General features: G+C 35.6%; 1 protein-coding gene and 1 long non-coding RNA gene across 2 annotated transcripts; both read right to left on the reverse strand.

Moving 5' to 3' along the window:
* Positions 1-65,808: 65,808 nt before the first annotated feature.
* Positions 65,809-68,867, reverse strand: LOC141516100 (uncharacterized). The gene is made up of 2 exons (XR_012476611.1): positions 68,451-68,867; positions 65,809-66,157 (listed from the first exon to the last, which is right to left on the reverse strand). It is a non-coding gene; the product is annotated as an uncharacterized LOC141516100 (long non-coding RNA).
* A 5,278-nt stretch (positions 68,868-74,145) lies between these two features.
* TET2 (tet methylcytosine dioxygenase 2) lies at positions 74,146-232,116 on the reverse strand. Its single transcript, XM_074228768.1, has 12 exons — positions 231,923-232,116; positions 183,438-183,577; positions 181,654-181,809; positions 118,514-122,003; positions 116,582-116,672; positions 115,050-115,143; positions 113,709-113,917; positions 110,867-111,017; positions 104,041-104,130; positions 92,894-93,031; positions 86,770-87,130; positions 74,146-80,054 (listed from the first exon to the last, which is right to left on the reverse strand). The coding sequence occupies exons 4-12, from the start codon at positions 121,956-121,958 to the stop codon at positions 78,616-78,618; spliced, it is 6,018 nt and encodes a 2,005-aa protein (XP_074084869.1). The 5' UTR covers positions 121,959-122,003; positions 181,654-181,809; positions 183,438-183,577; positions 231,923-232,116; the 3' UTR covers positions 74,146-78,615.
* Between the last annotated feature and the right edge of the window lie 56,242 nt (positions 232,117-288,358).

Here is a 288,358-nt window from a genome sequence, read left to right on the forward strand (position 1 = left end):
TTTCCAAGTTTTCCATATTAATAGTCTATAGCTCTAGAGCCCCAATATAAATAAAATAAAAGTATATTACTAATGTCAAATGTAAACAAATTATTGCTTTATTTTCTAAACTCCTATTTATGCATTTTAGAAACATTCTTTCCCATATGTTGTTTGTATTTTTGCAATTTCAGCTTTGTCCAGTGTTGGTATTGTTCAAAATAATTATTCTTATCATTATTTGAGTTATTCATAAAAGATAACTCCAAATATACAGATGGTAATTTGAGAGCAGTATTACCTTTACTTTTAGCCTTTTATGCCATGTGATTCTTGTAGCAACTTAGGAAGTAAAGATTCCAAAGAATATCTAATTTGTATCCAAGGATGTGGATATTGGATTTTGGATCAGGAAGACCTGGATTTATATCCTGTCCCTGTTACTTCACAGATGTACTTAAACTTGTTAAAGTTTAATTTCCTCATCTGTGAAATGGGTTTTATATTGATTGTGGTTCTCATCTATTGAGAACCAAAGGAGATAATTTTGTATAAAGTACTTTGTAAATATCTGTTATCATTTGCTTGATGCTGTTTGTTTTTATGGCATGATAGAGACATGTGAGACTCAGAGCAGAATGTGAACAGAGCTCAAAGGGTAGAATTTATCTTCTGATATCTATAAATAGCCTCTTATGCAAATATTAGTACAGACATTGATATATCAGCAGAATTCATGTTTCAGGTCTAATAACTGATGGAAGACTGTGTTGTAGTATTCCTAGGACCATTCTCCATGAGTAATTTTAATTTAAAAATCAAAGCAATCCATCCTGGGTTCCACATTATAGATCTGCCAACAAACACTTCAGATTAAGTTCTGAATATTTTCAAAGTAGTAAGAGGTGATATATGAAGGATGACAGATGGATATATATTATTTCAAGTAAATAATTTAACTGATGAAAGTTAACAAAGAGATTTCTAATAGATACTAGGATACTTAAAATTCTTTATTCCCCAAATGCAGAAATTTTACTAGAGATCTCCTGTAAGAAAAATTTATTTTCCATTCATCTCCATCTTCTCCCATTCCACACTTTCACCTACACTGATTCCCCATTTTTTTCCTTTTAACTGTTCTGAATCATTTGGAACTAACTTTACTTTAACCTAGAGATTTTTGTCCTAAAGCAAATGCTTAAAACTGCTTTACAAAAATATTAATAAACTATAATCTTATTTTTACTATGACCACACTGACCTGGAGGGGACAAAAGTACTTCAAGTCACATTCAACTTAGATGATTAGTGTCTGTATTTCCTCCAGAACATACTTGACTACTTAAAAAAAATCATTAGCAAACATGCAGAAATGACCATCACCATACATTACATTTACCTAGATCAAATGAAAATCTTTTATTCCATGGTACTTTTCTGGAAATTTTAAAGATATATTTCTTGAGACAACACAGGGGGTCATTTTTAAGTCAAAGTAGGACCTCTCAGGACCATAAATATCTTTTACTTCTCTAGCTGTCTCTGTGTGGTGTGCATTTTATCTAGTGTTTGATAATGTGGGTAAATTGTTGAGGTTTTGTCAGTGTCGTCAGAAAAATAAAGACATGATTCACTTATAACAGCCATAAATTTATTCCCAGCAGGCACCTTTTCTAAGTATTGTTTCTAATCAGGAAAACATGATTCACTTGGGAGTTGTTTATAATTTAGAGATGCCACACAGAGATTCTTAGAGATGTTTAATTCTTACTGATGATTGGAGGCACAAAGCAGGGACTGTTATGAATGGGTTAATATTTAGAAATAAAATATTATTTGTGATTGAATTGCACTAATGAAAGCTTGTGGATTGGGGACAATGAAAATGATTATTGCTTTGAAATGCCCAGTAGCAAATGCTAGTGATTTGTCAGTGGTATGGGCATATGGAACATAAACCCTTTCTTTCTATTAAAGACACTGTCTTTGTACCAGCATCTGTTTGTGTAGTTTTTCCCCCCTGGGGCATAAAACAAAAAGTGCAACAAATTAGGTTTGCCCCTCCTTAATGCTTTTTTTTCTAACATGCATTGAATGAATGATTTTAAAATGTAGACAGAATTCTAGGGAAAACAGGTGGTGTGGGTAATGGAATTGATGTTGGCTAAATACTGTGCGGCATGGTGTCACTCTCTGACCAGTTGTTCATTCAATAAAAGCTTTTTGCATATTCTAACAAGAAGTATATTATGTGTGTGGTGTTAAGTGTTGGCCTCCTTGGGGTTAGACGCTTGGTTACTAAGCCCAGCCAGGGCTGCTTTTTGTAACAAAGAACCATTCATTGGTGTCTGTGAGCACAGAAACTCAAACCAGTTATAAAAACTGGTGGAAACCTGAATCAAATTATAACTTGTTCCTGGTGAAGATAAGGATTTATTTAACTATAGGGAGGCATTCATATCTTCCTCCTCAGCAAGAATATTATCTATCAGATTGGGAGGTACCTTTGTAATTAGGTTCGCATGTGAATGTTGGTAGTGAAAAATGTGTTCCTTGTCCCCTTCTCTCCAGCTACAGAGTATAATATATAAACCTTTGGCCACATTAGAGTAATTCAGATATGAACTTATGCCTCAGTTTTACTCCTGTAAAAATAAATTCACTAAAAACCATTTAACCCCTTAATTTGTGAACAATATGTGAATAATTTGTGAATTATATTCAATTGAGAAAAAATGATGTGCTGTCTTGAAAGTCTGCAGTTCACTTTAACTGCTACTGATACCATCCTAGAGTAAGCTGTTAAGACCAGACTTTCATCACCAAATGACAAAAAGTAATCCACGTATTTGATTCCTTTTCCTCATGATTTATTTGCAACTTAGATTTATTATATCTCCTGAGAATACTTTGGAGGTTGAAATTAGATTTAAAAAAAAAAACGTACAGAAGATAAAGAAATAAGGGCAGATACTAAGGAATGAATACATAAGTATTAAACTCCTGTAAAAACTCAAAAGTACATAATCAGCCAAGGCAGATAACATAAAAGGACCTTTTCAGATTTTTTTTTTAAGTAATGTTGATGAAGAAGAGAATCAAAGAAAGAATGCAAGCCCTGCTGAAGGTGAATGTTTGCAGCTAGTTTTCTCATATGCTGCCAAAATCAACCCTTACTTAACCTTTGCTTTTGGTTGATCTGGTCCTTCAGTTCTTGCCCTGAGACCCTAGGATTCAGATTGGTGAAGATCCACCATTTATGTACCACTCCAGACCCAATCAATATACTATTCTCTGACTATCTTCCTGCCTTTTCACAATAGGTGCACAACCCTCCATCTCTCCTTCCCTTCTTCACTTTTCTCTAAGTCCAATAATCAGGATGCCAGTACCTTTTCTTTGGAAATGATTATCAGTTATCCTGTGACTCCTTCAAGGAGTAGGGGAGGCATTTTTATTTCTATATTTGAAGAGGAGTATTGAGGAAATAAGCTCTCTTGTGATCTCTTATTGCATTTTCCTGAACTGCTTGGAGATATATGTGCTCACTGATACAGTCTAAACAGCCAATGTTCCTAGTCCCTTTTATCTTTTTAACTTTCTATCAGCTAGTCAGAGACCCTGGGCATGACATTGGTATTTCTGGGTTCAAGAGATGACAACAGACTTGATTATGTGCCTTTCACTCAAATTATTGCCCCTCTGATTTACAATCTCTTACTATCCTCTGTTTCCTCCTTTGTTACCTACAAACATGCCTGAGAATTTCCCATCCTTTAAAAACCTTTACTAGATTCCACCATCCTATCATTTTATGTCTTGCCCCAGCCAAACTCCTTGAAAAAGCCATTATTTGCATTTTAAATCATTTCCTCTCTTCTCTTTTTTTCCCTAAACTGTCCATTCCATAGGTAACTAGAATTTCTTTATCACTAAATCTGATGGTTTCTCAATCTCCAGCCTTCTCCATAGTTGACCACCCTCTGTTCCTAAATGATATCTCTTCTCTGGATTTTCATGACATTGCTCTTTATTGGTTCTCTTCCCACTGTCTGACTGTTCCTGCTTATTCTCCCTTTTAAATTCATGTCACCACTACTAACTTTGGGTGTCACTCAATGCTCTGTCAATGCTCTTTTCATTCTATGTCTCACTTGGTGATTAAATCAGTTCCAATGGATCCAAATATTACTTCTATATAGATTATGTCCAGATACATATATTTAACACTAGTTTCACTCAAACTCCATCCTTGTTTAATGGACATTTTAAATTGGATGTCTCATAGGGACCTCAAATTTAATATACCTATAATGGATTATAATATACCTCCCCCCAAACCCGTTCTTCTTTCTGTGGGGGACACCATGAGACCTCCAGCCACCCAAATTCACAGCAACCACATTGCACATATCCAGTCTATTACTAAATTTTTTTATATTTTTTATTTTTTAATTTTCATCCATTTGTATAGGCATATTTCCAAATTACAAAATTTCCCTCCACCCTTCCTTCCCACCCTGCTCCTCTCAGTAGTGAACACCCAGTTTAGCATTTTACATATTTTATTAAACATTTACAAATTAGTAATTTTTGGCATGAGGAATTGGGATTAAGGGAAATACGTAAGAGATAATTTTTATAAAGTGTTCATTAGATTCAGTAGGGGTTTTTTTTCTGTATGTTTTGTTTTTCTTTCTCTGGTTGGGGATTCTATTGTTAAATCTTGCTGTCTTTTTTTTTTTGCATGTCTCATTTGTTCCCTAATGATACCATTACCCTAATTCAGAGTCTCATCACCTATTAATTTAGACTCTTAATATAGCTTCCTACCTGAGCTTTCAGAATTTCATTCCCCACCTCCATCCCCCCTACCAACCTTGCTCCCCCCAAGCTACAAGTGATTTTGCTAAGCACTTGTCTTGTCTCCAGGAATAACTGTAAATTTCTCTGCCTAGCTATTAAAGCTCTTTACAACCTGATCCCTTCCTTTCCAGTCCTCTTACCAATCATTCTCCATGCACTCTGTGGTACAGTTGTATTAGTCTACTGACTTTTTCACACACAGTACTCCATCTCTCATCTCTGTGACTTTGTAATGCCTATCTCCAGCCTGGAATGGTCTGTCTCTATGTCTGCTCTGACTCTGTCTCTCTCTGTCTCTCTGTCTTTCTCTGACTGACTGCTTGACTCTCTGTCTCTCTGATTCTTTTTGTCTCTCTGTTCTCTCCCTCCCTTCCTCTTGAAATTCCCAATTTCCTCCATTTTCTGTACAGTTTTTTGATCTTCTTAGCTCCTAGTGCTCTCCCACCCCATATCACCTTGTATCTATTTTCTTTATATGCCTTATATATCTATATATACTTATAGGTGTATCTATAGTCTCCCCTGCTAGAATGTAAGCTACTTGATGGCAGGGACTGTTTCAATTTTGTCTTTGTATTTTTAATAACATACCTGATGCATATAGTAAGTGTTTAATAATCTCTTGTCAATTAAGTCATTGTGTCTATCATTGCAAATATCTGAACCAGCCAAATCATCTTAGGAATAAAGCTAGTACCACCAGAACTCATCCAGGAGACAAGGCATTGGCTCACTATTGTAAGCTTTCAAAAGTATGGATCCTAAACCAAAAGTCTTCCTAAATGTCTAAATCAAGGAAGGAATGTGGTAAAATGGAATTAGAGGAACTGCCTAGATAACTTTGGGTCATGGAACAATGACTTAGTTTTTAACTGGGGACCTTGGAACAAATCCTGACTTTGCTGTTTATTACTTGTACAAACTTGGATGACTCTCAACCTCTCTAGGCCTCAGAGGTTTCCTCATCTGTAAAATGAGGGAGTTGCATCAAATACCTTCCATGGATTTTTACAACTTTGTACCTGAGATATTTTTTAAATGTTTTTATTGATTTACTTTTTATACCACCTATTTTTCTTTGTTTTGTTTTGTTTTTTGCAAGGCAATGGGGTTCAGTGGCTTGCCCAAGGTCACACAACTAGGTAATTATTAAATGTCTGAGGCTGGATCTGACTTTAGGTCCTCCTGACTCCAGGCAGGGTGCTCTATCCAATGAACCACCTACCCTCCCCTACACCTTAGATGTTAAAACCAAATCACTTTGGGGGCAACCCTAGTCAGACCAATTCTCTTAGGAAGCACCAAGGGACAGTATCAAACCAACCAGTTAGGATAGTTCCATTCACAAAGTTTTACTTAGAATTGTCTTTAGTTTTTGTTTTTGACAAGGTGCTATTGGGCAAGGCCATAGCCAAAAGGTAGAATCAAATTGCTCTGTGAATTTATTGGACTAGAGAGAGATTGGTGAAGATCATCATTAATGCAGATGTCACTTTAACTCCTGGTGGGTTCTTTAATTTATCTGGAAAATCTCTTGATAAGTTCCACTCCCTTCTGGGCACCTACCCTTAAACATTAGAACTCTACCTAAAACAGCTGATTCTGAGCTAAAGTAAAAAGGTCCAAAACAACTTACAAAGTTGGATGAGATTTCCTTTCCTGAAGTCATTCCAGTGACTCATTGTGGCATATGAGTGACCTTAAGTTTGTGAAGACTATGCCAGTTGGGCACAATCCTGAAAGGCCTTGAGTAAAGGTCTGGTTGACTCTGACATGTGAGGACCAGATAAATGTGAATTGCTTCGTAACCAGAGGTTTGGTGACTCAGTTGATAAGGACTTCTTTCCCAGCCAGAGCAGCTCCTGAATACATCTAAGGTGTGAAGGAGGGAAGACCAGGTCAGGGAAATCCCATGTATTTAAATTAACAGTCATCTTTTTGCATGAGTGAGAGAGGAGGGAGGGAGAGGAGGTGGAGAGAAAGAGGACAGAGATGGGGAAAGAGGAGGGTAGGGGAGAGAAATGGGGGGAAAGAAAGAGGAGAGCAAACAGGAAGAAGCAAGTGAAAGAGGAGGGGAAGAAAAGAAAGGAGAAAAGAGGAAGAGAGAAACAGGAGAGGGCTAGGAGAGAGAAATGGGAAGAAATAGAAAATACAGTGAGGAAGGGGGAAAGGGGAAGAAAGGAGAACAAACTGAAGAAAATTGGGTAGGGGAGAGGGAGACTCGAAAAGAGTGAATAGGAAAAGGCCTCTGAGTCAGGAAGATCTGAGTTCAGATTGTGGCTTTGATACATACTAACTGACCAATTTTAAACCTAAATTGCCGAGAAGCTAGCTTCTTTCTTGCCTTAAGCAACAAGTGGTAAATGATTGCTGTGTGCCAGATGTACAGGAGATATAAAGATAGAAATGAAATAACCCCTTCCCTCAAAGAGCTAAGATTCTACTAGAGGAAACGTATGTTTGTGTGTGTGTGTGTGTGTGTGTGTGTGTGTGTGTGTGTGTGTGTGTGTGTGTCTCATTAGATACAAAAATAGATACAAAGTAGATTTGAGTGATTGATGGTGGAAGACTATAGTGACTAAGACTCAATTTCCCCCACACTGGAACTAGAAATAATCTTGTAATTCTCCTCATTCCTGCCCACAAGTTGCTATAATGCTTTATAAAAATCTCAGTTGATCTTTTCAACAACCATGTAAAGTGTTATTGTTATCCCCATTTTACATATAGGGGAAATTGAGCCATAGAGAGGTTAAATTACTTAACCAGGCTCGAAAATCTAGGAAGTGTTTGAGATGGGATTTGAATTAAGGTCCTTCCTAACTTGAACTTTTCCCCCTAAACTTTCTGGTTGACTAAATACCTGTTTATGTCCAAAAGCATCCTAGAACACTTGACTCGACTTATCTAATTTGCCCAATGATGTTCTCAATGGTCTCTTCTCCTCTCATTGAGTTTCTATTCTGCACATTGGGTCTGCTGGCTCTGCTCTCCTCTCTTATGTACATTCTGTCTCAGATATATCCTTGAGCTTGTTTCTTCTTTAATTGTAAAAATAGGGGCAGCTAGGCGGTACAGTGGATAGAGCACCAGCCCTGGAGTGAGGAGGACCTGAGTTCCAATTTGGCCTCAGACACTTAATAATTATCTAGCTGTGTGGTCTTGGGCAAACCACTTAACCCCACTGCCTTACAAAAAAAAACAACTAAAAAAACTGTAAAAATAAATACCAGTGTCAAAGGTAGATTTCAATACTCCTTTAAAAGACCAGGAAATCACAGTGATAATTAATGTCTTTAAATAGGTATTTGTCCCCACGTAACCATTTGCCTTTCAGTTCAGTGTCATCAGAGTCTAATATACTTCATTCTCTGTGAAGCTGAAATTTGGAACCAAGAGTCTTTTCACCTCAATTCTTGGAAGTTAAATGAGTTAAGCCAAAATCATACAGATCATAAAAGCCAAAGATAGTATTCAAACTCAGTTTCTTTAATTATAAGAAGCTTTTCCCACTAAGCCACACCCTGTGTTTGTCTACTTCACACCCTAAGATGACTTTAAATGCTTGATTGAGATAAGGGTAAGTGGGAAACGATAGAGGTTGCTACCCTTAACTAAGAATTGTCACCCAGTCAGTAGAAAAGCATTTTCAACTTTTTTCAATGTGCAAGGTCAGTACCATGTTTGAGGATTACAAAGACACTCAAAGACTTCACAATTTAGCAGGAAAATGACTTGCACAAATAGAAACAAATTCAAAATTATATAAAGCAGATAGAGAGGGTGATCCTGATGGGAGGTAGGAGCTATAGCTGTATTTGGAGGCTGAGCTGAAACTTCTTGTTCTCAAAGTCTATGATTGAATAGATCCTCTTTGTAGCACATGGTCACAGAGCCAAAAATAACAATGAACCTAGGAACCAAGACTCAGAACTGGAGTCTTGGAGCTCATCTAATCCAATCTTGTCATTTTGCAAATGCTCAAACTGGGGCTCACAGAGGTCATGTAACTTTCCCAAGGTCACACAGCTAGCCAAAGATAGACATGGGATACATACTCAGGACTTTTAAGTTCACTGTCTTTTTGGCAGTTAATCATATGTAAGTGATTATATGTAGTGATGAGTACTGAGGGAGAAAAGAGGGAAGGAAGGAAGAATAGAGAGAAGAAAGAAAGGAAAGAGAAATGGAAGGAAAGAAGGATTAACTAGGCATGGTTGAAGATTATCGTGTTAAGTATTAAGGAAGAAAAAGACATAAGTAGGGAGCACCTGGAGAGCAACCTCAGTTTGAAGCTGATCTTTATTTTTTAACCAATAGCAAGAAAAGGAAGATATTTTGGTGGCAGAAGTTAAGTTGGAGCACATGATTACTGTCTCAATACTGAGTTATGGCTCTAATCATCACTCCAAATAAGATAGAACTGGTTAAGGCCTCAGCTGAAAACAACTTTGAGCTACTGTGCATAGAGGTTGCTTAGAGGTAAACCAAATGGTTGTTTTTGAAGCTAATCTATCATTTTTTTCTGATGTACAATAACACTAGCCAAATCAAAACCTATGTAAAGTCATTTGAGTTCAAGATTAGGCCAAGATCTAACCTTTGAGCTTGGAAGTCGTGGGGTTTCAGTGGGAGTTGGGAGATAAATCTTGACTCGGACCAAAGCCAAAAGAAATTAATAGGATCCTTCACAAAGATTTCTTTCACCATGGAAGTAATTCAATGCCTATGTCCTGAAGCCCAGTTGCTGGAAGCAACTGTGGGTTCACTGCTGATTAGAAGGAGAAAAAGGGTACTGTTTCTTCAGAGAAACAGACCATAAAGAAAAACAATAAGGATGGTCTAGTGATGATAAATGGTGCATAGAATATTAACCAGCAAGAATAGAATGGTGTGGAGATAACTCACTAGGGATACAGGTTTACTGCAAAAGAAAACAGTATTGGGATACTATGAAAGAGACTGATGCCAACTCAGTTGAAAATTAAAAAAAAATAAAGATGAAAATGTGGAAACATTGCATTTGTCCATTTCCTGAGGCATAGATTATAGAGCACTGTACATGCTTGGGAGGGGGGGGGATTATAAAAAGCAGTTACTGCTTAAAAGTTCTAACTGCACAGGTTCAGATCATTTTAGCAGATAGAAAAACCTTCCAAGTTTTTAACCTTAAGGTAAAGAGATCTGTTGAGTTGAATTCATAATGCCCCAATCACTTCTTAGCTGGGCAAGTTACTTAATCCTTATCTTTCTCAGTTTCTTCATCTGTGAATGGGGATAACAATGACATCCACCTCCCAGGGTTATAGGATTCAAAGAGGTGATATTTGTAAAGCACCTAACACAATGTTTAACACATAGTAAATGCTTAACAGTTTTTCCCCCCTGCTTTTTTCCTTTCCCCTTCTTGAGTAGGATTAGACATGTGTCTTCAAAAGAGCCATGCATGGACTTTGGCCATGTGATGTATTTTACATTTTAGTTGGTGGTCACTGGAAAAAGGAACTGTATGATCAGATGCATCTTGGGAGCTAGATGGTGCAATGGATAGAGGACCTGAATTCAAAACCAACCTCATTTATTAGTTGTATTACTTTGGACATGACATTTAATCCTGTTTGTCTCAGTTTCCTCATCTGTAAAGTGATCTGGAGAAAGAAACAGCAAGTTACTTTAGTGTCTTTGCCAAGAAAACCCCTAATGAATTACAAAGAATCAGACAGCTGAAAACAACTGAACAGCAATAGAATCTTTTATGAAAAGATATTTCTGGAGAAATGGTTGACTATTGATTCAAACTTTTGATCATTTTCTGAAAGTGTCTTGCAGTCTTAAGAAACTCATCTACTCAGGGTAGGTCCTCATGAAAGGTCTAAATTTTAGCATTGGAACACTGCCTTCTCAATGATGTCCTCCTGTCTTTCAGTGGGAAAATATTCTCAAACCAAAAGGAGAATCAAGTTTTCCAAAGATGAATTTGTCGCTTACTGTGGCCTGTTTCATTCTTTCTAAAACCAAGTAGAGGTTTTATTTAGAATTTAAATATCCCCTTCATTACAAAAGTGTTATAAAAATTGTCTGAGACCACTTTTCTGTTTGAATCTTCAACTTATTGTTGTCTACTACTGAGACTGTCTGTAAAAGAGAAATTATCCATACAAGGTTTAAAACTCTTTAAGGGAAGGTTCTGGATGATTAAAAAAACAAACAACTAAATAAATCCTGAACTATTAATGCTGTTAGAGCTTTTGACTCTGTTAGTGAATGGCAGTTTTAAAACAATGCCTCCACTTTGGGCAGAATTAAAAATGTTACAGAGGCAGGTTAACTTCTTCGGAATTTACTAATGATGTTGGTATGCCCTCTTTCCAAGGTTCCACTTTGTCTAACACAAAAGTGACTTCCATAAAGAAACTATCTTTAAGATAATTGTAATCAAATAGTGCATGAATGTCAAAGGACAGCAATTCACACTAAAAGGGTGGAATGTACAATTTATAGAAGTGACTGATATGTAGGGGGGTGACACCTTTTGGTTCCAGGGCTAGAAATTCTTCAGGGTTTATTTCAGTCTCCTTTGGGAATACCCTTAATGATCAACCCACCAATCTAATAACCATTTATGAAGTCCCTACTATATGCTAATCCTGTTCTAAATGCTGGAGACACAATAAAAAGATAGTTATGCCCTCAAAGAGCTTACAACCTAAAGTGGGGGACAATATACAAAAGAAGGTAGGAAGGTGAGAAGACTTGGAGGAAGGGCAACCTTGTGTTTTGGCATCTTGTTCCAGACAGAGCAGCAGATGCAAAGGGGAATGAGCTGACTGTGGTTTTTACCCTTTACATTCTATCTCTATAAAGGAAGGAATTGGGAGAAGTTGGAGACTTTGATCTCTTTGGAAAAGGAGTAGAGGAAGGTAGTGTCAATTAAGGCTGGATTAATAGCATGGTGATTAGTTTAGAAGAAATGAATTTATCCTACAAAAGGCATCTTGTTCCATGGAATTGAAACCAGGCAAAGCAGCAGATGTTAGAGGAGACAAATCTTTTCTTTGCTGAAACAGTTCACTCTTTGCTGGATGCCTTCAGATATTCTAGTTCTATATTAGACTCTGCCTTCCCAAATAGAATATAAATTTCTAGATTGGAAGGATATTTCATTTTTGCTGTTGTATTCCTAGCATCATTATTAGGCACTTAATAAGTGCTTAGTGATTGATACTAAATTAGACTTTGAAGCATCTCTAATTATAGAAACCCCAGCTAGTCTTCCTTAGCCACCCCCTCTACTTCCCATTTAGAGAAAAGTACCAAATACACACAAAAAAGTAGAAAGTATAGCATTTGTATTATTGGTCTGAGTAGTAGTGAATGATGGTGACTGAGGCTAAATGAACAAAAGGAGTAAAGGAATTGGATTTCAGCAAAAACATTTAATAAAGACTCCTATGGTATTATTTTGAACAAAAGAGAGACATTGGTTAGCTGATAGTAGTCAGGGGTTTGTAATTGGATAATAGCATTTATATTCTGCTTAAAAGCTTACAAATAGGGGTAGAATAGAATATTGAACCTGGAGTCAGGAGAACCTGAGTTCAAATTCAGTCTCAGACATATAATACTTACTGTGTGACCTTGGGTAAATCACTTAACCCCATTGCCTTGAGAAACCCCACCCCCCAAAAGAAGCTTACAAATCATTTTACAAATATTATTTCATTTTATCTTTTCAGACATCAGGGAAATAGGTGTTATTCTCATTTTACAGAGGCAAAACTAGCAAACAAAGATGCCCCACAAACAAAGATGGTTGAGACTGGTTGTTGTGCACTGGGAGCATGTGAGCTCTGTTTCCAAGCTTATGTGTTTAACATTTTCATCAGAGATTTGAATCAATATGTGACAGGTTAATCCGATTTGCAGATGTGGCAAACCCCTGTGAGACTGAGATTGGGAATATCCAGTGAATAAACTCTCTTTGCCATTTCAGAACAGCATTTATTTTGCAACTAGGTTAGTGAGTTGTCTAGATCATTGAGAGGTTAAATCACTTGGCTAGTAGTATGTATCAGAGACATGACTTCTAAGTCAGGACTTCCTATACCTTCCTCCTATGTCCTAGGTACATTACAAGGGATTGTTGTTGTTTGTCAATTTGGTTATGTCCAACTCTTTATAACTCCATCTGGAGGTTTCTTGGTAAAGGTGCTGGAGTGGTTTGCCATTTCCTTTTCCAACTCATTTTACAGATGAGAAAACTGAGGAAAATGAGGATAAGTGACTAGCCCAGCATCACACAGCTAGAGTTTGTGGCCTGATTTGAACTTGGGTTCTTTTGTACCACTTACCTGCCCTATTACAGGAGATATAAAGTCAGAAACGAAGAACCTTTATCTTTTACAATCTGACTATAGTCTATCTAGTCTTTTTTTAAAATTTTTTTATTCATTTAAGGCAATGGGGTTAAGTGACTTGCCCAAGGTCACACAACTAGGCAATTACCAAGTGTCTGATGTCAGATTTGAACTCAGGTCCTCCTGGCTCTAGGACTGGTGTTCTATCCACTGTGCCACCTAGCTGCCTCTATCTTTTCAAATTTCTTTCATATTATTCTCTCTCATACATTCTTTGTTTCAACCAAGCTGGCTTATCCAGACATGACAGTCTATTTCTTAATGTCTACTGTCTAGAAACTCTAGCTATTTTTAAGTCTGTTCAAATTCCATTTTAATACTAGTTCTTGCTTGATTTCTTCCTAGCCGCAGTTATTGCTGTTGTATATACCTTGTTTATATTTGAGTGCAATTCTTTATTTGTGGTAAATTTGAGACTTTTTGAGAGCAAAGATTATTTGTTTATCTTCAGTATTTTGTATGGTGCCAGCTATATTAAATGCACTTATAAATCTGCTGAATGAAAGTACTAGTGTTAGAGCAAGGAAAATGAGAATCCTACTGAAGTGTTTGTTTTTCAACTCACATCTGGGGAACTGTGTTCAATTCTGGATACCAGATGTTATGAAGGACACGGACACATTCTAGACTGCAAAGAGTAGTATGATCATGATAGTGATAATATTTGAAGCTATTTATTATGAAACTTTCATACAAAGAAAAATTGAAGGTGCTAGGGATATTGATGTTGTAAAAGAAAATGTAAGGGGCAGTTTGTGCTATGAAGATTGTGATTACTCTCTTGAAATAGTAACTATTATATACTGGAAATGTTAGATCTGTCTGGAGGGTTCTTAACAGTACTAGAATCAAAGTATAGCAGTTATAAGGAATCAGATTTTTCTTTTAATTTTAAAAATAACTTTTGGGAAATTGAAGTGTCTGAAAATAAACTCACCTGCTTCACAAAATAGTTCTCCACTGTTGAAGAAATTTAGAGATTGCAAATCTATTTATTGGGGATGTTCATATAATTTATACCTTGGGCACTGAAAGGGTTAAAATAATGTCACCTCTTAGTGCTCTTTTCTCACTGATTGTAGGGGGAGAGTCCATGAAAATTAGACTTCCTATAAGAATGCCATTGACCTGATTCTGGGCTGTGTGATGCCCCAATCTGGGCTCTGTCTCTATATATGGTGCCTAATAAAAGTGATATCAATCTCTCCCCAACCTCATACTACACTTTGGGATTTGGTCCAGAATAGGAATGTTGGTGGTTGAGCAAAAGAAATAAAAATAAAAACTAGAAAGATGTTCCCTGAGCTTCTTTTCTCCAATCTAGACCTAAATAGGAAATTCCTTCAACCCAAGGATGGTAAAGTTGTTTTCTGAATTTAAACCTAGCAGTAGTTTTCCCAGAGTCATGTGCTGGCTGATGGCACAGGAGAGACTGGTATGCCTCAACATGATTAAGTCATCAGTCATATGTAATGAAGGAATGCAAACTCATTTTAATCAACATAAGACAAATGGAAGTAGGCAGGTCAATCTTCTGGGGGGAAATTATCCTGTGATATATTTTATGGCCAAATGAAAATTATTTTAAAGCTATCCATCAAATTATTAATTAAAAATCTCTTCCTACTTCCTATCCTTTTGCTTAAATATGGATAATGGAGAGTCCTTCTTATGGTTCAGCTGATTATTTTGGAGTCTGAAGTCTTGAGTTCAAATTCCTGTAATGCTATTGATGACATATGTGAGCAAATTTACAACTTCAATTTCTCATTTGTAAAAAGAAGAAATTTGGATTAACTGGTTTCTATGGTCTCTCTCAGTTCTAATATTCTATTAGTAGTAATTAGGGAGGGAATGGTAGTATCTTCTTTGGGATCAGATTGGGAGAGGGGAAGGGTGTTATTTTAAAAAAGGAATGTCATTCAGGGCACAATGGTAGGTACGAGTAGGCTGCAACAATTTAGAAATAAGAAATTATGAACAATTGTAATAAAAGATATCAGGGAAGTATTTGATAGAAAAACAAGAATAGACTAGTCCCATGATGAAAGTAAATGTTAAGCAATGGTTAATCTCTGTATTCTACTTATATCTTTGTACTGTTAGGAGAAAGTTGTCAAAAGTCCCCAGTTCTTTCTGCACTCAATGGCAGGTCCTCCTGTGGACAAGTCAGATAAGATAAGCAGTTTGCATTTTCATCAACAGTACAGATGACATTGCAGATCCATTTGAGATTGGGAGTTTATAATGGGGATGTATGGCATTGTGGTCAGAGAGGGTACCTCTGGTGCCAGAAAGTCGTACCTCTGACTCATGCTTGCTGAGTGATTCTAGGCAAAAAGTATTTAGCTTTTCAATGCCCCACTCAATTCTCTAAGACTTTAAGTTGCAGAAAATGTGCTCACCTGAACTGGTGGAGGAAGTTTTCTTACAGGGGAATTTCCTAAATTAATGAAATTACAGATCCAGTCCTTATCCCCCCAAAAAGGGAAGTGATTATCCATGGTATTCTAGAGTCTTATCCTCAACTTTGACAACCATTGATAATTTGGATTGCATTAAAAGGAAAGTGACCAGCAGGCACTTTGAATTGTTCTGTTCCACAGTCAATTGAATACATGAAGACTTGGGGGGAACATGATAATTATCTTCAAGTCTTAGAAGGACCGTCACATGAAAGAGGAATTTAATTTTCTTGGCCCTAGGACTAGTGGTTAGAAGTTAAAGAGAATAAAGCTGAATGAAAGGAAAATCTTCCTAACAATTAAAACTATCCAAAATATAATGGCTTCTTTGAGAGAAAGATGCTAGAGTGAATATTGAATGCTCAACTGTCTGAACGATTAGAGAGATTAGAGTTTGAATGGACAATCTCTGAGGTCATCTCTTCAAAATTTGAGATTCTGTGAGTCAATGAAAAGGAAATAGGCAGGAGAAGCTGCATAGATTCTCCAGATATGGCAAGACAGGAAGAATGACATGATGGATTTTTAAGAAGCAAAACAGGATACAGCATAAAGAAATACTCCACGCAGGAAAAGGGATAGAAACTCAGCTGAACTCCAGACAGCTTGACCCATGTTTTTCTCCATCCCTTATTAGAATTATTTCCCTCTAACAGATGTGGGATGTTGGAATGTTTCTCACACTGCCAGTAGCCTTTGCTTTATCTCTAGGGGTATTTTGATTCCTCTAGGTCTGGACTAATCAGACAAAAAGCTCATCCTCCTTTTAGTTCACTCCAGATGGAGGTTTTCCAAAAAGACATTTTTCTAGTAATCAAATACAAGATAGATCTTTATACCCAACTGAGTGTGTATGTTATTCCCTCTTTGAGCCAATTTCAATGATAATAAGGTTCAAAAATTGCCTGCCAATCACCATATTCCTCTCCACTGTAAACTTTTCCTTTCATATCTTTTAGTTGAAATAATTTACCCTAATCTATCTCTTCCTCCTCTTCTCCCTTTTCTCTTTCTTATCCCTTAATTTTTGTACTTTTATATTATCCCATCATAGTCAACTCAAACCCAAGCCCTCTGTCTGTGTATATTCTTTCTAACTGCCCAAATAATGGGAACATTCTTGGTTTTTTTGTTTTTGTTTTTACAAGGCAATGGGATTAAGTTACCTGCCCAAGGCCACACAGCTAGGTAATTATTAGGTGTCTGAGGTCACATTTGAACTCAGGTTCTCCTGACTCCAGGGCCAGTGCTGTATCCATTGTGTCACCTAGCAGCCCCTCAATTGGATTTCCAATGAGATCTTTCACATTTTCTTCTAGTTGTTCATTCTTTTGATTTTGTTTCTTGCTTCTTGTTGCACAATACAAATTTTTAAGTATTTATTTTCTTAAATGAGCTTTTTTGTATGTCCTTTTTCATTTATCAATTCTGCTTTTTAGGGTGTTCTTTAGTATATTTGTCTAAGTTTTTCCATTTGACCAATTCTGCTTTTTAAAGTTCTCTTCACTTAATTGGATTTTTGTGCCTCTTTTACCATTTTACCAATTCTATTTTAAGGTATTTTCTTCAGGTGTATGAGAGTCTGTGTGTGTGTGTGTGTGTGTGTGTGTGTATGTGTGTGTGTGTGTTTGTGTGTGTACGTGTATGTACACATGTGTGGGCATGCCTTTTTTTAACCAAAATGTTGACTTTCTTTTCATAATTTTATAGCTTCACTGTCTTTTCTTTTTCCCATTTTTTCCTCTACCTCTCTTATTTATTTTTTTTAATTTTGAGTTCTTTTAGGAATTCTTTTTTTGAGCCTGTGGCCAATTCACATTTTTCTTCAAGGCTTTTCATTTGACTGTCTGAATTTGTGCCTTCATATTTCTTGTCACCATAGTAACTTTCTAAGGCAGGGATGGGGAACTTTTTTCTGCCAAGGGCCATTTGGATATTTATAACATCATTGCTGGGTTATATTAGATCAAACATTTAATTAACTCACCCCTAAAAAGCTACTAGATTTAATGAATTTTCAGTCCTGCCTGCAGTTGACTTGACAATGCCACACCAATACAGCCTAAAGGTGGGAGGCTCCCCTCCCAGATCTTTGGTCAGGTCCTTTTTTTTGTCATTTGATCATTTTTCAGTGTATTTCTTTACTTTTGACTTTATAATAAAGTTGGGCTCTGTTCCCAGGAAGCAAGAAGCTGCTGTTTTCAGAGCTAGTTCTTGGTGTGTGGGGGCGGGGAATGTAAATTTGTAATAGGTGTGGTCACTGTTCTCCTGACCTGTGCTTTGGTCTGTGATTGACCACAAGCACTTTTTCCATTCTAAAACTGTGACTGGGGCTCCTGCTTCACAGTGACCATAAATACCATTGCTTGTTTTTGACTGTGTAATTGTGACTCAGGTTCCTGCTTTCCTACAGCTGCAAGTACTTTTCTCAGTCTCATACCTGAGACTAGAGTCCCTGTTCCCCTTTGAATGACCAAAGGCACTCTTCTTCATCCTGAAACTATAACTACTGTTCTCACTGTCTTGTGGTCATATTTGCCAGTGTACTAGTCCTCCTCCTCCTCACCCTGGTACTATGACTTGCAATCACATATGGGCAATGCAACAGAATCTTGCACCCAAAATCATCAAAGATTTCCCTATAATTTCTTTCTGACCAGTTGACCAGCCCCTTTGCCATCTCTTTGTTGAGAGATCTTGAAACTGCTGCTGCTGCTGCTGCAACAGTAACTGCAGCAGTAACTGCAGCTATCTCTAAGGCTTGCCATTGGCTTGCCAGGGTGAAAAAATCTATTCCTTTTTTTCCTTTGGAATTTTTAACTCTCTCATATATTTGTTTTCATGTTTAAATATTTCCCTGTGCAGCCTTGCACTTTAAGCCCAACCACCATGCCATGATTCTGACCTTTCTTGGTGCCCTCCTAAGTTGTGTTGGGCTTAAAAATTGTTTTACCCCTTTCCTTATGTTTGTTGGTTCTGCCACTCCAGGGAGAAAGCTCAGGTAAACCGTTACTCCTTTAGCTTGGCTTTTTCTCTCTATTAGTAATTAAGTAGAAAAGATAAAATCAGACTAAATACATAACTGAAGAATTTATGGAGCAAATAAAATTTCTCCCACAATATTCAGAATCTAACCATCTATCCCCAGCCACCATTCTAATCTTTCTCCTCATTTCCTTTATGTTAACCCATCTCAACCATTTTCACTATTTTTCAAAATCTGTAGTAGTAGTAGTAGTAGTAGTAGTAGTAGTAGTAGTAGTAGTAGTAGTAGTAGTAGTAGTAGTAGTAAAATACAGTGTGAGAGAATGGCATTACACATGTCAGGAAGAAATGGAAATTCAGTGGACACTTTGTAGAAATTAACTTTGCCTATTCAAAGACCAGTGTTTCTAAATTGAGTACAATGTCATTGCAATATGATATGTGGGGAAAGTGAACTTTTATTGACAAACTAGAGAATTCGGGTCTTCTGCCCAGATTATATACTTCTTGAGGACAGAAACAATCATTAAATATATATACATACATATATATATATATATATATATATATATATATATATACTTAGCATAGTCCCTTATATTTAGTTGATGCTTAATAAATATTTATTGAATAAATTTTATTTTCAGTTTCTATTGATATGTTTTCACACCATTAAAATTTTTCCTGGTATACCACATCTTTCCTTTTTCAGAGAGTTATTCCATATAACAAATAATATTTTAAAGGGGAAAAATAAAAGAAAAAAGAGAAAAAATCAGCAAAACTGAACAATACATCAAAAAAGTCTGAAAATATATGCAATATATCATACCCCTAGACTTCCACACTCTGTAAAGGAGTGTGATGGGAGTCTCAGCTCTCCTATTTCCTCTTTAGAGCCATATTTGTTAAAATACACATTTTTTGTAAAAATACATTTTATTGATATATTTGTTTTTTATATCATCAAAATTACTCTGAGTACCCTCCCCATTTCCCTTCCCAGAGGACATGTCATGTAACAAATAATATTCTTTTTATTTTCTTGCAAGGCAATTATGATTAAGTGACTTAACCAAAATTACACAGTTACTAACTGTCAAGTGTCTGAGGTCAGAAATGAATTTAGGTCTTCCTGATTGTAGGAGTGGTGCTCTATTCACTGCACCACTTAGCTGTCCCAGAACAAATAATATTCGTAAAGAAAAATAAAATAAAGAGAAAAAAATACAACCAATTGATACATTGAAAAAATCTAAAAATATGTGCAGTGTATCTCAACTGTGGACCTCCCATCTCTTCTTTGTATCCATGCTTGTTTTTTTATAGTATTGCTGTGTTCATTTTTTTTAAATTGCTTTGTGGTGGTGGTTATTAGCTTACATTGTGTTTTCTTGGTTTTTCTTCTGCATCAGATTGCTAGTCTTCCCATGCTTATCTATAGTCATCATATTCATTGTTTCTTAAGATACAGCAATTTTCCAATACATTTGGGTACCATGATTTATCTAACCATTCTCCAATCAATGGAAATTCTTTTCCATCATAAATATTGAATAGAATTTAAAAGAGTTTCTAAATGAGGATGTGAGAGATTTCTGGTTATCATCTCTCTTCTTCATAATTGCCTGTTCTACCCTTCACTTCTCTATTTCAATATAGCTAACTACACCTATAAAAACTTACATCTACCTCTAACCATCACTATCTAACCAGAGATATCTTTAGGGAGATGTGTGGATGTGTATCCATGGGTATATAGACACACACATATGTGTGTCTATATACAGGTATGTGTATATATCTATACATATTCAAATCTACACATAACATATGCCACATACATAACATATACCAAATGTTCATTTGGTGTCTACATAATTAAGACAACAAATGTCGACTATCTCTTCCTAGTATGATCTAGAGGTGGCAATTTGGGATGATGGTAAGGGCTCTGGATCTAAGGTCATCTATTTACTACCTACCTATTGTAGAGATGTCAGCCTCTCTGGGCTTCAATTTTTTCACCTCTAGAGTTGATGAAATTGAATGAGGTGTCCTTTAAGGTTCATCCTAGCTCTAAATTCCTTCTAGTTAGAGGACCCAGATTCCAATCTTGAGTGAGTACTTTCACCGATGACCTCTAAGATCATCTCCAACTCTAAATCTAGGAATCTTCTGATCTGTGATACTATCCATGCAATTTGGGTGATTCTCTGTTTTATACCACTCCATAAAAATGTGCTTAGGATTTTAATATTACTAAACTTCCATCTTACTCATAATTTATCATATTCAGATTTGGTCCATTTGCCTCTGTGTCCTTGGTAGCTGGCTCCCTCACTGACATCTCTCCCCCTTGGTGTTATCCCTCATTTGCTGTGAGTGAATCAAGAAAGCTGTCTGGCTTTTGTCTGCTAACTCATCACAACAGTGGCTGCATACAGAGAGGCTTGATTGACTAATTGTGGCTTGACCAGATTCCTGGGACTGTGGTGGCAGTCTTTATAGATTTTGTTACTTAAATGTCTACAGAAATTTTGTGACTTTAATGCAGCATAAATTGGTATGCAGAGTGAGTAGAAGGAAGCTGAAAGGGGAGAGAAACAGATAAAGAAAGTGAGATAGTGCTGGCTGTCTCATAGCTTCCAATAGGTCTGTACATGGTAAGATCAAATTGGTTAACACATTTTGTTTGGCTGGCATTGTAAACTGAAATCCTATACTTAACGGATCAATAAAGTACTAGGGCATAATTAGACAACAAATATTGACTATCTCTTCCTAGTATGATCTAGAGGTGGCAACCTTGGGCAACCTGACTTTTCACCAGGCTAAAAGCTGATAATTGAGGTTGGTGCTAGCTGAGTCCTGGAGATTTCTCTTGAAAGAACACCTGCTTTATTCATTCATTCATTTGGGTATTAATTCATTTTATTTATTTCTCTAGCTATTTTTCTTTTTCACTCTTATGTGCAGCCGACTTCAGAGGAGGGCTCTGGTTCTCTGGGGAGTTAACTTCTCTCACTGACATTATTTTGATTAACCCTTAACTCCAGGTGGTTTGATTTGTTGCCATACAGCAGGGATGGAGAATACCCTCTTGCTAAAGCCTGCGGGAGGGAGTGATAAGCCAGGTTGAGTGCCAGGGGGATGAGGTTAAAAGATTCTTTTTATTCAGCTTAAATGAAATTGTAACTGGCCCTGCTTCAGAAGCACACAGGGGAGAAGAAAGAGGTAGCCAGAAAGCTTCATTTTTGTATTCTTATTTAAAGCTAATCTGCCCCATGGGCTGGGAGCATGAAGGTGACTGCCTTGGTAGGGTGATTAAACAAGGTTGGTTTTATTCTTTATTCAAGAGAGTCTCTCTTCCCCATGGTGTTATGGAACAATTTTCATAATCTCTCTACTTCCAGATTCTCAGTGGGAAAAGTCCTCATCTTGTGTGCCCATATCTGAGGAGAGTGTCTGTGTTTATAGCTATATATTGAAATACCTTTAGGGCTTAATTTTTTTTTAATAGAGGCATTTAGGACTAGGATAGGGACTCATGGGCAGAAGATGTTCCTGGTTGTCCTGTGCTCTGAATTAGATCAATACAGAGAAGAGAAAAACTTGTGTACCTTCTGTGTTGGTAAAGTTAAACAAAATGTCTGATATAATAGAAAGAATGGCATCAGGAAAGACCAATGTCCTACCGTTCATTTATTCTCAGTGTGACTTTCTGTGAATTACTGAAAATGTCAGTTCTCAGTTTCCTTATCTGTAAAATGGTTGTCAGGGTGTGTGTGTGTGTGTGTGTGTGTGTGTGTGTGCATGTAAGTGTGTAAAATGATACAAAAGGGAGACAGTATGGCACTGGGGTGCCATAGAATATCAGTCAGGGAGCAAAAGGGAGAATATGCAATGGAGAAGGTATTGGATGTAAGGACAAGGGGACCTAGACTCAGATTCTATCTCCACCACTTACTACTTAATTAACCCCTCAGTGTCCCAGATGCTCAGACTAGAAGTGGCAGAACTGTCATTGATTTGAATACCTGCATCATTTATTCATTTATTCATTCATTAATTCATTTTATTTCACCATTAGTCACATATACAAACATGTATGTATAGATACATATGCATATAGCAAGTGATGTAAGCAAAGTGAGTATGAGGTCTGTGGTGGGAAAAGTCAATACTTGCTCCAAGTCAAAGAGAACCAGGGTTGACTTCGTGGAGGAGGGACACTGGGATGAATCTAAAAGATGAGTAAGTTCCCAAGGTTGAAGAAGGCATCCCAGGTATAAGGAAATCAGAAGCAAATGCATAGGAGGTAGACAGTGAATTTCCATTTGGGGGAAATGCAGATTTGATGAAGGAGGTGCAATGTAAAAAAGCCCTTTCTCTGTAGTAGGAGGACCTGAGTTCAAATGCAGCATCAGACACTTGACACTTAATTAACTGTGTGACTTTGGGCTAGTCATTTAACCCTGATTGTTTCACAGTTAGGACTGTCTCTATCATCCTGATTCATATCTGGACCCAAATAGTTCCAGAGGAGAAAGTGAAGCTGGTGCTTCAGAACAACATCCCCTCAATCAAATATAATTCCCTTTACTTGTCATGGCATCGCCTCCCTGATGACAAGATCTTCTTTGAGAATGAAGGACAAACATCATCATGATCATTATTAGCTATACCTGTGCTAAGCACTAATTACTAGAATATGATAAGCTTCTTGAGATTAAGGACTATCTTTTTTTTTTTGCTTGTCAGTCAATAAACATTTGTTAAGTGCTATTATCTATCAGGTATTCTGCTAAGCACTGGAAATCCAAAAATAAAAAAAAGAAAGAAAAAGAAAAGATGCAAGATATAGTCCCTGGCCTTAAGGAGTTCACAATATTATGGAGACAAAAAGCAAACAAATATGTATTTTTATTTTTATTTCTAGCACTTAGCATAATGTCTGAAATATACAGAATAATCATTTTATAAATGCCTTATTATTTAATCTAATTAGGAATGCTGACTTGGTGTATGGTGCTGAGAGATAGTCAACAATTTCTATTTTCTCTTATATTTTTTTATTCTGTTTTCAGTGTCTTTTACAGGAAAAGTCTGTAAAACTCAACCAATGGTCAAAGGAGGGAAGCACAACATTAATAACTCAAAGGAAGGAAAAATTCTTTGTAGATTTGCCAAATGGAGGTCTCTAGGTGTTTTTTTTTAATTGATTTCTCTGCATGCTCTTAATAATATATTCTTATCCCCTAGGATGTAAAGGATTTTTACCCCATCTTCTAGATTAGTGATAGTTGTTAGAAACTAAGAGCAGATTTTAGAGGCTTGAAAAATGCAAGTTAATAGATTCAATCTGTAATAAATTAGCCAGCTGACAATAATATATATATATACACATATTGCTGTTCAGTCATTTCAGTTGTGTCTGATTTTTGGTGAACTCATTTGGTATTTTCTTGGCTAAGGTATTGGAATGGTTTGCCATTTTCTTCTCCAGTTCGTTTTACAGATGAGGCAAACAGGGTGAAGTGACTTTATCCGAGGTCACTCAGGTAATGAAATTAGATTTGAACTTAGATTCTCCTGCTTCCATTGATTGTAGTGCTTTATTCAGTGCCTGACCTAGCTCTAATTACATGTATATAATTATGTTATCAGAATGTAGATCTAAATTCCTTTGTCATTATAGAATCACATATTTGGAAGTAGAAAGGACTTTGAAGACCATCTACTTTAACCCTTTCATTTTATGGATGAGAAACTGAGTCCCCAAAAGGTTGAATTTCAATCAAGGCCATTCTATATAAAGAAAATTGAAGTAGGATAGGATTTGCTATCATGTTATCTTTCCATATATAAAGTTCTAAACTGAGAAGTTATCCCCAACATAATTCAGAAAGATGCAAACAAAAAACACCAACACTTTTTTTATTGCATTAATCATTTAATACAATCCTCATCTCCTACTAAACTCTTGACATTCTTCTTAAGAACCTGCCACATTTAAAAAAATCAATTTCTCTTTTCTTACTCCTCTTCACATTTCTTTTTCCAGTATCTGTGTTTCTTGATGAGCTTCCTTTACAAAGCCACTAGTTTAGAAATGACAGTTAAATAACCAAGTGCTGTTTTATATTATTTCAATTCTTCAAACATTTATCATGTACCAAACAAAAGAACAAATTTTGATTCAATATAAGGAAGAAGTTGCGAATAATTATAGATGTTCTCATTCCAAAGATGGAACTCATGAAGACACATCTTACCCCCAACTCTTTTTTTTATTTTTTCAATTTTTTTTATTACCTCCAACTCTTAGAGGAATTATTTGTGTTGTCTTTTTCCGCTAGAATGTAAGCTCCTTGAGGGCTCTCTAGTGCCTGACAGTAAGCACTTTTATAAATGCTTGTTAACTTAACATAAGTAGAAATTGTATGATCACTTGTCCCAGACATTTTACCAGATCCTCAGAACATGTTATCAACTGAACTGTTCTCCATAAGACCCTCCTTTAGCTACTATTTTTTATTTATTTTTAATAGTATTTTGTTTTTTCCCCAATTACATGTCAAGATAATTTTTAGCATTCATTTTTACAAGATTTTGAATTCTAAATTTTTTTTCTTCTTTCCCTGCCCTTCTCTCCTAAAATGGTAGATAATTTGATATATAGGTCATATATGTTCTATCATGTAGAACATATTTCCATATCAGTCATAGTCATAAAAGAATAAACAGATCAAAAGAAAAAACAAAAAATAAAGTAAATGATAAAAGTATGCTTTGATCAGCATTGAGTCAATTAGTTCTTTAATTATCCTATTTAGGTAGTCTTTTCCTTCATGACTCCTTTGTACTTGTCTTGGATCATTGTGTTGCTGAGAAGAGCTCAGTCATTTGTAGTTAATTGTCATACAATGTTACTGATACTGTGTACAATATTTTCTTTGGTCTGCTCACTTTACATCAATTTGTATGTTTGAAATCTGCTTGTTTATCATTTCCCTTTTCACAATAGAATTCTATTACATTCATATACCCCAGTTTATTCAGCTAATCTTTAACTGATGGGAATTCCCTCAAATTCCAATTCTTAGCCACCATGTAAAGGTCTACTATAAATATTTTTCCACTTTCCCTTTTTTATGATCTTTGACCTAGAAGTGATATTGTTGGATCAAAATGTACACAATTTGGTTGCATCTTGGACATCATTCCAAATTGTTTTCCTGAATGGTTGGATTAGTTTACAATTTCATAATGTATTAATGTCCCAATTTTTCCACATTTTCTCTAACATTGATCATTTCCCTTTTTTGTCATATTGATCAACCTGATAGATGTGAGATGGTACTTCAGAGTTATTTGAATATGCATTTCTCTCATCAAAAATGATTTAAAGCACTTCTTCATATGCCTCACCATAGTCTTAAAAATGTTTTACTTCTTCCCTTTGTGTTCACACCATGAGTATTTCCCCCTTTCTCCTTATTTTTCACTGAACCCATCCTTGCAACATATAAAAAAAATGGGATGCCGCTGACAGTGTATAACATATTCAATACTTTAAGGTCTTACATCTCTAATGAGAAGGAAGAGAGCACTTTATCAGTTTTCCAGAATGGAAAATGTTCATTAAGATTTATGAGAGAGGGGTGGCTAGGTGGCTAGGTGGCACAGTGGATAAAGCACCGGCCCTGGTGTCAGGAGTACCTGGGTTCAAATCTGATCTCAGACACTTGATAATTATCTAGCTGTGTGGCCTTGGGCATGCCACTTAACCCCATTTGCCTTGCAAAAACATAAAAAAAAAATTTATGAAAGAGCAACTGTTCTTTTGTGTTGTTTTTTTCCCCTTCCCCCCCTTTGTTTCTTTTTTTTTTAAATTTATTTACTTTGATTTTTTTTGCCTCTTTTTGGTATTCCTAGCACTTAGCATAATGCCTGGCATTTTTTAAAATTTTTAATTTTTTTGCATTCAGGGACAAAATCATTTATTTAAGTATTGCTATACTATATGTAGTATAGCAGAAGCTAAGAAAAGGAAGGACTAAAGACAGGAAATCACTGATCCCTAAGCAACCTAAGCTTCCATGAGAGGGTGAGCAGTAAGGAAAGGCATAGGAGTAGGAGAGGTTACCTGGGGGATCTTGCTCCCACAGGGTAAACTGCCCTCCTAAAGGAAGGTGAGTAATCAGGGGGTAAGTAGTAAAGAAGGGCAAAAGGGTTGAGAGGATCACATTCCCTTAGAGTGAGCTGCCCTCCCTAAGGAGGAAAGTGACTGAGAGAGGGAAGTAAAGAGATGGATTGAAGAGCAAAGGGCCAGTGGAATCCTGTGTCCACAAAGATGGTTCAGCAGGAGGCTACAAGATGAAAAAGAAGTAACTGATTTCAAAGGAGGACACAAATGGTGCTTCAGGTTCATGAACTAGAATGGAATAAGCGTGAGTCCAGGCATCAGACTTGCTCAGGGCCTGCTGGTGGTCAACTCCAGACCAGAGTACAGGCAGGAAAGCCATCAGAGCCTCTCCTAAGACAGAGATTCATCATCAAACACAGGTGAGGACGAGCTCATGGATGGGAGTTTTGACAGTGATGAGGAGTTGTATGAATTTTATGATAAATAAAACAAGTTCAATAACTTTATGTAATACATTTTTCTTCATATTTTGGGTCCCCAAATTAAAAATTACATGAGAGTGTCTTCTACATAGAGAAATGTGTGCCTAAGTTCAAATTTGAACTCAGGTCCTCCTGACTCCAGGGCCAGTGTTCCATCCACTGCACCACTAGCTGTTCCCCTAATCATTTTTCTTTTTCTACTGTTTCCTATTTGATTAATCTTTTTGTAAGATTCATTTTCTCCAGATTTGAAACAGTGCATCTCCAGATAGTGGTGCTAGCTGAATATCAAGCTCTAAACAACTCGAACCAGCACCCTTTGGATGCTCAGCTGATTTCTGGATACCCCTCAATTTTTCTTCAAATGTACCTACTAGGCAGGTACATTTCAATTGGAAGTAGCTTCAGAAGAAGAGATTTTCTTCCCAATTTTCAGATGAATTTGGTCCTAAATTGTTTGAGAGGGGAATGAAGTCAGGAAAATATTAAGAGCAATATATTCTATAATTAATCTCTTCCCTCTACCAGCCACATACTTTACATTAACACTGACCCATCCCACCCTACCCTTATCCCATTGTCCAAGCTATGAAATGAGGTCAATGAACTTTTGGTAAAAAGTACCTTGCCCCTCCCTTGAAAGGACTCCCAGTAAATCCCTTCCCCCAGGCACCAGCTTCTATCAACAAAACAAGGCCAGAGGCTGAAAAGATTAAGCCTTTGGTCTACCACCCTTCATCTATATATTCCCATTTAGCTCAGCTCTATTCTCTGAGTTACTGCTCCCATCAACATAAATCCCATTACCTCATTACAAGGCAATGGGACTAAGTGACTTGCCCAAGGTCACATAGCTGGGTAATAAGTATCTGAGGTCAAATTTGAACTCATATCCTCCTGATTCCAAGGTGTCCACTGCACCACCCAGCTGTCCCATTCCTGCCCCTTTAAAAGCTCACTTACTTCTTAGTTGAGTTATATTGATTCCTTAGGGAGGGAAATGTAAGTAAAAAGATCTACAACCACTGTATAAGATGCTCCCAGTTTTTAGATCCCAAATTTTTCAAAAAAGGATGTCATATATGGGGAAATACAGTAATAATTACTTAACTGTATGACCTTGGGCAAGTCACCTAACCCCATTGCCTTGAAAAAATAAAAAAAAAAGATTAGGTATGGAATAAGTAGAGAGGTCACTAAGGGAAAAAACAGGAGACCCAGGTAGGGAGAGACCTAGGAAGAACAGCAATGCAGGGAAATACAGGAAATAAAAATCATACTTCATGATCCTTACAAAGATTGGGGCCTATTGGTAATTGAATCAGTGTATCTAACATCTTGTAGCAGTTCCCCCAATCCAGGTCTTTTCAGAATGTAGGGGAATTCCAGAAGGGTATGCTGTGTTTGCACCCTTGTCACTTCTTGACTACCTGCTTTGATTGTGAGGATTTACCATTAAAGAGAAAAGCTGGAATATAATTATATCAAAATAATCTTCGATGAGTTAATGCATATACAACATGACAAAATATCCAAACATCTGTTTGATTTCTGGTAAAAGTCACAACTGACAACCAGCCATGCAGTAATAATACCACCTCAAAACCATAGTTAGGAAATAAGTAGGTGGGAAACATTTCTTTTCAAAGGAACACAATAGAAAAATTAAACCAGAGGATGCCTGCCTTGGACTGAGGTCAAAAGGTCAAAAACAGTCCCTTCAACTTTTTTTTCCCCCTGATCTCCATTTGTAACAATTCTCTGCGTGGGTTATGGCATTTCTCTCAAATGGTAGATTACTGACTTAATGATTCATCAGACAACTATACTTGAATTCAAATCTTAAAATAAGATCAATTATAGTCCCAAAGACTTTTACCCCAAATGGTAAATTTCACCAAGAAATTTTTTTTTCTCATGGAATTGCAATAAGCAAATAAAATTTACCATATAAAATGTCAATAGAAATTTCACTAAAATTTTTTTTCTTGTTTTTCAAGTCTTGATGTAAAGAACAAATCACTAACCAATTACCACTTTAGGTTAAAAAAAAGCAATTTTAAATGACTTATTCTTTCATAGCAAAAGGAAGTTAGAACTCAGGGTGGCCTCTATTTTGATTCCTGAAAACCAAGAACCCTTCTATCCACTTGAGGACTTTTTTGAATACAAACTGACTCCACTACTCTAAACTTTCCTCATTCACACTAGGTAATTATTAAGTGTTTGAGCTTGAATTTGAACTCTGGTCCTCCTGACTCCAGAGCCGGTGTTCTATCCACTGTGCCACCTAACTATCCCTCCCTCAAATTTTTAAATTACAAAATTCTTGAAAATGCATAAAGTTTTACAAACTTAAAATTTTTAAATTTTATATAATTAGAAAAGAACTCCATACTCTACTTATAAAGGCATTGTTTTACTAAATTCAGGGGGGATTTTCCTCTTAGAGTTTCAGATCTCTCATTCCCTCATTTCCAGTAACAAAAAACTTCTAGATGTTCGGTGCTCTATTCTATTGTAGAAAAATATAAAATATTTTTAAAAATGGGAAAAGTCTCACGTTCCAAAACATTCATAGCCACTCTTTTCAAAGTGGCAAAGAATTGGAAATTGAGGGGATGCCCATCAATTGGGGAATGGCTAAACAAGTTATGCTATAAGAATGTTATGAAGGACTATTGTTCTATAAAAACCCATGAATGATTGGCCTCTAGAGAAGCATGGAAAGAACTACAGGAACTGAAGCTGAGTGAAGGGAGCAGAACCAAGAGAATATTGTACACCTTAACAACAATGTTATGAGCTTATCAGCTCCTCTCAGCAGTTCAGAGAATGAGGACAACTCTGGGAGACCTTTTATGGACAACACTATCCACATCCAGATAATGAAGAAAACAAAACAAAACAAAAAACCCAAACTACAGAATCTGAATAACACTATGTTCACTTTTTAAAAATTTCTCTTATGGTTTTCCTTCCCATCCCATAGTTTTCTTTCTTTATCCTTAGACCTAATTCCTTTTACAGAAAATGACTAATGTATAAACATGTTAAAAACAAATGTATATTAGACTGTGTTCACTGCTGAAGTGGAGGGTGGGAAGGGAGGGTGAAGGAAAATTATGTAACATAATTATGCATGTGGTTGAATGTGAAAAACTTTCATAACATGTAATTGGAAAAATAAAAAAAGTAATAAAAAAGACATTATAAAGAAAAGAAAAAAAGAAACATATAAATGGTGTTTTTGGCTACCCTGAGAAATCCATAATAAAATTACAAAATGCATGACTTCCTGACTAATTCAGTTTTTCCAAACTAAATAAATCCAAAATAGTCATGTCCTGGGTTATGAATTAGCTAAGCCTCAACAGCTCAATCTCTTCCTCCTGTTTCGTTCCACTGGGTTGAGAGTGGCTCTACCCACTCCGTAATTACTTGTATTGTAATATGTTGTATTGTAATATGAAGCAGCATAAGGAAAACTAAAAGGAAAAAAGACCTTTATCAAAAGTTAGAGGAGGGGCAGCTAGGTGGCACAGTGGATGGAGCACTGGCCTTGGAGTCAGGAGGACCTGAGTTCAAATGCGACCTCAAACACTTAATAATTGTCGAATTGTGTGACCTTGGGTAAGTCACATAACCCCATTGCCTTAAATAAATAAAAAAAAGTAAGAAGACCTGGGTTCAAAGTCTGCTTCTGATGCCTTATATTCATATGATCATATACAAATCACTTAACCTCCTTAGGTCTCTGTTTCCTTCTACACAAAATGATGGGGTTTGAATAGACAATGTTTAAAACCATATATCTTTGTTTCTATGATCTAGGACTTTTTAAATACAACTTCCATCATGACCTATTCAACACTTCTACTCTTTAAATGGTCAGCTAGGTGGCACAATGGATAGAGCTCTGAGATGGAATCAAGAAGACTCATCTTCTTGAGTTTAAATCTGTCCTCTGAGACTAGCTGTGTGACTCTGGGCAAGTCACTTAATCTTTCTTGCCTCAATTTCTTCATCTGTAATGAACTGAAGGATATGACAAATCACTCTAGTATCTCTCTGCCAAAAAACCACAAATGGTGTCATATAGAATCAGATACAACTGAAAAATGACTTAACAGGACTCTTTTAATGTCAAATTATCCTGGAGTGGTGTCTTTTATTCATCTGAAAAATATGAATACCTTACCTCAACCATTAACCTGGGAAGAACTCCTTGTAGAGACTTAAGATGCCCCCCTAAAAGGCAATAATTCCTTTGAATTTTATTGACTGCTTTGTACAGATGGGAACAAGTCAGCATCAGGGACAATAGATATTTTAGTCCTCAAATTTTTTGTACCTTGTTTTATCTGTTGCTCTGAATCTCTTTCACTCTTCAAACTTTATGCTATTTATTTATTTCTGTCTACTGATCATCTTGGCTTTCTTTAAGTCCCAGCTGAAATCCCACATTCTACAGGAAACCTTGCCCAATCTTCCTTAATTTTAGTGCCTTTCTTCTGTTGATTATTTACTATTTATCCTGTACATACAGCATTTGTTTGTACATAGTTTTTTGAATTGTTTCCCCCATTAGATTGTGAAGTATTTCAGAGTAGTAAGGACTACCTTCTACCTTTGTCTCCCCATTTTTCAACACAGTGATGTTTGCCCTTCATTCTGAAAAGCATTAGGGAGGTGATGCCATGACAATCACATGAATTAGATTTGAGTGAGGGGATGCTGTGCCAAGGCACCAGCTTCACTTTTTCCCCTAGAACCATCTGACTTCAGTGGCTAGATATGAATCAGGATGACTGGAGATGACCATGGATGAGAGACAATCAGGGTTAAGTGACTTGCCCAAGGTCATATAGCTAGTGAGTGTCAAGTGTCTGAGATTGGATTTGAACTCAGATCCTCCTGACTCTAGGGCTAGGCTCTAACCATTGGCACATCATAAGAGCTTAATATATGCTTATTGATACACTTACTCTTAATATAGTTTTTGCTTAAAATCTCAGGCCAAAATGATCACGTTTTGGTTCCCCAAAACAGCAAAAACCTCCAAAAAATGTGATATGCATGTCTGAAGGACACTGCTTAGGAACTCCTCTTGCTGTCACAAACTCTCCTTAACTTTCTTGCTTGTCACCTCTTAATACCTTCTACAATCTTAAGGTTAATGATTATAAGGCTTCAAATAAAGACTCTACTGATACATCAAGTGCAGTGTGGGATGAATAAATCATATGTATCACAGTTAGCGGTTATGGAAAGAAGTGTGGCTATAAGCTTGGGAGATGATGCATATATCAGACAGAATGTGCTTGACCTAATTTGACTGTGAGAGCTGAAACAGGTCTGAAAATGGTCAGTAATTAGATAGGTGAATTTCTAGTGATTCAATCTCCTTGCTCCTGAAAATAACATTGGCTGTTCTTAATAATTTTTAGAAATATAATACCTTTCTCTGAAAACTTTAGTAGAAAAGCTATTATTGAGTACAGCAAATTTTATTTTCTTAAGAAAAGCAGAAACTCCAGTATAATTTGTCATTTGAAAGGTGTGGGTGGTACAGTGAAGTACAGGAGTACAAAATGTGGGAGTGGGAAATCAGACTATCTCATTTATCATATTAAGGTCAGCCTGTTTTATCTACAGAGATACGTTTCATGAGGTTGTATCATGAAGTCATTTTTATTTCTGTTATAATGTGGTTGTCAATGTGGTAAGTCAGCAATATGAGTATAGTCAGACCATGGACTTACTAGAGCAAAGGTAAAAAAATCATCATCAAAGTAAAAAGAAAAAAAGATATGAGGTTGACTTTATGTCCAATTTACCTATTATTGTAAGCATTCATACACATAAAGACAGATAGAGATTAATAGAGAAAAGAACAGACAGCAATACCACTTACATCTTAGTATTTAAAAAATTTTAAATCAAATTCCTAAATCAAAAAGACCTAGAAACTACTTTTTAAAAAAAATTATTTATGGCAATGGAGTTAAGTGACTTGCCCAAGGACATACAGCTAGGTAATTATTAAGTGTCTGAGGCTGGATTTAAACTCAGGTTCTCTTGACTTCAGGGTCAGTGCTCTATCCACTGCACCTGGCTGTCCCAGGAACTACTTTAACCAACAAACACTTGATCTCTATCCCAAGCAGAGATGTTTAACAGGCAAGATAACTGTTTAGTGCAAAAATTCAGATAAAAAAATCTTATAGAAGATGGTAAATTATGAACAATGTTGCTTTGTGAAACATCAAGAAATAGTGGGACAAAAAAATAAGTTTACAGAGAACTTATTGAGATTTCCAACTTTTGCTTTGGATAAAAACCAAAATTTTTTTTTAAAAAAGGGGACAAAGAGAGAATAGCCCTGCCATTCTTTTTAACTTTTTGTTTTGACACAGGTTTATATGCCTATCAATTGAATTATTATGGGAAATAAGGGGATCCTCATCAACTCTATTCCATAGGTGGAATCCATGAAATGAATTATGAAAAAAACAGAGTGCTAATCAGGGATTTGAAAGCGTTTGAAAGAGTCTCCAATTTGTCTTGGGCCAGGGCTCTTAAGTGGAAACAATAGTCATCATCTTAGCCTGTATATTCTGTTGAATTTTGCTGGTTTTCTGACTAGGTGACATTGTCATGGTCTTAGATTTTGTACACAAAAAAGATCTTGAACATTTCTTGGAAAGCACAAAATTTACTAGCAGATTTATCCTTAGGAGACAGTAGCAGAAAATTAGAGGTGGCCCCAGAAGGATTACATGGCTGATGAACAGTGAGTGGTGGCAGTAAAAACTCAGTGCAAAACCTAACCAACTAGTAGAGATACCTAGAAGGGGATAGAATAAAGATATACAGAAATAATAGGAGTGAAGCACAATGGGATTTCAATGTGACGCTCTCTCTCTCAGTGCAGTACAATAGAGAGCAGCACCATGGCCTCACTGAAAATAATGGCCACTCTGTATTGTCAGAGGTCAAACTTGTCTCTGCTATAAAACTGGCTGCATATAAACCTAGCCATAGATAGCTATTCCGTGTGTCCTTCCTTCTAGGTATGCTCCTGGGTATGTGTGCCCTCCCCATTGATAGGTATCTGTGGGAAAGGGTCTTACACGTGTGAATAAATTCTTTTCTTGTTACTTAACACTTTGTTACTATGCGATTTGATTAAATGTTCTTTGTATTTTTTTTCTGTCATGGTAATAGTAAACATATTATTGGAGTTTTGACTGGATACTTTCTTCCAGAGTACTTGAAGTAACTTTCTGGGGGTCCATACCTAGTGCTAACAATAAGATAAAAATAAAAAAAAAAAGGTGTATAAAATTTTTTATAACTAAACTTTTCCCCTCCATCAATGAAAATGGAGCTACTACTTTTGAACCATTTCTTTCATGCTGGAAATGACAGTTAAAAAAAAGTCAGATAGGAAAACCAGTTGTATTAGATCTGACTGTGTTCTTGTAACACCACCAAGTATGTTCTATACACATGTATGTTGGTTTGTGTTGTTCAATCATTTCTGTAAAATCTGACTCTCTGTGACTCTTTTAGGAGTTTTCTTGGCAAAGATACTAGAGTGATTTGCCACTTCCTTCTCCATTCCATTTAACAAAGGAGGAAACTGAAGCAAACAGGGTTAAGTGACTTGCCTGGTCAGACAGCTAATAAGTACCTGAGTTGGATTTGAATTCAGAGCTTCCCCACTCCAGGCCCAATTTTCTATTCACTGTGCCCCTTAGCAGCCTCATGTTATTTTTGAGAGTTTTGTGGGACCAGTTCTCAAGATATATTATATAAAAGAACAAAAGATATCAGACTTGGATAAAAAAATCTTTATTATTAACAAAAAAAGTTGATCAAGAGAATATTAAAAATGAATGCCCTATATACATACCTTCCCATTTCTACAAAGTGCTTAGAATGTATTTACACATCCTTGATAGAGGCTTGAGAAGGATACAAATAGGGTTTTGTAAATATTCAAAAGAAGTTCATGGTTTTTAAAGTAATATAATTGAGTGAAAGGAATCGAGAACATAATCATTCCACTTTGCTTATAGTATATTGACTATAAAAAAATCATTTGATGCAGCAGTGGAACAAATAATCTTAAAGGCTTTCCTCCAACCAAGTTTCTCTCATGCATATTTTACAATCATATGAGATTCCTAGAAATATATAACTAGAAATATATGGCAACTTATAAAGTTTGATAGTCTCTGATAACTAGACTGTTTGAAACAGAAAAGCTTATGCTCACAGAATTAATGGAATCTAATTCTGGATGATGTCCAGCACATAGTCTAAATGGAAGATAAGAGAAGTATGGGAAAATTGATATGAATGGATGTAGAGTTATAAAAACACAATTAGAAAGAAATTTCACACAAATGACTATAATAATGTAAACAAAAAGAATATCTTTTTAATTTTTTAAAATTATTTTTTCCAATTACATGCATAGGTATTTTTCAACATTCATCCTTTTACATGCTTTTGTTTCTACATTTTTCAAACACCCTCCCTTTCTTCCTCATTCTTCATGGCAGCCAACAATCTGACATAAGTTGTACATGTTCAATTGTCTTTAACATATTTGCATATTAATCACATTGTAAAAAAGTAATCAGAATTTAGGAGGGAAAATTGTAAGAAGAAAACATAAAAGAAATTTTGAAAAGTGAACATGGAATACTTTGCTCTGCATTTAGACTCCAAAGTTTTTGTTCTTGTTGTTTTTTCCTGGATATTGATGACATTTTCCATAACTGGTCTTTCAGGATTGTCGTTGATCTCTGAACTGCTGAAAGGAATCGCACCCATCATTGTTGATCATTTCACAATGTTGCTATTAATGTATACAGTCTTCTCCTGGTTCTGCTTATTTCACTAAGTTTCAGTTCTTGCAGGCTTTTCCAGGCTTTTCTATTCTTACTATTCATGATTTCTTGTAGAATAATAGTACTCCAAAAATATTGATGTACCATAATTAGTTCAGCCATTCTCAAATTTACAGGCAATCTTAAATTTCCAATTCTATGCCACTACAAAAAAATGCTATAAATATTTTTATATATATGTATGTTTTTTCCCTTTTTTAATGATTTCTTTGGGATATGAACCTAGTGGTGGTATTATTGATTCAAAAGGTATGCATACTTTTATAGCTTTCTGGGTATAGTTCCAAATTACTCTTGAGAATAGTTGTTATCAGTTCACATTTCAACCAACATTGCATTAGTGTCCCAGTTTTCCCACATCCTCTCCAACATTTTTTGTTGTCATTTTAGCCCCCCTGATAGTTATGAGGTGGTACCTCAGACTTGTTTTAATTTGCATTTATCTGATCAATGATTTGGAGTATTTTTTTCATAGGACTATAGATAGATTTAATTTTTTCATCTGAAAACTACCTGTTCATATCCTTTGACTATCAATTGGGGAGGACTAGTATTTTTATAAATTTGACTCAATTGTCCATATATATACACACACACATATATATATGTAATATATATATATATATATATATATATGTATATTAGAAATAAGCCCTTTATCAGAAATCTTAGCTATGAAATTCCCCCCTCCCCAGTTTTTTGCATTCCTACTAATCTTGGTTGCATTGGTTTTGTTTGTGCAAAAACTTTTAAATTTAATGTAGTCAAAATTATTCATTTTGAAATTTATAGTATTTTCTGTCTCAGGTTTGCTCATAAATTCCTCCCCTCTCCACAGATGTGACAGATATAGACTATTACCTGTTCTTTTAACTGACTTATGCTATCCATTTATGTCCAAATCTTGTACCCCCCAAAAAGAATATCTAAAAGGAAATCAAGTACTTAACAATTTTTATATCCAATCTTGGTCCCAGAGAAAAGATGGTGAACCATATCTCACATTTCTTAGTAGAAAAGTGGGAAACTATGATTATAAAATGTTGCATATAAATTTATTTTTTATATTTTTGTTTTGTTTTGTTTTCAGGTTTTTGCAAGGCAAATAGGGTTAAATGGCTTGCCCAAGGCCACATGGTTTGCCCAAGGCCACACTGCATATATTTTAAAAGTCAGTAACTCTCAGTTTCTCTTGCTGAACTGATTTTATTAAAAGGGACAATTTAATATGGATTGGGTATAACTGTAAATGACTCAAAACAAAAGGCATTGATAAAACTTTTTAAAAAGATTAGAAATTCTCTATGATGAAGATCTCCAAATGGTCGTATTGGCATATGAGTCTGCTGAATCAGATCCTAGGATATTAGAGTCTCTTAAAAGAGACACAGTTCCTCAGAAGAATTCAGCCAAACTATACATACTGGAAAAACCAAGTAGACAAATATTGCCTATTTGGTCTATGACTCACAGTAGACTATCAATATATACAACTTGGACAGACATTACAGATAAATAATGAGCTAAACTCAGAATTAAGCAGGAAGAAGAGAGCAGAGCTTTGGGAAATTAATTTTCCCATGCTTCTTCCCAAAACACTGGATCATCTTTTTAACATCTTTATTATTTCTGTGGGCAGCTAGGTGTTATAGTGGATAACTATAGTCAGGAAGACTAAGTTCAAATCCAGCCTTGGGCACTTCCTTGCTTTGTAACCCTGGGCAAGTCTCATAACCCTCTGCCTCAGTTTCCTCATCTGTAAATTGAACTGGAGAAAAAAATGGCAATCCAATCCAATTTTTGCCAAATGGGTCATGAAGAGTCAGACATGATTGAAAATAATTAAACACAAAAATTCTTTCTGTGATACTGTGTGACTATGAGGCATAACTACTGGAAAATGATGATCATCAAAGAATTAAAGGTGTAGATTACTGAAAGCTAAATGTTGAGTGTGAGTGGGTTTCAACTCAATGCAAGAAATTATGTGAGAAAAGTGTCATAAAGGATATCAAAAGAGAGATATATAGCCAGATTAGATGGATTAGTCATGTGCTGACAGCTAGAAGCAACCTACTGCTGGCCTATATGCTCCATTGATATTCAAACAATATTAAGAGATATAGAAGTTTTCTAACCCTGTGGGAAGAGGGCATGGATGTGTTATCATTACTATTGTTGGAAGGCAACCTATATCAATGAGATCACAGAACTACTGAAGTAGGTCATTAGAAACATAGACACAAACCAAATCAGAAAAACATTACATTTTCATTATTGTGACATATTTCTCATGTATTTTTCTTTTGTATTCTCTTACTTGAAAATCTTATATTTAACTTCATGGTAGCCTAGATGACTCATTTTACAGATGTTAAAAACATGGTGAAGCTAGATAACATACTCATCATAAATCCACAAGTCAATAGCTGGAAACTTGTTTCATCTTAATTTCTTATTTCTGAAAGAGTTTTAAAGTTAGAGAATCATAAAAACATGAGAAACTCAGAGATGGACTGGATGCCAAAGACATTTAGCCCAATTTGCTCATAAATTATATAAATAATTTGTGGGAAATCTGGGATGAAGTTTTCAATCTCCAGATTCCTAGTCCAACCAATTTCCAACTATTCTAGACAAAGTGGGGAATCAGGTAATTCAATAGGCAAAGGTAAGAGTGAGGAAGACACAGTAATCTTCATGTCTGGAATAGACTCCCTTCTTATCACTACCTCTAAAGCTTCATGTCTTCCTTGAAAGTTCAGATCACATGCCACTCACTGCCTATTGGATATTCTCTCCTTCCTGATGTTATTGGGAGTTGGATATCTGTGTACTTAATATTGGAGTCACAGTTGAGATTTGGGGGCAGGTAGACACCAAAGGTAGGTGAGCAGCCCTGGAGAGGACTCAGCAAACCCTCACAGAGGAGGTGCTAATCCTCTTTGAGCATCTCTTCACATCACAGTGGTCACACCCTGGTAAAACCTTCTTAGGCTAAATTAGGTTCAAAGTATTTTACAGGCTTCAAACCTGTTGGTGAATTGGGAAAGTGTCTACCCTAAGGAGAATGAGAACAATTTGTTCCAGTGAAGGCAGCTGAAGCAGGTTCTGTGAAGCACTTAGAACTTGGCCATCCATTGCACCCCAGGCTAGTCTTGACTTTTGTCCTATTCCTGGACTTTGATGACTCTGGAAGAAAGATTAAGGTTTATGACTTTGTACAACTATACCTCACTTAAATGCAATATAGACAAGTCAAGACATTGCCCATCACATCATGATGTTATTAGTCCTCTTCAAAAACAAGGGAGGAACAACATAATATATTACATATATTTTCCCCAAGAAACTGTAGGTTCCTAGAAGGCAATTACATTTTTAATATCTCTTTATCCCCACAACATATCATAGTGCCTAACTCACAGTAGGTGCTTAATAAACATTTGTTTTTATTGTGAATGGGTTTTGAATGGATACTGATACTACTTAAAAGCCTACTATAGGATGAGGTTAGGTTAATGATTAGATGTGGGCTTGGAGGAGAGGGAGGGGAGCTAAATCTCTCTCTTTTTTCTCTTACCAATTTTCATTAGCGGTAGGATCATGGAATTCTATTTGCTGTTGTAAGGATGTGACAGCCTAATGCACAGTACTATTCATATCTTCTAATAATGTTCATCTGCAGGATTTTTGTGGATCATAATGAAGCATTTTATTGATTGCATTATGTGAAATCAATTCATAAGTTGCTTGAGCCTTCAGCTCCAGGATGTCTTCTGTCTGTGCAGTGACAGCTTGGATGTTCATCATTGTGACTGAGAACAGACTACCGTGGGGTGCCCAATTACAGCCCTGGAGAGAGAAGCTTCAGGAAAGTAATTGTGGCTTCCTTCCTTGCCTTTATGTTGGCCTCTGGATGAACAGTCTTCTTTCTCTTCTTTCCACTCTCCATGACTGCCAGAGGACTAAAGGCAATTTTGACTTCTCACATCTGCCTAGATTGAATCAGACCTACCCCTCCCTCCCCCACCTCCCATTTAACAAAACCATTTCCCACAGATGCTGAGTAGCTATTTTTGTCAAAAGATGCTTTGAAAAAGGGAGATGAGGCCTAGAAATTTTTATCTTTTTGCTTCCTAATAAGTATTTTTGTTCATTAGAAATGAAAATCTTTTTTGGGGGGGAAGAGGGAGTCAGGGGAAGGTTAAAAAGTCATTCAAAAAAGTGACAGAACAATTGGGAGTCCATTTTCTGGATGGGGAGGGGCTCTAACTCCCTGCAAATGACCTATGCCATTGAGAATGATGAACAAGTTTCTTGGATTCAGAGGTCAGTTGGTGTGGTATTTTAGATGTAATTTCAGTCATGGCTTCCTATTTTCTATGTGAAGGTTCAGGAAATAGAACTGCAGAGAAGGGTGAGATGGGGGAATGAGAAAAGGAGAGAAAAGAAGAGGAGAGAGAGTGGTGGAGGGGAGAGAAAGGAGAAAGAAGGAGCAGGAGACAGAGACAGGAGACAGATATGAGAAAGAGAGAGAGACAGTTGGAGAGATGTACAGAGAGAGACAGACTGAGGCAGACAGAGAAATGGGAGATAGGCGTCAGGAGAGGCAGATAGAGACAGGAGACTTACAGGCAGACAGAGAGAAGACAGACAGAAGACTCAGAGAGAAAGACAGAGACAGACAGGCAGCCAAAACCAGAGAGATAGGCAAAAGACAGGGAGAGAGGGAGAGAGAAAGAAGCATGGCCTTTTCACTTGTCAAAATAAGACTAAATGATTTCTTACCTTCTCTTTTCATTTTGTATATAAAGACAACATTATAGGAAAGAGAAGATAGGAGATAAGGTCAGATTAAGTCAACAGCAAAGGTTGGGTCACCTGATCAGAGTAATAATCATGCCAGTTCTAACTTAGATGACTGTACCATCCTGAATAGATAATCAGTCTTGTGGGAATGGAAAACCTATTGCTGGGCCAGAATAATTCAGTGACTTAACAACTAGCAATATCTTTGTGAGGGAGCATGACTTTCCTTTGTCACTGATGAACTAGATGACTTTGTAAAACTCTTTGGGTTTCCACTCCCCATCTGTAAAATGGAGTATAAAATGAAATTTTTTTTTCAATTCTAGATCTGTCATATTTCAATAGGAAAACAATAGCTTAAAAACCAATATAATGCACCATAGTATTTGCTATCCTTCCAAATGTATTTTAGCTTAGTGTCAAGCTTTCATGGCCTATGAAAGTCCTTCCTCACTGTACTCTTTTTTTAAGGCTTTTTACAAGGCAATGGGGTTAAGTGACTTGCCCAAGGCCACACAGCTAGGTAATTATTAAGTGCCAGATTTGAACTCAGGTACTCCTAACTCCAGGGCTGGTGCTCTATCTACTGCACCACCTAGCCACCCCTTACTGTACTCTTAATGACTTTGTTCAACCCAAATACAGTATTTCATACTTCCTTGTTGTGTAGCAAAACAGTCTGTTTGAAATTAGTTTGTACAAAGAGATCAACACAGGTCTTTTAAATTAAACTAAATCATCAGCCAAATTACCAACAGAAGACTTGAAATAAAAAGACTCAGAAGTCAATCCTAATGAAAAAAACATGGCATGTTCAAGTGAGTATACTGCATTATTTGGTTCAGCCTTTTGCAATAGCAGGCATCTCTGCCTTCATTTATGATGATAACAAAGAATAAAGTTGTAGGGCAGAGACCAGCCCTTTCAAAGTTGAGAACATTTTTTTTTTAGTGACATCAACTCAGCTGGAGACAGTCTTGGTGGTGACTGATGGAGACAAAACTGTCAGCTGTGTCTTTCGAAGAATGAATTGTCAATCTCATCTGAGAAGACAAAATTGTCAGCTATGTCTCTCGATGAGCAAAATTATTGGTTGCGTCCCTGGAAGGTGAAAGTCCTTGGGTGTAAGGAAAATTGTCAGATGCATATTTTCAAGACAAGATTGTTGGCCATGTCAGCTAAATAACAGGGTACTATTATTTCACTGTTGAACTGTGAAATTTACCATTTTTATCCCTTTCACCATTTGAATTGATGAAGTGAACTTCACCAAAATTGGCATGTGCATTTGTACTTAGCAAGGACAGATGTGCCACATGTGCTTTTGTGCTATGGCTGGGAAGACAGATGCATATGAGCAACCAACTAAATTGAACACAATAAAATGTCCCATGTGTTAATGGAAAAACAGCCTCTCTGGATTCCTCTAATATTCCCCTTCAATTCAAACTGAATGGCAGCCAGGTCAGCAGGAGGCAGGATGTCAGAGAGAGTGGGATGATCATTGCAGGAACACTATGTTTAATGATATGGATCATCAATGTGTTTATTCCAAGCCAATTGTATACTTCTGGACCACTGACTTCACTTATTTGGTTTTCTAGTATATCCAGAGTGACCTATTGTTGATAAGGGTGAGAAGCAACCAGAAGATTCCACTTTAGGCTTACTGATATAGAGTCTTATGCCTTAATAATAAAACATTCCAAATAATACTATTCAAGTAAGCTCAACCAAATGGAACTGAATGACTGGCAGGGCTTGAATTTGCTTATTAAATATGCATACTGAGAAGTAGAACTGTATAAAGGATAGAAAGAGATAGAGTGGATAGAGTGCAGGCCCTGGAGTCAGGAAGATCTGACAGAAGCTGTGTCAGGCAGGGCAAGTCACTTAAACCTGTTTGCCTCAGTTTCCTCATCTATAAAATGAATTGAGAAGGAAATGGCAAAACCACTCTAGTATCTCTGCCAAGAAAACTCCAAATGGGGTCATGAAGATTTGGACATGACTGAAACAGCTGAAGAACAACAACACAGAGGATAGAAAATTGACTGTGAAATCAAGGCTCACTTCTGATACATATTAGTTATGTGACCCTGGGCAAGTCACTTAACTTCCTTGTGCATTGGGTGACCTTTAAATTTCAGAGGTAGGGATGATCTGTGTTGGTAGTACAAACTTCCTCTTCTGGAAATTCTCTGTGACAATGAAATCATAGATCTAGTTTCTTGTCCTTCCTCTAAAGAATTAGAATCAAGTGAGATCTGACTTCAAATCCTGCCTTAATCACTTATTACTTGTGTGAACCTGGACAGATCACTGAACTTTTTTTTTAACTAAAATTTTTACACTTTATTCACTGTTATTCCACTAAAAATGTAAGATGAGAAAGGGAAGGAAATATATTTTTCTAAGTCCAAATTTCTATATACCCTGTGAATTTTAAATGGTGGCATCTTGTTAATCTCAGTCTTACAAAAACAAAAATCTTCAATTCTAGTACATAGTATAAAATTCAGCATTACAAAAGTAGTCAAAAAACTCAATCAAACCAATTCATTTTGCACAATGCCAACTGGCAAGGCTATATTAGGTTTAAAGTTTAAAACTCAAGGGAAAGAAAATCACCCTTGAAAGAAGAAAGCAAACTATCACAAAACCCTTACCACTGCTCATCAGAGTCTTTTTTTAATCTATTAAATGGGGATAGTAATACTTATATGGTCTACATCACATAGTTCAACAAAGAAAGCACTTTGTAAACCCTAAAGTATAATATAAATTATCATTACTAATTTTTCTTATTCTTATTGACATTCTCATTTTTACCATATTTAATATATTAGAAATTAAAATTTTAAAATGTTCATTAATTCATTTTAAAATAACACTTATTACATATAAACAAAGTAAAAGAATAAATAAAACATTTTTGGGAAAAATAACTATTTTCCCAAATTGAAAAAAAAAATCTTAGTGACAAGAATGACAGTTTTACATTTTTTTGCAAATCTCTTTAAAATTTGCTTGAAGAGAAGATAGCTGGGTTCTCCTATTTACTTCTACATTCAGAATTTGCAAATGATTGAAATATATGAAGAAAATCTGGCCTCTGGTATGTAGTTAGAAGATAAGATTTTAAATGGTTTCTGAGGTACCATCTTTGGGCCAGTCTGGGTGCTAAGGATTTTACAAATATTATCTCATTTGATGCTCATAATATAATGATCAATCTATATTTACAGCTGAAGAAACTGAAAAAGCTAATAATTGTGTGAGATTGGATTTGAACTCAGATCTTCCTAACTCCAGACTCTTCAAGTTATTCACTGGGCTACCCAGCTGCCTCTAAATTATAATAGGTAAATAATGTCTTAGTGCTGCCATGAAGAGAGTTTTGATATTGTGCACGCCTGAAAGGATCTCAGGGGGAACCACTGTCTTTCCTCTAGATTGAACAAGCATAGACCACCAAACTTGGAGTCAGGAAGAGCTGAGTTCAAATCTGATCTCAAAACTTACTAGCCATGTGACCCTAGGCAAGTCACTTAACCCTGTTTGCCCTAGTTTCCTTATCTGTAAAATGAGAAGGAAATGGCAAATCATTCTAATATCTCTGCCAAGGAAATCTCAAACAGGGTCACAGAGAGGAAGATAGTACAAATGACAGAAATCTACTTTGATCACTGCTATATTCTATAGAATCATGAGACTTCAAATTGAGACCTGTGGATTAAAAGTTTAGGACTTTATTGAGTCCAATTCCTTTATTTTACAGAGAGGGAGACTAAGGTTAACATCAGTACATTATTCTAACTTGTGATAACTTTTTTTGGAACCTGATTCTGCAACGTATGCTAACACATTGCATATAATTCCTAGTTCTGAATCAGTTTAAAATTTATACTACCTATGTGAGTAATCTGAGAAAAAGGAGCTTGCCCTTATGAGTCCTTAACTAATCCATGCTAACTCCTTTTTATGTTCTCACGAATCACAGAATCTCAGAGTATCACTTAGTCCACCTATTAGTCAAACAGAAATCCTCTGTACAACATATTCAACATGGAATCATCCATCCTTTGCTTGAAGAGCGTGGAGAAAAGGACTGATTCTTCTAGAAGCAGTCCATTACAATTTTGAATAGTCTTAAGGGGTAGGTAGTTTTTTCCTACATCTGGTAGGCATATCTAAATGTATCTCTGTAAATTATAGGAAGAAGAGAAGGGAAGGGAAGGGAAACAAGAAAGGGAAAAATGCAGCCCATTTTATATTCTGCTGTAGAGTTTTGTCCAGTTCAATGGTCAAACTAATAAGTCATTTTTGGGAACTATTCCTTTTTAAATCAAGATGATTGCCTTTCTCTAGCCATCTGTCACCTTTCACTTCTCTATAGTCCTTCCAAAATTACTGATTAAAATTAAACAGATACAGGGGCATATTCTTCCATACCCTGGGATGTAAATTGTTTTTGGTCACTGAAGCAACTAGGGGTTCTCTTACCATCTCCTCAGTCACCCCTATCTTCAGGTTTCTCTTTATGATATTTATTCAATGCTGCACTGTTTGAAAATCACTCTCCTTGTTGAAAACAAAATAGAACTGGAGCTTTTCCCCTTTTTCTTCCTCCTCCTCTGTTTCAAGTAAACAATGAGTCTATCTCTTCCTTGTTCCTGAAAATAGCTTTTAAAATTTTTTTTTGGCTGTCCTTCGAATTTTGAACAAACCCCATCTCATTCTTAAATGTTTAGTTGCACATTCTGGTTGGGTGGGATGAGAAAGCAGGGGTGAAAGAGACAGAGAAACATAAAGTGTATCTCTGTGTGGGCAAGCACATGCCACCCAAGGGTGCTGTAAGTTCCTTAAGTATCTCCTGGTACCCTTGGCTACTGGTGATGAATCATCCACTCTCATGATGACAACATTTATAACTAGAACCTTAGCGAGGGAAAGCCCCCAAACGACATAATATGACTCATTACCGATGACAGAAGAGATGCACAGGGGCCAGTTGACCAAGATCAAATGAGACTTTCAATCAGTATCTGAAAAGGAATCCTTCCCTGTTCTACACTCTTGAGTCATCATTCATGGGCATGATCTGGTAATGGGAAGAATGACGTGAGAATGTGCCACTGGTCTGGAAAGTGGGACAAATTTACAGTGGTTTGCTTAGGTGGGAGAAAGAGTTTCTTTGAAACTCATTTCTTCTCAGCAGAAGGGGCTTCATAGTTTCGTTCTTTAGCTGACAATTTAATATCAGTAGACCTCTTGATAGGATGAGTGCTTGAAGTAGTTGAACAACTTAGAGTTTCAGAATTTAATTTGCTGATTAAAAGAGATGTTCTATCAGCCCTGGTGCCTAGGTCCAAAATGTATCCATGGCTACATATGGGAGTCATGGAGGAGAAAAATTAATTAGATTGGTTAGGAGAAATTCTCTTTCTGCTTTTCTCTCCCTTAACTTACTTACCTGGACCCAACATTCTAGTGTAACTGCAAATATGAAGTTCATAGACTGGAGAAAAATGGACAAAGAATCTACTTCTCTTTCACCAATGAAAAAGAGAAAGAGGAAGAGAGACAGAGAGAATAAAAAAAAAATACAGAGACGAAGCATTTCTACATCTTGTTTGCCAGAACTGGATCTTCCTACTTTCACCTCTGTTCAGTTTGTGAGGATGAATTGGGCAGAACCAGACAATGGCATCTGGGTGGAGAGAACTGGGTTAAACTCTGTGAGAAAAATGTCAGTGGGCTTAAATTGGAGTGAAAAGATCCACCATGTAAAATGAAATCATCTGTTCCAAACAAAGCATGTGGAACTAGAATTATACATTCAAACTTTATAGTGCCAAGAGATTTGGGGTTTTTTTCAGTAGGCAAAGAGGCACCATTAAAGTTTTTTTTAAAAGAGGGAACTACTTACCAGAGCTGCAGTAAAAAAAAATATTTAAGGGAAGCAGCACAAAATAATAATAATGATAATGAAAATAGTAACAACTGGCATTTATAGTATTTTAAAGTTTGCAAAATATTTTATAGATATCTCATTTGACACTTAATGGGAGATAGGTGCTATTATTATTATTACCATTTACAGATGAGAAAACTGAGACAGAAAAGGTTAAGTGACTTGTCCAGGGTCACACAGCCAGTAAGTGACTGAGGTGAGACCCAAATTTGTCTTCCTGAGGTCTGGTGGTCTGTTGCTCTAGCTTTGATGAATCAAAGCTGCTAAATCCCAAGTGACCCAATCTGTGTGACCTTTATCTCTCTTGGCTTCAACTTTCTTCTCTTCAAAAATGATGTGGCTTGATATGATGGACTTTGAGATTCTCTTTAGTTTTAGATCTAGATGTTATGTTCATTTTATGTGACAATAGTATATAGGATGAATTAGAACATAAATCAGTGATGTCTCTTATGAGAGTACTGCAGTGGTTTAGGTGTGAAATAATGAGAGACTGAACTCAGATACTAGCAACAGGAATATAAAGTAGGGCATGGATACAACAGACATTATTACGGTAGATTCCATATGATTTGACATTGATGGAGAGTCAGAGTAGTCAAAGATCATTTCAGAATTTCAAGCTTGGATGATCGTGAGATTGCAGTTGCTCTGAAGAGGAACAAGGAAGTCAGGAGGAACAGCAAATTTGGGGATGATGGTGTGATTTATTTTGACATTCTTGAATTGGAGGTGCCATTTAGATGGAGATGTCCTACAAGTATTTGGTAAGACAGAGCTCAATCTCAGAAAAAGAATATGATATAGATTTAGGAATTTTTTTGCAGAAAGATGATAGTTGAAATTGTGGGGACATAGAAAAGGGGTGAAATCAAGGGAAAGAGGAAAAAAATAGGGCCATCTTTCTTCAGAGAGAGGAAAGAGAAGAACACAAAGACCAAACTTCAGGAGATCCCCAAATATGCAAGGTAGTTGAAGAAACCATGGAGAACATGCAGATCAAGCTACAGAAAATTTCATAATACACAAGTTGGAAGAGGAAAGAGGAATCAGTTGAGGAGACTGGAAAAGAGTTATTAGAAACAGGGCAGTAGATATCATATAAACTGAGAAGACATGGCAAGAAAGGGAAAATCCATGTTGATAAAGGTACTGAAAGTTCAAAGAAAATGAGAACTGAAAAAAATGTCAGTGAATAAAGGATTAGGAAATTATTGATAACATTTTAGGAGCCTAGCTTTATTGAGGAGTAGAAGTATAAACAGGGCAGAGAAATGTTTGGGTTTTAAGAAGCACAAACCAGTAGTATAGATTTACTTTTTCTGGAAGTTTGTCTTTAAAGGAGGTGAGAGATGGAATGACATTTCAAGTGAGTAGCAACAAAGTTGTAGCTAGGGATCCTGGAACTAGGACAAATTCAGTTGAGTTGGGAAGCCAGTGGGTAACCCAAGGACAGGCAATGGAAGGGTTGCACATTAAGTGGGCATCTGGCTCATATGTTGTCTGGGGAAAAGCTCCAGTCACCCCATACCAGTTTTAGCTCTCAGTACTGTGGTCAAATATTGAAGGGAAGACCTGACTTTTTAAGGGTAGAATCATCTGTGTAAAGAGAAGGAATAGTGATGTAAGTGAAATCAGGCATGACTGATGATAATGACCTAAATAAGTGGGAGGTGATGGGAATGAGGGTAGAGAGCTTTGGTGAGAAGGTATATGTCTTCCTCTGAGAGAAGAGAAAAGGAAGTGAAAGTTCAGAGACATTTTAAAGTATGAAGAAAATAGGGCTTTACACAGTACTTTCATAGTAATGGGGACAACAACAAAAAACTCATGTGAAACAGAAAAATATGAGGATGAGAGAAATCGTTCTCTCACTTTCTTTCCATCAGTATCACAAGTTTTTTAATCTTATTAAATCACCAAATAGCTCTAGATCAGGAAGTGAGAGTTTAAAATTGATTGTACCATGATCTCAAACTTATGATCAATTGGTGACAGGAGACCAGGGAGTACTGGGGATGTTGGTTTCAATGCCTTCTTTCTTTTTCTCTCATCCATTGGACCAAAAGAAGAAGCTTTGGACATTAGTCTGAAGTGTCTTGACCCTCTTCAAAATTTCTACTTTTGTCATTAAATTTCTGTTTCATAATTTCTTTCCCATTTGTAAATCAGTGGGGAGATGATCCCACTGAGGCTCAGATGACCCCTAAATGCCTCAGTGTAATTTTGACAATGGGAAAATGGAAGCTGAGGGAACTTGAGTTGTTGTTATAGAGTTATTTCAGTTGTTTTCGACTCTTTGTGATCCCCTATTTTTTTTTTCTTGGAAAAGATGCTGTAGTGGTTTGCTATTTCCAGCTCATTTTGCAGATGAGGAGCTGAGACAAATAAGGTCATGAGACTTACAAAAGGTCACATAACTAGTAAGTATATCAGATTTGAACTTATGAAGATGAGTTTTCCTGAATCCTAACCCAGCACTACATTTATTTTGCCCTAGCTGCTTATTATTATTTAATACATAAATCCCTGTTTTTTTGATAGTTGTATTAAAAAAACATACCTTTCACCAAGTTATCATTATATTGACAATTCCATTGGTAGTATTAACAATTTTTCATCAAAATAGTGCTTAACCACATAATAATTAAAACAGTCAAGCTTAGTTTCAAAGAAAATATTTTAAAAAGAACTTCCTTTGACTATTTACAGAGGTGATCGTCTATGGCATGGAATATTACATATTTTTATGTTAGATTTGTTAAATGTTTTTTCTATTTTCTTCTTTGCTACAAGGGATAAGGAGGAAAGGGATATATTTGGACATGGTGTTCTAAAACAAAGATATCAATAAAATATTTTTTTATTCAGTGTTTCTATTTCAGTGTTTTATTTCTATTCAGTGTTTTATTCAGTGTTTCTATTTCAAATTGAGTTGGAAGCTTTTGTGAATTACTGAAATTTTTTTTTCTGATAATTTGTGGTATAATAGAAAGAAAACTGATTCTTAGACCAAAAAAATCTGGGTTTAAGTCTTGGAATTGACATTTTATAGCTGGACAAGCCACTTAACCTTTTTGAGTTTCATTTTCTTTGTCTATAAAATATAGTGTCTATGGCATAGTTGTTATAAGGATATAGTGTACATAGGAAAACCTGTTTATGTGAGTTAAGTAATATGTTTAAATAATTATTGTGATAGATTTTCTTTAAGTTCTGGGTGTACTTTTTCAGTGGGACCTAGTTTATTTTTGATGTGCCAAAGGAAAAAATAATGATGATCTTTCTCACCTATGCCTCTGCTTTAAACAGACAAAAGTGAAATATACAACAATGTAAGTGATAATAGTGTCCAAATCCCACCAATTTGGTCAGGAAGCTTCTAGGTTCAAGAAAAGTGGGGTTGTAGAATGGATGTGTGAATTTGACTTAGTTCTCCCAAGTGAGTGATTCTGAAATTGCTATGGCATTGAACCTGGGACCAGTTCCATCCATTCTAATGGGTCTGTGAAGGAACTATACACCTCATAGCTAGAGAAAATCATTGACCAAGCTAATCATGGGAGATTGTATGTAGATAAGTTAATTTAGAAGTCTGGGATGGATTAGTTTTATTCATACTTCTAGTTACTTCAGCAAATTGATCATGAATTTATATAATCATGTTTGGAAGTAAAGTCTTAGAAACTCACTTTTGTGATTTGGAGTATGTCCTACCAAGAGATGATCAGAGGAAAGGGAAGCAGATGTCATACTTGGGCATCTATACAGTTACACTAACAGTAACAAAGGGGATAGGGATGAGGGAGTATTAGAGATTGAGGGCAGCAAGATCTTTTAGTAGAGAGAAGCAAATTAGATCAAAGAAAGCTTCCTCAGTTTGCAATGATCAGGGAAGTATCAAAATTATCAAAAGGTGAAAGTCTTGGTTTCAAAAGTAAGGTTTCTTGGAAAAGAACTAGGTAGAAAGTTTAACTAAGATTAAGAAAGCTGACAACCCAGTGCTGAATCCTTTATCATTATAAACACTGACACTATTTTTCTTTTAAATTTGTGTTGATACCTATTGAAGTATCAACTTTATTTGCAACTATATCCCTACTTCCTCTTCTGTTTAGGGGGTCATTTTTTTATAACTAAAATATAAAAAAGAGAGGAAAAAAATGTACGGGTCAGCCAAACTAACACTGAGTTTGACAATATATCTAAACCATAGTTCTCTATCTCACTAACGAAGGGAGGGACATGCTTTTTCTTTATTCTTTGGACACAAACTCAGGTACTATAATTACCTAGAGTTCATTTTCTTTTGGTGTTGTTCTTTCCATTTACACATTATAATCATTGTAAACAGTTTTCCTGGTTCTACTTACTTCATGTATAAATTTTCCTCATATTTCTCTGGATTTTTCATATTCATCAATTTTTAGGATACATGATTTCTTGCAATTTTCAAAGCACATTCACATGTATGATCTTATTGGATCTCCAAAATAACCCCATAAGATAGGTATAGAATATGTATATCCATACTCATTTCAGATTTGAGGAAACTTGTATTGAGAGGTTGGAACATTCTAGAGTTAGGTAGCCTGTACGTGAAAGAGTCAGCTGCAGAACCCAATTTTGTCAGCTCCAAAGGTAGTTCTTTTTCCATGAAACCACATTCCTTCTCTAATCTTTCTTCAGTGTTTGGGAAAATAAATCTTCCCTCCTGGGTAGACCAGATCCCCAGAGAATATGAGAAGAGGTTGGGCATCCATTGCCTCTTTGCTGTCTTTGTAGGATAAAAGTTATATCCCTCTTCTGCTAGGGCCCCACTCTCTGCACCATGCAGTCATGGGTCAGCTAAACATCAACTGTTTACAATCTGTTTTTAAATGGGGGTGACCTTATACTGGATCCCTCGCCATTTTGAATTTCCTGAATTCTGTTGTCCCATTGTAAACTAGTCTTTAGATATTTTTTTCTCTGAGATGAATTCTCCCACATAAACAGCTTCTTTCTTTCTAAGCTTTCTTAATTATTCCCTTTGAAATTTTGTAAAATCCCCTTCTGTCTCAGTCTGCCTTTTCTTGAGCCAACTCTTAGTATTCTTGCTATTTTAGCCTTATGCCACCTGGCAGGCTTTAGTGCCTGCTGGCATTGCCCTGTACATATATAAATGATGTTGGCAAGACAAGAGATGTGAGTAGGGCCTGGGAAAGTCATTCATACCCAATGAAGGACTAAGCACCTGCTTTACTGCAGTCTCTCCTCTGACAAGTCATTATGAATATACCCTGATTTGCATTCTATTATTAGGAATTTTTAAACTATATGTAACAACGCACACAAAATCTTACTTTTAATGGATGATATTTTTTTCAGAAAGTCAAGCATTTTTCTTTTTGCTGAATTCTTTCCCTCCTCCTTCTTTAATACATAATAGTCCCCTGTTACCTATTTTCTTACCCTCCCTCTTGTCTCTATCTCTACATATTCTCATGTGACATTTGCTTTCTAGGTTTCATTCTTACTTAAATCATTAGCAGCAAGTCACATTTAATTTTGACAGGTTAAAGTTGGGGGTGGGGCTGAATTTAATAAAATGGAGTTGAACAGAAATAAACACAAAGTCCTCTAGCTCATTAGATTGCTATTCTTCTAGAGGATTTATGGGAAGATGTGGAAATAGGGTCACCCAGAAGGAGAAAGTATAGATGGGTTGCAATCTGCATTGTTGGTCTAAACCAGACAGAAGTCTGGATCCATTGAAGAACTAATGTATAAATGTAAAATCCTATATTTGGATTTTAAAAATTCAACTTCTCTAGTCCAAATAGAAGAGAAATGTCTAGGTTATGCGGAAAAGGATTACGGAAGTTTTGCCGGACCACAAATTCAATAAAAGACAACAATGTGACATGGCAGCCAAAAACACAAGTACAATCTTAGACATCAATAAAAAAAACATGTTGCCAAGAATGAAAAACATGAAACTTTCACTGTACTCTTCCCTGTTCAGACAATATGTTCTTACAACATCTAAAGGACTATGTTCAATTCTTTTAAATTTCTTTTGTTTAGGGTTTGCTAGGTGGCGCGGTGGATAAAGCACCGGCCCTGGAGTTAGGAGTACCTGGGTTCAAATCTGGTCTCAGACACTTAATAATTACCTAGCTGTGTGGCCTTGGGCAAGCCACTTAACCCCATTGCCTTGCAAAAAACCTAAAAAAAATTTCTTTTGTTTAGTTTTAACTTTTATTTTATTTTTTCAATTAACAGACAATTTTCTTTATTACCCTCCTCCTCTACTTACAAATTACACTGTGTTCAATGGACATTGACAAGATAGACAAATAATCTAGACATGCTAACAAGAGAGCAAGAGACCCTGAGATGATGTCATAGCAGATTAGTAGAAGGAAGTGGGAATATTTAGTATAGAGGAAAAAAGTTCAGAGGAGAAGTCATAATTAATTGTAAATACCTGAAAGGTTAACTTGTTGAGTTGATTTTGGTTTATTTCAGAGAGTGAATCTAGGAATGACTGATGAAAATTGCAAAGAAGCAAGTTTCAACTCATTTATTTAAAAAAAAATCTAGCAATGAGAGCTTCACCAAAATAGCAGGTTCCTCCTACCACACCCTCAATGGAGATCTTCAGATAAAACCTGAATGAATACTTTTTGGGTGGTTGTAGAAGAAATTATCACATAATTACAGGTTAGACTAAAGAACTGTAGTATTCTTTCTGTAATATTTTGGGTAAACTCAAAGCTTCTGAGTATTCTAAAGAGCACTAGTCTATCCAATTAGGAAATATATTTTCTTTTTTTTAAATTTAAGGCAATGAGGTTAAATGACTTGCCCAAGGTCCCGCAGCTAGATAATTATTATGTATCTGAGGTCAGATTTGAACTCAGGTTCTCCTGACTCCAGGGCTGGTGCTCTTTGCACTGTGCCACCTTGCTGCCCCCAGAAATATATTTTCCATGAAGCTCCAGATCCAAAAATTGGTCCTGAAAAAAAGATCAAGACTTGTAATTTCTATCAGATGTTATTTTTGAGGTACAGGAGATATTGTCACAGCTCAGAGGAAGGTATGGAGGAAAATCTTAAAGAAATGCAGTGACTTTAACATCATGTCTTAATTCATGTAGTTAACTAAGGGCACAGTGGGTCAAGACAGATGATTCACCAGCAAACTCCCCATAAACTTGAATTATAGCATATGGGAGACTGGGGTCATCTGGCACAGAGGCTATACTGTAGGACTTCTGTCTGATTGGTTATGGGCTTCAAGTTTAAAATGCTTGTGCTGAACCACAAGGCTCATTCTTGAGCTGATTATTGACTATGACAGAGATTTTGCTGTTTTCTGCTCTTTTGTGTCTATCAGTCCATCAATCAATATGCATTTCTTAAGTACTGTGTTAAGCACTGGTGATGCAAAAAGAATCAAAAGAGAGCTCCTACCCCCAAGGAGCTCACAAGCTAATGGAAGTTAGAGTTGTTGGCTTAGGTTCCAATTATACAAAAAGAAAATCTAATTTTGTTAATTTGGTAGACTTCTATTCTAGAAGCTGGATATTAATCTAGGCAGATTTGATTCCTGTAAATTATATCAATGACAATTAAATAATGGTGTATCAGAGTGACATTTTATACTTGTTCTGAGGTAAGTACTAACCATGATTCAATAACTATTGAGGAAATGTTGCTAAGCAAGGACTTTTGGCTGTGAGTTAACAGGATACCTAGGAATTGTGAGGAATCCAGGACAGAGAGCATACTGCACTGTGTAATCTGAGAGGATGGCTATAAGTTGCTGTGGAAAATATACAGTCAGGAAAACAATTCAGCATATGCACTCTGTGGGCTAATGGCCCCTCTTGATCCTTCTGAGATCTCTGGAGAGATTAATAAAAATGGTGAAACTTGATAATTTTGCTTCTAATGCCAAATTGTTTAAACAAGTTTAAATCTTTCATGATGATATCAGACAGACTGTTGATGATGTCAGTTGGAGACAAGAACATTCTCTTCTGTAGCTAATGACCCAGTGCCAGCTGGCTAGCATGGCTCAGGCTGTTGGTCAATGAGCTTTTTAGCCAGAATGGATTCATTGTAGAAAGCTATAATTACATATACAGTAGTTTGTGTATTGGCCTAGGTAGGAATTCATTGAACCTTGGTAAGGATATGACACTGAGATATAACTGAAAGAGAAATGGTAACAGACCAATGAATAGAGGAAATAGTTAGAAGATCTCAGAACCCCTAGGTCATTATATTTGCATGTCTTGGACAATCTGACAATGTGAGTACATGGGGTCACAAAGAGTCAGACACAACAATAACAGCAAGATTATAATGCCTATTGTAGAATTTATAGTCCTCTATGTGAACTATATGACATTTCTATTGTCCTTTAATTGAAGGGGGGGATCTCTGACTTTGTACCTAAGTTAAAGAAGTTTCTTCAGATAACAATAATTAAAGCAATAGTGACTGCAGAAAATATGATCATGATAATGCAGCAGAAGTTTAAGATTGGCTCTGCATCAGATATAGCCTAGATAAGGAGATTAAAACTCTCCAAAGTTATTTTCTTTATTCCTTCTCATCTTGGGTTCTAAAATAATCAAGGAGCAGCATATTCTGATATATTCACATAAATTGGGAAAATTGAAATCAATTAGCTCTGAAGCTTGTATCTTCATTTTTAAAATATTATATGTTTATAAGCTGAAGACACCTTTCACCTATAAACATTTGTCTATCTTTATAAATCAAATCTTTAAATACCTTAGATTTAAATAAATATCAAATTTTCCAATTATATTATTTAGTAACAGTTATCAACAGTAACAAAGACATAATTTACAATTTATCAGCTGTGGAAAATACATCTCTCTAGATATATCTATATATGTATGTGTATTCACACATATATTGTCAAAGTCACCTTTAAATATCACTGATTTGTACTCAATTCTGGAAATAAAATACTGATATTGAATTATTTCAGGATATATTAGGGTCTCAAGACTATCATTCATATTCCTTCACAAGATGAGTGAAATTCAGTTCTATTAGGAAATAACTTCTCTTGCCCTCTTCTCTTTGTCCTCTCTTTAGCCATCACAGTTAGCATTCTCTTGAGAATGTCTCATAACTTTACTGACTTCTCATAGTATGTAATGTTAAATTAGGCAGCTAGGTGGCTCAATGGATGGAGTACTGGTTTGGAATCAGAAAGACTTGAGTTCAAATATGGCATCAGACACTTATTATGTGGCCCTGGGCAAATCACTTAACCCTTATTTATCTGAATTCCTTAACTGTAAAATGGGGACACACTGAAGAAGACCATGGCAAACCATTGTAGTATCCTTGCCAAGAAAAACACAAAGAGTCAGATGCAACTGAATAACAATAGCAAAATTCTAATACCTATTAAAGAATCTATGGTCCTCTATGTAAGAAATTATTGAAGCTGTATTTGCAAGACCAAATGATCAGAAGGTATGTGCCTAATAATATGCTATAGTTTCAAATAACTATAATACAATGGCAGCCAGGTAGGATAGTGATTAAGATAGTGGACTTGAAGTTCTGAAGACCTGAATTTGAATCTACCTCACATAAATATTAGCTATATAACCCTCAGCCTCCATTTCTTTATCTGTAAAATAAAGACGATAGCAGTACCTATCTCCCTAGCATTATTATGAGGGCAAAATATGAAAAGTTTATTACAAACCTTAAAAACATATGAATGTGATTATTATTATTATGCTTCATCAAAAAGCACCAGGAGATTAGGAAACAAAGATAAAGGTGATGATAAGAAAGAGAACTATAATAAAGAGTAAGTATTCTATATTGGCTCAATCTGGTACTTGGAAATCTCAACTTGTATGAGCTGTTGAGACCAAAAATGTATTCAAATCAATCAAAATGGACCAAAAAAGCCCAAGTCAAGCTAGCTGGATGCTTGGACTAGTATGCCTACTCACTCATCCCAGAAGGATAAAGATAAATTTGGGAGCAGATGTTGAAACTGGCACATCAGGAGCAAAACCCAAGAGATTTCACACAAAGAAGCCAACTATGTTTTACTATAATTGTGTTTATTGCATGGGAGAGAGGAATGTGGGACTGATCTATCAGAAATAAAATTCCACTGGATCATTGAGAAATAGAGAATAAGGGCAGCTAGGTGGTGCAGTGGATAGAGCACCAGCCCTGGAGTCAGGAGTACCTGAGTTCAAATCTGGCCTCAGACACTTAATAATTACCTAGCTGTGTGGCTTTGGGCAAGCCATTTAACCCCATTGCCTTGCAAATACAAAAACAAAATAACAACAACAACAAAGAGAAATAGAGAATAGGATGAGGAATGGGAGTCTGTATGGGTCCAAAAGACCTTAGCTGATGAGCTATAAAAGTTTTTTTGACTTTTTTTCATGGGGACACATAATACACCATACATCAGTGACATTGAGAATTGAAATTATAGTATTTTATTGTGCTGAACAATGTGACATTTTATTGTGCTGCACAGGTGACATTTAGATTCTACTTATTTTATGATAAACACAACATCTATCTCTCTAAAACATATGCAAAGACTAGGTTGCTATGGACTGATCAAGAAGGACATTTCTTTCCTCAGCTGTATCACTCTGGAGTTTGAAATTCTCTAGGGAAGATTTAGGTAGAAATGAGAAAGTGGACATTGTGACTCTAATATGCCCATACCTAACAAACATCTTTGAAATTTGAAGAGACAAGAATTGATCCCAAACATTATCAGAATACTGCAGGCAGTAAATTAGAGATTACTGTCTAAGCAACCTGATAATTCATATCTTTCATAAAACCTTTCAGAAAAAATAGAGGTTAGTGCCAACACAGATAATTAGCTTCCAGTTTTGGAGTTGGTCAGAGAGATTTTACTTTGCATATTCTTTGCAGACCAAAGAAATGTGTCATCTAAAGAAGGAACTCAGTAATTATGACAAGCATGTTCTTATTGTGTGATGGAATATGTTTAAGATGGAACATAATCAACCTCAATAATTATCAATGTTTCTGAAAAATAGTCATGGAAAATCACCCTATCTGAGGAGGAGGACTTCTGGAATCTAGCAGCTTGACCAAGAGACTGACTATTTGTTTGGAAGTCTAAGTAGTAATGAAAGGCTGGTAGAAAATCTTCATGGTGGGATGAGTGAATGACTATTGACTAAGATAGGTACAATTGACCAAGAATAATTAATGACCCAGAAAGAAGAATGATCAGAGATATGATGCTCACAGAAAAGCAAGAGATAGAGGGAAAAATTGGCTTCTGTCCTGTAATGAACCCCTTTTAGGTAAAAAAAAAAAATGAACAACAGTTGACTAGGCAAAAGAATCCAGACTACAAGCTTCAACAACAATGTGTGAATTTAACTGCTCTATTGCTATGTTGAGGACTAAAAGGGAATAGATAAATTTGAATCTGGCTTCAGACACTTGACATTTACTAGCTGTGTGACCTTGGGGAAGTCACCTAACCCTGATTCCCTCCCAGAGCCTTCTCCTGATTCATATCTGGTGAGTTACTTGAAAGAATTCACCAATGGGAGAATTGGAACTCAGAGCAGAGCTCTATTCTAGGGTGAGAAGGAAGCTCTAGATTGGGAAGGCAACTGAACAATGGTAAAGCAGTCCAGAGGCTGCCACATCAAGTTCAGAATGTCAATCCTGATTTCCTTGGCTGCTATTAAGTCATTAGATCTTAGAATCAAAGACACTTAGAGGTCATTTGTTTTAATCCTCTCATTTTATACTCTATGGATTGCACATCTCTGGTACATCTTCATGAAAGGAATTTCTGTTGACTACTGTTTTTTTCCAGCTGGCTGGGATTATACTTTCTGAATGCTTTATCTTGCTAACAGGATGACATTGGGAATCATAAGATTCAGAGCTGGAAAAGATCTTAGAAATCATCTAGAACAACCCTCTCATTTTATAGATGAAGAAGCTGTGGTTCAAAGAATATGGGTGACAATCTCAATATCTAGAAATTGGGAATAATAGCACTGGGATTTGAACCCATTCTGCATTTCTTCCCACCATATCCATAAAGAAGGTGGCTATTTTGTCCTATGGTCATAAAGCCTGTTGTTTCTCATTCTATTTCTACAACTCCATGAATTCTAATTTGACTTGATGTGATCTGAATTTGTCATATATCCTTTCCAATTACTAAAAGCTATAAATATTTAAAATAATCGAGGCAGATAATCTATACCTATTTTAATATTTACAAAACACTTACTTCACCACAATGCTACAGGGATAGGGACTTGACCTGTGATGAAACTCCACCTATCATTGCAAATGGGCACTTATACTCTTAGAGACTTGTCCATAACAGTGGGAAGTGATTTATGCAGTTATATAGCCAGCATGTATCAGAGACAGGAGTTGAAGCCAGATCTTCTTGACTTTAAAGAGTCGCTTCACTATCTCACTGCCTCTCTAAAACAACCTTATGAAGTGGATAAACCAAATATCATCCTCATTTTACAGATGAGGGAAAAGACTCACAGAAGATGATTTTTCAAGGCCATACACTAAAATTATGTCAGAGCTAAGTCTCAAGTCCAGGTATTCTGACTCCAAGTCCAGTCTTCTTTCTTCACTACCAGGCAAAATACTGACAGCACTTCTGGGTGCCTAAAATCACTTGGACAAAGTGGCAGTTGCTTTTTTCCCTGCTCATGCTCTTCTCTCATTCTTTTAAACTTTCTTGTGCCCTAGAAGATCAGAAACTGATGTTTTTCAAAGTGTGAACAATGTCCCAGGAGAAAAAACTGATGCTGGCAACATTTACTCCTTTAAAATATTAAATATAAAAATGATATTTATTTTAAAATTTCAGCAATTTTAAATATAGAAATGGATTTTATTTTACTCCAAAATATCTTTTTGTCTGGCCCTTTGGCCTAAGGATATTCTGTGTCTCTGGAAATTCCTGAATTTTTGTTCTTTGAGGTTTCATTAATATGTTCCATAAATGGATAATAAAGGTCACTTTCTGCCCTTGATGCTTATGATTCTCACTTTGACTGGAAAGTACATTCCACTCCTCAGAGAAGTTCAACCTTTATTTAAAGGCCAAGCCCAAACAACAATCTCTTCCATTTCATCAAAACCTCCTGCCCAGAATAAATTCTCCATCCTCTGAATCCCTGTGCCATTGTTTATTTATACCATTCACCTGGTACTGATTGAACCCAGACTACTTTGAATTATCTTTTATTTTATATATATATATATATATATCCTATTTCTCTATGTTGCAAACTTATTAAAGGCAAGGAGTAATACATTTTGTACTTTCAGTGGTTACTGCAGTGTTTTGTATATGATAGTCAAGAAAGTCAAATCAATATTTATAAAACACATACTGTGTTCCAGGTAAAAATAGTTCCTTCCTTTAAGGATCTTTAAGTCTGATGGGAGAAACTCTACACAAAGAATTATGTACAAACAAGATGGGTGTGTGTGTGTGTGTGTGTGTGTGTGTGTGTGTGTTAACATATGATAAGCCTCAAAAGGAAGGTGCTAACATTATGATGGGCCAGGAAAAGGTTGGATTTTAACTGAGACTTGAAGGATGTCAGGGAAGCCAGGAGACAGAACTAAGAAGGGAGAACATTCCAAGTATGGAGGATAGGCAGTGAAAATGGCAAGAATTGGAAAATGATAGAAAGTCATGGCACAGAACAATACAAAAGACAGTATTACTGGATTAATGAATGTTGGTTGATAATGAGCAGGTAGGGAATCATGGGATCATAGATTCAGAGATGTAAGGGATTTTTGAGGCCATTGACTCTAAGCCCACTCCCACATTTTACATTTGAGAAAATTGAGGCCCAGAGGGTTCAAAAAAGCTACCTAAAGCCAGGATAGTAAATTACAGAGATCAGAATTGAAACGAGGCCTTCTGATTTCAAATCCAGTGACATTTCCACTCTACCAGCAGGCCCAGTCTTCACCCCCCTAGTCCATATACCCCCTTTGTCTGAAACGGGATGAGGACAGATTATGTCTTGTGGTTCTGTCAGGCTTCAAGAATCATCTGTTATTTACAGAATAATGTTCTTTTCAATTTAATTCCACCAATTTTCATTAAGCATGTACTAAACAAAGAACTGTGTTAGACCATGGAGAAGATACAAAATCTAGAACAAATAGTCCCTAATCTTATAATGTCTACAGTTTATTAGAGAGATAAGAGATAAAACCAGATAATTATAATGAAGAATGACCCTTATATCATCTGATCATTCTAAACTTCCCAGCTCTAAGTTATTTCTTACTGTTAAATTCATTAAAGAACTACAAACAGAAAAGAAGCAGATATCTAGATCACCACTTCCCCATCATCTGGAATCATCCCTTAGGGCCATCATCATTTTTCTTTTTAAATTTTCTATTATCTACAATTCCTACCTCCTGATTTCTATAATTCCCAAAGCAATCTCTTTGGGGAATGAAAATAAGGGTCTTTCTTTATCTTCTTATACTAATTGTATATGTCTAGGTTTAAGCTTGAGAGTGAAGTCAAAAAGAAAAGAATTGATTTCATCTCCTGCCTCATCTTTGGAATATGAATGTTGCCATCGAGCAATTCCTTTTCTCCAGTTATTGCCCTTCGCTCCAACCTTACAGAGAATTTTTTTGACATAGGAGTAAGAGGAAGGATTAATGGGTGAAACCAGATTACTCAGTAGAGCCCAGACAGAAAGATGGCATCCTGACTCAGATTATTGTAGCTTGGGTCTGGGGGGAGAGGGAAGGAAAACCTCAGATCTCATTTAGTTTTGTCTTTTGGGAATTTTTTCCAAAATCAGTCAATTAAAACCAAGACTGTCTCTTCTTGTTTCCACCCTTAGCCAAGAGACTGGGCTTTGAGCTCGAGCTTTCTGTGTAACTATACACGGAGTGTAGCCAAACACCTCCTCTTTAAGTTTCTGTCTGCAGTAGAGACATACATGAATCAAAAGCAGTTAAATAGTTCAAATTATAGTGAGTCAGCTTTTAAAATCAATACTTAAAATAGCAAACAACTGTCCTCTTGGATAGGAGCAGGGGGAGGGGAGAAGGGATAAAATAATAGGTTTTTTTTTAATTTTCTGGATTCTTGGACAGGTAAACGTTCATCAGTGATAAATAACTCCTCCCCTTCTCTGGCCATTGTTGTCCTGTCTGCCATGATCAGTTAGCCAGTTATTAAGCATGTGTTAAGTGTCTACTCTGTGCTGGACAGCTACATAGAGTACTGATTTGTAGTCATGAAGACTCATCTTCATAAGTCCAAATCTAGCCTGAGTCGCTGATTAATTGGGTGACCCTGGACAAATCACTTAACTCTTTTGATCTCAATTTGACAAACCACTGCAATACCTCTGTTTCCATCTCACAGAGCTCCTCTCTCCATTGAACATGCCCTACTGCAACTGCCAAGGCTGAGTGCCCCTTTTTTACAGCCTCAGCATCAGCTCATCATCCCCATCTTGTTTCTTTGTACAACTCTCTAGAGAATCTCCAATTCTCTTTATAGTGAGAAGAAAATCATTCTTATTTCCTTGAGCTGCATCTTTCAGGATATCATGCAGCTAGGTTCTGACTGGAACCCCTGACCTTTAGTTCAGTGCCATGCCGTGATGCCGTTGGGTAATACCGATTACCTGGCTTGCTCTGCTTTTTGGTGTTTCTGCTTCTCTTACTCATTTCTTTTTTCCTGCTGCTGCTAAACTTATTCTTCTTTCAAGCTACTCTGACCACAGAAGACTTTTGTTCCCGGAATCTCTCCTGTGTCTCTGTGGTTGCTGGTCCCTTTTCTTTTTTGTATGCAATTTAAAATCTGAGTATTTGAGCAATGCAGTTCAATTGAGCAAGTATTGATTAAACACCATGTACAAGGTAATTTGCTGGGCGCTGTATATCTATAGGGAAAATGAAAAAGAAAACAATCCTGCCCTCCAGAAACTTATATTCATTTAGAGAGACACTCATGTAAATAACAGGTACTGCTGTGAGGAAGGGTTTGTTCCTATAAAAAAACAATAAATATAATAACAAAACCCAAATATTGCCTCCTTCCTTCTCCTCCATCAAGAAAGGATAATTTTCCAGACTAATCTTCTCCCTCTAGCCATAGCTAAAACCATAATGTCTTGATCTATTCCCTTCTTTACCCCCTTTCTATCAGAAGTTGGAGTTAAAAAATGTTTGTGAATAGTTGAACTGCCCATATTCTAAGCCATCTGATTCTGGTTTAATGGTGGATTATTTTTTTATTAGCCTAGAGGAAAGGGGGAAAAAACTCCAATAACTCTGGATTCAGTTTAGTTTCCCCTTTGGGAAATTTGTAAAAAAATTTTTTTAATGAAATAAAAATCATAAGGTTCTCTCCCAATTATAGCTTAGAGTCCTCTAGGTAGGGAAATCCTTAATAACTATTCTGGGTTGGAAATAAGCCTTTTGGCCTAGGTAATTTTGTGTATTTCCATTTAGTTGCTAGTATCCACATGTGACCAACACTGACATAATTAAGATATAGACAAGGATCCCAAAACAGTTATAAAAGATCATAATTTTGTGTCAAGGGAAAAGACTTTCAAAATCACAAATTAAATTAGAATTTATAAATTGATTTGAAGAATAAATAGGAGTAAACACCAACTGCCTGTAGCTGGAGAGAGAAAAGGTAGGAAAGGATAGAAGCATTTAAGCTCCCTCTGTCTCTTGGAGAACATTTCATTTATCTCCCATTTAGTGATTTAACTAGGAAGAGTATGATCAAACACCACAATCTTAACCTTATTCAAAAGACACTTTCTACTATTGTGCTTTAAAAAATAATGAGTAGGTAGTGGGAAGGTTATATGAACTGAGGCAAAGTGAAGTAAGCAGAACCAGGAAAACATTGTCCATAGTAATAGAAATATTGTAAGGATGATCAATTGTAAAAGGCTTAACTACTCTGATAAAGACAATGATCTAAGACAATTCCACATAACCCATGATGAAAAATGCTATTCATTTCCTTTTTGTTTTTTGCAAGGCAATGGGGTTAAGTGGCTTGCCCAAGGCCACACAGCTAGGTAATTATTAAGTGTCTGAGGCTGGATTTGAACTTAGGTACTCCTGACTCCAGGGCCAGTGCTCTATCCACCGTGCCACCTAGCTGCCTCATTGCTATTCATTTCTAGAGAGACAGCTGAAGAACTCTGAATTCAGATTGAAGGATATTTTAAAAAAAAATTTATTTTTTCCTTTTTTGTCTGTTTTGTTTTGTAACATGGCTAATATGAAAATATATTTTACATGACTTGTAATAATTGACATCAAATTGCCTTCTCAAGGATGAGAGAATTTGGAACTCAAAATTAAAAAAAAGATTGTTAAAATTTGTGCATGTAATTGGAAAATATTTGATGAAATAAATAAAAATATATTTAAAAGACCAAAAAAAGGCTTTCAATCATCTACCTTGCTGATGGCTTGCTCCTTTTTTATCCCAAACTCTAAATCAGCTATATAGTCTGTGTCCCAAACTGAAAGCAAATGCTCTCTAGTCTCTCCAGTATCCCTGAACCACCCCTCCCCCCCAGGGTAGAAAAAGAATATCGTTCCTCTAGGAATAAAAATCCCTCAATTCATCATTAGGTTTCAGAACCTTTTTCAGTATCTCCTTGGCAATTAGTCAATCTCTTTAAGGTACAACTCTTCTATTTGTGGTAGGAACCAACAAACTGTAGGTTTCCTCTTCCATCTATTTTTCCTGGGCATTGAAATGAAAAGGAAGGTAGATGCCCTACTTGCATGTGTACAAGAGATAAGTAAATACAAGTAAGATTATTTGAGGAGGAAGATAATCTGGAAAGATTTCATAGAGAAGGAAATTCATTCTAGGCTTGGAAAGTAGACTCTATAAAAATAGAAAGGTTAGAGTAGAAGTTGAGCCTAGAGTCAAAAGACTGATCCTCCTGAGTTCTAAGCAATCCCCTCTTTTTTTTTTTTTTTTTGGTTTCCCAATCCCTATCACTAGCAGCTAGGTGGTGCAGTAGATAGATAGCCAGAAGCAGAGAAGACCTGAGTTCAAATATGACCTCAGACATTTACTAGCTCTGTGACCCTGGGCAAATCACTTAACCCTGTATGCCTCAATTTCTTCATCAATAAAATGAACTGGAGAAGGAAATGCAAGCCATTCCAGTGTCTTTGTCAAGAAAGTGACCCCACATGGGGTCAATAGGAGTTGGACATGACTAAAAAAATGACTGAATAACAAATCTATGTGTCTTATTTTTACAAATGAAACAATGGAGGGTAGTAGTATGGTAAAAAGTGTTGAACCTGGAGTTGTAATACTTAAGTTCAAATAAGCAATGCTTATATGACACTCAAAAAATCATTTCCTTTCTTTGGGACTCAATTTTCTCTTCTGATTGTAGCCCAGTCCCCCATCCCACCAGCAAATCAGATCTCCAGAGAGCAGCCACATTTCCTTCTTAGAGTGTCGGGGATAACCCTGAAGAGTTGGGGCAGTTATTCTAAAACTATTGCTAATTTGCATGTTATTATTTGCCCAGTATCATTTGCTAGTGACAATGTCTCCCTAGTGTCATTTAACCAAGCTGACATTTGAATATTATTGATAAGCAAATCACATAAATGAATCTTTTGAAAGGAATGTTTATTAAGAAGATATAGCAAAAGCTGAAGTATAAAGATATTCTCCAGAACTGGGGCAAAATGTCCTCTCTACCACATAGGGCCACCGGGATAAGTGTATTCAAAATGAAAATGGTTGTTGTAAAAACTCCTCCCACCAGTTTCACTTCTAGGAGCAACACAGACAATGGACAAGTCAATTCCCTTGTTTATAGAAGTGTCTCTGCTTCTGAGTTGATTTTCTGCTAAGTTCCTTCTTAAAGTTCTGCTGGCTCATCCAGGGCAGGTTCCATGGTCTGTAGTCATTGACCTCTATCCTATCTCCTGACTTTTCAAACTCACAAGGCTGTTCACCTAAGATGAGGAAAAAATGAAACAGTGACAGAAACAGCAGCATTATATATTTAGAGGCCACATTGTGGCCTCATGTGGGAGATATGGCAATTCAAGTGACTATCAATTCATCCCCTCCCCACATGGAGATATATAATAGTTCTTGTGTTTCACTTGAAAATACTGGTTGGGGGGGGGAGAGAGAGAGAGAGAGAGAGAGAGAGAGAGAGAGAGGGAGAGGGAGAGATTAGATATAAGTTTCTCCATGTGTTCCTCTTCCTCAAGCTAGAGAATATAATTATACCTTTCTTTTTTGGTGTTTTCCCAGAATTTTCCATGTACCAGCCATGATCACTTACCACACTCAAATCCACTAAGGTTACTTCCAGACTTCTATTGAATATTAAATTGTTCAATCATATCTGATTCTTTGTGACCTCCATGGACCAGGCATGCCAGACCCTTGTAGCTCCTGCTATTTCTTTGCCTTAATATGTAATGAAGAGGGGTGGCTAGGTGGTGCAGTGGATAAAGCACTGGTCCTGGAGTCAGGAGTACCTGGGTTCAAATCCGGTCTCAGACACTTAATAATTACCTAGCTGTGTGGCCTTGGGCAAGCCACTTAACCCCATTTGCCTTGCCAAAAAACCTTAAAAAAATATGTAATGAGGAGTTGTACCAAATGATTTCTAAGGTCCCTTCCTGGTCAAAATTGACAGTTCTTTAAACCCACCTAATTTCTGTTTTTTTAAATTTAATTTTCTCTTTTTAATTTGACAAAAAAATCTATCCCCTCACCCCCATTAGAGATAAAAGAAAAAAAAAACCTGAAACATTAATAAAAAATAAGCAAAGTCCATTATACATGTGCATTATATATTGTACATCAGATTACTTGCTGTCATGGGGAACGGGGAGAGAAGGGAGGGAAATAAAAAATATGGAACTCAAGACCTTCAAAAAGATAAATGTTGAAAACTATCTTTGCATGTAATTGAAAAAATAAAATAAAGTAACATTCAAAATAAAAAAAACCCCAATGCCAAACAAAGCATATTTCTATATTGGACAGGCCCCAAACATGTCTCTTTTTGCACGCTTGAGTCCATCTCCCCCATGGCAGGAGGTGTGGAGAGCATATGTCGTCATCAGTTGTCTTGGAATCACAGTTGGTCATTGCATTGATCAGAGTTGTCAGACTTTTCCAGGTTGTTATTTTCTATACTGTTGTTGTTATTATATGATTTGCTTTCCCAGTTTTATACTCCAATATGCAAACATAACTAATTTCTAAGCAGATTCTGCCAGACTTATTTTAATGAATTGCTAAGACTCATTTATAATTAGCAGCATCTATTTGTATATTGATAACTAATGTGTTATATTTATAATAGCAAACAAGCTACCCATATCTCTTCTCCCAATCTTGTTTATGTTTTTATTAAATAACTCATATTTGAAGAAGGTATTAATACCATACAAATATGAGTTACTATTTAGTGAATTAATTTCTCTTTCTAATAAGTAATTTGCCAGATGAAGAAACTGAGATTCAGAGATATAATGTGAACTACTCACAGAAATACAGATAAATATCAGTTAATCATGATGTCTAGCACATCACCCTACCTTCAGCCTTGCCTATGTTAGATGACCATAAAACCAGAATTCATTTTGTCCAAATTACCCAGACTTTTCAGTCCTACTTGACTGTGTTTTTCATTTTGTGGGAGAGGCAACTGATTTTAAGCAGAAAGACCCCAGAACTGGACGTCAAGCAGCCTAGGATAGAATCTGTCTCTGTTCCCATTAACTGTGTGACTTTAAACAAGTCATTTCACTTCACTTCCTCATTTTTAAAAAGAGGAAATGAGGGGCTTGGGCATGATGGTCTCTAAAGTCTTTTCCAGAAGTTGTGGCCAATCAGTTCTCTCTCTGTCTCTCTCTCTCCCCCCTTTCTCTCTCTCTCTTCTTCTCTCATTCCTTTCCTCTTTTTCTTCCTTTCTTCCTCCTTCCCTCTTCCTTTTCCTCCATCACTCCTTCCCTCCTCCCTTTTCTCCTTTCTTCTCTGTCTCTCTTTTTCTCCCTCTCTCATTCCTTCTCTTTCTCCTTTCTTCATTCTTTCCCTCTCTTGTTCCCTCCCTCCCTCCCTCCTTTTCCTTCTCTGTTATATATGTTCATACACACATACAACTCTATCTCAATTTATACATATGTGTGTATAGAAACATAGATACATCAAGAATTGATTATATAGCATTCTCTGTATATATATTATATATAATTTATATACAATATATAAATTCATACATACCCAAACATAAGTCCATGAAAGAGAATGGAGAGTCTCAGCTGTTGGAATCCCTCAAACTAAAATCAACTTAAAAACTGGAACTATGTCATCTACTCATGAAATCAGCTTTAAAAACAATGAATAACTTATGCTAAGCCTCTCTACCCATCTACCCCCACCCCTAAGAAACCCAACATGCTCCAAGGGCCTTCCTGCTTAACATAGTCTGGAAATATTTTATATGTATGATTATATCTTGGGTCTGAAACTAAATGATCACTTCTACAAAAATTGAACAAACATACAGATGAGATCACCCTAAATTTCTGGGAATAAAACCTTAATTATTTCCCCCCTCCAAATGCCCCATGTTTCTCTCTCACTCTTAGCTGTTCTGGGGCTTTGTTCAGCTTTTAGCCTTCCAGTCTCAGTTTTTATCAGAAGAGACACATTCAATGCTATGGAAACAATGACATCATGGCAACAGCAGGGTGCTTAGCAACAGTCATGAGACCTAGAGAGTGATCTGAACTGCAGTTTGGAGAACTGGGGACTTGGAGAAAGTAGGCTCAACCTTTTTGCTGGGAACCTTTGTCCTTCTTTTTTGGAAAGAATTTCAGGTTCTGTGAACACATGTTTTTTTTTTTTTTCTCCTTCAACAGACAGCTGTTACCAGAGACAAATGGGGGATACCTTCCTTGGGACAACTGAGCAAGGTTGCAAGATTTAACCAATAGGAGGAGCCTCATTACCCTTTCCCTTCTTGAATGTAGAGGCAAGCCTTTGAGAGAAGAGAATCTGGACCATCTCCCTTACAATAGGATGATTTAGTTAGAAGGGATTTCAGAAGTTAGAGGATCATCAGTCACAGATTTAAAACTTAAAGGGAGGTTAGCTTGTCCATCCCCTTCATTTTACAGATAAAGAAACAGCCCAAGTTCCCTAAGATTGGTTGGTTCTTGTCCTTCGTTATGGAAGAAGCCCAAAAGGATATCACTATGTTAGAGATGTTACAATGTGTCTGACTATGATTGATCAGACCCCTATGAGCTCAGAATGCTCCATCTGAGGTTGGACATCTGGGATGGATTCTCTAAGTTTATTACCCAAGTAATAAGTGGTGATGCTGGAATTTGAATTTAGAACTGACATTCAAGTTAGCTCTGTTTCCACAGTACTCCTCTAAAGAAAGAAGCACTCTTCAAGGTCCACTTTTACAAAATTCCTGCTAATGACTCCAAATAGGACAGATAAGAGAGAGATGTGAGAGAGAGAGAGAGAGAGAGAGAGAGAGAGAGAGAGAGAGAGAGAGAGAGAGAGAGAGAAAGTAGGGTAGGATAGATTGGGCAAAATCAAACTGATTTTTTTTTTTAGGGCCTGTATACAAAACAACTGAATTCTTCATTCATCTGAACAGTGCATGGGATTATGAATGGAGTCATAGATCTAGAGATAAAGGGGAAGTCATCTGAAGGTCATTTGTGACCTAGAAGGAATAGGTTAATCCAAAAGACAAAGTCACTTCTCCTAGGTCAAATAGGTAGTGAAATAGCAAATGGGATTTCAACTCATTTCCTGGGTTTCAAGGCTCATGGCACTGGCCCACATCATGAGTCTAAGTTACCCAAAAATGTTATTGTCATTCAATGTTCATTTGTGTTAGTAGGGAGGGAAACTATTTCATATTGCCGTAAGAATTATTAGGAAACAGGCAACAATGAGTTGACTTTTCTCATTATGTTGGTGGGTCTGTGACTTTACTTGGCTAAGTACCTTAAATGTGGTGATGGGAGTCAAAAGTAGCAATTCTGTTGGTTCATGACAATAACTTGTGGGGAAGTAAAGTGATGGTGCCATCAAATCAACTTTTTAGACTTGGGACACAAAGACAGGGACCCTCTGGTCCATAGGCTTGAAGACCCCAGAATACCACAAGGCTTCTACTGGAAATGCCTCTGCCACTGGGGGAGAGATCTGGTCAGAGCTGGGCTTGGGGTGCACCTTGAACTGGGGGGAATGAAGGTGAGCATATCTGATGACTTTCAATTTTAACTACTCCATCAAATTAGGTGCTAAACGTAATTGCTTTACCTGTTGGAGGTGTCTGAAGGCTATCTGCATTCTCTAATTTTGGGGTGGGGAAGGGAATCAATAAGTTAAGTGGAGTCAAAATTGTTATTGTTTAGTCACATCTGGCTCTTCTTTACTCCATTTGGGGTTTTTGTTTTTGTTTTTGTTTTTTTTTTTTTTTGGCAGAGATACTAGAGAGATTTGCCATTTCTTTCTCTGGCTTATTTTTACATCTGAGAAAACTTAGATAAATAGGGTTAAGTGACTTGCCCAGGGTTATACAGCTTAGTAAGAGGCCAGATTTGAACCCAGGAACTGAGTTTTTCTGATTCTAGGTTCAGCATTCTATGCTGGTTGCCTTAAATATTTAGGTTCAAATCCCTGCACTGATTCTGTCTAGTTACTAACTCATTTGACCTTAGGTAGGTAATTTAACTGTTTTGAGGCTCAGTTTGTTCATTTATAAAAAAAAAGTGAGGAAAACCATATGACCCACCTCATAATATTATGAAGAAAGCCCTTTGTCATACTGAATACATATTCTTAAAGCGTGTATCTCTGTGTTATTGCTACTGTGCCATCATAACAGCTCCACAGAATAAGTAGAGGATATGTTTTGGTGGAGGATCCACCTAGAGTCCTCTTGAGCTTGACTTGGCCCTTGGCCCATCTGTTGTCCTCATTTCTTGCCTTGTGGCCAATTAATCCAGTTAAATCCTTAATAATCCTTTGCCACACTGCCTTCCCCATTAGGGATGTGCTGTTAAGTCTTCTTATATTCACTGTACTTCTTTTCTTTATTCTTTGAGTTATTTGAAATTTCCATTCTTCTGGAATGAAGCTCTTTAATGATTTCAAATCTTCTATATCAGTGGGGGTAGTAATAGAGTCATCCTTCAAAGCCCTAAACAGGTGGACTCAAGTTCTACCTTATTCACAGTGGCTGTGTGTTCTTGGACAAGTCATGAATCTTTTATTGTTCTAGGCAGCTCTCTAAGACAAGTTACCTGCATTGACAGAGGCAGCTAGGTGGTTTGGTGAATAGAGTACTGGGCTTAGAATTAGGAAGACTTGGATTCACATTTAACATTAAAAACTAACTAGCTGTGTGACCCTAGCAAGTCATTTAACCTTTCTCCACCTGAGTTCCTTCATATATAAAATGTAATACAAGGCAACTAGATGGTTCAATGAATAGAGCACTGGATTTGGAGCTAGGAAGACCTGAGTTCAAGTGTGGCCAGAAACTGTGTGGCCCTGGGCAAAACTTTTAACCTCTGTTTATCTTAATCTTCCAGAGAAGGAAATGGCAAACCACTCCAGTATCTTTGCTAAAAAATCTCAAATGGGATTACAAAGAATTGGACACAATTGAAATAACTAAAGTACAACAAATTGAGAATCATAATAGCATCTCTCTCCCAGAATTGTTGTGAAGATCCAATAAGGTAGTCTCAGCAAATAATAAGTACCAAGTAAGTTTTTATTTATTATAGAATTTCTGTTGTAGAGGGAGTTCTCTATATTAATGTGGCCTCAGGTTCAATTTCTCTCTTCAGACTAGCAGAATGCTGTCATCAAAGAGCTGGGTTTTTGTAGAGGATAGTAGTTTGGGATCACTGAAAAACACTAAATAGATTTCTTCCAATTTCCCCCATTTCCTTCTTCCACACACAATCCAAAGAAAAGCTAAAAGAAATGAGTATTCTTGGTGAATTGACAAAGTATGAGTTACTTCATTGGGGGGGGGGGGGGGTTAAAATTGGATCCCAAACATTGCCAAGCTATTTTTCACTAAACTTCACAATTCCATGAGACGAGGAATGGAAAATCTTACTGTCGACAACAGGAGCAACTCCAGTCATTAAGGACTGAATTGATCAATACGGGTCTTATCAAGTACCTGGTGTGCCCCCAACACTGTATTGGGTGCAGGAGGGAAGGAGGAGGCAAAGATTGCTTTTTGTCATAGTGATCACCAAGGAAGACAATTCCTTCAGGTTACTTCTCCCTGAAGATGTAGTGGAAAGAGTTATAGACTAGGAAGTCAGAAGGTCTGTGTTCAAATCCTGCCATTGAAATTTAACTGCCTTTGACAAGTCATAGTCTCTATAGACTTCATTTTCTTCATCTGAGGAGTAGATGATCTCTAAGATTCCATCTAGCTCTGAATCAATGATCTTGTGATCCCATGTCACTTTAAGCTCTTTGTTAAATGAGAGGTTGTACTAGATGACCTGCAAGAATCCTTCCACCTTAAGGGTTGTGGGAAATCTGGGACACTACTACACTGTTGGTGAAGCTGTGAACTCATCCAACCCTTCTGGAGAGCTATTTGGAATGCCCAAAGGGCAACAAAAATGTGAATACCCTTTGACCCAGCAATACCACTACTGGGTCTATATCCTGAAGAGATGATGAAAAAGGGTAAAAACATTACTTGTACAAAAATATTTATAGCGGCCCTGTTTGTGGAGGCAAAGAATTGGAAATCAAGTAAATGTCCTTCAATTGGGGAATAGCTTAGCAAACTGTGGTATATGTATGTCATGGAACACTATTGTTCTATTAGAAACCAGGAGGGATGGGAATTCAGAGAAGCCTGGAGGGATTTGCATGAACTGATGCTGAGTGAGATGAGCAGAATGAGAAAAACACTGTATACCCTAACAGCAATATGGGGGTGATGATCAACCTTGAAGGACTCGCTCATTCCATCAGTGCAACAATCAGGAGCAATTTTGGGCTGTCTGCAAAGCAGAGTGCCATCTGTATCCAGATAAGGAGCTGTGAAGTTTGAACAAAGTTCAAGGACTATCCCATGCAATTTAGAAAATCACAGATATCTTATTGCCTGATCTCTAAGGATATGATTTCTCTCTCATCACACCCAATTTGGATCAAGGTACATCATGGAAACAAAGTAAAGACTGACAGATTGCTTTCTGTGGGGGAGTGGGGGGAGGGAAGTAAGATTGGGGGGAAAATTGTAAAACTCAAATAATATCTTTGATAAAAATTAATTAAAAAAAATCCTTCCACCTTGATCTAGTACCCAATAATCGATAAAACTGGTTTCAGTCATTGAAGCAATAAGCATTTAAGTGGGTACTGCTCTTAACACGAATATAAAGAAAAGGAAATGCTTTCAAATATTCTGTTAAGAATGGCAGTCACAGTGTACATCTTATATCAAATAATACTAGGAAGGGGATTTGAAAGAAAGCCCCAGAAGGAAAAACTGAAAAAGAATTAGCAGGCAGACGATGTGACTGGAAAAGGAGGCAAGCAGCAGTGTGAGATGGCATCTGTGCGCAGGCGTGTTTCTGAGGTTCATTTTTCGCAATTATTTCCAGAAAAGCCAAGGTACCAATAAAGATTTGCTCCTGCTAGCTCATCTGTTATTTCCAGCTGTCTCCCACATTCAGATCCACCTGTACTCTTTCAGGGAGCAGGGCTGCACCTCTGCTCCCAATACTGTGGCACCCCTAGCCTTTCCCATTAGGGAACAAGGATGAGGAAGCTGGGTGGGCTCAGGGAAGAGCTCAGAGTCTTAAATCTCCTGGCCCTGGGCACCTGAGACATGGAAATGTGGAGAGAGGGAACACTGCAAAGGAGCAGACAGATGACAGATGCTATAATGAGGGTTGACAGTGAGCCCAGAGGTTTGAAGAAGGAAAAAAAAGGAAAAATAATTAGATCCTTGTGTTTTAATGACTGCTGAGAAAGCTGCAGGTACTTTTGATGCCACCAGCTTTTAAAGCTAGACTGGAGCAACCCTCCTGAGTGTGCCCACACGTCCTGAGGATTGGGGTATTTAAATCAAAATCTGCCCTAGTCAGGAAGGACTGGCAGAGAGTGGGACTGGGAAATCTCTCTCTTCAAGATGAGAACCATTTCCCTGCCAAGGAAGGGGGGGGGAAGCTGACAAACAATAGCCACTCTTCATGATTCTTGGGTACTTGTGCAGAGCCTTTCAGTGGGAGGGAGCTCTATTTGCTAGAAACAAATGAGGGATTCTCAGAGAGGAAGAAGGGAGGGGGAAGGGAGGGAAGGGAGAAGGATAAATGAATATATTTAGCCTCAAGTTCTGGGAAGTCATAGGTAAAAGGAGATTGACATCCAAATTATTGTTCTTCTTTTTGATGGGGAGGGGCTTCCTCCATCTCCATATCTCCTTTATAGAGATGTGATGGGGAAGGAGAAGCTATTTGTGTGTTGTGTGTATAAAATTCAGAGAATAGGACTGGCGAAGGCTAGGCATCGAAATAGATAATTTAAAACCATGAAACCAAACCCTTTGTTTAAGGAGGCACATTCTCTCCTAGCAGACCTGCCTAATTCTACCTGGGTTGGTGTGAACAAGGAGAACCAATAGCAAGCTTCAGAAAGTGGTCACTTACTAGCTGTAGCCTCTTATTATCTGGATTGTTATTCATTTTATTTATTTATTTTTTGATTGTTATTCATTTTTAAAAAAAGCTTCGGTCTCAATTATTTTGACATTTAGGTGCAAAGTATTTTTTAAAGGGTAGGGAGAGGAGGGAATGGCCTCAGCTATTTTGGATTTCACTTAAATTCTGTACTTAAAATCTAACCATCCAAAGAGGTTGATTTCAAAAGGAATATTTTTCCTTTTCTCCCAATGAGTTATCAAACAGGAAACAGAGGCTTTCACAAGACATACTTAGAGTGCATTAAATAAATATAAATTTTATTAAAAACACCCACATAGCGTTATCAGGAATGATATAATAATAAACAGCTTTCAAATAACCTGCATTCATTACATTACAATACTTACAGTATTTATAACCATCTTCAGACTATTTTTTTCTGTAGACAAACCAAACATCTCATGAAAATGAAATGAAACCATGGAGGGGGGGGGAAGTAGAACATAAAGCATAGAAAATGCACATAGTTCATTTGCTTAGTGTCAAACTGCAAAAATTTCCTACACAAGTTAACGACTAGCTTTAGAAGTGACCAAATATCACTGTGCGTCAATCAAGATGAAAAAAATTCATTCAAGTAAAGTTGACACCACTCAGAAGCATTTTCAAGTATGGCTATAGTCAACCTGATAATCCTATACAAGCAATTTATGTCTGCTTTTCATTCATTCTAACTGAGGCAAGGTTCTGTACACCAAAATTACAGATCTTTATTTACAATAAAAAATTGAAACCCGCCTCCCCCCCCAAAAACTAAGCTTACTGCTGTTGTTTGCCAGCAGTTTGGCAAATGATGATGGGTAGCATAAAAAAACGAATATTCACCATGGATGACATGGCACTTACACAGACTCCAAATCAGCAATTTAAAAAACAAATGAATCAAGTTAATACTACCATGATAGTTTTAAAATCTAACAACAAATAAAAAAACTTTTGGTTTGATGTAAAAATGCAAATCAAACATTTCTGAAATGTTTGAATTATGGTGGACATAGCCACAAATGTGAAAAACTTTTTTAAAAGGAAAAAAACCGTGTTATAAGTATTTTTTCAATAAAACCAAAAGGCTTCCTTTGATTAAGAATTCATTGAAATCCTGTTATTCAAAAAATTTTTTAGACCAAAAGATAATTATACAGTATATTGCACAATATATATCTGGGGATCATGGTTTGCATGTTTAGGGAAGCCATCAAACTGTCTGTACCTTTGTTTATTACAGTATCATTAAAAACCTCATTTAGAGAGTTATAAAACTCTGGTAAAAACAGCCACTTGCCAAACCCCTGCCTTACATTTTTCCCTTTATTAGCTCAGTGCATTCTACTTTCATGTATATGTATATATACATATATATGTATATATACATATATATATATTTTTTCCTGCTTGAAACAGTCAAAACATTCCCTAAACTGTAAAAAAACACTTTTATTACAATAAAAAGTCAACAAATTTACAAAATTAGTTGTAGTTACATTAATACATTTACAAGAAAAATTAGAGGAGGGATTCAAAATAGAAGGGTTAAATCCCTGAAAAAAAAAAGTATTTATTTATTAACCTACAACAGCTTTACATACACACAGCTTTACGACGTGTTGGAGTAAGGAGAACGAGCTGAAATATCCCTGAAGTTTTAGAATGAAAAAAGATTGAAATTTCAAGTTATACTTGCTAAGATATCAAGTATTGAGAAAAAGGTATGTTTTAAAAAATTTATTTTAAAAAAAGACTGTTGGAAACAAAATAAAACTTAAAAAAAAAGATGGTATACAATGTTATAAACTTTCACTCTCGGTTCAATTTCCTATTGCCAAGCTAGTGTTGAGGTATATGACAAGTAGGAACATCACTCAAACCTTTAATGTACTCTTAGCTCACATTATGATTTATTTGTAGCAGGCTGAGTAGCACCATCATGATGTGAATTCACTTTCAAACCCAAATATATATATATAATATTTAATATATTTTAATTTTTACAGTACTAAAATACTAAAGCATTGTGTTAAAAAAGTTTTGTTTACAATTTAATTTACTATACAACTCTTTTGCTTCTTTTTTTAATACAAATTATTGACTTAAAACCACCACAGCAAACCAGCTGCCTGTTTTTTGTTTCTTTTTATTCAACAGAATCACAAAGAACTAACCCTGTTTTATCATCTTGTGTAGGCATCAGGCTGCTTAGTCTTCCTCAACACTTAACACCAAGAGATGACATATATCACAATGCATACAATTATCAAGACAGAGCAGCCTGCCTTTCCCTTCCTCTAAGAACTTAGGGGGCCAGGAAATGGCCCAAGCTAACTACAGCCATCGAATCTGCAGTTTGTGGCTAATTGTTACCTGTGGTTAATAGAAAATCTGTGTCTTCAAACTGTCCACATTTGAGCAATGAACTTGTCATAACAATATACTAACAATAGTATAAAAGGGGTTTACAGTATAACAGTGAGATGAGCACCAGAAAACATGTGTTTTGTGTATTAAAAGTATTCCCTTGAATCCAGTAAGCCCCATATCAGTTGTCACTGGCTGCCTTATAATGGATATGTAGCCCACCAGCAGATGTATGGCTAAAAATGAAAAATATATATATTTTTTTAAAAGCTTTTTTCTTTAGAAAATCACTTTACATTTTAAAATTAAAGTAAACGTTTTCATTTCAAATGTCTCAGTACCTTAGCATTGTTCAAGTTGTCAAAGCTTAGGTAGACAAAGTGCTTCTAAAACACCCTTAAAAATATTTCTACTTCTACATGAATGGGTATGTATAGTTTGGATATATATCTACATCGATATGCTTATTGTCCCAAAGAGGACTGCTTCACTGGATAAGCTAAATCCAGAGGCCTTTAAAATGTCCACATTTTAAAAAGCTTGTGGTAAGAATGTCTTACCTACCTAGGATAAAAACTTGGATGAAAAGATGCTCCTGCCGAAGGCATCTGAGTACACTGTTAACATTTTGACTATTATAAAGGCATTAAATGTTCAACATCTATATTAAAGACACCATTTTCTTAGCACCATATTTTTAGGATATCCAAACAAATTCAGTGTTTGCTGTCTATTCATTTTCTTGTTCTATGTATCTGTTTTGATAAATAAAAGTTAATATTAAGATTATAGTAAAAACTGCATTTTAAAAACTCATAATTCCAGTCTTTCAGTACATCATATATTCAGCACCAGATGGTATTTTTATGATTCCTACTGTAACACTATAGGATTTGTTTGACTCTTGTTCCATGACTATGCAAACTTGATATTATTAAAAGTGGTCACAGATGTGCAGAGTTGTAAGAAAAATTCACATTTACATAGTATCTCATCCAATAATAGAACCAGTGTTTTCAAAATGTAAATTGTGAAACACTTCTGCCCCTCCCTCTTTTTTTGCATAGAATGCTTTGGTCTCATTTCCTACCTGCCATCTGTGCCCACTTATTACTAGTCAGTGGAAATTAAGTGTGATGGTAAGATTACCTCAGTTTTTGTTTTTGCTGGTGTGCTGAGGTTATTCTACCATGTTGAACAATAAATATGGTATCTGTTCCCCCAATTCCTGCACCAAAATGAGGACTCCCTCACTGACTGATTGGAGGTTATCTTTATAAATGAGGTAACCAACAGAGGATGTGACATCATATATATCTGTTATAAGGCCCTGTGACCCGTGTAAAGGCATATGGAGATGTAGTTACTGTGGAGTTTGTGGTGATGGACATTGTCCTTTGGGTGAGAGACTTGATGAAGCGCAAGTAGGTTGGTTCTGAAGGTTCATGAGGCTCAACAGGCTCCCGTTTTGTTTTCTTACCATAGGTTTTCTGAGGCACATAGTCTGGACCATACTTTTCACACTCTTCCTCCTTCTCTCGTGCTTTCTCTGCCATTTTGGCTTCCCATAGAGCCAGGCCATGTTTTGGTTCATTCATGCTCTTATGCTGGTAGAACACAAGGGATATCCTGGTGGGGTGGTTTCTGTTGGGGTTCTTTAAGGGTGTGGTTGCATGGAGCTCACGTTTTGCACATTCAATGAGAATCGACCCGTGAGTTGGGGCCACTGCCACTCCACCAATGTCGGGATCTAGAAAGCTGTGCTCACTGTCCGACCAGACGTCATCATTATCCTCTGGGGCCTGACCTTGGATTGGTGCCTGTGGCTGCTTTTCCAGATGATTAGTATCATTTAATTTGTTTAAACCTCCTTGAGCAGGGGTAGTCCTATCATGGTTAAAATCTGGAAGCATCTTAGACAATCCATTAGATGTGTAGGAAAGTATCTCACGTTCTTTATTTGGGAGATGGAAGGAATGAGAGGGACTACTGAATATGCCTGTGGAAGCATGGTAGTCATGAACTAAATGGGGAGGTGGGTGATGTTCACCATTTTTATTCATAGATGTATAGTCTAAGCTTGGATTGTTCAGATTGGGTGGTAACCTTGAAGCAGATTCCATGAAATGGCCATCCATATCATGCATGGAGTAGGGAGGAAAAGAGCCCATATGATGTACATTGGGTCTAATGGTACAGCCACTATAAGGATCCACCTGCATATTTTGGTTTCCATAATTCAAGTATTTGGGACCAAAATTCTGGCTATTTCCAAACCTCTGTTGGTATAGTGTATGAATAGGTGGGAGATTTAGCTTAGATAGAGGGTCTTGGCTCTGATACCTGTATAGATCCATTGGTTGAGACTGGGAAGGATAGGAACCTAAATAGGCAGAACAGTTTTCCATAGGCATGTTTCCATTGCATTGGTAAGATGGATATTGATTATTCTGATTCAGAGACCCTGCATAAGGATTCATGAGATTGGAAGAATTCAAATAAGAGCCTGCAGCCTGGGATGAGGTGGTATAGAGATTCATAGGGTTGGCCCCACTATAAAGGTCTGTAGGATGGGAAGAGCTGGAATAAGGATTAACAGGGTTGGGTCGCCTCATATACAGATTTGGGGGGCCTGAAGTAGCAAAAGCATTGACAGAAGTTGACTGGGGGTTGTTTGTCAGAGCATGTTGCCTTTGTGGCTGCTGTTGTTGCTGCTGCATGGATGGTCCTGAAAGTCGTAGAAGGTCTGTAGATAGGAGAGAGACAAAAAAAGTATCAGTATACTTAAATGTACTTAAACTAAATGAAAACTTAAATCTGCATGAGATCCATAGTCTAGACCAGCGAGGTCAAACTCAAAAAGAAAGTGGACTCATTAAATCATACATAAAAATCTTATGGGCCACATATTGACTTAGCTTTAAAATATATTATCAGATTTATTATGTTTTCATTGATCATATTAAATATTTCTTAACTGCATTTAAGTCACCCTCTAGAGAATTGTGGCTACATGCTGCCTGTAGACCTCATCTTTGACACTTTTGGTCTCACACAACAGAGACTGTGTTTAAGGAAGGGATTCTTAACCTGAGGTTCATAGACTCCATGTTTTACAGGAGTACTTGGGACCAATGGGTCTGTGAACTTCAATGGAAAAAAAAGATTACAAATCTATTCACTGTTTTTGTAATATAATGTATTTTATTTTATGCATTTAAAAATAATATTCTGAGAGAGATCCAAAGATTTTACCAGAAAGCTAAGAGTCCAAGACCCCGAAAAGGTTAAAATCTTGTTATTTCAGATTATGTTCTGATGCCTTGCTATTCAGGTAGTCAAAGCATTAGAAATAAGAGTGACAAATCTGTATTACCATGACACATTCTGAAAAATGAATCTGAAAATAACACCTTAGTGACACCTCACTTATACTTAGCATCATCTTGTTTATTATCAGTCAGTGGTCAATATTGTTTACCCTTGAGTGACTCCCACAGACTTTCTTTTTTTTTTTCTTGCAAGACAATGGGATTAAGTGGCTTGCCTAAGGCCACACAGCTAGGTAATTATTAAGTGTCTGAGGCTGGATTTGAACTCAGGTCCTCCTGACTCCAGGGCCAGTGTTCTATCTACTGTGCCACCTAGTTGCCCTTTCCCACAGACTTTAACAGGAGCTTTGCTTCTTTGTAACTAGATTTTTCAGCTAGAAGAGCATATTATGAAATTTAATTGGGTGGAAGGATGCTCATACATTGTACTCTGGGGACAAAACTAATACCCAGCCATGATATTCTAATTGATCTCTAAAAAAAATTTTTTTTTTAGAATTTTGAAGCTCATATAGCTATAAATCTGAGGAAAGACAATATAATAACAAGATCAATGATTGCTCATGGCTTGCAAAATCAGGATCTTGACTTCATACAGTGACAGCTTATGCTTTTCATTTAGAAGCTATAATTAATCTTCACTGGGTCCTTTCCCCACCCCCAACTTAATACTAATATTGTTAGGTACGTGTTATAGTGGAACAAAAGAACTCTAGATCTCAGAGAAGTCCTAGTTCCACCACATGTGTGACTTTGGCAGCTATTTAACTTCTCTAAACCTCCATTTCCTAAGGTATAAAATAGGGATGTCATCTGCTTTGCCTCAACCCAAAAGGTTCTAAAATACTCTAATGACCTTAGGTCCATGAAATCAACTTGTAAACTTTAAATCCCTCTCCAGATTTCAATTATTGCTAGAGAGAACTAAAATGAGAGTAAATGAACACCCATAGAGGAGTAGAAAAAGGATTTGGACTTCAACTTTTTGTTAGAGTTATTTTTTATCTGAAAAAAATTAGTCTGGAGAAAAGAAAGCAATATGACATTGGGTACTCTGGTGATGGTATAAAGAGAAAAAAAAGAAATCAGGTTCAGTTTAGATGGTATATCAGGTGATCTTATTTCCAGTGACAGGAGCCCTACAGCTATAGTAGATTAGGTAGTTCAGGGGATAAAATGATGGGCCTGGAGGACACTTAAATTAGTTTAAATCTTATCTCAGATACTTAGCTGTGTGACCCTGAGCAAGTCACTTAACCCTGTTTGCCTCAGTTTACTTATCTAAAAATTGAACTGGAGAAGGAAATGGCAAACTGCTTCAGTATCTTTGCTAAGAAACCCCTAATGAGATCATGAAGAGTTAGGACTGAAAAATGACTGAATAAGAGAAGCACAGAGAAGGTGGTGATGTTTGGCACCTCCTCATCCAGAATCTCTTAGAGGCCTTCTCTAAAGGGTCATAGATTTAAAGCTGAAAGGCACCACAAAGAAAGTTTCTTACACTAAAAAGGCATATCCTTCTCTTGTAATGAATGGGCTTTGGGGAAAGGAAAATAGCCTGAGCTTATGTGTGAAACTCTCAGTATTCTAAGTGAAATTTCCAGAAACCCTTACTTCCTTTTCAGAACTAAACTTAAAAAAAAGTCATCTGAATTCAAAGCAAGTGAAAGGGGTGATTTTAATAAACCTAAGGACTGTTATCTAGGTAAAAGAATTAGAGGACAGTTGCTATAAAATAAGACCCTTATAACTCAACTTAAGGAGGTAAAGGAAGAAATTATATCTTGAGGTTAGACCAGTCAATAAATATTTATTAAATTGCTATTAACATAAGAAAAGTCATCTGGTCTCCTTTCTGCTAAGCCTAAGAACAAGAGTATCAGAAGGAGAGGTATCTAAAATTTATGTGTGTGTATATACACACCCTTCCCGCCCCCCCCCCCCCCACGTGGAGGGATGTGTATTTAGCTCTGTGAAATAGAAGCCAATTCATCCAAACTAGGGCCTTAAGAAATGGTATTAATTGGATTCACTCACTTAACTTTTTTTAATAGACTTACGAAAGTTCCAACATTTCAGTTATCAAATGAGATAACATATACAAATTTTGTAATCCTTAGAATTCCATATAAGTGAAAACTGCTATCATTATCATTATTAAATCTTCTAAATCAAGGCTAACAACACACCGAAACTTTGCCACATTTAGGAATGACTAGGACCCCAAATATTGAGAAGTCCTACATTGGCAGTTGAGACACTAAGCAACAGCCTAGAGCAAACTCTTTGTACCCTTCTGCTTCTGGCTCTTTCTTCAAGTGTTTATCCAGGAAAAGGAAGGGAGGAGAAGGGGAGCATCCATAACTTTCCACTATTTCTTTATCTCTTGTCACTGGTTGACTGGGCTAGCAATCAGCCAATAGGATATAATAATTGATATTGGTGACTTTGCTAGGAAGGAAGGCATAAGGTCTTCCCTTCCTACATTTTTGTATGTCTCTTTAGAACAAAATTCATGTCTACAATTCTTCTTTCAACTTTCAAGCATTGTAAACATTTCTCAAGAAATCTCTAAATTTAAAGAGACAAAACCAAAACTTGTAAAACTCAATATTTTTGTCATGGGTAAACAAAAAAGTTTTACAGAGTTATATGTTAACAAAATCATAAATTTATAAAGACACAGGAAAGCATATTGAATTTGGAGGCAGAGACAAAGATACAATGAAATAGATAGAATGTTAGACTTCGAATCAGGAAGATCTGAGTTAAAATTTGGTCTATTTTCTTTGCTAGATTTATGATCTTGGGCAAATTATTTAACTGCTATTTGCCTTAGTTTCCTCAAGTGTGAAATGAGGATAATAACTGTAGCTACCTCCCATCTTATCCCAGGTAAGGATAAGACGTGATAAAGCCTTTAAAAACTTTAAATAACTCATCATCATCAACATCATTATTATTTACTAAGTGTTGGGCCTCTATTATTTTTCATTTGAAATCTGGAGTAAATCATTCCACTTCCCTTTAATTCAGTTTCTTCAGAGTTGAACTAGATGATCCCTAAGGTCCCCCTATGATCTGCAAGCAAAAAGATCAAACACAAGGACATATTCTATCCATTCTATCTGTCTCTGCTACTCCTAAGTGGTTACCACCAGGACAAGATCCCTGAATTTCTTTTAAAGGTTTATGTATTTACTTCTCTGTTTGTTAGGGTCAGGAATTAATAGATGAATGCTTGTTTTCATAACAATAGTGTGCAATTATTCTGGTGTTTGAGATGAGTCCAAAGAGATCTAAAATGATGTCTTGGTCACAAGCTGTGGTTGAGGGACTATACTTACACTGATTTTGTCAAGACCACAAACCCAGGTTATAACTGTGGTTTCCTAACCCTGACAAGGCCCTAGGACTACTTCTACAGTCATATTTAAAGAGAAATTTACTTCACCAGAGGGAAGAACCTGAGCCTGTGCTGTTGTGACTTTCCTTCCTTATTGTAGGTATTCCCTAAGGTTCAGATCTTGGTTCCTTGATTCACTTGGTCTAGGCTTTTGTTTTGGTAAGCATTCAAACTTTAGTCCCTACATCTTCTGCTTAGTGCCTATTTATAGCTGAATATTCCTCTAGTTACCTCAAACTCAACATGTCTAAAACCAATCTTCTTGCTGTTCTCCTTCCACCCCAACTTCCTTTTTCCCATCAATGATGCCATACCTACTGTTAAACTAGGCTTAAAATCTCAATGTCTTCTTTATCTTTTCCTTCTTTGTTCTCTATAGTTAGTCCCCAAATCCTGTTGATTTTTCCATTATATATCTTATTTCTCCTTTCTCCATTATTTCTGAGACTATCCCAAGACAAGTTCTTATCATTTCACCTTCAAGAGTCTTACTATACTCTAAATGATTTCTCTAGACACCCATTTATGCTCTCCTCTAATTTATAATTCTCAAATTCAGTTATATACATCATCATATTTATCTATAAACATGTATTTTACCTTAACTAGTACAACTACTCACATGATGTTACTTACCGTTCCTTTTCTTTAACATGACCTTTTCAGAATTTATGGCTTTGTCTTACCTGAACTTTCCATTTCCCCCTGTCCTTTCCTGTAATGACTTATGTCCTATCCCATCCTTAGTAGCCCAGTTTACTTCTATTCTTTTCATTGGGAGTTCTCTAGACTATTTCACTCTCTATTGATTTCCCGCCCAACCTAAAATGCTACTAAATACTGAAAATTTCCACACTACCAGTTACCTAACAAGGTAGGTGTTGAGACACTAAGCCACAACCCACAGACTTGGTAGTATCAACTCCATGCTTTCAAGAAAAACTAGCAGTTTGCTTCTTCTGATGTTGATACAGCAAAAGGAAGGGAGAAGGGATACACCCCCTGTCTTACATTACTCCTGTGTCTCTTGTCGCTGAATGACTGTGCTAACAAGTCCATCTTGACTAATTAGCCAATATGAGAAAACAACTGATTAAAACTGATATTGGTGACATTGACATGAAGAAGGAAACCCAGTATTTTACTGAATGTGGCACCCATTTTTAGAGTTACTCACATATTTTCTTACACTGTTAATTGATGGTTTTGCATGTATAATTGTTTTTTTCTCCAGCCAAACTATAAGCTCACAGTAGACAGACTTTTCCTCTGCATCATCTATAGTGTGATACTTGATTAATACCTATTGAATGGAGGAAGAAATGAGTACTCTATTTTGGGAACACTTACTGTCTCTTCTATTCTTGCATCACATCAGGTCTTTGATGGTTTATCCCTCTTTGCCTTCCTCCCCATTTATTTTCATTCTGCATATCTGAATGAACCTTTAAAGAAATCATCATTGTACATTCTAAGTAATTTAACTGAACCCAAGTACATATTAATTATAATGATGATATCTAGAATGTATTACTTTAAGATGTGCAAAAGATTTTACATAAATCATTTCATTTTATTCCCATAATAACTCTGGAAGGTGGTATTATTATTATTCTCATTTTACAGATGAGGAAACTGAGGCATTGAGAAGTTAAATAACTTCTTAAGGACACATACCTAATGAGTATCTCAGGCAAGATTTGAACTCTGGTCTTCCTGACTCTAAGCCCAGCATTCCTATGTACTGTACTATTTACCAGAAGCAATGCAGTGCAATGGAAAGAGCACTGGTTTTGTAGCTAGAGGACTTAGGTTCATCAACCATTGGTCAGGACCTGAATAAATCTTTTAACTTGGTCTGTGCCCCAGTTTCCTAATCTATAAAAGGAGGAGATTGTACTGGATGATCTCCATGATCCTGCTCAGCTCTAAATACTTGATCCTATAGAAAAGTCTAAGAAGAGGGTAGAGATGTGATGAGGCTAGCTGCTACCTCCACTAAAAAGCCCTTTCTCCTTCTTAGAAGAGCTATTCTGCATTTGTCCATTTGAAAGTTGATGAATTCTACATTTTTCTAACTTCCTCCCATCTTTCCCCTCTCCCCATTGTAGTGAATAATATGGTAAAAGTTGTATATGTTACAATCATGTTTGACATATTCTATATTAGTCATGTTGTAAAAGAAGAATTAAAAGTAAGGGGTGGGGAAAGCCACGAGAAAAAAAGAAAACATATAAAAGTAATTTAAAAAAGTGAACATATAGTATGCTTTGCTCTTCATTAACTCCATAGGTGTTTTTTTCCTAAATGTGGATGTCCTTTTTCATAATGGGTCTCTCACAGTTGACTTTGATCACTGAACTGTTGAGAGGAGCCATATCCATCATGGTTTATCCATCTCATAATGTTGTTGTTAATGTGTACAGTGTTCTTCTGGTTCTGCTCACTTCACTCAGCATCAGTTATTGTTGAAGGGCCAACTCCAGTGGTCTTTCCTCACTCTTCCATCAGTGACCTTAATTTTTATGGAGGCCATATTCAAGTCCTCATGAAAGGCCACTCAAATGAAAATATGCAATGACTGATCCCTACTATAGCCCTGGGGATTTTGTCATGGGAAATAAGATCATCAGATGTTTCATTCAACATAATGAATTCTGTGCTCTTTCTCCAGGTCTACCCCACTCCACACAATTAGCTTCAGTACCTCAGACTGAGCTTACCTGCCAACTGTTTAGCATGGTTTACATTTTCTGAGTTGGCCTGCTTTTGACGTCCAGAAGCTGACTTCTCTTTTTCATTCTTACTTGAGCTGGTCTCCAAAGAGGAGAGCCTTTCAGCTACAGCTTTCTTGGCTTCCAGTTTTCTCTGCCGGCATGTCTTGGCAGGCTCTGCCAACATCCTGACTTTGCGCCGAAAGGAGCTAAGCACCTGAATGGCCCCATTCCTCTTTTTTTCCTCCTGGGCTTCCACACTGCCAAACTCATCCATGGTAGAGACTTTGTATAAAGGCAGAACATGGAGCTGCTCATCCTCAGGTGTTCTACCAACCTCCCGATTGTCTTCTCTGGTGAGTGTGCAAACCTAATAGGGCAGAGAGAAATGACAGTTTTAGTTTTTGTTCAAAAACCGCAAGAAAAAAATAATGTTGGCCATTTAATGCTTCACCTTTCATTGCTAGGCTGGCCTATGCAATGATACTTGCCAAGGGAGTCCAGAATCATATTCAGTGAAGCCCAAGGTTGAAATGAATCATAAACAATCATAAACCTACTCTCTTTGGAGAAAATTTAAAAAATTTACATGTCCACCTTCCAAGGACCGTATGAAATCTGTGGTTAATCTATTTAAGATAATTTCTTATCCTGCTGAAGTCATGAGAAAAAAGAGCAGCCTTTTCTACTTTCCTCACCTTAGACTTTGAACTCTAAATTATATAAAAAAACAGAGTTCTCTTTAAGTCACTTTTATCAAATAATCTTCTCAATTCCTTTTCAGTTGCAGCGTGTCTACACATAGTGTTCCACTCTGGTATACAAAGAAATGCTGCAATACTGCCTTCCCTTTTCTACTTCCCACCTTCTAACTTTCTTTCCTGTTTAAGGAATGTCCAGTCTACAGTAAAGATCTGTCAAGAAAATGCCAGGAGATAATAGCCTGGTGATAGTAACATATTACTTGGTACCATTTTTACCTGTAATCCCCCCCCCCCACTATTTTAAATCAAATTTACTGATCACTTTCCTTCTCCCTTTGAATAGACAAATGAGGCTTCTGGCAATTTCTTTGATGGACTTATGATAAAGAATGCCATCTACCCCAGAGACAGAGCTGATAGTAACTGAATATAGACTGAAGTACATTTTTTTTAATTTATTTTTTTGAGGTTTCTCTATATTTGTGGGGGGAAGGGAGATTATGTTTATTTTTACAACAAGGCTATTGTAGTAATATGGAAACAGATAAATTAAAAAAATGAGGTTTCTGACAGAGATGAAGGAGATGAGAAGTTACTTTTATGTTTCAAAGATGGAATACTGAATAGAGGGCTAGATTGGGAAGATCTAGGCAAGTCATTTAACCTTTCTTAGCTTCAGTTTCCTAATCTGTAAAATGGGGGTAATAGCATTTACCTCACTGGGCTTTTGTGAGGTTCAAATTAGATAATTTATATAAAGTGCTTTGTAAACTTTTCTAGTTATTTTTATTTATCATTCAGTTGATGGATACAGGTCATATAAAATAGGATAATAAAAGTCATCTAAAACTGGTCTTGGAATGAATTTGTTACATTTATAGTAGATGTATTTTTATAATCACATTTCAATTGTGCATCCATTAGGATGGCTTCCACTAGCTGATTCCAGCAGTACCTTCAAGAGGCGATGATCTGGGATTTTGAAGGGTCAAGGTGCAGAATGTAAAGTAGCTCTTTCAGGACACCATATAGAGAGCCTTTACATTCAGGTCTATAGGGTTGTGTGTTTATGTTTGCTTATGTCTTGATAAGATAGGAGGGGATTATAATCAGGATGCCAACTACTAGGCAATGAAAGTTTTTGACCACGACTATTCACAGTAGGGGAGGAGGAAGTAGCTACACATACAAAATTATAACTCTTTGGAAGCATTAAAACTAGCATTATGATCTTTTGAGGTACTTTCATTTTTGTAGTCCTGACATTCTTGTTCTTATACTTAATTTGATTTTCCTCTTGACAGATGACTTTGTCACCTATTTTATTGAGGAAATGGATACCACAAGAACAACCTTTCTTATATTCCTACCTTACTATACCACCATCTCTATTCTTTCACCATTTTACTCCATCTACTTGTGCCCTTAAATCCTTTGGAAACTTGCTTACCTCAATTACTCTTTCCCATCACTTGCCCCTTCCTTTCTCACTCCCCTTCCTTTTTTAACAATTTTTTTTCTAATGATTGTTATACAATCCTTACTCCTTTATCACTCTTTGCAACTTGCATTTGGGTTTTTAACTATCAAAATAATCCTCTCTAGTTACTTCTTAATTGACAAATCCAATGAACTTTTCATAGTTCACCATCTAGGAACTAGCATGTGATACTATCAAACTTTGTTTAGTTTCTTGAAACTAAACCCAGTGGGTGATGGTTTACTTTGTTAACTTTATTGGGTCTTTTTCTGCTTTCTTCCTTCCTGGAGGACGATGATTAAAGTTCTTATTCTATCATTACATTTGCTCCCTTAAAGATTTCAGTCCCATAATTTCAGTTATTTCAAACTTATTCCAAATTGAAGATTTCTAGTCCTAACTTCTCTTCCAAACTCCTTTTCCTTCTCAACATTTCCTTTTGAATGTTCTTTCAATATTTCAAATTAAATATCTCTATAAGAAAATTTACTAGACATTTCACCTTAAACAAGCTCCTTCCTCTGATTCTCCTGAACTGTATTTTAATTTTGCCATCATTCTCTAAGCCATTGAAATCTAAAATGTCCCTTTCCTCTTTGATCTCTCCTTTTTTCTTATTACATCCAACTAGTCACTGAATTCCATAAATTTCTTCCTGTACTTCAGTAATTTCCTTCCTGTTATTTACAAGTAACTTCCTAAGTGATCCCCTTACCTCCAAGTCTTCCTCCTCTCCAATCTATCTAAAACAGCATAGCCAGATTAACTTTCCTAAAATATCACTTTCATGGTGTTATTATACTGATCAAAATTCCCCACAAGACCAACCTCTTTTATCCAATACCTAATGTCCTCTGCCATATAGCCCTAACTTCTTTCCCAATGAATTTCCCTACCTCTGTGTCTCTGCTTTTGCTATTTCATTCACCTGGAATGCAATGCCCTGAATACACCTACAATTGCCTTTGGACATGCTGTGTAGTGTGAACTAGAGAAAGACAGCCCTAGACTGAGAGTTAGGAGACCTGGGAATGGGTTTAAATTCTTCAATTTACCAAATGTATGGTCCTAGGCAAAAACATTTCACCTCTGTGCCCTCTCTACCTCAGAGAGTTATTGTGAAGAAAGTGTTTTTTAAATGTGAGAAATACTAGACATCTTTCAAGGTTGACTGCCTCCAGATTTGAACTCATGTCCTCTTGACTTCAGGGCTGGTGCTCTATCTAGTGCACCACCTAATCCAGCTTCAGACATCTGACACTTACTATCCATTTGAAAGTTGATGCATTCTACATTTTTCTAACTTCCTCCCATCTTTCCCCTCTCTCCATTGCAGTGAATAATCTGGAAAAAGTTGTATATGTTACAATCATGTTTAACATATTCTATATTAGTTGGAGGCCATATTCAAGGCAAATCACTTAAATCTGATAGCCCCTCATCCTGGGTCATCTTCAGCTATCCTGATCCATATCTGGTCATTAGACCCAGATGATTCTGGAGGAGAAAGTGAGGCTGGTGACTTTTCCTAACAACCTACTCATTCAAATCCAATTCATTTCTCTGATTCTTCAAGAATGAAGGACAGAGGGGTGGCTAGGTGACACAGTGGATAGAGCACTGGACCTGGAGTCAGGAGTACCTGAGTTCAGATCTGGCCTCAGACACTTAATAATTACCCAGCTGTGTGGCCTTGGGCAAGCCACTTAACCCCATTGCCTTGCAAAAAAAAAAAAAGAATGAAGGACAGGCAACAACAATACCTCCAGAAAGAAGACAGAAGAGAGTGTGTTGATCTGAATTATGGAACTACTCCAGATTGATGTTTATCTCTTCTGAACTCCTAGAACACTTTGTTTGTCCCACTTATGGGGTAATGATCACCATATTTATAATATAGTTCTTAAAATTAGGGTTGGGTTCTGGAAGAGTTATTAGGAACCATCTAATTCAAATCTATCATTGAATAGATGAGGTCCTTATTTGGCCAAGGTCACAAAGGTAATATCTAAGCTAGGATTTGACTTGAACTCCTACAACTCCAAATTGAATTATCCATTTTAACATTCATTTTTAGAAATTTTGAGTTCCAGATTCTTTCTCTCCCCTACTCAGAGAAGGCAAGCAACAGAATATTAATTATACACATGAAGTCATCTTAATGCATACCATTTTTTCCTGGTTATTTGAATAGCATGGGGTAAGAACTGGACTTGTCATCTAGCCACATAAGGAACTTTCAGTAAAGAAACTCTAACAATAAGGATCTTCATTTTTTTTTTGTAATTTATTGGCTTTAAGTGCTGCCCAGAGCACATGCTTAGGGTTACATAGCATGTGTCCCAGGCCAAACTCAAACCAGGACTTCTGGCTCTGATTTCAGTCTTTTTTAGTTTTGTCTCCCTTTTCTTGACCTTATTTGGATATTTTTTTTTGGCAAAGATATTTGAGTGGTTCACCATTTTCTTCTCATTTGACAGATGAGGAAACTGAGGCAAATTGGGTTTTAAGTGACTTGCCAAGGTTCACAAAATTACAAAGTATCTGAAGTCAGATTTGAACACAGGAGGATGAAGTCTTCCTGACTCCAGCTGGGGCATTCTATCCACTGGCACCTAGATACCGATACCCAAGGTTCTGAGGTCAGTCCTATTTCTGCTATGCTGAGCTGACTTTGTCTTCCCTAGAGTGACTCTCTAAGATAAAGCCAAGGATTTCACTGATATAGGGAATAACCTCTACAAATGCAAGTAGGCACCTGTTCTTCAATTCCTCGAACTCTGAGAAATTAAATTACTTTCCTAGAGCCAAACAGAAAACGTGTGTGAGAAATGAGACTTTAACCCAGATCTTCCCATTTCTGTATCCAACTCCTATTCAGGAAGTCATAGCTCTTATTTAGATGTTATGTTTCATATAAATGGTAATGGGAGTCAGCAGTATAAGAAGTGGGGGCAATTTTGTCACAGGTAAAAATCATTTCGTTTCTCAAAAGTTACTCAAAAATAAATTTGAAGGGGTGGCTAGGTGGTGTAGTGGATAAAGCACCAGCCCTGGAGTCAGGAGTACCTGGGTTCAAATCCTGTCTCAGATACTTAATAATTACCTAGCTGTGTGGCCTTGGGCAAGCCACTTAACCCCATTTGCCTTGCAAAACCCTAAAAAAAATAAATAAATTTAAAAAATAAAATAATTTAGAATTTTCTTTATGGTCAGCAGAAGGCACAATCAAAAATGCCTTTAAAAAACACCCAAGTTCCTATCAGTTTCCCTACTGATGCAATTTATCCATAGAAACAGAAACTGAAAGTCAAGGTGGAAGAGAACCCTGGATACTCATTGACAGGGATGCTGAAATTATTGACTTATTTTGCCATAGGGCAAAGTAAGCCTTGGTCCTCAGAAGGGGACCAGTGGGGAGTCATTGTAACATTCTAAATCTATTATCTGGCACTCTCTCCCTCCAATGGTAGGGAGTACCCCCAGGAATCTGGGGGTTCATTTGGACACTCATATTTCTCTTTTTCCAATCCAGATATCCAGGCAAATATCCCTCTTTTGTAATACAGACCACACAGATTTCTTGGCTGGTGAACAATTCTATGATCAGTGAATTGTGAAATGCCAGACGTATGACACTCTGGCATTGCAAGTGTTCCTTGGCGGCAGGCTGCACCTGGCAATATGCTCTCCCTGCTGTAGATTTGTCCTCAGAATTTCCATGAAATTCTCATATGCTTGTCACAGAGTTTGGCTTTAATGTGCCAACATGTTCTGAGGGCAATAGCAGTGCCAACAGGGTCACCGTACAACAGCAACCCATTCATAAAAATACTGTTTCACATGGCTTCTGAAGAGAAATTTTTTTTTTCTAACTAAACATAGCAAATACAAAGAAGCCTCTAACACAGAATGGGACTGACCCTGGGTGGGAACTGTCATCACTTACCAGTGTACTGCCATTTTGCATGTTGTGCAAGTCTCTGTGGGCATGGGCACAGAAATCCAGGCAGGCAGTAACTCCAGAGAATGGGCGACCTTCCTTTAATCCCAGACGGCACTCTGGGGCTCTATGCTCATATTCAATCTGGAAGAAGACAAGAGAATAAAGAGTACATAGACCATTCAAAGCATTAGCATTTCTGTACCTCTGTTCCACAGAAATAAACTAAAATTACATAATTTAAAGCAAATATATTGTCATAATAACATTGTCAAGAGCACATAGATTTTTTTAAACTTTTAAAAATGTTATTATCCTATACTTTTGCATCTAGGGTATCTACAAGTCTGAGTCAGAGTTTCCTTAACCTGGGGTCTGTGAATTTTTTTTGATATTTTGACAATTGTATTTCAAGAATTATTTTCCTTTGACTCCCAATGTATTGAAGGGTTCTATAGTTTCACCCATTTAATACAAAAAAAAGTTAAGAACTCCTGATAAGAACCTGGTATATTTGGTATGGAGAAACAAGGAATAAAATAGTCTCAAATCAATGGCAACAGCCAAGCTCAAGTGTAGCTGCCTAGGAGAGTTGATTGCTCAGTCAATAAACATTTACTGAGTGCCTACTAAGTACTAAGCTCTGTGGCTACAAAAAAAGTTGCGTATTCTTGAGCACCTCACAGTTTAAAAATTGCAAGCACTATGTATAAATAAACTAAAGATAGGATACATTAGAAATAATCAAGAGGGAATACAGTTGAGGTAAAATTGAGGTAAAAGATCGGGAAAGACTTCCTGTAGAAGGTGGGATTTTGGCTAGGCCTTGAAGGAAGTCAGGAGGCAGAGTTGAGGAGAGAGAACATTTCAGGCATGGAGACAACCAGTGCCCATTGGTTTCAGTATATTCTATGGACACAGAATGCAATACTTCTTTCAATTAACCACTCAGAAACTTCATATTGTGTTATTACAAATGAACCAGTGTGAATGTGGACTGATTAGTAGTCATCTACGCTTTGTGAGGAACTTCGTTGTTCAGTCATTTTCAGTTTTATCCTACTTTTCTGTGACTCCATTGGGGGCTTTCCTGGCAAAGACATTAGAATGCTTTGTCATTTCCTTCTCCAGCTCATTTTACAGATGAGAGACTAAGACATACAGGGTTAAGTGACTTGTCCTGGGTCTCACAGTTAGTTGGAGTCCAAGGATAGATTGAAACTCAGGTCCTCCTGACTCCCAGGCTAGCTCTTTATCCACTTCACCACACTTCTGTCTATTATGGGTAAGGAAGATGTGGAACAAACATATGCCTTTCTTATTGTGAATCAAAGTGCCGTCTTCATATACTAAGGAAAACACTAAAGCTTGATCTACTTCTGATAATATTTCTCAATCATGAATAAAATTTTGTTAAATTCTGATATTAGATATTAGCCATAGACTAAAATGAAGCACTTCCTTTCCTTCTACTTGGAGAGATTCAACATGTGCATATGTAAATAAATTGGAATTGGACCTGTAATTCTATCCATTTGGGGAATTTCCAGTGGAGGAAACATTATCAAGGCCAATTGCTACCTTCTCTGTTACTTCTCTAGTCTCAGAAAGTTTTTCTAGTGTAGAAATATCAAATATCCTCCCCAAATCCCAGTGTGTCCAAATAAGATTAAAATGTAATTCAGAAATATTTGACAAAATAAGTAAAAATACAATAGAATACAAATGTTAGTATGTGGTTTTCTATGTGTTTAATATGTGATAATAGGGGGGGTCCTTATGTATGCTCCAGTGGCCCTTTTCATTGAAGTTTTACACCACTGTGAAGTAAAGTGATTTTCCCAGGGTCAGGTAACTATTATGGAATAGAGGGAAGTCTTGAATTTGACTTGGAGGCCAACTCCTTAACCCCAGAACCATTCTCAGTATCTTATTTGAGGTGAGAGCACCAATAGCTAGGGAGTATGGGTATTCAAGAAGACTTTTAAGAGGTTGTACTTGAGAGGAATCTTGAAAAACTAAAGATTCCTGAAGGCATTGATATGGAAGGAGTACATTCCAGGTACTGGAAACAGCTTGTCCCAAAAGATGAGGGGATGGATTAGCAATCTCTGGAGTCTATTGTCCTGTTTGATTGGAATGCAGAATGTGAGTTATGAGAGAAGAATGCAAAGGTAATTTGGACCCATATTGTGGAGGGTTTTAAAAATGTAAGACTGAGTTTTTATTTTATCTAAGAGAAAACAGAAAACCACTGAAGGTTTTTCAGACGAGCATAATGTGGTTGGTGCTTTGCCACAGGAAGATGATCTTGGCAGCTATTGGGTTGGTGGATTGCAGAAGAAAGATTCTGGAAGCAGATGATGGATTAAACTAGGGTAGTGTCCTATGAATGGAAAGAAGGGGACGGATCAGAAATATGTTATGGTAGTACAAACATTCTGATGGCACAGAGTGAAGAGGAATTAAAGAAAACTCTTGATGAGGGTGAAAGGAGAGTATGAAAACTGACTTGAAGCTTAACATTAAAAAAAAACAAAAACTAGGACCTTGGCAACTATTCCCATCCCTTCCTGGCAAATAGAGGCAAAAGAAATGGAAGTGTGCCAAATTTTATATTCTTGAACTCAAAGATCACTACAGATGGCAATTACAGCCATGAAATTAAAAGATGTTTGCTCCTTGGAAAGAAAGCTATGACAAATCTGGACAGCATATTAAAAAGTAGAGGCGTCATCTTGCCAAGAAAGGTCTGTTTAGTCAAAACTATGTTTTTTTCCAGTAGGAATATATGGCTGTGAGAGTTGGACTATAAGGAAAGTTGAGTTCAGAATAGATGCTTTTAAATGTGGTACTGTAGAAATTTTTGGAGAATCCCTTGGACAGCAAGGAGATCAGATCAGTCAATTTTTTTTAGGTTTTTACAAGGCAAATGGGGTTAAGTGGCTTGCCCAAAGCCACACAGCTAGGTAATTATTAAGTGTCTGAGACCGGATTTGAACCCAGGTACTCCTGACTCCAAGGCCGGTGCTTTATCCACTACACCACCTAGCTGCCCCAGATCAGTCAATTCTTAAAGAAATTAATTTGGGTTATTCACTGGAAGGTCAAATATTAAAGCTGAAGCTTGAGTACTTTGACCACATACTGAGAAGACAGCATTCATTGGAAAAGACAGGAAAAATTGAAGGCAAAAGGAAAAGGGGATGACAGAGGATGAGGTGGATAGAGGTGATGGAAATAATGAATATGAACTTGTATAGAATTTGAGAGATGGGGGGACAGAAGAGCCTGGAATGCTATAGTCTAAGAGGTCATAAAGAGACTTCATGTTTGAAAACGACTACACTACAATAGTTTTATTATGGCTTCATTAAACAAGATAGATTATTTTCATGGGGATTTTCATATCTGGTCATCATAGCAACCTTTTGAAGTAGCTAAGTGCTAGTAGCAACAAAGGACCTGGTAGAAGTAATGCTATGAGTACAGAATGAAGCATAACTCCAAGCAAATTGGAAAGAAAAGCAGTCAACAGATTAAGTAAACAGGTGACAAATAGAAAAGAATGGTCTATTCATTTGGAACAAAGGCACTGTGCCACTTGGGAGCAAATGCAAACTAAAGAAGAATCTTTACATGTGTCTAAAGGAGTTACTACTATTATGTGACTAGCACAGTTGCCTAGGTTCTTTCAGCCATAACTTTAAGCACTGATAAACACCATCAGTAACTAGAGCCCCACAGCTAGATGGCACCTCAAAGTGGCACCAGTATACATTAGATGCATAGGGGGCTGACAAAGAAGTTTTCAAAGCTAATCCATCAATAAGCAAATCTATTAAGTCATTTCTATGTGCCTGGCACTAACTAGGATGCAAAGCAAAACAAGACAACAGTTACAAAAATCTAGTTCCCTCTAAGGAACTAAAAGTCAATACAAGAGGCGATATGCTAACAATTATGCATCAACGAGATAGAAGCAGGTTAAATTGGAGATAATCAACAGAAACTAAATAATGTTGAACTCAGGATCAAACTGCTTTTTGTAAAGCATTGCTTCCTCCATAATTCTCTCTCTCATAGGAATCCAATTCAGTCAATTTATTCCAATGAGATCCATCCTCCAGCAACTGATAAGTGGCATGTTCATATCCTCTTTATTAGAGGAAGAATTAAAATCCTCTAAGCTCACCAACCCATAAGATTATCATGAAATATCTTCCATCTATTGCCTGCCCCCCCATACACACACACACACACACACACACACAAAATTTAAACCATTAGGGCTTAAAATTGCACTAAGATTTTTGGAACACTCTACAGAAAGGATGTAAGAATTTCATTACTTTCTATATAGCTTCATTAATATAAATTTAAAAATAACTATTTGAATCAAGCTCTTCTACATTTATTAGTCATGTGTGTGTCTCTCTGTTAAAGATAATGTTTTGATTTTCTACAAGTATGACTGAGATGCAAATATTTCTTATGGTCAAAACTTAGGCTTAATCAATATTTCCATTTATTGATAACTCTACCTAGGGTATTGGATAGTACTTAAAGTAAAATACAAATATATTCCAGTGTTCTTCAGACAGAATCCCAAATCATGAATTTCATTCCAGATTTGTCTTTAGTTAATATGCTACACCTATATGCTTATGTAAGTTTTTCATATAGGCTTATTTACTTACTAAAAGGCAGGACAGTCAACAAGGCTGTGTGTGAAACTGTTTTAGTGTTATTAGCTATTTTTTTTAGGATTTTGCAAGGCAAATGGGGTTAAGTGGCTTGCCCAGGGCCACACAGCTGGGTAATTATTAAGTGTCTGAGGTCGGATTTGAACTCAGGTACTCCTGACTCCAGGGCCAGTGCTCTATCCACTGCACCACCTAGCTGCCCCTATTAGCTCTTAACTGAATTTAACAATATGAACAAATATCTGTTTAAGGAGAAACTGGTTCGGTTGCCTTTTAAAGTCATTAAATAAAAATTTCATAGACAATATTTTAAAAGCACATTCTTATTTATTTATTTAAGGCAATGGCGTTAAGTGGCTTGCCCAAGGTCACACAGCTAGGCAATTATTAAATATCTGAGGCTGAATTTGAACTCAGGTCCTCCTGACTTCAGGACTGGTACTCTATCCACTGTATCACCTAGCTTCCCCTTAAAAGCACATTCTAATGGGTATGTCATCTTATTTGTTTTGTTTGGGCATTTACATTACTGTTAATTTTGAAAGTCTATTGATATTTCAAGTGCTAGAGAAGAGAAAACTTAGATCAAGTCAACAAAGGCATGGTATCTACAAATAGGCAGGATATATAGCTGAATTTAGAAAAAAATATCTATTGCAGGAAAGAAAACAGTTTGTTCTACATTTCAGTAACCATATATATTTATTTATCAATCCATTTATTCAATGGAAAGTAGTTGCTTGATCCTACTCAATATAAACAACTATTTATTTTAACATGGATAAATGTAATTCCTTCAATTATGCTAATTTAAAAAAATCCATAACATGGTAGGACAACTGGTCAGAGAAAGATTGCTAGGAAGGGCAGAACAAGATGGTGGAGAAAAGGCAGCAACTCACTTGTGCTCTCTTTAAAATCTCTCCAAACACCTTAAATAATGTCATAAAATAATTCCTGGAGTGGCAGAACCCACAAAAGGATGGGTTAAATAATTTTTCAGCCAAAGACAACCTATAAGTTTGGCAGGAAATGTTTGCTGCACTTGGGTGAAAATGGAGTACAGTTCAAGATTGTCCTGAGCAAACCAGTAGAAGGCCTTGGGAACCACTGAATGAACAAAGGCAGCAGCTACTTCTGGAGCTTTCAACCCATGGACAATAATAGGATTTCTTTGCTAGTACTGGCAGTAGGACTCTTGCTTTGACTATACTCAGATCCAGGTTACAGTTCTGGGTAGCAGTCCCAGGGCAAGGAGGAGGACTATCACATAATTGAGTGGGGACCCTCATCACAACTCCAAGGCAGAAGAGGAAAGCTGGTGGTTGCTTGCTTACAGACCAGAGTGTAGACCAGAAGAATAGTAAACACATCTCTCCTTAAATGAAATGGCTTTGGAAGAATTGGAAATATACAGATCCCTAGAAGTATCTCTGAAAACAGGAGCACAAATCACCTGAAGCTTGGGACAATGTGCCTCATTATGGAAGTAGAGCCCCACTTAAGCAAAAAGTCAAGAAATAGAGGGCAGTTAGGTGGCACAATGGATAGAGTACAGCCCTGGAGTCAGGAGAATCTGAGTTCAAATCTGAACTCAGAAACTCAATAATTACCTAACTGTGTGACCCTAGGCAAGTCACTTAACCCAATTTCCTTACAAAAACAAAACAAAACAAAAAACCAAAAGAAAAAAAGTCAAGAAATAGGCTAAGAAAATGAGCAAGCAACAGAAAAAAATTATGACCACAGAAAATTATTATATCACAGAAAATTATTATGATGACAAGGACAATCAAAACACATACATAGAAGATAAAAAAGTCAAAGTTCCTGCTTCCAAATCCTCCAAGAAAAATAGAATTGGTCTTAGACCATGGAAGAACTAAAAAATAATTTTAAAAATCATGTAAGTGATATGGAGGAAAAATAGGGAAGAAAAATGAGAATGATACAAGAAAATCATTAAAAAAATAAACAGCTTGGTAAAGACATTAAAAAATACTGAAGAAAATAATATCTTAAAAATCATAGTAGGTTAAATGATGAATGAGGTACAAAAAAAGCCAACAAGGAGAAGAAAGCCTTGAAAAAATAGAATTGGCCAAATGGAAAACAAGGCACAAAAATTCAGTGAAGAAAATAATTCTTTAAAAATTAGAATTGAGCAAATAGAAGCTAATGACTTTATGTGAAATTAAGAAATAATAAAATAAAACTAAAATAAAGAAAAATAGAAGACAATATGGAAAAGCAACTGCCTGGGAAAGTAGATCCAGAAGCAAATAATTTAATAGTTATTGGATGGGGGCAGCTAGGTGGCGCAGTGGATAGAGCACCGGCCCTGGAGTCAGGAGTACCTGAGTTCAAATCTGGCCTCAGACACTTAATAATTACCTAGCTGTGTGGCCTTGGGCAAGCCACTTAACCCCATTGCTTTACAAAATCCGAAATAATAATAATAATAATAATAATAATAATAATAATGATAATAATAGTTATTGGACTACTTGAAAGTCATGATAAAAAAAAGAAATCATATTTCAAGAAATTATCAAGGAAAAACACCCTGACACTTTAGAATCAGAAGATAAAATAAAAATAGAAAGAATCTATTGATCACTTCTTGAGATCTCAAAATGAAAACTCCCAGGAATATTATTGCCAAATTTCAGAGCAGGAGAAAATATTACAAGCAGACAGAAAGAAAAAAAATCAAATATTGTGGAGTCATAATCAAAATAACATAAGACTTAGCTGTTTCAACCTTAATGGATCAGAGGGCTTGGAATCTGATGTTCTAGAAAGAAAAGGAGTTAGGATTAAAACCAAGAATCACTTATCCAGCAAAACTGAGTATAATCTTTCAGGTGAAAAAAAATGAAATAGAAGACTTTCAAGTATTTCTGATGAAAAGACCAGAGCTAAATAGAGAATTTGAATTTCAAATGTGAGATTCAAAAAAAGACAAACAGGAAAGGGATTTAAAGGGGGTAAACTTTTTCTATTCCTATTCGGTAAGATGATACTTGTAAGTCATAAGAACTTTCTCATGAGCTGAATATGAAGGAATGATATGTAAAAATATAATTAAGGAATTCCTCAAAGAGGAATGTACTAGCAAAAAGAGAAAGGGAGAGGCAGAATGAGGGAAATAATCTAACATAAAAGAGTCAAGAAAACATTTTACAGTAGAGGGGAAGATGGGGAAGGGGGGAGAAATGAGTGAACCTTACTCTCATCATAATTGACTCAAAGATGGAACTATATATGTGTATATATATATATATATATATATATATGTATATGTATGTATGCACACATTCCATTGGGTATAGAAATCTGTTTTACCTTATGGGAAAATAAGAGGTAAAGGGCATAAGAGAAGTGGGTGGAATGATAGAAGGGAGGGCAGATTAAGATGGGGGGTGGTAGTCAGGAGCTAAATTCTTTTGAGGAGGGAATGGGTGAAAGGAGAGAAAGAATAATATAAATGGGGGGAGTAGGATGGAGGGAAATATAGTTAGCAATAGAAATTGTGAAATATTTTTGAGGCAAGCTTCTCTGATAAAGGCTTTACTTCTCAAACATATAGAGAACTGAGTCAAATTTGTAAAAATAAGAGCCATTCCCCAATTGATAAATGGCCAAGAAATATGAGCAGATAGTTTTCAGATGAAGAAATCAAAGCTGTCTACAATTATATGAAAAAAATGGTCTAAATTAGTATTGATTAGAAAAATGCAAATTAAAACAACCTGAGATAATACCCTCCACCTATCAGAAATGATGAATACTGGAGGGGATGAGTGAAAATAGGTATATAATGAACTGTTGGTAGAATTGTGAACTGTTTCAACCATTTTTAAGAACAATTTGGAACTTTGCCCAAAGGACTAAAAACTGCATACCATTATGATACTGCACAGAGACCAAAGGAAAAAAAAAGGACCTGTATGCATGAAAATATTTATAGCACTTTTTTTTTTACTGGAAAAGAATTGGAAAACAAGGGAATTCCCAAGCCTTGGGGAAGTATTGCTAAGAATAAATAAATGATAAATTAAAAAAAATTTTTTAAAGGACCAAAAACAATCCATTTCATAAGGATAACATGGATGACAAGTTAAGAAATACTTCTCTGGGGGGAGGGGAGAAATATGAAAATGGAATTTGATCGTCTTTAATATTAAACTCGGAGTTCAGATCACCTCTCATATTTTGTGCTAGTCAGAGCAACTATAAAGAAATATGACCATTTATGGACACCATCCTTTAAGAGAGTTATCAGTAATGTAGACAGTATCCAGAGAAAGGTAGCTAGGGTATAAGGTCAAGAAACTATAGTAGGTGAAAGAACAGAGGGTCTTAAGCTTATAAAAACTAACACTTTTGCAAGAATGGTGGAAAAATTGTAAAACTTGAAATTAATAAAATCTTTCTAAAGAAAAATAAAAACCCAACACTTTTGTTGGGACTGAGGAAGGGAAGGGAAATGGCTCATAATAGTTTTTTTCAACTATATAAAGAAATATTATGTGAAAGAGACACTGACTACTCTGTATTGTTCCATATTAAAGGAAAAGCTTTTCTCATGGAGAATTTCCCTATATCAATGAAATAACAGGTATGGACCAAAAATAGGTCTCTTAGGCTTGTTTGGGCTTGCCTATATTGCTTAATATGAAAGTATCTTGTGGAATTTTTGGAGCATGAGCAGATCAACCCACCCAGGCCCTTTGTGATCTGTACCACATTGATGAGTGTGACTTTCTTTGATTGGTTGGGGGACAGGCGTAAGCTTATATACATCTTTTAAAAACCATTCAATTTGAATAGTTTTTTCAGATTCCAAAAAGGTTTTCCCTTTATTTAAACAGAACTGAGGCCAATGAGTAGAAATTATAGACAAATTTTGACTAATTATAAAGATATCCTCTCCTGGAAAGTATATATAAGGCATCCAAAAAGGTTGATCTCTTATGGCAGAAAGTTAGCAAGCAGTATGGGAGTCCAGGAAAAATACATATATGCATAGTTAATCATCAAATTAGGTATTGTTAGATACATGGAATCACTGAAAGAGTAATTGTATTTCTTGCAGCCCCCTCCCCATGCTGTCCCTTGGGATTTTTCTAGGTCTTCTTTCTCCATGTCCTCTTAGATCTCTATCCCTGTTTATTTTTTGCTTTCTCGAGAGGTCAGTCTGAGGTGACCTGTCAGATCACTTCTAGCTTTAAGGGGAGTCAATATAGTTTTGAAAAAAATACACAGAGAAAGAGTGAAGGAAGTCTATTGTTAGAAAGCCCTTTCTCCATTGGTATTTACCCAGAACTACTTGAAATCCCCTGTTCCTTTTCTCCTTTTCTGCCCCACCCTTTCCACTCCTTATCCTAGAGTGACCCTCTTTAGCCTTCTCCTTGCTGAATTCCTATTTTAGAATTTGGAACCAACTCCAATGGTTTGAAACTGGGGGATAGTACCTTTTTCTGTTTTCTTTTTTTAGGGTTTTTTTTTTTTTTTTTTTTTTTTTTGGCAAGGCAATGTAGTTAAGTGGCTTGCCCAAAGCCATATAGCGAGGTAATCATTAGGTGTCTGATATCGAATTTGAACTCAGGTCCTCCTGACTCCAGGGCTGGTGCTCTATCCACTGCACCACCTAGCTGCCCTCATAATACCTTTTTCTACTGTCTATCAAGGAGAGGAAAAAGCTTCTAGGCCCTCTACAGGGACCAGAATTTAAAGCATTTCTTTGGTTCCCACTCTGTTGAGAATCCCTAGAATCCCATGGTCCTGAATGCTCAGCATGGAGTCTGGTAGATAGTCAATGCTTAAGAAATTCTTGTTGGCTTACTGACTTGGATACATTTCACTATAGGAATGTTCATATAGTTGGTGGCAAGGTTTATAACAACATTAATAGTGTATTCTGCTTTAGGTATATTAAGTACTGTCCTGAGAATGCCAAGCAACTGAGTTACATATGAACTTTTCTAATGTAACCTATTTGTAAATTGGCTACAGTATGCTTAAATAAGCACATACTATACTTTCACTTTTATATTTATAGGTATAGACATATAATAAGGGCTGAGTTGTAGGTATAAGTAATGAGAATCATTAAGGAAAGCATAGGACCTTCTATTAAATGTCAAATTACAGACTCAAAGAAATCAGTTTAAATAACAAATGCATGTAAGAGATTGATAAAAAAGATGAAATAACTCAACAATAGTAAACTAATCTTTATAATCAAAAAGCAGCAGCAATTTTCCCTATTTTGTTGCCCCCTTCCCCTACTTTCTAGTTGTGAGTCACTAATTTTTGCATACAAAGGAAAGTCATAGGTTTTAGTGGAGGAAACACCTTTTATTTAGAAAAGAATACAGATCAAAAAATTCACAAATAAGTAAATTATTACAGTGATATCATCAACTACTTAAAACTTACCTGGTTATTATATGCATCCGGTGCAAGTTTCTTATATGTCGGTGCCATCAGAGTAGATAGATTTTGCAAATGGGATTCCAATTTCTCTTCCTATGTAAAATAAAACAATTATAGATTAATCTATATAAAATTACTTTCTCTCATATGAAAAAATTAGCTTTGGATTGCCTATAACTTTGGCGATTTCCTTACTTATATAACCTCATGTGAGAAATAATTCATTTGGACCCCTACTCTATTCCAATCAGCATCAATCAATTTGATGTGATTCTATGGGGATAGTGATTATTGGTTCTGTATATTAAGCCCCAGAGTTGTGAGCTGTGAATTTTAAGACCATTTGCTTAATCATTGGAACTAGAGGCCTTCTACCCTTGTTTTTCCTTGTCTTGGTGACCAAAATCAGTGTAGCAGAAGTGACTCAATTGCATGAAAAGTTCCTATTCTCTCTGCCCCCATATGTTCTTACAGCCTGTCCCATCTCTTTCTGCCTAACCTAAGAAGGAACCCATTGAACATTAAACTTATGACTACTTAGTGGAGATAATCCTTGGTATATTCAGCTCATGACCAAGCTGACATGTCATTTTTTGCTTATTTTAGTTTATGCATCATATGTTTACCAATGAGATCTTGTATTTTGCCATGCCTCTCTGGGTATTTGGGTATCAAATTATAATTGCAAGATATCTAAAGGGGATATATCAGATTTTGAGGAAGATAAGAGTTCTTTTTATTATTAGAGAAGACCATAGGCCCTTTAATAAAGTGCTATTATCTCAGAGCTCTGCCACAGTTTCTTTTATTGTAGGTGGGACAATTTTATTTCCCACATTTACACCTTAAAATACAGGATGTTTTTGCATTTTATCATAATATGCATAATTTTATTTTTTATTCTCATTTTGTACAAATTTTTTTTTACATTAATAAAATATTCTTGTTTAAAAGTAAACAAAATACCCCCTCCCCCCATGAATATAGACTTGCTTGAGCAATAAAGTAAAGGGGAGAAAAAAAAATTGAAATTAAAAAATAATAATAATAACAATTGTAGGTATGGCCAGGTGGCACAATGGATGAAGCACCAGCCCTGGAGCCACAAGCACCTGAGCCCACATCCAGCTCCGTAGACCCAACAATCACCCAGCCATGTGACATGCAAGCCACCCGATCCCCACTGCCCTGCAAAAACCAAAAAGAAGAAAAAAAGACCCAAAATAAAATAAAATAGTAATAATAATAGTAGGGGTGGCTGGGTGGTGGACAGAGTATCGGCCCTTGAACCAGGAGCACCCGGGTCCAAATCCGGCCTCAGACACCCAAAGATCACCCTGCTATGTGGCCCCAGGCAGGCCACCCAGCCCCATTTGCTCTGCACCCCCCCCAAATAATAATAATAAAAAATGGGCTTCAGTCTTTGTTCCAAAACCAGCAACTCTGTCATGGGTGGATCACATTCTATATGATAAGTCCATCACAAAAGTTACTTCCATATTTTTCCAATGTTGCCATTGCTGATCTCAACTCCCTCCTTTCTTATTTCTCCACTACCATGTACTATATTTTCTCTCTCCTTTCACTCTGACTCTGATGTAGGGTCACTGAGAGGCACAGCAGACAGATCCCTGGTCCTGGGGCCAAGAGGCCCTGAGCCCCCATACCACCCCTTAGGCCCAGCATACACCTGGCCCTATGGTCCTGGACAGGCCTTCCAATCCCAGCCCCTTGCAAGAAGTAAAAAAGAAAATGTGTTATATCTGACCACTCTCCCCATCATGGTCCATCCTCTCCTCCTTTATTCACATCCCCACCTCTTCCCCCTGCTCCCCCCCTCCTTCTTACTCCAGATGCCTATACCCCATTGAGTATATATGCTGTTTCCTCTCCTAGCCACCTCTGATGGGAGCAAAGGTTCCCTCATTCCCCCTTGCCTCTCCCCTTCCATACCATTGCAATAGCTCATTGTAATAAAGAAAAATCTTATTATATGAAATATCTTGGCCTATTCCCCCTCTCCTTTTTCTTTCTCCCATTACACTTCCCTTTTATTCTATTGACTCCATTTTTACACCATATTTTATCTTCGAATTCAGCTTTCTCCTGTGCTTCAACTATAAAAGCTCCCTCTGCCTGCTCTATTAACTGAGAAGGTTCATACGAGTATTATCAGTGTCATTTTTCTATGCAGGAATACATGCAGTTCATCAGCAAGTCCCTCATATCCCCCCCCCCCCTTCAGTCTCCATGCTTCACCTGAGTCCTGTATCTGAAGATCAAACCTTTTGTTCAGCTCTGGCCATTCCAAAAGGAACATTTGAAATTCCCCTGGTTCAATGAAAGTCCATCTTTTTCCCTGGAAGAGGACATTCAGCCTTGCTGGGTAGTTCATTCTCAGTTGCATTCTAAGCTCTTTTGCCTTCCGGTATACAATATATTCCAAGCCCTACGAGCTTCCAATGTAGTTGCTGCTAAGTCCTGTGTGATCCTGACTGCAGCTCCATGATATTTGAATTGTGTCCTTCTGGCTACTTGTAATATTTTCTCTTTGACTTGGGAGTTCTGGAACTTGGCTATAATATTCCTAGGGGTTGATTTTTTGGGATCTCTTTCTTGGGGGGAATGGTAGATTCTCTCCATTTCTGTTTTGCCCTCTGCTTCTAGAATATTAGGGCAATTTTCCTGTAGTAATTCTTTGAAAATGATGTCAAGGCTCTTTTCCTGATCATGACTTTCAGGTATTCCAATAATTTTTAAATTATCTTTCCTAAGTCTGTTTTCCATATTGGTTGTTTTTTCAATGAGATATTTCACATTTTCTTGTAATTTTTCATTTTTTTGGTTTTGAAGTATTGATTCCTGCTTTCTGGTAAATTCGTCAATCTCCCTGAATTCTATTCTTTGTCTGAAGGATTTGTTCTCCTCAGAGAGTTTTCTTATCTCTTTTCCCATCTAGCTAATTTTGCTTTTTAAAGCATTCTTCTCCTCCATAACTTTTTGAACTGTTTTATCCATTTGACCTAAGCTGGTTTTTAGCATGCTATTTTCTTCAGCATTTTTTGGGATTTCCTTGACTAAGCTGCTGACCTCATTTTCATGTTTTTCCTGCATTTCTCTCCTTTCTTTTCCCAGTTTTTCTTCTAACTCCCTCATTTGATTTTCAAAGTCTGTTTTGAGCTCTGTCATAGCCTGAGCCCAATTTCTGTTTTTCTTGGAGTCTTTAGATGCAGGAGCTTGTGCTTCCTTGTCTTCAGAGTGAGTGTTTTGACCCTTCTTGGGCTCACAGGCAAAATATATCTCAATGGTGTTCCTCTTGTTCCTCTGCTTGCTCATTTTCCCAGCCTGAGCCTGTTTTTGGGGTGCTTCCTGAGCTTTTGGGACATTCCCACAAGGGTATCTCAGTGTGTGAGGCTCCGTCCTTCTTCCTGGTCTGTGAATGACCTTATGCACCCCCCTCTGCCACAGGGCTCAGGTGGAGGGGGCCCTGCTGTTCTATGGGGGGGCCTAGACTGTGATCAGGATCTGAATGTGGTCAGAGCCCCAGCGTCCTGTTCCAGCGGCAGAGGACAGAGCTCTGCAGTCTCTCTTCAACTCCCCTCCCTAGGTTCAATGGGCTCATGACCTGGGGACTCCTGCTTACCAGCTCTACCTGCTTCTTTTTCCTGGATCTGCCCTGCTGAGACTGCTTGCTGTGTGCCCTGAGGGCTGGGCTCCATGTGCTCACTCTGGCAGAGGTCCCCCGCTGTTCCCCCACTTTGTGCCCGGTGGTAACCTTGGGGTGTAGCCCCTGAGACCCCCCCACTGCTGTGAGCCATGGATCCCAGCATCCTGGGGCTGCCTCCGGGAGGCTGAAGTTCTTTCACTCTGTCAGGCCACCCCTCTGGTGGGCTGCCCCTCCGACCCCGGGGAGCAGAGCCTTTCTGCTCTTTTCTAGGTTACCTTGAGTAGGAGAACTGCCTCACTGGGTCTCTCTGTGGGTTCTGTCTCTAGAAAGTTTAGTTAGAGTCCTTAGCTTATGAGTTTTATCAGAAAGCGCCTAAGACTGGATCCTTTCTTGTTGCCATCTTGGCTCCGCCCCTAATATGCATACTTTTCAAAGTGAACTGATACTGGTAATCCAGATATTCTATCCATGTTCTATCAAATATTTGGCTCTTTGCAGATGTCTATTGGATTGATTTACATTTTTAATAACATACTCAATATGACAGTACCAAACATATATTTGGAAAGAAAGAAAATTAGTTTTCTTACTTTTCCATTAGGACCCAAAGAGAACTGCAAAGCCACCCTTGGTTAACTATATTTATAAGTTTCTAAGTACTCATAAAAATTATCTCAGTAAGTCAAAATGAGATTTCCATGCTTCAATAAAAAATCAACTGAGATTCTTCCAATATGAATCAAAGCCTTGAAGTAAGATTTTGAATGTGTTCAACATAAATAAGAATCTTTTCAAGTGAAATATATTTGGGGATTTTTGTTGTTGCTAATTTGATTTTGATTCAGTACAACATTCCAACAATTCAGGGAATTCCCAGGTGAGGAAACTTCTCCATTAAAGCAACTATTGTACAACTCCTAGCTTCATATCATCTGGAGACATTGACAGGGTAAATCACTTGCCCAAGGTCAATTGACCAGTATGTTTCTTGGGTGGGACTTGAACCTATGACCTTCTGACTTAAAGGTTACCTTTCTACTATCACATATTATTTCAAACTTATAGATATGGAAAAGTGTCTCATAATATCAAGTTGCTCTATTCTTTCTTCATGTTTAGTATTCTAATTTTGACTACAAATATATTATCAGCTAAAAGATAATAAACCTGGCATCAAATGAAAAAAGAGAGGCAGCCTAGTCTCCATTTATCCTATTTTAGATGGTGAGTCAGATTTGTATTCTCTGTAATTCCTTATAATTTTGCTCAGAATTGAAACTGTATCCTATTTATTCTCAGGGAATATTCTGGTTACCTCTTCCATTTAGTGTATATGAATCCCTGATCCAGGAGATAAGAATTTATAGACATGATTTGAAATTACTTTTTAATAGATAAAATAAAACTGGTTGTCATCATAAAAAATGCCACTGTTCATTTGGTCTATGAAATCACCATGACTTCTATATACTAAAAAGGACATTTGTGCATTTAGGTAATATTCTTTTAAAATGGAAGCAATGTGAATGTCCTTTAGGGAACCTTTACATTACTAATCCAAGAATACTTGGCTTTTCATTTTCTTACTCTTCATTAGCAAACTATTAGAGCCATAAACCGAATAAGACTCAGTTTTCAAAAGGCAGGAAGAGATATCAATATTTTTACTTATTCAAGTTGTATATGCATAAATACATTGTTTACAATTGAAATTCTTTTACAAAATAAAATGTTTTGTTCTGGATTCCTGGAATATTGATCATAGTTGAGATGCAAAGCTTATCAAGATTTTCGATCAACCAATAATTGGTTGTATTATCCATCCTGTAGACCACATGATACTCAAAAGTTATTAAAAAGAAATGGGGGGGGGCAAGAAAGAGAATTCACTCTACTTTGACGAAAAAACTTCTTAAGGAAAATTTTTTTTTAAATAACAAAATTTTGATAAATTGATTGCCTAGTTATTTTGGTAGTAATACCACCTAAGCATTAGATTAGCAATAAACGATTCTGTTACAACCCAAGAGCAACATTTTCATGATGATTTCCCACAAAAAAAATATAGACAATACACAATATAAATAAGAATAAAGTCTGGTATATTTTGATTTGGATATCCTAAGATAAGGTCTCTATATTTCTATAACACTAGAAATATAAAGTACTTCATATCCTCATTTAAATTTAACAATTTTCTTAACAATTCTCAAACACATTGGGATTTCATTTCAAGACAAAAAATAATTTGGGATGATGTTTTGCCAATCTATTGTTATGAGGATGATATACTTCCTCTATAAATATTACTACCTTCATTTATGTAACGTTTTACACTTTATACAGATCTCATCTATATTAACTCATGGGTCCCTCTATGCATTCTGTGGGTTAGATGAGAACAGGGATAATTACCATCATTTTATAGGTTATACAGATGAGATGGAGTTTATTAGTTCATTTTTCTTTGTATTCCCAGTCCTCAGCACAGTGTCAGACATATAATACAGTGCTTCACAATTGCTGGTTGACCGATTAGATGAATCAGGATTTGAATCCAAGTCACTAGTTTATTCCTTTATAATAATCATGGATTTAGCACTAGAAAGGACCTTAGAGGTTACAGGATCCAAGCTATTCCTTTTGCATTATGTGGAAACTGAGGTTCAGCGACGGTAAGTGATTTATCCAAGGTCATGCAGCTAGTGAGTAACAGAGGCAGGATTCAAACACACATCTCCTTGAGTGCAGGTCCAATACTTTTTTCCATGACAATCATATAACATTACCCTCTTGCTTCAATAGTAATTCAGGGTAATTATAAATAACCTCCACATTCAATGTGTAGAATACAAATAAGTGATTTAGCTGAGATATTGATCATCCTACCTCTAGAGTGGTATAATAGAAATATGATATGAAAGGACTCAGGCTTGAATTGAAAGTCAGCTATTTACTATACATATAACTTTAACTAAGTCACTCCCCATCACCAGACTTCACTTTTTTTACCTGTAACATTGGGTGATTGAGCTGAATGGTCTTTAAGGTCTCCTTCCAGCTATCAGTTCCATGAACTCATTTATTGATGAGTTCCTAGATTTGGTGACTACAAAAGATGAAAGACATTTGACAGAAGGAAATGAAAAATGAAAAACCAACCTCTTTTGGATCATCCCCAAGCAGCTTAAATTTCCTTGGAATCTTGCTTCTGGCAAACTTACATCCATTGTAGTACATACTCCATGAGCAGCCAAAAGAAAAAGAAGCACCACAGGTTTCTGGATCCAATCCCTGACAGGCACAGGTTCGCCTGAGGAATCAAAGAAACACTAATGTCACTAGGTGTGTGCTTAGATAGACTGTTTTCTTCAGATGTTGTATCATGGTTAGGTTTAAAAGTGAGTTTTAAAAATAACTCTACACCACACAACTCTACACCATACAAATGGAAAGAATTTATGGCACAGGGCAACACTGTAACGGCAGACATATCACCCTAACTCACCTGAAGTGAAAACATGGCTAACATAGCCCAGTCAGAAAACAGAAATTACAACTAGTTTGTTGAATGAAACAGTTGGCTTTTGTTTGGAGAAAAATACCAGAACATATTTTTAAATTTAAATTTCCCAATTATGGCTTTTCTGTGGAATAGAATATTAAGTATTCAATGTAAGGCAAAGGGTATTAATGAATGCAGTGGCAATGCCTGATTAAATTTAAACATTTAAATCTGAGTTAGCAGTCCCAGATGTGGACTTATCCTCTGTTTTGGACAGAAAACCTCAATCTTGACTTCTACCATGAGAATATATGAATGGTTCCAAAAAAAGACATCTACTGCCCCAAACTCCTTGCAGATGTTGGTGATCCTCAAATTTGATTTATTGCATATTTTCAGATATTTTATCTTTTATGTCCTTAAAAATATTGTTATATGAGATAAGTCTTGGAGGGGGAATGAAAAGATACTAGGATAAATTTTAGTGATGTAAAAAATCTGATAAATCTCAAATAAAAATATATGTGTGTTTAAATTATTGAGCTATTATTTAAATATAAAATATGAAAAAAGATTATATAAAACAACCGTGTTTTTTGAAAGTTCATCAGCAACTCATTAGGCCAAAATGTCAATTTAGAGTCATTGTAATTAATTGTTGGAGTTTAGAGAGATAACCATCCAAAATGAAGACACCAAGGCACCAAATGAAGCTGTCTCTTGTCTGTCTGCTCCTCCTCCTCTTCCTCCTCTTTTCCCTCTCTTCCCCCCCCCCCCAATGATAAAGGGGATGAAAAGACAAAATGAAATCATCTCTGCCCTTAAAGACCTTTAATTTCATAGGGGAAGACAATAGGTAAAACATAAATATATACAAATGTGTATTAAAACAAATAAAAAGCAATCTGAAGGGATATAAGCAATTGAAGGGATGAGGAAAGGTTTTATTTCAAAGGAGATATGCAAACCCAGAAATCTATTTCATACATTTTGGAAAAAGGAGAAGATATAAGAAATAGAAAAGAAGAGAAAAATTTAAGAATTGTGGAACTGAATCTAAATATCATATACTCTTGTTGGAACATTATGACTGAATATTATAGAAATGGTAGGGGATATGGGTTGGAAATGACTGAATCAATGGGTCATTGGACCTGAATTCAAATTCCATCTCCGAAGCTTATTGACCGTGTAAACTAGTAAAAGCCAATTAAACCTTCCTATGCTTATATTCAAACTGAACATTTTGGGTTAGATAGCTTCTGAAGTTTCTTCTATGTTCTATGACCCCATGATATTTCTCTCCATAAGCATGAATGAGAGCATACATAAAATGTATTTTTTTCAGTAAATGTGATGAGGGCCAGAATTAGAATCCTGAAGACCCTTGATCATAGGGAGAGAAGAATATTTTAATTATTATGGCTCTCATATGACTATCTAATAGCAACCATTTTGATCAAAGCTGTGTCGGGCCAGTTGTGAATGACTCTAGCACTGATTCCCTATACATTCTTGGATTCATTTGTTTAAAAGCAGAATTCTTCTTGATTTTAAAGCTTCAACTCATCACTGTGGATTATTATATTTTGCTCATATATATTAATGTTGTTATTTAGTCATTTCAGTTGTGTCCAACTCTTTATAATCTCATTGGGAGTTTTGTGGGCAAAGATACTGGAGAGTTTTGCCATTTCCTTCTCTGGCTTATTTCAGAGATGAAGAAACTGAAGCAAACAAGGTTAAGTGCTTTGCCCAGAGTTACACAGCTAGTGAGTGTATGATGTCAGATTTGAACTCGAGAATGAATTTTCCTGACTTTAGGTCTGACACTCTATCCATTGCTCCACTTAACTGACCTACATGTTTTAATTCACTTGACCAAAAAAACATACCCCTCTAAACTCAAAAGCAGATTATCCTTTGTTTATAGAAATCTTAGTCAGATTCAATGCTAGATCACACAAGAGTTTTGGGATACATAAAAAAACGTAACATGACTCTTGGTTTCCAATCACCTTCACTTCATACTTGGACATATTTCTTAAAATCCCTATTCAAATACAAATTCCCCCTCCCCCCTTTTTTTTGTAAATACTAGGAAGGCCTTAAATTACTCAGATTGGTTTTTGCTAAGTGGATTGCCCAAGGCCACTTGGCTAGGTAATTATTAAGTGTCTGATGCCAGATTTGAACTCAGGCCCTCTTGACTCCAGGGCCAGTGCTCTATCCACTGCGCCTAGCCACCCTTCAGATTGTTTTCATACAGCATGCCTGAATGTTTCAATTCTCTTATTACAAAATGTTGAAATGAAAGCTCTAATAACTCACTGTTAAGACAGAGCAGGGCCCCAGGGCTCAAGTCTCATGATTCCCCAGTAACAATTAAGACTTTTAACTAATTCATTTAGGGTAAGAACTACTCCAAGAGAACTTCTAGATTTCTGGTAGTATGTCAATGTAATAAGTGAGGAAAAGAATGCAACTTGCTTCACTTACTCTTCATTCAGTGCACACCGTCGGTTGGTGAGGGTGCCATATTTCCTTAGCGTTTCAGTGAGTTCGGAGTATAATCTATCTGCGAGGGAAAGTGGGATTCCCTCCCACACCAGAATGAGGATCACAATCACAGCTGCCTCACAGGTATGTCCGGCTCGCTCCCGAACCAAACACAGTAGCTTTTCTTCATTGCAACTTCTACGAACTACCTGCATAGACCACAGTTTCACCCCAAACACAAAGAAACACCAAACAGACAAAAAATTGTTTTTAGTAAAAAAAAAAAAAACCCACAGACACATATTTAGATATATTGCAAAATTGGAACTATACTCATCAGACCATGGCAGATTTTCTTTACTTTTGATGGATAAGGGCAGGGGTCTCGACTTTGTCAATGGACAAGAAGAAATGGAGGGACACTTAATTCTTCTTTGCTTAATTCAATGTATTAGGGAATGGTTACCAAATGATATCTTCAGTGTGTCTAGTACCAGGTGACAGGGACATTTGCTTTCTTTGTTAAATAAAGGGTCAAACAGCCCACTGAATAGAGCACTGAATTTGGAAAATTTGATCAGGAAAATTTGAGTTCAAATCCAACTTCAGACAATTGTTAACTGTGTGACAACAGCACCTAAATTTCAGGGTTGTTGTGAGAATAAAAATGAGATAACGTATAGGTTGAAGAAATGCTAGCTGTTATTATCAGTGTAATGAAATCACTATTGGGCTATGTTCTCTGAAGGAGTAAACCCTGAGCAGTTATCAGGAGGAATCTTTTCTTTCACTTTGATATTATTCTATTAAGCTCCAGTTGCTAACCAGATCATTTTTCCCCCAATCAATCAACAAGAATTTATTAAGTGATTACTGAAGGTGAGCAAGTGGGATAAACCCTGTAGGATTTACAAAGGAACAGTAAAATCAGTCCCTTGAGGAGCTGACATTGGTGATGCATTTAAAATGCAGAATGAGACACATAAATTTGGATAGGGCCAATGTGGGAATTTGTTTTCTTGATAATACAGATTTGCTAAAATGATATTTTTTTAATTGAGGGAAGGGGAATTATGTGAGGGAAAGAAAATAAATGTTTATTAACTGCAAGAAAATAAAATTTAATTAAAAAACTCAGGACATATCTACATATATGTTCATAAATGTACATATATTTTAAAACAGTCTGCTTTCCTAGAAAAGGTAGCCAGGCTAGAAAAATTATATAAAATATATATTCTTAAAATGATAATAGTTTTCAGGTCATTTCTTGATTGGGCAATTGGATTTCTAAAATGGGAATGATCAAAGTACTGTGATGCTTTGTATTACTTTACTTACCCATTTAGCAATAGGGCATCCCTGAGAACTCTTGCCTTCTTTACCAGTATAGATGACTCTTTCAATCCTAATAGCTTTGCCCTTCTGTCCAAACCTTAAAAAATAAAATACAAAACCACACACACACACACACACACACACACACACACACACACGTAATGAACAGATGGACCTGGTAATATGGTCAACAAAAGCATGTATTCTGAGAGCACTTCCAATTCTATGACTGAAACATTTAAAAGTACTCTACCATTTACTTTTAAAAATCATGCCCGAGCCATTGAAAATGGGCAAGAATAAATTGTTTCAATCTTGTTTCTCTCAGTAGAAAAATATCTATCAATGAGCCGTAAAGGACCATTTTGAAAATAGTGCTTATTAGGCGATAGCTATTGAAAACTCATTCTGACACAAAATCTCAAAAGCCTTAAAGGTTTCCTTTTATTTTGCTAAATGCAGCTATATAGATCATGCATTTAATTAATTTCCATTCACTATTCAATGTAATCATTTTGAAATTTTAAAGAATTCATCTAAGATTTTAGATGTTACAATGCCTTTATTTCCACTGCTTTCCTTTAAGGGTCTAGTTTAATACACAGACAAACTCTTAGGCATGCATTTTGGAAGCAAAGATAACTTTAACGTGGATTCTGTTTCTCCCTTATGCCTAGACATTCCCTGCTAATGGGTCAAGCACTTAGTAAGACATACTATTACTAGTAGACCACTAGGGAATGGGTCATTAGTTCATTTGTATACATTTAGGTGTCTAACTTGCTAGCAAGAATTTCTTAGGAATGAGATAGGACTCAAGACAAGCATTTCTTCTGTGTCTGAGGTATCAATGTATTTTAATAATTAGACAAAATATTATTAAAGAAAAGGGTATAAAATCATGTAGGGACTCAACCACCCTCATTAACAACTATGACATGGAGTCATAGAACCCTACATTCATGGATTACTCTCATTATGGCTGACTACTCACAGATAGAGCTACTGTAGATTGCAAAACTAGCAGCTAAGGTAGTACGGTAATAAACAGAACCTCTGTCTTATTCCATGTATCACATTTTCCTCTTTCTTCATAAAGGGCAACTTTCTTAGGAAGTTGCTAATTGGCAACTGAAGGTAAATTTGTCTCCATTTCACTTCTCCATCCACATTTTATCTCTTTCCTCTTTCATGATTTATCATCAGTAGGAGAAAGCCAGATCTGGTCTGTCTTTGCAGCTCCTGCCAACACTCCTGTGCCTCACAGGTTGGTTAATTCTCTTTCTTGCCTGGGTTTTCTGGCATGCACCTCAAAGTGGGCAGCCTGTGCCAGCCAGCAGACTATTAGTCCTGTCAAATATTGTGACTCTCTGGTGAATAGCGCAGTGTGTAATGTTGGCAACACTGGAGTAGCTAAGCCTACCAGTAATTACTTGATTTACAATTGTTTACTTCTTTGTATGTGAAGGCTGGAAAAATTCTGACATACACAAAAGGATAAATGTTAATCTACCCTGTGCCTTTGTGTTAATTACCTTTCTTCCATGATTTCTCTAATAGCTGCCACATTAGGACCTGCTCCTAGATGGGTATAAAAAGGACCTTCATCTTTTTCAATAATTTGCTCTGTTGAAATAATAGAAGATTATTATTTTAGACCTCAATTATACTAAGTATAAAGGCTACATTCACAAAGCTTATCCCCCAACTGCACATTAAGGGTCCTAAATGTGACTAGTTATATAGGGAAAAAAATTTATAGGATGAGCAAATTAGTTGACTGATCTTCTTGAAATTGTGCCAAATGATTAATAAGGAAGGCAGCTGGTTAAAAGTATATTTAAATGTGTGTTCCAAAGATGGGGAGAGAAAAAACACTAAACCTTTGGGGGTAGGGAATCAAGTAAGTAAAACTGAATTAGGAAAATTGTGTTGAGAATTAGAGCATATTATATGTTATATCCACAACAACCTTCATTTTTAAATGAAAAAAAGTTATTTTAGAATCTAATAACAATTGTCTGTCACCTGGATTGTTTTACATTAACAACATTTATTTTCAAAATGCAGTTTATTTTATTCTTTAAGAATCTCTCTCTCCTGCTTTGCCACATCATCAAAGTTAGAATAGTTACTTCTTTAAATTATTCAAGGAATTCTTTTGATTTAAGAAATCTTAACTCAATCTCATTGCTTAGACTATCCTACTTTGGTAAGGAATTATTTTCAGGAAAAAAAAAACCCAAAGCAAAAACTAAAGCAATAGCTCACAAAGATGAAGAGCCAATTTGTCTCATTACTCTCAGCAAACATGTACATATATATATATATATACATGTGATATGTGTGTATATAAACATACATATATATGCATATGTATACTATACTATACTATACTATACTATACTATGCTATGCTATGCTATGCTATACTATCATATAATATAATATAATATAATATAATATAATATAATATATACATATGCTTTGGGGTTGTGGGGTTTAGTGGATAAGAGAAAAGAATGAAGGAGCCTAGAGTATAATTTACCTAATATCAACTATAAAAGAGAGCTGTGAGGTATATATATATATATATATATATATGCTAGTTAGCATTAACCACACAGAGGGAAAAAGCAGTCTTAGTCTTCATTTAGCCCATCTGCCTTACAAATTTTCTTTTGGTACCATTGTCAGAAAGAAATGTTAATCTGGGTGGACCATTAATTTGATCCAATATGCCATTTCTTAATGTTCTTGCAAATAGAATAGCATGCAAAGGAGTGCATTTGAGATTTGGGTCTTTCTTCTATCACAAAGCCTGTACTCAAAAGCAAAAGGCCCCCTTTCATATATATCTCTAGGATGTATTAAACATCTGAATTTTAACCAAAAACTCTTAAAAAAAAGATACCTAAAGAACAATTAAAAATTCATTGATGGGGAGGGAGGACATATCTAGGTCACAAATATCTAAAAAGACACAAAGTTTATAGTATAATTTTTCACAATTCATTAGTAGAGCAGAGATTTTGTTTCTTCTAAATAAAAAGTGCATTTAAAAAAATATGTTAATATAAAAGTCAACAGTGATTTAAAAAACTTCTAACTGAACTTTTCCAAGATTTCATTAGATTTCTTTTCATAGCCTTGCTGCCTAGGAAATGGGATGCAAAGGGCTAAACAGATTGAATAATCCCAAACAGATACAAGTATATTTTTAAAAGACTTTGAACATAAAATAAATGAACATGCACAACTGTTTTGCAAAAAAATTAGTATGGCCCTGATGTTCTTCATGTATAGCATTTTTAATTGAAAGAACAAAAACCACAAGCTTCAGATTTTTATGATTCTCTACAAACTGCCAAGTAGACTTGGTTTAAAAAAAGTCAATCTCACATCTGAAGACAAATTTACTAATTCTAGATGAATACCATGTGTTTCAGTTTCATTTCTGGCACTTACCTACACAACTGCATGATGGGAAATCATATTGGGTCTTGACAGGTGTATCCAATAAATTTTTTATAGGCGTATCTAGTAACTTGGAAGGTGACTCTAAAAAATGATTGAGAACAGAACCAGCTGTTCTTTTTGTGGGTGTTTTTTCAGAGGAAGAAGTTATTTGCTGCTCTGATGTTGAGGTATGCCCATTAAGTTCGGAAGCACTGGTATTTCTAGTTAACACAGTGACTGGTCCTGCCATTTCCACTTTCACATGCTTTTGTGATTTGATAGTAAGGGCCTTGTGATCAAACAGGGACTTAACCTGAATCTGCTTCAGCTGCTGTTCCATCGTCTCAATGATGCTCTTTTGTTGCGACTGATCACACCCCAAGGGTTGAACATCTTGTTTGGGGATCTTCTTCCATGTTTTGTTCTCTGGTGGCCCTGCCGAAGAGCGCATACAGGTATTCTGTCTAGCACCAGCTTCCACTTTAATTGGCTTGAGCATCTGTCGGTGGCAAGCCTCAGCTTTGGCTTGTTGGGCTTGTTCTTGCCTCTGCAGGAGGTGCCACCGAAGGGCTGCATGTTTGTGGAAGTCTTTCTGTGGAGGTGATTGAAGGTGACTTGTTCTCTGTTCTGGTACAGTTGGGGCAACCTGCTGGTGATGCAACGAGTACCGTTGTGGAAGGTCTTGGGTAGCTTGCTTGCTAGGCAAGTCTTGGTTCTTACTGTGATATCCCTGTGGCTGTTGGGGTGGTAACTGTTGATGGGGAGATGCTTGCTGCATGCCATGTCCCTGTTCTTGAAAGCACCCATGAGACACACCTGGCTTTGAAGTTGCATTGTTTAGAAAGTATTGCATATGCTGTAAGTCCTGTGTTTTGTTTCCTATGAAGAATTCAGAATTGATAGCATTTTCCTTTCTTTCTGAAGCCAAGTGCACATTGTTTTGACAGGAAAGTTGCATGTTGCTTAGGTTTGATTTCAGCATCTGGCCATAAGAAGAGTTTCTACTATTGATATTGTGTACCTGTTCTACTCCTATGTGTGTGTTATGAGAGAGGAACTCAGATTTGCTATACTGGTTTTCAGAATGAAGACATTCTTCCCTTTTTATCTGACCAAAGGAGGATCTCTCTCTGTGTTGTTCATTGCTGCCTTGTGAAGGAGGAAAAGTTGGATGTCCTGGTTCTTTATTCTTCCCTTGTAGTTTTTGTTGCTGATGGTTGAGAGTGAGGGGCATATGTGGAGGCAATTGTGCTTGTGCTGCCTGTTTCTGCAGTGGAGGTTGTGAGAGATGTGAGGGAAGGAATGGCTCAGTCTCTGCAGCCTGAGTGTTCAAGTGTTGCTGCTTCAGTGGTGGGCCTAAGGGTTTCTCAGTTTGGTGATCTAGTCTTGCCTGAAAATGATATTTTGGCATGCAGTGTGCTTGCATGTGGGCCTGGAGTGGAGATTCTATCTTGGGGAGGGGTATTTGGGGTGAAGGCTTTTGGAACTGGTCCATCGGGGCCTGAGACTGCACTTGAGCACTCTCCATTTGGTACATCTGGGGCATCTGATCCTGTTGCACCATTTTCTGGTTATAAGTTTGCCCTGGGGTTCCTTTGGATATGTTAGGGCCCCTGGCATATTGTTTTGAGGTCATTTGATCAATTTTATTGGGCTGATACTGAAGCATCATCCTCAGTAATTCCTCCTTAGACTTTGGGTGAGACTCTCCTTGATGAAAGTGAGAGGAAGTTAGCTCAATCCAACCTGGTTTCAGGTATGAATGAGTTTGTGGTACATGCTCTTTTGTCTCCTTCCTTTCCTTCTCACTTGGGGCTTCTTGGTCTTTTTGTCCAATCAATTTCTGGTAGTGTTGTTGGAGATCTCTACCACTTCCAGTGACTTCGGGTTGCTGGTTGAGCTGTTCAGATATTGGTTTTCTCTCCTCAGAGCATGAGGAAACTGTCAATGCCATCACGGAGGCTGGCATTTCCTTTCTGTGGACACAGTTCTTCTGAGGCTTCTCTGGAAACATCAAAGATTTGGCAGTACATGTGGATAGGTCAGGACTCTGGGGCAAAGGGCCCTCTGACAGCCCCTCATTCTTCATTTCCCTTAGAAGACTTTCTTCACTTTGGTTGGGGTAGTGATGGCGTTCTCCTGTTACCTCATCATGCAGAGAGCTTTCCATTTCTGAAGGAGGTTGAGGACCTGGAGGAGGAGGAGGAAGAGGAGGAGGAAGAAGAAAAGGAAGAGGAGATGATTGGGGTGGAGGTGGAGGAGTAGTGGCAATGAAAGAATCCTTAGCAAACACAGAGCTTTGCTTCAAGTAAGTTCCACTCATTTCAGTTTGCTTTGAATATCCATCAGAGGTGCCACCAGGAATTTGCAGGTTGTTGCCGGAACTTAGACAGAATTCTTCACCAGGTACCAGCTCTGTGGTTCCTTGGTGGTTACTGTTCTCTACTGGAGAGGGACATATCTCAAAAATGGATTTCTGTTGCTGCACCTGTTGATCTGGCTTCTGAAGGGGATAACTACCTGGCCTTGTAGCTGGTATATTGGAGTTATCAGCATTGCAGGCCTCAGGCACCACTGGAGCTGGCACTTGAAGCAGCTCAGAGTTTGAGGTCTGCTGGGAGTTGATCTGCCCTGAGGTATGGGATGAATGAGTGACCTCATAGGACAACTCATTAGTAGCCTGACTATTAATGGCATTTATGTGAGATGTAGTTTTCTGCATTGCAATGGAAACACGATCTGGATAATATGGAGACAGTGTTTTTTCTAGAAGTTCACCTTGTGTGTTTTCCATAGAAGAGGCAGAAACTGTAGCACCATTAGGCATTGGCACTGCCTTGTTTTTAAGATATAACAGAATGTTCTTGTTTGAGTAACTAATGTTTTTCCTCTCCTGCTCATTTTGTCTCTTAAATTCTGGGTTTTCAGGCCCACTGCTGTTATGCCTTGCAGAGCAGGGAAAATCTGAGGCTGATTCTTCCTGAACGGTGAAGTTCACAGGCACCTTGTTACATGAATTGGAGACATTTGGTTGACTGCTGCTTTCGCCTTGATTATTTCCTTCTTGGTTTCTCCTGAAGTCATCTCTTTCCCCGTTGACATCTTGAACTTGTTTCACTTTCTTGTTCTGATGGAATCCAGAGAGAGAAGGCTCACTAGATGTACGTTTTATCCCACCATTTTGCATACACTTGGGATACTCTCTATCTTCATGTATAAAGTCTGGACTGGCACAATTATTCTGGTTTCCCTTTGAAGGGGGTATTCCATAATTGCTCTTGAATGATAACCATTTATTTTCACCATTTACTTCTGGATGAGGCCTCTCTGTCAATGGACTGCCATTCTGTAGCTTCACTGCCAATGACTCTGTCTGGCAAATATGAGAAGGTGGTGGTATCAGGAATGGACTCAGTCTATTGCCCTCAACATGATTGGTTCTATCCTGTTCCATCTGGCTTGCTTCGGGGCCATCCACAAGGCTGCCCTCTAAAGGAATCTTAAAAGAGAAAATGGGAGGGGGAAAGAGAAAAAAAATTGTTAACATATATCAAATGCTAATATAGTAATGAACTTTGCATCTGTATTTCTGTTTTCTACCTATAAGTTACTATTGAACTTAACAACTTACCATTCATTAATGGATTTCCTAGATCTTCCCTTTAATCTATTATAATCAATTCTTAGTTATTTGTAGTAGTGGGGTGGAGGATGAGAAGATATTTAATGCAAGAAAGGCACTAAATGTTTATAGTATCCATCAATAGTTTTAGATAATTCTTCTATTAATATCAGAAACATTAATGAGTAGCAGCAACAACAAAGAAGTATCACTTCTTTCATCTTTGTTTATCTGTTAGTAACAAATCAACATTTAATGGTAGAGATATTAATTAGTAATTCAGAGTGTGGAAGGTTTAGAAAAAGGAGGGAAGTGAGAAACAAGAGGACTAGATAAATCACAGTTCACATAATACATTCCTGAATAATGTTCATTCTGTTCCCAGCTGTTTCTTTCTCAGCATTCAGTCATTCTCTTTCCTTTAACTGGGTTGCTTAAATCATTTATATTTATGTTTATAAGCCAATAAACCTATAAACACGTTTTCAGGTTTGTTATTTCCTCTACTTTTTTCTTTTGTATTGATTTTTCTCTCTGTTTCCCCCTCCCACTTTTTTTCCTGGCAAAGCAATGGGGATAAATTACAAGTGTCTGAGATTGGATTTACACTCAGGTCCTCGGGACTCCAGAGCTGGTACTCTTTCCACTAGGCCACTGAGTTGCTCCTCCTTCTTCCCCTTTTAAGTCATCACCATGTCTTTATGTCCTGATATTTTCTAGAAAATTTCTAATTCTCAAAACAATTGGTTTTAAGATCTAGGGAGAGAAATTATATAAAATAATGTGTTTTATTTCCTAGATCACAAAGCTGTCTACCAAAACCAATTCTCCTATTGGGAAGAAGAATTAAGCCATAGGAAAAAGAGATAAAATAAGAAGACCTATTTGTTTTTGGAACCCTCCTCCTTCTCCCTTCTACTTCTTATTTGAATAGGGAAACTAGTCTATTTAGTTTACAAAAACCCCATTTCCAAGAAAGTCAACTATCTCAAATTCAGAAAAATCTCCCACAATTTGGAGAATATAAAAAAATTAAAGGATAGCTGTTTGATAAACCCAAAGAGTCCAACTATTGGGATAAAAACTCTGATAAAAACTGCTTGGAAAATTGGAAGTTAGTATGGAAGAAACTTAGATTAGACCAACACCTCACACCCTGTACCAAGATAAGATCCAAATGGATACAGAATTTAGACATAACAACAATAGTATAAGCAAACTAGAAAATCAAGGACTAGTTTACCTGGCAGATCTATGGAAAGGGAAACAGTTTATGACTAAGGAAGAGTTGGAGAACATCACTAAAAACAAACTAGATGATTTTGATTACCTTAAATTAAAATACTTTTGAACTGTAACCAAGATCAAAAGAAATGTAGTAAACTGGGAAACAATCTTTACAACTAGTATTTCTGACAAGGGACTCATTTCTAAAATATACAGAGAACTGAGTCAAATTATTTTTTTTAAAAAAACTATTCACTAATTGACAAATGGTCAAAGGATATGCAAAGGCAATTTATAGATGAGATCAAAGCAATCCATAGTCATATGAAAAATTGCTCTAAATCATTACTTATTATAGAAATGCAAATTAAAGTTTTTCTGAGGTACCACTTCACACCTCTCAGACTGGCCAATATGACAAGAAAGGATAATAATCATTGTTGGAAGGGTTGTGGGAAGTCTGGGACACTATTATATTGTTGGTGGAGCTGTGAACTCATCCAACCTTTCTGGAGAGAAATTTGGAACCACACCCAAAGGGCAACAAAAATGAGCATACCCTTTGATCCAGCAATACCACTAACTGGTGCTATACCCTGAAGAGATGATGAAAAAGGGTAAAAGCATCACTTGTACAAAAATATTCATAGCAGCCCTGTTTGTGCTGGCAAAGAATTGGAAATCAAGTAAATGTCCTTCAATTGGGAAATGGCTTAGCAAACTGTGGTATATGTATGTTATGGAACACTATTGTTCTATTAGAAACCAGGAGGGATGGGAATTCAGGGAAGCCTGGAGGGATTTGCATGAACTGATGCTGAGTGAGATGAGCAGAACCAGAAAAATATTGTACACCCTAACAGCAACATGGGGGCGGTGATCAACCTTGATGGATTTGCTCATTCCATCAGTGCAACAATGAGGGACAGTTTGGGGCTGTCTGCAATGGAGAATACCATCTGTATCCAGATGAAAAAATTGTGGAGTTTGAACAAAGACCAAGGACTTTTACCTTTAATTTAGAACCCCCCCCCCACCCTGATATCTTATTGTCTGATCTTGCTATCTCTTATACTTTACGTTTCTTCCTTAAGGATATTATTTCTCTCTCATAACATTCAATTTGGATCAATGTACAACATGGAAACTATGTAAAGACTGGAAAATTGTCTTCTGTGGGGCATAGGGGGGAGGGAAGTGAGATTGGGGTAAAAATTGTAAAACTCAAAATAAATAAAATCTTTAAGTACATGTGAAAAAATTAAGGGATAAAGAGGCAATGCTTTGGGGTTAGGGATATGGGATCTTAGAGTAGGACTACACCTTCTAAGTAAAGACATCAACTTTGTACCTATACAAACACATGACATCAGGGAGATGATGCTATGGCAAGCACATGAATTGGATTTGAGTGAGTGGGTGTTGTGCCAAGTCACCAGCCTCAATTTCTCCTCTAGAGCCATCAGGATCCAGTGGCCAGATAGGAATCAGGATGACTCTAGATGGCCTTGGATGTGAGGCAGTCAGGGTTAAATGACTTGCCCAAGGTCACATGGCTAATAAATGTCAAATGTCTGATGCTAGATTTGAATTCCTGTCTTTCTGCCTCTAAGATCAGCATTCTATCCCCTGTGCCACCTAGCTGTCCTATACACAAATAAAAAAAATGTGTATAATATATGTGCTTGCTTTCTCAAAGATATACTGGATTTTGCTTACAAAGAATTAAAATTTAGCATAATAATTCTCTATTACAACATACTATATATTAATGCATTAACTAATAAAAAACCAAATTCTAGAAGAGAATAATAAATTCTTTATAAGAAGAAATAAAAGTCACAAAATTTATTTTGAGAGCTATTCTTCAGTGAATTAGTAATTTCAACAACTAATTTAGCTCAACATAGTGCTTTTTGTAGAGATAAACCTTTTTTATCTTTTTCATGAGATAAATTCTTTTAATGAATATTAATCTCATTTTTTGTTTTTCATGCAAGTATTTTCCTTTTACTATCTACTTCTACAAACTCTTGTGGTTCTTTTTTCTAAAGGAGAGAGGAAACTGATACAAGAATCTTAGTTTCCAGAATGAGAATTAAGATGGCTATTTTATTAGTGGTTCAACACTCTGACTTAGAAGATTATATCAAGTAAGCTTGAAAATTCAAAGCAAGAACATCAATTGGACAATGACTGAACAAACTATGGCATGTGCCTGTGATGGAGTGATATTGTCCTTTAAGAAATTATGAGGCCTCAGACACTTAATTACCTAGCCGTGTGGCCTTGGGCAAGTCACTTAACCCCATTGCCTTGAAAAATCTAAAAAAAAGAAATTATGAGAGATGGGACTTCAGAAAAACCTGAAAAGACTCACATGGATTGATGCTGATTGTGAGCAGAACTAGAGAAATACTGCATACACTAACAACAACATTGTGTGATGATCAACTATTCTGGACTTGCTCATCTCAGCAGTATAATAATCAAAGATAATTCTAAAGAACTTGTCATGGAAAATACCCTCCACATTCAGAGAAGGAAGTACAGAGTCTGAATGCATTTACTATTTTCAATTTTTAAAATTTGTTTTATTATGATTTTTTCCCTCTCATCTTTTTTTCCTCTTTTTGATTTGATTTTTTCTTTCACAACCTGATTAATATGGATATATGTCAAATACAATTATATAAATATAACCTATATTAGATTTCTTCCTTTCGGAAGGAGGGGAGGGAAGGGAGGAAGAAGAAAAATGTGAAACTCAAAACCCTACAAATATGATTGTTGAAAATTATCTATGCATGATTGGAAAAATAAATAAATAAAAAGATTCCTCTCTTTAACTCTCCCTTTCATTCCTTTTCCACGCCTATTGCTACTTTCCCCTCACCTTTCCTGAACCACTCTTCAGCTGTCTGACATCATCATCTTGGGTTCTATTTAGAGCCACTAGTCACTGTATGTTATACAAATAACAATCCAAAAATCTTGGCTTTCTCTCACCTTTTATTTTTATAGTTGCATTATAACCACAAGAGCAAAAAACTCCAATGTTTGACCTATTCGTTTTTCTCGTTGGTGAAATATTTAAACAATCATTATCTTTTAAAAATTGCTATTTATCCAAAATTTAAAAATAGAAAATCTCCATAGTTTACATGTAATCTGCATTTCTTTAAACACAGAGATTCAAAAGTTCTTCTCTCATATGATCTAAAATTTCTGCTTATCTATTAAAATTATTTTCATTGGATAAAAATGTTATAATGCAAAGACCCACATTCCATTCAAGAGGAGTTATTCTACTTAAAACAACAGTTTGAAGACTTATAATCTTAATGAACTGATAGTCATTGCTTAAACATTCCCATAATTTTGTTTTTGATTTTCTAAATCTTTTCTTATGGCACAAATGCCCAATGACAAAATAATAGGATATTGTATAAGATAAAGTTTTACTTACTACCAAAGAAGAACTGGGGTTAATAGATCATTTATAAATGCAAATAAATTATAAAAAGGGAACAGATTGTTGAAATGTTTAACTATGTGTAGTTTAGTATAAATAGTGGTAGTTTAGTATAAAAGAAATTTTATTTTTTGATGTGGAAAATATTCTAGAATCACATTACTTTTATTTCTTATACAAAGAAGATAGAGGGAGGTTCCCAAGGTCAAGCAGGTTTATACACAAGTGTCTAGTGTACTGTCCCTACACCAGGAAGAGGATCATATTTTAGAATCCCCTGTAGTCAGTTGCACAGTAGAATTATTTTTGCTCTTCTAATTTTATTTTCTATACTGAATAACCAATTTATATAAGATCTATGCACATTATAGCACTATTCCCTTGCTCAAGTGATAATTCAGAAATACTTCTCTTAAAATAAGAATAACTCTTGGGGGCTGGCATATGTGAAATTTCTCTATATAGAATGAAAAAAAATTGTTTTCGATTGGCATCATCTTTTAGATAGGGAGATAATTCTATTTTGACAATAGGGAAAATCATTCAATAAATGATTAGACTAAATGGTCGTAGGCACTGGTTAATTAATACTTCCTTAATATCTTTCCTTGTCTGAAGCATTTAAGTCCCTTTCGTTATTACCTGTATAAAGTTTATATGTTAAAGTTATTTTTAACCCCTGAGACTTGTGAATGGTAGAAAAGACCTAGAGGAGGTTGGTGATGCAATGTATCTGAACAAGAAGTCAGAAAGACCTGAGTTCAACTTTGACCACAGTTTTTTTTTCCTTTTTTTTTTTAGGTTTTTGCAAGGCAAATGGGGTTAAGTGGCTTGCCCAAGGCCACACAGCTAGGTAATTATTAAATGTCTGAGACCGAATTTGAACCCAGGTACTCCTGACTCCAGGGCCAGTGCTTTATCCACTACACCACCTAGCTGCCCCTTGACCACAGTTTCTTGAAGTTTTGTGGCCCTGGACAAGTCACTTAATCTTGTATGTCTCAGTTTCCTCACAGGTAAAATGAGTTGGAGAAGGAAATGGCAAACCACACCAGTAGCTTTGCTAAGAAAACCCTATATGGAGTCATGAAGAGTTGAACATGACTCAACAACAGCAATAGGAAAAACCTTACAATTTAAGGCATGTCTCATGACATATATATCTATATCTATATATATAGATATATATGTATGTATGTATGTATGTATATATGCCCACACAGCTAGGTAATTATTAAGTGTCTCAGGCTGGATTTAACTCAGGTACTCCTGACTACAGGGCCAGTTCTCTATCCACTACACCACCTAGCCGCCCCATGATGTATATTCTTAATGTGTTATTCTACATGATTTATTTTTTTATTTAAAAAGTACATATACAAAAATCAGTTCATTTATAAGGTGGTAGGAAGTGTGACAGTTAAAAGAGAGCTGAATTCAGTGGGGGAATCAGGTTCAAATTCCATTTCTGCCACATTTTGAGTGACCTTAGGTAAGTTACTCAACTTTTCTGGGCATCATTTTCCTTATTTGTAACATGAGTGGATTAGAGTTAAATGATCCATAAGATCTTCTCCAGTTCTAAGACTACTCCATCATTTTACTTGGCAAGTGTCTTCTTCATATAATTTCATTTGGATTGACCCTAGTACTATCATAGAATGGATGGATGGTCTTAGATCCTATTGCTCTCTAGCTTCAAAGAATATATATATTTTTGGTTGAGATGTATCTACACACACACACACACACACACACACACACACACACAGAGTCACTTCACACAAATAGTGTAGTGGGTTGAGTATCAACCTTTAAGTTAAGAAGATGATTTTAAACCATGTCTCTGACACTAGCTTTATGATTCTTGGAAAGTCAGTCACCCTCTCTTAAGCCTGGACCTTCTCTATATAATTCCATCTGGATAGACCTTAACACTCTCTTCCTGGTCCAATTAACACCAATACTTCTTTTTGTTAACCATTGCTTCCATCTCCTTCCCATACATAACCTAGTCTTAGCTTCTGAATTCTGATGCTCTGATTGGTGATAGCTTGTATGGTTCTAGATCGGCTGGTTGTCATGTCTCCAAGTATTTTCCCAATCCTTCTCAGCTCCCCTTTCTGTGTTGTTTTTTTCCCATTAAAATGGAAACTCATAGAGAGAAGAGATACTTACTTATATTTGAATTTCTTCTGCTTTACAAACTGCTTGCCTGTAAACATTTAATATATTTTCTGTCCATCCATCCATCCATCCATCCATCCATGGGTTTCAATTTGTCCAGATTTTGGGAATGTCCACAGAAATGAAATTACAGGGCAAAAAAATATTGAAGGACTTGACTATTATTACTACTTGGAAAAATGTCTGCTGGGGTATACAGCTGCTTCCCTATAGTACTTTGGGGTATCTTTTCATACATCATATAAATCTCAAAAATAAAGAATTTAAATTTTCATAAGATATACAGCAACTCCTTCCATCTATAGAAATTCTGAATTTAGTAGTTCCTTAAGTGTGAAGAATGTTAAATTTAAAAATCCACATTTTAGAGATAAAGTAGCCCAGAAATGATCTTGTAGGAAATTTTGATTCTTGGGTCTCTCATCCTAGATACTGACACTCTAATATCTGATTTTACAAGAAATCACTTCATTCCTCCTGATTCCAACAACTGTGAATACAATCAATTATTTAGGAAGAAATAAAATCATTATTATAACCATGTAATGTAATTTAAACATGGAAGAAGCAAAATCAGTCTTCTGATCATTCTCTAGTATCAGACAGTTCTCAAATAAAGAAGTGCCAAGCACCTGAAACTTATGTTTTCAATGTAAGAAACACATTTATAAAGCATTTCATTTCAATTTAAACCAGGAACTCTGCCTCTTTGACCAGAGGAGGACACTTGGGTCTGAGAAAGCCAAGCCAGGTTTTAGATATAGTGTTATTGACTCTGCATTTGATATTGTACTTCCCTCCCCCATGCAACAATATATTATAAATTCAAGTCGCATCAGCAGCATCTGTGAAACAATTACTCCATCTAGGACTGGCTCTGCAGTCTAATCCATCATAATTATGACTGGCCTTTTTGAAGATGCTATGATGCATGTCTTAAAAATAGCACATTACTGTGCAAATGGGTCGGCATCTTATTCCACCAATATGCATTTAGTGTTGTAATTCAACTCAACACCATTTGACTTCTTAGGAATCACGAAGGAATGTAGATGTGTCTCTTGTCACATAAAACTGAAGATGGTACTCAGTAATTATGTAAAAGGATTTTTGAGGAGGATCGGAGAGGTGTTCTGTTCTGAGAAATAACTGACATGTTGTAAACATATTCCTTACAGTCTTATGCCATTCCTTTTGCTGTGGGGAAGAATCTGTTTATAACTATGATGATAAGAAACCGAATCTTCCTCCTCCCCCTTCTACAAATCAGTTCAAGGCAACAAGAATTTATTAAATACCTCATATGTATCAAGTGTTGAGAGCTTTGGCAGTTTGAATCTTTTATAAATAGACAAAAACCTCTACGATCACCAATTCCCAAAGCCCTGAACCAAATGGAAACATGTTACTCATTAATTTAGTTTATCTGTGGAACCATTTAACACCAATTACTTGATGTTAATGGTACTCTGGTAGGCAATGTGTCTCTCAACAGCAGCCTGAGGTACCATTCTGGAAAATAATTTTGGCTTGAGTCTTCCCCTCTGAATCCATTAAATTTCCTTTCTCAGGAATTTCACTTTCTACCTTAAATTATTAAGTAATCTGAACTGTTAAATATTTCCCATTTTCAATCCCCGTATTGGTTGAAGTGATTTGATATCAGGCAATAAACTTATGATACTCTTTAAAAAACCCTTATAACAATGCAACTTCAAGGTTGCAAACTAAAATCATAAAGGATCAAAATCCCTCCAGTTTGTCTAGGATAACTAGTCTACCCAAGTAATATGGAGATTGCAATTTGGATTCCATACTTAATAGTTAACATATGTCCCAAGCATGGAGAATGTGAGCTAAATCATATTATTGTAGTAATCTTGACTTTTTGAACTTCTCATCCTGTAAGGGAATTTAAGACCAAGATTTTGGAATTCTTTTTCAGGTCCCTAATAAAGGGGATAACTAAGCCTTTGGCTTCAAAGAGAATTGAGAAAACCTGCTTTTTCCTTGATTCCAGACATCTGCACATACTAAGCAGATACATTTAGAAGGTTACTGATAAACAACACATTCTTATTCTGGAACATGAACAAGAAGGACCTCACTTAGAATTATTTAATTGTGAATTTAAAATGGGTTTCCTTATCTTAGGTATAGAGACTGGGTCTGGGATTTCCATGAAATTGGAATCTTCTTGGTGAAGATCCCTTTGGTAAAGGAAAATATCTTATGTTCAACTTAAAGTCTTAGAGAATTGTTTAAAATTTAGGTAGATGAAATGACTTTCAGAGAATCACACAACCAGGATATTTCAGAAATAGGAAATTCACTTCAAATCTAGTTCTCTATCATCTATGCTGTATTTTGTCTTTCTTTTTATGTGAAAAAAGATTAAAATAGAATTTAATATCATTGAGATTATTTTTGAAAAATTTTATTTATTTAAGGCAATGGGGTTAAAAGTGACTTGCCCAAGGTCACACAGCTAGGCAATTATTAAGTGTCTGAGGTCAGATTTGAACTCAGGTACTCCTGACTCCAGCGTCAGTGCTCTATACACTGCATCACCTAGCTGCCCTTTATCTTAGAGATTATTTGGGCAGGAATGATGAGAAGTCTCATATATACAGAGGAATGAAGTTAATATTTGGACTTGTAGGGTAATATGGAAATATAACTTAGGTTCTAATCCACAGTGTGAATCCTGGAAAGTCAATGTCAATTTTCCCACCAGTAAAATGAATACCAACTTTTGTTCATCTATCAATTATAGATCTGTCTATTAAATTTGGGCTACTTCCCTAATAAATGGCTTGGTACTTGAACCATAATAGTGGAGACATGTTTATATCTGGTAAACTACTACAAAGCAAGACATAATGTATTCCAATGCTGAATACAAATAGCTTGGGAATTGTTTTTGATCATTCAAACACTGACTCTCCTACATTCATATAAACAATCATGAATTGATTGTAAGGCACAGTGAGAATTGCACTCACAATACCTACTTGGCACTTGTAAACTTCCAGGTTAGAAAGGTGCTCTAGAGTAGTTTAAAAAAATCAACAAAATAATTCAAGTTCACTTCTCTAACAAATGTTAGTTTGAATGAAATTTTTTCTCTTCCTTGAAGTCATCTAATACTATATGTTGATTTTTTAGTAGAAACATTCTCCAAATAATATCTTCATATAATGATAGCTATATAAAGATGCTTTCTATTATTTAGCAAAAGAGCATTTTTTACAACACAAAAACAAGAAAAAGAACCCATGTGAGTACATAATCGTTTTTCTCTTTTAGAGACATTCCTAACATAAAATGGAGAAAGGTCACTATTAACATTAGAAAATAATTATATTAATGTCTCTCAAAGATTAATGAATAATGACCTGACGGCCAAGGTACCTAGGTAATATAGCATATAGAGTGCTGAACTTGGAGTCAGAAAGACTTGAATTCAAATTTTGCCTCAAAGTGTAATCCTAGGCAAATCACTTAACTACTACCTGACTCACTTCCCTCATTCTGCCTCCCAGAGTGGTTGTAGGGTAGAATGAGATAACAAATTTAAAGTATTTTACAAATATTATAAGTGCTAGCTATTATTATTATTTCCACTGCCACCACCATCACCACCACCATAATGCCTTCTTGGAAAATTTCAAAGTAGGTCTCCTTTGTTATATTTCAAATTTGGTGGTATTGAACTATAGAATGCTTTGCAAAGCAATCTTGTTCTCCCACTATTTTCTAAAGCATTTACATTGACTGTGGTCTTGGGAAGTTAAACTTGAAGAGGTCTAACTTTGAAATGATGGAGTTGTTATCTGTTACAGTTACCATGACAACTCAGATATTTTCTTTTCATTTTGCCTTTTTTGGAGTAACTAGTGATTATCATACTTTTGGTTTAACTTACAAGCTAGTTGCAAAGTTACCCTTGGGAAACAAGATAGGAACTTCACTTAAAACTCAAGAATGAGTAATTCCATGCATCCACTGCTGCTCAAATGATATCAATGGGATATCACTTTTTATTTTCTGTGATATGTGGCAGTCCTACAGGCACCTGACTTCATTATTTCATGATATAAAATATAAGAATTTTATTCCATCCAGAAGAGGAAAAGTATACGAAATTGTCTCCTGGGTAAAGTATTAGGCAAATGAGGAATACTTGAGATATGTTAATGACTTTTATATAGCTGATATATTCTAGGAGTTATATTAAGAAGTTATACAATCACTAGAGGCATTTTTGGAATAAAATTTAAATAAACAAATTGAAAAAATTGAAAACAACAATATTCATTGTGATTAGACTAAATTTAAATGTATCTTTTCCATTATGATATTCATTCTTGATTTTATTTATCCCAAATAGTTGCAACTATCTTAGAAAAAGTGAAAAAAAATTATTGTGGCTGGTAAGAATCATAATAGAAGGCTAAGGACCTCTTTCTCTCCCTCCCTCCTCTTTCCAGTTCTGTTCTACATAATCTGGGAGGAAAGGGAGACATATATTCTGCTCTATTAAAAAGATGACTTCAACTGGAAATTGCTCCACAGGTTAAAACAACATCCCATAATAGAGTCTTTCATTATAAGGTTTTAAAATCTTGGACATTTATACATTTAGTATAATCAGAAAATAGAATAGAAATACCACTATATTCATGTATCAAAAATCTTATAATTCAGCTATCAGAGATTCATTTCAAATTGTTGTTCAGTCATCAGTCATGACTGACTCTGTGAAATTGTGGACAACCATATGTCAATTCTGTCTGTAGAGTTTTCTTGACAAAGATACTAGTCTGGCTTGCCATTTCCTTCTCTAATAGATGAAAACAAACAGAGATTAAGTGACTTGCTCAGGTTTACAGGAAGTGTCTGAGGTTGTATTTGAACTAAGATCTTCCTGACTCTGGGACTCTATCTACTAGATCACCTTAGCTGCCTTTTCAATTCAGTAAACTATATTCTATTCAACAAACATTTTTTACAATACTACTCTATGCTAGACATTAGGGCACAAAGATAAATATAACAGTTCTAACAAGAGAAAAATATGTACAGAAATAACTATGACAGAGAGGAAAGTAAGGATTGCAAAGGAGAGGTCCAGGTAGTCCATTGGTAGGAAGGAAAAGGTGAGGGCAGGCTCCTTGAAGAAGAGAGAAACTGAGATAGACCTTGAAAGAAAGGAGGGAATTCAATCTGGGGATGAGGGATGGTTTGAGCTAAGGTAAGTAGAGGCATAAAGATGAAGAATAGTCTAGTTAGAGTGGAGTAAAAAGTCCACAAAAGGGTAATAATATGAGATAAGGCTGAAAAGTTATAGTAGAGATTGTAGAAGGTTCTGAATAACAGGATGAGAATGTTTGTACTTTATTTAGTAGACCATTGTGGTGACATCATCATGACAGTGCATTAGGAAGAGTACATTATGAAGGATGAGGCAATTGAAAGGGGGACAGAAGACCAAAGTTGACTACTACTGTAGTCATCTAGATGAATATAGCTATGACTGCATGGGGCACAGAAAAAGAAAAGGTTCAATGGTAGGGTTTGTAGAGATAAAATTGATAGGATTTGACAACCGATTTAATGTGTAGAAGAAGGGAGAGAAAAAAATGAAAGATGACAAATGAAAGGCCTGAGTAACTGAAAAGATCATGGACTTTTTCATTGAAATAAAGATGTTAAAGAATGGGATAATTTGGTAGGGGTGACAAGTTCAGTTTTGAATGTGCTGATATTGAGAAGCCAGAAGGACATTTAAGAAAATATAAAAAACCCTGGCTACATTTCCATTACTGAAATAAGGTACTGGCATCTTAAGAAGCAGCTGAAAAATGGAAAATCTTTTCAGAAGTGATGTTTAAATCAATTTATTTTGGAAATCAAATTATCATAGCTGACATGAACATTTGCCATGTGGAAGACATTGTACTAAACATTTTATAATTATTTTCTTATTTGAATCTCACAACAACCCTAGGATGTAGATGCAATTATGATCCTCATTTTACAGATGAGGAAACTGAGGAAAAGAGAGGGTAAATGACTTGGTCATAGTCACACAGATTGTGTCTGAATTCAGATTTCAACTTATGATTGTCTGACTCCAGACCTGACTACTAGCTGCCCCTAAAGAAAGATACCAAAAACAGCTAGAGGCCAAAGAATAAATATCATGTAGGAAGCATAGCAGTAGAGACCCCTATAAGTTCACAAGAGAAAAAAAATTTTAGAGAACAATTAGTAGCAAAACATGTGGTTCTAGATGGTTATATAAAACTGTACGAACTATGGTTAGCAAACAAGAAGAACTATAAATCTTTAATACAAAGTCAAAGAAGGCAAAGACTTTGAATGAAACCTATACCTCAACTCTGGCTAAGTCAGCATTTGCCAAGCAGAGAGAATCTAATTCCTTTCCTACATATCAGCTTGTCCTGGCCTCATTATGACTTCCCTTATTTTTCTTTTCTTAATTGAAATTTTATTTTATTTTTCCAATTACATGCAAAGGTAGTTTTTCAATATTAATCCATTTGCAAAATTAAGAATTCCACATTTTTCTAACACCTTTTCTTCCATTGTCCCAGTTCTGGTGAACAGTATTGTAAAAGTTCTACACATACAATAGTGTTTAACATTTTTCCTATTAGTCATGCTGAGAAAGAAGAATTAGAGCTAAGGTGAAAGGGAAAGAAGGATAAAACATAATAGAAATATTAAAAAGTGAACATAGTATGCTTTGCTCTACATTCAGACTCCATAGGTTTTCCTCTAGATGTGGATGGAATTGTCTATAAGCAGGTTTCTTAGGATTGTCCTTGATCTCTGAACTGATGAGAGGAACTGCATCCTTCATAGTCAATCATCTCACAATGTTATTGTTGATATGTATAATGTTCATTTAGTTTGACTCACTTTAGTCAGCATCAGTTCATGCAAGTCTTTCCATGTTTCTCTAGTGACTGACTGTTCATAATTTTTTTTAAGTTTTTTTTGCAAGGCAAATGGGGTTAAGTGGCTTGCCCAAGGCCACACAGCTAGGTAATTATTAAGTGTCTGAGACCGGATTTGAACCCAGGTACTCCTGACTCCAAGGCCTGTGCTTTATCCACTATGCCACCTAGCCACCCTGTTCATAATTTCTTACAGAACAATAGTGCTCCATAACATTCATATCCCATAACTTGCTCAGTCATTCCCCAATTGATGGGTATCACCTCAATTTTTAATTCTTTGCTACTACAAATAGAGGCACTATAAATATTTTTGAACATGTGAGAATTTTCCCAGTTTTCATGATTTTTTGGGGGATATAGAACTAGTATTGGTATTGCTGGATAAAGGGGTATGAACAGTTTTATTGCCTTTTAGGCATAGCTCCAAATTGCTCTCCAGAATGGCTGGATCAGTTCACAACTCTACTAACAGAATATTAATGTAAGACTTCCCTTGTGTAGGCTCAGCATCTATAGTACCTTTAATCGATCTATATATGACATTGAAGTGAAGGAGATTCAACATCCTAATTGCTCTCCTTGACCCATCATTGAATATCTTTCTTAAGATGTGATGCTCAAAGTTTTTTAAAAATTTTATTATATTTATTTTATTTTTGTACAAATGATGTTTTTTATACATTACTAAAATATTCTTGTTTAAGAGTAAACATAATACCCCCTCCCCCCAAAATATAGACCCTCATGAGCAATAAAAGGAAAAAATTAAAATTAAAAAAAAATAATAATAGGGGCAGCCAGGTGGCGCAGTAGATGGAGCACTGGCCCTGGAGTCAGGAGCACCCAAGCTCAAATCTGGCCCCAGACATCCAACAATCACCCAGCTGTATGATATTGGCAAGCCACCCCAACCTGATTGACCTGCACCCCCCCCCCAAAAAAAATAAGAGGGCTGGGCTTTACATGCTCGCTCTAGCAGAGGTCCTTCCACTGATCTTTGAAATTGTGTTCAGTGCTCCCCTGGGGTGTAGTTTGGGAAACTGCCCCTGCTGCCATGAGCTGTGGCTCCCAGGCACCTGGAGTTGCCTCCAGGAGGCTGAAGTTCCTACTTTCTGGTGGGCTGCCCCTCTAACCCCATGGAGCATAGCCTTTCCATTGTTTTCCAGGTTACCTTGGGCTGGAGAATTGCCTCACTGGATCCCTCTGTGGGTTCTGGGTGTCTCAAAAATTTACTTAAGAGTCCTTATTTTATAAGTTTCGAAATATTATACAGAGAGAGCACCTAAGAGAGGCTCTTCTCTTGTTGCCATCTTGGATCCACCCCCCCCCCCCCCGATGCTCAATGTTGAACATAATACTAACTAACAGAAAGATACCAGCAAGATTATTACAGTTATTCCTTCCACAGAGTTACTTTCCTCATCAAGGTTTCAATATATATTAAGGGTCAGCATAAGAAATTAAATGGAAAATTTTGGAGAGTATTGAACAAATTGCAGATGACATGTAAAGGGCCAGCAAAAGACACAGAGTCTAGAACCAATATTTAATCCAAATTTTACAATAAAATACTGTAAATACCCCATAAAAGAAAAAGTAAAAGCGATCAGACTTCTTCTCTGGTATAAAGGGTCAAAAGGGTCAAAAGTTTTAAGTGGATTTTCCAAATCATGAGGGTGCTGTACTCCTAGTCCTCATGATGTGGAAGGCATAACTATATATCTCTTTATTCCTGAATACTATTCTCTATAATGCAATCTAGTTATCTTACCTGTTATATCACACTATTGACTCATGATGAGTCTGAAGTCCACTGAAACAGCAAGATCTTTTTCAGATTGCTCCAGTTCTATTTCTTCTTTTTTTATACTTTTGAAGTTGACTTTTTTAACCCAAGAATAAAACTATATCTTTCTATACTTCAGTGGACTTATGATCTCACCAGTGGGAGGCATGCTCCCCGTTAAACACTACTACTTATCCATTCTTTCTCATCCAATGTAATTCTTGTCCATTTTCTTTCCCACCAAATCTTTACCCAATTTGCTAAGTCCTCCCTTCAACTCTTTGTACATTCCTGAGTTCCTAATGGTGTTCTCTGGTTCCAGTTATTCACCGGTCGGTTAGACCTATAAATGATCGATTCTCCCTTCTGATCATATATTTCCTGAACCATATCCCAAATGCCACTTTTTGAGCATGGTCATCACAAGAAAGCTAGGATTTCATCCAAATAGGTAACTTTCTCCTAATTTAGTAGATGGACTTAGGAGTTGTTAATGTGGGAATATATACTTCAACAACAATAACAAAATCACTACCTGATGGTCCATACTCTGTCATCTGTTCAAATTTAGCTAGGCTAGTCCAAGGATAACAGAGATAATGCCAAGTCCACAGCTAAGCCTTTCTATCTTTTTAGGACCTGCCAGAAGTTATGCTCTTCTGGTTTATAACTCAACATATTTGAAAAAAATAGCACAGGCACAGAGTTAAAGTTATTAGATTTGTGTGATTTTGTTTAGTTAGATTTATTAGAATTGTATTTTTAAAACTTTTTCATTAGTGAGGAAGTAACCTCCTCCTAGTACATAAAAATAAAGCAATTATGATGACAAAAGTATTACAAGCTCAATTTCTGAGTAAGTTTGCCACTTGATCAAAAGGTCCTCCTACAGAAAAGAGGCATACTTTAGAAATAAAGGATTAACAGTCATTTCAGATTGATGATGTAAGCTGGTTGAAGAAACAGGGTCAAGAAATCATCATACTTAGTTTCTTAGGGTTCCAGAAACTTCATGGTAGGCAAAAGTGAGAATTGTGGATTTCATTGCTTGAACTCCCTTTGATGAGAGGGCAGATGGAAAACAAGTTTGGGTAGGCCATAATTTTTTTATTACTACTTTCAAAGTTGTGCAATGAGCATGTTATTACTAGGATATTATATACCATAAGGTAAGAATTAAAGCAGATAGGCAAGAATGGTTCAATATTAGACAAACACTCAACATAATTGAACATATCAATAGAAACAGAAATCATATGAGTATCTCAATAGATGCTGAAAAATCCTTTGATAAAATACAACATCCATTCCTATTAAAAACACTAGAAAATTTGGGAATAAATGGAGTTTTCCTTAAAATAATAAATGGTATCTATCTAAAACACCAACAAATATATGTAATGGGAATTAACTCAGAGCACTGTCAATAAAAATAAGGAGTGAAACAAGTATGCCCATTATTATTATTACTATTAAATATTATAGTAAAAATGCTAACTTTAGCAATAAGATAAGAAAAAGAAATTGAAAGAATCAGAATTGGTAATGAGGAAGCAAAGCTTTCATTCTTTGCAGATGATATGATGGCATATTTCGAGAATCAAGAAAATCATCTACAATACTCTTTGAAACAATTAACAGAATATAAAATAAACCTATACAAATCATCATTATTTCTATATATGAACCAAAAAAACCCCAAAAGCATGAGACAGAGAAATTACATTTCAAGGAACTATAGACAGCATTAAATACTTGGGAATCTATTTTCCAAGAGAAACCCAGAGACTGTATGAACACAATTATAAAGCATTTCTCACCCAAAGTCAGGTCTAAATAACTGGGAAAATGTCAGTTGTTCATGGTTAGGTTGAGCTAATACAATAAAAATGACAATTTCATCCAAATTAAATTACTTATTCAGTGCCATGCCAATCAAACTACCAAAAAACTATTTTACTGAGCTAGAAAAAATAGCAACAAAATTCATCTGGAGCAATAAAAGATCAAGAATAGCAAGGGACCACTGATGAAAAAAGTATAGCCCTACCAGACCTAAAGTATACTATAAAGTGACAGTAATCAAAACTGCCTGATACTGGTTAAGAAATAAAATAATGGGGGTGGCTAGGTGGCACAGTGTATAAAGCACTGGCCCTGGAGTCAGGAGTACCTGGGTTCAAATCTGGTCTCAGACACTTAATAATTACCTAGCTGTATGGCCTTGGGCAAGCCACTTAACCCCACTTGCCTTGCAAAAAAAAAACAAAAAAAGAAATAAAATTATGGATTAGTGAATTAGGATAGGTTCAAAAGAAATCACAGTAAACGACTACAGCAATCTACTGTTTGACAAACCCAAAGACATTAGCTTCTGGGATAAGAACTCAATTTTTGACAAAAATTGTTGAGAAAACTGGAAAATAGTATGGCAAAAACTAGGCATAGACCCATATCCCACACCCTATGCCAATATAATGTCAAAATGGGTACAGGATTTAGATATAAAGGGCAACGCCATAGATAAATCAATAGACCAAGAAATATTTTATCAGATCTATGGAAAGAGAAAAAATTTATGACCAAATAAGAATTAGAGTACATTATAAACTGCAAAATGAATGAGTTTGACTATATTAAATTAAAAAGATTTTGCCTAATAAAATCAATGCTGCCAAAATTAGAAGGAAAGCAGAAAGCTAGAAAACAATCTTCACAACTAGGAGTTCTGATAAAGGGCTCATTTCTAAAATATATAGAGAACTGCATCAAGTCATTCCATAATTGATAAATGGTCAAAGGATATGAATAGACAAGTTTTCAAATGAAGAAATAAAAGCTATATATATATATATAATCATATGAAAAAATGCTTGAAATCATTATTGATTAGAGAAATGCAAATTAAAACAACCATAAAATATCACCTCACATCTATCATATTGGCTAAAATGAGAAAAAAGTAAAAATGATCAATGTTGGAGAGGATTGGGACATTGATGTATTGCTGATAGAGTTGTGAAATGATTCAACCATTCTGGAGAGCAGTATGGAACTATGCCCAAAGAACAATAAAATTGTTCATTCCCTTTGACTCAGCAATTCCAATTCTAGGGCTAGATCCAGAAGAAATCATAAAAAGTGGGAAAGGCCCCACCTGTTCCAAAATATTCATAGCAGATTTTTTTTTGTAGTGGCAAAGAATTGGAAATTGAGGGGATGCCCATCAATTGGGGAATGGTTAAACAAGTTATGGTACATGAATACTATTTTTCTATAAGAAACCATAAATGGTTGGACTCTGCTGAGCAAAGGGAACAGAACTAAGAGAACAATGTACATATGAACAACTACATTGTTAGATGCTCAACCTTGATGGAAGCAGCTCCTTTCAGCAGTTCAGAATTAGGACAACCATATTCTACCTGCGATGGACTATGTTATCCCCATCCAAAGGAAGTAAAACAAAACAAAAACCTTTTAGAAACTGATGAACACTTTATAAAAATTATCTCTTATATATTTCTTTCCCTTAATTCTAATTCCTTATACTAAAAATGACCAATCTGTAAACATGTTTATCAAAAATTAAAAAAAAACAACTTTCAAAGCTGTAACAATCAAGAATTTTTCTATAAATGGAAGCTTGGGGATACATTGGTAAGACTGAAACAAATTGACTAAAAATCTTTAGTTTGAAAAAATATATAGTTGCCCTTTTCAAACAATGTAAAACTAAGGTAAATGATACTAAGCTGTTTAGCATGTTCATTATAGCTTGTTCGTATAAAAGATTAGTAGACAGTCTTTGTTAATTATTAATTATTCTACAAGAAACTTTTTTTCTTCTGATTATACTAAGAAAGCTAGATGCTTCTCTGAACTTCAAGTAAGCAGGTACACCCCCCCCATCTTTCCGTCACACTCCAGCTGCTTGTTCTGTGTGTGTTTACAAGCTATTTGGTTGTGGGCCTGAAAGGAAATATAATTACCAGCTGTTTCACACCATGACTGCTTCTTATCACACAAGGATATATGTAGACAAGAACAGTGGGTAATGGGGACAACAAGGAGCCTTGCTGGGGTCCTATGTGCAACATCATGTAGCGTCATCAAACAGTCAAGACAAAAACTTTGGGAAAAAATTAACTTTGGTGAAGCCCTTAAGGGAAACGGATGACTTTTTTATTAATTAAAAGGCAAGGAAAGGAAAATTTTAAGTTGGTCATTTATTCTGAAAATTATAACTCAGAAAATGTACAACCTATATTGTTGATTTATAAAATCTGAGATTCAGTTAAAAACTTTATTTAGATAGTACAAACTAGTAATTTTGCTATGAGGGGAAAAGATTAACAAGAAGATTAAATAAACTCATTACAGAGCCCAGTAAACAATCACCTATAAGTCCTCTCTAACAATAATCTTTAAGTAATTGACATTTGATCAAGTTAGCTTCCCCACTCAGTAAACCCCAGAGGCTTCCTTTTGCCTCCAGGAGCAAATATAAAATGCTCTCTTTGGCATTCAAAAAACTTTATACCTTAGTTCCTTCCTACCATCCCAGTCTTCTTATACTTACTTCCATACTCATACTCTATGATCTAGTGATACTGGCCTCCAAACTGTTCTAAGAATGAGACACTTCATCTCTAGCTTCTTGGTATTTTCTCTGGGTATCCCCCATGACTCAAATTCTCTTCCTCCTTTGCTCCAATAAGAAACTTTCCCTAACCCATCTTAATTCCAGAGCTATCCTTTAAAAAAATTATTTCCTTTTCATATGTCTTGCTTTGTATATATTTGTTTGCATGCTATCTCCCCCATTAAATTATAAGCTCCTCATTTTGTATCTCCCAATATTTAGCATAGTACTAGAACATTCTGAGTCTTTAATAAATGTATATTGATTGACTGAACTATATTTCAACTCCTCAAACCAGTATATACTTTTTTAAAACCTGTGCTTAGTTTCCTTTCTTTCTTTTTTTAAACTAAGTGTTTTTAAAAGCTAACTATACTTCAAAATGAAAGATGATCCATACTTTTAATAATAGGATGAGTGGTAGGTACCAAGATAAAAGGTAATCTTAATGAGAATTCTTGGGAAACTTCAAGTGTACACACTAGAACTCCTCTCTCCTCTTTTTTTCTGCTTCTGATCTGTATGTTGTAAGTAATTTCTGGAATGGAGAACCCATCTGTACACTCTTTACTCTGTCCACTCTTCCATTAAGGCTCAACTCAGACCCCATTTCTTCCATGTAACCTTATTCCTCCGACTTCCACAAAAGTGATATCTCTGTTCTTATTTTTTCAGAGTATTTTGTCCAAACTACTTTTTACTTTTCCACTCTTCCTTGCACATGATATTAAAGATAGGATCTGTGTTTTAGTTGTCTTTGTATTCTCAGAAGCTAGGAAATGCCCTTCACATCATAGACGTTGTGATAAATGCTTTTGAAATGAACAGCAATTCATAAAACATTGCACACTATAGTTTTATGAGAGTGAATCAGGATGAAGAAGGAGGACAAGGATAAGAAGGAAAAGCACTGAGTTGGGTTGGAAATGATGGGGACCTTGGAAGTAGAGTGACTAATTCATAATAGGAATAATAGGAACCAGGAAGGTCTGGTATGCATTCTAGTTTTGGGGAGACAGATTTCACAAAGGCTAAGAGAAAGGATCATCCAACAGAGATGGGTAGCTTTCAAGAATTAAATTCTGAAGACACAAGGAGAAAATTATGATAAGGAAAATAGGTGGCTGACCAAAAGGACCCAGGATAAATGGACTATGAAACTGATGTTCAAAAGATGGAAGCCACAACAGATAATGAGAGAGTTTACATAAGCATGTTGCAGTCCTCCAAGAATGGTGCTAATCTTTAGAATGAGCCAAGAAAAGCAAAGTATAGCAACAAGTGATTTTTAAGGCTATATTAGAGAAAAGAAATAGAGGAAAGAAAAGATGGAGCAGCATTTTGAAATGGATGGAAAAATAACTAATAGAGAGAAGGCAGAGTTGACCCAAGCTTATTTTGCTTAAGTCATCTCTACCAAGGAAAATGATCTTTTGACTAGAAAATCAAGGACAAAAACAGTTAACAGGAAAATTTGTATCTAAGAGAAATAAGGCAATAGGAGAAATCACCCAGCTGCTTTTGAGCATTTCAAATCTTTCCCAGATAAACTATAAGATTCTGAAGGACCTGGTGTCTCTGATTGTTGAATGAGGGTCAAAAATCTTTGAAAGTCTGCAGAGAAGCCACTGGAGAAGGTCAAGCATTGTTCTGGGTGGAAAAGAATTAAATCTGCAAATTATGGGGCAGTGAGCTTGACTTCAGTGTCTGACAAAGGTTGAGAACAATTAAAGTTTCATTGTATCCTAAATTCAGAACAAGAAGGAATCTTATAGGCCACAAAGTATAGAGGATTGGCTAATGAATATCTAAAAAGGAAACACTGATTACAAAGAAGCAGCATGAGTTAATCTTAACTTCTGCTTCCATTCATTGGTGAAAAAATATGGCAAAATCACTCTAGTATCTTTGCCAAGAAAATCCAATTTACAGTATTGGTGTAATATGTTCATAGGATCATGAATTGTCAGACACATCTAAACATCTGAATAACAACAAGCATGATTTTGTCATGAGCAAGTCATGCCAGTTTGCCCTTTTTTATGCTCTTTGGTTTTTTTGTTTGTTTTTTGCAGGGGAATGAGGATAAGTGACTTGCTCAAGATCACACAGCTAGATAATTATTAAGTGTCTGAGGCTGGATTTGAACTAGGGTCCTCTTGACTCTAAGGTTGGTGTTCTATCCACTGCGCTACCTAGCTGCCCCTATAGATGACATTTATATAATATTTTAAAGTTTGAAAAGTATAAAATGATTTGTTCAGAGTAACAAGCTAGTAAGTAGCTGAAGCAATATTCAATCTCAGGTCTTCCTTACTCTCAAGTCCAACACTCTATCCATTGAGTCATGTAGTTTCCTTTCATAAACAATAACCAGCATTTACTATGTCCTGGCATTGTGCTAAGAGCTTTACAATTACTATCTTATTGGATCTTCACAGCAACCCTATGAGGCAAATACTGTTAATATTCCCATTTTACAGATGAAGAAACAGAGGTAAGTTAAATTAAATGACTTGCCCTGGGTTGCGCAACTAGCAAGCAACTATGGCACATTTCAATTTCAAGTCCTCCTGCCTCCTATGTTCAATACTCCTTCCTTGGTGCTCTTTTTTTGTTTCTTGATTTTGCAAGGTAGTAGGGTTAAGTGGCTTGCCAAGACCACACAGCTAGGTAATTATTAAGTGTCTGAGGCCAGATTTGAACTCAGGTACTCCTAACTCCGGGGCCGGTGCGCTATTCACTGTGCCACCTAGCCACTCCAACTTGGTGCTTTTTTATAGGCTTCTTGAACTTTAAGATCTAGAGAATGCTAGAGATAAAGTTTACCTAGATTCTAATAAAACTTTTGAGGAAAGTGCCTCATTCTTGTGAAAAATATGGAGAAGTAATGGATTTGATGATAGTGCAAATAAGTGGGTTCAAAATGGGTTTAATGGCCAGATCCAAAGATGAGATTTGGTTCCAGATTAAACTCAGAGAAAGAGGTTTCTAGCAGAGTCTTGGGGTTTTGTGCTTAACTGTGTGATAACATTTTTGATAGTGGCATGTATAAAGGCATAAATAGATGTCATGCTTTTAAAATATGCAGAAAAGTAGGTGGAATAGCTAAGGCCTTGACAGACTAAATCATTGGAATGAATCGCATGAGAAGAAAAAATGAAATAGAGATTATCTTATAACTGGGTTAAAAAAATCAGCCTCATAAGTGAAAGATGGAAAAGTTTTTCTAGATTAAAAGTTAAGGTAAAAAAGATCTGTAGTGGGCTGCTCAGAATAAGGTGATTTGGCAGTTAAGGAAATGAATGTAACCTTTTTCATTGAATATTAACAATTTATTGAATATTAATAGTTTAAACCAACAAATAGAATTTAAAGCAACAAAATCAATTAACACGTAAATGAAAAATAGATCAGAAAGGTACAAAAAAGCAAATATAATGATATTTAGACTGAGCAAGTTAAGAGCAGAAACTTCCCATCCCTGCCCCTTACACCATCCCCACCTTTTTCTTTGTATCCCCAGCACTTAATAAAATGCCTGGCAACAGTAGGTACTAAACAAATGCTATATGTATGTCCATTACATAGGTGTGTATAAACATATATTCTTTCCCCCTAATTTATTTCAGTCTTCATCTATGTTAAGAAAGATATAGCATCCAGGTTTACCCTGGATAGACTACAATTTGAGTATTGGATTCAATTTTGGTAACAACAGTTTATTAGGAAGGACATTGATAAGCATCCAATAGAGAATACTCAGGATGGCAAAAATCAATCTGAATGATGATGGTGCATGAGGATAAAGGAACTGAGGCTATTTATCTTGGAAAGGTGAGGACTTATGGCAGTCCACCTATAAAAGTAATTGAAAGATTGAATTTATTCATTTCAGGTCTTGAAAGTAAAACTGGACATAACCAGTGAAAGTTGTAGAGAGTAGGGAACTTTAAAAGTGGAATAAAGTGCATTATAGACAGGTAATAGCTTTTTTTTTTAGGGGAAGGGCCTCTAAGGCCACTCTCTACTTTGATACCCTGTAATTTGAGGAAGGGTAGAGTTAGAAAAGACCTCATATTTGAGGCAGGGAAAATTTCTGATGGATTAAGAATGGATCTTGGGTAGCAAATTAATTTTCACATTTTTTTTGCAAAATTTTATAAATATATTTTTTTATACCACCAAAATCACAGCATCATCTCTTTTCTCCTCACAGATAGGGAAATATATAACAAATTTATAGATAGACAGATAAATAGATAATTACATTTTTAAAACAAAAAAACACTTAACAAAACTTATAACTACATTGCAAAAGTCGGAAAATTTGTGCAATGTACCGCAATCAAGGAGTAAATTCATTTTTAAAAAAAATAAGGACTCAATAAGATTATACTGTTCATTTCTTATTTATGAAAATGTTATCATCACTTAGGACAAACATCACTACTTGGAAAGATAGGGAAAAAACTTAGGGCTGAGTATGATGGGGTGATCCTAAAATAATAAAACTGGGTAGGGTGAAGTTAAAAAAAAAGCATTTATCTAAATTGTGCAAAAGGTGGAAATGATACAGAAGAAGCAAGTGAGGGTGGAAGATTGGTAGTACTAGAATTTTACTCTCATTGGAAATAGATTAAAGAAGGAACATTTTAGTCATCTAAGAGGGTATAAAAGATTTCTAAATTTAGAAAGAAATAAGAGGGTAAAGAACAAAATAAGGAAGGGACTTTTAGGAGGTCTAAGAGTAGGAGTAAGAGTAAGAATTAGGAGGTCAAGGGAAAGGATAAGGGAGGGACTCCTAAAAGGGTAGGTAGATAGATTAAGGAATAGGAGGGCAAGGTAGTGGATAGAAAGAAGTAAGTTAAATATATGAGGATGGATAGGGTAAAACAGGGTAAGAAGGAGAGTGTGGAAAAATAAGATGGAAGGAAATATATAACTAGTAATTATAACTTTGAATGCAATTGGAATGCATATACCTGTAAAGTGGAAATGGATAGCAGAATAGATTAAAAATCTGAAGTTGATGTTATGTTGTTTACAAGAAAGAAAATAAAAAATGAGAGATAACTATGGAGTTAAAATGAAGGGATTGAGTAGAAATGATTATGCTTCAGCTGATATAAATTCAGGGATGGCAATCATGATTTCATTCAAAGTTAAAGCTAAAATAGATTTAACTAAAAGAGATAAAATAGGAAAAGTACTGTGTCATCAATATTATTCAATATTGTTTTAGACCATTTAAAATAAATTTAGACAATATAAAATATCTGGGAGTAAACTGCCAAAATATAATCAGGAACTGCATAAATATGATTTTAAAACACACTTTTAATCTATATAAATAGATTTGAATAATTGAGAAATGTTTGTTCTTCAGTATGCAAATATAATATAATTAAAATTAAAACTTTAACTAATTTGATATCATTCCAATAAAATTACCAAAATTATTTTACTGAATTGAAAAAATTATAAAATGCATTAAAAAGAATAAAAAGTAAAGTATTTAAAAGAAACATGAAAAGTATATAAAGTTAGAGGATTCAGTAGTAGCAGACTGAAATTATATTATAAGGCAATGGATATCAAAACTATTTTGTACTGTTTATAAAATAGAAAGATAATCAGCAAAACAGAGTAGACATATAATACATAATACTAAAGAACTATAGCAACTTTGACAAATGTAAATATTTAATTCATTTCTCAGTAAAAATTGTGGGGAAATATAGAAAGTAGCCTGACAGAAATTGGGCATAGATCAATATCTTAAACCAAGTATCAAGATAAAGTCAGAATGTATATATGGCAAAGATATAAAGGGAGAAAATTTTTACTTGGAATATAGAGTATTGTGAGGTATAAAATGGATAATTTCAATTTTATTAAATAAAAAAGTTCTTTTTACAAATAAAACAAATGTAGCTAAGATTAGAAGGAAAACAGAAAAGTGGGGATAATCTTTAAAAATATTCTTATCAGATAAAGGTTTTATTTCTCAAATATAAGAATATGAATTATTCCCCAATTAATAAATTTTCAAAGGATAAAGACATCAAAACAAAAATAGTCATGTGGAAAATGCTCCAAATTATTATTGATTAGAGAAATGCAAATTAAAACAATTTTGATATATCATCATACACAATCAGATTGTCTAAAATAATAGATTTCTTTCAATCAGGGTATGGCTAAACAAGTTGTGGTACATGGTTGACATGGAATGCTACTGTGATATAAAAATTAATATGCAACCAAAAAATCCTAGAGAAAAAAACAAATTAAAACAGCAAAATAAAAATCATGAAGACCTGTAGAATATATGAACAATGTTACCTTAGAAAAAATTAAATATGCCACACATGAACTCCCCCAGAAAGAAATCAGACAGATAGATTTATAATTCAATTCTACCAAAAATTTAAAAAAATTCTGATATTATGTTTTTAAAAGGTAGTCAAAGAGTCCAACCAATTTTTTCCTATGGTACAAATATGGTCATAATACTTAAATCAGAGAGAGACACAACTGAGGAAGAAAACTATTACGATTTTCCTAATGAATATTGATGCAAAATATTTAATAATATACTAGCAAGAAGATTACAACGGTATAACATAAAGATCATAAATTATGACTAGGTTGCATTTATGTCAAGAATGCTGGGCTAGTTCAATATTATGAAAGCTATAAGCATAATTTGCCATATAAATAACAAAAATACAAAAATCATATGATTATTTCATTATATATAGAAAATACTTTTAACAAAAGCACCAAAAATTTCTATTAATATAGTAATAGAAAGGAAAGATATTCATTATTATCATTACTTTTCAATATTGTACTAGATATGCTAGCTATAGCAATAACACAAGAATAAGTAAATGAAGGAATAAACAGGAAAAAAGGAAACAAAGCTATCATTTTCTATTTCTGCAGAAGGTATGATAGCTTCCTTAGAGAGCCTTAGAAAGTCAACTTAAAAGTGGTTGAAATAATTAATAACTTCAATAACGTTTCAGGATATAAAATAAACCCACTAAAATAACAGGTAGTTCTGTATATTACCAACAAAATATGGCAAGAAGAGCTAGAAAGAGAAATTCTATTTAAATTAATTATAATAAATTAATTATAAAAGTATAAATTACTTGGTAAAGTACCTGCCAAGACATATGCACAGAACCACATGAACACAAGTACCAAACACTCTTCATGCACACATGCACACACACACACACACACACACACACACAAACAAAACTTAAATAATTGGATAAATATTAATTGCTCATATAGGTATAAGGAAAATCATAATGCCACCTAAATTAATTTGCTTATTGATGTCAGACCTATCAAAACACAAAATAAAATACTTTACATAACTAGAATAACAATAAAATTCATCTGGAGAAACAAAGTAAAAAATTTCAAATGAATCAACAGAAAAAAAAGAGGTCCAAGCAATAATCATCGAAACAATTATTGGATAAGAAATAGAGTGGATTATTAATAGAACAGATTAGATACAAAATAAACAAAAGGAAATATAGTAATATAGTGCTTGATTAGAATAAAGATCCAAGCTACTGGGGCTAGTATTCTATTTATTGTTTTGTTACTCTGGACAATTCATATTGTATATATTTCTCTATTTCATTTAGATTGCCAGTTTTATTGCATATAGTTGGAGAAAAACAGCTCCTAATAATTTCATTTTCTTCTTTATTGGTTGTCAATTCATCTTTTTCATTTTTGACTCTGGTAATTTGGTTTTCTTCTTCCATTTTTAAAAAAATCAAATTGGTTAGTGGTTTATCTATTTATTGTTTCTCCTTCCCCATTCCAAAAAACAGCTCCTCATTTTATTTATTAATTTAATGTTTGGCTTCTTTTTATTTTAAAATTTATCAATATTTTGATTTGTATGATTTGTATTTTGGTATTCTAATTGAAGAGGCTTTCATTTTTTTCCTAGGATCTTCTTTTTAGTTGCATGTTTAATTCACTGACTGATCTTTCCCTTTTATTGATGTATGTGTTTAAAAATATAAATTTTCCCCTTTGCACAGACTTGGCTGCATTCCACAAATTTTGGTCTGTAGTCACATTACTGTCATTATCTTCAATGAAATACCTGATTATTTTTATGATGTGCTCTTTGCACTCATTCTTTAGTTTAATTTCAATTTTAATTTCATTTAATTATATTTCAAAAGTCTTTTGTTAAATCTATTTTTATTTCATTATGAACAGAAAAAGACACATTTATTTTTTCTGAATTTGTGATGTTTCATCCAATTTTGCTACTAAATGAACTAAAAGTCCAATTTTGCAAAAGTGTCATATACTGTACACCTACAGAAATAAGGCTATTTCTTTATATTCCCATTCAATATTCTCCAGGATTCTATCATGAATAACTTTTCTAAAATTTTATTCATCTTCTTTTTTAAAAATTTGTGATTAGATTCATCTTGGTCTTAGAAAGCAAATTAAGGTCCCACTAATATAGTTTTACTGTCAAAGAGCAAATTCATTCTTAATTCCAATTTTCCCTAAAAATAGTCTTCATTTAATACTTCAGTGTCTATCCAACTCCCACTAATATTTCTTCATACTAGAATCTTGAATTGAAACATTTAAAGGACATTTTAATTTCATCAGGAGATAAATTGAAGCAATATCTAAATTTTTAATTATTCAAAGAGATAGTTTACTTCCAGTTTAGTTTCAACTCTAAGCTCTTATGTGAATCGGTTTGTAAAATGTCCTGTTCTATCCACAAATATCACCTGGTAGTGACTATCCAGCATTGATGAAGCACTGTTTTTATCAAGTGACCCCTTGCAGCAGTTAGGTCATCTCTTAATAGTCCTGTTATCTACACATCAGGCCAAGGAATGGAATGATTCTGATGAAGGCAAGTAAGAAGGATGTACACCCCTTTACCACTATAATAAACTAATTGTGCAACTCATGCCTCCAATCATTTGGTTGATTGGTGGGTGTAGTCCTCTTTGATACTGAAGGACTATTGTAGTATTTATAGTAGAGTAGTAGTAGTAGTAGTAGTAGTAGTAGTAGTAGTAGTAGTAGTAGTAGTAGTAGTAGTAGTAGTAGTATAATGCAAAACAATTTCAATATTAACTGGAATAGGTAGGCAAATGTATAAACAACATTTTTTTTAAAAGTATCACCCCCCCCCCAAAAAAAAGACATTCAAATATGGCCTCAGACACTTACTAGTAATCTTAGGCAAGTCATTTAACTTTTGACTCATCTTTCTTACGTATAACATGGGATAATAAGAGTATCTACCTCTCAGGGTTGCTGAAATGAGATACTATTTGGAAAGTGCTTAGCACTTAGTGGATGGCATATAGTAGATGCTTATTGTCAACTCACTCTTCCTTCCTTCACCTATTTTATGTCTTCTTTTTTTCTTTTCAAAAGCATTTTATTTTCTAAATAAAAAATTTTAAACAGCAGCAATCATGTATTTTCCATTTCATTGCTAATTTTCTTTAGCACAGATAATTGATTACTGATTGTATTTAAACCTGAAGGGAAGAGAGAGTATGATGGAAATAGGATAGGTGCAAAAGACATATGCTGCTAAGGCCAAATGTTGGTCTATGAAGAGCTACTATGTTTATTTTAAAACCCATTCTCTAATCCTTCAGAAGTAGGAGAAACAAGGGGATTAAATGACAGGAAATCAGAAGTTTGGGGATATGATTTCATTTGGCAGTCATGTATTTTCAATAATATGTATTAATCTAATCATTTCTCTTTTATGACAGTTGAACCCTCATTTGGGGTAGTAGTAGTAGAAAAAATCAGCATAAAAGTATAACTATGATGACTAAAATAAAGTAATTTTACTAAGAGTCTATGCTAAGACTCTTCAAATATTTAAAGGACTGTCATGTGAAAGAGGAATAGACCTGTTCTTTTTGATTCTATGAAGAACAATGAACTGAAATGGGGGAGAAACAGATTTCAATTTGATATCAGCCAAAATTGTCTCCCATTTAATAGAATGACTATACAAAGTGAGAATGGGTTACCCTTCTCTGATGAAGTGATGAGTTCCTATTTTTGTAATTCTTTAATCAGAGACTGGATGGTCACATCAGGAATATTACATAAGAGTTTCCTACAAGGTAGAGACCAACTCTAAGATTCTATGACTTTAAAAAAAAGCTTTATGAGGAAAAAAAGCAAAGTGCATAAACACCATGATCAATATCTAAATGTATCACAATTAAGTTTTTGTTATCTGTACCATCAAAAGGGAACATAAAGTATAGAAAATGAAAAGCAAATAACTTGTCCTCTGTCTTTATTTGGTTTGTAGGGTCACTGGCTTAACCTGTTTGATTAGTAAAACAGTCTGTCGCCATAAGTAACATCTCACACATGAGAATAATCACATGCTTCTAATCTAAAGCTGGCTGTAGTGGCTTTCTGAACATCAGAGAATACACTACTTTAGTTTTCATTATTTTTATTGCACTGGCATTTGCAAAAAGATCACCTTGAAAATAATGGCAGTTGTTCATGCCAATATCTATTGCAAAGGATGAGTAGAAAAAAGAAATTCTCTAAAAAACTCAGTGACACCCTCCATATTAAATTGAACTCAATTACTTCAAAGCAAAGGTGAAAATTATCAAAAATGCATTTGAAAAAATAGTTCAGGAGCAAGAAATGAGAGAGGCTAAACACCAAAGAAGACTTAAAGATGCTTCAGAAGCATTACATCTATATATATCAAAACTGCTTTAAGAAGAAAGTCAAGAAATGGAAAAGATAAAACATTTAAAAATTTGTTTAATTATACTTAGACATGAAAAGATGAGTCTTTGATATACTAGTGATTTCTAAACTAACTATCTGCATGTAGTCAAATAACCAATTTGTTAGGTGAAATATAGAAATTTATATCAAAGAATAAAAAATATGGTAGACAATTGAGACCTGTTTGGACAAGATGTTGAGGCAAAAAATAAAAATAAAAAAGGAAGGGGGATAAAAGGACAGGCATCTTCAGAGAATCTCACCATTTTACAAGAAAGTTTAGCCAAGGAAAATCAAATGCTTCAACAAGAAGTTTAAAAGAGCTAAGAAACCCTCTTAGACAGCAAACATTTGATCTCCTTGCCAAGCATAGAGATGACAGCCACAGGCAAAACCAATTTAAACTATAAATGTGTTTGCAAAATCATTGGGCAAAGGATGGAAGGAAATTATTAGAACAATCATCTTGTAAAATAACAAGAAGAAAAGGAGGAAAGAAGAAGTTTATAGTAAGCTTGTAGACAGAATCTTCTAAGGCAACTCATCCTGATGATACTTAAAGGTGAAATTGGATAGAAAGCAATAAACAAGTCATCTAAAGGAAAAGATCCATAAAGATTTCTAAAATAAAATCTCTTCTCCATTAATGGCAATGAAACCACTAGAAGTTGTGCTCTGAGATCAAAATATAGCATTAAGGAATACAAATATCAGTAAAGATGGAAAAAGTAGCCAGGGTAGATCAAATATATACAAAAAATGTGTGCTGGATGAAGATTACACAGTTTTTGTGATTGCCACTTTGTAGTATAATTTTAGATCTGTTAGAGCTAGTCCACCTTCCTTTACATTTTTTCATCAATTCCCTTGCTATTCTTGACCTTTTGTTGTTCCAGATGAATTTTTTTTTATTATTTTTCTGCCTTGGTAAAATAATTATTTGGTAGTTTGATTGGTATGGCACTGAAAAAGTAATTTAATTTGAATAGAATTGTCATTTTTATTATGTTAGCTTGATCTAACCATGAGCAATTTACATTTTTCCAATTATTTATTTAGATAGACAACACAGTTTTGAGGATGTTGAGGGATTAATTCTCAAGGTACCTAAAAAAAGAAGATAACCAAATGATTAGAAAAATTCCAAACTTCATTATCAGTAAGGAAAAATGAGAAAATATTTTAAAAATTGTCAAACTATATACCTTCCACCTCTCTACAAACCACCCACATTGAAATCATCCTTTCTTTATGAATAGGGCATAGGCTTCTGCCAATTATAGTCTTTAAATTCACATTTATGTTTACAAGTAATTTAGAAATACGGAGAACACTAAACTCTAATATGCTTATTTGAAGATTGAAAAGAAATTTTATTTGGCAAAGCAAATAAATGGGGGGCTCTCCTTCAAAAAGATGTCTCAGATGCATGAGTCAAAATCACATAAGAGACCTTGAAAAATAGGAGATAACTTTGTCTGATAGCTTCCTGCTCATCAATATCATATAAAGTAGATAGACATATGCTAACCAAAGATGTTTGCCATTATCATGAAGAATGTCCATTACAGAGTTAAAATGGAAGAGAGATTCTTTAATCCTATAGTTCAAGATTTTCAAGTAACTCCTTTATATGGATGACAGTGTGTTGACTGAAGTAAGACTGAGACCATTGCCTAATCTAAATAAAATGCATAATCATTCAGAAGAGTTCAATTGACTATCCATACATCAAAAAAAAAAAACAACAAATGGATGAAAAGCATCTACTTGATTTATAGCATATGAGATGTAGTTGGATGAACAACTCAGACATCTGGCCTATCTATCTACCTATCTATTCACACACATATGTACACATGTATGTATATAGTTTTCTTCCAGTGCTGATGTATGACTGAGAATCATAGGTCACTGCTATCCCAAATAAAGTTGTAGGTTACCCAAAGGACGGTATAGAAAGATATGGAGACTATACTTAGAGGTTAAGAGAACTGGATTAAAGGTGGGGCTATTAGAAAGATATAATGGGGGCGGCTAGGTGGTGCAGTGGATAGAGCACCAGCCCTGGAGTCAGGAGTACATGAGTTCAAATCTGGCCTCAGACGTTTAATAATTACCTAGCTGTGTGGCCTTGGGCAGGCCACTTAACCCCATTTGCCTTGCAAAAACCTACAAAAAGATATATGACCAGAAAAATGAGTTGCTTATGTTGCAAAAGTGAGACTAACAGATTTCTGCTATGAATTTCTATGGTATCCATGCAATGATAACAGCTTAAGAAGATCACTAGTACATTGAGTCCACTCTTGTGAAAAAGTTATGAGACTACATGGACAGAAGTGACTCAGGTTAAGAAAGCTTAGATAAATTGTGATCTTTAACACTGGAGGTGGTATCCATATTGGTGAGATCAGAGAACTATTCAACTCTTTTATGTAGGCAATGTTAGGATTATGATGGAAAAAGTTAGTGATAAATATTTTATAACAATGGAATGGTATATTTCTTGTTTAAAAACATTCACTTCAACAGAGAAACTGATTTAAATCCTAGCTTTGATTAGAATATTTGGACAATTTGGTCCTCATTTTTTCTCAAAAGATGAATTAACCATTCCACATTTTCTGGATTCTTAATCTTTTTTTCAGGGTCATTGCAAGACATGTTTTTAGAACATAATATTAAGTAGCAAAGGGTGAGTATACACATTTTTAGTTTGGTGTGCTTCCTAGTCTTAGAGGTGTCAGTCCTTGTCCTAGGGCAAACAAGCATGCTAGCCTTGTAGAGAAAATAAGATTTCCAGACATTTTCTAGATGAGGACCATTGTCTAATTCCCTCTGCCATAGTCCCTAATAGGTTTCAGTGACCACTGTTTGGAACCTTTCCTTGTGTCAGTTAAAATACCACCCAGTGGTCTGGTTTATTTGCTAACACTCTTTAAGTCCACCCCACAATACTACAATGGTCTGGGACAAAAAAATTACATAATTTGCCAATTCCCTGAATGACTTTCATTTTGTCATCTCCAAGATTTTCATGCATGGATTTTCCTTCTTCTGAGTTACTCTTACTTCTATCTCTATCCTTTGGAAATCTTGCTCACCCTTTAGTGCTCAGTTAAAATACAATCTCTGTATTAAAGAATTTTTTCCTGACAATTCCACTCATAAGTGACCTCTCTCTGCATTGACAATCTGTGTACTGGTCTTATAAAATATTGTCTATTATCCTTTTTTTTTAAAATTTAGCTTTGCATGTGTCTTATTGGAACCATTGGTTAAAAGAAGGATCTCTAGGTTAGTATTTGGACTTGAGTTCTAGTCCAATTTCTAAAACTAAGACACTCTGTGACTTTGGAAAGTCAATCAATAGTTAATAAATTTGAAGTTAATAATTAAATTGTTACTATGTTCCAGGCATTATATACTAAGATCTGAACATATAAAGAAAGGCAAAACCAGTCTGTGTCTTCAGAGGGTGTTCATTCTAAATCAAAGATGTGCTAGTCACATAGGAATACAAATATACAAATACAACAATCACAAGGTTAGGAATACAAATATAAGCAAAAAGAAAGGCCTAGCTCTCAAATACATTTTAATCAGAAAAACAACCATTAAAATGGGGTTGAAAATCAGGGAATGAGAGCTGAAAGCTGAGGTAGAGGGAAAGCTGGCCTGAGTCCTTCCTCAAAATGATGACTCCAAGAGGCACTGAATAGTGGGAACAACCTCTCTGAGCCTCCATTTCTTAATCTTAACCTTTAGATTTTTTTTCCATGTCTAACATTTGATAATGATCTTAACTTCTATACATAACTGTACACTACTTCAGAGGCACGCACCAAGTCTATGTATTTCTCTAACTTTGCTTGGCAAGAACAATAAATTATTTGTTGAAAATATGTAAACACTTTTGATGACAATATGAAAAACATAAGGCAAACATCCCCCCCTTTGAAAGGAAAAAGGTGCTATAAAGTACAGATGATCTACGGACCACAGTTCTCCTTTTGCACAAAAGAAGTTTCCAAGGAACGTATAGTTACACTAACATCTGAATACATAGGAAAGGGAGATTCAATTTGTGTTCCCATTTATTTTGATGCCTAGTCCTACTCCTCACTATTTCAAAAGTTAAATTAATTAGTTTTATTACAACATTCCATTTGTTTACATTCTTGATTGTAGCATGTGAAATTTTTTTTTTTCAGAGGGCTAAGAAGCCCCCAGGAGGATTTGTTTCTCACAGGGCTTCTTCAGGTCATCTTTGATAGTTTTTTGCTTCTTCAAATCAATTCTTTCTGTAAACCTGGAATGACTGTTCATGAAATCCTCACTTAATATTGAAATTGGTAAGACCAAGAGGGATTCAGAAACATACACTATAGTAAAATATATATGTATATATATGTATATATACATATATATATATATATATATATATAATATAGCTAGAAAAGGAATATTAACCACAAAGGGAAGAAATCATAATATTAATACACACTGAGTATCATGAGCAAAAAATGGTATCTCCATTTAAATACTAAACTTATTTTGTTGACTAGATCATTTAGGTGTTCAAGAATTCTGGATTTATATGACCTTTTCTTTGAGTATATTATATACTATAAGATAAAAAGAATTATTCCATTTTCAAGTTATATGAAAATAATTACCTTTCCTTTGAGTGAATATTTATCTTCCTTTCTTTCCATGGTAAAACTAATATTTTGGTTAAAAACTGCTAAATGCAAAATTGCATGTGATATATTTAGTGAAGGATTCATAAACTGTTTTATGTCAAGGAATCCTTTGGCACTGTGGTAAAGCCTATGGACTACTTCCAGAATTATATTTTTAAAAGCATAAAATAGGGGGTGGCTAGGTGGCATAGTGGATAAAGCACCGGCCTTGGAGTCAGGAGTACCTGGGTTCAAATCTGGTCTCAGAAACCTAATAATTACCTAGCTGTGTGGCCTTGGGCGAGCCACTTAACCCCATTTGCCTTGCCAAAAAAACCTCTAAAAAAAGCATAAAATAAAACACATGAGATTTCAATTTGAAATAGATGTCAAATTTTTTTTAAAAAGCCAAAGTAATGGACACCAAGTTAAGAGCCCATGGTCTAACATGAAAATAATTATATCTTTCCTTTCACCTCTTTAAGGCAGTTCAGCATTAGTCTAGTTTTTGGTCTCCAGGTTTGTAATGAGCAAGGCCTTGCATCAGTGCCAAGCCAGAGGACTCCAGGGAAGATGTGGGAAGTTATGAGATAATCATGAGGTCAGATGAATCTACTATGAGGATAAAATCAGGAATCCTTTAGGACTCCAAGATTACATCTGACTCATCTTTAAAGATTCTCAATATAGGCATATCAAACCTATATCTTCATTCCAATACTCCCCAGTACAGCCCAAACTAGATTAAAATATAATTGGGAAATATTTAATAAAATAAAGAAAAATACAACAGAACATTGATATTGTTCATCTGTGGTTTTTTTTAGTTTTTTTTTTTTTTTGTCCACTGCACCACCTAGTCACCCCTCATCTGTGGTTTTCCAAGTGACTATACATCCACAGGTAACCTTAATTATGGTTTAATGATTCCATTTCTATTTGAATTTAGCTTTAAATCTAACAGTAGTATCTTTCAAGATTAAATTTAACCTGCACTTGAGTTAGATTAGTTTGGACCATGTGACTCTAGTCTAAATAATTTATGCCTAGGATTGGATCAGGTCCATCTGACAAGGGTAGACAGATTGACAATTTAGATGGAATATGTTGCATTTCTTGATGGAACCCCTCTGTATATATATTTCTTCAATGCAAGTTATAATTCATTCAATACCAAACTTGATTATATTGGCTTTTTGTTTTGATCATTCTCTTACAGATAGTATAAATTTACAGTTTTCCCTCTTCTCTATTATTTATTTTTCCTCTTAAAAATTGTTTTCTTCCTTTTTTCTCTGCAAATATAATTAATGCATATTTCAGAAAACAATTGTGATCTGAAGTAGAAAGAGAATGATTTGAGTTTGTAAACTAAATCTTACTCTCTTTCCTATGACAGAATACCATGCAGAAAGCACAATTTATTTAATTTTTAGAATTTAAAACTAAAACATTTCCAAATCTCTTGAATTGACAACGAACACTCCACCCACCCTCTTCCCCTTGGATCTCCTCACTTTTACCTTCCCTTCCTCTTCCCTTTATCTACCTTCCAAAACATGCTGAATAAACTTAGACTTGGAAGACAAACTCCAAAGAAAAACCCCAATATAAAAAGTTAAACAATAAAATATTCTGATTTAGCTTTTATTTTTTTTATAAAAAATGTGTTTCTTATAAAAGTAGAACTTTAGGTAAAACCACAGAATTAATAATGAAAGTTAATAGAAGCAATATACATTTTTTTCAAATAGGGAAGAACCTTAATACAATAATAAGAGAAAATGTGTTTTCTTTCTAATACAATAAATAGCTCTTTGGATTCCTCCTCATCCCCCTTCCATACTCTCCACCCTCATTCAATGAATGAATGAATGAATGAACAAACAAAAAAAAAACTTGGAAAATGTTTGGAAATTTCACAATAGTTAGCAAAGCAGATAACAACATTCCTGACCTGGACCAAGGGGTTCTATTTACTATGATATCACTTAAGAGCATAATAAGAGTACTTACACCGACCCCAAAGGCAGCACAGGCTCACTTAAAACAATTCAAGAACTCTTTGGACAGTAAACTTCAGGGACACAAATACACCATAGCTACCATCACCAATCATTTGGGCTTTCCTGTATGTTCTTCTCTTCTCCCTCTTTTCAAAACTCCCAAATAAAGTTGCTGAAATTTTAACCAGAGCCAAAATAAACAAAATCCTACTTTCCGCTTGTCTTTTAAATCTCCCTGTCTCTTCCTCCTTCAGCATACCAGGGCAACTAGGCAATACTGGATCCTGTTTCAAACCTGTTTGGTTATATTGGGTGTGTTTCAAAACCCCATTACCTTAAAGAAATTCCAGGGCTTAATCATCTTCTTCACCTTCATGTTCTCATATATGGAGACCACATAACTGGAAACTAGCTTCTCCTATTTGTCATTAAGCAACCAATTTGTTTTCAGTTCCTAAACACACACTAAAGAATATGCTGCAGATGGAGGGTTAATTCAAAAATTAGATAGCAGAGAAGACTTTGTTCTTTAGTGTATTAAGAAAGTCAATAAATGCTTGCTAGATGGTCTTTTCTGTAGAGGTCACCATGAATTGGAAATGATAAAGTTTCATTCTAGCTGTTTGTCTAAAAATGCATCCTCTTTTGAATACTTGCACATTGTCTAGTCAAGAAGTAGGTAGAGGAGGATGTTGTCGGGCCTCATTCTACTAGAAGACTAGATTGGGAATCAGAAGACAAGGTAAATCCTACCTCTGACATTTTTTAGCTTTGAGATTATGGGGAAATCACTTAATTTTTCTCAATTTCAGTCTCCTTATTTATAAAATGGAACTCTCTCATATGGTGGTTATGAGATAATATAAGAAAAATGGTTAAAAAATGGAGGGGAGGAGAAAAGGATAAGAATGTATATAATGCCAACTATATTCTTGGCACTGTGTGAAATAATTTTTACAAATGTTCCATTTGACCCTCATAACTATGCTGGGAAGGAAGTGCATATTACAGTTGAGAAAACTGAGGCAAAATGTTTAAGTATTTTGCTCAGAGTCACACAGTTAGGAAGTATCTGAGACTGGATTTGAACTCAGGCCTTCCTGACCTCAGGCCCAGTGCTCTATCCACTCTGCCACCAGCTGCCTCTTTAAAACTGAAAAAAACAGTATTAAAATATCATTAATATTCTCTTCATTTTTGGTTAATGTTACTTGTGTTCTTGTGAGTCTGTGTCCATAATCTCTCTTCTCTCTATTTGATTGATTATTTTCAATATTATCTTTTCTGGAAGTCATCATTCAGAATTGAAAACTTTAAGAAGTACAGATCTTCTGTATTTATAGAAAGTAATAGATACCCACTTCCTAGAAACAGGTTAAACAAATGGAATACATGCATTTAATGAACACTATCATGCTCAAAGAAATAATGAATATATAGGGATACAAAGAATTATGGGAAGATTTATATCAGAGTGAAGTAGAACTAGGAAAACAATATGATTAATGACAACAAAAATGGAAGGAACAAAAAAAACTGAAACTGAATATTATACAATTATCGTCTTTCCCCCCCAGAGATAGGGAACTAGGAATATGGAGGACAGCTGATAATGTCCGTCTCCTTTTCTATATTATTGATGTTTGTCCTTCATTCTCGAAGATATGATATCAGGAAAGTGATGTCATGACAAGCACGTGAATTAGATTTTAGTGAGGGGGTATGCTAAGTCACCAGTCCCATTTTCTTCTCCAGAGCTATCTGGGTCCAGTGGCCAGGTATGAATCAGGATGACAGGAGATGGCTCTGGATACAAAGCAATTTGGGTAAAGTGATTTGCCCAAGGTCAGATAGCTTTTAAGTGGCAATTGACTGAGGCTGGATTTGAACTCCCATCCTTCTGACTCTAAGACCAGTGTTATATCCATTTTGCCACCTGGCTGCCCAATCTTTTTTATATTAATGAGTTTTACTTAGCTAAGATGGTAGGGAAACATTATATTTGTACTGAGTAATCCCATTTTTATAGATAAAGTGAAAAAATGCAATTTTAGAAGATAAAGGACCACCTTACTGAAAAGTGACTTGAGGTAGCTAAAACATTCAGTATTAGAAAAACCTATTCTTTCATGGCATTATTGTTTTATAGACCATGGCGATGTGCCTCATGGTCATTTTTTCAAGCTCTGTCCTATTGTTTATACAAATTTTGTCTGTCATAACTTAAGATAATTATGATTATCACTCTTTCTAGAGCTTCCTGCTGTCAGTCAATGCATTAAAAGAGTCTTAAATTCTCTTATTCCCTCCCTCTCTTTAATGTAATGGATTGGCAAACAAAGCAAAATCCTACCCCTGGTACAAAACATTCAACACACATTTTAGCCCAGGATTCTTCTTATTAGTAAGTTTTTCCAAGATAAGCTCTTATTCTCTTGCCTTTTCCTTTTTTATCTATAGTTCTCTTATCAATGTTCAAACATATATTTTTGTACATGCCCAAAATATTTCTAGGGCTTCCTATATTAATAAATATCTCTCTTTCATCTAGTATTGACAACAGTTCACAATTTAGTGCCATCTCCAAGTTTCAAAGATTCCCTCTTCCATATCTTGAATGAAAGTGGTAAAAAAAAACACAATGGGAAGGATTAAACTCAATTTTGAGTGAATAACACATTCTCAACCATACTTCTAATTCAAAAGATGATTTAGTTATCTAGTTTGCCTGCCTTAGTTCTCAATCCATATTCCAAATAACATTCAGTCAGAAGTTTTCAATGTAATTTAAAAATAATTCCTAATGTCTGATACAATTTTTCATTATACCTACATTTTTTTGCCTTATATGCTTAGCTATTATCTTGTCATAAAAAATTTTGCCCTTATCAGGACTATTCAATTAACTTGTTATGAACTTAAAGAAGTAAATGGCTTTATCCATCTTTGTTTTCAAAATTTTAAAAAATGCATTTAAAAAGTTGCAAAGGAAGAAGTTAAGTATCAAGAAAAAATGAGTTAAACATGGCTAACATTTCAAATGATTATGTTACCCACAATGCTACTTTCTACTTTCTAATGCAAATGGAAATGGGATGATTTGGTTATTTCCCCTTCCCCCATACCTATTGAAGAAAATATCAGTTCAGAGAAGAAAGCCACTACTAGTTGTTTCTCAGTACCTTGCTTTGAAGGAAATCTATAGTATAAAAACAAGAATCTGTAAAACATTAGAATCATTAGAAAATAATTAGAGAGTATGATAGATTGAAAAGCAAAATAAACCATGGCATTGAAGAACTGAATTCTGGTCCCAGTTCTGCTGCTAAACTAGTCATGGAGTCATAGGAAAGTCAGATTGGACCAAGGACCTCTGAGTCTCAATTTTATCATCTATAAAATGAGGGGGTTGGACTAACTTTATTTCTAAGGTTACAAGTTTAATGATTGTTTTCTAATTTAAGTCAGCTAACATTTAAAATAATTTGATTTCTATACAATTCTCAGGAACATCAACAATAAATGAGGTACATCTGTACAGACCATTCATGTCACAAGAAGGAATCAAAGTATATAGATATAGAGATACCTTCAAGTGCAATTTTAACTAAATGAAATAGGTTCATGTTCTTAGTCATAATGGAAGTCAATAACCTTGTCAGAAGGAAAACTCAGTGGTTCTGGACCTCATTCCTTTCATGGAAATCTTTCATAAAGAAGATAATCTGATACAGGTATTACAATATAGAAATCAAATAAAAAAAATCAACAGATACTTTCTAGATGATATGTAAAAGAAAACTTTCTGAGTCTCAGGAAATGATTTACATTCTACTGGAATAATACAATGTGTGTTCAGAGGAGTAAATCCAAAGAAATGAGGAAGAGGGGAAGGGAGAACCCTAACACCTGGGATTACCAGGGAAGCCTTCATGAAGAAAAACTTGGGACGCCAAAGTAAAGTTGAGGAGGGGGAACATTCCATACAGAGGTCTGTACTTGTGCAAAGAGATGAAACATCATATATAGAGAAGAGAGTACAGATCAATGTGACTGGAATATATGATATATGAAGGGAAATCAAGTGAAAAAAGACTAGAAATCAACATGAAAGTCACATTGTGAGGGCTAAAAAATGCCATGATGAGGAATTTGCTTTTTATTCTAAAGAAAGAATATTAATTTTATTCCCCACAGAATTTTTTAGACATTAGTAAAATAAAATACATAGGTTTACAAACCCCTCCAATTATATCTATATGTATGTGAGTGTATGTATGTATGTGGGGGAGTATATAAGGGATGGAGGGGAGGAGGAGATTGAAAGAGAGAGAGAGAGGAGGTGGGAGGGAGGGAGAAAGAAAGGAGGAAGGAGGGGAAAATGGAGAGAGGGTGGGAGAGGGAGAGGAATTGGGAGAGAGGGAGGAAGGGAAGAAAGGAGAGAAACAGAGACAGAATAAGCTAACTTATGTACCCCAGGGTACATCTACTTCTGTTTTATAGGCAATAATCTTTGGATTTTGGGGGGTTTTTTGTTTGTTTTTAGTAGGAGAGAATGAAGTTTTATTAGAAGCATTATGTCCTACCTGGCTTACTGACAAACAAGGGAGGTTCAAAGAGAAGAGAAAAAAATGTGGTTACAAGAGAGTGTGTGACTGAATAACTATTAAGTAGGTAGGTAAAGATGTCAAGGAGGGGAGTTGGAATAGAAATTTATGATAGAAAATTACTTTCAGAGATTGGGAAAACAAATAGCCTTGTGGTTTTACTGGGGCTTTCCCCCAAAAGAAACACCTTGCTTTGAGCCTGTGGGAAATAATAAAGAAATTTACATTTTTTTTTCTGTGACTGACACCATACTGGAAACTAATAATATCTCAAGCTTCTGAACTATTCTTAGTTCATACAGTAGGTTCAGAGCCATAAGAAACCTTAGAGATCATCTAATGTTACAGTCACTTGCATTCGATTCTAAACATTTCTAAGCATTTCCTGGCCTAATTTAACATATATCAGTAATTCTCTTTCCACTGAGGCAGTCAGTCAACAAGGCATTTTTTTGGATTCATAAGTTATACACCATTTATCATCCACAGTTAAAGTAAAAATGTATTACACATTGGAACACTATTCTCTCTCAAGAAGACACAAATGGTGCCCTAGAAATCAGTAATAGGAGAAGTAATGTCAGAGGTCCAAGTTCATCTAACATTTGACTATGATTCATAATAATTCCAGAATACAAAAATTAGGCCATTGGTCACCTCATGGTTTTGTGGTTGTTTTTGTTGTTTCTATTTTTCAATCCTCTTCAACTATCTAGATTGGGAATGGGAAACTATTGTTCTAATTCTAAAAGGCAAGCTTGTTTACAAATTGAAAATAGTACATTGTTTCGAGACTTCAGGGAGTACTATGTTAAAGACCCTTTAGATGATGATTTGACTCCTGAAAAATAATTCATGTTTGTAAAACCTAGATGTGTTAATTTTCTGGATTTAGAAATCAATCAAGGTTTTTCTATATTGAAAAAGAGATAAAGAGCACTTCAGGAATATCAGCTTCCACAAACTTTGTGTAAGCATCAAAATGTATTTTATAGAAAACTCTGATCATAGTTAGCCAGTAAAATACAAATAATTGTGCTTTATTTTTTTAAAAAAAGAATATTTAATAAATGAATTGACTCCATAAGTTTATCTACAACCTTAGCAGGCACAGTCATATGTCTTGCTCCTACTCTCTACTAACCCTTTTTTTCTGTCCCATGCCCAATCTAACTGATATAATTGACCATAATTATAGAATTGAAGTAGATATTTTATTAAATTGTATATTTATTGAATGATGTTTTAGAGTTTAAAGAACTGGTGACATTTCCTATTTTTTTCCCTCAAAATGAAGTCAAAGTGTTTTATTTGTTCTATCTGTGTACGACTTCCCTTTCTATGTGTGCATATGTATGTAATTGTGTGCATGTATTTTTGTGTGTGTATGATATTGATGACTGATATGATGAGTCATACGTTCTTCCCTCTCCAACACACCTGTCCTACTATTTATGATTTTTCTCCTCTATTTGGAAGGTTGCTCTAAGCTTCTTGAAAAGATTAAGTATGCAAAATACAGGAAGAGAGATGAGAATGTTAGACTTAAAGTTATTCTCTGAAAACTGTGGGTTATTCCTCCATGATCCTTAAGAATAAAGTACTGAGAAAGAAAAACAACTGAAACTGATCCAGATCCTACAGGAATCTTTTTATGTTTCTGAAGCTCCTATTTTTTTTAACCTATAGTATAAGATTCTGGATATTTCTCTAGGCTAATTGTGTTAATAGTATATGTCCTCCATACATGACATCTTGATTTCATTATAAGAAAACATCACTAGTTAATAATTTTATGAAAACTAGAGCACTAGAAAATTAGACAATAAGTAATACTTTCCAAAAGCCAGTATATTCTCAATTTACAACATTCATTTTAATGTGAAAGAATGTATCAAATTTTGCTTAAGAGGTTATATTTCAAATATTGGTAACACTCAAACGCTGGTTCCAAATTCCTGGTTCTAAAATAACATAACATTTACTTCACTTCATCTCCATGCTCCAAAATCTTGATTGAGTTCCACAACCTCCCCAAGAAACAATTGTCATTTTATCAATTTTGAGAAGAAACCTCACATTTTGAAGCAAAGGTTTGAAGGACATGATGAAATAAAAATAAAAATAAAGATTATTGACTGAATCATAGAATTGGAAACAGAACTATTTAATCAGAAATATGAGCATCTTGCTCTATCCTCTTGGCCAGAAATTCCTTGGAAAACTTGATTGGTCCCTCTGCTCTCCACATTTAAAGGACTAAGGTTATAAGACACCTTGTATTCTTTCCACATTTATATAAAGTGAAGTTCTAGGAAGATCAAATTTATCTCACATGATTGAAATACTATCATAACTTCTCTCAATGAAAATAACACAACTTGCATATCTCTATTAACACAACTTGTACATCTCTATTATCTATCATCTATCTCAAATGTACATATTTATGTGTGTTTATATACACATAGAAACTTCTTCCTGACTCTCCCCCTGTCCCCCACAAATGGTAAGTTCACATGATCTCATTTGTTCCAAAGCTTTCCATGAGAAAGCAGGACCAAGAGCACTTTTCAATTATGTAATCAAAGACAAAGAGGCATAGAAGATAAAATTTACTTTTATAAGATCAAAATTTGTCAGAACAAGAGTTGAGATCAGAATCTAGATTACCCAATATTGGGGACATGGCATCACTTTCTTCCCTTTGGTCATTAACTGTTTTACATGATTCCACTCCCAAGTCCTTAAAATTTAATTCAGCCACATTAATTTGTGTTTATTAAGAGAGACACACTCACATACACATACAAATACACACACACACACACACAGAGTGAGGGAGGGAGCTCTGGAGAAAGAGACAGAGATAGATATTAAAAAAGGCAAGCACAGAAACACACAAAGAAAAGAAGAACAAAAGCAAGTCTACACAGTTTTCCCAAGATAGTAGGAAGTTAAAGTTGAATATGGTTAGATAATTTATGAAAAATTAATTTCTATTATGTTCAATCATACTGCTAAGAAAGTCATAGGAGATCTACAATATAATTAGTGAGGGAGTAAGCTAAAATGATGTGCTTTTGCCTATGAAACTGTGTGACTGTGGGCAAGTCATTTAAGTTTGAACTTCAGTTTCCTCTTCTGTAAACTGGGGATGAGAGACAATCTAGAAAGATATACCATATTTCCCCATGGATAAGACACACCCTTTTCTGAAAAAATTTGAGATCTAAAAACTAGGAGTGTCTTATACCATACTTGTAGATTTTTTGACTTGTATATCCTGCTTTTCTCATGCTTGTCTTTGTGCTCATTGTTTTGCATTTGTTACCCATATATTAGGTTACATTTTGTCACATTCTGCCCAGAAATGGCTCAGAAAAGATTTTCATACAGTGCTGAATTCAAGTTCAAAGTGATCCAGTTTGCAAAAGTGAATGGAAATCATGCTGCTGAAAATCATTTTAGTCCTCCTCCAACTGAGAAAACAATCCAAAATGGCTACAGGAAGAAGAAAACCTACTGAAAATGCCTGGGCAGAAGAATTCCATGAGAAGCAAGGCAGGCAAATGACCTGAGTTAGAGAGGGAAGTGAAGAGATTGATTGAAGAGCAAAGGGCAAGTGGAATTCCTGTGTTCCACAATGGTTCAGCAGGAGGCAATTAGAATTGCTGATGAAAAAGAAGTGACTGATTTCAAAGGAGCACACTATTGGTGCAGGTTCATGAAAGGGAATGAACTAAGCATGTGTCCACACACCAGACTTGCCCAAAAGATGCCTGAAAGACTTGAGCAGAATTTCATGATGAATAAATCTTGAGTTCAATAACTTTATGTAACACATCTCATTTCAAGCTTTGGGTCCCAAAATTAAGGTGCATCTTATGAATGGGAGTGTCTTATATATGGGGAAATATGCTAGGTTCAAGTCTGCCTCTGATGGGTATTCACTACATAATCCTTTTCAAGTCACTTAATCTTAGTGCTCCAAACAACTAAGAGAGTCGGGCTGATCTACATTAAAAGGAATTATCCTCATTAGGAATTTTCCACAGAGATGAAATTATAAGTCTAGGTAGGTAGATGGATGGAGGGGTGGATGGATGAATGAATGGATGGATGGATGGATAAATAGATAGACAAACAGAAAAGCAATCAATCAATAAAGACATAGTACCTATGGCACTCATTTTGTAGGATTGTTATAACAGTCAAATGAGATTACTTATGTAAAGTGCTTTGTAAGGCTTAAAGTCACACAGACACAGATATAGACACATACAAGTTATTGTGATCATAGCCTTCTGAATATAGCAGTGAGACACCATGAAGCATTTAGATAGAGACAGGTGCATTATTTGCACTACTTTTCTCACAGGATGGTCTAGAGAGAAAGTACTTTGTAAAGTCACTAATTCTAAGCAAGGCCACTTGATGCACCAGTTTTTAAGAGGATGATGAAAGTTTCTTCCAGCTCTGACATTCTGTGATTCTAAAACTAGAGTTCTGGGTCTTTAGATAATTGATTATTTCTTTTATTTAGGGGGTTCAGTCCAAATGATTCTATTATGCTATGAATTTGCTACCCCAGAGCATTTATAATGGCAATGGGTAACATGGAAAGAATTTAAAATCTAATCTAAGCATAATACTTAGTAAGGGAAAACATTCTGATAAACTTTCTCTTTAAAATGCCCTTCTCTGTACCCCTATTACTCCTTCCTGTCTTTTACTTGGTAAAGATTGGTCCCAAGGGTGCAGGCCCCTCCCCCCCACACACACACACTCTGGCATATCCTGAGCATCAAACTGGAATGGGGCTGGGCTGGAGCCTAGGGGGTCAGGCACTAATTGTGAAGTAGCTAAAGGGAAGGGCTATGTGGCCTGTGAGTCATCTGGTTCCTTGCTGCTCAGGAGATTAGGGAGAAGGAGGACTTGACAGTCCTATGTATTTCCCCTCAATCCTGGGCTGGCCTTACTTGTCCTGTGATTTTTGCCTTTGGAATGCATGTTTTGCAAGGATGTTTCTTCCCCAGCCTCCCCCCAGCCCCCCATCCCTCCTTTCATTCCCCCATCCCCCCTAGGATCTGGTTACATTTTCCCTCCGTTCACAATCTACCTCTGAACACATATTGTTATTTTCTTTTTTAAACTGTTTGGTTCTTACAATCTGAGGCTTCTAGACCCTCAGTCATACAGTTTTGTTGGTTCTCATTCATGTTCACCTGCCTTCATTCACCCTGCTTATCCTCCCCAAATCATCACAAGGAGGCCTAGTTTACTAAAAAGTGACATTTTGGGGGAGGTGGTCCCCAGGGGAGCTACTTCTATTAGTTTACTCCTTTGGAAATCTTCAAGTTGGGAGGGTTAAAGGAAGGAGGTCCGGCCGAAGTGGGGGAAGGGGTGGTCCCAGACTGTCATGAGGCCCCCCCACTCTGGGTTCCTATTTGCAGTTACTTGAATAAAAATAAATTCCTGTTTTTCTGGGAAAAAAAATAAAATGTCCTTCTAGGTGCGGCTAGGTGCGGCTAGGTGTCGCAGTGGATAGAGCACCAGCCCTGGAGTCAGGAGTACCCGAGTTCAAATCCGAGCTCAGACACTTAATAATTCCCTAGCTGTGTGGAGCTTGGGCAAGCCACTTAACCTCGTTTGCCTTGCAAAATCCTAAAAAAAAAAACCCTAAAAAAATAATAAAAAAAATAAAATGCCCTTTGAGTTTCTTGGTAAAATGCTAGATTGTTATCAATAATCAAAAGATTTCAAACAATAAGTAGGAATGTAGGATAATAACTCTGATCCCATGTAATCACTGAGATGGTAATGGTCACATTTAAACTATATATCTCACCTTGCATCAGTCTCTGGATATAGTAGGTATTTAGTATAAGCTTGGTGAATTGAAATACTACACACCTCCCTGACTGCTTATTCCCCTATATTAGTATGACAGTATAGGGCAGCAGATGTCTGAACTGCCTCATTATAGACTAGATTACCCGAGATAATAATGGCCAAGCAAGAGACATTTTTCCCCCAAATGAGGGAAATAACCTAATGATTTCATTGTTTGTGCACAAATCAAAGTGGTGGAACCACATAATTGTTGATTCTGTGTTAGGTACTATAATTTAAAGTAGCAATGGTTCTGAATGGAAGAATTAGGATTAAGGAAGAGGCAATTAGAGAGAGAAGTAAAGTTTCTCTCTGTGTGCAATTTCTATTATTTTAAATCTTTAGAACATATTCCCTGAAAATGCTGGCTCCACATACTTACCAAAGTGATTTTGCTAAAATACTGATCTGATTGTGCTACCTTTCCTGAAGAACATACCCCACACTCAAAGGAAGTCAAGTATAAAAAGCTTGCAAAGATAGTAAAGGACCAGATTTTAAAAAAAAACTTTCAATGCTAAACTCTACTTTATAGTTTATTCTAGAGATAATAGGAAACCACTGGATTTTGCATGAGTCTGTGATGAGGTTAAAGAAAAATTTAATGAAGACTTGGAGCCCTTATCATCAATCTTCCAAAAAAGTTTATAATTCTCATGACCTTACTGCAAGAGTAGGCACAAATTAGCAGACATGACAGGGAATCCTAGAGACAAATCAATTTGGAAACATCATTAAAAATAGTCATTTATTACAGATGATTTGTGTATTTCATGACCTCATCATCAATTCTGTCTTCCACTTATTTAAATTCAATAAAATTTTGAGAGGGCACCCTCACAGCAAGCAGAGAAGAGACAAACAGGATATGAGAATGACAAAAGGTGATGTGTGGTACAGACTGCTGGACTGATCATAGATTTATCCTTTCCAAGTTAAATATTTGCATTCACGAAAGCCGGCAGCCCCAAGGCTAGATGACTTAACAGAAACATTCTTGCTAACTTGGAGGGAAAGTTGAGTCAATGCACTGTTGACAACAGTGGAATTGAAAAGGAGTGGGCAGCTTCCAGAAATTGGTGTAAAGAACTGCATTTAGTAATCTGGACCAAAACATTCTCAAATATCAAGATTGGTTTGAAGAAAATTATGGGAAAATTCAGAAGCTGCTAATTGAAAAAACAAGAACTCTCCAGAGTTTACCAGAAGTTTACCAGCTGGACAGTCTCTAAGAAGGCAGTGTTTATTCCATCAGATGGAAAGTGCAAGTGAAATTTTAGGGAGATGCAAGATTCTTGGCTTAGTAAGAAGACAGATGAAATTCAGTTTCACTATAATAGTAACAATCCAAAGTGCTTTTAGGATTCCTTGAAGACCATCTAAAGGTCAAAGACTCATGGGACATCTCAACTGCTCAGTGCCAATGGAGCTACATTGATTAGTGATAAGGACATGATCTTGGAGAGATAGGGTTCCCAACAGATCCTCATCAATTAATTCTGAAACCGCTGACCATTTATTTATCTCAAGTTGAAGTCAATTCCCCTCTAACTGAGTTTCCAAATAAAGAAGAAGTTTTGAAAGTTGTTTAGCTCCTCTTGTGTGGCAAAGTACCTGGTGTTCCTTCTATTCTAGCTGAAATTTACAAAGCAGAGTGTCCATAGATTATACAAAATTTTCCAAGTTATATAGCAAAAGGAAGTTATCCCTCAGGAGTTCAAGGATGCTTCCATTGCCCATCACTGTAAAGGTAAAGAAAATAATTAGTCCTGTGACACTCACAGGAAGGAATGAGCAGTCTCTCTCTCTTAGTTATTGGTAGTAAGATTCTTTTAGTTTTCCAGAGAAGTTCATCAATATTGGGCATTAATTTCATGACAACATAACTGCTAGGGTTCTAGATAAAGGAAGATGCTCTCATGCTTTCCCAGTCACCAATGGAGTGAAACAAAGGTTGTGAGATTGTTCCAATGCTTTTTTTAGCATGATAATTTGAGCATTATTGTCAGATGCTTTCAACAAGGATGAAAATGGCTTCAACTTGGAAATGACTTAACTTGGAAAGGCTATAAGCCAAGACTAAAGTGGAGGGAGAGATGGTGTATGATTTTTTGTTCACAGATGCTTGTGCACCCAATGCAGCCTCTGAAGCTGAAATACAACAAATTATGGATCAATTCTTTGCTGTTTGTTCTAATTTTGGCCCCAACAATTAACACCAAGAAAACACATAAGTAAGCATCCATAATGCAATCACTGGTTACAGCAAATGGAGGAATTTTGAATACTAAAAAAGTTCACTTAGCTTGGCAGTATACTTCCCAGAGATGTACTTATAGATGATGAGGCTGACCCACACATTGTTAACGCTAACTAAATGTTTGGAGGGTTCCATAGGAAAGTGTAGGAAAGAAAAGGTATTACACTGACTACCAAACTCAAGATTTACAGAGTCACTGTGCTGAACTCATTGTTTTTTTTTTAACTTTTTTTTTATTTAAGGCAAAGGGGTTAAATATGACTTGTCCAAAGTCACACAGCTAGGCAGTGTTTGAGATTGCATTTGAACTCAGGTCCTCCAGGTACTCTCTCCACTGCACCATCTTGCTGTCTGTGAAACTTGCAGCTAAACTACAGAGTATTCAAACTTTACTGCAGAGAAGGCAACTCTGATTGACTGGTCGTGTTGTTTGAATACCAAATGTACATTAGCCTAAAAGATTATCTTATGGAAAATCCACACAAAACAAATGACTTGTGCGAAGTCAGAAGTGATACAAGGAGACTCTCAAGGTCTCAGGACATGGAAAACATTGGCAAAAGACTGTCCGGCATTGTGTGCCCACATCAAAGAAAGTGTTGTGTTCTATGAGCAAAATAGAATTAGTATCTCAAAAGAAGCTTGAGATGCCTAAGTCTAGAGCCATCACCAATCCAAATATTTACAAGACTATCTGTGCCCAATCTGTGGTAGAGCCTTCTGAGATCATATTGGTTTGATCTACCACAGTCAGTCACATTGTACTTGGACCTCAACATAGTTGTATCATTTTTGTCCTTTTTTGAGAATGAAGGACAACCAACCAACCAACCAACCAACCAACACTTGACTCCACTTCATTTTCTTTAGGGTCCAAGTGTTCTCAGTTACTCACACACAACATTCCATCTCTCATTTTCTCTGTGCCTTTGTATGGGTCATTAACCATGAATAGGCTGCTCTCCCTTCCTTCCTTTGCCTCTTGCCTTCCCTGCCAATCATAGCATCATAATTCAAATCTCATTTTTTGCAGACCTTTCTGGAATCCTCTAGATGCTGTATCACCCCTGAGATGTTACTTCTTCTCTTACTTTGTATAAATTTTGTATGTACCTAGTTATTTGCATATTGCTTCCTCTATTGTTCCTTGAGGACAAAGACCAGTTTAGCACAGTATCAAAGTAAACATCTACTTAAATGTTTATTGACTATTTGCTATAGCCTAAAGAACTATAGGTTTAACTGAAAGTAGTAAATGGAAAGGAACTAATGACAATTTAGATGTCATGGTTTTATACAAAAGGATAGGCAGGAAGAGCTGGGAGCTTTGAACAACAAGGAGAGAAAGGAATGTTAGAAGGCACAATTGATAAGCAGGTAAATACAACTTTTTATGTGGCCCATTTCTCTCTTTTCTTTGTCCCCCAGACCTGAGAATCTTTTAATTATGAAGTTTAACATTGAAATTCTATTAATTAGAACTATATGGGAGTTAAGAAATAAAATCCAAAGTCAGAGTTAAGATTTAAGAGACTAGATTTCAACCATTTATTCTCAGGTCAGTTCTAAATTTAGAAAAGCAATATGATTAATTTACCTCAATGAAACTGTAGCTTTGATGGAGTGAAAAGACTTAGATGCACCTGGATTAGAGACCCAAAGGTCATTAAAGAGAAATTAGAGCAGTTTCCTGAATGAATCAGTTCCTTGCCTCAGTTACCCAGTTCCCAGAACTGGCTTATCTGTGTAAAAATAATATTGATTACATTCAGTTACATGAATTGCTCACCAATTAAGCCTGATTACCAAAATACATTATAAATAATTATGCCTATCACTAAGGGTCAGATAAAATTTGCTACATATTTTCTGTTCAGGTATGCTCAAACCTTACAATTTATTCCTTATTTACTATGGCCCTCCATGAAAAATATTAAAATCAAAAATCAAAATAAGGGGAACATTGACTGTTGGGATAATTGAAGAGAACTAGGCAAGGCTAGACTAGAAGTACTTCATGGAGAAGGTAAGTTTTGCATGGAACCTTGAAGGAAGAGAATATATTGTTCAGGATGACCTTTGAGTATATAGTTCACAGGTCAGAAAGGGTCAAAAAGCAGAAGAGTTCAGGTGCTTTTTCCATAATACTGAATCAGAACACTAGAATCCTAGGAGTTTGGACATGAACTTGGTTAAATGATGCAATACCTTGAGTCTCACTTACCTCACCAATGGAAGGAAGAGATTGAACTCAAAATCTCAAAGACTCCTTGCAAGTGCAAAAGGTTATGATTCAATGCACAACAAAATGTTTGCTTAGGATGGAGAGTATGAAATCAAGAGAAGTAAGAATAGTATCAGAAAAAGAAGGAAAAGTTGTTGTAGCATCAAACATGATGAGAATTTAAAATCAAGGGGTTAACTTATTTTTGAGGAAAAATAAATTTTCCATAGATCAATCTAGATAAGGAAAGCTTTAGCATATGGCAGGATCTATTGTTTGAAAGTCCTGAATTGATCCAAAGATACATAATCCCTTTCTTTTTATATAAATTATTTATTTAAGGCAATGGGACTAAGTGACTGGCCCAGGGTCACACAGCTAGGCAACTATTAAGTGTCTAAGGCCAAATTTGAACTCAAATCCTCCTGACTCCAGGACTGGTTCTCTATCCACCCAGCTGCCTCCAAAGATTCATAATCCCTTTCAAATAGGATAGCTCTGGTAACTGATTATAGTGAAAAAAGCCCTTATTCAAGTTAGGTTTAGTTTTTAACTTTGTGGCATTTGTGAAATTCACTTGGGGACTTCTAAGGAAATGAGTTTTCTGATAGTTATGGTATGAAAAAGGCAAGAAATCTCCAAATTGAAAGAAAAGGATAAATGTTATCCAGGCTTCCTAATGAGGTCAGATTTCTGTTTGGGCATGTTAGCTTTACTCTGATAGGAATAGATTTCACCCCAATCCCCTACCAATCATTTGGTAGAATGTGTAGGGGAAAAAAAAAACTGGACAAGAGGTAATTCTCTCTGGATTCTAATCTCACCTCTTCCACATACTCCATGTGTGGTCTTTAAGTCTCTCTGGGCTTCAGTTTCATCATCTATAAAATAAGAGCCTGGAGATGATATCTAAGTCTTTTTCAGCACTAATGTACTACTAGCATTCTGATGAACAGAAATACATGCATGATTTTAACTCACTTATTGGGAAATGACATGTGCATGTTGTCAAAAATAATGTTTCAATATTATATTCCAGGTCAAAGGTTGATATCTTAGCTATTGTGAGGAATGGAATCTGTCTTCCTTCAGACTTAGAAAAGAATATTTGTTCTTCCCACCTTGTACTATGATCCAGGAAAGAATGCATCCTTCCTTTTTATCATTGTATACCCTTTTGGGATTTGTACACCCCAATAGATTGGCCTCCAAGAAGGTTAAATGTTTGTCTAGTCTTGTTTATATATAATTATCTTGGTCTCACTCTAATCATGATTGTCATCTTATATGGATTGCTTCCATCTATAGATTTTCAGTAAATCATAGATAATAAAACTTTATATCTAACCTATAGTTTCTATCATTTTATCTTAACTATATTTTAAAGATTTATAATGTATAGATTTCAAAGATCTATCATTTCATTGATGAGGCTGTTACCATTAGCATATACTAGTATATCTCTGTAACTTTGTATTTGAGAGTTTCTATAATCTCAAAACCTACCTAGTGATTGATTTATACAAGATCACACAAAATGTATAAACAGAACATACAATATGTGATATGTGATCTCATATTGTAATAATATTTGCATGGTTATATTTTAGGGGGAAAACTGCTGTGAGGAAATTAATTCATAACTCAGCTGTCATACCTTCAATGTAAGGTGTTTCAGTTAAGCATTCCCCATTGTTGATAGTATAACTGTTCTTGAATATCCCTTAGTTGTCTTAAACTCAACAAGTTCAAACCTAAACCTGTTTTGCCCAATTTACCAATTTATATTAATAACACTCCATTCTCCTGATTCCTAAGGCTCAAACACCTTGGAGTCATCCTTGACATTCCCTTTCCTTCATCCATCATATCCCACTAAATCCTGTAGAATTCTCCCTTGTAAATGGCTCTTGCTTCGATCTGTTTCTCTTCTTGCATTGCCTTAGTTAGTCCAGATGCTCATCACCTTATTGAGATGGCAGAGCACCAGTCCTGGAGTCAGGAGAACCTAAGTTCAAATCTAATCTCAGACACTTGACACTTACTAGCTGTGTGGTCTTGGGGAAGTCACTTAATCTTGACTGCCTTGCATCCATGATCATCCCCAGTGGTTCTTATTCATATCTGGCCTCTGGACCAAGATGATGACTCTGAAGGAGAAAGTGAGGCTAATGACTTAGCACAGCACCCTCTCATTCAAATCAGTTCACTTGTCATGCTTGTCATGACATCTCCTCTCTGATGTCATATTGTTCTTCAGGAATGAAGGAGAAACATCATCATCATTGCCTTATTCCTGGACCATTGCAGCTACTGCCTATGTCTTCCTGCCTACAATCTTTATCCATCAAAATACCTTCACTAGATTAATGACCCTAAATTTCTGGTTTCATTATACTAGTGCTCTGCTCAATAATCTCAAATAGATATTCATCACCCATAGAGTACTATCTAAAGTCTATATCTTAACCTAAGCTAATTGACTTTCAAGATTCTATGACTCCTTATTGGTGTACCTCATTTACAATTTCCCCCTTTATGAACATTTTCATCAAGATAAGTCCTCTTTATTTTTTTATTCTTTATTATTCTCTCCTGAATGCTCCATGTTTCTTTTAGATTTTAGGACTTAGTTCATGCTCATATTCCACTGTCTTTGAAATATCCAATCCACTTCCTTGGTATCCAGCAAAAACCTATCCACAGATATATTGCAAGGGGTTGAAATGAGAAGAGAAAGAGAAAAAATATTATTTTGAAAGTTTTCCTAGGAGTATATACTATGCAAAAGCAGTTAGATATGTAATATAATAATGATGAGTATAGGGTACAATAATCAAAATAAGAGCCATCAAAAACAAAAACCTACCTACCTTTCAAAGTTTAACTCCAATCCTACCTCTGGCAAGAGGCCCTTCTGTAACTACTTTAGGCACCATTCAGCTCCCTCTTTTAAAAACTTTTTAACTCTAAGTATCTTGGGCCTTCCTTTAACATCTGATTATTACATAACCATTTGAAACTCTATATTCTTTATATTCTGTGACCAGTAAAATCTACCCCTAGTTTTAGGGAAAAACCTTAAAGTATGCATCATAATATCATGTTTCCACCTAAAGGCACAAAGGTAGAACTTGGAGGTCAAGAGGACATTAACTCAAAAGTAACCACAGACATGAACCTCTATTTATTTCCTTAACTGTAACAAGGAAATAAAAATAGTACCTACTTCACAGAGTTGTTATAGGGATGTAATATTTCAAATGAGATGATGTTGGTAAAATTTGCAGAGATAAAAGGAACACAGTAAATGCTTATTCTCCTCTCCCTTCCAATGATACAGATTTTCAATCTCTTTTTATCATCATTCTTATCTCATCCCTATTTTTAGAATAGGAAAAGACATGATGAAATGTCTTTATTATCATGAATGATCTGAATTATCATGAATGAATGAAATGTCTGTATCATCAGATGAGATATTTTTAAAGTCCTTAATACACAGTAGTCACTTATCAAATATTTATTTTCTTCCCTCTTCTCTTTGACTCTTTATATCAAATCAGTTTCCACATCTTGTTAAATAAATCTCCACAACATGAATTTCATATATATATATATATATATATATATATATATATATATATATATTTTCTCTTTTCTGTCCTTACATTCAGACTACCTTAGTTTGATCCCAAATAATCTTTCACATGTACTATTTCAACAGTCTTTTAATTGGTCTTCCTACCTCTAGGCAGGTTCTAAATCATTTTTGTGTCATGTACTCTCTTTGTCATCTAATACAGTCTAAGAACCCCTATTCAAAATCATATTTTTAAATGTATAAAATAAAATATACAAAATTACAAAGAATACGATTATAATGAAATAGGTTTTAAAGGAGATCATAGCCCCTAGGTCAATAGAACAGACCTGTTCTGGTCTCTCTCCTCTCTAATTTAGCTTCCAAATAACTGTCAAACTAAATTGACTAAAGCATGGGTCTTATGATGTCATTCTACTGCTCGAAAAATTCAAATGGTTCTCTTTTACCTCTAAAATAATTTACAATGACTCCTTTTAACTTCTGAAACCATTCACCATCTGGCTCCAGCCTACCTTTCTAGCATGACTGAACATTACTACCCTTTGTATGCTCTATGTTCCAATCAAATTGGTTTACTTGCTATCTTTCAGACAAAATATTTTTTCTCCTGTCTTTGTGCTTTTGCATATCCTGTCCTCCCTAGGACACTCTCCCACCTTATCTTTGTCTTCTGACTTCCTTCTAACCTCAGCCCAAGTCCCATCTTCTACAAAAAATCTTTTCCCAGTACTTCATTTTGGAGACTTTGTTCTGAGATAATCTGCAAAGATACCTTCCTCCCTCCCTCTCTCTCTTATTCTCCCTTCCTGCCTCTCTCCCCCCCCATATCTCTCTCTCTCTCTCTCTCTCTCTCTCTCTCTCTCTCTCTCTCTCTCTCTCTCTCTCTCTCTCTCTCCCCCATCTCTGTTCGAGTATCTATCTCTTATGCACCCATAAAGACCCACCCTCATACACACACACACACACACACACACACACACACAATCACACACACCATCACACACATTCTTATACAGAGTTGTTTGTAAACTGTCTCCTCTATCATGCTTTGAGTTCTTTAGGAACAGGGACTCTTTTAACTCACTTTGTATCTCCACTGTTCAGCACAGGGACTGGCACAGAGTATGAGTTTAATAAATGCAAATTGACTGACTGACTTTCTGTTGGAAATCTCTCCTGGTGTCCCTCCTTGTTAGTGCCCTTCTAATCTAGAAATTATTTAGTATATTTCATTTTCATGTACATGTTTTTTCTCCACCATAGAATATCAGTTCTTTTAGGGAAAGACAAGCTTAGTGCTTGGTACATTTGTTTAATAAATGCTTTTAAAAAAATTCAATCTGCACTAACAAGCATTCAGGGTATTCTGGATAGGGATGACCTTATCCAGCTGTGGAAAATTAATTCTAAAATAAGATTCCTTTGGCATGGGAGAATGAAAATTCTTGGAAACCCACTTGAAAAATCTTCTACTTCATAAACAGTAACATTTCTTCTGAAAAAAAATCTTTTACTTCCTAAACAGTAACATTTCTTCTATTTTTAAGATTTTGGAATTTCCTCCTAAAGGCTATAGAAAATCTATCGCTGAATTTAGGACTTCATGCCTCTCCAAGAATATATATTTGAAGGAAAGTTTTTCCTAGTCCTTACTATTGACCAAACACTAGTTCAGAGAATGAAATTCACCATGGGAAAAGGAAAGAGAAAAAAAATATTTATATATATAATTGCCCAAAATTTTCCAGTGTGAGAATAGAAAGAGGAAGTCTATTTTCAGGAGCAGCAATTACTATGATAAAATTAACATAAAAGGGTAAAATTTTCATTCTGAAACTCATTGTTGTTCTTGTTACTCACAATAATCTGAAATTTCTTGATAAAAGAGAGGTGATTGTAGGCAAGTGGAACTGCAGTGGCACTTGAGAATGATAAGGTTCCCCACCCTAGGAATTATGGGAGTTTAATTGAGGATAAGCTCTCCCTTGCCAGGATAGTCACTTAGAAATATCAAGTAACAGACTAGATCCTTAAAGGCTTAAGCTTCTCAGCAAGGGGACAAATCTGCTAACCAGTGCTTCATCAGTAGTTACATTTTGCTAGATACTTAAATAGGATTCAATGAAATTGAAGTAATGTAATTAATTAAAAAGAAACATAGATACAGAAAATTGTTAACACCAACTCTGTCCTTTTCACCTTTTCCTGCCTGACATGACTTTCTTCCTTCTCTATAATTTTATTAGCTTGTTGTAAAATCTACAATAAAATTTATAGAATTCATTCTAGAATTAATATAAAATATCCAATGAAAAATACTATAGTTTTTTTACATCTATAATCTCTAATAGATCACTGTGGTTTAAAAGGGAACCAATTTTCTGACTTCCAAACCATTTTCATCCAGAAGATAATGTTATTTTTAATAGTGAGGCACAAGAAAAGTTGTGATCAGAAAAGAAAATGAAGCTGACAGGTAAGGAAGCAGATAATAAGAATAAATGTTATAAATAACTTTAAATTTTTATCAAAATAATCCTTCTAGTGACATAATAATTAAAAAAATACTTTGGTTCTTCCCTTAGCTTCTCTCTGTTACACTACTTTTTTTTCAGAAAATCTATATTGGAAATTCAGATCAGTCTTCTCAAAATGAACCATTCTGAGGTTAATCTCAGTTCAGAGCTGATTCCCTATGATAACCATAACTTCAAGATCATAGAAGTGTATCAGATCTTCCAAAAACATTCTTACAATCCATAGGAACCAAATTCTCAAACCTTGAGAGTCTCAACCCAATGACTCACTACTCTGAGTTCCTAAAGAAGATCAAATAGCTATACATGAGGATAGAAATTATGATCATAAAGATTTATCATATTATATTTATCATATAACATACAAAAAGATTTATCATCCTTGTAAATAGAAAAGAAAACAAATACTTTTAATCTACATACAGAAAGGGGATTAAACTGTCTAGCATTGAAATAGAATTATTATTATTATATATTAAATTTATATTAATTAAATATATATTAAGACCCTCCTCTTAAATCAGTGTCTCCCAATAGCCACCACCACCACCACCACCATTATTGGCTTACCAGCAGCTCTGTCCCTCAGAGTTCTCTCTGGATCATGACTTGCTGACTACTACTGAATCCATCTCCTGCTCCTGGATCTGGAAACTCAACAGGCCTCCATGAGGATCTGACACAAACTGGGATATGAATGTAATTTATTGTTTGATTCTTGGTAGCCTAGAAGAATACAGTTTGAAAAAGGGAACAAAAGAACAAAATCAAAAACAAAAAAAGGAAACCCTGTGTCAAGTTTACTATTTCTTTATTAAGGAATGAGTGTTTTTTTAATGTGGTAAGAGGGATTAGATATGGCCATCACTGTCATAGTTTAGAAATTCTAGTTTGTAAGGTACATCTCAAAACATACTATCACACCTATATAGGACAAATGAACTTTATTTTTGTACTTAGATTGGACATGATTTACGAAGACCTAGGGCCAAGTCCTGCTTCTGACACATACTGGCTATATGACCTTGGGTCAGTCACTTCACTTCTTAGTGATTAAGACAACTCTCTAGGTATCTGAGAAAGAGAAATGATAGAGGAAGCTTCCTCCCCTGATAATTTCCAATACAAATGAAAGAAAAGGCTCATTCCCTTCTCCCTCTTCTTGCTTATCAATCAATGCATTTTTGTTGGTACTATTAGGGAGGGTAGATGTCATAATGAGGCATAATGAGAGAGTCTAGTTTTAAAATTCAGTGATCAGGTGTATACATATATACATAATTACAAAGTGACTTCTCATTTGTGCTTTAAAAAAAAGGTGGTCAAGAAGCATCTCTTGTAAACACTGATGTCTGAATTGGTCCTTGAAGGGAGATCAGGATTCATGAAAGAAAAGAGAGGGGGAGAAGTAGGGGAAGTAATCCTGGAATGGCATAAAGGCAAGAATATGCATGCCATATTCAGGCAACAAAGAATAGATCAGTCTGCCTGGAAGATTTTCTTAGGAGACTAGTGAGAGAGAATTCTGAAGAAATCAAGTAGGTTTAGAATTTGGGGGATCTTTCATAGCAGCCTGAGAAGTTTAAACCTGATTCTGAAGGTTGGATGTTGAAAGACTTGATCTTATGGGAAATAGGAAGCCAGTTTAGAAAGGGGAAAGGACTCTAGGTGCCTTGTACTTCCCAGTAAGGAAGACATTAGTCCAGACACAATATAATAAGTTGTGCACAAATGTAGTAATGATATCCCTTCCACATGCTAACTTTAGTTATTAGAGTTTTAATATGTCATGGGTGGATATAAGAAATTGACTAGAAATTTTGGGGGAGTTTTGTGGAAGTCTTGGATGACATGTGAAGGCCAGAAGATAACACAGAAATTTAGAAACTCAGAGATGCATAAAATATATGTATAGTTTTGTATAATATCAAGAGATTTTATTTCTAATACCATAAATATACACAATTACTTTTTTAAGGTTAAACTATGACAAATTTTACAATAAGATAATTCAAATACCTCCATAAAAGAAAAAGAAACAAATTCAGACTATTTGTCTGCTACAAAAGGAGGGTCAAAAAATTTACTTGGATTTTCTAGATTGTTGGGGCATCATGCCCCTAACCCTAGTGATACAGAAGGAATCTACTGGCTGAAATGGAATGAAAAGAATAGTTTAGAGACTCATCCTGAAGGATTAGTGAATAATATAAGGATTAGGGATGAAGGAAGAATGAAAGACAGCTCCAAAGTCTCAAATCTGAGTGAGAAAATATGATAGCCCTATTGATAGAAATACATGTGACTAGAAGATGAACAAATTCTAGAGAATGGTAAGAGGAAAGAAAACTCACCTTTAAACACTGTTGAGTTTGAAGTGATGGTAAAACATCTAAGCAGAAATTTCCAGCAGGTAGCAGGAGATGTGGGACTGAAGTTTCAGAGGAAGGTCAGGAGAGGATTTGACAAAATAGCACCTTGGGAGTTTGCCTTCCTGAAAAAACAGAATTTGAGAAATGCTGTTGGGAATGGAAAGATTGCTCTCTGCTTCATCACTAAGTTTCTAAAACTTGTTCTGGTTAAATTGTTCAGCCAGTCTTTTTGAAGATGACTGAACAGAACAGTTTCCTCAGTCTATTTATCTGCACAGTCTTTAAGTAGTTAATTTTTTGTTTTGCAAGGCAATGGGGTTAAGTGGCTTGCCCAAGGTCACACGGCTAGGTAATTATTAAGTGTCCTGAGGCCGGATTTGAACCCAGGTACTCCTGACTCCAGGGCCGGTGCTTTATCCACTGCGCCACCTAGCTGCCCCCCTAAAATTTTTTTTAAACTCATTTACATTTAGTGTTTAACTGTACCTTTTAATGTTTAAGAAATACTACTATGAACAGCACAAGGAAGGATTTGTAGGGGTTAATCAGGGAGTATCCCTAATCAGCTTGATAAAAGAACAAGTTAGTGTACCTTTGTTTAGGATTTTGATTATATCTTCCTAAAGAGAGTATGGACATAATATTGTCTTCCCAGGGAGGATGAGTCTTAGTAATTGGGGAATGGATTCATTGAGACTTTTGAAAAAAAAGAATCACTCCTTTGTTTGTCTTCTGAATTTCCTTTCCTTTCCCAATTATCTGCCTTGGATTTGAATCAAACATTTAGTGACATTTAAGGTCTGCACACCTATTCCATTCTTGACTAACCTTTTTCAAGATCTGAAATATGTCAGTGTCCATAGTAATCCCAGGTCATTTTATGAAGTCTTGTGCACAGTAAGCAATGGCAAGAAGTTAATTGGCCATGGACCAAGTTGGCTAGGTAGCAGGAGGGAACTTTTTTAGAAAGCTATCAAGGAGAAAATCCATACTCCTATTCTATGTCTGGAATCATCAGATTTTCAAAAAAATGCCACCATCAGGCAGGACAAATGCACACGCCCTTAAGAATTATTAAACACAGTTCACAGCGATATTTTAAAGATCTAGATGAGAACACCTTAGTGGGCAATGGTTACTTTTTATTTATAACAGGTTTGGGGAGTTTCCAATATCAGAGAAGCCAGGAATAAATGCAGAAACAACTTACTTTATAGGGTCCTCGAAAAGAAAAATTTGGTAACACTTTAAGGGATTCTAGGATAAAAAATTCAAAGCAGTCACAAGACTGTTAACTTATGATTTAAGCTGATACATGAATTTTCTATGACAAGAGACCATGGAGTATAGAATACAGGCAGGTGAAACTGATGGAAGAGGAGGAAGGAGCAATTGATGAGATGAGAAAGGGAACAAGAGAAAATATCCAACTATGGAAGCAATTAATAAAAATGACACTTATCTAATGCTTTCCCATTTTGCAAAGATCTTTACATATGTTCATTCACTTAATCCTAGCAACAACCTTGTGAGGTAAGTACTACAGATATTATTATCACCTCAATTTTACAGGTGAAGAAACTGAGGCAGAAATGATACCTATCATCACAGAACTAATAAGTAGCCAGGGCAGTATTTGAATGTAAAGGCTTTTTAAAGAACCTTATCATTGTCCTTTCCATGCCATTTAACTCTGATGATCACCTACTCCTCTTAGATACTCTCTATTCTAGGTTTTAATGATACTACTTCCCTCCAGTCTGTCTTCAGTTCTTTTTGCTAGTATTTAATTCCATGTCACAACCACTGACCTTAAATATCCTTCATGTTTCTGCCTTTTCTCTTTTCTTCTATATTCTTACTCACTGATCTTATCACCTCTTGTCAATTATTATTATACCTATACAATTGATACCCAGATCTGTACATCTAGTCTTCCTCTTGAACACTAGTCCTATATCATTGGACATCTCAAGTATTCATAGGCATTTCAAAATCAATATGTCCCAAACATATTTAATATTTACACTCCTCATCCCCATTTCTGAACTTTCCCATTACAGCCAAGGCCAAAATTATCTTTCCAGTCATACAAAATTACAATTTATGTCATCTTTGTTTCCTCACTTTCATTCAATCCATTACTAAATCTTGCCATTTCTACCTTCACAACTTTTCTCTTAAATGTCCCCTTCTTTCCATTCATACAGCTACCACCTAGTTGAAGCCCTCATCACCTCTCACCTGAATTCCTATAATGACTTCCTTATTGGAAAGAGTAAGTAGCTCCTTCCTAAATCAAGTCAATCCTCATCACAATCCATATTAACTGTCAAAGTGATTTTCCTACTGTTCAGGTCTGACCATGCAAACTCTTTGGCAAAAAAACCCACCAAAATTTCAGTGACCCCATATTATCTTCAGAATCAAATATAAAAGCTAAAGTAGTAGTATCTAACATTTTTATAGTGACAGACACTGTTAAGTACTTTACAAAAATTATCTCAATTGATTCTCACAACAACCATGGGGAGTAGGTGCTATTATTATTCCTATTTTATAGATGAACTCTTCTGTTTGGCATTTAAAGATTATTCACAATCTGTACTCTTCCTTCTTCTCCAGTCGTGTCATCTATAAGCTCCCCTCCATTTCATTTACAATTCAGCTGCTCTATTATACTCACTGTGGCCTTCCATTTCCCATCTTTCCATGGGCCATTTCCCATAATTGTACACCCTTCTAACCTCCACCTCTTACTTTTCCTGATTTTCTGTAAGGCTCAAATCAAATTCTACCCTCTGCAGGAGGCATTTCCCATTTAGTTCCTTCTCTCTAGCTACCTGTTCCCTTTCCTCTAAGGGTACCTTCAATATACTCTCTTTGTATCTTATATGGACCTAACTATTCCCATCTCTCTCCCCCATGCTCCTTGGGTAGGGATCCTATTTTTACCTTGCCTTAAATCCCTAATACTTAGCATAGAGCCTGGCAAAGAAACACTTAATAATTCATTTTGATTACATTTTTCTGTTCATTACACTATCATTTCTCTTAGAAATGAGAAAACTGTTTTAAATGCTTCTTCTGAGGGGAAGCCTGACATAATGGATAAAGAACTGGCTATCTCTGACACACACTTACTTACTGTGTAACCTTTAGTCAAACTTTTATCCTTTCAAAATTCTAGATCAGTTGTATCAAAACTCAAATCCTACCAGCAGCAAATTAACTTAGAGAACCATGAATTAACACTTATGATGCAACTTTTAAAAACTTATTTTGTTAAATATTTCCCAATTACATCTTAATCTCATTCAGGCTATATTTGGAAGTTTTGCAACTGAGGTTCATGAACTGAGAGTATGATAACTCTGCTCTAGGTAGTTAAGACTATAAATTGCAATGAAGTTGCTGAACCACATTGGCAGAGGAAGTTTCCTAACCAGGTCATTTTCAATTAAAATGAAATCATAGACATCCCATATTTATTATTCTCAATCCAAACTAATTTAATTACAGAGAATTCAAATTTTACCATGGGCAGATAAGTTTTAATTTGAAGAAATGAAGACTTTTTTCTGCTTCCTGTTAAATTACTTTTACTGATTAAAACTCCATATTTTGTAAAAAAAAGAGAATAGTTATCTACCTTCTGAAAGAATTAGTTAGCAAAGTGAGAAAATGACAGTTCTCTAAGGAAATTTATTGGGATAAACATGTTGCTGAGAACCCAGAAGGATCCTTTATTCTATGGTTGTACAAGAAATTTTTAAAAAATGCTCTCCTATTCCCTTCCAATCTATCTCTTTTCCTTTCTCTTTTTCTTCTACCCTCTCACAGAGTATATATCTATCTATCTATCTATCTATCTATATATATATATATATATATATATATATATATGCAGCATGTGCACATATCTCTTCATCCTCTGAGACTTCTAGGAATACATCTTTGGAACAGATACATCCATCCACCATTTCATCCATCATAGTAGAATGCATTTACCATATCAGCCTAAGCCTTTCCTCTTCCCTTCAAACCACAAGCCTGTCCTTATTTCATCCTGCTTCAAAGATACACAGCAAGAATTTCCTTCCTGTCTTAAGTCTGCTGCAACTCCTCTGCTGAATGTAATCACTCTCTTAGTCTAAACAGAGTTTCAACAAAGACTAATAGTAAATTATTGGACTTAGTTGAGTACACATTTCTGAGGATACACCACACACACACACACACACACACACATACACACACACACACACATACTTATTATTTAAATTAAATAATCTTAACTATACTCTGCCCACAGGGAAACTCTATTACCAAACACCAATAGCTTAGCATAATTATTACCCTAATTTAAAAAAACGATTACCTAAGAGAGCTCAATGAAGTAGGAAGTGGGTAGAGGGGGTATTTGGAGAGATCCCTGATTAACTTGATGAACTTAAAAGGTGGTAGTGGTGGTGGTGGTACCTGTTGGGGATGCACTAAAAAGATATGTCACTAAAGAGAGAATAGGCATGACCCTTGTCCTATCATAAAAATATGTCTCAAGTGAATGAGACTGAATTGGTTGGATCTTGTACTGATCTTAAAAAGGGACAGCTAGGCAACCCAGAGGAAAGAGTTCTGAGGCTGGAGTCAGGAAGGCTCCTCTTCCTGAGTTCAAATCTGGCTTCAGACCCTGGGTGAGTCACTTACCTCTGATTGCCTCCATTTTCTCATCTGTAAAATGAGATGGAAAAGGAAATGGCAAATCACTAGTATCTGTCAAGAAAACCCTAAATAGGATAATGAAAAATGACTAAACAACAAAAAGATGGGGGAATCTATCTCAGTTTTTATTCATTTTTGTCCTTTTCTCCATATTCCTGCAATAACTCTTCCTTTTTTTCTGGATAGATATTGTAAAGGCAAACAGATTTAATAGTGGACTTATGTCATAGGTGTCCTCTCTCCATGGAATCTTATATAGTTTTATGGAATTTGCATATGTCCTCTCCCTACAGTTCTTGGACTACACTTTCCTGGATCTTGATGAAACAATGTTGTAAACCTTCAACCTAAAAGGTGGGAGATAAAACCTCATACTGGAACTCCACAGTCTTAGTGGTTGTAGTTCCTGAAAGAAGGTCGAGTGGGTTGAGAGCCTTCTGTACAGTGAAGGGGAAGAAGATCTTAAGCAGCACCAGCAACTTGGGGAGAAGAGTATTACATATATCTCACCTATCCTTCTCTTCTTCCCTTTTTACCTCCCTCCTCCACTACCTACTTGATCCCATAGCTAGCAATCTTACAAGGAGCTAAAGTTGTCATATACAAGAGCAAAAGTCAGAACTTTGCTTCCCTGCTATGGTGGTGAGTTATTTGTACAAAATACATCCAATGGGAGGGGGCCTGTATCTTTTTCATCCAGGCAAATCTAAATCCTCAAAGTGACAGCATAAAGCTGGAGGTCAATCTATGTCTTTCTGATGAAAGGGGGGTCTCATCAGTATATTGGATGTTTGTCTACAATAACTCTAATTTTACCACCCTTTCACTGGAATACAAGCCACAGGGTGGTGCTATGAGTCTAGAAGACTGCATAGAACCTGGGAAAAACTTGGAATTCGCTGAAGGAGAGAAATTGTTATCAGTTCTATTTCTGAGTTAGACTACTATGAGTCTTTTATATATTTACTATGTTTTCTGTGGAGTTATTCTACAATGAGTTATACAAAAATCCTAATGAGATGTATTATTATGATGTGGAGGTGACTGTAGGTTATTAAAGACTCCATGTCCCAGAGTAAACTCCACCAAGATGGCATGCCTTTGAATTTGACCCTGGCAAAAGACTGGTTCCACTTTCCAAGTATCAATCTAATTTTGGAGTAGTTCATGACCAGTTTTTTGGCCATTGTAACCCACTAAAAAATATCAAATGGTTCTTAGTGTTATACAGCTCCCTTAAGCTTCTGCAGTGATGGCATCAGAGTGACAGAAGAAGGGACAAAGAGGACTAAATATTATATAGTTTTTTGACTTTCTGTAAACTGTAGCATAGATGTTGGCACTCTAAATAAGAACTCCTCATCCAATAGCCAATGAGTAGAAATTTTATTGGAGAAAGTGAATAATTTCAAACCTCAATCTCTCCATAGATGAAACCAAACAAAAGAAGTCTCAGTTAAATAGGATGACTTATGGGGAATTTTGAGCAGATTAACTAAAGAAATTGGTTTTATTGTATGCCCAAATTCACAAAAAAAACTTATTTCATGGGGGCATTTGGTTATTTCTGAAGGCAATACTGATGATAACTATTTACAAAAGATGACCATAAAATAACTGGAATTTAAATAGCAACATCTTTTTCAGAAGATGAAGAGGGAAAGAACATTTACAAAGAAGTCAATCACTCTCCCTAAATTATGTCAACATATACTTTTATCATCTGTTGCTTCAATGTAAAAATAGGAATAAGTAAGGATCATGAAAAATAGGTTGACTTAGAGAAGGCAATAATTTTTAGTCTACATATAAACCTTATGCTCACAAATCACTGGATTCATTTTTGCAAAAAGAATTAGGAAGTGCTAGAATGGCAAGCACCAAATATCATCACTGAAAATTAAATTGATATTCATGTCACTTATATAATTGCTACCATATTGTTTACTTTCTCAATTGGTGGGGAGGGGCTAGAAGGAGGAGAACTTGGTATTCAACATTTTTAAAATGAATGTTAAAGTATAACTACAAAAATTAAATTGATTATATTTCAATAAATAAGAAATCTCAATACTGATTTGAAAGTATCCTTGATTAACTCTCTGTGTATAGTCAAAACTAATTTTTTCAAAGAAATATAAAGTAAACAAAACTAGAAGATGGAATAAAAATTAATAAAGAAAAAAATGTGTGGTTTGTAACTAAATTCCAACTTGAGCTATTTAAATAGGTTATTTATGTGATAAGGGAAACGGATGGAGGAAGGAATATTGATAGTAATTACAACAATTTCAAACACAAGTTTTAGCCATTAAAAAAATTCCATTGCAACCATAGACAACTGGAAAAAAAAAGAGACATAGTAAACACTTGATGTGTCCCCAAATGAAACCAAAGGTAACACACTTTGAATGTCCAGTTATTTGTAAATTGTGGAGAGGATGCTGGAAGATAAGGGACATTATTGACTCATAAGATACACAGAAGCAATTGAAGGGACTACCAGTTTAAAACAGTATAGTCCAACCCCCCCCCCCAAAAAAAAACCCAAACCCTGACAATCTAGAAAAAGTGAAGTCAAATATATGAGAGTGAAACTGCCAAGAGTAAAACAGGAAGACAAAAAAAATCCACATGTGATTTAAAAAAAATTGTCTTTCAACCAATAAAGTATATAGTCAATCAATCATATTTGGACTCTAATATCACAATTCCAGATGTGCTTCTGGAGGAAATAAAAATGACATTTAAGAAGACAAAGATGGGGACAGTATTGGGAATAGACCAAATTTGTCTAAAGGAGGTCCATTCTATAAATGACAGAATTCTGGAAGTGTAAAAAAAATTACTTTTCAATATATTCAAAGAGGCAAGTTGTATGTATGTGTTTGTGTGGGGATCATATCTTATTATCAAAAGTGAAAGAGATTATCAATCATTACTAACTTTTATTTCTATTTTCACTATATATTAAATATTTTGAGAATAACATACACATATATCAAATTCACACTTGGTAAAGTTACTTGAAGGGAAGAGGCATGCTTTCACAAATGATATTCTATAGAAGATTACTTTAAAATTGACTGAAATATGTAGAGAACCATTGTGATAAGAGTTTATTGATTTTTTTTAAGTATATGATTGGGTAGAGCAAAGTATTACCTTAACAACTGTCCTTTTTCAAAGGGTCTCCTGAGGATATGACAAAATTATCTGAGCACTCAAAATACATAAGAAGAACTCACATTTACAAAGCACTTCAAGATGTATAAAGTATTTTAAATATAATATTTTACTTTAATCTCCACAAGTCTGTGTATCTCCTTCTTCAAATGGGAAAACCCAAGGCTCTAAGAAATTAGGTGTTTTTCTCCTGACCGCATAACTAATAAGAATATGAGGCAGGATTGAAAACAGATCATTAATAGCAAGCAAAGCATGAACAGGGGAGATACATATTTGACAAAGATGTTCAGTTTTGTCATGGAGGATATTCAATATACATTCCAAAGTAAAGAGGGATCCTCTATAGGTACAGCAATTTCCTAGATATTCTTTTATATGAATTAGTTTTGATTATTACAACAAATTCTGAAACATTGGAATAACTCGTGGATCAGCTCCATAATTTTTCAAAAGATTTTGGCCCACCAAGAAATGATCAAGTGAATTAACAATGTTTCTTTCAAAACTATAATAAAGCAGAGTTCATCTGAGTATTTATATTTTAGTTATCTTTTTTTTAAGGACCATGCCTTAATGGCTCTAATTGATTGGTCAACAGTAGGTATAAGACTCACTTGATCATTATTTGGACCCCAATGGTTGGGGTGAGAGTGAATGTAAATAACAATTGTTTCTATTTTGGTTGGGAATCCTAAAGGTCTTCTTCTCCCATATTGATGTTTTTTTTTGACTAAGTAAAAGAGGTGATTCTTTCCTCATTTCTTACCTAGCCTAAATCACTAAATGGGTATTGCCTCAGACAAGGGAGACAGTGGTTAGAAGCAATATAGATTTTTGAGGAGGGCCAGGATAAAAAGAGAAAGAAAAAAGGAAGCAGAAGTGAGATGGGAGGTGATGATTAAATCAAAGATATTTATAGTTATATGAAAACTACTCCACATCACTCTCGATGAGAGAAAGGCAAATTGCAACAGTTCCGAGATACCAATTCATACCTATCAGAAATGACAAGTGCTGGAGGGAAATATTGGTACACTAATGAACTGCTGCAGGAATGAAGTGGAACCCAGAACTGGTCAAATAATTCTAGAGAGCAGTCTGGAACTATGCCCAAAGCACTATAGAACCACAGATACCCTGTGATCCAATAATACAATTATTTAGTCTATATCCTAAAGAGATCAAAGAAAAGGGAAGAGGATTTATACATACAAACATATAGCAACTCTCTGGTGGTTAAGGATTTGAAATCAAAGGGAATGCTCATTAATTGGGGAATGGTTGGCAAGTTGTGCATTTAATTGTGATGGAGTACTATTGTGCTGTGTGAAATGACAAGGTGGGTAGCTTCAGACAATCTTGAGAAGACTTAGATGAACTGCTGCAAAATGAAGTGAGAAGAACTGGGAGATCATTGTGTATAGTAACAGCAATGTTGAAATGATCAGCTTTGAAAGACTTAGCTACTCTGACCAATAAAAATCAACGACTTGTAATTCAAGACAATTTCAAAGTATTCATGATGAAAAATACTATTAACCTCTAGAGAGAGAACTGTTGAACTCTAAAAACATATTTAAATTTAATTTTCTCCCTTTTAAATTTTTCTTGTTTTTTGAAACAAAGCTAATATAGAAATGTTTTATATGACTTCATATTGCTTGTCTTCTCACTGAATGATGGAGGGAGAAAATTTGGAACTCCAAACTTTAAAAGAAAAGAATGTCAAAAATAAATAATAAATTAAATATTCAATTAAGAGTAGAAAAGTAAGTACAGAAAAAGAATTGTTGTTTTTTTGAAACTTAGATCTCCCTTGTCAAAACTGTAATTATAATTCAATTCTGAGGCCCAATCCCACTGCTGATAGGCATAAAAGATTTGACTTGCTTTGTTTTTGTCCTGGGTTCATTTCTCTTTCAGTTTGGGGTTACCCTCCCATCTATTCCCTTAATTTTCTGGAGCTCATGATCTTGGTGTTTTCACAGATTGACTTTTGTTCTACTACAGGTCAGAATTCCTAAGATCATGAGATCCACGAGCTTTAGTACCTCCAGTAGCAGAGGGGATCATTCATGTGTGAGAGGGAAAATGTGAAAATTACAGGAGAAATAGAAAAATTGAAAATAAAAAGTTTACTGTATTGATTTAAAAAAACTAAAGTTGGTTACTTGAAGAGAGAAACTAAACTTATAAAGCCTTAACTAAACTTATTTTTTGATGGATGAAAAAATTAAATTATCATAAAAATAAAAAAACCTAACAAACTAAGCAAATTGTGTTATGTAGAAAACAAGCAAACATTGAACTGGGAGTCCTGCTTAGATTCCTTCCTGATGCAGTAGAAAACTTTATGACCTTGGGAAAGTTACTTATCCTCTCTAGGTTCCAGCTTCCTAAACTATAAAATAAAATTATTTGAGAAGATGATCTGTAAAGTCTCTTCCAGCTCTAAAATTTAGTGACTGTGACTCTAATTTGTAAGATGGGCATTCATACTCTTTAAAGAATTACGGGATAAGCAATGTGCAATAAGTAATGACAGGAGTAATGCCAAAAGTCCAAAGGAAATAAAAAACCATGTTTAATTTTCCAAATTTAAATATATTTAACAGTATCAATATGTTACCTCAACATACTATCTTTTTAATTGTAATATGTAATTTGTGGTAACAGTAATCAATAAATCATTTGAAATTTTAAATATATTTGGGAGTTTTGTGGAAGCTGCAGATGACACAGAGCCCATGACTAAATATGTAACCCAAATTTTACAATAGGATACTGTAAGTATGCCATAAAAACACAGAGAAATAATTCAGATTTCTTCTCTGGTATAAAGGTAGGGATAAACATTTTACATAGATCTTTTAAATAGAGGGGGTACTATGCTCCCTCCCCCATGTGGAAGGGATAACTTTAGTTTTATTATTCATTTTAATTGCTATTGAATTCATTGAAATTCAACATGATCAAAGTTGAACTCATCAATTCCCTCTCCAAAGGATTCCTCCCATCAACTTCTTTATTTCTGCTGATGGCATTACCATCACTTGGGCTCATATTATTGTGGATATTTGCAGATATTAATGAAGAAAGTAGATAGAAAAATGTTAGAGGTGATTCACGGTTAAGTCCTGTCAATTAAAAAGCAGCTGGGGTATAACTGGAAGAGCATCAGAAGAAAGGGGCTGAAATCCTGTCATTTTCATTTACTAGTTTTATAACTCAAAATTAATCATTTATGCAGAGACTCAGTTTTCCCATCTCTAAGGATGATGACACAGGCTTTTTCTACTTAGCTGTTCTGAGGATGAAATGAGATAATTTCCATGAAATACTTTATACAAACATTTCCTCATTCCCCTCCCCCTACACAAATTAGGCGTGTCATATTTATGGTGGATATTATTACATTTGTCATTCTACCCTCAAAATACCTCATATCTACCTACTCCTTTCTCCTTCTATTCCCTTAGTGATTTTGCCTCCTAGCTGAATTAGTTTCTTCACACCCTTCCACCTCCAGTTTTTTCCATCTCCAGTAGACCTTTTGCACTATAGTGAATAATATTTACACATAATGTCTTCAATAATGCTTCATTACCTACAAAATAAAATGTAAACGCTTACTCTAGTACTCAAGACTTTCCAAACTGCTTATTTAGCTTTATTTTACATTAATCCTACTTACACTCCTAACCTGTTCCCACTTTTTCACTCACTCTTGTAATTAGTGAGTCATTTGTCTTCCAAAACATTAACACATTCCTCTCAGATCTTTACTTGTTGAGTTCCTACTTTTCCTTCAAGGATCAGATTATTATCACCATTTCCATGAATTCCTTCCTGATTCCCACAGTTTAGATTGATTTTTATTTCCTTGGATTTTCTTAGTTCACTTTGTCTGGACCTTTACTTTGTAATTGATAACAACAACAAAAAACAACAGTAGTGTTTTTATAGGACTTTTAGATTTGCAAGGCACTTTACAAATATTATTTCAACATACAGTCCCAACAACTTTGGAAGATAGTTATTATTATCATCCCCAGCTTTACAAATGAGGAAACTCAAGCAGACTTATCCATGTAGGCCTTAGTTTTGTCCAAGGCTGGATATGAACTCAAGTCTTCCTCCCTTCAGGTTCACTGTTTGATTTATTTTGTGACCTAGCTGTCTCTACTAGTTATAGGTTCATTTTTTCTGCATCAAAAGATTTAAAAAATTAAAACAGGGTGTTATCCCATTAACATATTTCATTGGTATTTTATTTTCATCAAAAACAAAATGTTGTAGTTTACCACAAGCATTCTTCTGAACTTCTAAACTCTAAGATTTGAAAGGTCAGCCAGGTATTTTATTCCCCCTAATCTACATAACTCAAGTTTCACTTTGCTGTCTCCAGGGCACATATAATGTAAGTTTCTGAATTTGCTTGAATAGATGGAAATGAATGTTGCAGAATGAAAATGACTTTAGTCCAGCATCAAATTTAGTCCAGCATCAAATTAAGCAAATTCTCTAGGGTAGTTTTTTAATGTTATCCATAGATAGTAATCTGCTTGGCATGCTGAGGTTGGTTATTGTTGTCTTGAAACTGTCTTGAAACTATATTGGTCTGCAAAAGATACTACATAGGTAGATATGCTCAGATCTTAATTGTTTCTTTGGTATATGAATGCTTTCTGACTGAATGACATTTGCAGAGTTTTAACACCTAATCCAATAGAATAAAATGTTATCTGGGACTTCTGAATCTCAATAGTTCTATGATTTGAACAGTGGTATATAGGACTATAATTTTTCCATTTCATTCATGTCCAATTCATATTTATCTCATCTGGGGTTTTATGGATAAAGAGACAGGAGTGAAGTGCTATTTCCTTCTCCAGCTCATTTTATAGATGAAAATATTGAGGCAAATAGAGTTAAGTGACTTGGCCAGGGTCACCCAGTTAGTAAGTGAGGTTGGATTTGAATGAAGGTCCTCCTGATGTTAGATCCAACCTTTTCTCCATTGTGCTATCTCGGTGCCCAATTGGACCATACGTTCTTTTTCCATTTGTTGAGGTGATATGCAACTAAGAAAATATAGCAGAAAACAATTCCTGCCCATGTTAGGAAGACTGACTCTAATAGAATATGAACTCCATAAGCTTAAGATTCTCTGGACAAGGTGAGAACATTTGTTAATAATTGATGCAGAGGAGGAAGCTGAGGATGAGGATGATGATAATGTTTGTCCTTTGTTCTCAAAGAAAACCAAGATATCAGGGAGGTGATTCCATGACAAAAGCATGAATTGGATTTGAGTGAGGGGTGTTATTAGCTTCACTTTCTTCTCCAGAGCCATCTGGATCTAGTGGCCAGATAAGAATCAGAATGACTGGAGATGGCCCTGAATGTGAGGCAATCAAGGTTAAGTGACTTATCCAAGTGTACTTGCATACTTACTTGTACTTACTTACTTGTAAGTGTCACATGAATGAGGCTGGATTTGAATTCTTATTCCCCTGACTCCAAGTCTGGGGCTCTATCCACTGTGCCACCTGCCTATCCCTCTCATAATTATCATATCATTGCTTTTCATAGTCTTAAATATCATGAAGTCAGACAGTGTGGCAAGAGCAATAATTATATAGCCAGAGAACCTCATAGTCAACTTCTGTGACTTGGAAAGTCACCTAATCTCCCTAGGTCTGTGTTTCCTTATCTATAAAAGGAAGTATGATTTCTGGGTCCTTTATTCTTAAGATCTTTGATCCCATGAATTGACATGATTTACTCATGTTTGCTTTTATTATCGAGTTTAGAATAAACACCCCAGGTATTCACATGGACTATTTGTCTGTGCTAGAGCATTCTGAACTCATATTGGCCTGATCAAACATAGTGCTGCAATTTTCCCTAAGAGAAGAGTGATGCCATTTTTGGTCTTTTTTGATAACAGACAAGAACCAAACCATTTTTATTCTTGAATTTTACAGTAATCTCTTTGAAATTGAATCATTTTTCCCTAAAACCCACAGTGGCTAGTGCATTTTCTTATTTTATGGTTGATATTTAATAATGTTTGTTGAATTAAAACATTTAGATTAAAATTGATCTTTGGCAATTTTTAAAAAAAACTGTATCAGTAGTGATACATGAAATAACTTGTTCAAAATTCACTAGAATTCAATTTGAGGGGAAAAAAACTTACAGGATACTCTTTCTTTCCTTTTGCAACCATATTCCATGAGACAAATCAATGGTATAAATAAATGCTAATTTATCAAGAATGTGTATGACTCTATTATATACCAAATTGTAGATTTTGGAGATGAGCAATTATTGTAAAAATTAAGGAGTGCATGAGGGAAAATTTTTTTTGTAGGTTTTTGCAAGGCAAATGGGGTTAAGTGGCTTGCCCAAGGCCACACAGCTAGGTAATTATTAAGTGTCTGATACCGGATTTGAACCCAGGTCCTCCTGACTTCAAGGCCGGTGTCTTATCCACTATGCCACCTAGCCACCCCTTACATGAGGGAAAATTAAATATATTTGGGGAAATGGAAAGGTGAATATAAAAAGTTTTGTAAGCATTGGTTTGCCAATGCAAAATTCTCATATTAAAAGAATTTATTAAGTAGATAAGGAATTTCCATTACACTACCATAAATGTTGACTCACATTTCCTTTCTCAGTTGTATTAACAAAGGCATTTTTGGGGTGGCTAGGTGGCACAGTGGATTGAGCACTGGCCCTGGAGTCAGGAGGACCTGGGTTCAAATCCGGTCTCAGACAATAATTACCTAGCTGTATGTCCTTGGGCAAACCATTGCCTTGCAAAAAAAAAAACCTAAAAGAAAGGCATTTTGCCAAATTTTATTTTCACTAAAAAATAAAAGAAATTTTAAAGAAAAAAAAGAAATTTGTATCTAACTTACTGCAAGTTGAATATAGTTCTAAGAAAATAAAGAGATTTTAGGAAGAACTTAATAGGATCCTCCAACCAAGTCAAACTTTCCTTGATATTTGGTGAATTCACTTTGAAATATGGGTCAAGATTAAGAAAGGAAATTTATCAAAGGCTTGTAGACTACTCAGAAGATTTATTGCCTATATGCTATCAATATATTTAGTATATTCAAAGGAGGAGCCAGAAGGAAATGGATATGGCAAGTACCTAATCTCATCACACACATAAAAAATAAATAAATTTGAAAGTGTCTTGACTAACAAGCTACTAATCTGGGACACTTCAGAATTTGTTGTGTCTATGAATTTTGATAATTGACTGTAAAATGGTGAAAATACTCTCATAATTCCCGCAGTTCCAAACTAACCTGTTTTAGTAAGTTGTTAATTCTAAAAATAGAAAATGGTTAAAAGTAAAGATAGTAACCAAAAATTGCTATTTCTTGGATAGTTTAATTGATACAAAATGATCCCTGCGATTAGAAAGGCAGAAATCATTTCAACCAGTACTTGTTGAGCTTCCAGCCTAAAATTATACATGACCACCAAAAGTAACACAAACACATTAGCAAAATGCTATATAGATGGAGGGTATAGAATTATGTACAGCTATTCTCTCACCAAATAGTAATGCAAAGAAAAACAACTTCAAAAAGCTGCACATCTTTTAGAAGACTGAAGAAGAATTAAGCTTCCTACCTTTTGAAAGAACGGTATTGAACTAGAAATGCAGAATGAGACCTACATTTTCAGGGATATATTTTACTTAAATATACTAATAAATTACTAGAATGTACTTCTGTGGTGGTGGAGTTAGGTGTTAGTGGGGCACAGTAGTGATGTAAATAAAGAAAATAAAGTGTCGATGAAATGCTTTTAAAGTACACATGAGTACAGAAGGAAAAACAGAAAGGACAGAGAGTAGGAGGGCAGTATTGTTATACAGTTCAATTTATTATAATATAGGTAAAAGATGTTTAATATGCAAACTTCTTGTCCATTCTTTTTATGTTCATAATAAAAATAAATAAATAAATATATCCTGGAACTAAAAGCAAGATCAAGTACATAAAGAAAAAAAGTTAGAAATTACATAAATGTTTCAAAGCACTTGGAGATTGAATTTTCATGATGTTTCAAAGTGAAAAACTCAAATGATCATTCAACCATTAGTACAAATCATAAGAATTTATAATTCTTTTAATAAACATTAAAAATTACTGACCTATTATACCTTCATCTATATAAGGTCTTTAGGAGAATGCTATATACATTTATTCACAGGGACTCTTTTAGGAAATTTAAGAAAATTAAATTGCAGGTGATGCAAACAACTGCCCTTCACAGTTGACTAAAGGATGCAGCAATATAAGATATCCCTATATAGCTTATTTTTCATCAAAGAAAATCATTTCATTCATTCATTCACTAGAGAGAGAACAAACTTAAGAGCTTACCACCAACCACCTTAAATAGGTTAAGATCACAAAGATTCATCAATAGGTGCAACTAGAGAAGCCTCTGTCCATTTTCTATATAAAGGAGATGTAAAACGATGAGATATATGCTAACTAAAGAGGCAGTTTTCATGAAGAGCATCTTATGGACTTCAAATGGGACAAGTATTCTGTATAGAAAAAAGGACAACTAACTGGACCAGTGGAGAGAGCACCAGACCTCATTGTCATCTTCCAGGGTTCAAATTCAATCCAAAATCCAAGATACTTTCAAGCTTTGGGGCCTTGGGCAAGTCATTTAACCCTTTTTGTCTCAGTTTTTCTCATCTTTAAAATGACTGGAAGAGGGAAATGGCAAACTATTCTAGTATTTTTTGCCAAGAAAAACCCTAAGGGGTCAGACATGGCTGGAATGAATGAATCACTATATGTTATTTGTGGCATATATATCACATACACATAGCATATAAACGCATGCCACATACAAATGTTCACATATATATTATATACACATGTAAGTATGCATATTTAACTATATTTCAATTGATGACCTCCATGACATTGACTTTAGTAAAGAATGAAACTAAACATGGTGTTAATCTCTAGAGTTCGTCTTAATAAAGTTTAAACTTTAGCCTCCAGAGTTTGGTTTCCAGAAAGAACCCACAGAATTAAGTTAACATATATTTTTATTAAATTTCTCTAAGTTTGTTGCTTACACATACAAGAGATTTGGCCAGAAAACCAGGTCTAAAATGGAGTTTTAGGGCAATGTTTATATAATTTCACCATCCGTAGGTGAGATCTCAAAAAACTGTCCAGTCAGGGACCCCTTCAAGTCAGAATGTATTTTATGCCACATACCCTTGAGGCAGGGGAATTTGATTGATATCAGACATTCCACTAGGTTAGGAGTGCCCCCTCCCAAGTAGGACAGTTGTGACTTATCAGTTATGTTAAATACCTCCACAAAGCATGGACATCTTCCCCCTCCAGAATGGTATATCCATCCATTGACATCTGATAAAATGAGGAGATTCCTATGCTGGGTTGAGGGTCCTAGCTCAAAGTTCTACTCTGAATCAGGAAGAACTGTGGAAAAGGAAAAGCTTTTTTTCTCCCACTTCCCTGGGGTTCTGAAGGGACTGAATGGGAGAGACCTCTACTAATCCTCTGTACTTTCCAAAAGATAATGTTAGCTAGCAGTGCAGCTCAGCAGGAGTCAAAAGAAACTGCATGGTAAAGAAGTGAGATAGAAATTGGAAGAGCTTTGAAGAGTAGGCATATAGAATAGACTATCTAGTAGAGAGGTCCTTCCAGCGCAGGTACCATATCTTGTGAAGAGCCAGTTCGGTGACCAAATGATCTGCTCTACCCAATTTGTTGAGCCTTATGAGGATGTAGCCCAGAAGCCAAGCCACCTGTTTGACCCAGACAGCAAAAGATCAACACCACTCATTTAGCTGAAACATTATACTGTATGAGGAGCCTGCCCAAACTAGCAGTGGAAAGACTCATCCATCACTAACATAAATATCCAGCCCTGCAGTGAGGACTACTGAAGAAAGAAAGGATATCTTGATCCTGCAGTTGTAGAACTATGAGTTGCCTTGAACACATATGTTTTCTACATAATGTGCTTCACTACCACTGTGCTTTACATTCCTGCTCATACTCTGAATATTTAAGAGATTTCTCTCTAGTTTCCAGGAGGGGGGTGCGGTTGGGAAGGGGAGAAACTGAAAATAGTTTATAAGTGCTGTTATTGAGGCAGTAAGATAGCTCAATGGATAGAGACTGGGTCTGCAGTCAGGAAGACTTAAGTTCAAATCCAGTCACAGACATTCACTATCTGAATGAACCTGGGCATGTCAACTTAACCCCAATTTGGCTTAATCTACTGGAGAAGAAAATGCAAACCACTCCAGTATCTTTACCAAAAAAAATTCCAAAGACAGTAATGTTCACAGGAACATGAAGAGTTGAACATGACTGAACAATGATACTTGCTGTTATTGCTATGCCATTTGAGTAAATTTTTTCTTAAAGAAATAAGTGATATGCCCAAAGGGCAATAAAAATATGCATATCCTTAGATCCAGCCATGCCTATATCCTGAAGAGATCATGAAAAATGGTAAAAACATCACTTGTACAAAAATATTTATAGCAGCCTTGTTTGTGGTGGCAAAGAATTGGAAATCAAAGGGATGTCCATCAATTGGGGAATGGCTGAACAAATTGTGGTATACATATGTTATAGAACACTATTGTTTTATTAGAAACCAGGAAGGATGGATTTCAGAGATGCCTGGAAAGACTTGCAGGAATTGATGCTGAAGATGAGCAGAATCAGAAGAATATTATACACCCTAATAGCAACCTGGGGGTGATGATCAACCTTAATGGAATTGCTCATTCCATCAGTGCAATAAGAGGGACAATTTTAGGGTTATCTGAAATTTTTAAAAAAAGTTATCTATTATATGCTCTACATAATTTCACTATCTCTAATATTTTATTTCTCCCTCAAGGATATGTTTTTGCTCTCAACACATTCAATCTTGATCATAGCATGGAAACAATGTATGGATTATTAGATTGTCTTTTGTGGGGGGGGAAGGAAGGAAGGAAGCTGGGGGGAAATTGTAGAATTCAAAACCTTATCAAAAAAGGATAGGTAGAAACTACTATTGTATATAATTAGAAAACAAATTATATATATATATATATATATATATATATATATATATATATATATATATATACGTGTGTGTGTGTGTGTGTGTGTGTGTGTGCATACATGATTAAGTCTACTGGTTGATTGTTGATAGGAAGTACAAGTAAACCAGTGATGCTTGTGAATGTGAACTAGTATTGACTATCATCACCCTTTGGTCAATCTTTTGGGCATCCAACTTGTCAGTGCCTATGTGATTATGGGGGATGCTACATAGCTATTCTGGTTGTAAGTACATAAGAATGTCCAGATGAGTAGTATTCTTTTGAACATTGTTCTTTTGTCAACCTTTTGGGGATCCAACTTGTCAGTGCCTATATGTATAAGGGGAGTGCTAAATAGCTATTCTGGTTATAAGTACATAAGAATGTCCAACTAAGTAGGATTATTTTGAATACTGTAATTTTAATTTCCAGCTCAATTATGGGGACATAATTGAGAATTTCATTTCAATGAGGAACTTTTTTTTGCCTTCTTATTTAAAAATGTGGAAAAGGTGCTTAGCAACTTGCCTTGCAGAAATAGAAAGTATAGAACTATTCTCCTGTATATCATTATGCTATACTGTGATAGATACAGTGTACTTTATTATATTATACTATAAAGAACTATAAGAAATAGTGAGAACAGAGTGGCAGTAGTATGTACTACCACTAGGTGCTTTGATTCTCATGTAAGAATCATATAATGGGAGCTAGGTGGTATAGTAGTTAGAGTACCAGTCCTGGAGTCCTGACTTCAAATCCAGTCTCAGATACTTAATACTTACTAGCTGTGTGACCTTGGGCAAGTCACCTAACTCTAAAAGTCTCATATCCAGAGTCATCTCCAGTCAACCTGATCCATATCTGGTCACTGGATTCAGATGGCTCCAGAGGGGAAAGCGAGGTTGGCATCTTAGCACAGCCCCCCCCCCCCCCATCACTCAAATCCAGTTCAAGTGTATGTCATGGTACACCTCTCTGATGTCATAGTCTTCTTCAAGAATGAAGGACAAACAGCAACAACAATAACAGTGTCACATTAAAATGTAACAAAGATTTTAAGTTTCCTAGGAAGAAGAAATCACTCTAAAAAGCATTCAATATAGGAGAAAAATCAACTATTAAGTTAAAAGAAGAATGTAAACTTAAAGGTTTTCAGAAATCACATGTGAGGAATATTCTGGATCATAGCAAACTATTACCCTTCTACCACTTCTTTTTATAGGCAAACATTAGGGAAGATGTCTAATTGAAAGAAATAAGCATATGTTGAACAATTCTGAAAGTGAGATCATAATTTTAGTGTTATGCAGTTGGTGAGGGTAGGTGAAAAGAGGAAAATGTAGAAAAAAATTGAACAATAATTATTTGAAAAAGTAGAAAATTATTTGAAAAAATAATATTTCCAATAAGAAGGGAAGGGGGCAGAAAAAAAGCAAAAAAAGCAAACAAATTCTAATTAACCACAATGACCAATCTTGGTCCAGGAGTATAGACCATTAGATATATTTCCCCTCCTCCTGATTTAAAAAGAAGTGAGGGACATATTGTTTATTTTTTCTTTTTTACAAACATATTAAATTTTATCTTTTTATTATTTTTTCTTTTTTACAAAAGATAGTTCAAATGGGTATGGGGCAGCTTGAGAAATAACATGGAATGACTTTAATAAAAATAAAAGGGTGAAAAATTAAAAGGAAGAAAATGCTAAAGTTATACTTAGTTTTCTGGAGGAAGCTGAGATAAGCCATAAAACTAAGAACAAAAGCATGTAAACAATAGCAAAAGTATGATGCAGAGTATTTGCTAATAAGCAAGTTCTTTGAAGTTGAAGAAGAATTTACAAAGGAAGCCTTTTGGGAGAAGAAGGGAAGGAAAAAAATGCCTTTAACTTAGATCATTAAATAAGAATTCTCAATAGGGAGCTACTTTGTGCCATAGCATAAGGTCACTGTGTATCATCTGGGCAAACCCTAGAGAGTTGACTCAGGGTTACAAGCTATCGTCCAATGACTATATTACAGAGGTGATCATTTTCACTCCTTGAACTAAAAAGTACTGAAGCAAAAGCTGAGGTAAATGCCAACACATGCCAGGCTGCTACTGCTATTCTAAAACATTTAGCAACTTTACAGTACCAAGTCCTAATTTTGTCTCCTAGCTGAACATGTCTCTCTTCTGTGCTTCTAATTCTTTTATTATATGGTTTGGAGGCATGCAGTTTATACACATCAAGTTAATTCATACAATGCCAAAGGTGCCATTTCTGAGGGGAACCCCATTACCTGTTGTTCAAGATGGACACAGACCCCAAAAACAGCTATTAGAAGAAATAGGGAGGTAGGATACTCTAGTGACTAATATCTAATGCTCTTGGGGTTGGAAATACATTTTGGGGAATAATTTTATGTAGTATTGAGGATGACTTCTGTTGGCAAATTAAATGAACAAATAGATGGTAAAGCATTTATTAGGGTATGTGCCATGTCTAGGCACCATATTAAATCCTAGGAGATTAACTACAAGCAATCAAGAAAGACCTTGCCTTCAAGAATCTCACATTCTCTGCACCCAAAGGGCAACAAAAATGTGCATACCCTTTGATCCAGCAATACTACTATGGGCCTGTACTCTGAATAGATTATGAAAAAAGGGTAAAAACATCACTGTACAAAAATATTCATAGCAGCTCTGTTTATGATGGTAAAGAATTGGAAATTAAGTGAATGTCCTTCAGTTGGGGGATGGCTTAAGAAACTGTGGTATATGTATGTGATGGAACACTATTGTTCTATTAGAAACCAGGAGGGATGGGATTTAGGGAAGACTGGAAGTATTTGCATGAACTGAAGAGATGAGCAGAACTAGAAGAACATTGTACATCCTAACAGCAACAAGGGGGTGATGATCAACCTTAATGGACTTGCTCATTTCTTCAGTGCAACAACCAGGGACAATTTTGGGGTGAATTTTGGGGAGAATACCATCTGTATCTAGAGAAAGAATTGTGGAGTTTGAACAAAGACCAAAGACCTTTAATTAAAAACAAAACAAAACAAAACTGTTATAATGTAATTATGCTATCTCTTTTACTTCACTTTTCTGCCTTAAGGATATGATTTCTCTCTCATCATATTCAACTTAGATCAATGTAAACTGTGGAAACAATGTAAAGACTAACAGATTGCTTTCTGTGGGGGTGGGGGGGAGGGAAGCAAGATTAGGGGAAAAATTGTAAAACTCAAAATAAATAAAATCTTTCTTTTATAAAAAAAAGAGTCTTATATTCTTGAGGCAACATAGAAGGGCAAGTCAAAATGGCAGAAGTATGTGGCGGGCAGGAGGCAGTATGCTTTCTAGTAAGCTCTTATTAGAAATGTTACTAATATGCAAGGGCTGTCAATCTTCCCTTTCTAGAGTGATGTTTCCAAGGTGCCACAGAGACAGCCTAAGGGCATGGCATTCTGGGTTAAAGTGAGGACAAGGCATGCTGGTCAGACCTTAGAGCTTATGAATGAGGTAATGTCTTATCAGCAAACTTGGGAGAGGCAATATAAATCACCTCACTGTGGAGAGTGGATAAAAATAACTATTACAAATAGAGAAACTTTCTCTAAAAGAGGAAACTCCCCTTGTTTGGGGGAGGGCAGTGTGGGTGAGAGAAAGGAAAGAGAATTTTCCATATTAAATATCTCTGGAAAAGCAGATTCAATATCTCACTTAGGAGTGCATATGAATTGGGCAGTTAGGTGTGCAGTGCATAGAGCACCAGCCCTGGAGTCAGGAGTACATGAGTTCAAATCTGGTCTCAGACACTTAATAATTACCTAGTTGTGTGGCCTTGGGCAAGCCACTTAACCCCATTTGCCTTGCAAAAACTTAAAAAAAAAGGAGTGCATATGACCTTTTAGGCAACATTGATGCAATGGGAGAACTGAGCTAATTATTTTATTAAATGCCTTCCTGTATTTTCTAGATTCTGATAAAACTTTATGTATAAGGTCCATATTAATTATTCATCTCAAGCAAGGTTTTAGGCTAAGAATTGGTAAAATTAAATTATTTCATTCTCAGCCAGGTTAAATTGGGAAATGAGAGAGGTTAAGGGTCTAAACGATTAATATAAACAGAACAGAATTAGTTATAAGTGTGAAACAAAGGAAAGGAACTTTTTCTATTTTTTAAGCATCAGTCAAGTTGCATAGGAGGTATTATTTTTTCCTTTTGAAAAACAAGGTACGAGAATATATTGTCATCCATTCCTCAAAAACATTCTTTCCTGATACTGAAGACCTATCCATCTTCCCTATAGTAACCTCATAGTAACCTGGCATCTGATGTCATGCTGACTTGTTTAGTAAAAGATATTTACAATGCAGAAATTAATTAACTTTAGAAATGAATTTTATTGAAAGATCACTTAATGTTTATCTGATAATCCAATAGGAGTATTAATGTCCCAAAACTTCTGTCAAGAATTTTTCCAAGTATGTCTTTTTAGTATAACTATTTACAATTTACAATTAACAAATAACTGACTTTACTAAAGTGTTTTCACTTACTTGGTCATTGTTTGGGTTTTGATGACTCAGAGTGAATATAAATAGAATTTACCTCAGATAACCCTGGCGAAAAGAGTAAGGTTGATGACTTTGCATAGCCTTGCTTCAGACATCACCCTTCTCAGGTTATTCGTTCTCTTCAAGAATGAAGGGCAAATTACAAATAACAAACAACATTTTCACTTATCACCTTGAAAATGCAGGTAATATCAACATATTCATTTTTCAGATATGACATTGAAAGGAGCATGATGTAAAAAGCATATTAGATGTAGTCAGAAAACCTTGGTTGGAATACCAGCTCTCTAATTTTTATACTCGTGTGAATTTGTATAAATCATTTAAACCCTTTTGGTCTCATTTCCTCATGAGTGAAATGTGAAAGGCTCCAAATGACTCCTTTGGCTCTAAATCTCAGTCTTCTGAGGCAAAGAATCCTCAAAAAATGCTAAAGATAGGCCCAAAGGTATGGAATTAAGGTAAAGCAGGAGCAGGGTTCAGATATCTAAATGACACCACTAAGGACCAAGTCCTGTTTTTTTTTAAATTAATATATAAAATCTTTATGGGTTGTTTGAAGTTATGGAGAAGAAATTTTAAATTATATTCCATTTTAGGTCCTAGTCACATGGTTAGGACCTTTCCCTATTTTTGTATCAATTCAATACTTAGTCTCCTATACATTTTTTCATATAATTGTCTAAATTTACTGTGAGATACAGATCAAATTTTGGTCTCTTTCAGTAAGAAAGAGCCAACTATTAACAAATCCATTTAATCAGTATTATATTTACTTTAAAATTCTTTAATTTAGATCATGTTTGTTTCATTTTAACTAAGGGTTCCTTTAGTTTACTACACTTGTTAATTATGTATAATTAAAATATCTTAAATGTTTGCATAATATTTTACATTTCCCAGCAGTGATATAACCTCTAGTCAATACTTCTTGAAGAACTCTTATGGAATTAGACAATTTAGTCCTTTATAATAAGACCCCAGCTGATCAATTTGTTGATAACTATTCCTGTAGAGCCACTAATCCCATTACATAAACACATTCATATATAACATAATTAGTTTATGGGTACACACTCTTAGCATGGGTTCCTTGGATTTTCAGGACAAAAAAACAAAATAATTATAGATCCCTCCAAATTATTCTTTCTTAAGTATTTGTGATACTATTGATGATAAATTATTGTAAGGAAGTAAATTTCTTTACTGAAATAATTGTTCTGTTCCTTTGTCTACATTTGCTTAAAAGGTTTGCTCAAGAAAATCTTTATTAAATAGGCAAATGGCAATCTTATTTTTCCATTTTCTATAAATGTTAAAATGGTGGTGATTGTTTTATCCTTTGTACTGGGATATCGACATGAAAGAGGTAAATTTCCTAAAATAACAAAGTCAGTCTTTATTTTCTGATCTGTGAGGCAGACTTCTTATTCCTATTGCCTTTATAAGTATCTAGGAATATAGATGCTTGTAGTCTGACTTAGAGTAGCCAGAACAAAACATCAAGGCTTCCAGTTTTATTAGACTGTTAAAAATGTCTATATAGCACTTTTCATATTATAGGAAAAATAGATAAACAGAAAGAGAAAAATGTTAATTGCATATCATTACCAAAAATAGTAAGTATGGTGGTATATGTCTCTAAATCCTCATACTAGAAGAGGCTAAGACTGGAGTTTCATTTGAACTCAGGAATTGTGAGATGCAGTAGAATTAAATCAATTAGGTGGTGGTATCAAATTCAGCATCAATATACTGCCCTAGGACTGGCTGTTTCATTAGACAAGGATGTCTACTGGAGTGGATGGCTACTATACTGCGTAAGATGAAGCAAACCAATTCTGGCTGAAAAAATGTGGAGAAAGATAAAGATCTGTGCTCATCAATATAAGTAAAGGTCCTGTGAGTAGGCAATGGGAAAGACAGGGAGGCTGAGCCTTGAAAAAAGAGAAGGGAAAAGGGATAAATGGAAGGAAGGAAGGAAGGAAGGAAGGAAGGAGATAGAGGCAAAGGGAAGTAAAAGGAAAAGAAAAAAGAGAAAAGAAAAAAGGAGAAAGAAAAGAGAAAAGGAGAAAGGGGAAGAAAGGTCCTGGCTTGGACAGAGGAAGAGAAAAGAAGAAATGTCCTCTTTCCTTAATAAAAGAAAAATTACAAAATTCAATTCACATGCAAGTCAATCTATCACCTTCATGATATCACTGGTCCTCTTTGAGAAGTAAAGACAAACAACCACAAACATTGGGGGAAAGTCACATTGTTTTTTATCAGCAAAACTTTGAAAAAGAAATTTCTAAGTAACTCACACATTTATAGGACTTTTAGCCTCCAAGAGCTTTTTTCCTTAACAAGAAGAATCTCAAAACAACTATTAGCTGAACTTGAAAGCTTAAGCCAAAAATTCTTTAAAAGATGCCAAAAGATCATTATGATACCCATTCTAGTAAAAGAATAGCCCTCTTTTGATCTGGAAAAAAGTATAGGAGACAAAATATATATATGCTATCACACATAAACACATACTTATGTGCACATGTATATATATATATATATATACATATATGCATATGTATATATGTGTATATATATGTATGTGTGTGTATATATATATATATATATATATATATATATATATATATATATATATATATATATAAAGAAATCAGACCTTCTGGAAGTTGAGAGAATAGGCAATTTTTGGTAAAGGCAAGAAAACACTTAAAGTGTTTGAGTAAAAGAGAACTAGCCCCAGGGCAGAAATACTCCAACAATTTCCAATGCAAATACTTTTTCCTGCAGTTGAGTCTTTTTTATTTTTTCATTTTTGATCTGGTCTGACTCTTAGAAGTTTTTCTTGTCAAAGATATTTGGAGTGGTTTGCCATTTCCTTCTCCAGCTCATTTTACAAATGAGGAAACTAAGTCAAATAAGGTTACATGCCTTGCCCAGGGTCATAGAACTTGTAAGTGTTTGAGGTCAGGTTTAAACTCAGAAAGATAACTTCTTGACTTGGGCCTGGCACTCTAGCTATCTACTGCAACACTTACTGCTCCGGCAAATATTTCTTAAGTTATTATTGCTAGTCTGTATCAAATAGCCACAGAGCAAGCATAACGATGTGCTTAAATCCCCAGTTCATTTGGGTTTAAATGAGGTAACAATAACTAACTACAATTACAACGGTGAGCCACATAGTTTCATTAAAAGTTGTACATTTTAGAAGCTGATTTACGTGTCTCCTCAGCCAGGCAGCCAACTGATTGATTCAAAGTTTCTACTGGCTTCCCTTGTCACTGAAATAACTTTGTTTCTGTTGATCTAGTTCTGTTATTAATGTAGAAAACTTCCTTATCTCTCTCTAAATATGAATTCCTGCTCTTCAAAATTTGGCATTGAGCATGTTTTTGTTGATTAATTAAAATGGAAATCTTGACATGATTAATATTTTATCTTCAAGCTTCTTTCACAGGATAACAAGTATTTCTGTTCAGCTAAGAGTTAACTAGATGGCCTCTGACATTTCTACCAATGCAATCATTCCCTAACAATATCTAGGCGAAAATACATTCTAAATATCATAACCTTTATAAATACAACTTGTTTCTAAGGTGGAGACCACATAGACTTTTTGGTTACTCCCAGTTCTGGGAAGTAAATGTTATAGAACTCAACTCTTGCCAATCTGAAGATTTTTCTCTGGTAGAGAAAACAGAAGCAAAAAAATAATTGGTTATTCTGTCTTCTTTCTGTAAGAAAGTCAGTTTATAGTTCAATCTTAAAAAAACCCTAAACTCTTAGAATCTAAGCAATTCAAAATGAGAATGGTCTGCCTCATGAAGTAGAGTTCTCCATCACTGAATGGCTTCAAGCTTTAAAAAGCATCAGAAATGCTGTGGAAGTCTCTTCCCTCTTCAGGTAAGGGATGGACCAGACAAATAAACTCAAATTCTAATAGAAGCATATTTCATCAAGAACTTAGTCAAAGTCAATAAATTGCAATATTGAACAAGAGAAATAATACTGCAACGTCTGGCACCTTTTCAAACAAACATATAAAAGAAGCAAACAATAACAACTTCTTCAATGTGTGTCATAATAATTTTTTTAAAAATAACCAAGTTGCAAGAAGGTCTACAGGTGCTTCTTCACCTTAGAAACAAATAACTCCTTTACTAACAATTACACATGAAAAAGTCATGGGATGTGAAATGTATTTCCCTACAAAATTTATAGAATTATAGAACTGGTAGAGATGTAAGAGGTCACTAGTTCAACTCTTACTTGAATAAGAATACTTGTTATTCTTGAAAGTAACATGGACATAAAATACTATTATATAAAAGTTCTCACCTTCTATCAATCAACAAGGATTTGTTAAATGTATTTTATATGTTGGGTACTTGGCTAGACAGAAGGAGGAGAAAGACAAAAGTGATGGAGTCTTATCTTGATATGGTGTTCACTCTGGGCTCTAAGAGTTCAACCTTGGCTAGCACAGCCTTTATTGGGAAGAATTTCATGGTGGTTTTAATTTGCAATTCTTGTATTAGTGATTTGGAGCACTTATTACATATGTTGTGATAACTTGAATATCCTTCTTTTGGAATAATCGGTTCAGGACGTTTATCCATTTTATCTTTTGGACTTCTATTCTTGTATATTTAATAGCTGACTTGAATCAGAGAAATATGAAACAAAGATTTTCCCTCCAGTTAACCGTTTTTCCTTCTACATTGCTTTTGTTGATGCGAAATCTGTTCAATTTGATATAATCAAAATTAATCATTTACTCTCTTGTGAGAGATACTCTGTACATTGTGCGATTGAGAAAACTGCCCCTATCCAAATTATGAAAGTCATTTCCTTCCATTCTCTTCTATTTTTATTCATGATGTGACCATTTATGTTTAGGACATGAAACCATTTAGAGCAGCCAAGTATATGGATCAATATATTCTTTATTCTTTTAGGCAGCTGGATGATAGAGTGAATGATGTCTTGGAACTTAGTCAGGAAGACTCATTTTCCTGTGTTCAAATCTTTCTTCAGAAACTTACTAACTGTGTGACCCTAGGCAAGTCACTTAACTATGTTTGCCTCAGTTTCTACTTTTGTGCAGTGAGCTAGAGAAGAAATGGCAAAACATTCCAGCATCTTTGTCAAGAAAACACCAAAATGGAGCATCTAGGTGGCCCAGTGGATAGAGCACTGGCCCTAGTGTCAGGAAGACCTGAGTTCTAATGCAACCTCAGAACACTTAATATGAACTTAGTTGTCTGATCTTGGACAAGGCACTTGGCTCCATTGCCTTGCAAAAGCAAAAAAAAACATTAAAAAAAGAAAACCCCAAAATGGAGTTAACAAATTGTATATAACTAACCAGCTAAAGAACAACAACTCATTTAGAGCATATTATGATATAATGAGTCCTTATCTCAGTCCTTCATGTTCTTAGGTTTTTTGAATACTAAGTTACTACATTCAGGTGACTTTAGGTTTAATTGGTTTCATTGACCAATGTTTCCATCTTTTAAACAGCACCAGATAGTTTAGATTAGTAGTTTGTAGTCCAGTCTGAGACTTTGTTTTCTTTTCCTTTGGGATTTTTCTCCTCCAGATAAATTCTATTATTTTTGACTATTTTTATAAAATAATTCTTTGATACTTTGGCTAATATGGCAATGGATCTATTAATCAAATAAGTTTTATTGTATTGAAATAGTTTGACCATGAGTAATTAATTTATTTCCAAGTTTAGATTTCCTTTATTTCTGTAAGGAATACATATTTCTATAGTGCCATAGTTGCAATTCCATAATTCTTATGTGTTTTGTGAGAATACTAATTATTAATAAGCAATGATTTGGTGAGATTTAGAGGTCCCCCCTTTTCCTTTAACCTCATTTCAAGACCTTGGTCACTGAAGTTTGAGCTAACCTTCTCCTCTATCCAAACCTCACAAAGTTGAAGAAGCTATTTTGCTCTACTTAGGTTTGAGTGTGATAAATTGATTAGATTGCCCAAGGCTGGGGGCAACTTAGATGTACATAATCAAAGTTCAGATCCAGCCCCAATTTGTAATATTCACTCTCTCATTAATTGCTAACCATTCAGAGTTGATTGTCATTCTTGAGAACACCACTCTTCCACTGTGAATATAAGTTGTGAGTCTGCCACTTTGATTATCTTTAGTCTAAGAGAAAAATGGTCAAATGACCATCCTTTAATTAAATTACCCAGATTATTGTTTTCTGAACTCCTTAATCACTACATTTGGAAAAAGGATTCCTAAACATTTAATATATTCTATAGGAATCTTGAATGACTTTCTTTTTTCTATTTCTTTCTGCTGGGTTTCTCTAATGATATACAAAAGGTTTATGATTTCTGGGTTTATTTTATATTGTGCTACTCTGCCAAAAATCATTGTTTCTTCTGATTTTTTTTAATCTCTAAGGTTCCCCTAAGAAAATCATTATATTATCTGCAGGAAGTTATAATTATGTTTCTCCATTGTCTTGCCTATTCATGCAGATTTTTTTATCCATCATCCATCTTTCCTTCCTTTCTTTTTTTTTTAAAGAGGGGCATTTATCGATATCACTAGAATCTTAAAAATTATATCAAATAATGTTGTAACAATAGACAGTTTTACTTTAGTCTTGATCTTTATGGGAAGGCCTTTGGTGTTTATACATTTCAATCGATGCTAGCTCATGGGTGTTTTTTTTTACTATATTAATAACAGATCTATTTATTTTTATGCCTTCTGAATTTTTAAATTTGTAAATTTAATGCTGTTTGACAAGAACCTTTTCCAAATACAATGATACAACTGTGATTTCTCTTAGCGTTATTATTAGTATAATCTATTATATTTTCAAACTTTTTAAAATTGAGAAGCAACTCTGCATTCCTGATATATGTCCAACCTGTTCATAGTGTACAATCCTTTTAATATGATATTGAAGATTCTTTGTTAATGTTATTCCATATTTTTACAGTAATATTTATTTGAGACACTTTTCTATTTCTTTCTCTGACTTATCCTTCCTTGCTTTAGGTAGGAAGGTCATACTTTCTCAAAGAAAAAGTTTGTAGATTATCATATTTCCCAGTTTATGTAAATTATAATTAACATAATAATCACATGTAAATCTGATCATATGTTTCCCCCTCTTTTAGTGGATTTTTTAAAAATGGATTCAAATTTTCTTTTTTCTAAGATTGTGTGAGGGGCAGCTACGTGGCACAGGAGACAGAGCAGCAGCTCTGGAGTCAGGAGGACCTGAGTTCAAATATGACCTCAGGCACTTAATAATTACCTAGCTATGTGGCCTTGGGCAAGCCACTTAAGCCCCATTGCCTTGTAAAAACCTAAAAAATGTGTTATAAAATTTTCTTTTGCTTAGAATCATTTATATTTGGGACAAATATTTGTCCATTAAACAAATATTTTTTTCTCTCATGGTGTTCCATAATTTTTGGGGGGCATCTTATTTTTTTGGAGTTCTATTTTATATTTTTGGTAATAAGTTTGATTTTCCTATTTTTTCTAAAATTTTGTCTATACCCTAAAATCTTAATTATTCATCATTTTGTTAGATTTATCAAGGTCTGAAAGAGACTTGTGGAGGACCCTGACTATTACAGTTTTGTGGACTATTTTCTCTTATAATTTTATTAGTTTTTCTTTTTAAAAAAATTAGATGCTGGGCTGTTTTGAAATTATTTAATTATTTATGGAGCATTTATCCATACTGTTGTTTTCTTTCTTCTCTTTTAACCATGACTGTTTTTTACTGTTAACACATCTAAGACCAATATAGGTATTGTTGCTTTTAAAAATTCTACGAAAGCATAATAAATTTTTCCAACCCTTATTTTAATTTTATGAAAAAAATTTTTTGAATGTGTTTATTGCACATAATAAATTGTTGCATTCTGCTGTTTAATTCATTCTGCTATTTTCCTCCCTGTTCTGGCTGAATCCATCCTATTTTCATTCAGCATTATGACTATTAATTCCGTATTTTTCTCTATCATATCTTCTAATCCATATTCTATTTTTCTCCTGCCATTTTGTTATAAAACAATAAGGGGATGAGGAAAGGTTTTTGATAAATACTAGTAATCCATATTTGAACTGGCCTCTTCTACATCTGAAAATGCTCATTTTGCTATCAGTTCTATTAATTTGATATCATTGTCCAACAAAGTTACATGACTGGAGGATTCCAATTATACCCATATTAATATTACTTAAAATGAAAATAGAAGAACCTAAAGTAGTTACTGCTAAGAAGAAGAGAGCTTGTTTGAGTGTGTAAATCAAGGAATTGGCAGCTTTGCTTCAAAATAAAAGGCTCAAAAGTAACAAGAAACATATTTTCCTGGGCTGCATATCATCATTTAATTTGATATGTTTTTTCTTCTTAGCCTTTGATTTTGCTATCTCCACTTCAGGTGCCACATTTTACAATCCAGCCTTTACTGATGCTTTCAATTATTAGTGTTCTTCCTCCTTCTCCAGAAATTCCTTTGTATATAGATTACAATTTATTCATCTGTTTCTGGTGATTTCTCCAGTAAAGTGTAAGCTCTTTGAGGGACTATTTTATTTTTGTCTTTTACTCTTCATAAATTAGCATATTAACAGGAACATAATGGATTCTTAATCAGTTGAGTTAAGGCAGAGAATAGAAAGGTTTTAGCTTTTGAAAGCAATATCTTTCAGAGAGGTGAATAGAGAAATTAATATATTTTGACATGAAAATGAACAGTTACAATTATTTCAGAAATAAGTCACTTGTAAACAATTAATAACAGACATTAATTTGCAGAAGACCAATATCAACATCAAAATTAAAAGAAAACAATAAAAATGGAAATTTATAAAGAAAAAACTTTTTCTTTTCTCCTTATACTTAGCTATGACTTCCAAATTTTTGAACATATGAATTTGGAAATCTATATTTCTTTGTTTGGGATTTAACAGAGAAGAGGACTACACTTATTACTTGATACTAATCAAAAAAACTTCAAACATGTTAAAATAATGATCACTTAAAATAATCAATAGTTCAAAGACATATTTTAGGCAGGGACATCATCTTCTTACATTATTCTCCCATGTACTTATTCTATGAAACTAAATAATCTTTAAATTGTTTATTGAAAGACTACATATTGCAGAAACAATTCCTTTCACAGTCCTGTTTCTATGGCAACTGTCTTATTAAAAGCACCCAAACCATCTGCTTTAAATATTAACTTCATTAGATCATCTTAAAACAACATCACATGTTCATTAAATATTAAACCTCAAAAGAAAAGGAAACAAGGAAAATAAATCTCCTTGTTCTATGGATAAAGTCCTGCCTGAAAATATCTGAACTTTTAATAAACTAAGCTTGCTTATTTAGGAAAAAAAACTTGTTTAGAAATAGATGTATGCAGATAAACCATGTAACAAAAATTAAAAATGATTCTCTTGTCCATTATCTCAACTTTTAAGTCTCAAATTTCATTTTCTCAAAGACCAAAATCTCTTTATTACTTTAGTCTACATTCTTCCCTTCAAGTTGTGAAAATCAAGTAAATTCACCTCTCTGATATGTCATCCCCCCCCATCATGAGGGAATTAAACCCTATACTCTCAAAAGTTTCAATAGTTCTGAAATGCTGTATTTTCTTTTTTTGTGAGACAATGGGTTAAGTGATTTGTCCACAGTAAGTATCAGGTGTCTAAGACTGGATTTGAACTCAGGTGCTCTTGATTCCAGGGCCAGTGGTCTATCTACTGCACTACCTGGCTGCCCGAGTTGCTGTAATTTATAGCTATCACTTGAAAGAGAGAGGAGTTTGAGTCTGAACTCCATTAATAACTTTTTCCCAAGATCTTGGGCACATAAACTATTTAGGTGCCAATTTTCTCCTGTGTAAAATAAGGTTTAAACCTGATATGCTATATGCTTTCCTCTCTAATATAATATGATTGGAAGGATAAGTTATTTGCTTTTTAAGATTTTCTTACCATAATACATTTCCTTTACCCCCCCCAGCACTCTACTAAATCTGATTCTTTGTATATGTTTGAAATAAATGTGCATTTTTGTAGGTTAACCTTATTAAGTGACTTTAATTCCATGAATTTTCATTCTTCAAATTTTGTTTTCTTGAAAAAAAATTGCCTGAGAGAAATAGAATACTATGGAATTTGTTGAACTGTGATAAACTTACAGTTTTTTTAAAAAAATAAGACAAATACTAGTACCATCTTACCTTTTAGTTTCCAAATTACAAAGATAACTGGACACAAAGATCATACCATTCAAACAACTCTTCAGACTTCACAAAATATAGAAGGTATACATTTGATTGAAGGTTGTTTAATAGGATTTCCCAGCTTTTGTGTATGTCAAACCTTTCTAAAAGCATTTTGAAGCATTTAGTGAGAATTTATAATAATATTTGTAAGGGAATTAATTTTGTTTATTTCATTGATGGAAAGGCAAAAATCAGAAAATAAAGTCTAAACCTCAGTCAATCAAGTACAAAAGGCAATCTTTGATTATAACTTGAATTCCCATCCTGATCTTTCACCCAAGATTGCTTTCCCTATTGCAACTCTACAGAATTTTCCCATAGGTCATTCCAATTTATATAATTATTAGTTTTTGTCTGGTTCTTTTAGATACTCTTCAAGTGCAATGCAGTAATATTTTAGGCTTATCAAAATTAGAAAAAATAAACCACAATTCATACAGACAATCCTTTACTTAGGAGACAAGCGTTAAATAATTCTCTGTTGTAATATAGCAAACAACATAATTAGGAGATAAAGTGATTTGAAGGGAGGCAGATAGACCTTTCTGTGATCAATTACAGAGTGATCCATTGGGCTCTTAAACTGTATAGTACTGTAATCTGAAAAGGATCTAGGATGAAGTATTAGAAAATTGTTAACATGTTGTTATTCTTGTTTTTTTTGTTGCCTAGAGAGTTTAAGCTTGCTGTTTTAAACCCCAGAAGGCACAACTGTAAACAAAGTTACAGAAGAACAGATTAAGATTTGAAGTAAGAAAAGCTTTTTTTTTTGGATTAGAGCAATTCTGGAAGTGGAATAGATTGCTTCTGAAGGTAATGGGATCCCTTTCTCTGAAGACTGCTAGATGACTATTTATTGGGCATGTTGTACATGGTCTTTTTTGTTCAGGGATAAGTAAATCTAGTTGGGTCTCTAAATGTCCTGCCTAAAATGGACTCTGATTTGGTGATTTAATTTTTAAAATATTTTACAATGTAGGGGAACATCAAAATTCAACCACATATAATAGAGAGAGAAGTGCCTGAAATTCAGGATCAGAAAGACCTGGGCTCAACTCCTGGCTCAATCAAAGACTGCCTGTCACCCTGGGCAAGACAAAATATTTAAGTTCCCTTACCAGAACGGTTGCTGATATGTTTTGATTGGAGCATTCTCTCTACAAGTTTCTCATACAAATGTAATTCCAAATTTAGGCCAAACTCCTCTAACACTCACACTCTCTCTCTCTCTCTCTCTCTCTCTCTCTCTCTCTCTCTCTCTCTCTCTCTCTCTCACACACACACACACACACACACACACACACACACACCTGTTACACATTTGCCTTTAAAATTTTGGCACCAGTTGTGGAGCAAGACTAAGCTTCAGCTTATATCACAATTAGACAAGCTAATATTGACACCACCAGCTGTATGTTTTAATATTTTTTGTAAATGTTGAACATGTATTTGTGAAGTAAGCAATTCCATGTTTAGTTGGCTGCTGTGAAGAACAGCTGCTTTGCTTAAAATAACAGTGTCCAGCAATTGTCCAGAAGATTTTCCCCCCATTTAAAATTCCAGTAAAATATAAACTCTTTAAGGACAGGGACTGTTTCGTGTTTGTCTTTGCATTACCAGCACCTTGGACAGGGTCTTGAAAATAGTTGACAATAAGATTATTGAATTGAATTAAGTCAGTTGTCAATCAAAATAAAGAAAAGTTGAATATGCTAAATATTCACTTTGGGAGGTTTTCTATAATTTATCCCATCAACAAACCTTCTAGTGAGTTTCTGCTGCATACCTAAATAAATATCAGATGTGATAGGCAAATTTAAACACACACACCCACACCCACACACACACACACACACACACACACACACACACTCAATATCTAAATCAAAGTTAGAGTTTTATTGAGAGAAAACAGGTCAATTATTTGAAAGAACTAAGTATATATCAGTGTGGATTTTTGAGCTTTGTTAGCAAAAACAAACAAACAAAAAATAACACATTGAGCCTTTAGGGGCTTCTGAATTGTTGTTTAAAGCTTTTTTTGTATAGACAAGCTTTCCTGCATTTACCATATTCATTTCTGTACTTCTATATTCTTCATGTCTTCACCTGTTTATCCAAATCCTACCTATCTTTCAAGGTATACCTCTAATGCTGAAGCCTGCATGTCAGAAGTATCAAACACACAGACTGTCAGCAGAACATGACTCCCAATACATGGCCCCAGTCCAAACCAAATGAAAATATAATAGGGAATGTTTAACAAAATAAACAAAAATACAATAAAATATTAAGAATAATGAAGTTTTCTAAGTCACTATTGGTCCACAGGGATCCAGTTTAATGACCTCTATTTTTTTCCTTGTTTGACAACAATACTTTGGATTAGTCTTTCTGGGTTTCCTCTGCAAAATAATTATGTCTGCGGTCCTCTGATTTAATAACACTAGAGTGATACTTCTGGTACTCGAATACCTGTTACTATTTTTTCAGAATTTTTGAGTTAGCTTGCTTTGGAAAGAAAGTAATGGTGTTAAGAATGTTCTCAATATTATATTGCTTCAATTACAAAAGGTTATTTGTCATGATTAATAGTTACTATTTTAAATTTGAAGTTGAAACTCTCAGTTATGATGATTGTTTAAAATAAATTCAGAAATCTATTTGCTTGCAGCATCTGTCATATTCTTTTTCATTTCCCCAATCCCTACCTCATGCATTTTCTACAACACAAATCCTTATTTTCAATCAATATTCATAATCCGAGTTCAGAAAATAGGTCATAAGCTACTGCTCCCACAGTTACTACAAAATCATCCTTCAGAATTCTGCCACTTTGTTCATAGACACTGTAGCCATGTGTGCAACCATATGGGAAGGCATTAGGATGACCTGGAACACCTCCTGGAGTTGAAACATTCATGGCATCAATATTAAAAACCAATTAACATCAATCCAACTAACTATTTGTGTGTATCTACTTGCTTTCATTTGTTCCATTTCTCAGTGGCACTCATAAGGGTCATATGGGGAGAGGGAGGGAGAATGGGAGAGAGAGAGAGAGAGAGAGAGAGAGAGAGAGAGAGAGAGAGAGAGAGAGAGAGAGAGAGAGAGAGAGAGAGAGAGAAGAGAGAGAGAAGGGAGAGAGAAGGGAGAGAGGGGGAGGAAGGAAAGGAAGGAGGAAGAGGAAGAAAACAGGAGACAAAGAATTTTTTTTTAGTACATGTGTTATTCAGGAAAATACTGACAACTGTTTGGCATTTCACACTAATGAAAATATGCCTGCACCGCTGTCTATTTTATTATTCTTTTTTTCCCTTAAAAATAAATTGGATTTAGTGCACAAATCATGCTTGCATTTGTGGAAAGAAGCAGCTAACATCTTTCACATTTGGCAATGCAAGATGCAATACATGCTCAATGATATTGTTCCTTCTTGGAACCAATTAAAACACTATCATAATCATGAGGAAATGACTTTAACTGAAGTCTACTCTATTAGTTATCAGTATATCTACCAATGAATCAGCAGCTATTGGGCACTTTCTGATTTGTTTTAGCTCCATACATTAGACTGGAGCATTAAATATGACCAACACTCAGAGAAGACAAGACATTTTTTTCTAAAATCAATAACAAAACATAAAATATATAACCCTTACCAAATGTTGAGTGCTTTGGGACCATAACTATGTATTATTTGTTTTCAATAAAAGCTACACGTGGGAGAAAAATATTAAACCTTCTTAATGGAAAGGTTGAGGGAGTTTTGGTAAAAGCCCACAAGTTAATCTCAGCTCCCCTGAATTTTTCTTTCAGAACTGTGAGTTTGCCTCTTAGCATTTCTAGATGAGTTTGTTCTATTTAGGCCAATTTAAACCAGAGTGGGTGGAATGAAAAAAGACAAATATATCATATCTGGGCCAAAGCAAAGAAAAAGCTAATCTCTAAAGCCAAAGATTTATATTATTCCCTTCTGGGGAGTAATATTATAAGATTAGCTATACAGTCCCTTCCTGCCTTAAGATCTATCATACTTTGAATATATTTTAATGGTTGATAAATTTAAAATACTTTGATTTGGGTCAGAATAGCAGCAATACTAAGTGAAAATAAGTTTTAGCTTATCTTAAGTATGTTCTCTGACTCAATAGGAAATTTAGTTCTATTGTTAGTGAGCAAACCTCATGTTTCCAACATTTCATTAATTGGTCAATGAGAGACCCCTTTAGCAGTTTTCTCTAAATGACAGCAAATTCACATGCCTAATGGCTGCCATTTAATTTCTCTGGGTCTTTGTTTACTCACCTGCAAAAGAAAAGATAGTTGAATTAGATAATCTCTAAGGTTTCCCAATATTCCAATTATTGGGGGAAATTAGAATAATATCTAATATTCTATTATAACAATTTTTTGAAGGAGTGATAGGTGGCTAGAAGAGGTGGGAAATTTGATGCTTTTAATATTATTATGAAATATTTTCTAAATGAGTATTCTAATTATTCACATCATCATATTTTTAGCAAGCCAATGTAATTACCAAAATTAAGGCACTAAATCTTGTTGCCTAGGCTTACTATGGCTATGCTAATTCCTAACTTTTTTTGGTGGGGGGGACATGACTTAGGTAATAATTTTTCTATTGTTGACTTCTTGCAAGATCAACCCAGAATTTTCTATATAGACATAAAAGAAAAGATACTAAATCAATTCTGAAATATTGGAATAAGCAACCATAAACTAGGTTAATAGAACCAGGAATTGAAAATCTTGGCCACAGTGGAGTCAGACTCTTGAAAGTTGCACTCTCCCAGCTGTTACATAAGAGCCCACATGGGACTTGTAGACTGGTGTTTGTAAACAGTGCAGCCATGTGCATCCTAGCCATGTGGCAAATGGGATAAGAGAAGAACAAAAAAATCCAAACAGCAGTGGGAAAAACTTATTTTTGCATCAATCAATAAAATAAATTTCCTAAAAAGGCAAATATAGAAAGAAAGATGTGTAAATATAAAGTTTTTTCCCCCTCATTTGGTAACCATTAATGAAGGTAATAAATGGATTCTCATCTTCCCTTTTCACTTCCTTTTTTTTCTTTTTCTTTTTTTTTTGTCTCTTTTAGATCACTGGCCCAACTAATGGGCTATAGATTACTCTCAAATTCTGGTTAAAACAAATTACTAAAGCCCTGTAATAATTTGAGACTTTCTTCCACAATCTATTTAATATCTTTTCTTGCTTATTGTTGTTGCTGTCTTAGCTAGAGCTAGCTCAGTATTTGGGACTCTCCAAAAGAAAGTGTGGAAGAGAAGAGGTATTAGATTGACTACTAAACTGACAATCTGTAGAGAGACACTGTGCTGGTCTCACTGTGAAACTCAGACAGTGTTGGACAGTGTCATGCCAGGAAACTGAAACCCTTCCATTAGGAAGATTCTGAAGATTGCCTGGCAGGATAAAAAAACAGACACTGAGGTCTTTCCGCAAGTCAGACTGCCAAACATTTAAATATTACTATATTTAAATAGAGTGCAACTCTGATGGACTTGTCACATTGTTTGAATGTCAAATATATTATTTTGCCAAAAGACTATTTTATGGAGGGACTCACACAGGGCGGTCATTGTGGCAGGGGAAGAGGGTCAGGAGAAGCAATACAGTTACACTATTAAGGTCTTAAAACTTTGAAATTGATTGAGTATGGGAGACACGGGCACAGGACCATCCAGCATGGCATGCCCTCATCAAAAAATGTGCTGTGCTCTATGAGCCAGGTAGAATTGAAGTAGCTCAAAGGTAACATGAGATGCATAAGTTTAGAGAAACCATACCAGCTGTTCACATGGACTATTTGTGCCCGGCCTGTGGTAAAGCATTCTGAGCTTGTATTGGTCTGATCAGCTATAGGTAGACACACTGTAACTTGCCTTTAGTGATGTCATTTTGGTCTTCAATAAAGAAGAACAAGAACCAGCCAGCCAACCAATGTTTTGCCTGGTAACTTAAATACTGGGAGGAATAGGTAAAGTTGCTAGGTGGTAACTGCCTTGGGTTTGCTGAATGATTAGCCAAAGACTGTGCAAAACATCCATACTCAAATATGGTATGTAACAAATTGAACAAAAATTCTATATGCAGTAGTTTGGTGGGGGGACTTGCATAACACCTGAGAGAGTTGTGTGTGTGTGTGCTGGCAAGTATAAGAGATTTCAAACAGAATGAAATAATACTGGAAAATAGACATTGATTTAAAAAAAACACTGAATAGGAAGAGTAAAGATAGAAGTTGAGATGAGGGTGTGGTATCTTTTCAGTCTACAGTACTTCTCATCAAAAGAATCATAAGTAATAATGAAATTGTTGTGTGTTGTGTTCTTGTTCCTTAATGCAAGTAGAAAAGAAAAACAGGAAGGAAAAAAGAAATGTAGATTCTGGTTGTCATGTTCTATCACTAGCCTCCTACCCTTATCTTCATTTCTTCCTGCCTTCCTTTTCTAATCATCTGGAGGCAAGAAAGGAGAAAAGAAAATAATGTAATAAAAACCATCTCTTTAAATTTGGGTACAAAGCTTTGAACAAATATGTACATGTAAACACTAGAATGTCTGTTTTGTTAATAAAAAAGGAATGATTAAGCAGTTTTAAGTAATTTCTCATAAGGCATGGCAATAATTAAAGTATTACAAAGAAATGCTATAGGAAAAAATGGGACAAGTTTGAAAATGGCAGAAGCAGCAATCTGGAAACAGAAATCTCTCTTTCTCTCTATTTGTCTCTCTTTCTATCTCCATCTCTCTCCTTCCCCACCCCCATGCCCAGCACTCAGTGTCTTAAAAGCATAAAGCAGATAATTCTGTTGCTTAATGACTTTGGCACAAATTCTCTAACAAAGAAGGGAGCATACCTAATGTTTTTTTCCTCCCTTTGAGTTTGCTGAATCTTATATGCCATTCATTTGTGGAAGGTGAATGTAAAAATATCAACTGACATCAAAGTTTCCTAACTTTCTTGAAGCTAGAACTTGTCTCTATGGGATTAATAGTTCAAAAAGTCAAGACAATGAGATTTGAAATTCCTGGCATGTTAAAAGCTATTTTGTACTTGAACCTGTTGGACAACTTTTTGCAAATAGACTAAGGCAACTGATGAACTTCATACACATGCATTTTCCATTCTATTTCCTATAAAGATTCATTAAAAAACTAACTCGGGTAAAAATTAAGGTTTCAAGTGAGAAAATAAAAGGGAGAAAGTAAGATTGTGCAACTTGTTCTTGTACATGAAATTCTGAAACTATTTGGATTTTTTATAAAAAAATGTTCCTTAAATGAAGAGGTTATTTTAGATGTTCACATATGCCATGGAACATTTCTCAGTGAATAATATAATTGATAAAAAAAACCCTTCTGTTTATAATCATTCACTGAAGCCAAATGCTTTTTGATCAGACATTTTGAAATATTTCTTCAAAGAATTTTACAGCAAAAAACCCCACGACTTTAAGATTTTTCATTTAATTCCACTGCATGGTAGTTAGTAGACATGGCCCTAATTTGAATTTACATGATGGAATGAACAGACTTTCCATTATATTAAAATTATTAAACAAATGAAGATTTTGACATTAAACAAAGCTAGAAGTTCTAGCTAAAAATTAATGCATCACATTTCCGCTTATGCTACCAAAATTCAAAGTCTATTCCTAAGGACATCTATTAAATTTTTTCATACTTTTGACTACCAACAGCTCATCAAAACTCTGGTCTAGTGTTTGTAAATACAACTGCTATGTGCGTTCAACCACATGGCAAGCCAACAGCAGCCTGACCCAAACATTTCTACATGTAGCAAGTATTGGCATCACAGGGATCATGAGATTACTAGCCAAATCCCTTTTCATCATTACTTCTCTCTTTTGCCAGAATTCCCATAGTCTGAAATAGAATTCAAGTAAGCTGAAGATGATTTATAATTTTGATTTTAAGAAAGAGTCAATAGCATCAGGTGAAAACAAACATGTCATCAAACTAGCTGAGTACTTGTGGATGCCATGGAACTATTACTTTTCTCTTTTTTTGAGTGTAAAATCATTTTGGGGGAAAAATTAGGAATATTGAGGATTTGTGGTTATTGAACATGAAATGTTTTAGATTAAATACAAAATGTTTCAGGAGTTAAAGTACAAAGCTAACTTTATAAAGATGTTGCTTTGAATTTGGGTTTTATCTCTTGGAGTAATTAGAAAAGGGTCAAGATCACTGACTTTATTGAAAGATTCTATACAGTTACTTAGACAATTATATTTCATAAATTATCTGACCCAAATGAATTACCTCATACAGTTCCAGAAAGCTCTTTTCATTGCCAGACAGTAAACTTTTTTTTGTGTGTTTCTTGTCCATTAAAATGGGGCCATTTAAAACTATATATAAACATTAGTGACTTGCAGCTGAGTATATCTTCATTCCAAAGAATATCTAAAACTTTCTCATGTGATACATGAGATACTCCCTGAAAGCTAGCATCTTGATTTAATTATGTCTTCTACTTTCTTGGCCTTTTTAATATTCCATATGTCTTGTAAAAATTCTCATGAAGATCAAAACCAAAATGATCATTTTACTAAATTGCTAAGCCTAAGCAACCAACTATAATACAGCTAATTGGAGCATTATTTTGAACATTATTAAATGTTTTGAATTTAACAGGTTTCCTATGCACAAAATACTTTGACCAAACTATGAGTTCTACACTGATACATATTTTTTGGAAAAATGAAATCATATAGTTAAATAGTTAAATTTCCATAGAAAGCAAGAATAATTTCTCTCTTTAAAATAGGTTGACAAGGGGCAGCTAGGTGGTACAGTGGATAGAGCACCCATCCTGGGGTCAGGAGGACCTGAGTTCTAATCTGAACTCAGACACTTAATGATTACTCACTGTGTGACCTTGGACAAGTCACTTAACTCCTTTGCCTTGAAAAAAATAGCCTAACAGTAGATATTTAATTTTTGCTTGATCTCTCATGTAAAATTTCTATTTAAGGGGAAAAATTTCAAAAAACTAGATCTTCTTCATGATTCCTCTTCCCTACACTTGGAATAGTTTAAAATTCCCTTAAATTTAAATGATTTTAACCCATTCTACAAGTTCATTCAATCATGTATTTGCTGATATCTCAGCTACAGGGCATAGACCTCAATACAGTGAAAAAAAATCAAATAATATTACAGGAGGGCAGGCTCTTTGTCATCTAAGAAAAGAATTTTTGACACCTGCTAATTTATAAAATGTACTGTATTTTCACTTAAGCAATTTTATGATCAATTATCTTCATTCTAGTTGATTTTCTAATTTTTCTTTTGAGTCATTTCAGGTCTACCTGCAATGATGCTATTTTTAACTGTCAGTGAAACACTGAGCCTGGAACTTTCTAAAGTGCAAAACACCATTAAAAAACTTTGACCAAAAAAACAACCTTGAGATAACTGAAAATTCTTGATATTTTACATGACTTTTGTTTTGAAGTCTGAGACATTCATATACTCCCTTCTGGTAAGTAGAAACACCATAGCTGAGAAAATTTACCTTTTGGAATTGGGCCATCAAAACTTATTTTATTTGAAAAGGAACTCATCTGCCTTTCTCAAGCCAGGAATTAACTGCAATACAGAACAAAATCAGAATCATGCTGAAATTATGATGGATATCCAATACTGAAATTTTGCTTTATAACAAAATGCATTCTTATGCATTTCCTTCTCCATTAATACAAGACCTTGTTTTCCCCATTTCTAAAACCTTCTCCTCACACCACACACAGAATGAGCAGACATACTGTACAGCACTTTCAAATGATGTCAGGCCTCACTGAGTGCTGGCAGAAGGCCAAGAGAGCAATCAGAGATCTGGACCAAGTAAATACTGTATATTTGGCGAAATCATCTGTGGCTGTGTTCTTTAGCACAGCATCCAAGATAACCACCAGCTCTACTTGAAACTTGGCAACTTTACTCTACCACTGTTAAGGCTCCAATTGTAAAAGCTGGCTTGCCAGATAGCTTGCTGCTACTGGCTTTGGTGTTGCTACCACACTTAAAAGCTACTGTGCAACCATGGAACAGTTGGGAAAAGGGGTTATTTTGTTAAAACAACACTTTACAACTGATCTGAAGTCTTAGCATGCTCCTGTGACAAGAGGCTGTTTAACATGTTGTTTTCTATCCTGAGAAAATGAAGAAGCTCAATGGAGATGGCTAGATGAGCTCTATTTAAAGAAATTACTATTGAACACCTAAATAAAATAATAAATAAAATAGAAACCAAAATAAACAAAAACAATTAAAATAATCTATCAACCAATCAAACAATTTTTTAAAAGTGTTCCTGAGGTTTTCAGTGTCAGTACTTTTTAATGATCCTACTTTGAAATGTCAGATTGTTTGGTATGGTGTAAAAAACCCTGGGCTTGAAGTAAAATAATCTGCATTTCAGTCCCAGCCCTGAAAATGACAGGTTGTGTAGACATTGACTTGAGAAGCAGAGTAGGATAATGGAAAGGGTACTCGAATGGGTTCTCAGTAGATTCCAGTTTAAACCCAAGAAGATCTGATGGATGGCCATGGGGAAGTCACTCTGTGTCTCTGGGTCTCATCTTCAAATTGGGATAGGGTTGGTGAAATCCATTAGAGAATTTTTAGAGTACCTTCAAGCTCAAAGCTTCTAAAGTGTTTTGTGACATCTGTTTTGGGTCTTTTTTTTTGGGGGGGGGTCAAGTTGTACTCTCTGAGTCCCAACTTTTTCCATCTGTAAAGAAGGGATATTAGTACCAGTCTCACCTTAAAGTAAGAGTTTTTTTGGATAAAAAAACTTATGGTTGCTACATTTCACGATGCAGCATTTCCTAGAAATTTTGAGATTTTTATTCATTAGAAATACTTGAAATACAGGATTGTCTGGGTATCTTTGTAATGAAGACAGGCGAAAAAGGAAGGGGTGGTGATAGAGTTCATACTATACTGACATGTGAATTACAACATGAAAATAGGATTTGGCAGGATAGGTAGAGGAATTCTACCATGGAAAACTGATATCAAAACATTTAAATGACCTATTTCTTTCATAATGCAGAACAAGTGCCAACAAAGGACCTTGGAAATCTGTCATAAAAACTCCTTAGCAGGTGCACGTTCCTAATTCTTTAAGTAATGTTGACACAGTATCTAGGACCATGGCTCCACTCCCATCAAAATAACAGACTCTTCTCTGACTATAGGACAGGCAATAACAAAATGCCAGACCCAGATAAAATGGTCAAATAAATTTGACCAATTTTCAAATAAGTAAGTCAAGTGTGACTTCTCTTATTCTTTATTATGTCTTAGCAATAAGAACAAAGATATAATACACAGCTAAGTTCTAGGTACAAAGTGATCATTTTGTTTACAGCTCCTTCCTTGTCATTAAAACCAATTTTCTCCATTTTTTCATCTATTGATATTATTATTATTATTAATTATTATTATTATTTATTGTAGCATGAGCATGTAAAGGACAGCAACCATTCTGCATATACCTTGAAATGGGGCAACTGAGGTAATATTTCCTATGGATAGGTTATTTTGCCTTTGTTGGTTTGATTCATTTATTAATTCTTACCAAAAAAACATAAAGTGTGACTATTTTGTCCAAAGCTTTTGATCTCTCTGTCTCTGTCTTTCTGTCTTTCTGTTTTTCTGTCTCTCTCTCTGTCTTTCTGTTTCTCTGTCTGTCTTTCTGTCTCTCTGTCTCTCTGTCTCTGTCTCTCTCTCTCTCTCTCTCTCTCTCTCTCTCTCTCTCTCTCTCTCTCTCTCTCTCTCTCTCTCTCTCTCTCTCTCTCTCTCTCTCTCTCTCCTTTCTAACTATAAGGAACTCCTTATCCAGGATCAATTAGTGAATGCTTTCAGCATGAAATGAGCTGCATAAAATAACAAGAAAATCTAAGTTTGATGACAGGACAGGAGCAAATCCAGATGTCCAGAGTCAAATTTATCCAAACCAGATGGTTGTGCATTTATCCTTTTCATTTCAGAATAAAGAACCTATTATTAATAAGCCAAGTGGAGGGAAAGTCCCACAACAATTGAAAAGTTCTCCCCCCAAAATTGCAGGTATGTCTCAAGGTTAAAGGAACCATCAGGTTTTAGTATTTTAGGAAGCTGATAAATTCTATTGTGGTAATTAGCCCAGAGTTTTCTTCTACAAGGGGAAATGTTACTAATCGTCATGTTAAAACAAAAGATGATATCTTTACTTCTTCTGACCCTTATGTTGTTCTTTTATCATTCTCTGAAGTGCTAAAGTACAAAGAAATTCTGCTGAGTTTTAAAAGGGTTTTCTTCACAAGTTGTGTTTATCTTCTACAGACAGGAACAACTGCACCCATCTGAGAGAAGTCTAGGTGCTGTTCACTGTTTTAGCAGAATTTATCCATTTCTTGGAGATCATAATAGAAGGACTTACAAGTGAAATAGCAGGGAAAAACACCTTTGTGTATTTAAGGGTATGTGTATTAAGGACTTCACCTTTGATCAGAACCTGAGCTGTACCTTTCAAACTTAAGTTTAACACCCTGACCCATAATCATTAACACCTCTGGTCAGAATAACTTTGACCCACAGTGTTCCTCGTTTTATAACTCCTAGCCCCAGTGAAAGTGCCCTCCTGAAATACACAGGCAAGTGCATGATAAAGCCACCCCCACCCCCCATCCTTTGCAGTATTTCAACTTGCCATTAGAATGGAGATGTAATGGCCTCATTAACCGGGAAACAATACCCACCGGTCCCCCTTTTTCTTTTAGGCTAAAGACAATGTCTCTTCTTCTAGGCAATTCCCAATGTCCTGGTCAAAAAATGTCCAGGGACCCTTGTGTTCCTTGCCTCCGAGCTCGGCTATTCATTTTTTAGTGCTACTGGATTTGTCATTTGCATGCCATTCATGGTGGGGAATGAAATGTGACTTTGGGTTTTAAACCGGTAGATAGGCGTTAGATTTCCCTGCTAGACTAGTCACCACAACGTTTGACCTACACAAGGGTCCAAGTGAAAATGACTTGCTGAATTTTACTCAAGTAATGGGGGGGGGGGGCAGGAGAAGAGATCACTTTTTTTATTAAGTCTTAAGCATTGATTCAGGAGGGAGAGCCCTGAAATGTTAATGAAAACAAATCCCTGTAACCAAACGATTTTTAAAAATAGCTAAGTAGCTTTTGAACCTTCTCCACTAGACTACCCAGCACACATTTTTCCCCCCTTATTGGAGGTTCCAAACTCTACAATCCCATGAACCCCTTTTTCTTAACAACACTGGAGGAATGGCCCCAGTGAAAAGATTCGACAATATGATCAAATGTGTAGCAGATGGGGGGTGGGGGGGGAGGAAAAATAAAAGGAAGGGCCTGCTACAAAATCTTCTTTCCACTTCTCTCTTTCTCCCCTAGGATTGGGTTTCATTTCCTTCAGTGCCCCTGACCTTGCAGTTTCAAACTCTCCACAATCTTCTTCTGCCTCCCCTCTCCCCCTCCCCCCTTCCCCTTTGACTGCGCCTGCCTTTGTGTCTGCCTGTCACTTACCGGTGAACCAAATGAAAGCTGATTCAGGAGCAGCACAAAGCCAGCAAAACAGACTTTCACACACAAATTCTCTCCCACAGCTTCTCCCAAAGCGGGTCAGCGCAGCCGGGGAGCAAGGCTAATATATCTATCTGGGGCTGAGAAGGGTGCCTTTTGTGGATGCTGCTGCTTCGACCGGTGGAGGTGGGAGTCAAAGAAACTCCGGGCTGCTATCTCCCTCAGCACCTCCAGAAACCCCCTCAGACTTGAAAAGCCCAACTGAGCCCTCGAAAGGGCTCCCGGTTGCACTCCCCTTCAACGGGCTTTTTAAGCAAATCCACTGAGAGTGAGGGGGCGAAGGGGAAGGTGGAAACCCATAAATGCAAACGACCCACCAAAAAAGAACAGAAAAGGCGAGTTTACAGGCTTGTCCTTCCATAATGGGGAGGGGAGGGCATTCCAGGGAAAAGTGGTCTGCTCCCCCTCCCCCGGAACTTTTCTTTTCTTTTTTGGAAAGAAACAAAGACAAGGAGAGAACACGCTGACACAGACACGCACACATAGCCACACGCACACTTTGCTGCAACTAAAAAAGCCAGGGGATCCTGCTCCTGGGAGACAGGACACTAAGTTAGTTTTCAAGAGGGGCGACCCAGGCAGGCGGGAGGGGGAGCGCTGGCACGGGACTGCAGGGGGGTTTTTTTGGGGGGGGGATTTTTGTAAAACTCTATTTGTCAGCCATGTTGAAGAGGCTTCAGTCAATTCTGAAGCTTCCCTCTTCCCTCTTTACGTTTGGAGGCTGCCGCGGAAGGCTCGGCTCGCCAGCACCCCGGAGAAGCCCGACACCCACGAGGGGAGGAGGAGGAGGAGGAAAGGGAGAGTTTCGCGGCGGGAAGAGAAGCGCTCTGACCTCTTTTTTTCTGTCCCCTCAGCCTTGCCGAAATCCAGCAGATGCAGCCGGGGCTCCTTTCTAACCAATCCTAAAGGGCAGCCATCTTGCTTCCTTCTGCTCCTCTACGAAAGCAGCCCAGCTCCGCATCAATATTCATAAGCTAGTTTGACGTCTGTTCTCATCACTTGATGAAGCCTCGGTGCCGCCGCCGCCGCCGCCGCCGCTGCTGCCCGGCAGCGCTCAGGCAGCGGACGTGACTCGCATGCCAACCGGCCGCCGCTCCTTGAAGCGCGCCCTACACGCTGCCGCTGCCGCTGCTGCCCTCTCTGCGGAGGCTGCCTCCTGGGCGGCTGCTGCTGCTGCTGCTGCTGCTGCTGCTGCTGCTGCTGCTGCTGCTGCTCATGTCTGCCGCGACCTCGGCTCCTGCTGCCGCTGCTGCTGCTGCTGCTTGGTTGCCGCCAGCCGCCTCCTCCTCTTCCTCCTCCTCCTTCTTCTTCTCTTCCTCTCTTCTTCCTCCTCTCCTCCTCTTCCTCCTCCCCTCCTCTCTCCTCCCTCCTCCTCCACTACCTCCCTCTTCCTCCTCCTTCTCTTCCTCTCTTCTTCCTCCTCTTCCTCCCCTCTTCCTCTTCCTCCTCCTCCTTCTTCTCCTTCTGCTCCCCCTCCCCCCCAACCCCTCAGCCCGACTGCGTCTTTGATGGCCGGCTTGGGCTCTGTAAATCAGTTTCCCATCGAGGGGCTTCCTACACAAAGACTCGCAATATTTGGGGGTGCAGTACCATAGGGCGAATAAGTAGAGGAGAGGGCGGCCCTAAAGCTATGGAATGGACTAGGAGAAATGAATGGGCCTGGATGTGCGCGCGCGCGCGCGCGCGTGTGTGTGTGTGTGTGTGTGTGTGTGTGTGTGTGTGTCTGTGTGTGTGATACTCCGGCTGCAGCTTCCCTGTGCTGGTGGCTTGGTTCTTTTTTCGAAGACTGGAGTTGCGGAGAATGCACTGTTGCACTACACTACCCCGCTCCAGTGCCAGGAGGAGAAAGAGGGGGAAGAAGAGCAAGGGAGGGAAAGGAGGAAGAGAGAGATGGCGGGGCCTTGTGTCAAATGGAATATTAAGGCACTTTTCCTTTAACTAAGGACTTCCACTCCCCCTTCGGGATCAACTTTCTTCATTAAATGCACACTGCTTACTTTCTCTCTTCACTCTCCTCTCGCTTCCTCTCATTTCAACAAGTCTCCCTCATCACCTCCGCCTCAACTGAAAAGTCTTTTAATGTAGGCTTTCAAGTTCTCAAAACTGGAGCCATTGGTCCCTTAAATTGACTAGGCTCATCTTATGTTTACTCTAACCACGTGAGCTAGGAAGGTGAACCCGGGTGCTTTTGCTTCACGCCTCTCTTGAAATCTCCAGAGGACATTTTGTGAACTTTTTCTATTATTAAAATGCACCTGCCCTCTTCAAAGAAAACCCTCCTCTCCCTTCAACTCGAATTTTGCAGAAATTTCCACCCGAATAATTAAGTCATGGAGAATTTAAAGTCAAGAAACTGTCTGCTGAAGCAAATGAATGACCTGTCACTTCTGCCTGACTTTTTGAGATCTAGACCTAGATTTCTCCACACATGCGAGTTTTCTTCTCTATTGCTGAGTAGTCTGTGTTCTTTCTTGGCCTTTAGATTTTCTTAACTAGAAAAAAGAGGCACTTTTCAATGAATATCATTTCCGAATGTTTTATTTTAAGATGAAACAGAGGATAGTGTACATGTAGATCGCCATGATAAATTTTTGTTTCATTAATAAATAATTCACTTGGTGCTCTCATCAATAACTTTTGGTGTTTTTTTTTATTGGATTGCTAGATTTTCATGATGGACTCATTTTAGAAATCATCCTGATTTGTACCACATCTCTAACCACCCTCCCTCCCCGCCCCTCTACTTTGGAGAGCTAGGGAAGTATTTTCCCAATTTTTATCAACTCTTAAAGAAAATTTCTTCTTTGAAAAGGATGACGGTAGAGCTACTCCAGTGGGTAACATCATCATTCAGAAAAGCACCCTCTCACCATCTCTGTGCCTTTGCTCTGACTGTATCTCATGCCTGGAATTCCCTCCCTCCATACTTCTCCTTCTCAGAATCCTCAGCTTCTTTCTTCATGAATTCTCCTATGTGTACAGGTGTGAATAAACATGTCTTCCTTTACTAGTTTGTAAGCTTCTCAAGGTCAACAGTTATTTGCTTTTTGGTCAAATCAAGCTAATGCTTGGTAAATTCTTGTTGGTCGATTGAAATAAACGAACAGATATTTGTATTATGCATTCTAAACAAAAACCACTGTGGTGTTGTTTCTTTGAATGCATATGATTCACAGTAGTTCTTTTCTCCTTTGGAAATAATCAAACTTTAACGCACCAACTATGTATAATGCACTGTACTAGAGCTAAGAATGCAAAGGAATAGGAATACAAATAGGAATGCAACCAGGAATACAAAGATGGAAAATTATACATCTTTAGTTCTTAGGACATTAAGTGTGACAATACATAAGCATATAGATATAATTTATATATTTTATTTAAATTTATATCACATGCAAATATGATAAATATGAAAATGATACAAGTTAAGATGTAATGATGGCAAATGAAAATGTCAAATTGTTCCAAAGTTTGAAGAGAGGCTTCCTGGCAGAGGGGGCATTTGGACTAGTCCAGGAGGGAAGGAAGGGAGGAAGAAGGAAGGGAAGGAGAGCAGGATTTCAACTGATTGACATGTGGAGTGATCATATTCTAGTCGAGGGGGATGACCTGTCAGGATATATAGAGGCCAGAGAGAAGAAAATGAAATCGAGGAATTGGTTTCACTTCAATTTGACTAGAGTATAGAGTGTTTTAAGTAGGGCTATGGTTAAACAAGACTTGAAACAGATTGGAATGGGACTACTCAGGGTCTTAAACTGTGTATTCCATTTGTAGAAAATAAGAACAATTTAAGATTTTGTTGATATTTTGATTGTATCTGCTTGAAAGGTGGAATAAGGTTAGGAAGAACTATTGGGCTGAGGTGTTCAAGATTTTTAGACTCCTTATATTTCCCCCTAAAAATCTATATCTCTTTCAGAAACTTCATTTCTGTTGGTGACACTGCCATCATCCTTTCAAGCACTCAGACTCCCAAACTTTGAGTCATCTTGACTTCTTCCTTAACTTCCAAATCCATTTAGGTACTAAGGTTTGTTATTGTTTTTCAACCTTTATGTTTCTCACATCTATCTATTCTCCTCCCTTCCTCTCAACTGGATACTTGTCACTTAGTTTTTTGGTACAGTCTATTAATTGGTTTTCCTTCTTCCAGTATGCCCCCTTCTCAATCTATCCTAGAGGGTAATGGATAAAAAGCAGATTATTCCCCCCCAGCTCCCCCCGCCAATAAGTTCAATGATTTTTCTGCTTCCTTTTCATTAAAATGAAGCCTGACATTTAAAGTCTTTCATGATATGACTCCCTTCCACCTTTTTTTCTAAGATGATATCATATGTGTGCTTGCCTGAAACTACTTTGTATTATCTTTGTATTTATGTGTGCATTTATATCCCTTGGCAAGTTTTGGTTTTTGTCTCTGAATCCTCAGCACACAGTATGATATTTAATAGTTGTTGAATTGAATTGATGTGCTCATTCTCAATGGCTTGTATTTGCCTGGTTGCATCTTCTTTGTATCCTATAGTTAATAAAAAGCCCCTTGGGGTTGTTGAGTAGGTGCTGGCATGGGTGGACCAGTACATTAAGAAAATGAATGTGAGAGTTGTGCAGAAATTACATTGGGGGGGGAAGAAATGAAGACAAAAAATGAATTATGAGGTGGACAATAGTGTCTCCCTGGGGGAAGGAGAGATGAAGGCCTGAAAGAAGGCTGGAACAATGTAAGTGGAAAAGATGGGACAGATATAAAAAAGGGAATCAAATTGATAGGACTGTATAATTGCTTTGATGGAGGAGCAGATGAGGGAGGAAAAAAATCTCCAAGATCTAGCCTGGGTTTAGAGCTTTGGTAACTGGCAAACTGTGTATGTGGTCAGTGCAAACAACAGAAATGCAGAAATTGAATGGAGTGGCAAATGATGAGCTCAGTTTGGGGGCATACTGGGTTCAAGGTGCATGTGGATAATCCAGGAAGATAGTTGATGTGCAATAGATATTTGAGATCCAGCCCTAGATGAATGGGGAGAGAGATATTAGAACTGGATATACAGATTTTGGACTTTTGAACACATGAATAATATTTTACCTCTGATTTTTACTGCCTTGTAACCCTGAGCAAGCTTCATGTCTCTGAGACTCAGTTTTCTCATCTGCGAAAATAAGGAATTTGACTGGCTGGCTTCTGAGGTGCCTTCCAGCTCCAGATCCTGTAGGGTTTGTTCCTTTTCACATCTGATTGGCATTTCCATGAAATCTTGGGAGTAGAGAGGAACCCCCAAGATAGAAATTAGAGAAAAAGAGTAAAAGAGTACTGGATAAGACAGAACATTGAGGGAACATCTCTACTTAAAAAGGAGAAATGGAATCAGTGAGAAAACCCGAGGAATACTTTACAGTGTCACCACCTAATATATTTGAGGTGTACATTGGGATCGAAATTTACAACTTTCGAAGGCTTTTATCAATACCAGCTAATTCTAAAATTTCTGGGACTTGCCTTCATTTGGTTCGAGACAAATGAACTTGCTATGTGCCTTTTTAAACTTGGAATAAACAGAGGGGAAAATCCTACTTTTGCATATACTTGCTTTTACTATTTGCATTTTCCTTAGGCTACTTTGATGGGAGGGGGTGGGGAGAGGGAGATCTTTAAAGTCTCTTCCTTTGCATTTCATCTTTTAAATTCCTTTCTTCTATAATAACAGGTGTTTCTAGTCCAGCTAGAATCTTATCTGGCTTGCAGCTAGGGTTTTGCAACAGGACCTGAACCCTTTCTTGCCAAATTTTTCTTCTTTCCACTTCCTCACAAATCAACATGACAGTGTTAATTTAAAGGACATGCGGTACCCCTCTAAGGCATCTCTATGCTGACTTGTCAACAGGTTTCTGTACACCGTAGGAAAGGACTAAATGTTTGTTGAATGCATGATTAGAAAATAAATTTCGAATAATTATTTTTGCTCAATAGTTTTACAAACTGTTATTAAATTGCCTTGAGTGGAGAAAAAAGGCTACATTGTATAAAATCATTGTATATTGGATCATACTTTCCCCTGTACTTTACTAACCTCCAAAGCTCTTTGATTCAAAGTGTGCATGCTTTGGATTCTTCCTACTCTAGGTGTGGTTAGTCTATTTTAAAATATAATTCACTGTTTTAAAAACAGTGTACTATAATCAAGTTCCTCACAGTCCTACAAAAAAGTGGAGTGCTACTTCAGCAAAGGGGAAGCCCTTGATACTAAGATGTTTCCTTTAGTGGATACATTATTACCATGTTTCCTTTGGTGAATACATTATTTCTAGATTTGGTAACTTGACTTGAGGGACCTGAGAACCCAGCCACTCAAGTAGTCCTGGTGGGAAAGTCACTTACATTAGTTTCCAAATCTGTCCCTTTTCATTTACGCATACCTAACAAGAGCATCTTGCTTTTATAATGTAAATTTCTTCTGCTATTTATACAAACACTTTTGAGACAAATGTGGACAACCTTCTTTTCTCCCTTACCTAAAAAACCAGAAAAATGCTACAGAGGATTGTTTTTACTATGGTATAGTAAAGGGGGGGAACGGGGTCAGGGTTCAAGTAGCTCTTAAATAATTATACTACTAGAAGCAAAATAATAATAATAATAACAATAACTTCTGTGTCACATATTCTGTTCTCTTTTATCTTTGAAAAGAGGTTTCTGAAGTATGACTTACTAATGATGTTTAGAGGACATTTGCCCTTCATACAGGATATCAGCAGTTGCTCTGAAGGATTTGTGGGCTTGTCTCTTTTGTCTGGCAGCAGTGTGCACAATGTGAGAAAACATTTAAAATGGACTACTGATTTTCTCTTTAAATAACTCAATCTTTTGTAGATTTATTAGGTGAATTTTTTAAAAAGTAGGCACACAGCCCACTTAAGAAGGTTATGATTCTGTTGTAACATTTCTTGTTTTATGATACTATTTTAACATGTCCTATTTATTTTATTTCTTCTGATACTGTTTTATTCAGTGAGTTGGTCTTTATTTTTGTATACTTTAAGAAATTAAAAAAAACAAAAACCAATCAAATGAGCCTAAATCTTCCAAAGAAAAAAGACTTCTAAACTGTGATTCTTTGATAAAGAGAATATTTTTGTCATCTATTTAAATCTATTCCTTGATATAATGCTAAATTGGTAGTCCTTTTTGAATGGCTGCTAGACTTCAGATTATTCTTGAAGATGAAAGTGAAAGGTATAATGTAAGATGGTGCCACATTATATACAGTACAGTCATCATTTATTTATTTGGTATTAATAGCCTGCTGTGTTCAAGGTATTGTGGCAAGCAAAATAAAGAGCAGTCTCCTCTCAAGGGACTTACAATCTCCTGAGGGTCATAGAAGAATAGGATGAAATATTGATGCAGGGAAATAAATATAAGATGATTTGAAGAAGGAAAGAGAATTAAAAACTGGGGTTCAGGCCTGTCAGGAAAGGCCTCTTGTGAAAATGATACCTGAGTTGAGACTGGAAAGAAAGTAAGGGTTCAAAATGTAGGGCAGTTATACGTCACAATGAATAGAGCACAGAATCTCAAGTCAGGAAGTCCTGTTTTCAAGTTCAGTTTCAATTTGCTAGCTATGTGAACCTAATAAGTCACTTAATCCTGTTTACCTCAGTTTCCTCATCTGAGGAAATTTCTAGAAAAGGAAATGTCTGGTATCTTCATCACAAAAATTTGACACAAAGAGTTGAAAACAACTGAACAACTACCAAGGTGGAGATGAAGAGGGCCTGCATTGTGAACAATCAATGCACAGACAAAGAATCAGAAGATACTATATGAAACCTAGGAGAAAACAGGAAGATTTTTGATGTGGAGCATAGAGTGAGTCAAAGAGAATAATGTGAAATATATATAAAAAAGGACACTGGAGTCAACTGGAAAGGTGTTCAATTACCAAACTGATGAGTTTATTAAAATCATTATTTTATCCTAGAGACTACTGAAGATTTGAGAATAGGAAAGTGACATGGTTAGCTGTACTTTAGGAAGAGTATTTTTTTTGGGGGGGGAGACAGGGCAGCTTTGTGGAAGGATGAATTGAAAATGGAAGGGGATAAAAGCAAAAAGATCACTTAGAAAGGTAGTTTATAATAATTATTGATGTTTTTCAGACATTTCAGTCACAACTAACTTTTTATGACCCCATTTTGGGTTTTCTTGGCAAAGATACCACAGGAGTTTGATATTTCCTTTTCTATTTCATTTTACAGAGGAAGAAAGTGAGTTAAATAACTAGTAGTTGTCTAAAATTAAATTTGAACACAATAAAATGATCTTTCTACCTCCAGGCCCAGAACTATATATATAGTACTAATATTTATTTTAGGTTTACAAAGCACTTTATAAATATTATTTCATTTTATCTCCACAACAACTGTAAGAGATAGGTATTATTAGTGTGTCCACATTTTATAGCTGAAGAAACTGAGATTATGTGACATGCCCAAGGTCATATAGTTAAGTAAATATCTGAGGCAGATTTTTGATTTTCAACATCAAGTCTCAAAAAATATAAAGAAAGGAAAAAAGAAAACATAAAACATACAGTAAAACAAAACTGTTTACATCCCTACATGGGAAGTTGGTGTTCAGAATTAAGAACTGTATCAGTAAAAGTTCAATGAGGAGTATACATGGGCAAAAGGAGTGAGTAAAAATTGAGTTTGAAAGGATGACAAAACATTAATGGGTGAAAAAGAATTATATTGGAATCAGAAGAAAGAACAAGAGAGGCCCAAACAACTTTAAAAGAAGCCTCTAGGGGTGGCTAGGTGGTGCAGTGGATAAAGCACAGGCCCTGGAGTCAGGATTACCTGGGTTCAAATTTGGTCTTAAACACTTAATAATTACCTAGCTGTGTGGCCTTGGGCAAGCCACTTAACCCCATTGCCTAGCAAACCCTAAAAAAAATAAAATAAAATAAAAGAAGCCTCTAAATAGTGTCACCACCTAATATATTTGAACACAAAACAACACAGTGTGAAAAAAGTTCTCAACTCAAAATATCATGGAGGAACTTCAGTCAAGATCTGTCTCATATGGATAAAAGGGGAATATATTTCAGTTTAGGCTGGAGAACTGGAAGGACAGCAGGAAGCTCTTAGCCACATTGCAACTTGGACAAGGCTCAACAGGACAGCAGTGAGTTTCCTGACCCCAACTAGGAAGACAAAACTTCAGCCCTGGGAATGCTCATTCAACAGGTAGGACCAGATTGGGCTACCTTAATGCTTGGAACAAACCACTAATACCTAAAATGTTATAGACAAGCAGTATACCAGGGACCAATGCCCCCCCTTCCCCAAACCCTAGCACAAAAAAGGGACTGCCCCCTGTGCCCAAGGGGCAGAGCTCAACAATTAAAATTAGCAAAAACAAAGAGACAAAAAAAGAGCCAACCATTAAAAAAAACAACTAGTTTTCTGATAGGGATGAAAAAATATCTCAGAAGAGGAAAGCAGTGACAAAATGCCTCCATGTGAAGCATTAAAGAGATTTTTGATTTGGTCTCAAATTCAAAAAGACCTTTTGGGAAGAGCTCAACAATGATTTAAAAGAGAAAGAAGAAAAATAGAGAAAAGAAATGAGTCATATAGAGGAATTAGAAAAATTTACTGAAGAAAACAATACCTTTAAAACTAAAATTGACCAAATGGAAAAAGAAATCATTTCTTTTAAAAGTAAAATTAATCATTTGGAAAATGAAACACAAAAGAAGAAAACAAATGGAAACTAATGACTATAAGACTCCAGGATTCCATCAAACAAAACCAAAAGGCTGAAAAAAATAGAAAATATTAAGTACCTCTTTGGAAAAGCAACCAATCTGGAAAATAGACCCAGGAGAGATAATTTATGAATTATATTGGTCCTACCTGAAAATCTTGATCAGAAAAAGAGCCTGGACAATATCTTTCAGGAAATTATCATTGAAAATTGCCCTAATATCCTAGAATGGAAAGATAAAATGACCTTTAAAAAAATCTGTCCATCAACCCCTGAAGGAGATCTCCAAATAAAACTTCCAAGGAATAGTTTAGCAAAATTTCAGTTTTCTCAGCTAAAGGAGAAAATACTGGCTGCTGTCAAAAAAGAAGCAATTTAAATACTAGGGAGCCAATCAGGATTATACAAGACTAATCAGCTTTAACATTAAAGCACTTCAAGGCCTAGAATATGTCAGAAAAGCATGGCAAAAGAACTTAGATTACAACTAAGAGTCAACTATCCTGCAAAAATTCAGCATATTCTTTCAGGGGAAAATGGATTTTCAGTGAAATAGAGGACTTTCAAATTTACCTGATAAAAAGACCAGAACTGTACACAAAATTTGATTTTCGGACACAAGACTCAAGAGATGTATAAAAGGGTAAATGGAATGGAGAAAAAACCTGTTAGTCAATAAGATTAGTTTGCAAGATAAAACCTGTAACTTTTGAGAACTGTATTTCTCTTAGGCCAATTGAAAGGAATACAATTAGAGAGCATGGGTATAAATGGATCATGATGTGAATTGACTTTAATTCATGAGAGTTGTATTTTAATTGAAGCAGTTGGAGGGAAGATATTTGAAAAGGGAGTGGATGTAAATTATCAAAATGTGATAGTACTTTAACTCATGAGGGTTATATTTCTATTGGGAGAGTTGGGGGATGTGGGTACAAATTTATCAGGATGATGATAAATGGCTCACACGTTCACACATACAAAATTATTCATAGCAAATCTTTTTGTAGTGACCAAGGATTGCAAATTTAGAGGATGTCCATCAAATTGGGGAATGGCTGAACAAATTGTGGTATATGAATGCTATGGAGAGCTATTGTTCTCTAAGAAATCAGGAGCGCCCAGACTTTAGAAAAGCATGGAAAAACTTCCATGAACTGATGTTGAATTAAGTGAGTAGAATCAGGAGAACATTATACACATTAGCAGCAACATTGTGAGATGAGCAACTATAATAGACTTAGGTCCTCTCATCAATTCAATGACCAAAGAAAATCCTGAGAGACTTGTTATGGAAAATGCCATCTACATTCAGGGGAAAAACTTTGGAGTCTAAACATTAGTAAACATTAGTTTACTTTTTAAACAGTTTACTTTTTAAAACTTCTTTTTTGTTGTTTATCTCTCTTTTGTGATCTTCCTCCATCTCTTCTTAGTTCTAATTCTTCCTTTACAACATGAATAATATGGAAATATGATAAACATGATTGCATACATATAACCTATAACAGATTATTTGCTGCTATTTACAAATGGATTAATGTTGAAAAACTATCTTTGCATGCAATTGGAAAAAAATAAAAAAGAAGCTGTAGAACAAGATAATTATCTCATGTTCAAAGGCACAAAGGATCTCTTACAGTGGAGGTAAGATGAGAGATTAGGCAATGGGCCTTGCTTGAAATTTACTCTCATCATAATTAGTTCAACCAATTGGATATAGAAATCTTTCTTTATAGGGAAGTAGGAAGGCCAAAAGAGAGAGAACAGACTAGCACATGGGGCAGCTAGAAGCAAAACACTGATGAGGAGGTAAAAGGAGAGAGAGAGAGAGAGAGAGAGAGAGAGAGAGAGAGAGAGAGAGAGAGAGAAGAACAAAGAAGAAAAATGAAATAGAGGGAAATACACAGTGATCATAATAGTGAAAGTGAATGAATTGAACTCTCTTAAAATTGAAGTGGATAGTGGAGTGGATCAAAAACCAAAATTCTACAATATATTATTTGCAAGAAACACATTTGAAGCAGAGAAACACACACAGAGTAAAGGTAAGGTGCTGGAGCAGAACCTATTATGCTTCAGCTGAAATTAAAAAAAATAGGAGCAACAATCATGATCTCAGACACAACAAAAGCAAAAATAATAATTAAAAGAGATAAAATTAAGAAACTACATCTTGGTAAAAGGTATCACAGATAATATTATATTATATTATATTATATTATATTATATTATATTATATTATATTATATTATATTATATTATATTATATATTATATATTATATTATTATATTATATAATATCATATTAATTATATAATTAATTATATAATTGAATTATGTTAATTATATAATTAAAAGTATATAATGTTAATATATATTAAATATATTATAGTTAATATAATATATTATAGTTAATATAATATAATTATATTAAACACAAAGGCACCATGTGATGTAGCATCCAAATTCTTAAAGTAAAAGTTGTGAGTTACAGGAGAAATAGCAAGACTATACCAGTGGGGGACCTTAGTATTTCTCTTTCAGAGCTAGATAAATCCAGCCAAAAAATAAACAAGAAGAAGTGGAGGAGGTGAATGGAACTTTTAAAAAGTTACATAAGACAGACCTCTGGGGAAAATTGAATGGAAAGAGAAACTATATCTTTTACTTAGTGTATGGCAACTACACAAAAATTGACCATGTATTAGAATTTAAAAATCTTGAAATCACATGTAGGACAGAAATATTAAATGTATGCTTTTCAGATCTTAGTAAAATAAAAATTAAATTCAACAAATGGTAGTATAAATTAAAAATTAATTGGGAAATAAATATTTTAATTGTAAAGAATAAGCATATACTTACATATACATGTATATATATATATATATATATGTATGTATATATATGTATTAATCATATACCCAATTCAACCTTATCTTGGTATAGGGTGTGAGATGTTGGCCTGTACCTAGTTTTTGACATACTATTTTCCAGTTTTCCCAGCAATTTTCACCAAATAGTGAGTTCTTATCCCAGAAGCTATTCTTTATTGACTCCTGAATTGAATCAAATTTACAAGAAAAAAAAAGACATTCCTCAATTGATAGTCAAAAGATAGGAACAGGCAATTTTCAGATGAAAAATCAAAATCATCTACAGTCATATAATGAAATGCTCTAAATTACTTTTGATTAGAGAAATGCAAATTAAAATAACTCTGTGGTACCACCTCACATCTATCAGATTGGCTAATATGCCAGAAAAAGAAAATGATAAATGTTGGAGAAGATATAGGAAAATTGGGTCACTCTTAGTGGAATTGTGAACTGGTCCAACCATTCTGGAGAACAATTTGAAACTATGCTCAAGCTCTGCATGCCCTTTGATCTAACAATAACACTGTTATATCTGTATTCCAAAGAGATCATAAAAAAGTGAAAAAGACCTATATACACCAAAATATTTAGAGCAGCTCTTTTTGTCTTGACAAGAAATTAGTAATTGAGGGAATGCCTATCAGTTGGGCAATGTCTGAACAAGAGATGACATATGGGTGTAATGGAATGCTATTGTGAAATACAAAATTATGATCAGGGAGATTTCAGAAAAACACAAAGGAGTACATCTTACATAATCACAGAAACATTGTGTGATGATCAGCTGAGAAGAGCTGATCTCAGCAATACAATAATCCAAGGCAATTACAAAGATTATATGATGAAAAGAGAAAGAATTGAGGAATTCTGAAGGCAGATCAAAGTGTTTTCACTTTATTTTTTTCATTTTTTGATCATTTCTTCTTTCACAGCATGCCTAGTATGGAAATATATTTTACATGATTGCACATATATAATCTATCTATCTATCTATCTATCTATCTATCTATCTATCTATCTATCTATCATCTATCTATCTATATGCTTACCATTTTAAGAAGAGGGAAGAGGAGGGGAGAAAAAATTGGATGTCAAAATTTTGTAAAAATGAATGTTAAAATTGTCTTCACATGTAATGTGAAAAATAAAATGATAGTTTAAAAAAGAGTAAAGAGTGGTATAGGGAAAATGGGTAGAAGCAATGAGACTAATGCACAAAAGTTATGAAAAGAGAATTAACAGCTTGGTAAAAGAGACACCGAAATGTTAAAGATAATAAATCCTTAGAAAGCAGAATTGGCCTAATGGTAAAAGCAGCACACACATTCATTGAAGAAAAGAACTCTTCAATAAGCGGAATTGATCAAAATGAAAAATTGAGTCATAAAATCTCACTGAAGAAAATAATTTCTTAAACATTAGAATTGGAAAAGTGAAAGTTCATAATTCCATGAGATTTCAAGAAACAATAAAACAAAGTAAAAGCAATAAAAAATAGAAGAAAATGTGAAATATCTCCTTGGGGAAAAAAAACTGACTTTGGGGAAAACAGATTGGGGAGAGATAAGTTAAGAATAATTGAACCACCTGAAATTCAAAATAAAGTAAATGCACCTAGACATCATATTTCAAGAAAGTATCAAGGAAAACTGCCTTAATATCCAGAGGGTAAAATAGAAATGGAAAGAATTCACTTGTTACCTCCTAAAAGAGATCCCCAAATGAAAATTCTTAAGGAAATTATAGACAATATCAGAATTCCTAGGTCAAGAGATGTGAATTGGTTATGTTGAAATGATCCAAAAAAGAATTGAGAGGGAAAGAAGAATACATTGGGAGAAGGGGAAAAGGAGAAGGTAGAATAAAGGAAATTTACTCACATAAAAGAGGCATGCAATATTTGAACTGGCAATACTTGAACCTCACTCTCATCATAATTAGATCAAAGAGGAAAGACTTTGTGCACACATTTATTTGGGTATGGAAATATAACTTACCCAACAATAAAACAGGAATGAAGGGGAAAAAAAGAAAGAATGGGTATGATAAAAGAGATGATAGATTATAAGGACCAGTAATGAGAAGAAAAACAGACTTTTGAGGAAGGATAAAATAAGAGAGAGAAAGAAGAATAAAGAGAAAAAAATAGGATGGAGGGAAATACAGTTTGTAGCCATAACTGTAAATATGAATGGGATGAGTAAATACAGTTATGAAATGGGAGCAGTTGGCAGTCTGGATTAGAAATTAGAATCCAATAAGAAGTTATTTGCAAAAAACATACTTGAATCAGAACCACACACACACACACACACACACACACACACACACAAACAAAGAGTTGAAATAAAAGGTTGGCACCAAATCAGGTAGGGGTAGCAATCATGAGTTCAGACAAAGCAGATGCAAAAATATACCTAAAAAAAGAAATAATCTGCAAAACTTCATTGTGCTAAAAGTTCCCATAGACATTGAAGCAATATCAAAATTTTTACATTATATTTTTCTGATAAAGGCCTCATTTCTGAAACATATAGGGAATTGTGTTAAATTTGTAAAAAATAAGAGTCATTTCCCAATTAATAAATTGTCAAAGGGTATAAACAGGAAGTTTTCAGAAGAAATCAAAGCCATCTGTACTCATATAAAATTGTTCTATATTACTATTGATTTAAGGAAAATTAAAACAACTCTGTGGTACCAAAGAACACCTATCAGGAGTGGTAAATATTAGAGAGGTTGAGGGAAAATAGGTATACTAATAAACTTTTGGAGGAGTTGTGAACTGGTCATACCATTCGGGGGGAACAATTTGGAATTATGCCCAAAGGACTACAAACTCTTTGACCCAGCAATGACACTATTAGGTCTGTACCCTAAAGAGATTAAACAAAAAGGAAAAGGACATATATGTCCAAAAATATTTATAGAAGCTCTTTTTGTGGAGGCAAAGAAATGGAAAGTGAGAGGATGCCTGTCAGTTGAGGAATGACTGAACAAGTTGTGGCATATGCTTGTTAGGGAATATTATGTTATGAGAAATGACACAGGACTTGGTTTCAGAAAAAAAACAGGAGAAGACCTATATGAAATGATGTAAAGTGATATGAATAGAACCAGGAAATCATTGTCTATAGTAAGAGAAATATTATAATATTGATCAGCTCTGAAAGACCTAGTTGCTGTGATCAATACAATGATCCAAAACAGTTCCAAAGGATTCATAATAAAAATGTCATCCACTTCCAGGGAGTACAGATTAAAATATAATCTTCTTTAATTTTTTTTGCTTTTTTGTTATATAGCTAATATGGAAATATGTTTACATGATCACATGTATGTTAGATATCATATTGTTTGCTTTCTCAGTGGGTAGAGAAAGGGTGAGAATGAAGCACATAATTTGGAACTCTAAAAAAGGTTAAAAATGAATAAATAATAAATTAAAAATTAAAAATGGTCTCTTCACCCAATTTTTGTCTATCTCTGTTTCTGTATCAGTCCCTCTTTATCTCTCTTTGTGTCTGTCATTCTGTCTCTCTCTATATCTCTGTCTCTGTCTCTTTGTCTCTTTGTGTCTGTCTTTCTTTCATATCTTTCATTAATAGCCTGTTTTTAAAGGTGAGAGTGTAACTTTGAAATTGCATGTCAAAACTTATTATTCTTTTCTTCTATTTTGTTATTTTTTTATCTTTGCTCTGAAAAATTATTGTTTAGTTTTTCAAATTAATTCAGAAATGCTTCTCATATTGATTAGCAGTTTTGTCCCTTATAAGATACAATGATGTTATTCATTATTTGCCATGACTGTTATTGAAGAAAATATCAACATATGATTGCATAGAAGTGTTGTCTTTTATATTCAGCTCTGGCATTTCTTGTTTCTTTATCTTGAGCCACTTTTTGCAACAAACTCTATTTTTCACCATTTTTTCTATACCCTGTGTATAGGGTTGTTTTATTGAAGTTGCTGAGTATTAAAATATGTTGATTTAATTTAGAGAATCTTATCAAATTCTTTATACAATTTCTTCTACTTCCTTATCCTCTGCAACAGATGCTGGCATATGAGCTGCAATCATCTTCATAGTGGTCTTTTTGCTTACACTTATTGTGAGAACTCTATATTAGATGAGCAAGTATACCATCATGTTTCTTGCTTCCTAGGGATATGATATCAACTCCACTCTGAAGGGTAAAGAAAGTGAGTGTTAGGGTTTAAAATCTCCTAACAGAACTAGAAATGTTCTTAGATCATGTATCATTAATCTTTTCCTGATAAATAATTTTTAAAAGTTATTTTTCAGTCTGCTTCCTTAAAATCCTTTGATTGATATATTGACCTAAACTTGAGAGAGGGAGATGGAGGGAGAGGACACAGTAGCTCAAGGACTGATAGCTATGATCATCTTCCCATAAACTCAGAGAAAGAAGTAAGATGGTAGCAACCATTTCAGAGATCAACCAAGTAAAGTTTCAATATCCATTAGCAGAGTGTGCAGAGATCAACACTCTGGTATTGAGTCAGATGGAGTCAGAGTAACTTAGATACTAGTTTAGGATGATAGGTAAAGAATCCAAGCTCCCCTAAAGAATTGAGATTTTTATGATAAGGTGGAAGTAAAGAATAAGAAACAAAAATGATACTATGTAAAATGTGCATACCAATTTAATTTGTGGCTAACTTTCAGAAGAGCTCTTAGATCTATAGTTATAGACCTTACAGTCATCTAGTCTAGGAGAACTTAAGTTTGGGTAGGAGAATTTGTTTTATAAAATAAAAACTATGCTTTTTAAAAACCATAGTTCTTCAAAACTTAGGCACAGAAAGTTACCAAACTATTAATTACATTTGGCCCAGCTATATCCTTACTAGAATAAATCACATTTCTGATCATGTTTACACCCCATCCCTCCCCAATACTACTTACTAAACTCTAGTGACTCCTTATCCCCCTATAGAATAAATATAAAATCCTCTATAAGATGATCAAAATCCTTCATCGACAGCCCTCTTATTGTAAAATTTGTGTTGTCTTGTGCTTGGTCATAGTCTATATTAAACAATACTATAAATATATTTTATGCATACTTGAGATTCTAAACGTTTTCTGTATTATCTGCTGCTTTTGTATGTCATCTATAGTTTCCACATTCCTCCCACATTCCCATTTAATTTCTTATGCTTACCTGTCATATATTAAACCTATTGTGGAGAAAATCATGATATGGAAGGGACAACTGTATGCATTCTACCTTCTTCCCATCCAAATATCTTCTTGTTAAGATTAATGGCAGGGGAGGAAGGAGAAGATTAACACCAGTTAACAGGAGGGAGCAGTTAAACTACTTCTGCCAAAGGAAGATATGAAGTTTCAGAGTCAGAGCAGGAAGTTGCTTGGCAAGGCCTAATAGAAAGACATGGTTAGTTTAAAGGTAAGGAAGAATGGCGGACACAGAGGGATATTTCTTCATTTTTGGACTTGACTTGGAATCTGTTCTATTGTTCCACTAGTGGTGAACAGGAAGGGAAACAAGATTCAACTCAGTTGATGATCTAGTTAGAAAGCAGAATCTGAGGTCCCAGAGAGCATTGGAGCAGTGAGTGAGGAAATGCAGCTGGAGCAATCCATTTGCTGGCTCCTGCACACTTACAGAACATTGACAGGAGACCATGGGTGGAAAAGCAGCTGGGGGTGCTTGCTAAATCAGTGGGGGCAGCTGCCAGGGAGATCTGAGTCCATATACCTTAATTGCAAGCCTGGAACTCTTAGTCTGGGCTCATGCCTATAGACTGTTTAAATCTTGTCTAGAGTTGAGCAATGGGTATGCCAATACTTGCTTTAATATATTTGTTTTATTTTCCCTGTTTCCATAGTATGAATAAAATAACTATCTGCAGTTAAACCACAATTATGTGATTGATTATATTACATGATTTCAATAAAATTCTAAGAAGAGAGCAGGATTATCCCAGTAAGAGCCAAGTCAAGTGCCTTTTTATTTTTAAGTCAATAGCGGTGCCAGACACTGTGTTAAGGACTGGAGATACAAAGAAAAGTTAAAAAAAATTCCTGTCCTCAAAGAGTTGATATTCTAATAGAGCATATTCTAATTGGAGAAATTCACAGAGATCCAGTACCAAGCTAATAATATCCATAAAAGGATTGGAGCCAGGAGCTGCAGGTAGTCAGCTCCCTGAGAATCAGAGAGAACTGAATGTTTCTCCTAGAGTGGGCATTTCAGTATAGGATGGCATGTATAATCTCTATGCAAATAAAGAATTTCCAATGTCTGATCATTTGTTTCTAGCATTTATATGATGATTTCAGGGATTCAAAGTACTTTACAAATATTATCTCATTTTGATCTTCACAGCAAAACCAGAGAAGCAAATGCTATTATTACCCCCCTTTTATAGATAAGGAAATTGAGATAGAGACATGTAAAATTATTTGCCTCAGGGTCACATAACTAGAAAGTGTCTGAGTGAGAATTTGACCTCTAGTCTCTGTGACACCAGGTCCAGCAGTTCATCCACTCAGTCACCAATTGTTATTGAACATGATCAGGCAAGTGGTTGACATTAGCTTTTGGTGGGTCACACACAAACACATATATCTCCATCTTTACCAGATGTGCAGTTGTGATATACAAGTGATATAGACTTACATCATATGCATACAGGTATATGTACATGCATGTAATTATGTATATTTGTATACACTTTCTAGAGATGCTGAAAACAGACAGTAACCTGGGATTAGAATGGAATGTTGGATGGATTAAATTGTATGTTAGAATAGATGCAGTACAAGATTTGGAAATACTTTAATTCCTATCCTTCCTCTGACATGTACTATTTGCCAATACTATACTTCCACAATTGTAAAATGAAAGCCATAGGATCCGTCACATTTGCAAATGCTGATCTATTGCAAAACTCTTCTATTTTACTATATAACCTCTCTCAATATGCCTTCTTAGCTCCTCTGACACATCCACCACCCTGCCACAAACCCTCATCTCCTCATGTCTGGATTATTGCAACATCCACTGGTTGTTCAGCCTGCTAAAAGTCTCTGCCCACTACAAGACCATCCTCCACCCACATTTAGGAAGAAGTGATCTTCTTAAAGTACAAGTCTGATCATGTCATTTCCCTCCTGTAAATTCTAGTGACTCTCTATCATCTTGAGGTTGAAAACTAATACCCACTGTTTGACATTCAAGCCCTCATTTCCAATTTTTTTCATCCAATAATACTACCAATTTGCTATTCCTTGAACAAAACATTCTGTTTCAAAACTCCTGAAACTTCCATGTCTGGAATGTTCTCCTTTCTTATCTCTGCCTCTTGACTTCCCTGACTTCCTTCTGGTTTCAGTTAAAATCCTACCTTCTTCAAGGAAGCCTTTCCCAATCCCCCTTTAGTTCAGTACCCCCTCTCTGTTTATTATTTCAATTTCTCCTGAATATATGAAGTTATTTGCATGTTGCCTCCCTTATTTGGTTTGTGATCTCCTTGATGAACTCTCTTCTGTCTTTCTTTGTATCCCCAGTGATTAAGAGAGTCTGGTAGATAATTAGTGTTTATTAAGTGTTTATTTATTGATTCTGTCCTCAAAATCTTGATTCTGCCTATCACAGAAAATACAAGCTCTTTAGATCACTATTCAAGGTCCTTCATATAATCTTTCTCTAATCTACTTTCCCAGTCTTATTTTATCTTTTTCCTTTACAAGCTTTTTGGTTTAGTCAAATTGGATTTCTCAATATTACTTTGTCTCATCTTGTCCTCCTCACCCTTTACACGTTTACATATTCTCTCCCAGTGTCTGGAATGATCCCCCATTAGTGCTTTGGTCTACTAGTATCTGTATTTTCCTTCTAGATCTGACTCAGCAGGTGCTACTTCTTCTATGAAGTCTTCTGTATTCTTACTGTCAAGAAGTCATTTTAAGTCTTCCATTCAATGCAATCATAATCTAAGTTACATTAGAGTTACTGTATATTGGTATCATCCTCTATTGGATTGTAAGTTCCTTTGGGGAAGGGAAACTATCATATTCTTCTTTTTATCTCCATTGCCTACCACACTACTCAATGCTTAGTAAATGCTACTACTCACCTAAGCACTTAATACATAAATTAATAATCATTTATTAGACACTTTCTATAGCAGTGATACTTACTATAGAACATCTAGTTTAGTAATAGAGGAGAGCAAAATGGATTAGTCTAACATGTAGTCTAGATTTTTGGAGGAAAGGGATTACAAAGATTTCAAAGGAAAGGTTTAGGAAGATCCCATAGGGGAAAGTTGACTCAACAGGAATGGGAAAGTCTCAAGTATAGAATTCTGAAAATACAGATCCAAATATAAATGATTCTGATGAGAAAGAAAAGGGGAAGCTATTTGAAGACATTGATATGGATGCAGAGAGAACTCATCAATTAAAATATAAATATACATATATATATATATGCAATTTGTAACTATACATGTGTATACATATACCATATTTCCCCATATATAAGATGCTCCCTTTTCCAAAAATTTGGGATCTAAAAACTGAGAATATCTTATATAGTGGTTGTAAATTTTTTGATTTGCCTTTCCCACTTTTTCCTGCTTGTTGTCTTTTTTTTCATTGTTACTGGTATATTAGGTTACATTTTGCCATGTTCTGCCCAGAAATTGCTCAGAGGAGATTTTTGTTCAGTGTTGAATTCAAATTCGAAAAGATCCAGTTTGCAAAATTGAATGGAAATCATGCTGCTGAACATCAGTTTGGGTCTCCTCCAACTGGGAAAATAATCTGAGACTGGCTAAGGGAAAAAGAAACCTGACTGAAAAATGCCACAGCAGAAGAAGGCCATGAGAGGCAAAGTAGTCAAATTACCTAATTGGGAGAGGAAATTGAAGATATGGATTGAAGAGCAAAGGGTCATTGGAATTCCTGTGTCCACAAAGATGGTTCAGCAGAAGGTGAGAAGTATTGATGATGAAAAAGAAGTCACTGATTTCAAAGGATGACACCGCTGGTGCTTCCAGTTCATGAAATGGAATAGACTAAGCATGTGTTCATGTACCAGACTTGTCCAAAAGATGCCTGAAAGCTATGAGCAGATAGTCCTTGAATTCATGATAAATAAAACTTGAGTCCAATAAGTTTATGTAATACATTTTAAAAAAATTTCCAACCCCCAAATTTAGGGTGCATACATGGGGAAATATGGTAACATACTTTTGCTTGTATATTTTGTATGTATATAACAAGAGAAAGGGAAAACCTTAGAACTTAATCCTATACCAAAACTTTTTAAAAAGTCAAGTTTGGGGTAAGAGGAAGATCAAAGAAAGGATAAGATTGCTGCAAGGATAGATGAATGATAGCAGAAAATGATGAAAAGATACAACTATTCAACTCTAATTTGTTTCTGTTTTCTCCATCAGGAAGAATGATCTTGGTACTGGGAAAGATGGAATCAAAATGGTTAAAACAGTAAGAATATACTAAAAGAATCCCTTGTTGCCTTCAATGAGATGAATTCACCAGGATCTTATCTTATGGAAAGAGTTAATGGAGAAAATTGATGTAAATGTTGAGAAGCTGTCAATAAACTTTGAAAAATCAAGGAAAGCACAAAGAGATTCCATAGAACTTCTCATTGACAAATGCTATCCTGGTTTTCAAGATAGGGAAGAACTTTATCACATCTAGACATATACTTGGACAACAAGGTCTTACCCAGAGAGCATTTATCCATCTGCCTTGCACCATCCTATAATTCTCTCTGCCCCAGTTTTTACCTATTGCTTCAGGGAACTATAGTCAAATCAATTTTATAACCGATTCTGGAAAGGATATGCCAATCTATTGTTCTATGACTTTTCTCATAATCTATGTGACTTCTTAGAATAACATTTAATTCTGTGACTACCACCTCCTGATCTGTTTTTTCGTTGTATTTCCTAGAAAAATTTTTTAGTAGAGATTATTTAAATTGATGGGTTGGAAACAATTGTAAATGGAGACAGTGATCATTGAAAGCTAGCATAATTTCAATAAGACCAGGCATATAAGATTCCTTTTTTCCCATTTAAACTTTAAAATTTTTATATATGGATAGTTTATTTTTCTCCCTATTACATGTTAAATTTTTTTTAAAAGTTTCAAATTCCTAATTCTATCCATCCCTCCATCTATCCTCCTCTCCACCCTCTTTGAGATGATAAGCAATCAGATATAGATTATACATGTTCAATCACATAAAAATCTCCATATTAATTATTTTGTACAAGAAAACTTGTTTTCTTTTGTGGTCTTGTTTCTATACTTGATCATTACTAGGTTAGGCTATGATGTGGGTCAGAGTGTCAACTATGACCCAAGAAGTCTAAATCAGATTAAAATGTAAATATAAAATAATTAACAAAATAAACAAAAAATCAAACCTAGATACTATTAGTATGTAGTTTTTCTAAATCAAAGTTCTTACATATGGTATAGAGTCACTTCTATTATTATTGGCATAAATATAATCTGTATGGAATTTTAGCAATGTATTTGCTTCAAACTCTCAAGCTGAATTTTGTTTTTTTAATTTTTAGTTTTATTCTGAACTTAAGAATTAAAATAAGCATTTCTATAACACAGATAGAAAAAATGTGATTGTAAATGAAACTGCAAATCCATTATGTACTACTTACTATTTATTTTAAATATATAATAAAGTTATATAACTTTTTCCTTCATTTTGTTCTATCCCCTCACCCTAAAAATGACTAACATTCGACACACACACACATACAAACATATTTTATGTATATATATATATAACTATTTTATACATACTTCCAATTATGAATTCTTTCTCTGGATGCAGATAACACCTTCCTTTATTTGTTCTTTAACATTAATTTGAGTATTTATAATAATCATAATGACTTTGTCACTCTAAGTTGTTCTTAAGACAATATTGTTATATTAAACATTCTTCCTGCTATGTTTGTGAACAAGAAGGAGAAATGAAGTCAAGACATTCAGAACTAGTGGAATGACCAAATCAAAAGGGTCAATCAACATTAAGTAATAGATGTGGGTTTGCAAGGAGGTCTTGCAATATTTAACCTTGGCCTTGTAGTATTCAACATTTTTATCAGTGGATGAAACTATAGATAGCATGTTTACCAGTTTTTTAAGATAATTAAAGATTTATTGGTTACTCATGTTTAACTCTTATTAACCTCATGTGTAGCTTTTTTGGAAAAGATTCCAGAGTGGTTTGTCATTTCCTACCTCAATTCATTTTACAGATGAGGAACTGAAGTAAAGTATTAAGAGTTAAGCCTAGGGTCCCACAGCTAGTCAGTATCTGAGGCCAAATTTGAACAGAGGAAGACAAGTCCTGACTACACACACAATGCTCTACCTACTTTGTCACCTAGCTGTTCTTAAAATTAGAAAATAGAAGAGATAATTAACATTGAATAGCAGTGTCAGGATCTGGATATTTCTTGACAAGGTAGAATTCAGTAGTATAGACACAAATAAGAATAAATATAAAGTTGTATCCCAGTTAAAAGAAAATCATTTGAATAATTGTGTAATAAGAAAGCATTGCTAGGCAAAAGGTCTGGGGTCTTAGTGGACCGCAAAGTCATTAGTCAATAGTGCCACATGGACAGCAAAAGCAATGTGACCCTAGTCAATATTGAAAGCCATTTGATATCCAGAATGAGGAAGTGATAATACTGTTGTTCTCTGCTTTGGTCAGACCACATCTAAAATACTATGTTTGATTCTTGGCATCACATTTTAGGAAGAACATTGGCAAATTGGAGAGCATCCAGAATATGGTGGTGATTGGACTAGAGACCATGCCATATGTGGTTTGGCTTAAGGAACCGATAATATGAAGATAGGAGAATTGAAGTCTTATGGGAAACATGATAGTTGTCAACACATATTTGAAGGGTTGTCATGTGGAAGGAGGCTCAGACTTGTTTTTCTTGGCCCCATTGGACAAATCTGGGAGTATCATGTGAAAATTGCAGAAAGGCAGATTTGGGCTTGCTTTAAGGAAAAACTTCCAAAACCGTAAGAATTATCTAAAAGTAAGATGCCCTGTTTTGTAAGAGAGAGCTTTCCCTAACCCCAAAAGCCTTCTTGGTGAGGGTGGATGACCACTTGTTGTGGGGAATATCTGTTCCGGTGTGGTTTCAATCAAATGCCCACTGAGGTCCTCCCCAAATCTGAGATCCTATGATTTTTGTCACTGCTCTTTTGGTTTGAAAGTTTTTTGTGAATCATATACAAGGAAATCTGAAAGTGAAGACTAGAAAAGAAAAGGGGGATAAGCCTAGCAGTTTCATAGAAGATGTTCTAGTTTGCTGCCTGTATTTCCTAAGACCATGACACAAAATAATTCTCTATCTTTTCTAAACCATTTGTGCACAAACTGAACTCAAATCTATCATACAGTAGAGGCCTATAATAAAAGTAGATTGATATAACATGAATTTGCATAAACTAAGGATCAAATTTTATCTGCAACAATATTATAATTACTTATAGAAAATTCATTATGTCCAAGGGTTCACTCCTAAATTCCATAAAAACTGAGGTGTCAAATAATTTCTTTAGAAACAATAACATATAGTAAATCCTGGCTGACTGCATTATGGATACTTTCATAAATCACCCATTGGATCATAATTCAAAGTGTAATTGATTCAGAGCTGGAAATGTCCTCAGAAGTCACCTAATGAAATCATATCATGTGACATATGAGGAGATGGAGGTCCATGGAAATGAAGTGACTTTCCAAGGTTACATAAGTAGTAAGTAACAGATTTAGAGCTGATTAGTTCTATTTCCTCAATTCTAGTCTAAGCATTATGTTGTTCAGTGCCTTAGAATCAAAATTTTGAAGACCAGGGAAACTGTGAATTGATTTTAATTCCAACTTTTTTTTAATCAGCTTGTAGTATATGCTAGAGATAAAGATAGATAGATAGACCTTACTACTTTATGCCAAAGTTTCATCACCTATAAGTGATTTTATATTGATAACCAGAACATATATATATGTACATATATTTCTGTTTATTAGCATATTATAGTTTAGTTTGTGATATCTGTCCTCCATCACTTCTGTGGGAAACACTATTGGTGCTCACATCTAGTGCTCATTAGGAACAAAAAGGAGGGTTCATGTGTCAGGGAGCAAATATATTGGCAGTATACTTACTGCCTTGAGTAATTTAAATTTCATATGGACATCTTTCTAGGAGATGTAATCTGTTTGAATACCTAATTTTTGTTCCATTATTCATTTCATTGTTCATTTATTCATTCCATCATTCATTTATTCCATTTTCCCTCTTATATGACCTTGAATCTCATTTCACATATTTGCCTATTGACCCTCATTCCTCCACATTGCCAATCTTATCTCCTATAATTATTCTTCCTGAAGTTGCTGATGATTCCTGAATTTCCAAATTTGATGTAGTTTTCTCATTTCTCATCTTTCCTGACTTCTCTGTAGCATTTGACATTATTTACCCCCACCACCACCTCCTAGATACTCTCTCCTCTATGGATTTTCATTATATTGCTTTTGTTCTCCCTTAACTGACTTTTTTCCCAGTATCCTTTGTCAGGGCATTATCAAATCATTACCTCTGCATACTCCCAAGGCTCTATCCTTGGTCCTCTTCTTTCACCCAGTTGACTCCATCAGTTTACATCTTTAGTTATCATCACTATACACACATATGCACATGTCAACTACAGGAGCATTCTCCATCACTTTCTCCAAATCATCAGTTCTTTTCCCTTCTCCCAAACTATCCAAAAGGGCACATACATGTATTCATATATATCCTTACTCTCTCAAATTCCAATCACAGATCATCCATTGCCTGTCTGGCATTTCAAACTGACATCTTTGATTCAACTTATCCATAACAGAATTCATTCCCTTTCTCCACAAATTCATCTCTTGTCTAAACATCCTGAGTTTTGTAGCAGCCATTATTCTTCTGTTCACTCAGTTTTACAACTTTAATATCTTTCTTGAAACCCCATTGTTATTCACCTCATATGTACAATCAGTTTTAAATCTCATTTTTACCTCCATAACATGCCATGAATCCATCCCTTTATTTCCACTCACTAATCCATGGCTCTTAGTCAGGCTCTCCTCACCTCTTATCTAAACTAATGCTATAGCATTATTATATAATATAGCTTGTTAGTTCTTAGTGGTCTCCCTACTTCAAGTTTCTCTCCTTTCTCCACTCGGTTGTCATAGAGATTTATGTTAGAGTATTGATCTAACCTTGTCATTCAATAAATTTCAGTGACTCCCTATTTTCTTTAAGATCAAACATAAGTTCTTCTTTTTGGCATTTAAAGCCCTTCATAATCTGTCCTCCTCTTTTCCAGTCTTATCACGTACTCTCCTTTATGTACAATAATGTCCAGGAAAACTGGTCTTATTGTTTTTTTAAGATATGGTACTCTATTTCTTTTCTTTCTCTTTTGCTCTTAGAATCTTGCCTTCCTTTAAGACTCAACTCAAGCACTATCTTTTATATGATGCTTTTCATGATCCCCAAGTTGTTATTAACCTACCTCTAAAATTATCTTGTATCTATTTTTAAAAACTTATATACATGCATAGGGTGCTTTTTGATAGACTATAAGTTCCTTAGGGCATGGATGACTTCATTTGTACCCTCATATTCACAGTGCCTTGCATATAGTGAGCATTTAACAAATTCTTACTTTCCTGACACATTTTCTTTCTCTGGATCATCTTTATTTTGTATCTCATTATCCATGACCCTTTTGCTCTAAATCACCTACTTCTTGCTTCTGGTATTTCATTATCTGAGGTGTTATCACTGCATATCTTACAAATCCACAAAGATTAACCTAAGTAGCCACTCTCTACCATATACTCTTTTAATCATACTTTTAAATCATGTCTTTTTATCATACTCATTTGTTGGGTTTCTGACTATGCCTCTGTTTGGGACCAGGAGAAACAATAAAATCCCATTGACTATAGTATTGAGAATTGCAAGAGAGATTCATTAAGCTATATAGTTTTATAGATAGATATCCTTTCCATTACACAGGTCTGATGCATAGATCTCCATTAATAAACAAAGTCCCATACCAATGGGTAAACAATTTTTTAAGTTGGGTTGCATTCTCTCCCCACCTCTATTTCTATATCTCTTTCACCTCAATTAAGATATCTAGATATAGATGTGTAATATAATCTGATCCCCAAAGTGCATTGCTATGGAATTAATAAATATTATGGGTGGGGTGGAATTGGTGAAATTGAGAGTGAAGAGAGCTCTAGCCTTTTTAGTTTCTTTGTCTCTTTGGACTGTGTAGTCACTTCAGACACATATGGCTTCCACATTTAAAAGAAAATATGGATGATGCCAGTCCCATTTTAGATGGCTGAAAAAAGGTCTCTGGGAAGAAGTCAACATGAGAGGAGCTTCGGTATTTATCACATTCTTAACCCCAGTTTACTATGCTATACAACACAATTTTTATCCTTCCCCTTGAGTGAGATTTGAGTCTCTCTTTTGGCTGCACTGTTTCCTCACTCTTAATGGAAGAATTGCTTCATTCTGTATTGTCTGGTCCACCTTCTATGTATGCTTTCTCTGATTTCTATTTTGCTATGAATTTGGATAAATTGTTTTATTTGCTACCTATTAGGTGTTCATTGAGGAACTGGTACTTGGCAGAAAGGGAGTCAAGTTGTGGTTATTAAACTTAGTCTTCCTTTCCCTTATCCATCTGATTACTATATCCATCTGATTGCTATCATAAACAACAATCAGAAATATAGCTTGAACCTGAAAACCAAATCTCCTAAATTAACAATGTTAAGGGAGCAGAAAGATATAATTCTAACATGATATCCCTTCTCTCAGGGGGAGAAGAGTGACTAAACTTTTGGCCCCAACCTTCTTTTGGCAGGAACTCAAGGAGAAAGGTGGGGAGAAGAAGAGGCTTGAGTTGTCTATTCTGTCTCCCTTCAAGTCCAACAACTCCCACATGTACATGTAGGGGGACAATTCCTTGTTACATATTTAAAAGCAAACTTATTTCAAGGATAATTATTATATTTTTATATCAAATTAAAAGCAAGATAATTGTTTCCCTATGTAATTTGACTGAAAGCAAAAGACCAATCTGGAAGAAACCAGACATTTAAATACCTTCTTCATCCCCTTTCTTCCCTTTTCCTCTTTTCAGAATTGTTTATTTGATACTCAATTTTTTTATGTTAAAAGAAAAGAGACACACTTTTATTTTGAATTGGGAACAGCTGGGAACATAGCCCATTGCAAAAGGGGGGAAATCAGGTCACAAATCAGATCTTGCTCCAAGGTAGCAATATTTCATTTCATGCTGAGAAATAGCTTAATTAACTATACCAGAGCCACAACTGAGTAGCATACTTCTCTTGCAGTCATGGTGAAAAGCGAAGTGTCAGTTTCATCTGAAGGAAGTACCAAGTTGGAAGTCAAACTCAATGAAACTTAGTAATGAACTGGGAAAACAACCACATACTGGATCCTTCAGTGTTTCAAATTGTTAAATGTTTGAGGTTTAAACACAATATAGAACATGTGTTTAAAAAATGCTTCCTTTTAGTTTTTCATTCCAGGGAAAACAAAATTCACATCTTTATTTACATTTTGTACCTCTAAATGCCCCTTTTAGAAAGGATCCCAACATTCTTCTTGAGATTCAGGGAGATTTAAGAATCATTTGTATAAGCACATTTCCTAGAGTAATATATCCTGTTATTTGATTCCATATGTATATGCAAAGAAATACAACCACCCCAAGGGCAATATACACAGGACACACTTGAATATTCATTGTGTATCATATAGTACAAATATAAACATACATGCAAGCAAACATATATGGATGCATACATACATACATATTATATAGGTTTGGAATTTGGGAATACAAAATTGCCACTTTTTCCAAGGAAACAAACATCAAATTTGTGTATTTTATTGAGGATGTTGCAATGAATATCACTTAACTAAGAGTCATGGTATAGTAGTAATGATGACATTATATAATGTCAATGTCAGTGAAGTATTGTTGGAGTTTTGGGTAGAATCAGAAAAAAAAATCAGTAGACTTTCTTTTCAGTGTGTTGGTTTTGGTTTTCAGACTTCAGAAAGGAATTTTTTTTAAAAAAGTTATATTTCAGGTCTTTTGCTACTACTTCCACTCTTACATGCTTTTCTTTTGCCCATTTTCCTTAGAATCTTTTTCATTTCATCTTTCTGATTATATATATATATATATATATATAATTTTTTTTCTTTTTAAAATTTCTTTTTGAATTTTAAAATTTCTCCCCTAATCACACTTACCTCCCCCCACCCCCACAGGAGGCAGTCTAATAGTCTTTACATAGTTTCCATGCTATACATTGATCCAAATTGAATATGATGAGAGAGAAATCATATCCTTAAGGAAAAAATAAAGTATGAGAGAAAGCAAAATTACATAAGATAACTTTTTTTTAGGTTTTTGTAAGGCAAACGGGGTTAAGTGGCTTTCCCAAGGCCACACAGTTAGGTAATTATTAAGTGTCTGAGACTGGATTTGAACCCAGGTACTCCTGACTCCAGGGCCGGTGCTTTATTCACTATGACACCTAGCCGCCCCCATAAGATAACTTTTTAAAAAAAATTAGAGGTCTTTGGTCTTCATTCAAACTCCATAATTCTTTCTCTGGATACAGATTGTATTCTCCATCACAGATATCCCCAAATTGTCCCTGATTGTTGCACTGGTAAAATGAGCAAGTCCATTAAGATTGATCATCAACCCCATGTTGCTATTATGATGTACAATGTTCTTCTGGTTCTGCTCATCTTGCTCAGCATCAGTTCATGAAAATCCTTCCATCTTTTGCCTTTTTAAAAATAGACCCCCCCCCCCCACTGAATTCACTAAAGATATTTATGTCACTGTTCTCTATTGAAGAATCTGGAATTCTTAGAAAAATGTAGACTGCAACTAGTAAAGCGATTAGGAGAGAAGGGACACTCCTTTCTTAAAGCTAATTCCCACAGATAAGAGGGTGCCTATAATCTCAGTTCCTGTGGGTGCTAAGGCTGGTGACTTGCTTGAGTTCAGGAGTTCTGAAATGCAATGAACTATGCCAATAATGTGTCTCCATCAAACTGGGACTTGGAAATGACCTTGGAACTACTAAATTGCCTAAGCATGGGCAAACTGGCCTGTATTGGAATTGTGGCTGGTCAAAATTTTCAGGTCACAGTCTTAAAACCAAAACAAAACATAATCTAACAATACCCCGCACCATCATCCACAAACACATACACACATAGTTCATAGTAGAGTTGCTTTCCTGACAACAGTTACTATAGAAGATAAACAAGGTTTCCTATGCCCAATGATTATTTACTACTGACAAATAATTCAAAATTATACTTGGAGGTTTTAGATTCCCCAGAATTCATCTGCATCATTACAGGAAAAGTTTAAGAAACATTAATGTCAATTTAGAACCTTTCTTCACATCTTCTAAATGCTCAGAGAATATTCTTTGTCTTTCATTTTCAAAGAAGACCGCAACATCAGGGTGGTGATGCCATGACAAGCACATGAATTGGATTTGAGTGAAGGGGTGCTGTGCTGAGTCACCAGCTTCACTTTCTTCTCCAGAGTCATCTGGGTCCAGTGGTCAGATATGAATCAGGATGACTGGAGACAGACCAGGATGTAGGGCAATCAGGGTTAAGTCTCTGTTGTTGTTTTTTTTTTTTTTTTTTTTTTTTTTAGTTTTTGCAAGGCAATGGGGTTAAGTGGCTTGCCCAAGGCACACAGCTAGGTAATTATTAAGTGTCTGAGTCCAGATTTGAACTCAGGTGCTCCTGACTCCAGGGCCAGTGCTCTATCCACTCCGCCATCTAGCTACCCCTCCTTTGTAATCTTTAACATATCTTGCCGAAGATTTTGTTTTAAAATTCTATAGCAAATTTTTCTTAAAGAGTGACCAAAAGACTTTAATAATCAAGTTTGAGGGTCTTATTGACAATCTAGTAGGGTACTTTCCCAGAAATCAGATGAATTGTAAATACAACCTGGTAACATCTAGTCTGGAGTTATTTCTTTTAGTAGTTTCTCTTTTTAAGCTACTTAAAAATATTTATTGTTTTGAGAAGAAAAAGTTAATTTCAGAGGATACAAAGCCTGATTTCTCTTTTAGAGGCCTGTTACTCAAAATCCATCTTATGTGGCTATTCCTAAGCAGCCAAGAGGTTTGGGGTAACCCTCTTATGGTTTTGTAAGTTATTGTCCTTGAAATCAGAGTACCCTCAGACTAACCCAAATACACACCATTGATACCACAGTTAAAAACAGTCCCCCTCTTCTTTTGACCCCCAACCTATGTGACTTTTGCCACATAAAATTTGTACAAGTCTGTGGATAAAGTTATGGTTTTATGAACATCTGCCAATTGTTTTATATTATGTAGGTCATTGGCTGGTCTCAGGAATAGAACTGGAAGTTTGACTTTAAAACTTTCTTGGCAAGTGCCATTGTTTCTGTTACATGTTCATGGTTCTTATCACAAAGTTTCAGTTTTGCAATACTTTAGTTACTATGACCTTGATCCTTGATTGGAGCATAATTTCTGGAATATTAGGTTAAAGTTACCTCTAAAACATGAAACATTACACTTTCCTGTATGTATCAGCCACCTGGGACCTCTTACAACAATCATTTTGTCACTGTTCTTCAGTTTTGCCTGACTCTTCATGTTCCCATTTGGAATTTTCTTGAGAAATAAACTGCAGTGGTTTGTCATTTCCTTCTTCAACTCATTTTACAGATGAAAAAAGAAACTGAGGCAAACAGTATTAAGTGACTTTGAATTTGAGTCTTCCTCACTCCAGGTTTGGGCTTTTTTTATCCACTCTGCCATCTAATTACTCACTAGAATCCTAAAGAAGGACTATGGAAAGAATGTTTAAATTACTAAACAATTATGTTAATTTCACATGCCAGAAAGGTTATGGTTAAGATTCTGTAAGGTAGACTTCCATAATATGTGAACTGAGAATTACTTGAAGGGCAGGAAGGTTTTTAAAGAGACAGAGGAACTAGAGACCAAATTGCCAACATATGTTGGATTATAGAGAAAGCAAGGGAATCCCAGCAAAACATCTACTTCTGCTTTTACTCTAAAGCCTTTGATTAGATCACAACAAAATGTGAAAAGTTTTCCCAGAGAAATTACTTCAGATCATCTTCCTATCTCTTGAGGAACCCTCTATGAAGGTTTTGAATATTCAATAGTTGTTTAGTTTAAGATTAGGAAAGGAATAAGACAAGGCTCTATATTGTCACTTTATTTAACATTTACAAAGTAAATCATGCAAAATGCCAGGATAGATGAATCAAAAGCCAGGATTAGGGTTGCTGAGAAAAATATCAGCAATCTTAGATATGCAGATGATATGCAGAAAGTGAAGAAAAATTAAAGAACCTCTTGATGAAGGTGAAAGAGTAGTAATAGTAGCTTGCACTTATCTAGTGCCTTATAAATATTATCTCATTTTATCTTTGAATCAACCCTGGGAGATTAAGTACTATTATTTATCATCCACATTTTGCAGATGGGTGAAATAATTTGACTAGTGTTCATCATTAATAAATTTTTAGGCTGGATTTGACTTCAGTTCTAACAACTGGCCTTAGGCTACTTGAGGATAGGAAGCATGTTTTATCACATCTTTTCCTTCCCTTTCATTTCATTTCAGCTTCTTAAGTCAAAGAACTTAAGAACCAAATGCAAATACCATTTCTCTCTCTCTTTCTCTTTTCCTTCCTTCCCCCCCTCCCCAAGAGAAATTAATCTAATATAGGTTATACAAGTATAATTACATTAAGCGTAGTCCATATTAATCCTGTTGTGGAAGAAGAATCAGAACAAAAAAGAAAAAAATGAGAGGCAACCCCCCCCACAAAACATAAAACAAATTTTAAAAATGCAAAAGAGTAAACTTTAATCTGCTTTCAGCCTCATAGTTCCTTTTCTGGATGTGGATGTCATTTTCCATCACAATTGCTTTAGAATTGTTTTTGATTATTGTACTGCTGAGATGAACAAGTCCATCATAGTTGATCATCACACAATGTTGATGCTATTGTGTGTGTTCTTTCTGTTCTACTCACTTCATTCATCATGAGAACATGTTAGTCTTTCTAGACTTTTCTGAAGTCCTGTTCCTCATGATTTCTCACAGAATAAGAGTTACCCATCACATTCATATATCATAATTTGTTCAGCCATTCCTTAATTGATAGGTATCCCCTCAATTCCCAATTTTTGCCACTACAAAAAGATCTGATATATTTTTGTACCTGTGGACATCTTATCCTTTCTTATGTTCATTTTGGGTTACAGACATAGTAGTGGTATTGCTGAATCAAAGAGTATGCATTATGTCCCAATTTTCCCACATTCCCTCCAACATTGATCATTTTCCTTTTTTTTGACGTATTAGCCAATCTGATAGGTGTGAAGTGGTACCAGTCATTTTTGTTTTAATTTGTATTTCTCTAATCAATAATGATTTAGAGCATTTTTTCAAAGTACTAGAGTTAGCTTTGATTTCTTCATCTGAGAGTTGCCAGTTCATATCCTTTAACCATTTATTAATTAGGGAATGGCATATTCTTATAAATTTGACTCAGTTCTCTATGTATTTTAGAAATGAGTCCTTTATCAGAAACATTAATTGTCAATTTTTCCTTCAACTTACTGTATTCCTTTTAATCTTGGTTGCATTGGGATTTTTGTATAAAACCTTTTTTATTTAATGTAATCAAAATGCTAGAAAATAATTTTTAAGTGGCATGCCTTCTAGCATATAGAAAATCAGGAAATTTAAAGTCCAATACCCTGAAATGCACCACCTTTGTTACTTTAGACAGGTAGTTCTAAGAATTTGTCACATGCTAGTGGCCACACTTTCATAAGGCCACCTTAGCAAAAGGGCTAAACCAGATTGTGGTTAACTGACAAGGTTTAAATTCTTCGGTGAGTTTGGGGTATGTCTACTCCAAGAATGTGAAGACTTCCTCCATTGGAATGGATGCATGAAAACAATTTGTTCCAATAGACATGAAGGTGGCTGAAGCAGGTGCTGTGGAATACTTGGTGCTGACATCTACTTCATCCCAGACTTTAACCAATTGTCCTAACTTTTGTTTTGTCATTGGACTTCTATAACTCAGAAAGAGAAAATTAGTCTGACAACTTTGTGCAACTCTGCCTCACATCCATTTTACATGTGAGTCAAAAAATCACCATGGTATCATTGGTCCTCTTCAAAAATGGTCATTTTATTAAAAAAGACAAATTACAGCACTTTGAACAAGTTTCTTAACTTTTCCATCGTTCAACTTCTCTATCCATAAATGATTAGATTGGAATTGATATTCTCTCAGGCCATTTTAGCTCTGTTTTTATTAAATAAGGGGGTTTGTAATCAATTATTAGGTACATTTCTTCTCTTTTACACAGGAAAACGAATATAACTTTTTGAAATATGCTTAAGACTCTCCTCTGAATCTATAGATTTCCCCCCAATGTGTAATTTTCATGCAGGTTGACTCTAAATTCATATAAATTGTTTCATATGGCTAAATTAGGGATTGTTTGAATTTATCTCTCTTGGCTTAAGCCCTTATCCAATTTCCTGGAAATTTCTAAAAGGCATATAAATTCATTTTACACTTAACTGACAGATTGGACAGAAATTACATACTAAAATAGTATAATATTTAATTGGGGTAGAATTTTAAAATAAGCAAATAGAAGCAATTATGATACGAAAAGTATAACTTTACCTTTGATTACCAAGACAGCAAACTTGGAAAAGAGCTTTTCTGTGACTCAATCCTGATTCTGAAATAGAGGATTAATCTCTCTCTTTCTCTCTCTCTCTCTCTCTCTCTCTCTCTCTCTCTCTCTCTCTCTCTCTCTCTCTCTCTGTCTCTCTGTCTCTCTCTCTGTCTCTCCAACATTTTCTCTTCTTCTTGTCTTTTTTGTCTCTCTCCTCCTTCTCCCTTTCCCTCTGTCACTCTGTTTCTATCTCTCTGTTTTATTCTCTTTTTGTCTTTCTTTGTCTTTTTCTGATGATCTGTTTCTCTCTATACCTCTATACTTCTGTCTCTGTCTTTTTCTGTCTCCCTTCTTCTATTTGTCTCTTAATCTTTGTCGCTGGCTCTTCTGTGTCTTTCTCTTCTACCTCTATTTCTGTCTCTCTCAACAACTAGTACAGTAGTGTCTACATTGCAGCAAGCTTTCTTTTAAGACTGCCATACTGTCCCGCTGTAGCTCCTCTTTGCCTTTTGGAAGCATCTTTCCCTGCTCCAAGAAATTCAAGAAAAACAGACCAAGACTGCTAAGTTCTTGGTTTCCACTTCTGTTGGTTCAGAAGTCCTATATATAAGCTTTCCCTCTTCTTTCCCAAATCCTTCTGTCTTTCTCCTCAACACTATTTTCTGGGACTCTAGGCACAATGTCTGTTGTAAAATGAAGTGCTATAATTTGATCAAATAAATAATTCTACTCTGCACGCAGGTATTTTTGGAACTATAGGTTGTTCCCATTGATTGTGCCTCAGTTACATAGGCACATAAAATTGACTTCTTGTGGTTATTAGACAATCTTCTGAATCAAATGAGATATTAAAAGTGAAATTATGACCTGTTCAGTACACATGAATATGTTCACATTCCAGTTAAAATACATGCCAGTTCTTCCATATTGATATTTGATTTAATAAGTTAAGTCTAATCTGAGTTTATGTTGATTTTAATTTTTTGTCAGTAAAATATATTGTCGACCAACATTGCAAACAACTATCTAAGAGGCATATATATTTTTTCAATGTTTTCATTTTTAAATTCTCTTATATTGCAGCAAAAGTCACAATTAGATTTAAATGAGATCTTAGAAATAATCAAATTCAACCTTTTCATTTTATAGCTGAGGAAACTGAGGTTCAGAGGGATTACATGTTTTACTGAAGACCCCCAAACTAGTAGGAGTTTACTATGTCCAACCTACTACCTGGTGAAGTGTTAGATGCTTTCAAAAGTCACATTTTACTGCAGTATTTACTTAATTAAATATTTGTTCTTTCAGTTTATTTGGATATGACTCAGATATCTAGCCCTCTGTTTCATGGTGGCACACTTTTTGGAGAGAGCATATTTGGAAGGCTTCATTCAAGAGAGGTGCACTTATGAAAACAATTTACAAATATTTGAGAATGATGATCTATTATAAAATGAGGGATGTCAGCTAAGATTGATGAAAATTCATTAAAAGCTGTTAAGAATTTATGTTAAATAGCAGTAGAGATTTTCTCAACTCATTATTCTTTGTAAAAATTTAATATTTTATTTGTTTTCAAATTATAAACAATAGTAGTTTCTACCAGTCACTTTTTTCAAGGTTTTGAATTTTGCAATTTTTTGTCCTCTCTTCCCTCCTCCCTCTCCTCCCAATAGAAGACAATCTGATAGTCTTTACATTTGTTTCCATGATATGCATACATCAAAGCTGAATGTGTCAACTGCATTATTCTTAAACTATTGAATAACCTTTTCAGAAAGATGTTACTAAAGATACATACTCTCAGAGGTGGAGTCAGGGTAGCTGGGACAGGCTCATCAAATCAAGATGTCAAATTTGCAGTGTGAGCATTTACACCTTAGAAATGCAATCAGACCTCAGGAAGTAATTATGAAAAGGTTAGTAATAAACATTAAAACTTAAAATGTGGCATGTATTCATTTATTTTTTGGAGAGTCAATTGTTAAATACTTACTAGTACACCATAGCATACATACACATTATGTAGCAAACATTAGAAAGTTTTTTAATGTGATGTTTAAAACAATATACAATGAAACAATATAAAGACTACAGAAATGACTGGGAAAAAATTATAAAATGGAATGGAATCCTAGGTAATTACATTGATTAAGTTTCAGTCTGGACAAGGAGTGAGAAAATGTCCCACCCTCCCTCCCTTCCCTGAGGTGGGGCACTATAATTATGGAATATTTCATATATTCCTAGGAGAAGTTGATGTGTTGAATGGTTTTGTTGAAATGTTCTTTAAATTCTTCTGCAATGTATATTTCAAGGTAATGGGTTTTTTGGGGGATAGAGGAAATACTATATTCATAAATAAAAATGATATCATACAAAAAGCATCAATTTTAAATGATGAAGATATAAAGGCCCACGTAGTCTTCTCTAATTTCTAAACACTATATATATATATATGTATATATATATATATGTATTTAATTGCACTTAATCTTAATGCAAATAAATTGCTATAATATTCAAAAACTTCAATAAATATTTATTTATCACCTACTGTGGTTGTTAGGCACTACAGGAATGATATAGTTGCATTGGCAGAGTTCCTGCCCTCATGGAGTTTTACAGGCTACTTGGGCAATACAACATATAAAAAAATAATTACATTACAAAGTAACATCATAAATTCATTAGAGAGATATAGAATAGAAATTGTGATATTATATGGATATTGTTCATCTTCCAAAGGGGATGGTTGTATTTCAGGAAGGTAATTCATGGCATTTTATCAATTAAAGTCTGAGCTCAAGAATTTTTGTTGCTCTTTTTAGGATTCTCTCTCTCTCTCTCTCTCTCTCTCTCTCTCTCTCACTCTCGCTCTCTCGCTTTTTGAAAGGCAGTGGAATTAAGTGACTTGCCCAAGTTCTGTTTACATTTAGCCTTTGTGATAAAAGCAGCTTAAGCTGTAGTTATTTGATATTGTTATATCTGTCTCTCTCAGTTTCTGTCTCTCTGTCTCTGTCTCTGATGATGACTTTTCTGGATCTAATTGTACCATTGCCCCCAAGACCTTTTGAGATTTAACTTAATCTATGATGACCTGCCAAATAACCAACTAACCAACTATGTCAGTGCCAACTAGAGGAGGAGGAGGAGGAGGGAGAGAGAGAGAGAGTGAGAGAGAGAGAGAGAGAGAGAGAGAGAGAGAGAGAGAGAGAGAGAGAGAGAGAGATATCCTGGATTTGCATTTGCTCATTATGCCCTAGGGAGGGAATCACTCTGGGCTCCATTCCTTTGCTGAGAAGGGCAATAACTCTTAGCATTTAGCAACTTGATGAAAAACATCTTGTTGTTATTAGCCCAAGCAACATTAATATCTAATTTTCCCTTTTGTCAAGAGAAACAATGAGATCTGATGAACCCCAAACCTAGATCAGTTTTATCTCTGCCCATCCTAGGTAACTGTCTTGAGGTAACTGTCAAGGTAAGATATAACAGTCATTCTTTAGGAATAGTGACAGCTTTCCAAGAACCAAAAGATATATATATATATATATATATATAATTTCTGGGAAAATGTTAAGATTGAGGTCAGAATCTCACCATGAAGAGGTCAAAGAATGTATTGATTATTGAAAATGAAGATGAAGGTTTCTGAAGGATGTTTTTGTCTTACTTTATAGGTAATTTCTCATGCTAGCAACATGCATCCTTTTGCAGACATTTTTCATTACATGATGCACCTCTCCTATCCCATGATTTTCAGCCTGAATAAAGCCATCCAAAGAAAGCATAATAATTTTCCCCAACAACAATCTATTTTTCACTGCTTAGAATCATGGTATATCAGAATTGGAAGACCATCTAGAGAGAGAACACAAAGGCAAAATAAAACCTGAACTATTCCTTAGAATCTAAGTAGGGTATATATTTGACTATGATCATATTTCTTTTTCTTAGTTATTGAGTGTAAGATTATAGTCATTTCCTCCTCAGATTGTCATTATTTTTCTGTCACTATCTTGTTCTTTCATGCTGGTCAGGATAAAGTTCAGAGTAAAAGTTTTCCTTGCAGTTTCTTCTGAATCTTGGAGATGAAATTGTTATTAAGGCAAATGAGTAGATGGTCTGCTTTTAGTTGAACAAGACTAATATAAAATTAATGGACATTTGAAATACCCTATAGATTAATACATATTATAGGTGCTTGATCATTGCTATTTTCTTTGTTAGTTTTGAGATTTGTATCAATTAATCTTCTATATCTACTATCTATTTTAGTGGTCTGTAGTATAAATCCATAAAGATATGGGAAATTTACCAATTCTATAGTTGTATAATTATACAAATAATGGTGTCGTACGTTGATAGATTTCTATAAACTTTCTCTTCTTTTATACTCTTGTCTTTCTAACTCTACATGTTGTTTGATGCACAGGGCTATAGTTTCTCTTTTATCATAATTGTTGCTTTTGAATAAGCAATTTCTTTTCATGGCCACATTTCAAACAGGGGTTCAGTTCTGTCATGACTAATAGCTTGATGCTAGAAGGGATAGGTTTAATCAAAAATGTTTGAATCAATAAGTGACTTTCTGTAGAATTAACTGAGGGCAGCACACAATTCTCTTCTGCTGATGAACCCACTGTTCTCAGCTATGACTTGAGAAAATAGTTGTTTCATCCAATTCTTTGGTACCTCATCTGGGGTTTTCTTAGAAAAGACATTGGAGTGGTTTCCCATATCTTTCACCAACTCATTTCACAAATGAGGAAAACTGAGGGAGAGCCAAGTGACTTGTCCAGGAATGCATATCTAATAAGTATATGCATTTAAACTTAAGTCTTCCTGACTGCAGGCCTGACACTCTATCCACTGTGCCACCTAGTTTCCTATAGTGGAAGAACAAATAGTCTAAAAATAAAATCATAAATGAGGCATGGAACTGAAGAGGAGGACAAAGGAACTGAAATCATCAGTTACCAAGAGGAGTGACAAAGCATAGCGCAGACATAACCCAAGACCTGGGAGCTAGGTAATTAGATTGAACACAGATTTAAGAGGAAGGTAGACCTGAAAGACAGACAGGAATAGGGACAGGGTGGGGTCAAGAAAAGTAGATCATTCACTTAGTCAGCAGAACTCATGTTTTATTCACTGGTGATGCTCCATAAAGACCTTTAGGCAGACTGATATGTTCTAATGTTTCCTGATAATCTTAAGTTTTTTTAATTGACATTTTATTTTTCCAAATACATGTCATAAAGGTTTTTCAACATTCATCCATATACATATGCTTATATTTAAGTTGCAAAATTTCCTTCTACCCTCTCTTCTGACTCCCCCTTCCCTCAGTGGGGAACGGTCAGGTTAATATTGTACAGACACATTTGTGTTTACAGATTAGTCATTTTTTCAGCATGAGGAATTAGGATCAAGGAATAAATACATAAGATATATTTTTAAAATTATTTTTAAATTAACATTTTATTTATTTTCCAATTTTATACAACAGTAGTATCTACCTATCATTTTTGTAAGGTTTTGAATTTTACAATTTCCCCCCTTCCCCCCCAGAAGGCTGTCTGATAGTCTCTACATTGTTTCCATGCTACACATTGATCAAAATTGAATGTGTTATAAGAGTAAACATAAGAGTAACCTCCCCCCCCCCCACCATGAGAAACCTCAAGAATAGAGAGGGAAAAAAATTGTACTTCAGTCTGTGTTCAGATTCCAATGGCTCTGTCTCTGGGGTGAGTTGATTTCTTTATCATAAGTCCACCAGAGAAGTTGCTTCAATATTTTTCCCCACAGTTGCTATTACTAGCTGTACCTCCACTCTATTCCTCCCCATTCTCATTTCTTCTTTCTCCTTTTATCCTGGCCCTGTCCAAAACTGTGTTGTATCTGAGTATCCTCTCCCTCGATCTTCCTTCTCTTCTATCACTTATTCCCCCTTCCCCCCTCCCATTCCCCCTTATCCCATCCCTTTCTTCTCATTTTTCTCTAGGGCAAGATAGATTTCCTCACCCCATTAAATGTATATGTTATTTCCTCTCTGAGCCATTTCTAATGAGAATGAAGGCTCATTAATTCCCCCTTGCCTTCCCCCTTTCCACTGCATTGAAAAAGCTTTTTTCCTTGACTCTTATGTGAAATTTGTTAGCTTCTTCTTCATCTCCTTTCCCTTCCTCCCAGTACTTTCCTTTATCACCCATTGATTCCATCTTTTTACTATATTATACCATTATATTGCGCTCATTCCTATGTCCTGTGTATATATGCTCATTCTAAAATCTCTTATAAATGAGAAAGTTTGTATGAGTTATCAATATCTTCTTCTCATGCAGGAATACAAGCAGTTCAATATCATTAAGTTCCTCATAGTTAGTCCTTCTCTTCCACTCCCTCTATGGTTCACCAGAGTCCTGTACTTCGAGATTAAACTTTCTGTTCAGCTCTGGTTGGTTCAATAGGAAAGTTTGAAGGTCCCCTGTTTCATTGAAAGTCCATCTTTTCCCCTGAAAGAAGATGTTCTGTTTTGCTGGGCAGTTGATTCTCGGTTGTAAACCATGATCTTTTGCCTTCTGGACTATCATATTGCAATCACTATGAGCCTTTAATGTAGATGGTGCCAGATCCTGTGTAATCCTGACTATGGAGCCTTGGTAGTTGAATTATTTGTTTCTGGCAGCTTTTAGAATTTTCTCTTTGATTTGGGAGTTTTGGAATTTGGCTATAATATGCCTGGAAGTTTTTCTTTTGGTATCTCTTTCAGGAGGTGACCGGTGAATTCTCTCGATTTCTATTTTATCCTCTGCTTCTAGAATCTCAGGACAATTTTGCTGTATTATTTATTGAAAAATGAAGTCTAGGCTCTTCTCCTGATTGTGGCTTTCAGATAGCCCAATAATTTTTAAATTATTTCTACTGGATCTGTTCTCTAGGTTAGTTGTTTTTCCAATGAGCTATTTCACATTTTCTCCTAATTTTTGGCTTTTTTGGAAGAGTTTTTATTTCTTCCTGATTTCTTGCAAAGTCATAAGCTTCCTTTAATTTCATTCTGTATTTGAAGGAGTTATTTTCTTCTGAGAGCTTTTTTATCTCCTTTTCCAGCTGGCCAGTTCTGCTTTTTTAAGGCATTCTTATCCTCATTTGCTTTTTGTTTTCCTTTTTCCATTAGGCCTAAACTGGTTTTTAACATATTATTTTCTTCAGTATTTTTTTGTGTATCTTTCACCAAGCTGTTGAATTGGTTTTCATGATTTTTCTACATCACTCTCATTTCTCCTTCCAATTTTTCCTCCATCTCCCTTAATTGCTTTTCAAAATCTTTTTTGAGCTCATCCATAGTCTGAGCCCATTTTCTATTTCTCTTGGAGGTTTTGGATATGGAATCTTTGATTTTGTCATCATCTGAGTATGTGTTTTGATCTTCCATGGGACTAAAGTAATTTTCTATGTCCAGATTCTTCTTTTTCTGTTGTTTGCTCATTTCCTCAGCCCAAGACAGCACTTCCAAGGCTTTGCTTTTTTGGAGAGGGGGCACCCCACTGGGACCTTTATTCCTCTAATATCTTATGCTCTCTTTCCTGTGCTTTGATATGTAGGTGGCCCCTGTACTTCCCTCTGTCTTAGAGCTATAAGGAGGGATCCAGCTTGGCTACTTAGTTTGGAAGCCCAAACTGCAGCCTGGATCTGAGTGTAGGCTAGCAGCAGAGTCCTACCTCCAGGGAGAGCAGAGAAATATCTGCAGTCTTCCCTTACCATCTTTGAGGGTACAGGCTGCTTTCTCCAGATTCTTGCTCAGGTTCTGCAGCTGGTAATCCCTCACTCCACACTCATTCCAGTGTAGCAGAGTTTTCTCCCTGCCCCTTGAAGCTGTTGCTGCTGAACTCTGGGCTGGGCTGGGCTGGGCTAGGCTGTGCTGTGCTGCAGCCTTGACTTTTTTCCAATCCTTAATCCTGGTGAAACATACCTTTCTTGCACAGCTTCTAAGTTATCTTGGACTGGGAAAATGTATCACTCAGTCTTTCTGTGGGTTCTACCCCTCTAAGTTTTGTCTAGAGTCATAATTTTGACTTTCAGAGTTGGGGGGGAGGAGTTCCCAGGAAATGCTACCTTCCCGCTGCCATCTTGCCTCCACCCCCCCAAAGAGATATTTTTAAAAAAGGTGATTGTAAGTATTCATCAGATTCTGCTCTTCAGAATGGTTGGATCAATTGCATTTCTCTAATCAATAATGATTTAGAGTATTTTTATGATTATATATAGCTTTAATTTTTTTATTTGAAAATTGTATTTTCATATCCTTTGACCATTCATCAATTGGGTGATCTTAAGTTTTCAAAGTACTTGTGGATCATTAATCCTTTAACCTAACTAATACTTTCTACAAAATTTCATTGAAAAGTGCAAGTGGATTAGGCAGTCAGAAGCTATTCAAATTGAGAGAGAGAGAGAGAGAGAGAGAGAGAGAGAGAAGGAAAATTCCATTCCATGAAGAAGTTGACCTCTTTGGAAGCAACTCTTCTTTTAATCTCCTTCTGTCTAGGGTCTGGCCAGTTGATCATCTATTAGTGCCAAGAGAAGTGGAGTTTTCAAACTGATGGGGTACTTGAAGACCAAATCTGGGGGACTTAGTGACCCTGTGAAAATGTGATGGCACAGAGGAAGCAAGTCAGCATTAAAAATTAATCCATACCCTGCTCCAATCATGCTCTGTAGCACAGGAAATCTGTCCCCAAGAAAGTTCAGAAGGTTACAGTCCCTGGTGATTTATATGGTATAGGAGATCTGACTGATATCTATTATAGCAGGATTACTGGATTGCTTGGCTTGTCCGATGTCCAACCTTGGATCTAAATGCTGTTCCTAGAATTGCCAAGTGTTGGTGCTCTGGCTGTCCTCCAGTCACCAGGTCTCTACTGCTAACTCTGCAGTAATATTTGTTTAGTACTGGTTGCAAGGTTGCACAATAAAGATAATATTTGGGAACCTGAATATAACCATTATTCTGTTCCCTAACATTTCTAGAAGAGTTCATTAAACCATTTTCCTATTGCTTTAGGTTCAGGTACTGTTTGTTTAAAGTAAAAGATCAGGAGCTGACCATGCCATGACTGAACACTCTCAAATCTCATCAAATCTCAAGTTCACATTGAGCATATCAGCTGGGTCAGACTACAATTTCTATAAAATGAAATCTTATGAGGAACATGTATTTCAGACTCATTATAGCTTATAGGAGTCTTTTGAATTATACAACAAGGGGGCGGCTAGGTGGTGCAGTGGATAGAGCACCAGCCCTGGAGTCAGGAGTACCTGAGTTCAAATCTGACCTCAGACACTTAATAATTACCTGTGTGACTTGGGCAAGCCACTTAACCCCATTTGCCTTGCAAAATAAAAAAACCTAAAATAAGAATTATACAACAGTATTTGGAGACACTTTCTTGGTGAGGGAATGATGGCAGATTTGGAGGATATGTTTATGGCAGTAATTCTAAAAAAAAAACCCAAAACAAACTTGTATTTTCTTGGTCTATTTTGAGATGCATAAAATTGTATACAAGTTTTTTCTGTTTTAATTAGCACCATGTCTACCATACCCATCCATTTTCTGGAATCATTTGTTCCTAGAAGCTTCCATGGTGGAAACTTCTAACCTCCTAATCAATCCTGGTTATCTCCACATCTGTAATATTTGAGATGAGAAGAGAGTCAATTATCTCCCTAAACAATTTTTGATGCACATCTGGATTACTGAGCTACCATTTTTGTTGAACTGGGACCTAGCTTTCCCTTCAATGAACTAGAGGGTAGAATGAGATGAGAGCCTGATATAATTAATCTAGGTGAAATGATCCTCACACTCTTTGATCATCTTGCCTCAAACTATGTTGGCTTAATCATGGTATATTCTGTCACCTCTTGTTCTTTTTCTGTGTCTCTCCAGGGACTATCATTTTGTTGTTGTCCTTTTTCTAGATTGCATTTTCTCTTTGCATTGTCCCATCTCCTCCTCACATCCCTCTGCTTTCTTGGTTTTCAATGAAAACAGACTCAACATAAATGCTATCACTTTTAGTGTTTGTGAAATGTCTGCCTCTTTTGCCAATAAGCAATAATCAAATTATGTTGCTATTTTCCAGGGGTTGTAGGCAATAAATATATTCTCTTTCACAGTGGGGAGGGTTGGATTAGGACATTTCCTTGGCTATCCCTTCTTCTAGCTCAGCACATACAATTGAGGGAGGTCTTCCATGATAAACAAGTCAGTCAGAAATTCTAAGTACTGGCCTTAGACCAGTTCTATAATTAAATTTGTCTGCCAGAAGGGAGAGATATTAATTTCAGGAGAAAGTTTCTGGGGCATGTAATGGGATGTCAGTGGGGAAAGGTTGAGAGCACCCCTCCACAACTGGAAAAGAACCTGGAATAATGATCCAGTGAACATAGGTCCTTGGTATTATCTTATGGCTCATGAGGGGAAGAGTATCAGCCTCCAGAGAGTCAAAAGAATCCTAAAATTTGTGTCATTATATCTGGAAGCTAGTGTTGGAAATAGCCTGGGCTTGTTTCAAATGGTATTGGTATGTCAAAGGTCAGACTATGGTGGCAATAAAGTCAAATGAACTTGGTTTTGGAACTCTGGGTTTGAAGTCAAAGGGATTGAATTCAAATCATGCTTCTAATGTTTACTACCTGTGTAACCATGTACTAGGAAAAAGGGAAAGGGAACAAGCAATTATAAAGCACCTACTCTCTCCTAGAAACTTTGTGAATGTGCTAAGCACTTTATAAATATTATATCATTTGATGATTTGATTAAATGTTAGTCACTTACCCTCCCTGGGCTTCAGTTTCCTTTTTTTTTTAGGTTTTTGCAAGGCAAATGGGGTTAAGTGGCTTGCCCAAGGCCACACAGTTAGGTAATTATTAAGTGTCTGAGGCCGGATTTGAACCCAAGTACTCCTGACTTCAGGGCCAGTTTCCTTTTTCATAAAATGTGAGTGTTGAACTAGATGATCTCTGATGTCTCTTTCAAATTTAGATATAAGATTCTTTTTCTAAAAAAAATTTAATTAATGGAATAAAACATGCATTCCCATAACATATTACAATAAAAACAGATGATTGCTCAGGAAACTGTAAATCTCCTATGCACAATTTGCTATTTCTTTCAAATATATAACAAAATTATCATGCAAATCTTTTTTTCTTTCCTACCCCCACCCTAGAGATGGCTACCATTAGACTCAAATGTGTATCTTTATCTATATAATACATGTATGTGTGTGTGTATATATACATGCATGTGTATATGTAAAATATGTAAAATATATGTAAAATGATTCTAGTCACACTTCTATTTAACATTCTTTCTCTGATGCAGAAAGTGTCTTTTCTTCAAATATCCTTTATAGTTACTTTGGCTTTTATAATCATTAAAATAACATCTCAAAGTCATTCCGTTTTTGTTTTTTTTTTTTTTTTAGTTTTTGTAAGACAAAGGAGTTAAGTGGCTTGCCCAAGGCCACACAAGTGGGTAATTATTAAGTGCCTGAGACCGGATTTGAACCCAGGTACTCCTGACTCTAGGGCCATTGCTTTATCCACTGTGCCACCTAGCCGCCCCATTAAAGTCATTCTTAAAACAATATTGTTGTTATTATATACAATTTTGTCTTAATTCTGTTAATCTGCTCTGCATTATTTTATGCTAGTCTTTCCTTGCTTTTTAAAGTTCACTGAGTTCATCATTTCTTATAGCACAATAATATTTCATTACAATCATATACTACAACTTGTTCAATCATTCCCCAGTTGATGGGTATCCCTGCTATTTCCAGTATTTTTTGAATTTTTTTTTGAATTTTAGAAAAGTTTAATTTGAGTTTTACAATTTTTTCCCCAATCTTGCTTCCTCCCTCCACCTCCCACAAAAGGCAGTTTGCTAGTCTTTATATCATTCTCATATTATGGATTGATCTAAGTTGAATGTGATGAGAGAGAAATCATACCCTTAAGGAAGAAACATATATTATGAGATATAGCAGAATTACATAATAAGACATGTTTTAAAATTAAAGGTAATAGTCCTTGGTCTTTTTTCAAACTCCACAATTCTCTCTCAGGATACTGACCTTAAGAATGAGTAAATAAGTTATTTTGACTAATATAACTATCCAAATTAACTATAAAGGTTATATGAAAGAAGACTCTATCTGCATTCAGAGAAAGAGCTGATAAATAGAAGCATATAGAGAATACTTTTACATGTAGATACATGATTTTAAGATGGACTCTAATCATCATTAACAGTTCCAAAGGCTCATGGCTCACAAAGGACATTACATTTTTCCTTTCCAACATGCAGTGTGCTTTTATCTTGAATGGAATGATTGTCAAAATAATGAGGTCTGGCTCAATGACATTTCATATGTCTTCCTAACCACAAACTGGAACCTTAGGACAGAAGAGAAGATAGGCAGAACAATTAAGTGTCAGTACTGAAGTTCAAGTTCTGGTGTATCAGGCTTAATGGTTGAGGCCTCTTTTCTTGAGGGTTGTAAAGTTTCTTCTTTTTTGCAGGAGTTGGTCATTTAACCAGGCAGGTCTCAGAAGTGTGTCTGATCTGTTCAACCACAATGAAGGCAGATTTCTTTTTGGTTGGGGAAACGGGTTTGTATGACTTTATCTGCTTCAGTTTAGGGCTCTCCTTGGTTAAAAAAAAAGTTATACCACTATGCCAAGGCTGGATGCTATTGAATATTCTGGGTTATGCCTTTATGACCAACTTCATTCATCTTTCATTTCTTTAGACAATAGTGGATAAGCTTCTACTTCATTTTGAGCTAATTCACCCAGAATTGGGATATGGAGTTTTTGCTGAAACATGTTTATCAGAGTGATCTTGATTAATTCCACAAATTAAGAATTCACTTGGAACCCACTGGCATAGTCTGACTGAATTGTATCTTTTAAATATGGCATTTGGCAGCCTCCCTAAGTCATGGCTCTTTATAGGCTTGTTAAAGATTGATGATAAACTAAATTCAATTCAACAAACTATGAGATTTATTGAATATCCACAATGTGCCATATATTGTGCCAAGCACCAAGAATACCAACATAAAGAGAGTACAGAGTTTTTTTTTTTGGGGGGGGGAGGAGGGACCAGACTTATGATTTCATTGGGAATTCCCTCTACTATTAAAGGATGGCAATTGTGCAGAAAGGTAGAGTCTTACAGAGTTTGCCTAGGGTACTAATATATCAAACTAATATGCCATTCAGCTAGTCTATGCCAGAAGTGGGACTTGAACTCAAGACTTTCTAACTCTAAGACCCACACTACATCCATTATACCAGGGTTGCTCCTCTGAGTTTATATCCAATGGGATTTCTATATCTCCAATGAAGAGAGGGCTAATAATATACATACTGATGAAGAGAGAAAACAAAGAAATTGAATCAAAGTAATTTTGGGGAGGCATTGGGGACAGAGAATATTAAAATTAGGAGGATCAGAAAGGTCATCTTGGTGAAACTTGAGCTGAGCCTTGAAAGGAGTTGTCGATTTCAAGAGTTGGAGATAAGGAGGAAATGAATACTAGAGGCAGAGACAGGAGATGAAATATCATGTATTAGTCCAGTTTGACTGGAAGTAATATGAAATCAGATTGTAGGACTCCAGGAAAAAGGGGGAATTTTTATTTTATTCTAGAACAACAGAGAACTCCTATGAGCAAGTAGCAATATGCGCTACCAATTTATGCAGTAAGAACATCAATTGAGCAGCTGTATAAAGAATGGAGAAAAGGGATTAGAGGTGAGGGGATCAATTAGGAAATTATTGAAATAGTTCCAGTTAGAGACACTAAGGACCTGAAATAGAATAGTGACTGTTATTGAAGAGGAGTTATGAGAAAAGCTGTTGAGAACTAGCAAGAATAGACAAATGAATAGAGGGGGTAGGTGGGTAGGTAAAGAGTGATGAGCAGAGATGCAGCATTATGTATGAAACCTACCTATTGGAACTTAGGTGATTTGAAGAATGTTGAGGTCCTCAAAAGAAAGAAAGAGGTTAGGAGGTAGAAGATTTCTATGTCTGTTGAACAAGAAAATCATTCATGCAATCTTACAAAACAAAACAAAATGAAAACCAAGTACTTGCTTAGACCACATAGGATTGTGTAGCCCATTGGTCAGCCTTTTAAATATTTTAGTCATGAATCATTTGGATGAGATCATTTGGATGAGATCTTGCTACAGTTACAATATCTTTGATTTGGAATGAACATTTAAACCTCTTCATGAAGCATTAAGTAGTCAATTAGTCAAATCTAGTATGTTTTTGACATTGTGTTAGTCATAGGGGATGAAAAGTCCAAAGTGATTTTAATATTATGTTGGAACACACAACATTTATTGATTTAGAGATTTAGTGATTTAGTTATAAATTTAGTATATATATATATATATATATATATATATATATATATATATATATATATATATAGAGAGAGAGAGAGAGAGAGAGAGAGAGAGAGAGAGAATTTGAGAAGAGAAAGTGAGGAAGTAGCTGAAGCAGTCTAGGAATTCTAAGATATAAGGAGAAACTGTTTAACCATATTTTTGTCATGGGAGGCAGTCTCTTCAAAGACATTGAGTTGATACTATAAAGTGGTAGTCATCAAAACTGCTGGGTACTAGTTAAGAAATAGAGTAATGGATCAGTGGATTAGGAGAGGTTCAAAAGAAACAATAGTAAATGACTACAGGAATCTGCTGTTTGACGAATCCAAAGACATTGGTTTCTGGGATAAGAACTTACTCTTTGACAAAAATTGTTGGGATGACTGGAAAAGTATGGCAAAAACTAGTCACAGACCCACATCTCATACCCAATACCAAAATAAGGTCAAAATGAATACAGGATTTAGACATAAAGTACAACACTATAGATCAATTAAAAGACCAAGAAATATTCTATTTGTCAGATCTATGGAAAGGGAGAATTTTATGACCATGAAAGAAATAGAGTAATTATAAATCACAAAATGGATGATTTTGACTATATTAAATCATAAAACTTTTGCACTAATAAAACCAATGCTACCAAAATTAGAAGGAAAATAGAAAACTGGGAAAAAATTTTCAGACAGGAGTTCTGATAAACGTCTCATTTCTAAAATATATAGAGAATTCCATCAAGTTTAAAAAGTTACAGGTCATCGTCCAATTGATAAATGGTCAAAGGATATGAAGACAGTTTTCAAATGAAGAAATTAAAGCTATCTATATCTATATCTATATCTATATATCAATATCTATATATATATATATATAATCATGGAAAACTGTTCCAAATCATTATTGATTAGAGAAATGCAAATTAAAATAACTATGTGGTATCACCTCACACCTATCAGATTAGCTAACATCACAAAAAAGGGAAAGTGATCAATGCTGGAGAGATTGTGGGAGGATTGGGACATTGATGCAATGCTAGTGGAGTTGTGAAATGATACAACCATTCTGGAGAGCAATATGGAACTATGCCCAAAAAGCAATAAAAATGTTCATTCTTTTTGACTCAGCAATTCCAATACTAGGCCTATATCCAGAAGAAATCATAAAAATCATAAAAATTGGAAAAGCCCCACATGTTCCAAAATATTCATAACAGCTCTTTTTGTAGTGGGTGAATGGGAAATTGAGGGGATGCCTATCAATTGGGGAATGTTCAAAAAAATTAAAATAGATGAATGTTATGGAATATTATTGTTCTATAAGAAACCATGAATGGTTGGACTCTAGAGAAGCATGGAAGGAATTATAGAATCTGATGCTGAGTTGAAGGGAGCAGAAGCAAGAGAACATTGTACACATTAACAGCAACTTTGTGAGTTGCTCAACCGTGATGGATGCAGCTGCTCTCAGCAGTTCAGAGAGCTAGGAAAATCCTATTAGACTGGACATGGACAATGTTATCCCCAACTAGAGGAAGAAAAACAAAACAAAACAAAATTCTTCAGAATCAGAGGAACACAACATTCACTTTAAAAAAAATTCTCATATATTTCTTTCCTGTCCCACTGTTTTCTTTCTTTCCCCTTAATCCCAATTCCTTATACTAATCTGTAAACTTGTTTAACAGAAATGTGTGTGTATATATATATATATATATATATAATATTCACCTGACTGTTTGCCACTGAAGGGAGGGGGTGGCAAGGAAGGGTGGAAGGAAATTATGTATCTTAAAAATATGCATATGCATATGATTGAAGGCTGAAAAACTTTCATAACATGTATCTGGAAAAATAAAATATCAGTTAATAAAAAGACAGAGTTGGGAGATAGAACATCCTGTGTAAGGGACAGAAAGTAGGACAGTTTGACTGTATGAAGAACAATTTATAAGAAATCTTGAACATTAGTTTTAACAGCTTTTACAAGGTTCTAAATGATGTTTCTAAGAATTTTATTTGATCCTAGAGGAATTAAGAGAGTGGTGGACTTTCTTGAGCATGGGAGTGAGATGGTTAAACCTGTGCACAAATATGGGTTACAGAGGGAGTGAGACTCCCAGAATTAGGAGAGTTACCTAAATTAGTGTAAAATTAGGGTACCTAATTTAGGTTAAATGACTAAAGGGAAAGATGTTAGGAAGGTAAAATAAACATAATTTAGTAAATGGTTGAATATTGATGTTTAGAAGAGTGAAGATTTAAAAAAAATGACTCTAGAGTTATGAGCTTAGGTGACTACCCAAAACCAGATATATAGTTCTATTGTGAAAGCTGTCCTCTGCATGGAGCATGGATGGAGAAGCAGAATAAACAACAGTAATCTCTTCTCCCCTACCTTTCTTCAAGGGAGACTTTAATTCTGATTGAGAAACCAAAGTAGCGATTGTAGCCGGGGTCCACCAACCTGTTCTCTTCAAAGAGAGGGACACCAGGCTAGAATTGAATGTATTTATACCTTGAAATAATTATTAGTCTTAGGGTATATTTTCAAGTTCATGCTAAGCTATTCGTGGGAAAAGGAAAAACTCAAGTTTAAATCTGGAACTTTACTCACTTCCCATCAAATAGCAGTTTTGCAAAAAAGAAAGCATAACAAATAGCAAAGAACCCCACTCATCCAGAAATCATAGAAAGTACAGTTAAAATACTTGTCAGACACTACAAAGTGAAAGCTAGCAAAATATCTCTGCTCAAATGTGAGTGACAGACTCATATCTCAACAAATGCAGAAGTTTCTCAAAGTTTCTACTGTAACAATCTGGGAATAGGGACATGTTGGAGAATGTTGGCACCACTCTTGATTTTATTTTCCCCCAACCTTTTTCCTCTCTTCAGGTCCCCAAAAGAGAATGTGGCATTGTGTATCTTTCTCTTGAAACTGAAAGCCTGAAGAATCCTTAGAGGCTGAAGAGCTCAGAGCCTAAAAAGACCAGATTTATCTTCTCCCTTGCCCTTGACAGCTGTGCCTTGCCACTCATACAGGCATGGCCTTGATCTTCACTAGTGAAAGGACAGTCCAACACTAGTGGGTTTCAAGGCTTGGGTTCTGTTAATAAGGCAGATTATTTCATTTTCAAACACCATTAATTGTTAGAAAATTCTTCCTAACATTTTCTCTCTATGACTATTCCCCTTTAACCTTTTTGGGGGTATTCAACATAAGTAAAATAAAAGGACAAAATTAGAGCAAATGATCTAGATTTACATTAATAGTCATTATTTCACATGACACCTTTCAAGCATTTGGAGATAATATTCATGCTCATCTTTCTTCCTTCACTGGTTTCTTCTTGACTAAATATCTTCATTTTTTTACAATTATTTTCCATATGACGTAACTTTCATTCTCCTCACAACAAGTAGCTGAGCAAGAGTAAAGAATTTAACTAACAATTTTGTGATTATAACTCACCTGATTCAAGGTGCTAATTAAATGTTTCCTTAGCAGCAAGGGAGGAGGGTAAAGCTTGTCACTGTTCAAGTAGGCAGCCCTGGAGCTTTGCCATCCTTGTGGGAATCTCCTTAGCAAGCTAGATCATCTAGTCAATGGGAACACATTTTCTTCCTTCATTGCCTGAAGTGAAGTTGTGGAGTCTCCTATCCTGTCATCTCAGCATCTGATGCAACATATGAGAAAGCGGAAATTACTTTAACAAGATAATATGGGGGAGAAAGACTAGACTTGAGTAAAAACCCACAAAAGCTATTTTTGCAGAAGATAATTTTAAATTTACTGAGATAAATTTAATCTCAATAGAGATCTTGCTTCAAGATATCTCAAAAAGAAGCTTCCAGGAGAGGCTAAAAGATAATGGATGTCTCACAATCCATTTCAAAGTCCTTTAGAGAGACCTTGAGAGTGTCCTTGTTTCACTTCTTCTGACTTCCATGTGAGCATTTGTTCTGTGAATGTTCTCTATAAAATAATATTTTAAGCAAACATACTTTTGGCATTTGAACAATGTGGCCAGTCCATTAGAGTCATGTTCTCAGCTATAGAATTTGAATCTTTGGCAGTTCAACTTGAGAAACAAACTCAGTGTCCAGTACTTTATCTTCCCAGGAGATCTTTGGAATCTTCCTAAGACAATTCAAATGGAAGCAATTCAGTTTCCTGGCATAGTGCTGGTATAGTTTAGTTTTCAACAGCAAACAGTGAGGCCAGCCAGCTGTACTATAGATCTTCAGTTTGGAAGCATTCTAATACCTCTTCTCTCCCAGACTTTACTTCAGAATTTCCCAAACATTGGATTAGTGCTAGTGAAGCTTGTGTCAAATCTCATCATCTGTACATACATTCCTGAAAAATATACTGCTAGGATAAATGAACTTATCTTCAACATTCAAAGTTTCTCTATTTTCTTTAACTGATAGTTCCACATATGTATGGCATGGTACTGATTGGAAGAGAACATCTATTTTCTTGGTGTTAATTGTTGGGCCAAAATTATCACAAACAACAGAGAATCAATATAAACTCTGATGCATTTCAGCTTCAGAGTATGTATTGACAATGCAATTAATTGTGACCAAAATTAACACACCAGCTCTTCCTCCATTTTAGTCTTGGTTGTAGCCTTTTCAAGTTAAATAATTTACAGCACAGCAAATAATAATTTATCAGTACAGTAGTTGACTTTAATGTTTTCATCCTTGTTGAAAACATCCAGCAACATCACTAAAAACATCTGTAAAATGCTTGAGAGCATTGTTTATTATCCAAAATACTGTGCAAGCATTGATCATGAAACTGACATGCAATACTGGTGAACTTCTTGGAGCGAACAAATTTTGGCATAATTTTCCACAAGGCCTTGGTTAAATTAATGAATATTGTAGGCAGATTTCTGTTATACTCCTGGCATTTCTCCTAGAGATGTCAAGTAGTTAATACCATATCAACTATTTCTTGGCCCTTTCAGAAGTTACTCTGGCTCCCAGGTAGATGATCCTCTTCCAAGTGAAGAATCAGCCTATTATGTAGGACTCTGCAAGAATGCTGCTTGCAGTGACTAAGAGAGAGACCCCTCTCTGTGATTTCCACAGAACAACATATTTAGAGAGAAGACCAATGGAGACATCCTTGAACTCTTGGGGATAACCTCCTCTTGTCTTATAACCTGGAAAATTTCCATCAACTTTTGTATGAAGCAGCACCCCCTGTCATAGAATCAGCACCAACCACTTTGCCACAAAAGAGGACTTTAATGACTCTCAAGATATCTTCTTCATATGGAAGTTTGACTAGAGATGAATTGACTTCAACCTAAAATAATTGGTGAGTGGCTTCAGCATTGATTGATGATGGTCTGTTGAGAACCTATTGGAAGTATTCAGCTAATATTTATAAGATTATATCCTCATCACTAATTAATATAGCTTCATCAGCACTGAATAATTAGAATGCTCCATAAGTTTTTGGTCCATAACTATCCTTCAAGGCATCATGAAAGTATTTTGGATTCTTACTATAACCATAAAACTTAATTTCATCTGCCTTCTTACTGAACTAAGAATCCTGCCTCTTCCCTAAGTTTCATTTACCCTTAAAGTTCTTTTTTTTTTAGGTTTTTGCTAGGCAATGGGGCTAAGTAGTTTGCCCAAGGCCACACAGCTAGGTAATTATTAAGTGTCCGAGGTCGGATTTAAACTCAGGTACTCCTGACTCCAGGGCCGGCGCTCTATCCACTGTACTACCTAGCTGCCCCTACCCTTAACTTTCGATGGAATTAAACACTTCTTTCTTAGAGACAGATTATCTATCCTGCTAGTAAATCCTGTGGAGTTCTTGCTTTTCATTTAGCAACTTCTGAATTTTATCACAATTTTGGTCCACATGAGTAAATGCTACTATAGTATACAAATCTCTAATTTGTGCTCCATTGGTACCAACTGCATGTGGACTCAGTTTTTCTTCCAAGTTAACTAAGAAATGCCCCCCCCCATAGGGAAGTGCCATAATCTTTTGACATTTAACCTTCTGGTGGTGATCTTACCTTGGGGCTGCCTAATTTGTTAAATGCAAATATTTAGCTTAGAGAGGATAAGTCCATAATTGTTCTAGCATTCTGCATCACAAACTACCTTCCTCACTCTCATATCCTATTTTTCTCCTATTAAATACCAGTGTTTGTTGAGGGTGTAGCCACAGAGTTCTTTTTTAATTTAGGTAAATGGAAGCATAAAATGCACTTGTATTCTCTAGAGAGTGATTGTTGCTGTGGCTGTTTGCAACTCCATTCCTCTCAAGTACTATCTGCCATGTCTGATAATTTGTGCCTGCTCTGGCATTAAAGTTATCTAGAATTATAGACCTTTCTTTCAGCACATTAATGTTGAAGATTTCCAGGCATTCAAACATTTTTTTTTTCTCTGATTTCATCAGGGTTCATCTTGGTGGGCGTTATACACTGACAATAGAAGCACAACCCTTTGCAGTAGCATTGTCATGAACTTGTCATTCACTCCATTTTTTTAATATAGATGTTGAAATAAACAAATTTTATTTTTATTCTTATTTTAGTTTAGTTTAGTTTTTTTTGCAAGGCAGTGAGTGGGGTTAAGTGTCTTGCCCAAAGTCACACAGCTAGGTAATTATTATGTGTCTGAGACTGGATTTAAACTGAAATCTTCCTGACTCCTGGGCTGGTACCAAGTCTATCCTCTGCATCACCAAGCTGCCCGCATTCACTCCTTTTGAGAGTCATTCAAGCTTGTTGACTAGATTAATTTTGATCATAAAACCTACACCAGTTTCATGCACCCCCATTACAGTGACTGCACCAGAAAAATGTGTACCTAGCTCTGAATTCAGTAAGTTGATCTTAATTTACCAGCCATATTTCATTCAAGGCTTCTGTATGAATATGAGATCTGCTGAGTTTTCTTACAACTAATGCAGTTCGTCTTTCAGATTGGTCTACTAGATTTTGTCTTGCTTTTAAGCCTGTGCACATTCCATGTACCACTGGTGAGTGGAATCATCTTCACATTTGCATATTTTTGGAGGGGATGTTTTGATTACAGGGTAGGATTCCTGCCTGCAGTGGCAAACAGACCAGAGTTGGATGAAGCAGACAATTTTTAGGATG

This window comes from Macrotis lagotis, chromosome 3, assembly GCF_037893015.1.
Source record: "Macrotis lagotis isolate mMagLag1 chromosome 3, bilby.v1.9.chrom.fasta, whole genome shotgun sequence".
Classification (NCBI taxonomy): domain Eukaryota; kingdom Metazoa; phylum Chordata; class Mammalia; order Peramelemorphia; family Peramelidae; genus Macrotis; species Macrotis lagotis.

Excerpts from the sequence above, each read along its gene's own strand:
- TET2 (XM_074228768.1), bottom strand. The coding sequence starts at position 121,958 with ATGGAACAGGATAGAACCAATCATGTTGAGGGCAATAGACTGAGTCCA. Across the intron at positions 111,018-113,708 it reads CGGTGTGCACTGAATGAAGA|GCGAACCTGTGCCTGTCAGG; the intron begins GTAAGTGAAGCA and ends TTGATTCCTCAG. Across the intron at positions 80,055-86,769 it reads CCATGCTAAACAGTTGGCAG|ACCTTCTACGACTTTCAGGA; the intron begins GTAAGCTCAGTC and ends TCCTATCTACAG.